This window comes from Mixophyes fleayi, chromosome 5, assembly GCF_038048845.1.
Source record: "Mixophyes fleayi isolate aMixFle1 chromosome 5, aMixFle1.hap1, whole genome shotgun sequence".
Lineage (NCBI taxonomy): Eukaryota > Metazoa > Chordata > Amphibia > Anura > Limnodynastidae > Mixophyes > Mixophyes fleayi.
In genome coordinates this window covers 207124897-207413254 of record NC_134406.1, presented here as the reverse complement: position 1 = coordinate 207413254, position 288358 = coordinate 207124897, and the positions used below count along the sequence as shown (strand labels likewise).

The following is a 288358-nucleotide window of genomic DNA, read 5'->3' as shown; positions in this document are numbered from 1 at the left end:
TTTTTAATTCAAAATACTGTATTTTAATCTGCTGCTTTTATGCCTATCGTGGATTCTTAAAAACAATAGGTGTTGATTGGAATTGCTATGTTTTACCTCCTCCTTTAAGAGTATTGCTCCCAATACTTCCTTGAACATGGTATCAGTGTAAAGTCTTCAGGCATTGCTCCTTTGTGATGAAAGGGGTGCTAGGGAGCCATAGATGTATTCCTCATATTGTTCTTAATAATCAAATAATACAAAGTGTGTTTGGAAACCTGTTCATACATCTACTTTGCAGTTTTTATGTTGCCCAGCACATGGCAGTGGAACTAAAATACAAAATCCATGGGGATAAACACACCTGTGCAACCATGCACATAACCCCACTATTTTATTCTGACCCTTTGTTCCTGCATTAGGAGACTTATTGTGCCCAGCCACATCAGAGCTATCCCAGAGAGTTTAGGAAGAAATCTCTTCAACATACTCTCCCTGATCCACCCAAAGTGCCTAAATCACTCCACAATAAAGGCAGCCTTCACTTTACACTTTTGTTACATCTTCTCTCCCCTGTACACGATCATGTAGTCACTTTGATAACACAGACATCTAGTAATGCTTTAACTCTTTCTTCCCAGCTTTCCTCTGCTCTCCTCCAGACCTCTTAGACTTCCCCAAGGTCTACTCTCTGGCTGACATACCTGTAGTCTCTCGCTGCTCTTCTTGCTCTGATACTACTCTCTGCTATACCTGCAGCACTATCAGGCCGAAACACACTCACCTCTCCTTCCCTCTCCCAGGATGTCTAACCTTCTGAGTCCCCCCTCAGAATTCCAACTGCCATTTATAACTGCTCCTTCAAAAGCTCCTCCTCTACAATGCATGCTGGGATATGTAGTTCTCTGATTGCAGGGGAGGCATCAAAAGCGCATGTGCTTCCCGCTCGGGTCAACGGCGCTACATATATGACAGCAGATTTTTTTTATATGTAGTTTCTATTAACAGAATATAAAAAACCTTTGTATGTGAATATACAGTATAAGAGTATATCTATATGCAAAACAAAAAACAGAATCGCCACTCATAGTGTATCACAAATAAACTGATAATAAATAATATCAAGTGATGTGAATTGAACTTGTACCAAATGAAAAAGAAATTAGAGCGTATCTGATTTACAAATACACCATAGGAGATAGTTCAAGCTTCTATCTTCTTAGATTTCCACGTATATGGATCACAAATGTTAGGTTGAACTAAGACTCTGAGAGAGCAAAAAGCAGTAACATATTATATAGTATGCCTTGGATTTGAAGCAGATATAATCAATTATTTCAATACAATATTGATATAATGACAAGCTTTTGTTTCAGCACAGCAATCTCTTGGTCTTCCTCCACTGCTATCTCATCAAGAGCTTCCACTGCTCTTTCTTTTGTTTCAAACACGTCTCGCAATTCACTTCTCAGGGACTCAGAAACAGCTTCTTGGGCTTCTTGCTGCTTTGATTCCCTTAACTCTTTTTCAAGCCAGGAAATATCTTCTCTAAATATTTTCTACATACGATCCTACTCTGCCATGCCCACATAAACTCCTATGAAAGTTTTCTCCAAACAATCATACGATTTCCTGGCCACATAGTCTGACACAGGTAACACCAGGCTTGTGCTGAGAGCATTAGATTTTGCAACTTCATTTCCACTCTGCAAACTCCTATGCAGACTTTCCAAGTTTTCTTGCTGGGACTCAATTTCAGGCACACCTTCTGACGTACTTTATTCTTTCTCTTTGCCCATCTTGGCTGCAAAAAAGAAACTTTTATGCTGGCAGATTTACTTTTTTCTTATTGCAGATTAAGCATCAACATTGGTCTTTACACATCCAGCAAATTCCACATGCAATTAGCAAAACATGTGCTTTAACCTCTAACACAGGTAAAACAGAGACTTCTATACAGACTTATAAGACCACACCTTACTCACAGCTCAGAGAACAAACAAGACATGGCACTACAATGCCCAGCAATTTTAACAACTTTTGCTTTCCTTGAAAAAAACAGATGCTTTAGCTTTCCACAGAGGCAAAATGGCAAATTTTTTTGGACCCCACCCAACTCAGTGAATAACTAAGGTGTGGCAGTACAAAGCCCATCACTTTTTTAAAAAACTTTGGCTTTCTTTGCAAAAACAAAACAAAATGCTGAAAGGTTCACAGCAGCATTGCTCACTTCTCTGCAATTACAGCAATCTCCTCACACTGCAACTGACAGCTTTATAACAGTTTGGTGTGTGATAGTGGCATTCACACATTTCACTCACCACCATCTTTCATCTGGAGGTTGAGTGGACAGCTGTGCATTGGCTGCCCTTCACAGATCCCACGATAACACCACTTGTAGAACTTCTGACACCTTGTAGCAGGAACACCCACTTCTTGTGACACAGGCACCCTCAGGTGATTCACACACAGACAACTTCTTGCTTCAAATCAAACAGTGATTTTATTGTTTACATCACAATAAACAGTAACAAATCATCAGGACAACATCAGGCAACCTACAACTGACTAGTCCCAGCTTCCCTCTCTGCTCACTGGCCACTAGCTGGCATCGATCAAAATACACGCATGCACAGTTCAGGTTTATACACTTGAGACTTCCCCGACAGCCTTGGCTTGATAGACAGGTGACACTCCCATCTTGCCTTTAAAAGGAGATCCCTGCAGATGCTCTGTAAATACTCTTGGTTACAGACACACTACATCATTGTGCTGTAGACGTGGAAGACTCTTAAGCTGCAGATACCCTGAACCTCACTTGTCTCCATACAATAAGGCCTCTCTGCTACTCTCTCTCTATATATATATATATATATATATATATATATCTCAAAACATATATTGATAAAGATGAGTCTTAAAATGACCACATAACACAGTACATTAATTGAAAAGATATATAGATTGAGGGAACCAATAATAACAGGAGCACTTATCATAAATATGCATACAATTAATACGGAAATAACAATAGTCCACAAAATAAATAGCAACTCAGTCCCAGGTCCAGGTAGTACTCATGGTCAAGTAATTTGCTAACAATATTTCTCTTTATTGCAAATTGTCTTCAATTACGGTACTGTGTCTATTGTAAAGTGTCTTTGATATAGCATTAGATAACATTGGGTTATTTTCTTTTCTGTGTTTTTTCATTGATTTTTTCACACGGTTCAAAAAACAAGAAAGCAGACAACCATTCTTGATCATTTGAATACAATAGTCTTGAATTCTTGTATGAATTCACCATTTCCACCAGATAAATATTTTATAATAGAAACTTGTATTAAAATTTCTTCTATGGTACCACCATTTTTCATGAGACTCAAGGATAAACATGACTTTGAAAATCATATATCATAGATACTGGTGACCATGCCTGAAAGGATGTTGCCAAATTTATTTTTGTCTGTTTAGTGTCTGCACAAAATAAACTCTCCCATTGGTCTCCTACATGACCTTTATTTCTTTATCCCATCCCAAACAAACCCTTAGCTTATATCTCCATGAATTTTTATGTGAATGCTTCAAGAGCATGTTTAGTCAGTTGGGTTGTTAACTATTTTTCAGTTCCTGTCCTAGACTTGTACAGCATTCTGCAGCTTACAGCTACAGGCTACAGCTCTCAATATAACTGTTGGACTAAAAGAGTGAATGAAATCTTAGAAACATATTTAAGGTCTTGTATTTAATAGAGATGCTCGGGCTGGGTTTTCAGAAAACCGAGCCCATCTAAACATAGCCGATCCGAGCCAGCTCGGTACTTTCACGCACCCTCGGAACTGAAAACGTGGCAAAACGTCACTGTTGCTTTTTCAGATCTTGCGAGTTTTAGATTCTATAAATACCGCCCTTTCACGGAGATCCTGCACCATTTCACAGAGAGACACAGAAGGGATAGCAAGGTTCTTGGCAGTCTCCAGTACAGTTGGGCAGCGTCATAGCTAGAACAGAAAGAGGAGGGGTGGCAGTTTTCAGTACTGAAAGACAAATTATAGGGCTGGCAGTATTCTTGAAAGGCTCCAGTGAAATTCTATTGTGCACTAGCTCATCCAGAAAGTGAAACAGGAGAGGTGGCAGTGTTTAGTGTTGAATAGAAATTCCAGTAATAGAGCTGGCAGTGTTGATAAGAGTCTGTAGTGACATTCTACCACGTCATAGCTCACCTACCAACAGGAGAGGTGGCAATGTTTAGTGTTGAAAAGAAATTCCAATAATAGAGCTGGCAGTGTTGATAAGAGTCTGCAGCGACATTCTACTGTGCCATAGCTCACCCACAAACAGGAGAGGTGGCAGGGTTCAGTGCTGAAACAGAAATTGTAATAACACGGCTGTCAGTGTTCTTAAACATTTCCAGTGTCTTTGTTTCATCTCTTTCTTCAATTTTTCAAGGTGTTTTTCTAAAAGTCTAATTAAGGGAATCACTTTGCACAAGCTAGCAGTGTCTCAGTTCACAGGTGCCTACTTCAAATTGTTTCAGCAACTTCATAACAAGAAAAGTACTCTCCACTGCGCTGGTCTAAAATACATTCACACTCCTTTCCTAATGTCATGGCTTGTGGAGTAAGCGTGGATGGCTTTTCGCTGTTCCTCCATCCTTACAAGCATATAAAATGTGAAATTCCACCTTGTTACCACCTCTTGCTTCAATTGGTGTCAGGGCAAAATAAATTGTTCTTGCAGCTGCTGCAATATCCTACATGCTTTTGCAGAATGACGAAAATGTTCTGAAATTTTTTGGGCCACAGACAGCATCTCCTGCACGCCCCTGTCATTTTTCAAAAAGCTCTGTACCACCAAGTAGATTGTGTAAACAAAGCAGGGAATGTGATGGATTTCACCCAGCTGTAATGCTCTCACAATATTGGTGGCATTATCATAAATGACATATCCTCAGGAGAGTCCAAACAAGATAAGCCATGTTGCAATGACATTCCTTAGTTTTTCAAACAGGTTGATAAGGGTGAGGATGATGACAGTGTAGATTACAGGTGCTGGGATCTAGCTGAGAGAAGGAAACTAGCTGATGCTGAGATGCTTCTCAATATATGGGTAAAATGACATGTTGGCAATTTTATGTTTTTCTACAGTAAAGTTACACCTTTATTAAAGATGCGTTTTTTTTCTTTAAAAAGGTTAAAGTTTTTTTTTACATTTTTGTTTTTGACATTTATGTTACAGAGACTTCTGTAATGGTGGTTTCTTTCGGAGATGAATTAATATTGTGTTAGGATGATGTACACACTGATGAGGGTGAGTATGAGGCTGAAGATGATGACAACATCTTGCCATTGTAGAGTTAATTGACAGCACTGATACCATAGCTGCCTTAAGCCCATTGTTAGCTTGTTTTATGGGGGGGCCAAAAAAACCAAGCACTTCAGCCACAAAAGTGTCACTCCTTGTTGCTGGAGTGCTTGGTTTGTTAAATTGTACATGTCTTTTTCAATATCTTACATAAGGGTGGGTGGAAAGGCCCAAGGACAATTCCATCTTGCACCACTTTTCTTTTCTGCCACTGCTGCGTGGCAATGTTTCCTAGATGTGTTATAAACTGCTGTGTGTTTGTGTCGTTGCTCTGTCGCTTAGTATCCAGCCAGTTCGTAGCAGTCTTTGTCCGAAAGTGTATGAAAATAATATTGTGATCTGTGAGGTGGTAAAAATTGACTGGAAATGACTGGAAATTAGAGTTATTGAGGTTAATAATAATAATGTTGGAACAAAATAGAGCAAAATTATGTGATTTTAGCATATTTTAGCTATTTTTCTAAAAAATACAGATCCAAAACCAAAATCAAAACACGGGGGTCAGTGAACATCTCTAATATTTATGTTCATCAGTGTGACTGAGGTACTTGCTTCCCTTGGCCAAGTTTCCTTACAACAGTCATATTCTGGACTCCACTGACAAAACCCCTTTCTTTGTACTCATTGTTTCTGTTACCCATCTGTTATGGCAACCAGTGCAGCATAAACTTAAAGAACTTTAGCAGAAGAGGTCTTCACCTATAGCAGCCGCCTTTCCCGTAGAGACTGGTTATGCTCACAGGTACTCGGATGCCCCAGGACTTACACTCAGTGTAGTACAAGTTTATGTTCACACGGCAGCGCACAGGTACAGGAGGTAATACACAATTGACAGGCCAGAGATCTGCGAACTGGGCCAAGCACAGGTGGAGACGTCAGGTACAAGCTGGGTCAGAGCCACAGGCAAAGGTTCACAGTCCGGGTTCAGGCAGAAAATCAGGGTCACAGGCAAAGGTTCAGAGTCCGGGTACAGGCAGAAGGTCAGGTTCACAGGCAAGATTCAGAGTCCAGGAACGGGCAGAGGTCATACACGGGAAAGCGATCTAAGGTTAAACACCAACACAGCACAGAAGCAGGCAGCAATACTGAGACAGAATGCTATAACCGGCAGTGAGGCTCAGTCCTCACTTCCTTAAATAGCACTAAGAGCCAATCAGGGCAAAGCCCTGCAAGTGCTTCCAGAGATTGCTTAATTAATTACTGGCACTGCGGGCCAATGAAAAGAGCAGAGTGCCCAGCTGCGTATATCTAATCAGCCATAATTGGCTGAGCCTAAACAGCCCTGCTGTTTGACAGCTTGCCAGGCGCGGCTGCAGGGAGCCTGAAGCGTCCCAGTTGTTGTCTAAGCAACCGGGACGAGGGAGCCGGAAGTGAAGCCCCGGTCATCATCGAGACGGCCAGGATGCCATCAACAGAGGACAGAGAGTCGCGGCGACACCATCATAACATTTATGATTTATTTTTACCTGTCATTGAGTTCCTGCTGCTGATTCCACCATTTTTTAAATTAACATTTTTTTTAAAAAAAAAAATCTGTGTTAAATTTGATAAAAGCCATAAGAAAAGCAGATTCTCATCAAATGTGAATGGCAGAGAGGCATCAAAGGTCTGTTCCTCAACTAGTACGTGAAAATAAAGTCAGGCTTTCTTTTTAAAACATCAAATTACAGGTACTCTCTATGAAATGTGCTCTGGAATTGTCAGGTGCCGTCTCCGCACTGACACAGGAGACAGACGCCTGCACCTTCTCGGCAGCCGCGTCCTGTTGCCTAGCAGCGGGAAGCTATCTTTGCTCACCTGTTGGCAGTGAGCATGTCTGACCGCCAAATCTCCCTAACCCAATCAGGATGCACCTTATGGTATATAAAACACCATCTGACACATGTCCAGTGCCAGAGTATTGGTTCACTCCTGCTCCTGTGCTTTCTGAACTTCTGATCCAGTGTTCTTTGGCTTCCTGTTGCTATTCTCCTCTGTTTCGTTTTGGTACCGCGCTGCGCAGTGGGTTTGACTATTTGGCTTGACCTGACTTCTCTCTGGATCCTCCCTGTGCACTACACCGCTCGGTGGGCTCTGACCTGGATTGCCTGACTACGCCTGTCTACTATTGTCGCTAACCAGTGACTGTCTTGGAGAACTGTGACCTGTGTACCCTCTGCAACTAAGCCCAAACTCCCTTGCAGGGGTCCCTGGTGAATACCGGGGGGTACGTTAGACTCCGCATCTCCCTCGCGTTCAGTTGTGCCAATACCAGTTAGCGGCCATCTCTGCAATTCCGTGACAATTCATTGGCCTTTAGAAAATTATTAAATAAGTCAATCCTATTTCTCTCCAATCTAAACTGCCACTAACTTTACAGATACCCAATCACTAACCTGTTTTTATGATAATGTCACAGCTGCTCTGCTCCTGCTCACCTTGCATTTCACATGTGACCACGAGCTGTCATTGTCACATGCACACTTATTTTACTGTCATGCCCACTTAGGCATGATGCATGTGTGCATGTTTAGGCATAAGCTCTTGTGGCTGACTGGCTCTTTGTTTAAACTGGCCCAGTTTAATTGGCCACATTTGTTTGCTTGTGACCCAGACCCTTGGTTTTGTTATACACTCATAAAACTGTATTGTCTGCAACGGACCTTGGATATATATTCTGATCTTTTAACTGAACTGCCAATCCCTACCTTAGTGTGTGTGTATGTGTATATATATATATATATATATATATATATATATATATATATATATAATATAAATGCTTAGTGGCGTGTGTTAGTCTGTGTGTGTGTGTGTGTGTGTGTGTGTGTGTGTGTGTGTGGAAAAAATAAAACCAAGCTGCAGCGCCACCTGCTGGGCGGAGTTATACACTGACCTACTAAATTCTTAGTGTGTGTGGGGAAAAAAATTCAGAAAGGGCTGAAATTTGGTATACTAAGATGTTTTTAATTTGTTAATTTAATTTGTTAATTGTTAAAAGTGTTTATAAAGATTTAAAAAAATATATATATATTTCTTGAAGGAGAAGTGACAGTTGGGAGTGGTTGGTGGTTGCCGGGGGTGACAGTGGGGAGTGGTTGGTGGTTGCCTGGGGTGACAGAGTGAGAGGAGTGTGATACTCAGGACCGCTGAGAGAAATCCCTGTGTCTGGATAGACATCTGGATAGATGTGGCGATGAAAATGAAGGATGAGGTGATGGAGAAGAATGATGAGGTGGTGACATGTGGACAAAACCACGTTAAAAAGGGCGCTTACGTCGGGAAGTAACGCTCTTCCCCTGAGGAGGCCTGGACTAGGCCCAAATGCATGACAAGAACCTTTTTAACACCTTAAGTAGCTTGATTTGACTAGAATGCATGAGTATCATGCACGGGTTAACTTGTGTGTGTATATATATATATATATATATATATATATATATATATATCTGTATAAAAATATATATATATATATATATAGATATATATATCCACATATATATACACAATTTTCCTGTATATATATATCCACATATATATACACAATTTTCCTGTCTTTCAGCAGCCTCCTACCAAGACTAGCCTGGTGGTTGCACTAGTTATGTGGGTTCCCTGCAATGAAGTCTATCATTCCATTGCTGAGAGACCGTGGTGAAATCTACCCCAGGTTAGCCAGTGCCAAACATTAAGGGCATGGTGGATCCACATCTGTAAATGCTGTGACAATGAGCAAGCTCAGAAAACTAGTGGCAAAGTAGTGTCATTATCGCTACTGTTGTCCTCAACAATAGATATCTTTATTTGTGGCAGCTATTATAGTGAGATCACTTTGCATTTAAATTCTATGAATATATTTTTTTTATTGAATGTCTCTTGGTATCTACCAAGAAACAATAGTAGAGAATGGATGCTATATCAATGATTTCCAAAGAGGATGTACTTGATTGTGGATTATTTGTTCTACATGCTTGACATGTATTATCCCATTTGTCAGTCTGCTTTAGAAATATTACATCATTATACAGAAATGAAAAGCGCTTGGTAGCCGTAGTGGAAATTATATTTATCTTCCTTCCTGATTAAAGATGCTGTCCTGCACATTCAAGAAAATAGAATAATCACATTATAATTAGCCAAAGAAGAATATATCTAGCTGTTATCTGTTTGCTGAAAATTAAAATGTAAAATACATGCAGAGTTCCAATTGCCTCCTGTAGAAAACAGCAAAAAAAGCTATTATTTAAATAACATCCTATAAAACATCCATCTCCTAACACACATGCTGTCTTGTACTGAGGAGAAATATTTTATGAAAGGTAATGGTAAATGCCACTTTATTCATTAAAATACTGACTAACAAATTAATTGTATGAAGAAAGAAATTAAGTGATTTACTCACTGCCTCGCGTAAATGTGTAAGTGGAAACACAAACAAAACCTGTGTCTGTTTACTTTAGAGGAGCAATATTCAGCTTTTCAGGGAAAATTAAAACTGTCAGGATGAGGAGTGTAGGCATAAAGAAAGGTGAATCTGGAAGGGGGAATGAGAGGAATGAAAACAATATACAGGGGTAAGTCATACTTGCCAACTTTTTTCATATGGCTTCCGGGAGCTGCGGGAGGGAGGTGGGTATGTAGGGGGCGGAGCTCTGGAAATCACAGCATTTTAGCACCGCCCCGTGACGTAATGACGCAAATTGCGTCATTTTACAGCGGGGGCGGGGCCAAACACTGCGATTCCCAGTGAATCGCAACGTTTGAACAAAGGGAGATTGCCACACTCTCCTGGGAGTCCGGAGTTAAAGCTGGGAGTAACAGGAGAAAAGCAAACAAAGAAGGGTGTATGTCCTGTAAACATTTTACGGCTTGCTGCTAGACAGTTGAGTCACTGTTACAGCAATTCTGAGAGCCTTACAAAGTCATTGGAACAATGGTGTTCCACTGTGAAATGCTTTCTGATAACCTTTATTGGAACACTGCTGGTATAACCAATATGGGGGCAATGCAGATATAACAAATAATGGCCACTGCTAGTATCAGGGCCTGTGCATGCTATCTGCCATCCCTAGTCCCCCAATACCCACTTCACAGCCCAGATGATGTTAAATATCAACTTCTGATTAGAAGAACTGGACCTCGTGTAGGTAATAAACTCCTCTTCATAGGCAAAAAGATGTGCATACCTCTCTTTTGATATATTACATATACAGCTATATCGGATAGATCAGTGTACACAAATTAGCAAAACACAGACATAGTTGCACTTATCTTTAGTGTCTCATATTAGGTGATATCTTTGAATCTCTGGCTGCTGAACTCAGCGTTCATGAGATGATCGGAGGAAAAGAAGAATAGTCTCAATCCAGAATACCAATAGCTGCTATAAAGTTTTGTCCATCTTAGGTCAATCCTGCTTTGCTGGAAATTTTCTTCCGGAGTGACTGTTAAATCCCAATCTTTGGTTTCAGCTTTATACGTTCGTTGATAAAAAATTGAGTCCTTCATTCAGCAAGGTAAAAATGCATAATGAGTGTAAGATCTCAAATTAGAAATATATTGTGGCAAACAATTGAATAAATGTCCCCACCTAACCACATAAATTATTATCACAAACTACGAGTTTAAGTTAAATTAATATTTTGTTTATCTCTAATGTTTTATTTAAACCATGTGCGGTCATAGAATTGAGATGATGTATCTAGAATACTTCTTGTTTACTTGACATGAAATTTAGAAAGTCCCAACCACCCCTGAGTTAAATCAGTATCACCTCATTTAATAATTAGGCCTTCCTCACTATAACCAGCCCCAACTAAAAATTTAATATAATAAAATTAATAGTATTCCCACTTAATAAAAGTAGATAATGAGACCCGTTTCCCTCCAACCAACCTTGATGTTAATTTAATAGCATACACATTTAATAAATAGCCCTATTTCCCCCTAATCAGCCCCAAAATTGAATAGTATTACAATGTAATAAATAAACCTATTTACTTTCCCCCAAACATCACTGATAATAAAGTAATAGAATTTACATTTATTAAATATACCTATTGCCCACAACCATCCTGAACCTTAAATAATTCATATTCACATTTAGTAAATAGCCCTCCTTCTCCCTAAACTCAGCCCCACATTCAATTATTAGCCTCCAAGAATTAAATTAAAGGTCTCATCACCCCACCTTAAATAAATAGGTCCTGCTATCAAGTTTAAATTAATAGCATCCACCATTAGTTAGCCCACACACTCAGTCCTCCATTAATTAATTGGCCAACTCTCATCCGCATTACATTAAGACAATCCCACCCTTCCCTTATTATTTTATAACAATCCCTCCCTCCTTCATTACATTAACATAACACCCTATCCAGGGGAGGGCTGGCAAATTTTAGACCAGGGGGCAAGACTCGACTCAGCAGCCTATTAGGGACATTTTAAAGGAAAAACAATGCCTGTGGCCCGGCTCAAAGGTAGTCCACTATGGGACCAGCCCAGGGGGCAGAAGCCCCCCTGCCTTACCTTGCCCCTATCCCTTCCTCCACTCTTACCTTCTTTCAGCCATGCTGTGTTGGAGAGGCAGACTCTTCTGTCTGCATCTCTTGAAGCCTGCATGCATGGGACGGTACCTGTCATTGTGCAGGTCCTATGTGACTTATCTTTCAGAGACACACATAGGAAGGGAAAGGAAGTTACCTCAAGTTGCCTAATGGTAGTGTCAGGACTGGCTGTTATAATGTATAAAGGACACACTGAAGATTGACTAATAGGGTCCTTCAATTGTGAATTTCCTAACAAGTGATTTTATTACAACTTTTGCCTAATGTAGATGGGTTTCTTGTTGCCAATATTTCACCACTACATTTTACATTGAGTCAACAGTTCCCTAGCAATGGCTAACATAGTGTACATTTTGTAACATCTTGCTCACACACAAAAAAGAATATGGAACACTAGCATGACACAACTAAGCAAGATGTTAAACCATGCTTGCCATACTTTGACTTCAAATAGGTTTTCACAAGATTACCTAAAATATATTGTCCAGGAAATGAACAAGAGAAACATTACATATTTAAAAGCCAAAAATGGTCAACACAAAATTTAGGGCTAGATTTACTAAAGGGTGATTTTTCGAACGTTTTGAAAACCACCAGATTTACCTCAGGCTAAACTGCTATAAAACCTCTTGAAAACTACAGTTTAACAAAGCACCACATTACAATTTGTTATCCAGATTTTTTACATGCTACATATACAAAACATCAGATTTACTAAGAGGTGGTTTGCCAAACTGCAATTGAAACAGCCAAAAAGAAGAGGTAGCTGTTTGAGCCATCTTGCCATTAAAAACATAAGAGGAGGCTCCATTGACTTAAGAATTATGGGGGTAATCATTATTTGAGGATTATGTGGACAGAATTGATTTATAATTAATTTATACTACTATTTAATTTATTTTATTTGACTTTTTATTATATTAAGGGTGCAATAAATTTTCACCCATGTGCATGCTGGCACTGGTAGTGTAATTGATGCCCCCATTATAAATAATTATTTCCCCATAAGCAATCAAATATTAACTTTGTTAGGATTCAGAGAAATCCGAGGATTTTGGGTTCCGAGTGAAACCGAGCCATGACTCGCACCAATTCTGGGAAATGTCAGATCTCACGAGTTTTGGATCAATATCTTCTATATATAGCCCTTCCTCATGTTCTCATCTTCTATTTTACAACAGACAGCTTGTAGGGAGGATATCAGCTGCAGTGCTCTACTGTGAAAATGGCATTAAACTAGTCTACAGCGTTTGACAGGGTGCAATGGACAGAGGAAGGAATAGAATAGCTGATTGATTGATAATTTATTTTAATGCAGTTTAGTTCTCCAGAGATCAGTGAGGTAGAATAATTTGCAGATCAATGTTTTCATATATAGTATTATATGAGTTAGACATCATTCTGAACTAACTATTATTTAGTTGAGAAAACCAGTGTTCTTTTGCTGTATGACTATTAGCAGTAGAACCCAAAAAAACAATTAGATTTATTTCTTTTAAAACTTTAAGTTTTTATAGTGAAAGTAATTTTGTGTGGGGCAGTGACATCTATATTCATTTGGAAAAAATTGGGTGTTTGTGTGTGATGGTCAGCAACAGAACCCCTCCAAAAACTATTGTATTTTAAACTTGTTTGTATTTTTACATACTTGTGTAGTTGTTAAGGGTCATTCAGTGAAATCTACATTAAGTTGGAAAAAGGGTGTTTGCGTGTGAGGGGTTTTTCTGGGCATTTTCAACAATGCAGCAGCTGCAAAACAAATGGCACCTGCCATGTCACCAACTGAAGCCGGTCCGCTTGATAAATTAAACAAATAAGCTTCTGCATGCCCAGGACAAGACTATATGCCAGAAAATGCAGCAAGTAATCTTCGAGCATAAAGGACCCTAATGGCAGCCTATGATTTCAGAGGCGGAAACAAGGTGGGGACTGAGCATATGCACACATTATACAGTAATGGCGTGCCAAGCTCGAGCGCATGCAGCACAGTCCTATAAAGCTCTGCGCTTCTAAAAGGTAAGTGTTTTTCTGTCATATCATTTGCATCAGCTACAGGTCTGGTGTAAGTGCTGATGACGGCTGTGTATGCATGCTATAACATGTGTTTGCTATCAGGAGCAACTGTAAAAATGATTGTATGTACAGTAAACAATAATAACATCACGAAAAGTATGTTGGAGTGAAAAAAAACTATTTTTTTTAACAATTATGTCATTAAGGTGACAATCATTGAATGCCCGATTTATGTGCATTTTTACAAAAATGCAATCTACATTTGTTTTGCGTGCCTTAATGAATCGGCCATGAGAGTTCAGGTCATGTTAAAATAAAATAGTGAAATTTCTTGGAATAGTAACTGGGCATTTTTTTTAAAAAAAAATTTACAGTCTCTGTGGCTTCAACTGGTTCTCCTTTCCGACCTTGGCCTTCGGTTCAGTGGACTTGACAGTGGGCACACAAGCCAGTATAGATTAGTGAACATCTTGTAAATGTTGGAGTACACAATGTCACAAATTTTTGGGAAAATTACAATGCTACACTTAAGAGCACTCAAAAAGCAAAAACTGCTTCAATAGTGTTTGTGTGAATACAGTGAGCTACTGTGTATATTTCTTTATACCCAGTTTAATAGTCAAAAGATGTTGACTTTTCTTAATCTAGATAATACCATTAAGTGGATTATTGACACTGTTACTCTGGCGTAGTTAGAAGCTCCAATACAGTACATTGTACACTACATTGCAGTTTAAGTTGCTTCCAAACAACATGCATCCTGGAATCTGAGAATACCCAAATAATACAACAATATTTTGACCTAGAAGATGTATGGTATGGAAAAAAAGGGCGATCCTTTACCAGTAATTTAGAAATGGCTTCAAAGCTCTGGGATACACATGAGCGATGATAATCGGTATCCCGATGCTTGGGATACCAACAACCACTATTCCTACAAAAAAAATGAATACTTAAATAACAATTTGATGAAAATATACACTTACCTTCACAGTGACAGAGTGGATTTCCGAAGAGTCTGGTATGCGACATCTGGTAATTCCAAAGCTGTTGCATGCCGGCACTGGATTGTGATGTCACCGATGACATTTAAAGAGGTTTGTTAATCATACCGTTAGGGTTAGGCAAACGTCCGTTACTTACCTGACGTCACAATCCAGCGCCGACATGCAGCATCTTCGGATTTACCAGGCGTTGCATACCAGACTCTTCAGAAATCAACACCGTCGCTGTGAAGGTAAGTGTATATTATCATCTGGTTATTTTTTAACTATTCTTTTTTGTTTTTTAGGTTTTAGTGGTTGTTGGTATCTCAAGCATCGGGATACCGTATCCCACCCTACATGAGCAAGAAATGTCTATGGTACTATGCTAAAGGACTAAAAAATAGTCAATGTCCTTTTTGTACAAAAAAACACACTGTAAGTAATGATTCACTGTCCTGTACCTTTGTATTTCATAAATACAATACTGTTCTGTTCCAATCTAATAACTTTGCCTATCAGTCGTTTACAGAGAAGTAAGCAACCTGGTGGATGCATTCGAGAGATTAACGAGTTTTGAGTGGATCAAATAAAGTGAATATTACAACGTTAGCATGGCACAGAAATCTCCAAAAGCATCATATGGAGTCCCATCAGGTACAGCATTCAGTAGTGCAATACAATCATAAGAATAATGAATTGTCAACCCACAATGTACAATACATGGATAGAACAATTCACATTTCTTAACAATACAAAATCGATGTAGTGAGTATAGCTCTGTAGTTTGTGATTTTCAGTTGTTTTTCATTTAATTAATAACTAACAATACATTAGGTTCCATTACATGACAGCAAAAAGTGTGGCAATGTATATACAAACTGTTAACATGTTGACTCACTTAGAGAAGACAGCAAGCTGTTCTCTTATGTGGCATTGAATAAAACCAGGGAGTGTAAAAAATGTGAATTAATTTCAGTGAGAATTGTGAGGAAATCATTGTCTTCGAGTCACAGTCTTTTCCAAGACAATGACCCAAAGTAGAGCTCCTCGACAACTTTTATGTTGGAGAAAGGCCTCAGTTGGTTCCATACACCCAGAGCAGTCTTAATGCATGGGCATGCTGGGCAGTTGCCCGGGGATCCCATGAGCATAGGAGTCTCAAAAGCTTGCCAACTTTTCAGTATATTATTCCAGGAGATTTATTCAGAACCTTCAAACTGTTATAATGGAGCGCCGAGCTCTGTTTCCTAATTAGCAGCCAATTTCTCGGTGGTCTAGTGTAGAGGGAGTGGGGCAGCAGCCTCATGTTCGCGACGCTCTTCTGCACATGTGTAAATGCTGAAACCGGAAGTTTGCACTTCCAAGTTTCAGACTGAGAGGACAGAGGCAGTCAGTAGGAGATGCGTACCGTTATATCAGTTATAAGTCCCATAGCCTTATAAGAGTGACTAGAGACTCTCCATAGCTACTAGGAGAGAAGTCTGCCCACAGAGAGAGTGCACGATAATGAAGAGCCTGCACCTGAACATATAAGTGTATACAGAAACCTGCATGAGACTGCATATACAACTGTATTACTTCCTGCTGATGTACTACTGTATTACAAATGTGAGTACCTGCATCAACTGATATTATTACAAGTTCAATGAACCAGCAACCTGGTTAAGTTTAATGCATTTGTGGCTTAAAACCCATACAACACTGCTGACACCTTTTACAAACACCAAAAGTTTTAACCAATACAAACTCTCTTTATTAAAACGTTTAGGTGGACTAATCACCTCAGTATCAGCTGTTATCTGTACATGCGATCTTTGTTGGAAGTACCAATAAATATAAGCTTAATTTTATTGATAATTTACCTTTTTTTCCTATGAGTGGTTGTGTAGATAGGGCCCCAGTGCACCGCTTTGCCCGAGGGTCTATAATGCTGTTAAGATGGTCCTACAGACACCTTCTGAGTACGTTGGTATTCAGCTCATTATTACACTAGTACACTGTAAGGTACCAAATTGATATGCTTGAGTTATTATGACTGAACAAATTGTTGATATGTCCTGCGGACCTCTAGTGGAGTATTATAAATACAAGATAAAAATAATAATAACGTTAGAGGCATTTGTATATATCCACCCACTCCCAATTCATGAATTCATTACAGGGCTGGACAAAGAGAAAGAGAATTAGTTTTATTTTATCACATTTCAAGTGTGGTTTCCCAGATTGTCTGTGGGTGAAGTGAACAGAGAAACAGATCAATGACATGAATGGCTGGAGGCCAAACTACTGTGTATTAAATGTTGAGAGGAATATTTGTGAATAAATCAGGACAAGTATTTATTCACATCCATACTGACATTAAACATTAAATACTGTATGGTACAGGTGAGGTTTACAAGAACAATAAAAAAATGACATTTGTCTAGTACATATGTGTTAGGGACTAGTAAATACATTTTTAGAATTATTTCTTTATTGGATGAAGTTTTCCCATTTAACTCTGTATATTGAAGAGCATCCTGTAAATAGTAATACTGTTACTGCACTAAAGCTAGTTACTATTACGGTATCACATTTGAACTATACTTTGCTACAGTACGTTCTCTGTAGGGGACAATTGAATGCAACCGGCTGAAAACAGTCACCTGATGTGAAAATGATGGTAACAACTACCTAATATATATTGAATAAATAAAGTAAACTGAAAACTGTCTCAAAGCTCTTTGCTTCCAGCTACATGATTAAATGACAAATGACTATTGACACCACTGACAAACTAGGTAACTTTTCAGCTTATTCTAAGCAGTTCTAATATTTCCCACTGCCTAGGAAATGGCAAAGTTTAGTTTAGATTTTTCATATACATTTTAGGCACTCTTATGCTCCATCATACAGTGTGTGCCATTTTACATAAAGAAGTATATTTTTCTAAAGCGCTAAATAAACTAATATCCATTATATACTCACCATACATTTCAATCAGATTTTGTTCAGACACAGAGATTGTTTTGTGGCTATAAAAAAATATGAGATACTATGCTGCGTGTACACAATTTTGTGTGGCAGCCCTGCGGTAACAAGTGGCCCCAAGGTCTACAGTATTTCCTCCCACAAAATAACCTGCTATTTGTAGGCTTTATGAAGGTGCTGATAATCAAGGGCTGTCCTGCACTTTCAATAGAATGGCTTTCATATTTTCCAAATGCCCTTGAGATAAAAAATTCCATTTCAATATTCAGAACTCCCAATGTAATAAAACCATTTGAGTATTATTATTATTATTATTATTCATTTCCAGAATATTCCATAGTGCTTTACAAATAGGAACAACAAAGTAATAAAATGAAACTGGGCATTTAAGACAGACAGGTAAGAGGGCCCAGCTCACAAGCTTACAATCTATAGAACAATAGGAGTTTGATACATGAGGTTAAGTGCTACATATTGCATATTGGTCAGGCAGATTACAAAGGTAGAAAGTGCTTAGTGGACTATATGATTAAGTCACACAGCAATGTTGGTCAGGGGTCATAGCGCTGACTGTGCATAGAAAGGACATATGCAAGTCTTATGTGAACTATGTAGAGGGTGCAATGGCCAGTGGTAGTGGTAAGTCTACACAAAAATCACGATGAGGAGAATTCCGACATCTATAAAACACAGACTTACCATAACACAGTCACACACTATATTCGGCAAGCTTCATATTACTGACAAAGAAGGAAAATGCCGCCTGTCTTATTCACATCACTGAAGAGCCCGACCATGAGATTTATGCGTTTAAAGCGGCAATGCGGGGACCCGACGTCAACATTAGGGTTAGGCTTAAAGATATTATAGAGCATGGGTCCACACATTGCCTCTTTAAAGGCATAAATCTCAGTGTCGCCCTTTTCAGTGACATAAAGAAGACAGGCGGCGCTTTCTTCCGTCGTCATTAATATGCAGGTTGCCGGATATAATGTGTGGGGGTGTTATGGTAAGTCTGTGTTTTATAGATGTCGGATTTCTCCTCATTGCTATTATTTTATAGGCATACTTGCTGTCGTGGTTATTAGAGTCAGGAAAACTTACCCAGCCCGTAAAGGCTCCCACTGACACCAGATAAATGCTTAGAATCAGACAACTGAGAAGTTGTCACCTACAGTAAACTGATTTTTCCATAGAGAGCAATATTGTCACAGGTACTTGTAAGGCACCAGGACATGAGTTCAGATTAGTAAGAATTTATCATGGATGTCAGGTAGCAAAAATGTATGGACACTAGCAGTAGCTGGCAAAATTCAAAGGAAAACCAAGTGATAAAAAGTAACCAAAGAAGATGCAATGGTTGAGGCTGAAAGCGAACAAGGATAATCCGAGAAAATCCAAGGTTGGGACAGGCAGCGAGCTAGAGAGGACCAGTAAACAAAGCCAAAGGGTTGAGACGGGAAGCAAGCAGAGAATAACCAGGGACATATAATCAGCAGGATATACAGCTACACAGCAAGCTCATGAATGCAGCAACAAATTTTATCACCAGCAGGGAGGCTAAGCCGTCCCTGCTATTAAAGGTACTAGTGGCCAATCACAGGGATTCCAAGGAAATGATTTCTTCTGCAGCTCTATGCTATTACATCCACCTGACCCAAGAGCAGCTAGAAAAAGCATCCCAGCTGCTTGACAACCAGACACGACATAGACTGGTAGCCAGTAGGGAAGCAATCCAGCCACACTGAAAAGTTTGAGTGAAGAAGTTAAGAAGAGCAATTTGGAGACAGAAGTAGAAAGTGGATTAGCAATAGGGATGTTCAAATCACCCATATTGATAGTGGAGATGACAGAGGATAACAAATGAGGGATCCAGTTATAGAAATGTCCAAGAAATTGTTGGTTTGTTCTGGAAGAAAGATCACAGCAACATGCATACAGAATGGGTTGAAAATACAAATAGCATGTGCTTCACAAAAAATGTAAAAAGAGTGATGGGACATTTGATAGAACTATAAATGTGAAAAAAAAAACACCTCATTGTCTGCTTCCAGTTCTAGAGGTGTAAGGGAAATGGAGGCCACCATATGAAATGGTTGCAGGTGAGTCAGTGTCTGATTGTGTAAGCAATGATTCTGTTATCGCCAGAAGGCGGAGGTTGTTTGAGAGGAAGAGGGTTAAATATTGGGTTATATCCAATAAATATATATATATATATATATATATATACATATATATTGTGGCAAGAGCCCGCTACTGCAGAAGCACACGCGAACAACTTCTTCCTTTTTATGTAGTTTTATTGTCAGGATGGTAAATGTTTTGACACCGTATACTTGCACAGCAATCATGGAGACCCTAAACGCTAGCTATACATACACCAGCTCTCTCTCAGGACCAGCCAGCTTTCCCAGCGTCGGTCTCAGTGAACAAATGGCAAAAACAAGCTTTTATACATGATACTCCTCCCCCAGCCTTAGCTTGATGGACAGGTGACAAACCCACCTTCTCTTAAAGAGAAAACGCTCATCACTGGCTCTGTTTCAACTAACAGACACACCCTGTCTGTTTGCTGAGAGGAAGCAGCTTTTAAATCATGTAAGTTAACCAACTTTAAACTACACATAAGTCTTTACTTGGCTTAACCTGAATCTAGGTGCATAACTGCGCCAATGTCTTACTCTGCTTGTATGTTTTCTTTGCATATTGTCAGATAAATGCCTCCCTTTGTTACAATATATATATATATATATATATATATATATATATATATATACACATATATATAAGATGTGGGAAGGACCTGGAATTGTTCATATGTGTTGTTTAATTGTACATTTCCTAACACTTTGCGAGAGAAACCCACTTAGTGTTAGAAATCCTAAGATGTCATACCCCAAACACTGCTGAGATGTACAAATTAATGAGATGAGGTTCAGATAAGGAAAGGATGAGTGATGCAGCAGTTGATGTACATATTTTTGAAAAATGCAGTTGTGCAGATGAAAAATACAAATTAATGAGAGGAAGTTCAGATTAGGAGGATATGAGAGATGCAGAAGTTGATGTGTGTCAGGATTCCTAGCAAGAATACCACTGAGAGTAACATAGAATGAACGAAGCAGCAGAGATACATGGAAAACCAATGGGTGCAAATAATATGTTTCAAACATCAGAAATAGCAAAGCTTATATCAACAACAGGTTCCAGGATAAGAAGGGTTAACTGCACAAGGTAGCAGGTCCACCAGGTATAAGTCATAGATGCAGAGAATGATAAATAGTACAGTCTATAAGAACAAAAGATTCAAGGGTGGGTGTAATGCCAATTGTGGCCCGTTGGAGAGCAACACAGTGCATGAGATGGAGCATCAGGACGATGAAACAAAGTGAACACAGGTGAGTCCTATGGAGCAGACAGCAGGTATTACAAACCTGAGGCTGGGAAGGCGGTATCACAGATGATAGGCAGAGTTAAAACACTAGGCAAAGGGTCGATCCAGGCAGCGATATACATAGTCAGGGTCACAAGCAATAGGGTCAATCCAGGCAGCAAACAGGGGTGGTCAGCTTATAAGCAGAGGTCAAAAGCGAGAATCAGACTGGAGCAGAATATTCACAAGGTGTGCAGACAACAGCATCCACAAAGGACAAACAATGAACTCCCTCAGATTACAGGGAGAGGCAGTCTTATAATGGCAGTGGAACAGGTGCAGGTGCTGATTAGGGAAGGGGGTTAACTCCTGCTGGCGAGGTGGAATGTTCAATGGTAAAACAGCAGCACCTCTGGTGGTAAAGAGGTACTGCAAGCCAGATACAAAAATATCAAAGTTCTAACATACCTTTGCTGATAGGAGCTGTAGAAGGCAATGCAGCATCCTCATAGAAGATGCTGCAGTGCAGCTGGAGGCAGATCGTGACATTGTGCATAAAAAAGTGAAAATTATAAAGACAGTTTTAATCTCCACTCAATTAGGATTGTACACGCAGTATTTTAGTAGAGAAATGGAAAAGCTGAAATTAATTAAGGAGGTGATACAAAGTAAAAATAGGATTAAATATGAAGTGTTGTTTCTACCTTTTCCAGCTGGGCATGCAGTCTCTCAGATGGTCATGCATTGTATCTCCTCAAACATGGTTAGAGGTGTGCAAGGCATATTTACATAAAATTAAATGCCCTGAACATCCACAAAATTGTCAGTTAATTACTTAGCCTTTTAGTCTGAAGTGGTGGCAGAATATGAAATCTCACATGTGTATTCGGTACTATCATCTTTAGTAAATTCAGTTCCATTGTTACTAGAGTCAGAATAAGTAAAGATTAGAAAAGAAGTCAACTATATATAACCCATACCTCACAATATTAAGATATTCCAAATTATGACAAGACCATGCCTCCTTTGAAAAGGGGACATGGATGCATTATATTAGGGGGTGTGCTGCATTGTAAAAGGCATGGCCACGCACCCTGAGGTGAGCCTCACTTCCGAAGTGCTAAGCCGCACCTTGAACCCTTCTCTGGATATACCTCTCCATTGCAGCAGAGCAGTAGTGACCAGGACTACATTCCTCCCAACATTCCCAGTAAGTTAGGACAAACGTCTTGACTAAACCAGGACAGTTTAGAGGTATACTAAACCTGTCATGAATTTTCAGGTATGAGAGTAGAGCCACAGGAAAGTGAAGTCCTCATTAAAATAGTCCTAATATTTTATTTAATTTTTGTCATGTTTAGCTTCCATTCTGAAACAGTAATATTTTTTTAGTTGTAAACTGCATAAATTTATTCTACACCTATATTACATACATATGTCCATATATGTTATTTCTTCAAATCAGATTAATAAGTTCCACTGCAGTCAAGTTCCTTGATTCAATGTGAGACTGACAGAAAGAGTATTTTACTTTAGGAATGAACTCACTCCCTCCCTTCAAGTAACCGCATGGATCCCACATCTGGTTTGAAGTCTGTCATCCACTAAGTGGTATCAAAACACTGCACTGTAAATAAAGTAGTATAGAGAAAAGACAATTGGCAAATGACATTGGAAAGGCATTTTGGCATGGAGGTAAATAGAGGTGCATGAGGGGCATCAAACTAGTATCTTGCCTAGGGCCACATGGGGTCATAATCTGACTCGGCACATGTCATATCTATTATCTAGAGCAGAGGTGTCCAAACTCAGTCTTCAAGGGCTACCAACAGTTCATGTTCTCAGGATTTCTTTACTCATGCACAGGTGAATTAATCTATTTGACAGGGTCAGTAATTATCATGACCTATTTTTAGTCCATTAGGACTGAGTTTGGACACCTCTGATCTAGAGCATGGAATGTATAATATATCCATGCATAACCTTGGTGCCTGCACTGACGATTGTTAGTTCACTGATTCCCTCTACTCAGACAACTGGATACTGATATCAGATCCATTGCAAAGTATATCCACACAGGTTCCATATAGAGAGACAGAAAATTCATTCAAAGTACAGGACATCTCCACAGGTTGCAAGCATGCAAAACATCCTCTCAAAATACAGACACACAGCATATCCATTCAGGGTATTGATATATAGTGCACACTCCCAGGGTATAGACACATAACCCATTCCCATAGGTGGTAAAGACACAGCCTCATCCCTACCGGTATAGACATACAACACATCCTCATAAGGCACAGACAACAGACACAGATCTTACCTACCCAGAGTATAGAAACAGAGCAAATCTCCTCAACATATATACACATAAAACAACCCTTAGAGCATAGACAAACAGCACATCCATTCAAGTTACAGACATAGAGCTCAAGCACATAGAGTATAGACACAGCATAAATACATCAACTCAAGGCAACAAAATGCAGCACATCTACTTCTTCTACAAACAAAAGATGCACAACTATGAACCATACGGACGCACAATATATCCTCATGGATTTTACTGCCTTTTTCTAATACAAATTGTCCTCTCCAATATAAATTTCACCTTAAACTCCTTACCCCACTCCTTGCCCTATTTAAAATTTACAATATATCTTGAATTCCGTGCCAATACCCCTTGTGTAAAGTGTCCCCCAACTAAAAAATAATAATTCATATTCTTCTTTTAATTTACTGACCGATGAAGAGGAACATTTCCTGAATGCTCCACCAAGAAATGACAAATTATTCTTAAAACAAAATTGGGCTACTTACTATCAAAGTACAATTGCACAGTAGCCCATCGTCGCCAATTAGATGTTAGCTTTTGGCCTATTACAATCTAGACAATGAACGCATATGGCTGGATGCTAGTGGTTGTTTCACACATTCACATTGTTAAGAATGATCCCCAAATACGATAAAGCATTAATACATAGGTTTCTTATTTAGAAATTACTCATTGAATTTTGGTAAATTGCAGTTTGCAGTATAAAAATGTGCATATACAAATATAAATAGAGAGATGATCAAGAAAATGGTAAATAAATCCTCAGAAAAATGTTGTTCCTGGCACTGTTACCTCTTTAATAGATGGGACTGAAAATCAATATCTGTTTTGAACTGTTAGATGCTGTCATGTCTAGTCACAATTAGTATCATTACCAGGTGTGTTTTTTTAGGAAGAATGTTTTGTATTTTTTTTATAGGGTGAAATTAAACACGGTTTGAATATTTAAAATAAATGTCATTGTGTCTACTGCAACCTGTATGCAGCCAATATGCTTATCTTGCAAGTATATACAGAAATAGACTGTGCAAAACCAATATGGCTAGTGCACAGGTCTCATATTTAAACTAACTATAATGTGACTTGGAAGCTTTGGAAGTGATATCAGAGCTTGCACCCAGTGTATTTTGGTGATTTTTCCAACTGGCATGAAAGTATTGGCTAACCTGGGAAAGAGGTTTGTGCTATGTATGTTCACATTGCAAACTGCTTTTAGAATTATAAAACTGAATTGTTCAAAACATGCTTGTTTCTAAATAACAAATCCCTTTACATTAAATATCCCTGCGGTATGTTGACTTGGATGTATAAATAACTAGATGATTTATACATGATATATGATGAGCTTTGCATGATTATGACAAAAGTCCTCTCTAGTTTTTAAATGAATGTGTTCATAAGCTATATATGTGGAAATTGCCTATGTACCTACACAAGATATATGGGGAGCTCTGTAATACAGGGTTATAGGCAAGTGATGTATAATTAAGCTTCAGTTATGGAAAATTATCAAATATGCTGAACTGAGTTTGCTATAATTAATTAGCTAAGGGAACATATAGGGGAATTAATTGAAGGGAACTAGTAATTAAAAGTGCACTTTAATGAGGGTAGTGGACATATGGGACCTAGGACAGTAATTATTTATTTCTGAAAACACTCCTCAAGGGGAAATGAGATGTGTGGAGAAAAGAGAAAATAGGAGATAATGTATAAATCAATTATAGTTTTGCACTCAACATACAGGCAAAATGAAGTTATATAGTATAATATAAGCATAATATATACACTTTTTATATGAATGAACATATATTGTAATTCTCCCCATAGGGGGATTTTCCACCAAGGGACCTTTCACTAATTTATCTTGCAGGTAAGTGGCTCTCCTATAGAGGAAATTAGGTTTCTCCAGCAATAATTGTTTAAGAATCTGATCATTAAGCAAAATGTGCCAGTGTTTTTTCACAATACATTCCATGTATTTATGTTGTCCATTATATTGTTAATAAAAGCTAAATCTTAATTAGTTACTATCTTATTATTTTTGTTTTTCGAAACTTTCCTGTCTTCCATCATCGAAGCTAGCTAAAGGGAATGTCCTTCAGCTAGTTTTCATGATGTTGGCTGGTTCTTAATATATAAGAATTTGTATCTGTAGGTTTTTTGTACCAATACGTTTGAATAGAATAATTTTTTATGTAAATTTCCAGATCTAAAAAGTGGACTGCCGCTTGACTAATCTCAAAGATCAGTTTAATATTCCAATTATTGCTGTTAAGATGACGGCAAGAGGAATCAAGAGAATCTTTGTTACCATACCAAAAGAAAAACCCATCATCAATAAAGCGGTGTCAGGATACCAGGCCCATCCCAAGCTCCCCAGCGGTCTTAACATAATGGCATTTCCAGTAGGCCAAAAACAAATTAGCATAATTGGGGTGAACCTGGTACCCATTGCCGTACCCATCTTTTGTATATATAGTAATCTCCCTTATAATAAAATTAATTTTTGGAAAGAATGAATTTTATTCCCTCCACAAAAAATTCTTTAAATTGTCACTTCAAGTTTTGATACCTTCAAAAAATTGGTTTCAGATGAAGCAGGACAGGTTGTGAAACCAAATAAGATGAAAAGGAAAGATTAGCACTTAAACAAATACAATTAGATGAAAATATTATTATTAGACCGGCCAATTAAGGAGGGGGGAAGGATACATTAGTGGGGGACTTCTTGAGTGGTTATGTTGAATGCCTTAACACCGATGGTGATCCTGTAAGTGCATGCACATAAAGGGATTTCTATTCTTCTGACATTGGTGGGGCAATATCATTTATACAAGAAAGAAATTACTCACTGTGGGACTATTTACAAAGTGTGGTTGTTTTTACAATAAGGGTGGAATGTTGTAACAATATTATACTATATTTGTGTTCTTTTATTTATATGTGTTTGGATCAATATATTCAACAGACACGCAAAGTGAAGAACTCTACCACATACAAATATAAGTACACCTTTTTTATTACATTTCATTGTATTAATAGTGTCCATCTTCATATGGGAAACAAACAGAGCTGGAATATACCTTACTTTGCTTTACAGAGCAAAATATATAGGTAATGAGAACAGGAGGGTACAGGGCCCTGCTAACTAAAGCTTAAAATCGAAAGGGAAAGGGGCAAACAAATGGAGGATGAAAGAAGGTGAGGTATACTACATGATGAAATGGTTAAGTGGAGGACTGGTAGGTTTTTCTAAACAAATGTGTTTTTAATGACCGCTTGAATCTATACAGGCAAGGGGGTAGTCTGATAGAATAAGGGTGTCATGGCAATAGGGTTTCTGGGATCCGTTTCGGGACCCATGGGGCTAGCTGTGGCAGTATAGTGGAAACTAGGAGGCAGGATGAATGCCTTGGTCACAGAGCTTGCTCTAATCCCGTATACTGGAAGTTACTGAAATAAATGCCTTGAATCTGGAGCTGATGGACTGGAACCCAGACAAAGGAACAGGGGGGGCCTGAACCCACAACCAGAGACTCAGTACTTCCAAGAACTCAGAGACTCAGGCAAATATATTACCACAACTGGGACTGGGAAGACTCAGAACTCAGGCAGAGGATATACAGGGGTGGCAACCTCCTGAACAGACTAAGCCTGGAACTGGCCCTGGACAACTCAAACTGGTTTAGGCCTGAAACTGGAAGTTGATACACAGAAATGGCTCCAGAAGGTGGATGACTCAGAAGAAACAACCTTCTAACCCAGATAGCCAGTAGGAGAGGCAGGAATAGATTGATGAAAGGAGGATCCACACAGAAGATAACAGCTGAAATCTGTACACAAGATGATAGAATGAAGGTGAATCCACACGAGGAATAAATAACCAAAGTATTTATTTTAGCAGGCAGAATGAAGCTGAATTCACACGAAGGGTTAATGGTTTGCAGTTCATATAACAGAAACAGGATGAAGCTAAATTCACAAAAATAGTTAATGGTTTGCAGTTCATAACAGCCACAGGATGAAGCTGAATTCACACAGAGGGTTAATGGTTTGCAGTTCATATAACAGCATACACGAGGAAGCTAAACTCACTCAGAGGGTTAATGATAAAAGTCCATATAACAGCATATACGACAAAACTGAACTCACTCAGAGATTTAATGATAGAAATCCATAGAACAGCAAACAGGGTGAAGCTGAATTCACACGAAGGATGATGGTTGAGATCTGTATACAGCAGACAAAATTGAAGCAGCAACCAACAGCAACTGTGGGAGTCTGGAACCAGGAACTAGGAAAGTGTTGCACTGGCAATTTGCTGAGTGTAAGAGGAGACTCTTAAAGTTTGCAGAGGAAGCCAATTGGTGGATGAGATCAGGTGTTCAGACTCAGCAGGATGTTTAGCAAATGTCTCACCCAAGATGGCAGTCTCCAGTGCTGCAGACAGAAGTCACGCTTGTCCCAGGATAGAACGCTGCATTCAACCAGGAGGGAGATGTTCGGTGATATGGTACCGCCGAGTGGTGTAAACAGGACTAAGACCCCGATTCGTGACAAAGGGAGATTGTTCCAGTGGTCGGGGAGCAACATGGGAGAAATTTTGAATAAGGGAGTGAGATGTGATTTACAGAGGGGAGGAAAGGTGGTGGTCATTGACTGACTGGAGAGGTGCAAGGGAGTATGTATGGCGATGAGGCTGGAGATGAAGGGAGCAGTGAAGTTGGAGAGGACCCTGAATGTGAGGGTGAGGAGTTTGAAGAGGATTTTGTAGGGGAAGGAGGGCCAGTGTAAGCCTTGGCAGAGAGGGAAGGTAGATGTAGAGCGGCGAGAAGATAAGTTTAGCTACAGCATTATGTATGGCTTGAAGAGGAGTACGGCCAGTAGTCGAGATGAAAAATGATCAGTCAGTGGATAAGAGTTTTGGTGGCATCCTGGGAAAGGAAGGGTCTGATACAGGCAAAGAGGAGGAGACTCTTGGTGGATGGAAGACAATGAGATCAGTTTTGGCTATGTTAAGTTTGAGAAAGCACAAGAACATCTATGATAAGATGGCGGAGAGGCAAGTGGGCACCCGAGAGAGGAGGGAAGGGGAGAAATCAGGAAATAAAAGGTAGAGTTGAATGTTTTATGGACAGAGGTGGGACTGGAGACCAAGTTCATCCAGGGAGTAGGTGTACAAAGAAAAAAGAAGAGGGTCAAGGACAGAGGCCTGTGGGATTCCTACAGAAAATATGGATGGGGGAAGAGGAACCAGAGGTAGAAACAGAGAAGGAGCGGTTGGAGAGGAAGGAGGTAAACCATGAAAGGATGGTGTCAGAAAGAACAATAGTATGAAGGGTGTGGAGTAGGAGAGGGTGATCCACAGTGTCAAAGACTGCAGAGAGGTCCAGGAGGATAAGCAGGGAGATATGTCCCCTACCTGAGAGAAGATCACTGGTGACTGCGTTCAAAGCAGCTTCTGTGGAGTGCAGTGGGGTAAGTCAGATTAGAGAGGACCGAGGAGCGAGTTGTCAGAGGGTTGTAGACAAGCCACTCAATTATTTAGAAGGCATAAGGGAGAAGAGAAATGGGGTGGTAATAAGATAGTGAGGTGGGATCAAGATTGCTTTTTTATGAATGGGTGAAACAAGAGCATGTTTAAAGGATGAGGGGAAGATTCCAGTGGAGAGGGACAGATTGAAGAGGTGAGCGAGGTGGGAGCATGCAGTGGGGGAAAGACAGAAGAGGAGGGAATGGGATCCAGGGGCAAGTTGAAGATGGAGAGAGGCCCAAGAGGTGGTGGCTGGGGGGGAGGAGGGGGGAGTGGTAGGGGTGGCAGAAAAGTGATGGGAGGAGGATATTTTGTGCCTAAATTTCGGGAAGTGAAAAAGGAGGCAAAGTCAGTTGCTCTAATGCAGCATGGAAGGGGAGGAGGGGGACAAAGGAGTATGTTGAAAGTGGCAAAAAGGTAGTGGGGATTGGAGGACTGTGAAGAGATGACAGACTTGAAGAGGGAGGATAAAGTGTAGACTGAGAGAATGAACTTGAAGGAAGCTTGCCAAGGAACAAGATTTCCTCCAGTGGTGTTCGACTTTACATGTGCAATGTTAAAGGTTGAGGTTTAGAGCAGCGAAGGTGGACAGAAGAGTTGGGAGCAGCAGAGTTAAGAGTGGTGGTGAGGGTGTGGTTGTGAATAGATGTAGAGGTAGTCCACTTGATTGGGGCAGGCCAGGGGGGATAGAGGGGAGACGAGAGTTTCAAATGAAGAGTTAAAAATAGTAGTATCAAGTGTATGAAGATTGCATCTTGAAAGGGTATATCTGGAGTGTGGAGGGGTACAGGAGATAAGGAAAGAGTGAAGGACATGAGATGGTGGTCAGAGAGTGGGAAGGGAGAAATGGAAAAAAAAAAAAATATATATATATATATATATATATATATATATATATATATATATATATATATTGTGGCTAATAGGCCTATTAGATACTCCTCTCCTGCATAGGGACAAGTGAGGTCCTGGGGAATCTGCAGGAGAAAGCTGCATATAGGGTTAAATCTACACAATCAAATTCCTACCCTGCACACACACACACATGTGGTATAATGGAGTAATTAGATCAAAGGGAGGAGACTTGTGTATGTAAGCCTGTTCTTTTCAGTTACACAATGTGACCAGTGCTAAAAGAGCTGGCCAGTGGCTAGAGAGCTGATTTCTGTGATAATTGGCATTAGCGTTACCGGGAGGTGTACCTAACTCGATATTGCTTACTGGTGTCATCCTGACAAGACTGCATCCTATTATTTTGATGCAAACAATAAAGCACCGTTTGATTTAAAGCAAGAAGTTGCTTGTTTATGAAACACCTAAGAGTATCAGTGTTGCAAGGTGTCAGAAGTTCTACAATATATAATAATGAATAGTAGACATCTTATTTTTTTAAACTAGTTTTTATTGCGCAAACTACAGTATCACCCTGAAGATTTCTTGCAACATAAACCTGACATAACATTTTCTTTCTTATAAGCTTTGTATTAATTAAAGAAAAATAAAATGTGAAAGACAACAAAACACTTTTACTTTCTAGAAAACATACAAACATTTAAAATCGAGAAAGGCTTTGATAATGACATATTTGTAACTAAGTGCTTTACACAATCATTAAATCAATAAACTGTTATGTTTGCTAATATGTATTTTTAATTGTGTAAAATGTATACAATCTGTTCAAACTGTAGTACATGTGAAAAAAATAGAATTATTCATGTGAAGCATGCAAAATTCTAGAACCCTAGGTCTGCTTTGTAAGAGGTTTAAATCAAACAAATATGTAGAACAATAGAGGTATTTGTCAGAAAATGTGCGCTAAAATAAATGCAATTAAGTTGTGCAAAATAGCAATGTCCTCCATATCAACCTACAGCATATAAGAACTTGATACTAAAGATATTTCATAGCTGCCATTTATTCCTTTCACTTGAGTTTAAGAGGCACCGAGTCACCTGGGAGTAGTTTTTCTAACGTACAAAACAAGAAATGTTTTACAGCTGAGTTCTGCTTTTAGCTATGACAGAGGTTCCTACATTCAGATAATGCTTTGGTTTGCTGGAAAGTAAAGCAAATGCTTCTGTGACTAAGGAAAATGCAAGCTTTCCTGATACTGCAATGTTGCAGCCTTTGAGACAGATATATTTACTTCTTTTCATGATTTTTGTGTGTTCTTCTTGATGCTACTGTTTGACTGCCACTTCTGTTTTGATTATTTTCTTCCTTCTTCTCTTCCTGAGAAATTTGTTGGACTGCTTGTAAGATTACATTTTCTACAATCTGTTTACTGGCATTTTGTAACTTCACTTCTTCCCGGTCTTTTCCAGTATTCTCTCCTATGACACAAATTCTTAAAATGTAACAATTGCAAAAGAAAAGTATCAAAATAAACAATACATAATATAAATCACTTTTACTACTTGGTATCTCTGCTGAAATTGTGGGGTGTAACATGAGGCAGGAACATACAGTGGCAGCGTAACACCATTTTGCCATAACTGGTAGTTCCGCAATAGACGCTTCCTATGTCTACTTGCTTTTGTGATATCTAGATCACCACCAAAGGCATAACTACCATAGTAGCAAGAGGTGCAGCTGGTACAGGGCCCATAGCAAGGGGGACCACCTTACCGGTCCAAACCCAATGTGTATATGTGAGCTTTTCACCATTGGGCGGTAGATGTGTACCTTTATGCTATGGGGCAGACAAGTGTCTAGGTATGCCACTAATCACCCATCACTACAAAAGTCACCCAGCATCTGGAGTACACATGGCCCAAGAGCAAGAAATCTGGTAGTTTATTCTGCTAGATAAAACAAAGAGTGGAAAAACATGACTCTGACAAACATATGGGTATATTTGACAGCCTCACTGAGCAAAGCATAGCTAAACCTTCTGGAGCTTAATGTAAAATATGAGCTGAGGACCAAATGTGTCTGAGTCAGAAATACTTCCAGTATAACACCCAAATGTGTAATGTTGCCCTACTTAACTCCCCTTCCTGGAAAAAAAATATAAAACACACATATATAAGATTGTACACACAATAATAAATATATATATATATATACACACACGCAGACATTTTTATGTTGGTTTGCATGGAGGGAAGTGGGTGGGGCGTCCACTAGTCCAAGTTTTGTGTTATTTTGTTTTGTAAACTACATCCTGAAATTAATGGCCAGTCAGTTTACTGCTCATATGCTCCACCTTCAAGCCCCTTAGTCACTCTTCAAATTATAAAAATAACTTTTTAGAGAACAGCTATGGATTTAGTGCGACCTTTGAATAAATCTGCCTGGGGACACAAGTATATATAAGTCATATTATGCTACTCATTACACTGTGGCTATATTCCTGCGTAACAACTCAGCCAAGACCATAGCTAAAAGGTTGGTCAATGTGGTTAGTAAGGTAAGTATATGAAACAAAATTCTGACAGACCAAGGCACCCCTTCATAGCAAAAGTCATTCAAAACATCTGCAATTAACTTAAGGTAACCCATATACATACTTTACATCTCCTAGACCAGACTTGGCTAACCTGTGGCACTCCAGGTACAAGCCCCAGCATGCTTTGCCAATATATAACAGCTTATTGCTGGAAGAGTATGCTGAGACTTGTAGTTTCACAACACCTGGAGTTCCACAGGTTAGCCAAGCCTGCCCTAGCCCAACTTAAGTTTACAGGAAAGATTTAACAAAACCATAAGGAGCTTGTTAAGGAGTAACGTAGACAATGAGGGGGGTAAAACTGAGGCTATTTGTTGCCTTATCATGAGAGGTTTTTCAGTCATCTACTGGTTACTCACCTTTTGAATATGAGAAGATTACACATTTACACTGTACAACAAAATAGTGTGCATGCAAGTATTCATCTAGTATAATGGGTACATCTTTTTGTTGCTAAACCTTTTTTCAACAAAGTTTTCAACCCAGTATTTGCTGTAAAATCATGATAATATTAAACTTTGGAGCATTTTAGGGAGATGTGCAAATAATATCTAGGCACCACTCACAGCATGGCATGCCATCACAGGAGGCATGTCCTGCTCTGCCCAAGGAGCATGTGTAATGCTACCCGTGGCTGTATCTACTGTCAACTAGGGACGAGTCTAGCATCACTAGGTACAACTTCCTCAATCTGACAGACCTGGGGCCTAATTCATTAAGGATCTTAACTTGAGAAACTTCTTATTTCAGTCTCCTGGACAAAACCATGTTACAATGCAAGGGGTCAAATTAGATTTCTGTTTTGCACATAAGTTAAATACTGTTTTTTCATGTAGCACACAAATACTTGATCACTTACACTGAAATGTAAAGTTGATATTTGTGTGCTACATGAAAAAACAGTTTAACTGTTTGGCACTTTGACAAAACAAGTTTTATAACACCTTAACCAGCCTGTCCCTCGTTTCTCACAAAATGTGGATTATGGCATGTACTTTTTATAGCCCTTGCTTTTGTTCCCCAGCTCAACAGAGTCCAAATGCAGTGTCTAATTACATGTGGATAAGTGGACATTGTAGTCATGCCTAGATAAGATACTCCTTCATTCCATGTTACACATTGTAAAAACGTGTTTGTTGTTAATTCAGTGATGCTGTTATGCATTGTTCTTAAATTGAAGCCCGGAGGGTTATGGGTTAGGATCAGGCGGTGTCCAGGATACAGGTGAGGGGGCTGGAGCTGCATTCGTTCTCCCTCCTCCTTTCTCTACAGGAAGCATGAAACAGCTAGGGACCCTGTGACATCACAAAGTAGTGTAAGGGGTTAATTTTAGGAGGGGTTAACTGTCAACTGATATTTGGAGGCGGGGAAGGACAATTAGTACCCATTGTCCTCCACAAGACTGCCTCAGACATTCTGTTTGGGAATCTGCAGGGGAGCCACTGTGGAATAACAGCTCATCTCCACTCCCTCTCCAACCCCCTAGTCCAGCACTCACCAATGTTTAAGAAGGAGAGACTCAGGGGTCTGCCCAGGGAGGGGAAAACACAAAGGAAATTTGACCCTAGATAAAAGGAGCCACTGCAGTGGGGAGGTGATATTCATTCTCTGATTTGATTCTTGGAAGGAGCAAGATCTGGTGTTGAGTTGCCGTTCTCTACCAGTGAAATACATCGGCATCCATCCATGGGTCATCAAGGACAGCTAGGTGACTGTAACTCCTTAAGCTAGTAGTGGTAAGGGAAAGATAATGCGGTGAACCTGCCTGGCATTTATTTGCTGTGTGTATTTAATATTCTAGTGATTGTTTTTATTACAATAAATGTATTGTTTTACTTTCTAGCTGCATTTGCCTGAGTGTCTATATGAACCTTAGAAAGTACTGGGGTAGACTTCCCTGAAATAGTAAGGCACCCGGTATTGTCACAGGCACTAATATAATATAATAATTTTGTGGCATGCTAAATTATAATTGAAAATCTCACTCTAAACATTTTTTTCAGGTCTTCACATACATGTAAAATATACACACATTATACAAACACTTTGAACTCGCAAACACTTACCTCACCACTTCACCTGCATTCCTGCCTGGAGAACTAAATACATTTTGTGTGGTTCTATTTTAACAAATTTTATTCACTTTGTAGACAGCAGTACTTTTTACTTGCAGCTTCGAGGGTTGTGTAATCCCCTAGGTGTCAGGACCGCTGTTGGAGCTGGATTCCTTGCAACCCTTGATGCTACGCCACTGAGTAACATGGGTGCAGGTTGCATTAATATAAACCAGAGAAAATTTTCTCTTACCAGGTTAATAGTTACTTCTAAAACATTTTTGAACTGCCCAAACCACCTCTTTTATATAAAACACCATTGGCAGCAAACGTCTCTAGACACAACTGGTGAATGGGGGATAGAATATAATAGAAAATATCAAAAAGATATAATAAATTAGTAATATAACTGACAGTTTAATATATTACACATTAATACCAATAAATAGACTTTTTTTGCAACAAAAGGTGCAATTGAGCAACTATTACTTTGAAAATTGATATTGTTCTTTTGCTTTTAAAGTTGGGGTGGTGTGGATACCAAAAGTGATGGAGTGCGACATATGGTGCAATCAAATATATACAACATGATTTGGGGGTTACCCTATCATGCTATATGTATGACAATACTATCCATATTAATAAAATAGACTATATAGAATGCTGCTAATGTAACCAATTACATAAAACTCATATTTTATATAATGCTACAATCAAGGTTTGCCTTCTCACTGTGTAATTATCCACAAGCCCCATGAGATAACATTCTCATAAGTCACTTTTATTACTAAGATCTCTGGTTTTATTTATTTTTTATTGGCATCTGATCTGGTTATGGTAGTGTTTTTATTTACAGTTAAACATATTAATCTTTCACATATCACTATTTAATTTATAATAAATTAGTTTTAATGTGGAGGAAGACCACTTCAAGGTAATTAAAAAACAATACACTTTACAGAAAGAGTGATAAAATTGTTGAATAGATATAAATAATTAAAAATGCATTGGCAAAGATAAGGCCCGTTCATGAACATAAACAAAAACATAACACAAACATTAAAACAGTTAAACAGGCATCACAATAGGAAGACAAGTACATTTATTCTTCAGTTTATTTCCACATATGTATGAACCAATACTTCATAATTCGATTGTATTAAATATATTCAGATTTGTACTGGTAAGGATAAGCACTGACAACTTTTATGTTTTTTGTATTTATATAGTGTATTTATATTGCCATGCAACTGGTTCCCTAAAAAAACAGCAGAGAACAAGCTTTAAAGCCCACTTACAAATAAAGGACCTATCAACAATATAAAGCAGTATAAAAATTTTTTAAGATCCTAACAAATAAAAAATTGCTTTAATTTAACCAGCACAAAGCAAAATTATTAAAATATGTCTGCCCATTAAACTACAAATTACAATTGATAGAAAATTTTCAAAGACAATTTTGTTCTGAATTAAAAAATGTTCAACTTGATAACAACAAAACAATGAAATTCGTGAAAACACAAACTTTGCTGAATGTTGCCTCAAATTTATTTTCTATTTTGCTTAATAGTAATGCTATATTTTGAGTGTACATGGCTTTAACTACAAATCAGTGAGCTTTAAAGCAGAAAAAACTGTTCAGGTACTTACAATAAATAAGGACCCATGGGTTGCAAGCTTAAATGTTTTGATCAAATTATGAGTCAATACTTCAAATTTCTATTGTTATATATACATTCAAACTTTAACTGGCAAAGACAAGCTCTGACCACAACTTTTGTTATTTTTGTATAAGAGCTAGTTACCTAAAAGATAAAGGTGAGGCTGAGCATGGACATATTTCTTAAATCCCTAAACCATTTACAGCATAAAATAGAAATGAGGTTTTACCAAACTTCCGGCCTAAAATCGATTCTGGTGGCCTATATAAGTAAGGTGGTCCTGTGAGGAGAGTTCAGTAGCTTCAAAGTGGGCTAGAAGAAGCCACAATGGTCAGCAAAGCTTGCTAAATTTGTTTTTACGAATTTAATTTTTTTGTGATTAGCAAGCTATTTCTATTTCTTCTATTTATTTCAGTATCTAATATGTGTAGTCGATTGTTATTCAGTGAATATTTTAAGGAACCATTAATAAACTTTCTGGTCATCTCTGTGCAGTTTAGTCATACGATTGTTTGATTGCGCATCTGCTGCCCACGGGCACAAACAGAGAGATCTCCTGGCAACCACTGCTGTGCCCTTTATGCTGATGATTTTCAAAGTGTGAATCATGGAGAGAGGAGGAAACTGGTTTATAGTCTATTCCCATGTTTTTATTAATATGTTTGAGAAGGACATTGACCAACTCAGGGTTAAATGATCTTCAATCTTCATTAAGTTACTCTGACTCACTGTCAGATGACCCATCAGAATTAGTAGGGAAACACAAGGATCCCATGTAGAAAGACCAGGTTGTACATCGTCTTGATCCTAATTAGGGTCTCTTTTGCCCATGCGTGGTGCTTAATTCCTGCCTAGTGACCATGGCAGAGATGGAACTAATGAGCTGTGGGCCCCAGTGCAAAGAGGCGGGGAGGATGGAACCGGGACCCCTAACCCTCTGCATCTGCCATGCAGCAGGCACTATTATCTCCATGGGCCCAGGTGTATTGCGTCTGCTGCACCACGGTGTTCTCTACTGACTTCCTCATTAATCTGTGCTGGAACCTGATGCATAGGTATCTTGGGTTAGGGAATAGTGGCCAAGCACAAAGCTCCTTCATATTTTTCTGGTAAAGGTCTGTCTTTTATTTCCTTAAACAGGCTCAGAAGAGTACTGAGAAGGAAAAAGAATAACTAAACTAACTGTAATAACATTAAATAAAGCACCCCTATGTAGGGGCTTAACTAGGACATTTTCTGTTCAGCTTTTTGGGGATGGTCCTCCATAATGGTGGGATGTGCAACAAGTCAACAGTGGTCCTGCTGAAGAGATGCCAGCAAAATCCCACACTGAAATAGCCTTGCTCATCATTCACAGTGTGTGTGACCTGGAAGTAAAATCCCACCAGTGCCAACATCCTACAGTGAATGCATGCAAACCTGTGTGCTTCTCCACTCCACAGAATGCCAGAGACATGCATTAATTACATCCTCTTCCTTCCGTACCCGATACCTTCATGTAAACTAATTTGAACAAAACAACCAAACAGAGCACTCTATAAGACAAATGCAGCCTATTTAAACTCAGAGCCACACCCACAAAATTTAGTTATATATAGAGCAACAAAAATGAGAACAATATCAGCACTAAAGCCATACATAAAAAACAAAAAACAAATAAGTTGCAAATTTACTCTTTTATAACTTATTTTTTGTAATTATCTCAATATTCTAAATATATCTCAAAGAAAAATCACCAAGAAAAATATAATTCGGTATTGAAACGCGTTGGTTATCAGACAGACTTCCTACAACTGGACTTTGAGAGATGTAAGGTGTTTTTCCATCTCAAATCTGGTAATCTGAATATACTATAAAAGGAGTTTGCCATTTTTATTTTGAATTCTCTACCCAAGTTATTGTATGTGGAATACATTAAAGTGTTTTAAAAAGTTTAAAACGTATCACACAAGAGGATCATTTTCTCAACAAAAAGACGTCTCCAGGGAAAGATTGATGACTTACAAGTTTAATTCCTATTATGCTCATGTGAGTTCCACCCCTTATATTATTGATTAAATATTTCAAGCAATATCACACTATTGTACAGTTCTATTTATTTTTTGCAGACCATTTCATTCTGATACAGACATATCAGTGTAAGGTATCTCTGTATGCTTATGTGCACTTATTGCAACTGTATCTTCACTGGGGTGGGAGCATGTTTTCACCTTGCAAACACATTTGATTTTTTGTTTGCAATTTTACACCAATGCATTATAAACTACTATTTGCTGTCATTAATTACTGTTTTTCTTTATCTTTGAAACATATTTATGAAAAAGTTAACCCGTGCATGATACTCATGCATTCTAGTCAAATCAAGATACTTAAGGTCTTAAAAAGGTTCTTGTCATGCATTTGGGCCTAGCCCAGGCCTCCTCAGGGGAAGATCGTTACTTCCCGACGCAAGCGCCCTTTTTAATGTGTGTTCATGAGGTAAAATTACCTCACGAAAATGAGTTTGACCCCTCAACTCGTAAATTTAGCCTTTACTACCCCTCCCACGGGGGGAATGGGGGACGATGGACGTTAACTGACTTGACTATTCTAATTTTTTTGTCAAATAATGTCAGTATACCAAATTTCAGGTCAATTGGATGAGCCCTTTCTGAGAAAATAGTTTTTTGCACACACACACATACTAATGCACGCCTCTACACATGTGTGTTCATGAGGTAAAATTACCTCACGAAAATGAGTTTGAGCCCTACCAAATTTCAGCCCTTTTTGAATTTTTTTCCCCACACACACTAAGAATTTAGTAGGTCAGTGTATAACTCTGCCCAGCAGGTGGCGCTGCAACTTGGTTTTTTTTTTTCACACACACACAGACAGACAGACGCCACTAAGCATTTATATATTAGATATTGAGACAATTACAACAAAAAGAAGTTCTAAAAGAGGAACTTTGAGACTTATTTGAAAATGTATGATATAAGGACTATTTTGGACTTTTTTTGAATTGTTATGTTTTGTCATATTTTGTCCTTTTACTTTTTATTTTTTGTTTATGACTTTAACGCCAATATTCTGCTCATTATTGTTGCTCTACCTTCAGGTAAATGTTTGTTTTATTCCACAGGACATAAGAATGTACAGAGCTGAAGAGGCAAATTCACAATGCAAACCCTACATTTGCTACTACCTAGTAGCAACTAGCATCCCATGGGAGCCTCACCTGTACCAGTTTACACTCTCAGATGTGAATCACTGGGACCCTACAGAATTCCGGGAACAGGTCAGCCCCATTCGAAAACACAAAAACTACAATACACTACACAAGCCCTCTATCCAGCTTGCGATACAGGAAAAAAGACACCAGAGGAAGGAGTTGCATTATATACCTTCCGGGAGTGTATATTTTTCCTATCACTACTCAGATGAATGGGGACTTAACCCATTCATTATGGCTGCCAAGAAAAATATTAAGGAAACAACAACATCCCCGTTTACAAGAATATTTATCAAATTGTTCACATAAGTTTACTAAGCAGCTTCAAACACTTGTGATATCGTGGAGTTTTGGATGATTAGTAAGACATCTGTCCATTTATTATTTTTTTGGGTAAATACATACATGTGAAATCAGGAGAAATTAAGTCTGCTAATGATCCATGCAAACTCTGCCCCCAATCTGCCCCAATATACTTTATAACAGAACTCCATCCATTTTCCTGTAAACTCTGCTCAATTTGAGTTACATGATTCAGGGTTGTTGAGAAGTATCTAAATATGACAGAATGATTATGCAAGGGAATGCCACAGCCAGCTGCAAAGATATGTCATTCCCATTGCAGTACTTAAATTAGAACTAATGCTCTGCAACATTCTGCTACATTTACCATCATGTATATAATAAAACTTACTAATGCTATTGTTGTCTTTTAAGTGAAAACATTTTTGAAGACCTCCTCATTAAGATATACAAAGAACAAATTGATGAACTTTTATTAAACTAGCACAGATAATTAAGAATAAAAGTACCCTTGGCCAAGAGTATAACTAGACATTATTGAACACCATAGAAAAATTTTGTAAGCCCCCCCCTCCCCTGTACATTGGGGAAAAATACATAGGGCTATGTCAGAGTAGGCAGACCTCTTGCAGCTGTGGGCCCCATAGCAACTGCACCCTCTCCACCTATGGTAGTTACGCCCTTGCTATCACATTTCAGAAAACTGTCATAACTAATTTTGCGCCTTTCCTTCAACAGGTCCAACCTAGCATATGAAAGATACAACAAAAGACTGAATGTGTCTATAGTTTGGACATTCCTATTAGATGCATGGTACACATATGCTGAGCTGCACATGTGGAATTCCAAACCCTTTTGATCTGAGCTGTAGGCTGTATAGACTGGCTTCACAAATGTCTGCCCTTGTAAATTAATACAACTGTACAGTCAATGTATTTCTTCTGTTAAAAATTGTCTTAAATAAGTAAATGTGTAAATATGTATTTGTATACTATGTTTAACGATTTCTAAAGTAAAGTGCATATACAGATTATATTCCCTTATCTATTTAGTACAGGTTAAAATGTATATTAAAAAAAATATTTAATGTAAATATTCTATTTTACATTTTTGGCTATTGAATTATAGAAAGTCTTGTAGGTTGAGAGCACAACTCGTTTAATGTGTGAGTTGTAAAAGTGTCTAACATTAAGAACTGAGTGATTATGTTATCAGTAAACGTCAGTATTTCCAAAATGTTAAGTAATGCTGACACACTCCTGTTGAAGTATATATTATCTACATGGCCGCTCTCCAATTTTGGCAATCTACAGTAGCAGTGTATTAAATTAAATTAAATAATTATGTATTGGATTCCAAAGCCCAAACAATATGAACAGAAAGCTGGAACTGTAATTATGACCCTGTGTACTTTTAAGTTGAAACTATAAATGCTATATATAATCCTCTGCATTCTAAAACAGCAAATGCTTCAATTTCCTTTTATGTTTTCCTTCATCAAGTATGCAGCATTCAATTACAACCAGTTCCAGAAATGTGTACTGGATGCATCCCCATATATAGAAGTACTGTATTTGGCATGTAAACCCCTGTTGTAGTAATGAATACTCTTTAAAAAATAAGAAGAATGGCTATGCTTAATTGTGAAACATCTGTGCTTGGAGATAAGAAGTGTTATGTAGTCACTATAGAAAGTGATACAAACTAGAAGCCCATTACTGTAAAACAATCACTTTAGAAGCAGAAATTGTGGATAAAGCCACCAGACTATAACATAAACCTTACACATTATTGACATACTGTACACAAATTAATCCATTAAAATTAATGTACAGACATGATGGCACCACATTTCATCTATAAATATCTGATTATCAATGAATGCTACTTAAGATGTATACAAAAAATTGATCCTGAGATTAACAGCACCTTAATAGCTACCATATATAGCAACTATGCATTGCACTTTTATTTTAGCAACTGTGTTGTTATGTGGTCAATAAAACCTGACATGTTTAATATTTGCTCATAAAAACAATTGAAAAACACAATCTGTGAACTACACAGGATGCTTTTACACTGAGCCCCTATTCATTAGAATAAAGTTTTGCTACACCAACAAATTCTCAATAAAGTGTCAAGATATATTTTCCTTGTATATCAACACAATGATTGTGAATTAAGTATGACATATATGGAAATTGGTTGCACTAATAAGACAGATAAGATAGTATTTGCTGTTAATTATAGCCAGCTGTCACTATGCATTTCTTACTGACCAATAGTAATACAGTATAATAACTACCCTTTTGTCACGACTTAACAGCGTGCTATTTGTGAAGCTAGTGATAGACTTACTCCTATACATTGGTGAGCAGTCAGGAGATAGATTTCTCCAGCAGCAGTCCCAGTCTTTCCTCCCCTGATATTGATAGGTTTCTTGTTTTTGTTTTTTCTGCTGTGCTCTCCTCCCTCCGCTGGGTGTCTGGATGATCACAGGCATATACTGTAGCTTCTAAGTCTGCAAAATGTTAACGCCCCTCTTCTCTTTTGTCTGCCTTCCCATGACTCGTTCCTCTACCGGGCACTAAAAAGGAGAGCAATGTATGAAAAGGCCGGAATGAAAACGGAGATTACCTGGAGAATACACCATGGTTTATAATATCCGCCTAGAATCAAGAGACGGAGGAACAGAGGACGTCAGACGGGTAAGAGACGAGACAGAGGGAAGCTCTCGTACATAGAAGTGACTTTCAGCACCTCGGACAGTTCCCAGCAATGTCACTGACAGCTACACCTATATCTCGCAGTTTGCTCCAGCACTTCCTGACTCACTGCGCTCTGGGGAACGTTTGCTGGAGTAATCATCACCATCAGATTACACAGATACAAACCTCACATTGTAAATGCCATCTCAGTGACAAAGGATGATGCGGAAGATTAAGTTGAAAAACTAGCTTATTGCACAGTAGGAAGGCCAGCTAATTGTTTCTAATTATAGAATGGCGAAGTGTGAGCAAAGTGTGACATTTCGATAGTTAACATGCCAGGTTGACTAAACATTTTTATTAGATGAAGGTAAAGAATAAAGCTATTAACTATTAATATGTAATTACAGTGTGTGGAGCACTGACCTTTAGTCTCACAGTTATCTAAAGAACTGGAATGGGGTAACTGTATAATTAATGCATGGTTTCTGTGTTCTTTATTGCTGTGTTACTTTACACCTTGTTAGATGGATGTAACTAATAAAAACACTTATTTTCTAATAAATATCTCGCCCTGGCAGATGGTGTCATATACAAATGACATCACACATGCTAGGGTCATTGCTTTTGCCCATATAAACATATATATGGCCATCGATAAGGTACAGAAGTTTGTGCTGTAGTAAAACATGCTTCTCTGCAACTTTAACATTCCCACTTCCTATCTGTGCAATATGGTGGTGCTATATATGTAAATAAATAATAATAATAGAGGTACTAATGTAAACATATACATTTGGTTATAACCAGTAAAGAGCAGGCTGCTTGTGTTTATTAACTAGACCAGTGATGGGCAAACTTTTTCAGGAGCGGGCCAAATAAAAAAGAAAAACTTTAGGCAGGCCAATATAATTTATTAAAAAACTCAAATATCGAAATATAAAATGCAAATTTTTTGAATGGGACGGGAGGGTGTTATATAGCAGTGTTACCTCTATAAGTGCAGCCATCGTACAGACACAGCACTTATTTCAGCAGGTTGTTGCAGATCCGTCTTTCTGGTGAGCCACTAACTGACAACACAGCAGCCAATCGAAATCCGCCTTAGTATATGGCCCAGCCCATCTCTTCTCACATGACTTTCAGCCATTAGGGGAGGGCAGGTGTTTGAGTGATTGACATACGAAGTGTCCTTTTAGGAAGGAGGATGAAGTGTAATGGAGGAAATAGGCATAAAAATGAAGGTTCTGACACACAGGGTCGGCCCTAATAATTTTATGCATATTTTGATGACACATTTTAAAATATTGGTGGGCCAGATAGAACCTCTAAGTGGGCCGGATCTGGCCCGCGGGCCGTAGTTTGCCCATCACTGATCTAAACAAAGGAAGGGAAAAAGAGAGACACATGATGCGGGATAGAGAAAAGCTTTTACCAACTTACCTTTTCATGTTACCAACATTTGCAAAACTAATGACATAGGCAATTCCTAGAGTGTACATTGTATTCAAATAAATCCCTAAAGTAAACTTGAAGTTCCTTTATACTGTAGGTTAAATGTGCTACATTAGTATATAAACCTAAATCTTAATATGCATAATGTATTTTTATTAATTAAACACTATGGACCTGAGTCATTAAGGAGAGTAAAGCATAAAAAAGGAGTAACATTTGCACCTGGGCTAAACCATGTTGTATTGGAGGGGGAGGTAAATTTAAAATGTGAGGCAGATTTATAGTTTGGGTAGGGCATGTCCTAGATCAACTTTATATTTCAATGTAATAATAAAGCTAGCAGGTATTTGTGTGCTAGATGAAAAAACAGCCAGTATTTAACTTATGTACAAAATAATAAACTGATTTGCACCCCTTACATTGTAATATGGTTTGTCCCAGAGAACATTTACTCCTTTGCATGCCTTAATGACTCAGGCCCTATATGTTAATGATTTAAGAGACTGAATAGTAAAATTGTTAGGTCTTTAGGTTGAAATAGTTGTAATATATATTTAAATAATTATTGTTGATATTCATGCTGATCTATCATGAAGAAAGTGTAGCATTTGGTTATTTTAATAGCATTCAAGCTCTAATGCCATCCTCTGTACTGCTGCAATGGTTTTATATAACATTGGCTGCATAGGTGTACTGAGTTCAATAAGATAGGGCTTGTCTGTGGACATAGATATCACAAAGGTTGTCTTTCATAAAATAAAACTGTATACAGAGGTGCAAGAAAGTTTGTGAATCCTTTAGAATTTTTTAAATATCTGCATAAATGGGACCTTAAATATGGTCAGATCTTGATCTAATTCATAAAAATAGATAAAGCGATAACAAAAGTATATTGATCAAAATGATACAACATTACATTTCTTTGTCAGAAAAAGTATGTGAACCTATGCTCTCTGTAACTGTTGTGACCACCTAGAGCAGCAATGGGTTCAATCAAACATTTACGGTAATTGTTGATCAGACCCGCACATCGATTTGGAGGAATTTTGACCCATTCCCCCTTACAGAACTGCTTCAACTCATGGATGTTGGTGAACTTTCTTGCATGAACACCCCGCTCAGTCCCTGCCACAACATTTCAATTGGATTAAGGTCTGGGCTTTGACTCAGCCATTCTAAAATGCAAAATGTATTGTGCTTCAATCATTTTGTTGTAGACTGGCTTGTGTGTTAGGGGTTGTAGTCTTGCTGCAAGACCTGGTTTCTGCTGAGCTTCAGTTTATGGACAGGTTTATATTTTTTCAAACAATGACAACAAACTCGCATCTGATTTTCATCCTATCGATTGACACTACTGACTCTAATAATCCCTTAACTGAACTGATAATCCTAGAGGTTCACAAACTTTTTCCTACAAAGACATGTAATGTTGAATCATTTTGATCAATAGATGAATGAAAAAGTATATAATTTTGTGTGTAATTTAATAGAATTTGACTATGATAGAAATATGAACATATTTAAGCTCATATGTATACAGAAGTTGAGAAAATTCTAAAGGGTACACAAACTTTCTAGCACCACTGTAGATCTTGTTTTGAATGATATCGTTTAATAGAAACTGTGATCATCTCTACTTATGGTGGAGTACAGACTAAGGGCTGTTACAACTTGGCTATAGGCAGCTGTCTTTAGGTTCAGTAACTGGCGATGAAGTGATAACTTCTAAAAGGTGGCCTAATGTCCGGCATATGATGACTTCATTTTTCTTGAGAGATAGTAGTAGGTTTTATGAAATATGTCTGATATTTTTAGTGACAGCTAAGTGGATATTCAAATGGAAACTCCCCAATCTCTTTTGTCCAGTGGAAAATGCCATGCACCGTCCTCTCAGCAAGAAATACTCCTAATGTGAGCCTTTTTCACCCTTTTATTTCATATCAATAACCATGCTCCAGAAAATTAAATCTCATTATTGCACTGCTACAAAAAACAATATGCACCAGCGTGCCTACTATGTACCTTACAAGAAAAACCTTCATTATCTACAACCTCTCACCACTGACAACTTTTGCTCAAAACATCACTATCTTCCTTCATAAAACCATGTGACTTCACAGAGCTCTAGACGCACCTGCACAAACCGAGGTACAAGGTTGCATTACACAGCAGATGTTTTGTGCTAAATGACCTTATATGAGTTGCATTTCATCACTTTTTATGATTAATAAATGTTTGCATTTTACTTACTGTGGTCTCTATCATGTTCATTGTTGCCAATTCGCACAAAATGTTAGTTTTTGCTGCATTAATCCTGCTTTCCTGATCTGCTTAAGTATCTTTATGGAAATGTTTTCCTCTCTATATTTGAGGATTTTTTTTCCTTTAGCTTAGGCCTTCCCTAATCCATTTACTAACCCAGCTGGGACAATTTTTCCTACTTCTTTTTTCACTAAGTTCATATTTTCAATATGATGAAAATATAAAATATAAGGTAATAAAGTGCATTGGAGCTATTGGCCAACCATCTTTATGGAGTTCAAACTACCTGAATGTTCTTCATTTGCCCATCACCCCTGACTCTGCTTAACTCAGGGGAATATATATGATATAGTTTTAAGCTATTCCTCTGTACTTGAAAATTCAATGACACAACGTTCAATTATTAGTTCACAGCCTAAGCTGTTGTATCGTGAAAATAATAACCCACTCAGTAGAACTGACAGGAGAGCTCTGGTGAAGGAAACAGGATTATGGTCAAGAGAAGAGGGTCAATGATAACTGCACTGAATTGGGAGCACTGAAAGAAGACTTACTAGCACCATCATAAGGACTACGTGGATTCCTATGAAAATAATATATTTCTGGTCTGTTTGAGTGACAGCATTCAGTATTTGCAGACTAACATCCCATCAGTGTGTATTCTTAGTTACAGATCAGTACAGATCAGATAAAACTCAAGGTGTGTGTTGCAATATACTGTATTAAAGCTGCTGGTTCACACACAACTTTCATCTATAATAAAACAATCTAGAGATTAAGAAGAAAGGAAAAATAAAACTCTAGAAACAAGGATCTCTGCAAATTTTAAATATGTTCTTATGATTATTTGTTAGGAGAAAAAAAAGGTTCTTCCACTAAAAAATTTTAAATCCATCCTGGTGTCCATATATTGAGATATAGATTCGGCAGATAGTTGTAAGCCTATGGTGTTTTCACACAGTGCAGTCTATCAGCAGGGCCAAATTGCACAAATCTGATCATAACATTATCAGTCAAAATGATCAGATAGCAATATAGAGGGGATACTTTCTATTTCCTGGTCTGCTGATGACTTTACATGCTTTAAAGTGAACATTTTTGACAAAAACATTCCATTTTAAGGCTTCAATAACCAAACTGGGTAACATGTTTGGTCAGTATGCTTTTCGTTAGGATTGAGAAGAAGGATTAAGACTAGGAGCCTGATTCATTAAGGATCTTAACTTGAGAAACTTCTTATTTCAGTCTCCTGGAGAAAACCATGTTACAATGCAAGGGGTGCAAATTAGTATTCTGAAAAACAGTCAGTATTTAACTTATGTGCAAAACAGAATACGAATTTGCACCCCTTGCATTGTAACATGGTTTTCTCCAGGAGACTGAAATAAGAAGTTTCTCAAGTTACGATCCTTAATGAATCAGGCCCTAGGTTCTTTTCTAGAAAATTTAAAACGTAAAAAAATTATATTATATGGTGGTTGTAAGAGGATATCCATAAACTGATGAATTTATTAATACCAAAAATCTATTTAAAATAAATGTGTAGTCTTTTAATTTTGAAAGTATACAATTTCATCCAAGCCAATTTATTTTTTTAAGAAATAAACATTTTAAATAAACACAGGGATGAAATATACTTTACAGTTAAATTCCTAAAATGGAATGAATGAAAATGCTAATGTGTGCTTCACTCCATTATAATTACAATGTACATAAGTGATGGAATATACCAGCAAAAGGTTATTATGGTAAAAATTATACAGAGTTCAGAACCTATTGTGACAAACATGTGTTTAAAAGGGATGTATAATCTTCAGAGGAGCATGACATTTACAATGGCTCATCGCTGCCATTGTTTGACAAAGGTTCATCATTCATCATTACACATAGTAGGATATAATCCTTGAAAGAGTTTTTAAATTAATGTTGAATCTATCGGGAAACACCATCATGTAAATGTGTGTGCATGCGTTATTGGGAGATAATCTTACTTATTAGTACATGATGTTTAAAGGCTGATTTCCCCTCTTGTTGTATGTGATATTTGCCTATTTTTTCTTTGAACCCACCTATTGAGTTAAAAAAAAACATTAGCTAGGTTTTAGAATGTGTACAGGACTGTATAATTGGGAGACAATAATGTTTGGAATGTTTTAAAAACCCTACTCACACATTATTTCTATATTTTGGTGAACAAGAAAAATTCTATGATTTCCCCAATATTGCACAACACTACTATATGACGCAGTTATGGCCTAGATGTAAATGAAACATTCATTAACATTGTTTAAAAAATGTGTTTGTGTAAAGAACCATTATAAATACAGTAATCCTTGCATGCCCATGTAAAAGGAGCAATGTTAATTTCACAGCTCACCACAAACATTAGCACATTTTGTGATATGTTGGTTAAACAAGGAATAACCTATTGTAAACATGATTTCTTTTTATTAGGCTTTCTTTTGACTGCGTATTGACATATTGAAACAAATATCTTTATTTTTAATTGTGGCAATCAATAGAGAAAAAAAAAAATCCCTATTACAGACAAGATTACTAGACAAAATATTCTCAGTAGGGGCCTGATTCATTAAGGATCTTAACTTGAGAAACTTCTTATTTCAGTCTCCTGGACAAAACCATGTTACAATGCAAGGGGTGCAAATTCGTATTCTGTTTTGCACATAAGTTAAATACTGACTGTTTTTTCATGTAGCACACAAATATCAATGTTAAATTTCAGTGTACAAATAAGCTATCAAGTATTTGTGTGCTACATGAAAAAGCAGTCAGTATTTAACTTATGTGCAAAACAGAAAACTCATTTGCACCCCTTGCATTGTAACATGGTTTTGTCCAGGAGACTGAAATAAGATACTTCCTTATTTAAGATCCTTAATGAATCAGGCCCTTTATCTTTAATTGTGGCAAACAATAGAGGAAAAAAAAATTATTGTTACAGTGAGAGCCTAGACAAAATATCCTTAGTAGATTCTTCCAATTATAGTGATCACACTGACTATGATGGTCTAATACAGTTTCATGATCCAGGAAAAATGATACACATTTTACTTTCATAACATTTTTTTTTCTGGAGCTATGCAGCAAATGGACACAGTAGCAAAGCTTTTAGGTTAGAGTGCTGTTATGTGAATTGCTGGCCTATACTTACATTTCCCCACTATACAACGTTTGTGTGCAGCCCCTCCTTCCCATCACTGCAGTGAGTCATGGCCCTAACCTGTATCCCATCATTCAGTATAAAATAAATGTACTCCACCTTATAAATGGATCATGGATTTAATAAAAATGCTGAAGAGAACAAACATAAGATGGAAACCTAAGAAAGTAATAATAATGTGGTAAGATGATGGAAAAAGCGCACTCTGCCATCCCTGCAATTCTGCCTCCCCAGGCCCTGGATCTTCAAGGGCTTTACACAAATCCCAGACTGGTTGTTTGAAGCCACCCTCATTCTGCATTGAATTTATGTATTTTCATTGGTACATTACTTTCGTGTTTTACACATGTCAATGGGTGACAATCATTTTCGGTATGAATCATGACACTGTTATGTATACAAATGGGGATACAGGAGATACTTTGTTGATAAAATTTTATTGTGCACTGCCATAATTTGGCTTTACTATAAACAAGATGTGCATATATTCACTTTAGACCAGGTGGAAAAATACCCACTTCCAACACAACTTTGTTCCAATAATATCCTTTTAGCTCATTTAAAAAATGCAAGCACATATATGCAGTGTATGGAAAGCACATTGAATATCCCATTTATTTATACAACTGCAACCACCTCTAACAAGCAAGAGGGCATTAATATAGACACAGATTCAAAGTATGCACAAACAAATCCAACGACATACATAATGCATCAGTAAATTATCAACGTTTAATATGGACCAGAAAATCCTGGTTTATTTTCATCTGAATTTGTATAGCTTTACTTGTAGTTGTAAATGTTATAACTTATTTCACTGAAGTTTGGGGATACAAGCAAAATATATGTAAATTAGAAATGTGTTAATAAAATATATATTTTCCCCTTTAATGTTTTGCAAATATATTTCTTATAAATGCAAATAGTTGATGATTTAGCCTAGAGAAAACAGTATGTGGATTTAATGTGAATTGTCACAGTGAGCCTATTTAGGACCATATTCTTTATTGTCTGGCAGTACAGCTTCCACAATATTCATCAAGCCAACTAGTAGCTATATTTCTAGTGTGAAAATTACAGTTCAACAGTATCTAGAGAAACAAATGATGCAGTCCAGGGAACTACAATATTTATTGTATAAGAGCTGGTCTTCAGACATTACAGTAAAATTGAGCTTGCTTCTTTTTGTAAAATGTGGAGTAGGAATCATTTTTGCCATGTACTTCTAATATATTTGTAATGGTGCATTAATACAGGATCTTGACAATATTTATATAAAATAAATTTTGTATTTCAATATTTTATCAAAGTATGCAGATATAAATCCTGCACCAGCAATGCTCTCATACCATGATTCCAAGACCCTGCACTATATAACTGGACACTGAATGTTGGGAATACCGTAAGATGACTTTGATCAATGGAGGAAAGTAATGCTCAGCTCCGATTTCTGGCAGTAGCCAATTCTTCCAGGAACTCCTAATGAAGGGCCTGATCCATTTAGGATCCTAACTTAAGAAACTTCTTATTTCAGTCTCCTGGACAAAACCATGTTACAATGCAAGGGGTGCAAATTAGTATTCTGTTTTCCACATAAGTTAAATACTGACTGTTTTTCATGTAGCACACAAATGCTTGATAGCTTATTTGTACATTGAAATTTAAAGTTGATATTTGTGTGCTACATGAAAAACAGACAGTATTTATGTGCAAAACAGAAAACTCGTTTGCACCCCTTGCATTGCATCATGGTTTTGTCCAAGAGACTGAAATAAGAAGTTTCTTAAGTTAAGATCCTTAATGAATCAGGCCTGTAGACATTATCTGCCATCTTAAGCTGGGTGAGAGATCCTGCTCTGATAGACAAACAGTTAATACAGAGTGGAAAGCATTGAATAGAGAGGAGGAACCTGCAGCATAAGGAGATTTTAATAACTACTCTTTCCTCTACACCATTGACATGGCAGCATTATGCTGTTTGTATTCACAAAACCTATTACAGAATCTGTGTTATTTGCATACAATGTCTGTGGTCAAAAAAGAAAAAAAATAGAAGGGCTTATTGACAATGTGATATCATCAACAAATCAGTTACCTTCATCTGTTATTGTCCTAATCAGTCTCTTGAAGTTTTGAAAGCCCTTTTTCCACAGGGGATGGCACTTCCTTTACTGAATTTTTAATGCCTGTATTAGACAAAGAGAGATTCATACTTTTTCAGTCAATCTAATTTATGCATAAATGTCATGGCCTGCAACAGTTTCATTCACTTCTAACCTTGTAAATTGGAAAAAAACAAATAGATACCAGTATGAAAAATATGTTTCTCAGTAACTTTACAGATAAATATCCTTACTGCCAATAAACACATAATCAGCATGAGTTGTCATGGATATTATACTGCAGATCAGCTCATGGGATACTTGCTTACACATGGGTCCTTTGTCTGTGCCGCTGTTTGCTTGACCTGAGATGCATTCAGCAATATCACATTGTGGACTATTTTCCTGTACTGATTATCCAGCTTCTTCTCATAGGGAACAATTTTCCCTATTATGAGGTATGGTCTAGTCATATTCTGATGTCACTGAACACATCCTAGGTTAACAAGACAGCAGCACACAAAATACACCCATGTGTAAGTAAGCATAAACTTTATACACATTTGTGTTTATTTGTATAATCATTGCTCATTTTTAGCACACAATGGACACTGAACAGATTAAAAATAGATCATGCTAAGGTCGATGAAATGTGTTTTGGAATGCTTAATATTGTACTACATCCTTTAAATGGTTTATTACCATTTTTACTGTGAAAATCCAGCATCAGATTCAAATAAGGTTAAGACAAGTACAATAAATTAAACCTTTCATGATATTTTAAAGAAGAGGGAAAAAATCCTTTGTGACCTCGAAAAGGGCAAACAGAAAAAAAGCACCGGATCAGTCAGAGCTACAGATTCAATTTATTATAAGAAAGGCATCCAAATAATTTTAAAATTCTGTTAGTGGATTTGCCAAGAACACTTTATGATGGAGAATTCCACAGATCAAATACCCTTATAGTAAAGAAGTGCTACTCTTCAAGACATCAAAACTGGCTTATGAGCCACATTAAATGCAACAGACTGTGCCTGGTGTTAACTATCGTAATATCCATTCCATAGAGGGAAAGCATTACGTATTTTACATCCACATGAAAAAAAAAAACCTTTCACAATGCTAATTCAATGTTTTCATAATACATTGCTCAATAAAAAACTCATTTAAATAGACAAATGCCTTCACTATATATATATATATATATATATATATATATATATATATATATATACCAGATGAGGCGGCACTCAAGGATTTAAGGCACATTGTAGTTTGTATAAAAAGAGTATATTTAATCCATGCCAACATTTCAGTATAGTATTTTCCTCAGAAAAATTTTATATATATATATATATATATATATATATATATATATATAATTGTTATATGCATTGAGAGAGCAGAGTCTAATGCCAGCTTCAACAATAAGTAGCTTTAAAAAGCATACCCCCTATAGTACACACTGGTAATTGTTGAAAATGAAGGTATAACACAATGTTTCCTTACAGGTAGTTCAAAATTACTATTATATTACTTTGTATACTATTCTTATCTTTCATGGCTAATTTTATTAAATGTATATATTCATATGATTTTGTGCATAATTTCCTTTGATATGAGATAAATTACCTACTACAATGCAAATTTGGTTTGCAGCATAGCTCTCAATTTCAAAAGTAATCAGTCTTACAATGGTATTTACCTTAGGGGGTGTTTTTGAAATGCCTGTGCTATTTGTAATGTAAGTAAAATAGATTACAGCTGTTATTTTTTATGGCTAGACTAAACATGTACAAACATGTTAATTCAGCATATGTAATTAAAAGATAAGCGTTTGTCAAGAGTGATGACTGAGCAGCTACAGTTGCAGACAATGTGAGCAAGGGAGAGTTTGATAAATATTGTTAGACAGAAATATATATATATATATATATATATATATATACATATATATATATATATACACAAGTTAACCCGTGCATGATACTCATGCATTCTAGTCAAATCAAGCTACTTAAGGTGTTAAAAAGGTTCTTGTCATGCATTTGGGCCTAGCCCAGGCCTCCTCAGGGGAAGAGCGTTACTTCCCGATGCAAGCGCCCTTTTTTAAGATGGTTTTGTCCACATGTCACCACCTCATCATTTTTCTCCATCACCTCATCCTTCATCTTCATCGCCACATCCTTCATCAAGCCACTTAAGGTGTTAAAAACTCCCCACTGTCACCCCCGGCAACCACCAACCACTCCCAACTGTCACTTCTCCTTCAAGAAATATATAGGTCAGTGTATAACTCTGCCCAGCAGGTGGCGCTGCAGCTTGTTTGTTTTTTTTTTCACACACGCCACTAGGCATTTATATAGTAGATATATATATATCTGTGTGTGTATATATATATATATATATATATATATATATATATATTGTGATAAAGTATGGCATTTACTGGAATCTCACACAGGTTTGCTGAACCAATTCACTGTCTATTAGCAGTTGTCGGGATGACTAAACAGTTTCAACAGTCATATCCAGCAAAAGTATCACAAAATCTCCCACCACCTACTTCTGGCTAAACAATAGTTCCCTGACTTCTAGCCGACCACTTACTGGCATCGGTGGTCCCGTCCACAACACATGCTGCAACATTTCAAAGCTAACTTCAAATGACAACCATGTAAAGTTAAGTATTTTTGAGATTCATTTAACTAGGCATTATAATCAACTACTTTCATCCAATTTCCCTCCACTAATCGACACTGTCAAAAAGGATCTACATTTGTGGGACTCCCAATGTATTTCCTGGATAGATAGAGAGGCTGCAGTTAAGATGAATACCCTTCCAGGCTTCTCTACCTGTTCCAATCTCTTCCAGTCAGGGTCACATGGAACAACATCAGAGACCTGCAGAAAAGCATTGCACAATTTGGTCAGATAGAAGGCTCAGAACAGAATTCAATTGTCATTTTTAAAGATTCGAAGGACAGAAGACTTACACCTGCCTTCAAAAGTGCTATCTAGCCCCCCATTTCATGCAGATAGTTCTTGGTCATGCAAGTACCCAAAAAAGACTATGGGTGTACATAGAGGGGAGCTTAGTGAATGGGCATTCCAACTACATTCACTTCTGGATGGACCCAAAAAATAGTCCAGATATATCACACCTTTCCCCCAAGCTATTATGTTTTTATTCCAATCTAGAACTACTGTACTCACACCTTTGAGCTCATAGATAACACTCACAGGATGGTTCCTTTCTGGAATAACCCAACCTTCTTACCAGGCCTTGATCCCAAGGCATTCAAGGATTCGCCTTACAAGTGGTGCCTTACAAATCTACGATAATAATAATGATAATTTGATGAAAACAATAACAAATTCATCTAGACATAGCACTCCTGTACTTTTACCCTGAGTATTCCTAGCTCCGTGACCACTTTGGCTTATCTCTGAGTACCTTCTACCAATACTTGCAGCTCCGACATCTCTATAACAACAAAATCAACCTGGTAACACCACCATCATCCATTAGCATTTGAGGCATTTGCCTTCACAAACCCTCCTTCAGTGGCCTAATATTGTCCTTTTACTCTCTCTTACTTAACCATGGCCAACCAACTAAGAAGTTATACAATCTTCAAAGGGAGAAAGATTTAGGTGAGACTCCCATAGGTCTGTTCCAGAATCAGGGAGAGGATCGCTAAAAATTATGTACGCATGTTCCCATACTAGCATCCCCCCACTCTTCCTTCCCACCCCCACCTTCTCTAGATTGGAACTTCAACAGCTCTAGACTGTTTTTATGTTAAATGGTCCTAGCTATGTTATCCACCTTTTGATACTGTCAATTAATTGTCTGTTTCTTATTGTACCAGAAGTTTAGTTAAGACTCTACCTTCCCTCCCTTCCCCTCTCTCTTTTCTGCACTGCTGTCTGTCCCCCTTGTTATTATTGTTGAAAAAATTAATAAAATATATCTTAAAAAATATAAAGTAGGCATGCACAGCAAAGGTGTAAAACACTGTTCTGCAAGTACCCAAAGGCATACTTTTTGGATTAAATTCCAGCAGTCTCTGCCCTCCTTCTGTTCCTGCCTTATCAGCCAAGCCCATCAACCCATCAATAATTTGTGTTGAAGAAAACTGTTTATAATTGAAGTATAAGATTGGTCATCTGTTCCCCTCATACATAAGTAAAAGTATGAGGCTGTGTAGAGGGAAGTTTTGTGTGTTTCTTTCACTGTTCATTTTAACTCATAAAATAAATTGCTCATAAAATAAAATGTAGAGTCCTACAAAGTAAACAGATGAGAAATGTAAAATAGTACAATGAGGAGCCCTTTTTCTGTTAATACAATGTATGAACATAATATAGCAATCAAATATCAAATGTCAGTTATTAGCTATATGTAACTAGATAGTTATATATGTCGGTGTTAATAGTATGTATTGAGATCATCATTGTTTATTTGTGATGTACCATAAATCTCGGCAGTGCCGGATAGTGGGTATAACACATTACACATAGATACAGAAAAGGGCATATGAGGTTGGCGGAAATGTGCAGACATGGAAATAGAAGGGCCTGCTCATGAGAGATGTACATGATTATAATGATATGAAGCAAGGGTAGTTGTGCCTTTAAATCATATAGCAAGCATTGAACCACTACCAGGGAGAGAAAGCGAGAAAAGACTGGCAGCTTAGAGAAGCAATGGCAGAACAGAAAGAACAGTCGGGGAGTTAAAGGGACAGCAGAAAGAAGTCAAGAGCGGACAGAGAAAAGTGAGGTGCAGTGACAGAGAAAATGAAAACCGGTTATAGGTGAGCATGGAGTGGACAGAGAGGAGGTAAGAAGTGATGGGAAGCAATTAAGAGAAGGGTAAATAAAGAGTGAAGTAGAAATAGAGAAAATTAAAGATTCTGGGCCTGATTCATTAAGGATCTTACCTTGAAAAACTTTTTATTTCAGTCTCCTGGACAAAACCATGTTACAATGCAAAGGGTGCAAATTAGTTTTCTGTTTTGCACATAAGTTAAATACTGACTGTTTTTTCATGTAGCACAGTGGTTCCCAAACTTTTTCAGTTCGCGGCACCCTTAGAGTCTCCAAATTTTTTCAAGGCACCCCTCCAAAATAATTACTGAGCAGTCCTGTTTTAGAAGTAGTTGGGTCAAAAAATTGTAATAAGTATTTAGGTCACGACAGAAATACTTATTTAGTTGTATGCAAAAATGCCCCTCTGCATCCAGGCACACTGCCCCCTCTGCATCCAGGCACACTGCCCCCTCTGCATCCAGGCACACTGCCCTCTCTCACGCTGTCCCCCTCCTCTGCCCTCTCTCACGCTGTCCCCCTCCTCTGCCCTCTCTCACGCTGTCCCCCTCCTCTGCCCTCTCTCACGCTGTCCCCCTCCTCTGCCATCATTCTGTCCCCCTCCTTTGCCATCATTCTGTCCCCCTCCTCTGCCATCATTCTGCCCCCTCCTCTGCCATCATTCTGCCCCCCTCCTCTGCCATCATTCTGTCCCCCATCTCTGCCATCATTCTGTCCCCCTCCTCTGCCATCATTCTGTCCCCCTCCTCTGCCATCATTCTGTCCCCCTCCTTTGTCATCATTCTGTCCCCCTCCTCTGCCATCATTCTGTCCCCCTCCTCTGCCATCATTCTGTCCCCCTCCTCTGCCATCATTCTGTCCCCCTCCTCTGCTACGATCCCTCTCAAACTCTTCCCCGCGCCAGGCGCCAGCCACAGAAAGAAGAAAGAAAACAGGAACTTACCAATCTGACGGGCGCCGGGACCCAGCAGCCTCCTCTCTCCCACAACTGTCACTGACGTCGATATTCAGTGACAGCTGCGGGAGATAGGAGGCTGCTGGGTCCCGGCGCCCGGCGGATTGGTAAGTTCCTGCTTTCTTTCTTTTTTCTAGGTCTGGCCCGCGGCACCCCAGTGACAGCACCGCGGCACCCCTGGGAGCCGTGGCGCACAGTTTGGGAACCGCCGATGTAGCACACAAATACTTGATAGCTTATTTGTAAACTGATATTTAAAGTTGATATTTGTGTGCTACATTTTTATTAAAGGATTACAATTTACGTGGATAGAATAGGAAAGGGCACATCACAGAGGTAGGCTCATTACAACAATAACATGTAGACATTTTAATTTTCTCTATTATCTTTCATCTGAAACTACGTAAGTTGAGGACATGTTATAATAAAGTTATGGGCATTTTATAATTGTGATGATTGTTGTTGTTCTATTACATTTACTGACTGAGAATCAGATAGTTTGTTTGACTGGTTGTATGAGGTATCTTCGCCATCTATTAGGACTACTTTGATAAGATTTGGTTTTATTCTTCTATTTTATTTCACCAAGAGGACTATATCCCTTATTTTCCTAGAATATCAGAAAGTTTATATAGATACACTTCTAGTGCCTTTCTTATGCTATATAATCTCCATTATTGGGACGTTAAGTGGTGACCCCATGGCCTTATGGGAAAGGCCAAGGTCCTGTTATCTCCTTTTAAAATGTCTCTGCTTGACTTGAAAGTGGAGTAAATTTACTTTTCCTTTCTTAGCCTTCATTGATTATAATATAAATAAATGTATATATAAAAAGGATGCAAAATATTGCACTTTTATGAATATTAGTAAATTAACTTGTTAAGCTAAACTTTGGTATGTTCTATATTAATTAATCAATTATAACCTAAACTATGTTTGAGTGTTGAAAGTAAATAATTGTTTAGATTACATTTATCTAAGAATTTGGATGTTACAAAATCATGATCAATATGTTACTTAAAGTAAGATATGTAAAATTTTGTTAATTTTATATATGCTTTGCCTAAAATATGGTCTTATTTAGGACATTGTGAAGCTAAGGAACATATTTAATTTGAATTAGTCAGTCATAGGTCTTAAAAAAGCCTCCATAAGCTGGTAGCCTAATTATATGATTGTCTTGTTAAAAACCAATTTAACAATTTAATTACAGGCTTAAGACCTAGGAACTTCCATTTCAATTTCCTTTAGTAAAGAGGACTTATCATATGCTAAAGATGTAGTTTACAGAGTAGATTCATTAGAGTCATTGCAAAGTTAGCAATTGTTCCTAACTTCCAAGTACAGTCCCAATATGTCTCTGAAAATGTCAATCTAATACCCTACAGAATAAGAACAGATGCTAAGAGTTATATTTAACACACAAAACTAAAGACAGGGCTTTAGCTATGTCACCAGAATCGTATTACCTAACAAGTTCAGAAACTTAGAAAAAAATAATTTACTAATGTTCAGCAAGAAATTCATACGCACAGACATGATCAGCAAGCAATGCCCCTGTGTTACTATGTGGAACTCTGCTAAACAATTAATAAGGAGGGCAATGCCACGGACAGTGTGGGGATTTGCAGGGGTCATTTTTACATTTAATTTTGAATATTTTAGGCCTGGCGATACACATTATCTGGAAAAGCCTCAAATACCAAGCCTTCCAGATACAACATCCTATATCTCTATCATACACAGTATGTTAAAAGTTTAGCTTGCACTGTCGGTATTTCTTCCGACTAGCATGATGAATCAGCACTGAGCTATTTTCCCTAACTACATTTCTGCAGCACAAATTGTTCACATTATTGAATGGGAATAAATTTAAACACAGTACACTCCACTTTTCACAGCAACTTAAACATTCCACAACAATGTAAGCCTCAATTTTAAAAAAAAATGTTATACACATATTCTAGATCCCCACTGCGACAAAAAAAAATCCTTGTGTGTTCTTTAATGGCGTCTTCAGGTCCATACAACCCACAGTTGTATATTAAGGATACATTAGGGTAGATATTTATTTTACCATATTTGTCAAATATGCAAGTACATTAAAACAGAGCTAAAAAAAAATTGCTCCTACCTTTAGGATTAAGAATGTAATCCTTGGTACAATTTTGTGTCTTAAATTATTTCCAGGACAAATGTCAGACACAAATAATGATAATTTCATTTAAGGACTACAGAAGAAGCAGGCCCATTTTCTGTTAAAAGACTAAATCTCCCAGTGACATATGACTTTTAAAATAGAACACTCTGGCCTTGGCTGTATCAGCATGAAAAAAGCCATATGAGCTGTCATTAATATTTCACGAGTTTTAATATATTGCATGTTCCTTCAGTGAGAAGCAGTAATTTAAAAGTCAAATAGTAAAATTGATGGCTTTGAAAGTAACAAAAAATGTGTTTTTTTCCTGGATATTAATGTGGAGATAGATTTTGTAGATGAAAATCCTTAAACTTGCTTATTCTCAGTAATGATCCATCATACCATTGTGCAGATGGTATTTGTTCATCAATGAGGTGAATTTTGGTCAGTAGACAGAGTATTATAGAGAGAGTCTTAGTAATAACTTTATTCTTCAGGAAAGCTGAATTTCTGTAGCTGATGAAAGAGTTTTACAACTGACTTCTTTCTGGGAACATTCAAACACTAAAAGCATTTACTGAGTCTTGGAAATCTGTAATTTGTTTAACTACACATTGTATTTAAACATAATATGCAGGCAGTCTGGAGGTTATGGTCATTAACTGGTAGAAACGGTAAGTACTGTACTGACTGCTCATTTTTTCTCTGTGTTCAAGAAAGCTACTTGTAAATTAAAGAACAATTTGGAGCATTCAAAAGCATATATTTTTAATTCATCGTACCTTGTGTGTTTTAAATTTCATTGTGAAAAGATCATTTGCTTATTTAAGACACCTGTCGAACAAATGGATCATTCGGTAACTTGGCCACACTTTTGTGGCCAAATTGCACAGGCCAGGTTATTTGTGGGTCAGCATTTTTTTCACCAAACCAAATCAAATCCTATCCAAGGGTATGGAGATTCCATAAACAGTACAAAGGTTGGCTAATTTGGTTGAATTAATCAAACTGACCACAAAAAAAAAATCACAGTGTGTGTCAATTTTTTTAATCTATTTTTTATGTGCACTTTCCAAGCAGGCGTTGTTTGTTTTTACCATCTCTGGAGAACTGTGAAATTCAGACTATAAACTCCCACACACATGTAACCTCCTGAACCATTGATCAACAGCGGGGTTGGGGTGGGGGGTAGTTGATTGACATGAGAGGAGTAGTTTCCAGTAGTAGGGAGTGGTGCAGAACCCCTACAGCCCCCAGCATGCCGGAGCTGTCAGACCCAGGATGAGGTGCCAGAGACTATCAAAATCGAGGCTTTTGGCACCAGAAAAAGGGAAAAATTAGATATGTGGGAGACTAGCAAAGGAGAAAGTAGGAATGGTCCATTGTCAGGTTGGTTGCCACACCCTGAGGAGCCACAGAAACACAAAAGAAAGTGCCTGCACAGCTGCTAAGCTTGCTTTAGAGGAGGAAACACTCATTGAATACTGTGTGCATTAGAATTTTAGAGTCAGCCAGCAGAACCTCCTTATCTATTATGCTATTCATTTAATAGTGCATTTTACTCGTTACTCTGCCCCTTTTCATTGCACTTCTACACCTGTTTTAGAGACAGATTTTTTTGGTGTGTGATGAAGCTCAGTTAGCCTAGAACTGGGTATGTTACTTGTCATCTTGTCCTACTCAAAATAACACTAATATTGGAACTACGACTCCCATTAGCATTATATTTTTTATCTTGCATTGACATTTTTTCAGAAATGCTATTGTTTACACTGCTGTCTCTAAGGTTATAATACAGTTACTACTGCCTCATATTTTTTTGAATCTAAGGCCTCTTATGGTCTAGCATGCACAGTTGCCATTTGTACTAGCTTCTCCATTTTGACAGTGTGTCCTGTATTCAATTTCTTGATTCAAGGTGTGCATCCCTAAGTAATTTAAGAGTATAACCCCTCTTCATTACTATGTGGCTCTTAATCTTTGCAAGAGTACTAAAGTGAAATAATACTAATACGCAGCCTCATTCCTTAACTACTGAGCTGCGTACATTTCCCTGTCTAAAAGTAATTCAAAACATCTTAATTGCACTGCATTTTAAGTGTTTTCATAATATGTTTGTTATTTGTTTTCTATTGCATTGAACGTATCATTGTCATTTGCCTTCAGATATTGTCATATTATCTTATTGTCTTTGAATATGATACTGTGCACCATTGCTCAGTTAATATTACTCTTTGCATATTTTGTACCTTGTTACCACCTAATTATCATCTTGCGGTTACATTATTCTTTAGCTTTTCCACCATATCTGAGATTAAACTACTTATTGTGTACACCCCACTATTTGTCAGGTTTCAAGCCATTAGGTTACAAGGCCTTCAAATAAACATGCAAGTGGTTTATCTGCTTTAACTGCATGTAGAGAATGTGCATTTTCAGAAATTACTTTTAGGGAGTTATGGGAGTCTGCTGTCGGCTAAGCAGAGCAACCAACATGCCATAGCTCAGAACTATATATATATATATCTTAGAGAACGCATATGGATCCATAGAGGATGGAACTGCGAGCTACTTGCCAATGGCCTTGAGAGAAGCTGTTAGGCTATTTGTAATGGCTTGATAAGCATATGTACCATATAGTGGCTAAAGGAGGAATATCGTTTGGAGAAGTGGACCAGCATAGAATTGCACAACTATGAGGAGTACTAACCCATAATCCTGTGGCCCAGAGACCAAATAGCCTATCCCATCCTATTTATTGTTTTGTTTAAGGAGGTAAACCAGGAGGAGAGGATGTTGGAAGCTTGGGAAAGGTTGCTAAAATTATCTACTGTGATGACCACCAAACTGAAGGTATCCAAGCAAGAATAGAATATATTCAAACTAATCCAAAACTGGAAGAGCATACACAAACTACTTTCTGTGCAGACCCAGAGATCAGTAAATAATGCAGATACACCCAGAAAAAGCCCTAAAATAAATCTCCTGAGAAATTGACCAAAAGTAAAAGTCAAGATGGAATTAAGTTGTTTTGTGTGTGGTATGGCAGCGCAGGTCACAATGAAATAATGTGTTCAAAGAGGAATGGAATGGAGAGACCTCCCCAAGCTGACAAGTTTGCAGAGAAGCCATCAGGAAACTGGCACAGAAGCCCACAATGTTGGCTCCCATAAAATCTTATCTGTCTGTTCTGTGGAACAGCTTCAAATAAAACAGTGGGGTGGCATATCCAATGACTTAGTGGATCCAACACAGCAAGTATCAGCACTCATCAATGGGCAAACCTGTCAGGTCCTCCTTGATAGTGGGTTCCCAGTATCAAAATTGAGAGGTGGTACAGATGATATCTCTAAGTGTCTACCATTGTTGAGACTATACCAGTGTCTTTGGGATACTTTTCCAATGGTACTGGAAGGTAGGGGAGGAGATATGCCCTTGAGTTATGGCAATACACACAGTGTGTGTGATGTAGGTTATTGAAGAGGTGGAAGCTTGGCTTGCAGTTCCTGCACCTAATGGGAAAGGTTTATGCTGCCTAGGAAAGTTGTTGAAGAATATACCTTCTAGGTTCATCAACTCTTTGGCAGCTACTAGAAAAACCCTGCCATTGAGATGCTACTTCACAAGAACACTTGTTATGGAGTACCTTCGTTAGATAAGTTATATACAACTGGTAAGAGGTCAACAGGAACACTTATCTGTAGGAGCAGTGAGGTGGAGGGTGAAAAGAGGCCTCGATACCTGTAGGGGTGCCTTCTCCACCAAAGAGACCAAACTGTTAGACCACCAGTATGATAACTTGGTGGTGCATAAACTCCTCTTGTTCAGGGACCTACAAGAAAAAATGGCAAAATTCATACACAACTTGTTCTAACTACACAACTGAAACTAAGAGTTTCACATGATGTACATTATCTAGGAGTGGAAAAAACTACTGACTTAGTCATTGACAAATTCTATTGGCCTCACATGGAAGCTCACATGGAACAATAATGTAAATTGTGTGAACAATGCATTGTGAGAATCTACCTACAAAATCTGCACCACAGGTTAACATTACCAATAGTATACCACATGAACTATTATGCACAGATTTTTTGTCCATCAATCTGAACCAAGGCAACATCAACAGCATGTTAGTAGTGATAGACCAATTCACATGATATGCTAAGCACTATGCTAGCAAATACCAAACAGCTACCACAAGTACCAAAGAGTGGTAGAGGAAATTCTTCTTACATTATGGACTGCCAGCTGACATTCATTCTGATCAAGGAATTGAATTTGAGAGAAAAATTATTTAAGAGCTCTGTGAACTGTGTGAAATTTGAAAGTCCCAAACTATTCCATACCATCCAAAAGACCCACGGCCAGAGATATTCAATTATACTGCCATACCCTGAGGAGCCACAGAGACATAAAAGCAAGTGCCTGCACAGTTGCTGAGAATGCTGTAGAGGAGGAAACATGGAGCGAGTAATGTGTGCTTGAGAGTTCTAGAGCCAAGAGCAGAGCAGAGTTTGTCTAGCAGTTTGAGACTGTATGAGGTGAGAAGAGATTCACATAACTTTGACAGAGCTACAATTATTATAGTACAAAAACTGTAATACTGACAAACAGAGCTAAAACACTAATAGACAAGGCTGCCAGTTTAGTCACAAAAACTGTCAATCGATCAGTGAGACATGCAAGATTGCTAGAGCAAGCTGCCAGACTATTAGAAGGAATTGCCAGTCCCAGAGGGAAGTCTGTCACAACAAGAGATTAAGCTACCACTGGTCTTGTACAATGCTGCCAAGTAAGGGGCAAAATAAACAATGAATCATAAAAATCAACAGACAATAGAGAAAGCAACTATATAAGAAGACACAACTAGAACAAAGCAAACCTCAAAAAGAGGATGAGGAATTAAGAGGTAGAGAGGGCTTGTGAGAGTTAACATTCAAGAGGAGTAGGCAATCAAATGGAGCTGATAGGGGTGGAGAAGTTGTAGCTAAAGCAAGAGGAAGGAGTTGTTTAGGATGCGGAAGGACAGCAAATGGACATAATATGGGCTGTGGGAAAGGAGTGGATAGGGTCAGTGGAGTATGGGGAGAAAATTGTCATAAAATGGGGTGGTGTAGGCAAGCAGGAAAAGAGCTTTGAGGGAGCACTTGAAAGATCAAGGATGAGTGCTAGTCTGGTCAGGCGGTAGTGGGAGATCAAAATGGAAGCAGTGTGGGCAAAGTCCTGAATGTGAGTGTGAGGTAGTGACAGGAGAGGAGGAAATGTCAAGGTCTTGACAAGAAAGAAGATATAGGAGGGGGAGGCTTTAAAGAGAACTTTATAGGTGAGAGCAAGCAACTTCATTTGTCTTCTAGATGGGGAGCCAATGGAGGGCTTTGCAGAGATGTACAGCGAAGAGGAATGGCGAGAGAGGACACATTCAGGGGATAGATGTTTGTCAGGCAGGCCAGATAGGAGAAGATTGCAATAATCAAGGTGGGAGAAGACAAGAGTGTGGATAATTGTCTTGGTGGTATTCAGCTAGTGAAAGGGCAAATCTTGGCAATGATGCAAGGTGAAGGTGATTGGAATGGGCAAGGTACTGGATGTGGGGAGTGAATTTGACAGCAGAGTCAATGATGACCCAAGGCCCCCCCAGGCAGCACACAGGGAAACAGGAAGAGGGTGACATCCCCAACCTTAAGAAACATAGGAGGATGTGATATTGGGCAGTGGAAAGATGATAAACTCATTTTTGGATATGCAAAGCAATTCTGTGTGTCTCTAGCGCTTCACTAGGTATGCTGCCCACTATGTACTCTAGGTTCCACCAAAACCTTCTAAAACTTAATAAAACAAAACAGTATAGTACATACATGTAGTGCTCCCTTAGCACAATGTTCTTAAACTTCACTTCAGATGTTTATGGCTTTATTCTTGATGGTATATACATGAGCAATCGTACCTTCAAACATATAAAAACAAGCCTAACATAGTGTAATACTGTATGTTACAGATGATAAGGGAAAGAGTCTTAAGAATTCCCGTGCAGTTTCAGAAGTATATTGCACTAACACACTCGTGTATCCACTCCCATTTCACACCCCTTAGGGTGTATGCTTACAGGATCAATGGAATTAAACACGCCCCAAACAATGCAATGGCATCGGATTATTTGGTGCGTGTTTAAGAACATTGTGCTAAGGGAGCGCTACATGTATGTACTATACTGTTTTGTTTCATTCAGTTTTGGATATGTTGAGCTTGAGGTAGAACCCAGTCATCCAAGTGGATATTGGTGAGAGGCAGTAGGATACACAGAAAAGAGGGAGAGAGGTCAGTGGAGTAAAGGTAGATTAGAGTGTTATCAGCACAGAAGTGATATTGGAGGTCAAAGGGGTGGATTAGTTGACCAAGAGAGGAGATGTAAAGATAAAAAAGTAACGATTCATAACAGAGCCTGGGATGATTCGATCAGATAAAGGGAGAGGAGGGGAGCAGGCACCAGAGGAAGAGACACTAAAGGAATGATCACAGAAGTAAGAGGTAATCCAGGAACAGACAGTGCCGTGAAGGTCAAAGGAGTGAAGTGGGTCAAGGGGGAGAGTGTTATGGCCACCGGTGCGGCATAAACTCATAGAACAGGTAGAAGAGGTCTTCATCTTTAGCAGCCGCCTTTCCCGTAGAGACTGGTTATGCTCACAGGTACTCGGATGCCCCCAGGTCTTATGCTCAGAGTAGTATGAGTTTATGCTAACACAGCAGCGCACAGGTACAGGAGGTAGCACACGGAATAGCGGCAGGCCAGAGATCAGAGGACTGGACAGAGCACCAGAGAGAATGTCAGGTACAGGCAAGAGGGTCAAGGTCACAGGCACAGGTTCAGGATCCAGGGACAGGTGATAGGTCAGGGTCACTAGCAGATGTTCAGAATCCGGGTATAGTCAATAGATCAGGGTCACTAGCACAGGTTCAAAATCCAGGGACAGGCAAAAGGTCATACACGGGTAATCAATCTCAGGTTTCAACACCAAACACAGGAACAGGAGCAGGTAGCAGTACTGGAACAGGAGGCTATAACCGGCAGTGAGGCCCAGTCCTCACTGCCTTAAATAGTACAAAGAGCCAATCAGAACAGAGCCCTACGATCATCCACAGGAGTAGCTTAATGATTAGATTACTAGTGGCCAATGAGAGTAAAGCTGCCCAGCTAGTACAAATCAGCCAGGTGGCTGCATAATAAATTACTGGCATACAGCCAGTGAAACAGGTAATAAGCTCCCCTAGATTAGCCACTATTGGTTAAGACAAAACAGCCCTGTGCACACGCGCCCGGCTATCTGACAGCTGGCCGGCTGGCTGCGACAGGTAAACACAGGCGTCTCGGTTGTTGCCTAGGCGTCCCGGTCGTCATAGCGGCGGCCGGGACGCCAGAGAGCAAGGGCGGAGAGTTGCGGCGGTGCCCACAGCTGCCGCGGCTAACAGAGAGTAGGAAAAACTGGCTCTTTGACTTGACAAGAGTAGATCATTATTCACCTTGGTGAAGGTTGTATCATGGAGAGAGTGAAAGCCTAATTGTAAGGAGTCAAGAAGAGTGTGAACAGTGAGAATGTGTGTTAAACAGCTGTAGACTAGCAATTTATGAAGCTTAAAGCGGGATGGAATTGGGGATATGGGGTGGTATCTGGAAAGAGGAAGGATTAAGAGATGATTTCTTGACAAAAGAAGTGATGAGCATGTGTGGAAGGGAAGATGCTGCTAAAGAGGGACAGGTTGAAATGGTGATCTAGGTGACTGCAATTGTCAGAGGAGAGAAAGTGTTGGAGGTTGGAGAGAGCAGGGTCGAGGGGCGAAAAGGAGGGGAGGAGAGCCCATGACAGGTGGACAGGGTGGCAGGGGGCTTTGAAATGGTCTGGGGTGAGGGAAGGGAGAGCTGTAAGGAGGTGATGTCATTATGGATGGAGTCAATATTTCCTGTGTAATAAGAAGCAAAGTTGTGTGCGGTATGGGTGGACGTGTGGGTGGAGGTGGAGGGCAGAGAAGGGAGTTGATGATGGAAAAGTGATGACTAGGGTTGTTGGACTGGGAGGAGATATGGGTTTTAAAGTAGGGCTGTTTGGCAAAATAGAGGACAGCATAATTGGAGGACAGAATGAATTTGAAATGGATAGTCTGCACTGAAGTAGGACTTTTTCCATAGATGCTCATGAAAATGGTAGCTCCTCTGCAAGTAGCGAGTGAGCTTCAAGTGCAAAGCTAGGGTTTTAGAATGACAGAGGTGAAATCTGGTGGCAGGGGCTGCTTTATCCAGAGCTGTGGATATGGTGGAGTTGTAAAAGGAGACTGTTGAGATACGGCAGGACAAAGAGGAGATTGGAGAAAAGAGTGTTTCAAGGGTGGCCGTGAAGTGGGATCATGCAGATTACATACTGTCCACGGGGTTTTAGGTTTGGGAGGGGAATAGAGTGAGGTAAGGAGAGGTGGAATGAGAGGAGATTGTGGTCAGGAAGCAGGAATTATGAGTTAGAGCAGTCAGAGAGGAATAAAAGATCAAGGGAATCCCCATCCTGGCATGTGGGAGAAGTGATCCACTGGGTGATACTGTGGGCGGAGTTGATGGAGAAGAATTTGGAGGTAGATTTACCATTGGGATATCTTTTGATATTGATAACTGTGCATTATTGTTCACTTAGTATTACTTTTTATATATTTTGGATCTTGCTATCATTTTGCAGTTTAATTGCTCTTCACCTTATCCACAATATCAGAGACTTATTTTATACTACCCACTACTTATAAGGTTTCAAGCCATTAGAGTACAAGGCCTTCAAATAAATGTGCCAATTTGATTATCCTCTTTACCTGTGAGTGCATGTTTGTGTGCTTTGTTAACTTTTAGGTCAGGTCAGGGTTTCCCAACTCAACACCTGGTGGCCTCAGCTATGATCTACAGATCTACACTCAGGTGTAAGTGCTGCATTGAGAGGTCAGGAAAAGGTGAGTGGTTTACCAGCATTCTACAGATGCGTTTAGGCACAGTCGACGCAAGGACTACACACACACATACATACAAACATATATGAAGAAATTAGTCACACACAAAAAAAAAACATTGATAAAATCAAAATGAAATAGAGAAGGGTAATAAGTGATGGAAAAGGCAGTCCAGATTGCAGATGCTGTTGCAGAGAAGAATGAAGTTCCATATGCAAGATAAGGTGAAGCTGATAGGAATATTAAACAGTTCATTTATATCAGTACAGTTACTGGTGTACATGACTTTGTAGGGAAGTGTGTATATGTGCTACAAACACTAGGTAATCTACTTAATTAGCCAAGAAAAAGAAGCCATGGAACACTTATTACTGTTACTAGATCTTGATGATTGTGGTAGTGATAGACAGGAGCCAGGGTGTGTAGATGGTGAGCAACAGGAGTAAAGAAAAAAGAAAGTTAATGGTGTAAACTACTACGGGCTGCAAGAAAACATAGTGTTGTGGCAAATAATATTTTGGATACAAATAGATTAAGGGAAATCATGATATATTGCATAGATGAAGGGGTAGTTTAACAATAATTAAAAGGGGGGGGTCAAGTAGTAGAAAGGAGAAGTGAATGAAGTGCTGTAAATAGAGGGTGAATCTAGAATTTATAGGCTGAAGAGAATTTATATATTTAAATGTATTATTCTATGCATCAAATGGAGTGATAAAGCAATAATTGAATGTCTTCAGCAAAAGAAACTTTAAAAAAAATATATAAAAAGGTTTATTAGGGGGCGTGGCTGGCAAGCCAACATGGCCGGACGCAAATGAGAGAGGCTCTGGTCGATAAAGAGAAGGAAGAGACCCTGCACAAAAGATTTGAGAGGGAATTGGGGCACTCCAGCGCCGGACAGCAAGTCAGCAACACCCAAGGACCCGTAATTGGAGGACTCATTCTCCCCACTGTCGGCGGTCAGCTCCCCCCCTCCCCACCTCAGAGCACGCTTGGGCACCATTAAGGAGCCTGCACGAGGGCACAGATTCAAGAGCTCTGAGGGCTGTCGCATCTGTGAGGTCTAGCTTGGAATAGGGCTAGTTGGTCGGCGCTTGCCCCACGTGGGTACCCTGCTGCCTGGAAGCTAAAAACAACAGCAGGATTAGCTAGAGATTTTGGCGTGAACGGTGCTTTCTGAGAAAAGAAAAAAGGAAAAGAAAAAGCAAAGACCAAGGTACGCATAAAAGCAAAAGTATAACAAAATAAGAAAGGAAAGAAAGGTGACATACCTAAAGTTGGGTGTTCTGTCACCCTAAAATACCTACATTGGTGAATGTATATCTGCTCACTGAGCATTCTCTATTGTGTAGTCCATATTCTATTCAACAACAGTGAGATCTGCAGAGGATAAGCTCTATCTAGTGGCAGCAGAGGTTATTGCAACCCATTCTTTACTTGTGTTCAGTGGACAGAAAATATCTAACATCTAACATCACTGGCAAGTATTGTGTCCTGATTCCTCAACCTTTCTACAAAGGATATAGAAATTACATAGCAATTTACCTGTTGTTACGAAACTCGGGATGTAAAGCTTAAATGTAATTTGGAGGGACTAACACCCACTCTGCACTCTGTCTAATAATTGGGATCGCACTAAAATCATAAGCTTAAAAAGTTGATTTCTGACCTCTATTGTTAGCAATGGATATATATGTTAACTCATCCACGAGTGGGAAACCACAACGCACTGAATCTGAACACAAAAGAGGAGGATCGAGGAACACTGGTCAGGGCAATAAGGCGAATTACAAAGATGCCAATGATAATCCAACTACTGTAGCTGCCAGGCCTCCATCTCCACCACAATCTAGCCAAAAGGTGGCGGATGCACCAACCCTGTGATTCTGTTGTACGGGCCATCAGGGAGACTATGGAACCGTTAATGCAACAACAGATGAACACCCTTACAGCGGCTATACAAGAGCTTAAAGATCAGGTGTCGCAAACCGCTAAACAGGTTCAAGTGAATGAGTTACGAATCAGAGAAAATATGCACGAAATTGAAGGCCAGAAGACTTTTACGGCTTCTCTTCTTAAAACACAAAAGCAAATGCTAAATAAGCTGGATGACCTAGAGAATAGATCTAGGAGAAATAATTTACACCTTGTAGGCCTGCCTGAAGCAATTAAAGGCCCAGCTCTCCTGTCATTTGTCTCCAAAGAGCTACCCCGGATTCTGGGGATAAGTGAGGAATTCACCAATATAGAAATTGAACGTGCGCACAGACTGGGGCCACCAAGATAAAATATGAAGGAACGGCCCCGCACGGTCATCTTTAAGTGCCTCAATTACACACATAAAAATGCTCTCTGGTCAGCCTCAAAGACAACAAGATTGATGAGCTGGGAAGGTTCTCGTCTACCGCTCTTTCAAAACTACTCGGCAGAAGTCACCAGAGCATGTAAAGAATTCTCCACAGTTTGTTCTACATTAGTAAAGTAGGGGAAAAAATTTGCTCTTTTATACCCTGCACGCCTGAGGATCTTTGATGGTCAAGAATATAAGGACTTTATGACTGCAGAAGACGCACAAGCCTTTTTGAGAGAATTGGGTGGGGAAGTTGAGTCACCAGGTCAACAAGACTGATTAGGTCCTGGAGCCATCGTCAATATTTACTGGCCGGACGCTATTACTGAGGCAATCCGTTAGTTGGTTTCCTTAACGCGTAAATATACCTTTCTGACCTCATTTCTGCTATATCATATGTCTGTTTTGTTTTGGTTCTGTTGTCTGACAATTTTACCCTGCAGGTTGAGAAGTATTGTGGGCATATTTTGATCTGTTTGTACAGAGTTGACCCTAGAGATATTCATGGCTAATATGGTACTGATTGTTGAAATCCGGCCGGAGAAAGAATGTCTTAATCAATAAGGCTGGACTATGATATTGATAATGATAATAATATTGCTGTATTACTGCTTACTGGACCTAGATTTTGTACTGATACTGCGGTTATTCTACTGCACACCTTTTATATTATCTTTAATTATAAGTTGCCTGGGTTTCATAGCTTAGGTTTAATCCCAATGTAATATACAATTATAGTTGTGTTAATATTTCTCCCCACAAACAGAGTGGGTTCCCTCCCTCCTTCACTAAGTTCACTTTCAAGTTTTAATGTTGATTGTATTTTTTTATTTTTCTTTATTATTTTTTTCATCCCTCCTGCTGATAATACACCAACCCGACGGATCAATTCTCTTCACCCGTATGAGTTTGGGGGTTGCGGTGGTTATTATTGTGAATCACATCTGGGGGTAAATGTATTAATGTCCGGATTCTTTAACTCCGGCGTGTTCAGCGTCTTCGGCGATTAAATTTAAAGCGGCGCTGCATTGTAAAGGGAAACTTCCCTTTACAATGCAGCGCCGCTTTGAATTTAATAGCCGAAGATGCTGAACACGCCGGAGTTGAAGAATCCGGACATTAATACATTTACCCCCTGGCCTATGTATTGCTACGATCCTTGTACTTGTCCCCATCTTCCCTCAAAGATAGTTGTCTTTCTATATAATGTAAAAAAGTGTTAGATCAAAATCCGAGCCGGAGTTTGGAGGGGGAAGAGGTTTGCCTGTGAGTTCTTTGGTAACATACACTATTTCATTAGGAGAGTCCTCAGCCCAGCAATTATAACACAAAAGTATGAGAGTTAAATAGCTGCGTTGAAATTTTGCTCATGGAACATGGGGGGTATTAACTCACCTATTAAGCAGAAAAAGCTACTGACATATCTTAGTAAGTCTAAAGCAGATATAGCTTTACTTCAAGACATGCATTTGAATGATTCAGAACATGATAAACGGACAATGTTAGGATACAGGATTCTGGTGTATGCTTCATACAATAGTAAATCAAGAGGGATAGCAATTCTGATTAAGAAAAATCTCAAGGTAGATCCATCATAAAATAATTGACAAAGACGGGAGATTTGTTGTACTGATTGCCACCATTGAAGGAACTAAGTATGTAATATGTAATGTTTATGCCCCGAATGCACAAACCAAGCCTTTTTTTTTTTTACAACTTATTAACAAACTTTATACGTATTCAGATTCGCTCCTCATAATCGGTGGAGATTTCAATATGGTGGCCTCCAAGCATCTGGATAGATCAGCTCCACCAAGACAAAAGAGATCAGATAGCCAAGTTGACATAAAGTATATCTCAGATCAATTGGGGTTGGTAGATGTTAGGCATCCAACGGACTTAGAATATACATGTTTGTCGGCAGCTCATAGTACATTTTTCCGCATAGATTACTTTCTGATCTCGCATCTGCTAGCTAATAAAACATTATCAACTGCCATTGAACCAATAGGTCTCTCTGACCATGCCATGATCTGGATGTAAATAGATAGGCAGGTCTCATTAGGAAAACACAAGCAATGGAGATTTCCAGCTAAACTTTCTAACTCCAAAAAATGTCAGGATATGGTAAAACTAGCATGGGATGAGTATATACATAATAACCAGCAACATGCTAATGACCCCATGTTGTTTTGGCAGACTGCAAAGGCAGTCCTAAAGGGGGAAATTATATCATATGTGGCAAAATATAATAAAGATCAGCAAAAGACATATTATGAGGCTCAGCGTGAACTGACAGAGGCCTTTGAATTATACAAAGGGCAACGTAACCCAGAAAATAAAAATGATTATAAACAAAAGCAAATACACTTTGAGCAAGTAATACAGCAACAATGTACGCGCCAAGAAATGGCAAGTAAATTCAAGTTTTATGAATTTGTCAATAAGTCTAGTAAAATTCTGTCAATCTTACTAAATGGGATTAGATTTAACAGTAATATTTTATCATTACAAACACAAGATGGAACCATCAAATACCAAGGACCAGAAATTATACAGATCCTGAGTTCCTTCTACTCTAAACTTTATTCTCAAAATCCTGTTGATACTAAAGCGCGAGACATGTTTTGGAAAAAGGTCTCTTTACCCCAAATGACGGAGGCACAAGCAGAGACCCTAATCCAGCCTATCTCGTCTGAAGAGGTCCTAAATGCAATTAAGCAATTGAAATCTTTTAAATCCCCAGGCCCGGATGGGTTTAGTGGGGAATTCTATAAAATTCTACAAGATAGAGTTGTGATTCTGTTGACAGATTGCTTCAATTTAATACTCTCAGAGAATAAAATCCCAATACATTTTAATAGCGCCATTGTTAAAGTACTCCCCAAAATGGGACGAGACTTAAGTTTACCAGGATCGTACAGACCCATTTCACTATTGGACGTAGATTATAAATTATTCACGAAGATAATGGCAGAACGGCTCAAAACTCTGCTGCCAAGTTTAATCCACAGTGACCAAACGGGCTTTATATGGGGGCGGCACTCGGTAACCAACATTAGAAAGATCCTAATGAGTATCCATACCTTGGACCAGTCAGAGAGAGCAGACCCAGCCTTGTTGCTTTCCTTAGATGCCAAAAAGGGCATTTGACCTTGTAACATGGGATCATCTGTTCAAAACTCTTCACAAGTTTGGATTCCCTATTCAATACATTAATACTTTAAACACTTTATATCATGTCCCTAGTACACAAGTGTTAGCTAATGGCTTTCTCTCAGCCTCGTTCAAGGTAGAAAGGGGCACCAGGCAGGGGTGCCCTTTATCTCCGTTACTATTTGCCTCTGGCAGTGACTCTAAGAGAAAAGAATGAATATACGGGTATAAAAGTGGGTAATCAAGAAACTAAGTTAGCTCTTTTCGCAGATGATATGCTGTTAATGGTATCTAAACCAGAGAAATCAATCCCAGATATTATGAGTGTAATCCAGGAATTTAGTTCCTTCACAGGATACAAAATTGCTTCCATTGTCAGGCATACAGACTATAATGAATAATTCATTCCTTACATAGCTCAGCTCTTTAGCATGGTTTCACTCTCCCAGACATAGAAAAAGGTGGGCTGAAGTTTCAGAAAAAATGGGGCATATATATGGAATCACTGGACCCCTCGATCCAGCAGAATATCTTTAAGTTGTTTGAATACACTACCTGGTATTTACTTAGGCAAATAAGGTAAGGAAAAATTTAGATTGATAAAAGTTGGCAGCTTCAGTTTGATTGGATTCCGAAACCTAAAACTCTGGAACCAAAAAAAAATAAATAAATAAAAAATCTAAATTTACTTTGATTCTGGGAATGTCGAGCGAATAAACCCTTGGGTGGATAGCTCGATTCCTAAGGACACAGATGTCCGTTAGATAAAGGCCGGACTAATACACTTTAATTTGTATTTTACTAAAATACAACTATCCCCCTCCCCCTTATCTTCTTCCCCCATTTCAGTTCTGTTTAGCTGTTGATAATAGTCCATACCAGGCAGTTACATTCATGAGTATATGTGTGCAAGAATATATACAATGTTTTTGTGAATTTTAAGCAACGCAATTTTTCAGTCAATCTTTATATTTGATGTTGAACGCTAATACCAAATTGTCATGAATGTCTTAATTGTATTTGAAAACATCAGAATATGTAACAGATATGTCATGTCTGATTTAATGTATTTGTCATTGGAACTATTCTTTGTTCAAAAGGAAAAAATAAATAAATAAAAAAAGATGAAAAAAAAAAAAAAAGGTTTATTAAACAAAAATGAAAAGCTTGCGCAGTGATAATATTATGATTCAAAGTTTCAATCTGAAATTCTGCCCATCCACAGACCTAGCAGTTCTTTTTAACAGTAAAAAAAAAAAGTAGGTTGTATTACTATTCACAAATGTCATAGTACAATTGGTTGAGGTAGCATATAAGCATTTCTTGGTCCTTTGAGCTCCAAAGAGACTCCAAATGGAGTCTGTAAGAAGCTTGAAATTTCTTTGTTCTCCAATACTGATTAGGAACATCTGTTCCTAGAATTAACTCTTCCACTGCAGCTCACATCTCTCTCCTCAGCTCACAGAAAATGTAATTTCCATTACAAATGCCACAACAAACAAAATAAAATAAAACAATGAAATATATTTCATGCCAATATATTGTCTTCATGCAAAATACCTTTGACAGGGAGGCATACATTAACCAAGTGAAATATTTTATTTATTTTCTAATGTTAAACTATTGTACTTTATCCCTAATACAGCTTTCATATTCTACAATCTCTTGTATTATTTCTTGTAAACGAGTCCTACTATTGTTGATTTTTGAGTGACCAGGAGAAAAAAGAATAAAGAGACAAAAATACTGATAACTCTGTGGCTTAGGGCATGATTATTAAGAAAAGACGGAGGAGGATGTGGCTGCTGAACAATATGGGAAACCTGTTCCTGCAATTTGCATGTCAACCTGACAGATGATGAGCTCTTTCTTTTAGTCACTCATGCTCCAATTTGTCAGTGATCGTTTCTAAAAACAGAAATTTGCCAGTGAGACACATTTCCAGGTACATGAGTATTTCATCTGTGTGCCCCCACCCCCACCAGGAGGGCTGTAGTAAGAGGCGAGGTCTTGGGTGTACACGAGTCATTGGTAAAATGGGCATAGCCAAATGGCAGCACAAAAGTAACAGCACCAGAGATAGGGTGGTAAGGTAGGTTGTTGGCAGTCATACTTGTATGGAGAGGAGGAGGGTTGTCCCGGGTCCCTGACGAGGGATGTGCGTGCTGGTTGCCACAATTACACCAGTTATAATAGGGGGAATTATTAGCCCCAAATGTAAGAAATGCCCCATGGAGAGGGGTAAATGCAAAAGTGGGATCCCCACAATCAGGGGGATGCCAGTGAAAGGGTGTGGTTGCAGGAGTGCAAGAGATGTATATCCTCCAAAAAGTTAATCAGTTCAATATATGTATGGTACTCCACCAATCTCTTCTGCAGGTTTTCATGCATGAAAAAAAATCAAGAAAAGATCACATCAAAATATAGTATATATTAAATTGGGGTGGTTGATTTTCCTAAACCGATGTATACCACTGTGTATGGCCTTATAATTACAAAAACACCATGTAAGTAAAACAAAATCTCTTTGAATTTCCAACTTACAAGAGACTAATCTCCAATTGTCGTGGTTTCTATAAACACAGTGGGATACTTCTCCTCCCAGATGGAACCTGTCTGTCTTGTATACTGATCCTTGCAGCCTATACCAAAAAAGACAAATGCAAGCAATAGTGTTTTATCCCCATAAAAAATATTTAATATTCAAACAACAATAAAAAATCTGAAACATAAAAATACTATTTCTTTCTATATCCACGGAGAAAAACAGACATCACCTATGAGGTTGGACCCTTACCCCATTGAATATGGAAATAAGCCTGTAGTAGTAATCTTTAATCCCTCTCACTTGATCGGGTAGCCGGCTGATTACATCCACAAACTTCTAAGAATCGGGCACAGGTCCAAACATTTCAGTGTGTGCGTGTATTTCCTAGTACCGCACCTTTCCAACGCGTTTCAATTCCATGAATCTTATCAAGGCATAGCGGTAACACTGATCCTGACACCCTTTTAACAGGCTTTCCTCCAATGAATGTAGTTCCAGATTTACATATAGTTGCCATGAGGACAACCACGGACTTAAAAAATCTTAAGCCCATACACATATTCAATGCAATTAAATGAAATACATAAAATTCATGCAGTAAAAACAAAAGACTGCCATCACATTCTTAACGTAGTTCTAACATAGTAATTAACATAAACTTAAAACATATAAAACAACACTGTGTTAGCGATTTCCACATCTATTAACGTTTTCTTATAATCTCCACATAATACACTAATCTTCTCCTTCTTTCTTAATAGAATACCACATATAAAAGGAATAGTAGATCTACATTGGATATACATAACTCGTTATTCTCCAAATACCCTATAGACCCTATCCTTATACACTTCGTTACCTAAGTCCCTCCCCTCAAAACAAAGCCGATCTTCGGCTTTTAGTAAACTTTCCACCAATAGCTAGAGGTCCGAATTAGCATATTGTAACCCTGGTAACAAATACGGACTTTCAGATCTTAAGCCCATACATTCAATAAATATAAATAAATTGGATGCATTTAGACTAGAAAATATTATCGCATTCTTAGCATATCTCTAGGACATAACAATTGAAAAAAACATAACACTGTATAAAAGGTTTTTCAACACTATATCAACAATTTACGTAATCTACCAACTTCCCCTTATTATATCTACACAATTCATTAATGTTTCCTTTTTCTTAATTGAAAAAATCTAGGGTAAATGACAGATCTACATTAAATATATATTATTTCCTAATCCATTAAATATTCTAGGAATTTCTTTCCTACACATTCATTTACCTACATCCCTCCTTCGAGAATGAAACCACTTCATCTCAAAGTCTAAATTCAAGCCACCTGGTGCTAGCGTTCCCATTGAATAAATCAATTTCATTTCAGTTTTGGCGAGTTCAATTTTTGAATCCCTTTTCCTCCAATCGCCCCAAACTTTTTCAAACCACAGAAATGTTTAATGGATTCATTATCACATTTATGTTCATTTTTACAATGGAGTGACAGGGAGTGTAGCTCATATCCTTTTTTTATATTCCTAACATGCTCACTCCAACGATCTTTTAATTAACGTCCTGTCCTGCCAATGTATTGCTTCCCACACTCACTTTCTACTAAATAAATGCAGTTTTTTGTATTGCATGTAATAAAATCCTCGATTTTATACGTCAAGCCTGTAGTATTTGATTTAATTTCCACCCATTTGGTGACTTTAGATTTTTCATTTTTGCAGGCTATACATGATCCGCATCTATAATATCCTTTGGATTTGTTTAATAACCTTATCGGTTTTGAGGTTACACTTTTTACTAGAATATCTTTCGGTGTGGATGCTTTTCTATATATAAAACGTGGATGTTTTGATATAATATCTACTAATTCTGGATCATTTCTTAGAATAGGCCAGTGTTTCCTTATAATTATTTACACATGCTTATATTGGGTATTATACTTAGTAATAAACGGAATACTTTTTTCCTTTCCTAGAACATTATCCGACACCTCCTGAATAGATTTTGGTATAAGGAGACTTTCCCTTTCTATATTCTGTACTTTCTGAATAATAAATTCTAGATGATTTTCTTTATATCCTTTCTCCATAAATCGCTTTTTTAGATCTTGGGCTTGATCTCTATATCTACTTGGGTACAATTTCGTCTAACTCTCTGAAATTGTCCTACCGGGATATTCTCAAGCCACTTTTCATAGTGGTTACTGTTCATGGAAATAAAAGAATTAGAATCAGTTGGTTTACTGTAATTCTTTGTACATAGTTTTCCCCCTTCTATGTATATATTTAGAACCAAAAAATGGACCATCTGTTTGCTGGCATCAAAGGTGAGTTGAATATTATAATCATTCTCATTTAATTTTTTCCAGAAATTAGTAAAGGAGAAACTTTCCCCTCTCCAAATAAAAAAAAATGTTGTCAATAAAACAATGCCAGGAAACCAGATTTGCTCCGTTAATGGCATCATTCCTGATATTATTCTGCTCCCAAAATCCCATAAAAACATTGGCATAACACAGACCGAATCTAGTTCCCATGGCCGTTCCTTAATTGTAGATAAAAAAAATCACCGGAATACCAGAAGACATTGTTGTTAAGTATAAAAGTAATTCCATCCATAATAAAATTCTTGAGGCCTACTTCCAATGTGCATTGATTCAGGAAATATTCAACAGCTTCCCTACCTTGATCATGATCAATTATAGTATACAGGGAGCTGACGTCAGCTGTCACTTACGTATATTCCTCCTGCCAGATTATATTTCCTAGTTTATTGAGTAAGTCCATTGTGTCTCTCAAATATGATGGAATAAATTTCATAAACATTTGAAGATGTAAATATATATATTGAGATAAATTGGACCTAATAGACTCAGTACCCGCAACGATTGGTCTAGCCGGTGGGTGTGTTGCATCTTTATGAATTTTAGGGAGGGTATAAAATACTGGTATTGAGGGATCAGGTACTACTATAAAGTCTTTAATATTATTGGATATAACTCTTTCCTCCATATATTGACCCGACAAAATATTTAATTTGGATATTATCTGTATTAAAGGATCTCCTTTAAGGAGTTTATAGGTGTTACTATCATTCAACTGTCTCATCACCTCTTCATTATCTTGAACCACTACGTTACCCCCTTTATTGGCGGGTTTTATAATTATACACTAATTTTCCCTTAAATCTTTTAAAACCTTCCGTTCCCTTTTATTCAGTTTCAATCCCTGTTTATTTTTCCTTGATTTTATCATCTTAAGTCATCTCTGACCAATTTCTCAAAGGTTTCCACCATATGGCCCTTACAAAAATTCTGATTTGGATTTAAATAGCTTTTTTTCTTTTTCCAATAGTGCCTCTTTAGTATCTCTCTTAAAAAAGTAAAAGAACAACAAACAATTGCACTTTTCCTGCTTGCTGTTTCAAGAAAACTAAATATTTTGTAAATTTTTCTGCAATAAAACTGTTGCATTAACACTGTGGTTTATTCAGGGTATGTTACAAATATTAGTGAATAAAAGTTAATAAAGGTTAATATTAGTTTATAAAGTTAATATGTTTATTTGTTTATACAGCTATAAGTTTAGAAAGGGTAAATATGAATAGGTTGCCAATATAGATGTAAAGGGTTATATACCACACGTGCTTTACTCAAGTATAATGGTCTGCAACCAGACAGGTACAATACACTTGTATACAAAACACAAAAAACATGTATTTTCTAGTACAGTACATGGCCACTGTAATAGAATTAGCCATTCTGACATACACATATTTTGCTTTACAAAAGAATGTGAATTGCGCGGACAATAAGGTGGTACAGGGACCTAATTAAGAAGGCAGACATAGGAAATACACAAAAAAATGTTGTTTTGGTATAACACTACACTTTATTAAACTGGCTAGACGCATATGGCAGATGCATACGCTAGACTACTGCTATTGCTATTCTGTTACAATTCTGTTACAATCATCTAATTAACAAGTCAGTGATGTGCGGACACCGCACCACGTGGGACAGGTACAGGCATCTGAAATTTCCATACACACGCCCCCAACTGAGCCCCAGTTTGAGGAAGTATTGGAGGATTATCGTGGATCGATCGTAAATTTATACACACTACATGATGGAGAGGTGATTGGAATGAAAATATTGAACAGTACGGTCAACTAAGTGAGGCGACAAAAGGGAAGACTTTTAACCATCGTGTCACTACACACACTGACCCAACTTTCGAACGAGCGGTTGTATGTCGGCTGGTTGAGGCGATTATTGGACGGAAAACCTGTAGTGTGTACCCAGCTTTAGGTGGAAGGACCTAATTTCCCACACACAAAAGATAACAGAACTTACAGGTAACAATGGCAGTGACTCTCAACAGGCCTCTGACCTGTTCCCCAATCGGTGAGAAACTGAGAGAGCAGCCTCACAGCCTTTTATCTACACCCCACAGGGGCAATTTCTAATTAGCTAGAAACTGACTAGCAGCTTGGAAGACCTGAAACGGGCCTAATGAATGGAGCCCGCCCTTCTCTCTCAATTCATAACTCCAGAGATCCTTACACCATCTTATTGAAGCCAGACCACTGTTTGGAAACCTTCTTTTACACACACTTTCCCAGCTATTTTAAAACACATAGGACAGAGACCTGGGACATATCTATCTTCCATCAACAACTTCCCCAGCACTTATGTCACAGTTGTTTAAGATCAGATTCAGGTAGATCAGTATGGCAGATATTTGTTTCTCTGACCCTTTATTATTATTGCAGCATACATTCCCCCCTCTACATAACAGCAATGTTATTAAACTGAATTTCTCATTTATTGTCTTATCCCTGCATATGCCAGTGGCATGTTTGGGGGACTTTAATAACATTATGGACCACATTAGACAGATGGAGTGAGGCTTCACCCCCTGGTCCCACCATGTCTACCGCTTTTGCCAGACTCCTGACTCCATCATAAATGGCAAAAGTATTATTAATTCGTAATAACATATTTATTGTAGCAGAATGGTAGCACAAGGCATTTTCATCACACACCGTAAATCGTTCGGCTACTTGGATTTATTGAACATAAAATATATTTTATAAAAATTTCTGAACAAGAAAACAACACTACTACTGTTACTCAGTGCACACTCAATCTATGAAGCATTTGTCCTCAGGGAAATAATTGCCTCAATCAGATCATCCTTCAAATCTAATCTAATTAGTCTAAGAGCAGAGAACAACCTTTCATCACTAACTTGGGTGGGTGGTAAAGCAGTAACCACCAGGGTAATATCTCTTGACAATTTCTGAATATAAGAGAATGGCTTCTTTCATTGTTAGTTTTAATGAACAATCAAATATTTTTATTTCTCTGTATTCAGTTATAGACCTGTGAGCCTGACATTAATAGTGGGGAAACTACTAGAAGGTATATTAAGAGATAGTATTCAGGATTACATATAAGATTAAGTAGAAGGTTATTAGTGGGAATCAGCATGGACTTGTGAGGGATAGATCATATCAAACTAATGTAATTAGTCTCTACAAGGAAGTTAGTGGCAACTTAGACCATGGTAATATAGTAGATGTGGTCTACTTAGATTTTGCCAAGGCCTTTGATACAGTGTCACACAAGAGGTTAGTTTACAACATTAATGAAACTGGGTCTAGGAAACAACATTTGTACTTGGTTTTACAAAAATTTGTTGTTGAATAGGGAACAGATAGTTGTGATAAATGGAACATTTTGTAATTTGTGAGAGGTTTTAAGTAGTATACCTCAAGGACCCATGCTGGGGCAACTCCTTTTTAATATATTAATGACCTTGGTGATGGTTTAGAAAGCAAAGAATCCATTTTTGCAGATGATTCAAAACTTTGCGAGATAATAAAATCAGAGCAAGATGTAGTTTCTCTGCAGAGGGACTTTAATAAACTGGAGGATTGGACAGCCAAATGGAACATAAAGTTTAACATAGATAAATGTTAAACTTAGGGCTCAAAAACAAGCATGCAATCTATAAATTAATTGCAATAAATTTAGGGGAATGTAAAATGGAAAAGGATTTGGGAGTGTTCGTAAACAGTAGACTCAGCAATAGTGCCCAATGTCAAGCAACAACTGCAAGGGCCAATAAAGTATTGCCATGCATAAAAAAAGGGCATACAGTAGATTCAATGGAAGACAGTGTAATTTTGCCACTATATACATCGTTGGTATGACCTCTTCTGGAATATGAAGTACAATTCTGGGCACGACTCTATAAAAAAAAAATACATTTTGGAACTAGAAAGGTTTCAGAGAAGAGCGACAAAATGAATAAAGTGTTTGGAGTCATAAAGTTATGAAAAAATGTTATACAGTTTAGACATGTTTACTTTAGAAAAGAGGTGCCTAAGCGGGGATATACATTAGGATTAATACATTAAGGGTCAATACAGAGAACTTTCATGGGAACTTTTACCCCAAAGACTATACACACCCCCTAGGGTTAGAAGAGAGGATGTTTCACAACCAGGAAAGGAAGGGCTTCTTTACAGTAAGGGCAGTCAAGATATGGAATTCACTGCCAGTGAAGGTTGTGATGGCAGATTCAATAGATATGTTTAAGAAAGGGTTAGACAAATTTTTAGTAGAAAAGGGTATCCAGGGTTACGACCGCTAATTAAAATGAAGGACAGTAGAGAAATAGGACTGCAATATTGCGTCAGGAGGAATTTTTCCATATTGAATCAGACTGGCGTCTGCTTTATCTGGATCAATTTCAAATATAAGAGGGGGATCACAGGAGATCCAAAATAGGTTGAACTTCATGGACTTTTTCAACCCCATCAACTATGTTGCTATGTTACTAATTTGCCCTCTATGGATTGTGACGAGGTAACCATTTCTAAGCAGCAACGCTTTTTATGCTCCTTGTGATCCATATTTTGGTCAAAATCAAATTAATCCTCTGTTGATAAGGATGACATGGCAGCAGCACTAGTTTCCTTCTCCTCCTGATATTCCTGTAACCCATCCCTCCTAACTGCTATCTCAAACAGATCATCTTTCCCTTTTGTCAGCTGTTGATCACAGGGCCATCTTAACATTATAGGCCCCCCAGGCAAAGCAGTGCATCGGGGCTCATATATTTATATATATATTATATTATTATTATAATATTATTATATATAATCCCCCTTAACTTATCTTACAATCACCCTGTTCTCTGAGTCCGATCATCTTCTCTTCTTCGTCACTGTCCTGCGCTCCTCGGTACTGTGCTCACAGTGAATGTCGGGCGTGACGATACCCTAAAAAGTTTTTCACCACACCAGGATCATATGTGTAGGCACTGGATTAATATTTCCTTGCTCATTTCCATTTTAAAAGGGTGTTTACACACTTATGGACCACATTGCATATAAAATGTTCCCAATGACACCCACCCATCTCCACCTCAAACCTATACAAACACGTATGAAATATAAAAGAAACATTTCACATATTTCCTATCAAAATATGAGGGGAATTTAATTAAAGAAGTTTATAATTAATAAGATGCAACTATTTATTAGATCTCATGGTCTAGTTTTCATGAATAAATCAGACAAGGAGCAAATGTTTATGCATGGTGTTTTTAATATGCTTGTTTTTATATAACCATTGCATGATATGTATTAAATGTTTTAAAAGCAGTTTGCAATAACTGAATATTTTTTTTATTAAACCATTTCTTATGTGTAATAAAAGGTTAATTTCCACAAATCACTTATTTTGCTGCTCTAGTATGCTATTGCATGTTCATTTTTCTTTTAGATAACACATATATATATATATATATATATATATATATATATATATATATATTTATTTACTAAACATGACTTTCGTCAATATTAATACATTTATTGGGACACTGATGTGGAGTGAGAAGAGGGCAAGAGTCAAACTTAGCACAATTTGCAAACCAAAGGGCTGCCTTGCAAAAATATTTAAATGTACTATTTTGTTAGTCAGCTCTAACACCTGATTGAATGAATCAGTGCAACTCCGGATGACCTCTTACATTACTGTCTAGGTAAGCACATGAGCTCATCACTGCACTTCTTGCAGATTCTTCTGACTGGTCATGAATCTGTGCAGCTGACCCTCATTGTAAGACAGGTGATTGAGTTATGATCTGGAGCCTACATACTGCTGGGAGGTACAGGGATAGACCCGGATTGCTCCTTATTGTTTAATGACAGGTTTGATGAGTTAGGTAAACTGCAATGCACAATAATCTGGATCAATTCAGGGCTAATTTCAATAGGACAGTTACATAATGATAACTATCTCAAGTCCTTTAAACAGTTGAGATCTGGGTTCCGGATCTTTTTTTTTTTTTTTAAGAGACCTACAATTACAACATGCCCTATAGGCACAATTTAAAGATGTGATCCCTGAATTCACAGATTCTCCTCTTAAGGTAACTTTCCAAAAGGTGGGCTTACACAGGATCATCTCAGTCCTGTACTCAGTTCTTTGTTATGCATCACCTGATAGTCTTGAAGCCTGTAAAATCAAATGAGGAGAAGATATTGGCCCTATAGCAGATGAACATTGGACACTGATATTGAGACACAAGTCACATGTTTAAAGATATCTGCAAATCCATTTTTTGCAGTGTCCATCTTGATCCAATATGCTCAAATGGGCAGGCGTTGTGATTGTATATGCCCAAAATGTAGATTTTTTTTCCCCCATGGCCACATTCTGGCATGCAATGGCTATACCACTTCGTAAGAAATTTCTGGATCTGTTTGAAAATGTGCAGACTACTCTTCCAGTGGCTACTCCATTATGTCCCAGGATATGCCTTTTTGGTGTCACTCTAGAAGAAACTCTAAATAAACATATCTTTAATTATATGTTTAACTTGACATCCCTTGCTAAAATCATTATATTAATAAGATTTCTGCTGAAACCCTGTGGTACAACAATGGACTGGTTTGGTTAACAATACAATGAATCAGGAAAGGTTTATATAAACAAGCAGAAAAGCTAACAAGAAATATAAAATTTGGTGTCATTGATATAACTCTAAACTTGCTGAATGGTCCTTGGGTCCTAAAGATGAGTAAAAACCATAAGAAGGGGCATCTTCATACTTTCACCTTTGTGGAGTGTGCAGCATGTAACTTGCAGCATAGTTTGTTAAATACAAGAAGCAGTTAGTACCATGTAACAGCTGTATTTGATGTAGACGATTAGTGTATTATACAACTAATTCATGTGCAGTTACATTAACAGGAGGTATCAAAATATTTCTTTTTCGCTGAACCTGGTTATATATGTTTAATTTGGTAAGTTTTATCCCCCACTTTTAGGTTTTAGTGACAGATGTTTTTATTTATGTGAAATTCTGTAAAATGTTCAAAACAAATACATTTAAAAAAAACAAACCCCCAGGTACAATGGGGATTTTAGTGTACAAAGGTTCACGAGAGGTCAGTACAATGCATAATGTGCCCATTTAGCAGCAAAGGGGCCGGGGAAATTATTTCAAAATGTTGGCAACTATATGGGTGCATAACGTGATAAGTGGTGATTAGTGAGGTGTGTGTAAATGTATTATGCTTGCTAATGTTAGACAAAAAGACTTTAAAGTCTAACTATTTAATGGTGTGTAAGGGGTTGATCCTGAAGTCTCCCCCTGTACTATTCACTGCCAGCCTCCCAAGCACCAGCGTTCTCTTTATATGATCAGTTTGGCAGCCCCGCTGATCTCATTACCAGCTAAGTATGTCACCCATAAGAGGACTGAGTTTAGAAGACCATTACTGAGTGGAGAGGGTTAAGTGTGCCATCAGTGAGGTAGCATTACTTACCAGGAATGGCTCTTGATTTGAGTACTGTAAGACAAAATTGAATAGGAGAGGTAAAAATCTCAGGAAAGAAATGTGTACAGAGCACAAGGTTGAGTGACAATTTGTCATGTACGTGTGCTTCTGTAATATTTGAGCAATTCCTTACTCAGCAGAGTAAAGCTGGGTACACACTACAGAAATTTCGACCAACTTTTTATGCCGAGCAATTTTACATGCGATCGATGGTCCGATCTCTCGGTCCATGGATTGCATACACACTAGCCTTGTTTAGGATGAGAAAGGGAAGAGCGGACGTCCCGTTAGCGACTTTTTACAGCCATGCTGTCGTGAACAATGATTTAAATTCCGTACACACTGCAGCGACATTTGCGGGGAAATGTACGAGATACCGAAGACATTAGCAGAAAGGGGCAGAACTTTAGCTATCTATAGTTAACTCCCTTAATTTCTATGAAATAGAAGTTTAGTAATATACATTAAATTTAGAAAAACATTTAACTGCTAAAGTGGAATGCAATGAATATTCCCTAATAATAAAAACCCCTTCGTATGTAATGGAAACAAACGCCCATGTCTGTGTGTATAAATGACAGAGGAACCTGTTTGGCGCAGAGGAGCGTCAGAAGATGGCGAGTGAGAAAGTGACAGTGGGGGTTGCGGGTGAGAAGGTGTCAATGAGGGTTGCGGGTGAGAAGGTGTCAGTGGGTGTTGCAGCTATGCAGACGGAGATGGAGATAGAGTCAGAGATGGTGCTGGAAGGGCCAAAAAATGTTGGAAAAGTTAAGGTGGGGGATGGAGATACTCAAGAAGAGCAAAGAGCAAATCCAATGAGCCCAAGAGAGGTGGAGATGATGGTCAAAGTACTGGACCAGGACGACAACGACATTAAAAAAGGTCAGTAGCAGATGTAGTGTACCTGTAGTGTAGATGTAGTGTCACATAAAGCAATGTAAAAGGCTAATTTATAACCTATTTTTTATGTCAGAACGAAGATTTAACGGTGAGAAGGCCTATTTAGATACCACTGATGTTAGCAAACAAGGAGAAATTGAACAAGAAAAATATACTAAAGAAGTTCTACACAAAAGGTATTTCAGTGAACATGTTTAGACATGTAAATGCTTTGGGCACATACCTGTACCGTTATAATAACCAAAATGGCGCCCGTTTTTCCAGAATGCTCGGAGGTTAAGCCCGCTATTATTGCAATTTCGCCACATAGTACAAAATATAAATATAAACTGATCTCAAGCAGTGTGAAAGGTGAGAAAATGACAGTATTTATGTCGTAAAATATAAATTACAGATATAGAAGTTAAATGATAAACATTTTTTATTTCCTTGTTTCGTAGATAAAGAAATCAAAGGGAATAGAAACAACATCAAAACCTGTTCTGCCACAAACTAGTAGCACCTTTAAAAATACCTTAAAAATAATACTCTGCAGTATTCAGCTCTCTGATTGGTATGGGCGCACTCACTTCTCATGCGGATCTTTCTGACAGCTGTGTTAAAATTTTTGTACCTTTTTCTTGCAATAAAAATGTTGCTTGAACACTGTGTGGTTTATTCTGGGTAATTCACAATTATAAGTGAATAAAGATTAATATAGCTCTTATAGGTTATAAAGGTATAAGTGTATAAAGAGTAAATATGAATACATTGCCGACATAGACGCAAAGGGTAATAACACACGTGCTTTGCACAAGTGTAATGGTCTGCAGCCAGACAGGTGCTATATACATCGATACAAAACACAGTGATGTGCGGATTCCGCACCACGTGGGACTGGGATTGACCTAAAAATTAACATACACACACCCCCCAGGTCGAGGAAGTATCGGAGGATTGTCGTGGATCTGTCGGAAGTTTATACACACTGCACAACGGAAACGAGATTGGAACGAAAATATTAAACGGTACGACCAACCAAATGAGGCGAGAATCGTCCATTTGGGCAGACTTTCTTTCGACCATTGTGTAACTGTACACACTGACCCGACTTTTGAACGAACGGTCATATGTCGGCTGTTTGAGCTGATTATTGAACGAAAACAGTGTAGTGTGTACCCAGCTTTACTCCTTCGTGCTGTCTGGCAAGATAAACTGAGATAATTCACCCCTTTTCTAATGTAATACAATTGTAAAATTCCTTACATAAGTCTGTCTCCAAATTTGCTGATTATTATTATTTGTTTGCATTCACCATTGTCTAACGTGGTACCTCTCAAACTATTACACCCACTTTGAGGTAGAACATGGCAACCACCAGTCAGCAAAGATTGATATTGGTGAACTTATGTTCCTTGATATAAAATACAGATTTATCACTTACATGTGCAAGAATTGCTGTTTGTTACGTGACATTTTAAAGCAAAAGAGTTACATTCTGAGAGCCTGTGTCTGTCATCCATTTGAAAATCGCATCCGATGCATGCTTAAAAAGTTAATAAACTTGCTATTTTAAATAACAAACATACATATTCTTTGTGGAATGTTGTTTTAAAATAAGTTTTTATTTACACTTGAATAGTACAGAATATTGCAACTCTGCAGAACAGGACTAAGCTCTACTCTCAAAATGTGTAACTTCAGTTAAGACAGAATATTAATATAGTACAGTATTGCTGACAGAGTTGCAATAGCAATTCCACTTGTGCATCCTATATAAGCTATGTTTACAAGTTTATAAGTATGCAATTCTGTCTGTGTCTGGACCCACCACCATGTTCATCTGTCTATCAACAGTTTGTTCCGAGGAAGGTGAAATACTATTTCTGCAACTCAGTTGAAACCTAATGATGTTGGATTTGTGACATACTACTGCTGGGAGCTCTGTGTAGACAGTGCATTACATAAATCCAAGCTCCTGACAAAGTATCTGATCCATAAGATTAGTAAGATAAATTAGATGTACATTACTAGAGTATCTAACCAACAGTTATGTACAGTTTATGTTTGCAAAATAGATATTTTAGTTCCACAGAATCTAGCAGTTCCTCATTGCAAATCATTTTCTGTAAATTACTGATAATTTCAGTAGCATTTAAATCACAATGTAGAGATATAAAAACATTTCGCTACACACACCAAAGAGACAGTTCAGTGCATTATTAATATATTCTAAAAAAAAAATAAAAATGTGATTGTTGACATTCATGAGTACTGACATTTTTTAAAGGATCACTAAACCTAAAATACAAAGTTGCCTTAATTAAAATAGATACTAATCAAATTGAAGAAAATGTGTGTAAAAGTTCACGGCTCATGAGACGTTGAACATTGCATTTACATGTTCTATGTAGTAGAGAGCAATCCATTACTGTGTAAATAGACAGTATAAGCAGCAGGTGGGTGTCCTTCAATTGATCCAATTCCAATTAATCTAACTTAGGATTCTAATACTGATTCCACTCAGTATACTTAATGAGCCAAAGAATACTACAAATCTTGAATTTGAAATTTCTAATCTTAAGTTTTCTAAAGGTTTGAAAATGTCAAGAATCTGAAAATTTTGGCCTTTGTGACTATACAACAAATAAGTTTCTGAAGGCAGGATTTAGATAATTCAATAAAACAAACATTTTAGTCAGAATGTAACAATCTTTAATTTGATATATAACATGACTATTTTGGAAGAAGTTAACATTTCAAGGTCACGCACTTAAAAATTTGAAAACAATTTTTTTAAAACAAAAAAAAAAATAGACAATAAAATAAAAAAAATTACTTAACATTTTCAAAAAACTTGAGTTTATTCCTTGATGTTTTAAGATGGTCCATACCAAATTTAAACTTGGGGTCAAAATGGGATCTTATATCTATAGACATTTTTGTTTATAGCAACATTTGAAATATTTTCATAGGTGTCTATAATGTTTTGTCTTAGTAGGTGAAAGTTGTACACATTGTGTGTATATGGCAAAATATGCAGATTTGTGACATTTTCACACGCTTGTTCCTAGATCAAGAACTACATAAGAGTAAAAATGTAATTTAGAAATGTGACCCACTCTCATAATACTAAATGTGTTCTGAGAATAAAAGGTAATTTGCATTGGGTCACTTGACATGCAATGACCCAGGCTCAATCACTTCCTGATTACAATTATCTGAAATATCTTCAGTTCTGATAAGCTACTGAAACGGTTGCATAATTAATTGTGAATGTGCTCTTATAACATGCAGTCTGGCTTCATTTACAAAATCACCAGTAGGCAGATTACAACCTTCCACAATATTTGCACATCTCCATACTCTGTGCTTGTGTGGACACGCCAACAATCTGATTGACTACAGGTCTGTTCTATCCCCATCCACTTAAAAGCTAGAAACATACAGACAAGCTGGAGATGTCGATTTACAACAAACAGATGCTCCGATCCTAGCCAAAAAGCATCTTAAAGAATTAATAGAACAGTCGGTTTAGAAAAAGAACGACCGTGGGAGCTTGTTGGACAGAAGTATATAGATTTATAGGGATTCAGACAACAGTGTCAGTGTTATGAGTCAAGTAATCATGATTCTGGCAAAATAAGATTGGTTAATAAGGCTTATTAAGAGAACAAATCAAAAGTGAAAGTCCTAAGAAAAAACCCAAAACAAATTCTAGATGTTTACTGGATCATAAGATTAATTGAATCCATAGACAAAGAAACATTTATTTTTATTTTAAAATATACAGATAATTAAGAGTATCTATATTAAAATGAAAAAACACAAATGTTTGCTATTTAACTGCATAAAAGCATTCCTAAATCTGTTAGTTCGTTTATACAATACTACTATGATATAATATACACAAACTTTGAGCTGCATATGCTACATGGTGGTAATTTTTCTACTAGGGTTTAGTATTTAGAAAAATAAATGTTGAACTTGGGGGAAGGGAGTAAATGTTCTAAATGGATCCAAGTCCTATCCCATTTCTAATTATTGGTTTAATACACTTTGAGTGTGTCTAACTGAGACAGTTTTGAGCATATTCTGGAAAGACAGGGTGCTGGGTGTATGCAATACTCTTACTATGCATGACCAGACTGCCATGACTGCAAACGCACAACCTTCTGCCTATAGAATTTGATTTGCAAAAACAAAACAAAAAAGCTACCAATTAGATTCACTCTGCTACGAAGTGTATGTAGCCAATGGTTAGATATAGGGGAGGGTAAGGGTACTCAACTCCAGTCCCCAAGTACCACAAAAAAGGTCATATTCTCACGATTTCTGTTTGTGGAAACAGCTGGGATAACTACTGACTCAGCAAAATAGATTAACTCACCTGTGCATGATTTAAATAATCCTGAAAACATGACCTGTTGGTGATACTTGAGGACCGGAGCCGAGCACCTCTGGGGCAGGGTGTTGGCATCATGTAACTCTCTCTCAGAAGGGCTTATGCCTTTTGACTGGAAAAGATACTGCACTAAACAAAGAAGAAAAAGTAGGGAGATGCGTTGCTTTCTGCATAAGTGAAAATTGTGGCAATTCCAGATAAAGGTAATTGCTCAATATTTATCAGTGTAGTCAGTGACCTTACTGTTTGGCAACCCAAAATTTAAAAAAAAACACACAGATAGAAGGAGTTTCCTTTTCTCACCGCTGTAAAGAAGTGCATTAAATCCCCCCAGTCACACTTAAATTACAACAAAACATCACAATTTGTTACAACTGTTTCCATTAGGTTTCATTTTTGAGTTTTGCATAAAAATAAGTACTAGTCCATGTAAAACTATTGGGAAATTACAGTTAAAAACAAGCTGCCACTTCACTTTGCAACAACATATATGTACATTAAAAGGCTGAATAACTTTGGCAGAAAATTATAAGGAAATCCATACCCTATTTAAAAAAGGAAAACAAAAATGTTTTCAAAAGGGTGCCTTTTAGTAGCAAGGATAAACTGCACATTGAGATCCCTGGAATATGTACTCCCAAATTAAATAGGATGTCTTTTAAATTTCAAACACCAACCATGGTGAAGCACAGGTCCTTTGCATTGCTCACTGCCTTTACATTGTAAAGGTCTCCCTTGCTATCTCATTCAATAGAAAATTGTAATTTTCCTAAAGGTGGTAGATATAGTCAAAGCATTGATAGATATGAAGGATTGCAATGTCCATTTTAAAATGCCCATTTTTAAAGGAGAAATAAGATATTCAAGATGCTAATACATGAAACAGGGATAATAACACAAGCAGGTAATCTTTGCAATTGTTTAACATAACAAGCATGTTTCGTCTTAGATAGTTAGGACAATACACTTTCAGAGTGGTCATCCAATGTCTCGGTCCATGGAATTTTATTGTAAAATACAATGGAAAATTGTGTGAGTACCATAAATCTACAACTTATCAGGAATAAAATATAAAAAGATACAACTGTAAATATTTTACCAGTAAATTTGTGCCTGTTATCAAAACATCATACAGGAGTAACCTAAAACATAGTTTGACCCCTCTGAGGATTATTTCATGCCTACATTATTTCAGCTATGTCTATTTGATTTTTCACTACAGTTTAAATAATTTGTTAACATGAAGCTTTTATTTAATTTTACCTTATATTTTAGTATCAATTTGTTAATTTACAAAACTATTTGAAATATTAATGGGCATTTTCTAATACTACCTTTTATCTTTTATTTGGTATGTCCCAACAAGGTACTTGGATGCATAATTGACTTGGCTAAAAAGAACACAAGCTTTGTCACAAACTAAAATGTTTAACTACAAGCAATCGTCTCCAGCTGCTGTTCAGCTTCAGCAGCCATAGCTGCCGCCTGTAATTGCTCTGTCTCACTTTGTATGGCACTGGTTGTGACCTGCTTGCGTTGTTCACTGTGCATATTGTTTTCATGACGTTTTAGATCTGATGCCTTGGCAAACGCTTTTGGGCAGGAAGCACAAATAAAAGGTTTCTCTCCTCTGTGCCTTCGCTCATGATCTTTAAGGTGAGATTTGTGTTTGAATGCTTTATCACAATGGTGGCACGCAAATGGCCTCTCGTTGCTGTGGACTCGCTCGTGCTTTTTAAGATCCGGTGCTCGTATAAAGGATTTGGCACACACCTCACAACTGTAAGGTTTGTACCCAGTGTGGATTTTTAAATGCTCTTTCAGGTGTGCCTGTGTGGTGAATGCTTTGGCGCACATTTCACACACAAATGGTCTATCAGCTGTGTGCAGTTTTTCATGCTTCCGCAGGCGGGCTTCATCTATAAAAGCTTTTCCACACACTTGACATGCAAACTGATCCCTGTGACCATAAAGTAAATACTCAAATTTCATATCCCCTGTAGGAGTGGTCCAAGCTGGTGCTTGCTCATCTTTCACTTCATTAACACTGTCATTAAAAGCCAGAGTTTGAGAGGTTTGTGATCCCAAGTCTTTAGGTTCAGTTGTTTCTATTGCTTCAACCTCTTGACCATAACAATTAACCTTTCGAACTTCTTCGCTTCCCAACTCTTTCAGGATTGCTTCCTGAACTCGAAGGGTGGAAGTAGGCGACTTCTCCTCTTCATGATTTTGAGGAGTCCCTTCAACAGTGTCATCTGAAGGGCTATCATCATGATCTCCAATCTCTTCTATTTCATCATCTTGATTGTCATTGGCCTCACCAACTGGACGACCTATTTTCAGGCTTGTCTCATAAGAGTATTTATTTTTGGGAGTGGAAGGATTCTCATCGGTAGTAGAAACATCACGCTTCTGAGAGCATAGCTTATCCAAAAACCTTATGCCAAGTATCTGGCCTGATGACATCATCAAATTCACATCCTCTTTCTTGACGGCAATTTTTGCAGTATACATATAGTTGAGAACTTCCTCAAATATGTCAGACCGCAGGAAATCAATTTCTATGACTGAAGAACTGTCAACTTCCAGTTTCTTGAAAAGTTTCTTGAAGTATGTACTGCATGCAGCAAGTACACAACGGTGGGCTCTAAACTTTACATCTTCAACCACAATGGCAATATCACAAAATTCACCTTCCAGTCGCTGTTCATTTAGGGTTTTTAAAAATACAGTCTTATGATCATCGTCATTATATTTTAGTGTTTCAGACATGCTTATGAAAAAATCCTGAGAAGAAAAAAACAAAACAAATGTGATTAATAAGTAAAAAAAAACCTTGCTGTATAGCTTAATTATATTTTAGCATTAGTATTTATTGCTAGCTTGTACTATAGCACAAAACAGAAAAATATTTGAATACAATTTCAACTTTTTAAAGCACGGTGAAAATTAAATATATTGAAAGAATCTCTATGAAACTATTTTTGCAAGTATATGAAACAGGTAGCAGGGAGAGAAAACAGGCTAACATTAAAATTATCCATGTTTTATCTAATTATCTCAGTATAAATTTATAATAGAGTGAATCCGCAACTGCTTGTCTTGATAAATCAAAATTCTCTCTCAAAGGCTAATTTTTGTTTTTACATTTAGAAGTTACAGTATCACTGCAGAGAAAAGTTTTATGAAACATCTCTTCTAATTGTTTCTTAAATATTTAACGTATATCAGAAGCCAACAGCAATCATTTACAAAAATGTATTTCATAATTACTTTTCAGTTTGCAAATTTTCTAAAATGAAACGTACCATGAACAAAAGAGAAGACGTCCTTAACGGAGACTGTCAATTCAAGGTATAATATAAAATCACCTAAATGAAAGAAAACAAAAATTACAAATACATGTTTTATATAAGCACAAGAAAGCATTTAGTGACATGTATACATTTCTTAGCATAATTAACTGACAGGGCACATGAAACAAATGACACAAATACAAAAATAGCACACATCTACTATGGATCCTAAAGAAACATAAAAACAGTTTACTGGGCGAATAAGTGCCATAGAGTTAAGCAACATATCCTACAGCACACTCCGCACAGGGTGGAGGCCTGGGTGTTGGACTTTTAAATGCCACAACCTAGCAGTGCAACTTGCTCAATGTGTCCAGTGGTGTGCTCCAAAAACCTAACAATTCTGATCTGCAGTGGAGGCCGAATCAGTTAGGGTTGAATCCATTTCCACCCTCTTATGACATCCACAATCTATTTGTCCCAAGATATCAGACTATCCAGACATTTTAATTGTCAATTTGGGACCTCAAAAATAGGACCTTTCAGCTGCCTCTGCACCCATTGCTTGCAACCTCAGTATTTTGCAACCCACAATTCAAACAATGGAGATCCCTTCAAACTCTTTGCCCTGGTTTGTGGGTGGCATTAGATAGCGAAGTTATCTTGCTTGTGGCCAATCAATAATAATGCTTGAGGCTCTCTGCCTGAAACAGGCTTCCAAGTCTTCACCAAAAGACCCACACGAAAGAATATAGAACTCAGACCACCGAGAAACCATAAACAATTAAGACTAGTCTGTAATTAGGTAGAACACAGCCAGTAGTTCACCGTTAAAATAAGGAAAACGCCTGCAAACCTTTATTTCACTGATACCATGTCCCAGCAACATTGCATAAATGTAATCTTGATGTATCAGATGCATGTTGGCAAGGGTGTTCTGCTGTTGGTCCTTTGTTTCATATTTGCTGGCAATGCGCAAAACTGCCCCCTTTTTGGAGACATTAAGCAACTAGTTAGCATGATTCTGGACTTGGATATCCCTCTGTCATCCAAATATTTTTTTTTCTCATTGGAAGTCCCATTGGCTATCATGACAGCTGGCACTCAATAGAATCTGGTATGTGTCCCTAATGGAATTCAAGACCTGTATTATACATAACACCACTTAAGCATTTAGTAAAATGTGGGAGCCTTAGATTTATGTTCTATACAAGTAGCTCCCTGTAATAGTCTCCTTGGATCCTATCCTCTCCCACTCCCCCCATGACCTTTTCTACACCAATCCTTTCTTTACCCATACTCTCAAACTTATAATAAAGTAATAAAGTATTTTAAAAAAAAATACACTGTTAACCAAACTTGAAAGAAAATGTTTAAAAAAAAAAAAAAAAAAGGTTTAAAACTAAAAGGAGGCATTTAGGATTAGATAAAGATATCATGGGACACAATGTAAATAGAGGTGCATTCAAAATCAAGAGAAGTTAGGCAACAAAAGTTGGCAACAATTTTAGGGCTTATTCGCATGGGTGCTTTTTTTTCTTCTTCTAGTATTATAGACATAATGGGTCTGTCATTAAGGCGAGCAGAGGGAGGAAAAAAAAAAAAAAAGGAGTAAGTTTTCTCCTGGACAAACTTTGTTACAATGTAAGGGGTGCAAATTACTTTATTATTTTGCATATAAGGAAAATACTGGCTGCATTTTCAGGTAGCACACAAGTACTTGATAGTTTTATTTTTACACTGAAACTTAAAGTTGATCTAGGATATGACCTATTTATCCCAACTATAAATCTGTCCCCATTTTAAATGTACCTCCCCCCTCCAATACAACATGGTATAGCCAAAGTGCAAATTTACTCCTTTTTTACGCTTTGCTCTCCTTAATGACTCAGGCCCATCATGTATGACTAAATAAAAATTCAGTGCATGTTATATTTTAAATGCATTTGAATTTGAGGTGCTGCGTCTCAATGTTGTGAAAAAGTCTACACTAAGTAGACGAAACACGACACCTAGATACGATTACTATACCAAACGATCAGAATACAGTAGAAGATAGCCATCTTTCTATACTTTCTATATAGAACTATCCTGATCAGTTTCTGTCTGGACCGCTTTACTTGTGGATAGCGGAAGAAGAAGGTGACTACAGCAGAGAGCCGAGATGAAAGGAAAAAACATGGATACTGCAAGTGTTTGGTTGACATCCTTAGTCTTGTCAAGCTCCCACTGGAACGGTTTCCAGCAAAATTTGTCACCATTTGGGATTACTATTCGCTGAAAACAGGCACACGCTACCTGCATAGATTCACTTATATGTCTAATTATCCTACTGATTGATAACTAAAATTCCTATCTGTGTTATGCTACTAGGGATCATTATCTGCGAAGGAGTATTTACTAATACCCAGGATGCTATACACTTAACGCAGTTTAACACATTCAATTTATTACATGGGACTAGTGTTCTTCCAATACAACAGGTGGGGATGGTTCTGTCTCCTACTTAGTTTCTAAGCGTAAAGAGTGTATGTATATTTTAAACTACTGTATTATTTTCTGAGCCTTGTGTGTCAAGCACTGATTTATAGTCCAATGTTGCATACGGTCTTTTTTTTAAAAAAAATGTTTTTATTATGTAATGATTCTATAAATGCAAGCTTGGTTTAATTACAATTATTTTAATAAATTGATTATCTAGTCAATTTATCAGTTCTCTTTATGTTCTGTAAGGCAACCGCCAGGTTTATATTTTATTGTACAATTTATAGACACTTCCCTGCGCTGTTCACTGTTTCTTTTCAAGTTTCCCAGTGTAAAAACTTAGGTATGCATAATTTTAAAATTATTAAAAAAAAAGTGGTATTTACAAAAATGCTTACTTTGTTTAAAATAATAGAGAAACCTTCAGAGAAGCTAGATAAAGCCCTGCTACATAAAACTGCCATTAGATAAATACAAATGGGTAAACTAAGTGTCCCCAAAATACACATTTAATACTTTGGAAAGACCTAAATAAGGTAATAGGGTTTGAATAAACAATCCACAATGTGATTGCCATCAGCGCATCTAGTAGTAAGACTTGCTGCATTCTCTCTTCAGGGGACAGATCTGTATTCATACATGGTTTTAAATGGGAGTATCATTTTTTAATAAATGTTCATAGTAATGCACCCAGATGATGTTGTTCTCCTTCACTTATGGAATTTTGATGGTACTCAGATACGGAAATGCAATGCAGAGGATACATATGGAAGAGAAATACCAAAGATTATATCTCATATGCGTTTCCCAAATTAATAACTTAAGCATATACACACACACAATTGGGTTTAAAGAATGACCGTTTGGTACATGCACTCCACATGGTCATAGGCGTGTGTACTAATTATATAACACATACATATATATTAGGAAAAAATGCAATTGGAGCACTTGGTGTTAACATTTAGCAATATTTGATACATTACACAATGGCATAATTCTTATGAGTTTTTGACGCCTAATTATCTGCCGGTATTCATTTATATTTGTCATATTGTGTGAGAGTTGGTACTCATATGCTTTGAAAGGCTACCATTTCTGAAAATTGGAGCACTGTAGAAAGTGTTATTTTTGTAGTAACACATTACAACCATGTCAATCATTTTAACTTTTCCACTTTTCTCCTTAAACACTCTTCGGTATAGCTTCATTTATGTCTTAAATCATAAGACTGAAGGAGTACTGGAAAGGTCTTCATTACATGTGTCACTATGCTCAGAGTTAGTATAGAAATGCACTCTTTTTTGCAGGGAGAATAAAAGAGCAGGGAACTTTCCATAAATGCACCTTTTCAACCACTTTATCATTTAAATAAGCTTCTGCGGCAAAATTTAACCTCATATTTTGGCATGTGGCTGCAAAAGCAGGCGCTCAATCCATTTTTCACAGAAAAGAAAAGCAAAAACAGTTTTTACATTACAAAAAATATACAATTACTTAAGCTTTACATTTATTCTTTATTTAAATGTATGGGTATAAAAAGGAACAATACAACATTACAAGTGCTTGAAGAAGATTACAGATACAGGAGATCAATAAACATTGATATACAAGACCAGACAAAGGAGTTTTAGTGCTTCAGACAGGCTTATGAAAAAATCCTGAGAAGTCTTCCCAGTCTATCCCTAACCAGTATCATCCCTGCAATCTATTTTCAATGCATCAGCTATATTAATTTTCCTTGTAAAACTTTTCTCTATAGCTGCACTGCTTTGTCAGTCCCTATATTGGTTGCCTGTATTTTACCAGATTCAATAAAAATTATTTGTACTAACATAAAAGACCGTAATAAACACTGCACCAACATACATCTCCATTTGTTACAAAATTTCTCACAACTCGACTCCTCCGCCCTGCACAAGATCTGATTCTCTCATCCACACTCGTCACCTGCTGCCCCTCGCGGTTACAGGACAAATTCTGAGGAATGTCCTCCCTCGCACAAGACTTTCCTACACCTCCAAGTTTGTCCTAAACACTCACCAATTCAAGCAAGATTAACAAATTCCTAAACTACCCTCTTTAGGCTACGCTACCCAGTTTAACCTAAAACTTACATGTGTTCTCTTTCTATGCTCAAACAATCATCTGACCCCCAAATCAACATTGTTATGTGAATGGCTCACTTAAGCCCACAAAGCACTTTTTACCCAGAGTGCATGGACCAATATGTGGCACTTAATCTCATGTATGAAAGGCTTGTTGTCCTACAAATTGCAAGCAGGTCCCTTGTACCTCCTTGTCTGTCTGTTAATACCCAGGCTTGTATTATTACCAGTTGCTCATAACTGCTAAGCATTACAGAATATGCTGGCACTATATAAATGAAAGTTAATAAATTATAGATGGGACTGGTATATCCTATTCCCATAGTCTTAGTAATATATTTCATCAGAATCTTCACCACCTCTTTAGTTTCTCCATGTTCACTATCAGATGAGCCCCCCCCCCCCCCCCAAAAAAAAAGGTATCTATTGATCTATGTGAAGTATATACACATTCAAGACCTGGTCATTTTAAACCCATGTCAAGCTTGAAGCTCTTCTTTTGATACAAAATATTTCATCATTTAGCTCCTTATGGAGAAAATTCAGTGCAATCCCCAGAACATTATAAAGAATACAGTCCAAACAAAAAGCATATTTAAAATAATTAGGTAGGTCCTCATTACATGCTCCATGAAGAAAACAACCCTAGCTAGGAGAGTACCTAGAACAGGTGTCTCGTTTTTTTTCAAGGCTGGATCCATATTGCCGGCTGTGCTTCAGGACTCAGGCATGAACTTCTCAAAATCTCTGCTTCTCTGTGCGAGTGCAGACTACAGCCTAATGATGCAGCAGCTGTGCGCAATTTTTAAATCTCCTCTTAGACAAGGCACCAGCTTTATCTGTATTTACAAACTGTGACAAGTTGGGTTTACTCCGCCACCATCTTTTGGTCTCACTACATATTATCTGGGTTTCCTAAAGTTACTGACCACTGCCAACTTCACACTAGCTGTAGGAGAGTAGTCACTACCATCATCAACAATTAGTTATATAGCGGCAGCAAATTCCGTAGCACTGTCTCTACCAGCAGCTGAAAGCTCTTACTTCTGTGTGCTTGGTATAGCTGCTGCAGTATCCCTTTGCTGGTGACTATGGCTGTTACTCATCACTGATTACTATGGATCAAGACTGCTAGGTAGTAGGCGAACTTTGACACACAGTTCTGGGTTCAACATAGGACAGCAGGAAATGGATTAGGCTAGGTACACACTACAGAAATTATCTCCCAATGTGTTACCTATAACGATTTTAATAATGACTGATTTTAAAAAAAAAAAAGTGCCGATCAGAATGCCGATTCATGTGTACAAACTATACACGTTTTACCCTCAGATCTGTGCTCTTCATCAGTCATAACCGTCGGCTGAAAAGATAATGACTCTGTAAACTCTATGGAGATCCTGAACGTGAATGTATACACACTGCAGAATTGGATGTGGGGACACCTCCAGCACTATAGCGCTCTAGTCCCCATGAACAGGAACCGGTGTCACAGAGCAACCCTATAAACTCAATCTGTCCTATGCAATGTAAAATCCTCCCCCTCCCTCTGCCATCACATGCTGAAAGTTGAGTGTGTGTATATGTGTCTGGATACTTGTCTGCCTTCAGAGAAGTTTTGATAAGGAGATAATGACTTGTGGAAGGACAGCTAAGATTCATGCTTACAGACACTTAACTTGCTATTTAAGAGGGGGAAAAAAAGCATGCGGGATTCTTAAATTAAGTTGCACAACCTGCGCTGACCCAAAGTAAACCAAACAGAAGTTTGCTTTATTATTAGGATTTACTGAAAAGTATTCACCTAAATGCAATGTAACAAACAACTTGTGGCACAAACATTACACGTTGAGATATAAAATGCTTGGTAAAATCAGTCCACAAAACACACACACACACATATATATATATATATATATATATATATATATATATATATACACAGTTCAACCATGCATGGTTACCAGCACTCCAAATATAACCAAAAGTATCAAATTGTAATCCAGTGTAAAACAAAAAAAACAAAACAAACAGCAGCAAACGATGTTATAGTACTTATCACAGGACCATGTCGTCAAGTGGCCTAACGACGATTTCAGTGCCTTCAGTGCCAACAGCGACACCTTTTTCAAGGGCTGCCTTGTCAAGCATACAAGACCTAGTGCAAGGGTTTAAATACCTCAAATGGCACTAAATCGCATCACGGCTGCTGACAAAATTAACCCTAGTATGTGTGTATGCATTAGGGAATTTAGACTGTAAGCTCCAATGGGGCAGGGACTCATGTGAATGACAAATATTCTCTGTACAGAACTGTATAATTGGTGGCACCCGATTAGTGCCACTGGCCATGATGAAACAGGAAGTGACAAATAGACATCACCTAGCAACAAAACGCATGTACATAAAGAAACAAAAAATAGTAGGCAGATCCAAACAACTAGGCAACCTATAAACAAAAGGCAGCTCAAACTTCAAAAACACATTAGAAACCAAGGGTGACGACAGGAGCCACCCAAGCAATCAGTCTCCAGGGGGTGTCATTAGCGCTCTCTCTCATATATTATATATATATATATATATATATATATATATATATATAATATAATAATTATTATTTTACTAATATGGACATAAAAGGAAAAAAATGCCTTCAGCAATGATCAATTTTAGGACTCCAGACTCCATGATTACAGTCCAATACAGAGCCGTAACTTAGAATTTTAGTGCCTGGGGCGAAAAAGTGCCACCACCCGAAGCCCTTAATTTTAACCAAATTAACCTAAAAATTTCATTAACTGCACCCCCCCTTCAGCGCTGCGCGCTGGGTCCCCTATCGCACAGCCCTAGTTACAGCCCTGATCCAATATTTTTACATGTGGTTTCAAATTATTAAAATTATGTCTATCCAGCCAATATGTACGGAAAACATATGTAGGAAACATATAAAAAAAGAAAATGAATGCATGTCCTGTAGGCTGTAGGGATGTAGTATGCAAACAAACCGATTTTTCAAGTTGAAAATTGTAATGCATATGTAGCTGAATAATAGTTACTTTAATTTCAGAAATGTGTTTAAAAGTAATAAATACAAAGCTGATCAAACATTTGCTTTACAAACAGCTTGAAATACATGTTACTTGAGCCGCCATTAAGCAGCTCTGCAATTCATGAAACACTTTGCACGGATAGAAATAGGGTACCGTCTGTAATGACATCAGTCCCACTACACACTCCACTCGTTTCCCCCTCTCCCACTGCAGAGCCGGGCGCGAGACTATAACGCGAACTCCCCTCGCGCTCCGGGTCAACCTCCACCACTGTCGCGCGGGCAAGTCACGCGCAATTACCAACAAAACAAGCACCCGCGAGCACGAACCTGCACACGGGCGTCCGCCATGAAATCCTCAGCGCATGCTCGGAACAGCCTCCATCACTGCCGAGCCGGAGCCTGCTCCCGGCCCTCTCGCAGTAACGTCTCTGCTCGGTTCTGTAACTTAATATCCTTCACTAAAGGCCCAAACACGACCGACAACAACGTTTATAAGCGGCATTGCAGCGATAGAGCGCGTTGGGCAAACCGCATCCGTAAACCATCGGATCACACGTCCGTTTAATTTCGTTTTATCACTGAACTTACCTTCGAGGTGGTTTATTACAGGTTATTGTGGTGTAAATTATATCGGAATAGTGTTTTATGGTAATAGCTAGATTCCCTTCACCGGAAGGACCTTCTGACATCACCAGGTCATGTGACCGCCGTAGTCACATGGTACACAGGGGAGGACACTGCTGTCAATGTCTCTGTGTAGCTACTTAAAGAAATGGGGAATCCGGTAAATTGTAATATTTCTACTGAATTCAGATGGAAAAATTGGTTTCCCTGTCAGACTTACTCACGTGTGAGGAGCTTTACAGGCATCAATCTCAGAAAAGTCTTAAAAACAGGACACATTGAAGTGCATTAGCCAGTTTACATGTCAACAATCTGTGTGAATGAGTATTACCAAAGTTGCATTGCATGTCCTATATTTTTTTTTAGTGTATGTTCTCCCAGTGTTTGCATGGGTTTCCTCCGCGTGCTCCAGATTTCCTCCAACACTCCAAAAACATACTGGTAGGTTAATTGGCTGCTATCAAATTGACGTGTGTGTTTAGACTGTAAGCCCCAGTGTATGTGTGTTTAGACTGTAAGCCCCAATGGGGCAGGGACTGATGTGAGTGAGTTCTCTGTACAGCGCTGCGGAATTAGTGGCGCTATATAAATAATGATGATGATGCTATCACTAGATGAAATATACTAATGGACATTGTAAAAAAACGAGAAATGCAGCGCTTCAGACCTATCTGTCACAATAGAAAAATGTGGTCTGAGTCACGAATAATCTGACAATATATTTATTCAATTAAAACATATAAAAAACCTATATTGCTACAAAGAGACTATATATAAAAATATGACTACCCCACAGATAGTAAGTCACAGTGCACTGTGATATATGGAAATAGATTGAGCTCATATAATATAAGATATTAGTGCTACTACATCAAAAAGTATGTATGACAGCTGTCTCCATTGTAGCTAATTATACAAAAAATATATATCAATATGAGCATCCGGATTAGTTCCGTAAAAATAGATAGATACGGTGCCACAGATATCCGTGATGAATAAAAGGCCACAAATTGAGTGATTGATGATATCCAGATGACTGGATGAAACTATTACAGTGCTGCAATTCACAGATAGATAATGTGGATTAGCGTTCAGACTTTTTCATCAGTATATGAGCAAGCATCATGTAAATTCACATCTATGCACTGTGATAATCTTATATTATGCAGCACCCACGCCGGCATCGATATAGCATATATTCGCTGTTGCAAAATGGTCATATGTGAGTACTGCTTATTTTTCATGCTGCCCAAATAGTATGCATAGGTCTTGTATAATTCTCTATGGTAACAAAACATTCATATGTCTTTACTTGACAGGTAAAGACCAAAAGCAAAAAAAAATATGTATTGTGGAAAAATAACTGCTATGAGGTAAATTTACATTCTAAAAATGTATGAATGGAGGGTTCAGATGTAAAGGGTGTTAAAGTCAGTACATACATTGCAGCTTATGATAGGTAACGTTCGATGTCCACAGAAAGAATGTCTCCCATGTTTTGGATAAATGTAAATGACTTTGGCAACAGCCATGGTGGTTTGTAATAGGAAAACTTATTTATTAGAGAAAAGAAGTAGGGAAATCTTGTCCTGTTGGCACATAATGGATAATGCAATATCCTTTTTATTCATTAAAAGGAAAACAAACTACTTTCTTATGATTTGCGGATGTAACCGCTATCTGCAAGCATTTGCTATATAAATTCTCTAGTACAGTATACATAACACTAATGTCCCTGCAACTCCTGCCATCTTTTAGAGGGCGGCAGCTATGAGTCCTTGTGTGGCTGGTCCCGCCACTTTGTCATCTTGTTAACATAATACAGTTGAGAAAGTAAATTGTGCCATTCAGTTCAACTCTTATGACATCAGGTTAGTGGCAACGAGGAGAGAGACCATCATAGACAAAGTACTTATCACATCTGGAAATGGCAGGAGAGGAAAGAGCTACATACACTTTGCTAGAGGGTCTATTTAGCACATCTAATAAAAAATAAACAAAGCAAAACAATAAAAACAAATTAGTCTTTTATTTTGCTTGGTGTTATATATATATATATATATATATATATTATATATATATATATATATAATATATATATATATATATATAAAATCAGTGCATCCGGAAAGTATTCACAGCGCTTCACTTTTTCCACATTTTGTTATGTTACACACTTATTCCTTTTTCCCCTCAAAATTCTACACACAATACCCCATAATGACAACGTGAAAAAAGTTTTTTTGAGATTTTTGCAAATTTATTAAAAATAAAAAACTAAGAAATCACATGTACATAAGTATTCACAGCCTTTGCTCAATACTTTGTTGATGTACTCTTGTCAGTAATTACATATTTTGAATATGATGCAACAAGCTTGGCACACCTATCTTTGGGCAGGTTCGCCCATTCCACTTTGCAGCACCTCTCAAGCTCCATTAATTTGGATGGGAAGGGTCGGTGCACAGCTGTTTTCAGATCTTTTCCAAAGAAGTTCAATTGGATTCAAAGTCTGGGCTCTATCTGGGCCACTCACAGACATTCACAGAGTTGTTCTGAAGCCACTCCTTTGATATTTTGACTGTGTGCTTAGGGTCGTCCTGCTGAAAGAAGAACCGTTACCCCAGTCTGAGGTCAAGAGCGTTCTGGAGCAGGTTTTCATCCAGGATGTCTCTGTACATTGCTGCATTCATCTTTCCCTCTATCCTGACTAGTCTCCCAGTTCCTGTCGCTGAAAAACATCCCCACAGCATGATACTGCCACCACCATGCTTCACTGTAGGGGTGGTATTGGCCTGGTGATGAGCGGTGCCTGGTTTCCTCCAAACATGATGCCTGGCATTCACGCCATAGAGTTCAATCTTTGTCTCATCAGACCAGAGAATTTTGTTTTTTATGGACTGAGAGTCCTTCAGGTGCATTTTGGTAAACTTCAGGCAGCCTGCCATGTTCTTTTTACTAAGGAGTGGCTTCCGTCTGGCCACTCTACGATACAGGCCTGATTGGTGGATTGCTACGGAGATGGTTGTCCTTCTCTAAGGTTCTCCTCTCTCCATAGAGGAATGCTATAGCTCTGACAGAGTGACCATCGGGTTCTTGGTCACCTCCCTGACTAGGGCCCTTCTCCCCTGATTGCTCAGTTTAGACGCCGGCTATCTCTAGGAAGAGTCCTGGTGGTTCTGAGCTTCTTCCATTTACGGATGATGGAGGCCACTGTGCTCATTGGGATCTTCAAAGAAGCAGATATTTTTCTGTACCCTTCCCCAGATTCCTCAAGACAATTCCTTTGACTTCATGCTTGGTTTTTGCTCTGACATGCTCTGTCAAGTGTGGGACCTTATATAGACAGGTGTATGCCTTTGCAAATCATATCCAATCAACTGAATTTACCACAGGTGGACTCCAATTAAGCTGTAGGAACATCTCAAGGATGATCAGTGGAAACGGGATGTACCTGAGCTCAATTTTTAGCTTCATGTCAAAGGCTGTGAATACTTATGTACATGTGATTTCTTAGTTTTTTATTTTTAATAAATTTGCAAAAATCTCAAAAAACTTTTTTCACGTTGTCATTATAGGGTATTGTGTGTAGAATTTTGAGGGACAAAAGGAATTTATTCCATTTTGGAATAAGGCTGTAACATAACAAAATGTGGAAAAAGTGAATATGTATATTAGTTTATTGAGAGCACCACAGATAGCTGAAACAGTAAGGAGGATGTATCCACTATGGACACGAGAAGTTAACGGCAACGCTTAAGGTTATACGAACAGCATAAGTAACAATAACTATAAAGATAAAATGGAGACTACAAACTACAGCAAGGCTAGAGATGCCAACTTTCATTTTTGGAGGTAGGATAACGGGGGATAAGCATAAAGAATGGTTGGGATCAGTAACATATCTTAGTAAAACATGGAGGTGTGCTTCTGCGTATTTGTGTTTACATCAATAAATCCAACAGGCCTTATTTTGATAATTCATGGCTAGGACAACAGCGGGATTTGAATGACACAGGTTTTCAGCAAGTAAACAGTCGTGTTCAACAAGTGCTCCTTTCCCTGGCACACAAAAGCATTTTGGTACCAAATAACTTAATATGGCATTCTGAAAGTTCTTGTGTGTGATTGGACCAGTATTCTCCAAAGTAGTGTGCACCCGTCTCGCTCCTCTTCATTCCATGCTCAATTCTTCAGTAAGACTAATCTTCCTCTCATGCCGGTCTACATCTGCCTCCTCTTTGTCAAGCACTGCACTGGCTCCCCCTCTGACTTCATTACAGAATCCTCTTCAAACTACTCACCTTCACCTACAAAGCCTTTGCGTCTCCATTCATACTCCCTCTCGCCCTCCACGGTCAGCCAACGACCGCCGCCTCACCTCCCATCTGGTTACCACTCTCTGGTTACCACTTCTCACTCCCGCATCCCGGACTGATTAAGTACATGGTAGCTGCTGTATGAACTGCTGACACTGCTGATAGATATATATATATATATATATATATATATATATATATATATATATATATAAAAACCTGTATCTCTGTTTATCACAGGGACGACCTATGATCTGTATAATGTTCAGCTTACCCAGTTGCAGGAGGCCCTGCGTTGAAAGAGCAGTAAGTCACTACATTAAGGATATGAAGAACCGAGCATTAGAGTAACCCCTATACCTTGCGTAGAGGCTCAGGATATCAATAGGGAAATGAGAACATACCACATATATAATCCCAATCTTATAAGAACATACCACATAGAAATCCCCATCTTATTATACACAGGATGAAAGTGACCTCGGCAGACTGACTGCTGCAGTCACATGGTACAAAGTGGAGGCGCGCTGCTGCAAATGTACTTGTTCTTGTGTAGCTACTGAAAGTAATGGAGAATCAGGTAATGTGGAGCACACTGGATAAAGTAGGCATGTGGAGAATGATCTATATATCTAGGGGTATCACTTGCCCCCCTCTTTCCACCATTCTCTGTCTCACGTGCCACCCCTGTACACCAGCTTTTCTCTTACATGGCCCCTACTCACCAGCCAATCTTCTGTGTCGCTCACACCCCTCCGCTCTCCACCCTCTATGTTGTACCCCCACTCCCTCTGTGTCGCGTGCCTCCTCTACCCACCACTGTATCTGTCACATGTGTGTCCCCTCCGCCCACCAGATTTTCCCTCATATGAACCTCCTCCTGCACCCCTGCAGCTTATTCACCAGAGTTCAATGCTCACCAGCTTAACCAAAATGCTCTTGTTTTCAATTGCATTTGTCACTTCATATTGGTATCTAATACAATTAGAAATGCCCACAAAAACTGCTGTAATGAAAATGTCCCATACAATCTTTTCAAAATTACTGCTACAAGTATAACCTCTCTCCTCTTGATCATCATATGCCTTTTTCTTACTGAAATCACCATGTCTTCCTATTATATTATGCGTTCACTACAAAAGTATTTAGTGCTGTCCAATCCTTTTCCACTTGTTAGGTCTAAGCTTACAATCTCACTATATCCCAACTCTGCTCACGCCAACCTTCCTTCTCTCTCTAGGTTACCACAGCTCTCAGGACTACAACCCTTCTCGTAAGCTTCACACTACTCATGGGGGTAAATTTATCAAGCTGTGGTATTGAAAAAGTGGTTGCTATAGGCAAAATCTCCAGTCAGATTCTAGCTGTCATTTTGTTGAACATACTAATGATAACTAGAATCTGTTTGCTATAGGCAACATCTCCACTTTTTCTAACCCACAACTTGATAAATGTATCCCCTGAAACTCACTTGAATGTCTACCAAGTATTCTTTCTCTAAGCGTGCAAAACCCTGCTGAAAGCTCACCTGGTTAAGGAAGCGTTCAAATAGTGCTTGTGACTTTTAGATTGACATACCTCTGTGACTTGACTTCTCCAACAGCAGCGCTTCGTAGGGTGAAAGGACACGTTCTGGAGTTTTCTAATATGTTTTGCTCCTTCAAGATATTAATTCATCAAGTGGTATTACGAAAGTTTGATAACACCAGCAACAGTGGTAAAAATAACTCTGATTAAATGAATGCTAAAAGGGATAGTTATGTTGTCACTAGTTATCACAAGGACCAGCAAGTGTAATAATTTACCTGCCACTATAAAGGGAAATTACAAGAGCCTTCTGTGTGTTGCTTCATACTACAGACAGCTGATTTGTAATATCTAATATTTGAATAGCACACACAAATATGTGATGTGAACAATACACGTTGTGCTTAAAGCAGCTTTCTCATATTTTTTAAGGGGGGGGGGGGGTCAAGTTGTGTATTTGCCTAGTTAATTTACTAGATATTTAGCTTTAAGTGTTTTTAACCATGGTTTTGTTTTGTTTTTTCTGTATTACTTTTACAAGAAGATCACCGATTGGTCACACACTGAGTAGTGTCACACAGATCTCAGAAATCAGTGACTCTTTGGGGGAATTCAATTCCCCCCAGAATAGCGCCGCGATGACTCCATTACCATTATTACGGTAAAATCAACCAGGCTTTCTGCTCGCGGCTCAGGGAGCTGCGAGCAAAAAGCCAGCGTTGAAATTACCATAATAACGGTATTTAAGCGCACTTTTACTGTAATAACGGTGATAGTGTGCAGGCCGCGTTACTTTTTACAGTAGCGGTGAATACTCTGTTCTTGGGATTAATTAGGCATGTAGCCATAAACAGGATGAGATCAATGATTTTGGGACATTTACCTTAGCCAATGTGAACTCACTGGCAAATGGCTTCAATTTTAATAGCATATATTTTGAACAAACCAAGATGACAAACCATTTATTCAAATGTATTGATGATAATCACATTTTTATGTTTCCTCATATTTAATTAAATAATAACACAAACAACAGAAAAAAAATCAACCAATTATAATTGCAAGATCCACATACCTAAATTAGTAATGGTAGAGTGTAATCTCTGTAGAAAGTGTTATCATTTCACTTGTCTTACAAATAGATGATATATGTGTTAAAATTAAGCTATAATGCATTTATTGCATGGCATCCGAAGCGATTTATCACCTGTGGTATCACTGAAGGTCACCATACACACCTCTGTGATTTCTGACTTCTCCAGATAATCAGCTTTGCTGAATGATGACCTTTGTAGCCCTTCAAAATGATACATCTGGGATTTTTATATACACATATATATATATATATATATATATATATATATGTATTAGTGTGTGTGTGTCATGTAATTGTGGATAAAGTTACAAACGATAGTGTCATCCCATTCCAATATAATTCTTTATATTATTTTAAAAAAGATTTTGGAATGGTTTTCCTTTGCAGTCTCTTATTTTCATGCTTTGTATATGGAGGTTTTCTATTGAATGATATAGTAAGAATATTTATCAGTATGGTAAAAACATTAACAACAGTCTTTCCAGATGCAAAATATTTTATTTTCTTTCATGATTACCTAAATTGACATTTAAAATAAAAAAAAGATTATGACTATTGAACCGGCTAAGCACAGAAACAGGACAGGACTTTTACATCATTGAAAGTTGTCATTGCAGTGTGTACATCTTGGTAAACAGCTGGTTAGCAAAGAGTAACTTCAATTAGATAACAACCGTGTGTGTGTGTGTGTATATATATATATATATATATATAATTACACACACACACACAGATATTCAAAAATAACGAGTGCCCCATGGTGAAGTATCACAAAATATTGCACTGTGATAACGTACTGACAGTGAGTACCCTTGTACCAGGTAGTACAGTACTAGGTGCAGGGGCGATCGGGGCCCCTCTCCCCTTAGCAGGGGCATGCTGTCTGCGACCACACCCTATCTGCAGGTCCGTGTCGGCAGACAGAGAATCCTGTCCGTCCGCTCTAATTGTATTTAAAACACAATTAGAGTAGTCGGACAGCATACCCTCCCTGCTGACACGGACCTGCAGATAGGGTGCGGCCGTAGAGAACCCATACTGAACAAGGTATAAAAGGGTGCAGTTAATAAATCCACCCCTGTAAAAAAAATATCTAGAACCATTCCTGATTGGGGGCTTGTCTGAAGTACAAATGGATCTTTTCAAATCCATTGCAGGATCTCTTCATATAGGCATCTTTTCTTGCGCCTTCAAACACGCACTCAGCACTCTTATTGTCAAGAAACTATCTCTAAACCCTGCCTCCCACTCCCATTCTTTTTTTAATTACTTGATCGGCTACTCTACAACTGTTAAACACACTCTCACCATTCACTCCTATTTGGCCTCTTGCAATCGGTCTTTTTTCCTCTCCACTCCACTGAGACTGCCCTTACCAAGGTGACTATTCTTAGTCAAAAGGCCACTTCTCTCTGCTCTTGCTTCTTGATATTTCTGCCGCTTTTGACACAGTTGACCACCCTCTCCTCCTTGACAGCCTTTACTCCATTGGCCTTCACAGCATCTTTCTTTCCTGGTCTACCTCCAGGATTGCTTTTTGTCATCGCTTCCTCTGGCTCCCCTACACTCTCTCTATATGTTCTTGTCTCCCAAGCCTCTCTTCTTGGCCCACTGCTTTTCTCTCTTTACACCTCGAATATCTCCTCTATGCCGATGACACTAATGTATCTTTCCTCCCCTCTCTCTTTACTTCTTTTCTCCCGTTTGTCCAACTGCATTTCTGCCATCTACACTTGGATGGCTGAGAGCTACCTCAAGCTCAACATAGCCAAAACTAAGCTTATTGTCTTTCTACTCCTTGGTGTCATGTCCCCTCCCCCCGTCTCCAGAACTTGATGGTGTCACCGTCTCTCCTGTACCCGTGCACACACCTGGGAGTCATGATGGACTCCGCCCTTAAGTTCACTCCCCAAATTCAGTCTCTCGCTCAATCCTGACACATCTACCTTTGCTACCTGTCACATCAACCTTCGCCAAGATCATCATTCCTCTTTATATGCAGGACCTGAGCATTAGTGGGGCAAAAAAGGTACTTTCGGTGTAGGCGAACTAGCTAGCTCAGTACAATTAGTCCAGTTCCCCTTCTCCAAAAGGTACTTAGCTGGCTTTTCCCCCTTTTATATGCAGTACCTGACCACTAGGGTTCAAAAGGGCCCTTTCGGATAAGGGGAACTAGTCTGATTTGTACTGAGCTGGCTAGTTCCCCCTTCATATGTAAGACCTGACCACTAGGTGGCAAACTAGGTCCTCATACTGAGCTGGCTATTTTCCCTTCGCCTAAAGGACCAGGGGGCACATTTATCATTATTCACATAAAGTGAAAAGTAGTTTTCAATCCTTATCGCAATGATAAGGATTGAACTACTTCTCACATTTATGTGCAGCCGTGCAGAGAAACAGCAGTTCCGAAAAACTGCTGTTTCAGTGATAAAAAAAAACATACTTACCCCCCTCTTCGGAAGCGCTGTCTCCGGGTCTTCTCCTCACTCTTCAAGTGCGCATGTCCAGTACACAGATCCCCTCTCTGTCTCTGCAACTATCGTTGCAGAGAGAGAGCTGTGAGTGACAGGGAGGGATCATGTGATCCCTCCACACATGCGCTGTCCAGCTCTGCTCTCCGGAGCAGAGCTGACAGCATTAGATTTCCTCATGTACGCGAGCTTCAGCTGGCGTACATTAACATGACAAGTTCCCGAAAAAAATGTTTTTTCGGGACTTGTTAGATTGCGGCCAGGAGCAGTCACCATTCTGTTGAATGGTGACTGTTAGAAAAAACGAACTGCAGCGAAAATTAGTGGTTTTGAAGATTGAACAGTCGAACGGAGCTGTCATAAATATCAATTGCAGACTTCCTTCACCTATTTTCACGGTAAGTGCACTATAGTGCAATACCGTCATTTGTTAAATGTGCCCCCAGGTCCTTACGGTGAAGGGGAACTAGTCACAACAATGTTTATATGGGGGGCTGGGCCTCACTCTTCGTTCCCCTAGCCCCTTTTGCTGCTGCTGTTTGCTTCGCTCACCAAAGACTATCTTTCAATATATAAATAATACACTGCGGTGACGCGGCTTCGCCAACAGTGAAGTGCTTACTATTGGCTATGTAAGATGACAACAGAGGCGGTCATCTCTATAATCCAATTAGAGGAGGAAATTTACGATCTGTCTTCCCAATACACTGTTATCTGCAGCTGCATAAAGGTAAAAAAAATTACGGATCAAACGGTCACATGACCTCTATAGCCAACCATATATGTAATTTTACGATCTCCCATTAGATTGTGAAGTATTGAGCTATTTGCAGTTGTATTCCCATTATTTTGTAAAGAATATGATTATTCTGCCAGACATATACTCTGAATAAATTTAAATATAGCAAAATATAAAAATCCATTAGCCAGCATAACAATGATTCTGATAATATGATCTGATATAAGTAATCTCATCAGTCAGAATTCTGATTTCCTCTCATTCCCCTCCGGGCTTTCAACGTAGTCACGGAACCTGTGCATATTGAAGGCAGCAGGGATGATTGAAGTTCCGTCTGTGCTATCCACCGTGCTATGATGTAATTTGGCGGTAGTAGTTTGTTTCTTTCCACTCTATGCCACCACTTGTTCAGTCGGAGAAGTTGTATGCAATTTGGGATTCTGCCGGCCTTGAAGTGACAGTGAAATCAGTGGTCACAGTTATAATACAAAGATTTATCTATGTGGCAAAAATCAGTCTAATAGTTGATAATAATCATAACCTACATGTTTTGCCTGTATATAAGTCAGTGTTCCTCAGGGAAAAAAAGCCGGTAGTTCATATAGAGCTCTAGGCATCTCCACCCCTCATTAACGATGATTGCCGAATCTCAGTAATGGTGAATTCCTGTATAAAATGTCTCATTTCCTTTGTAGTCTAATTTGTGAAAAGCGCTGTTAGAAATCATACCATACAAAAGAAGGTTCATTGGAACTCCATGAGAATTAAGAAGGGGAAGCAATGCATGTCCCAATAAAAGTAAAATTATAGGATGATGATAGAGTAAACAATTAAGAAATCTTCAGACATATAGGGGCCAATTCAGTTGATCTCGTTTTTTTTTTTTCAACAGCTGCGCTTAGTCAAAAAAAGATCCAAGCTGCTTTTACTAAGAAGCCGTTACGGTTTTAACTTTCCACAGCGTTCTAAATAGTGCAATTCAATTTGAAAACCATGAACACCTCCACCCACGTGTATATCATATGTCAATGCCAATGTTAAGGGAGGTTTTAACGTGGCCATCTTGAAGCTATAACAAAAATCTCAGGCAATGAAAATTTCTATTGCATTACATTACATCTTATACTATTGTCATTGCACCACATTCATTTTCATTTATATTCATACCAAAGTACCACAAGAACACATTACTACAAACATATACACATACTACTCATACACATTACATTATATACATACACACAAGTACACATAATTAGTAGTGTGTAGTTTACATGGTTAAACAATTTATGTTTTGCATATTGTAGAGGTATTATATACATATACACACACACACATTTATTAAACTTGTACATTCCACGGCTGCTTAGGCATCTGCTGAGTTTGGTTCATTAGAGGATTAACCATCAAGCCGGAATGCCGGTAACACCCTCCAACTTTCACGTCATCACCTCACCATTTACATGCACCATATTGTTTCTAATACGGAATTTCTTCATCATTAACTGTGAGTAACTGGCTATATGCCAGCCTAGCGATTCATCTAATATATACAGCTGACTTCAATACCCAGAAGCATTCTGCCTGACTTTCTACATTTATCATCCAATACTGTTAATAAGATTTTTTTCTTTCATGTGCACATCTGAATCTTTTACTGTAGATGATAAGATTTCATCCAGTATTATTGACCATTTATCCAGTTATGCATATTGTTTTAATTATGGTTTTTTTTACAATTGCTATTATACTTTTCATCGAATGTTTGTGTTTTTATATTTTTTGGATATTAAATGTCATTACATACTTCTTATGAGAAAGCAACTTTTTTATATCTAACCATTATTAAAAATTTTTTAGCGCATACACATTTTTCTAAATTAAATGACCTTGGAATGATATTTGGTGCCATACAGGTTGTTAGGCACCCCTCCAGCCAGTACAGCAAAACCCGGAGTCTGCTCCGAAAGTTTGGTGTTCACTGTTGCCCCTAGTGGTGGGGACAGACTTGGTTGCAGACAGACAGAGGATCGTGAGATGTGCACTGGCTGGGGAGAACCCAGGAATAGAGTTACCGAGGCCATAGAGTAGCAAGTGCGGGAGGGAGTCAGGTGAGACACCGACTGGATGGTATCAAGACTGATATACAGTCAAGTCCATAAATATTGGGACATCGACACAATTCTCATATGTTGGGCTCTATTCACCACCACAATGGATTTTAAATTAAACTAACAAGATGTGCTTTAACTGCAGACTTTCAGCTTTAATTTGAGGGTATTTACATCCAAATCAGGTAAACGGTGTAGGAAGTACAACGGTTTCTATATGTGCCTACCACTTTTTAAGGGACCAAAAGTAATGGGACAATCGACTCAAAAGCTATTTCATGTATATGAAAATGCAAATGTCACACCTAGAATCAACCCCAGACCTTTTACCTGCTTAATTGATGTGGAAATAACGAGGGAATAGCCCACACATGTCCATGAAATAGCTTTTGAGTCGATTGTCCCATTACTTTTGGTCCCTTAAAAAGTGGGAGGCACATATAGAAACCGTTGTACTTCCTACACCTGATTTGAATGTAAATACCCTCAAATTAAAGCTGAAAGTCTGCCGTTAAAGCACATCTTGTTAGTTTCATTTCAAATCCATTGTGGTGGTGTATAGAGCCCAAAATATGAGAATTGTGTCGATGTCCCAATATTTATGGACTTGACTGTATCACGCGTGGCCACTGTAATAAATATAGAAACAGCTGATAGAGAAGTCCCCTGCTACACTGCAACTTCTGTACCGGTGCTTGTCCGGAAAGGAATGGAGGTTGCAGCGATAGGTAAAGATTATGAAACTGAACGTAGGCAGTTGCCAAGGGTAACTACAACCCACAGTACCGGTGAGAGTCCAGAGATTGAGAAAACAGTTCTTAGGCGGTTGCCAGGGGTAACTACAATTACAGGCACACAGTGGTATATGTAAACAGTCAAAAGTGCCTGTGGCAAGGTTGAGTCCGGAGCCAGAGGAAGATTGTAGACCTAACTGACCCTGTCTAAGACCTATCTAATCTATCTAGCTAATCTATCTGCCTATCTAATCTACCTAAACTATCTAATCTAAGAACTAAACTAACTACCTATATAAACACCCAAGTGGCTATCTAATACCTACCAAACTACCTACCTATCCCTAACTAACTATCTATTTATCTAGTTACTCTGACAGAGAGCCCGGCGAGTCATAACACAGGTGGTTTGAGTATTTCAGGAACTGCTGATCTCCTCTGATTTTCACGCACAATAATCTCAAGAGTTTAAAGAAAATTGTGTACAAAACATCTAGTGAGTGTTAGTTCTGTGGGCAAAAACACTTTGTCAATGAGAGAGGTCAGAGAATACTTCAAGCTGGTTCAACCTGACAGGAAATAGACAGTAACTCAAATAACCATGTGTGACTGGATCACTATTAAATAACTTTTGGTAAAAATGTATTTAAAGCAAATAGTGCAGGGCACTTATTTATGTAATTGCATTTGCACTTAATTTTTGATATTGTGTATATTGTAAGATAGGAAATTGTTATTTCTGAGACCAGGGGAAGAAATTTGTCTCTTTTCTAACCATGCTATATGAAATGTCTATTTCTGATGTATATATCTGATACAATGAGCCTGTGTTTACCAAGCCTTTGGTATATTGTGATTTGGGGAAGTGGCTTGTTGTGGGTCCTTTTGTTTTTCTGTGTGAATATGTATTCCGAATGGTCTGATGAAAGGCCACATGCTAATCAGGCCTTTTGATGTGTGAGGTTTAACTTGGAGACAGGAAGGTTTAATTTAAAACGTGCTGCTACATTTCCTGCATCTCAAACAAAGATGCAGGATATCACAGCAAGGTTTTTAAAATTTTCATAGCTAAGTATAAATATTAGTGGCTTTGCAATGTATGTAAATCAATGTTTTGGTAAACGGGGTTACATCCCGATTCTAAAAATAGCCTATGTCAGAACTGTATAAAAGATGAGCTGTGTGAGCATGTAATGTGTCATTCTGATGTTCCATCTGACCTGACCACTGATACCCTAAATCAGTGGGGCTGTCCTTGTCAGGACACTTGAGCAATAAAACATCACTCTGCTTCAAAGACCTGCTTGACAACGTCTTCAATACCGCTGTAATCCTGTGACCTGACGACTAGACCCTAAAATCTAATCCGTTCCCTGGCTGATTCTGAGGTTTGGACCCAATCTTTTCCAGTACCACCGCTCTGCCTGCTACCTGCAGCTGTGGTCAGTGTGATAGGCCAGGAAGGATCCATCCACAGCAACCCGGATCCATAGTAAGAGGTTCGGAGTTACCAGCCCAAGTACAGGAGTACACTAGCAGTGTCAGTTACCCAGAAGGAACGTGGTTCTGAGCGCCATAAAGGAGTTCAGTGGTGGCAGCAGGCCCCTCCCACTGCGGCAGGAGGGACGTATTCGAAATAACGAAAGGGAACGGTGGCAAAGTAAGCCCAGCCGGTTCCCAGCAACAACAGACAGGGTGGCATAGGCGGTCCATCCTGTCACACTATGCATTACAAAAGTGGTACACAGTAAGGCACAGTGTGTCGAACCTTGAAATGAATGGGCTACAGGAAACTGGACAGCTGAAGATTGGAAAAACGTTGTCTGGTCTGACGAATCTGTATATCTATACAGAGGTGGAAGTTGCTCAATCAATTTATAGGTTCATAGAAGGTGCTTGAAAGTAAATGTCTATACATGCTGTATTTTGTATAAAATAGCTCTGCGCATGCTCAGAACTGAATAATACAGCAGCGAGCATAGCAGATTCCAATTCATTTTAGGAACATAGAATTTGACGGCAGATAAGAACCACTTAGCTCATCTAGTCTGCACAATTTTTAACCTATGGTAACCTTAAGCCCTATTTGATCCTTTAATCTTTGTAAGGATAGCCTCATGTCTATCCCAAACATGTTTAAATTGCTTCGGTATTAACGTAAACCACTTCTGATGGGAGGCTATTCCACTTATCCACTACCCTTTCTGTGAAGTAGTTTTTCCTCAGACTTCCTTTGAACATACTTCCCTCCAGTTTCAGTGTATATCCTTGTGTTTCAATCTCTTCCTTTTAAAGAATGTTTCTATCTAAAGTTTTTATCATGTCCCCCCCATTCCCTTCTCTGCTCCAAACTATACATATTAAGATTTTTTAGTCTTTCCGGGTAAGTTTTGTGCTGTAGGCCATGCACCATTTTAGTGCTCCTCTTTGTACAGTCTGTGGAAGTTGAACAATTGGATGAAGTCGTCTCAAATTAATAACCATCAATTTAATTGGCTTTATCAGAAAATATGTGAATAGCACGCTACAGCGTGAAGTGCGTGTTTATCAATAACACGTGCGAACACTTCTGCATACACTTACACTCACACATTCATTTGTAAATAGTCCACCTATATAAAGTTCCAACACAGTCTTTTATAATCAAATGTAATAGATTTAATAGTATAATATAATAATGTTAAAACCACTTTGTAGTTATCCCAGGAAATATATCATGTTTAGTTTCATTCTAATCCACTTTTTACCATCCGCTACTATCAGCTAAGAGATCGCACCTTGCGTATTTAAGTTATGGATGATAGAGTATTAATAGTCTAAATGATATTGTGTTTGTAATGCTAATAGACCGGTTTAAACCAGCATTTCGGAGGGAAGACACATAGGCAGCTGTTGGAGAGTTGACCACCACCCTTAGAGGGCATCATTTGAATTGACCTTTGACCTGCATTATACTGGACTGTCCTGAATCCTGAACCAATGGAAACATGCCATGACATCACTACTGTTTTTTATGTATCACAAACTGTATTTAAACCAGGCACTGAGACGATCATACAGTCTACTTTGACCACAGACTTCAGGATTGAATAACTGTATGCTGGATCCAGAGCGCTTGCGTATGTATCAGCTGTATTTATTTATTGAATTATTTCTTGCATTTTGCTATTAAATTTCTTTGTGCATTGGAAACACATTGATCGCAGCGGACAATTTTTATTGATAGCGACTAGACGAACATAACACGTCTCTAATGTATTTATATCCTTCTGGTGATATGGCCTCCAGAATTGAACACAGTATTCTAGATGAAGCCGCATCAATGACCTATACAGTGGCATTATTACTTTCTTCTTTCTGCTACTGATTCCTCTCCCTATGTATCCATGTATCTGGCTTGCCTTTCTCATTGCTTACCTGCCTTTAAGGTCACCTGAAATAGTGACTCCTAGATCCCTTCCCTCCTTAGTAAATTTTTGAGTGCAAAGGACTCTTACAGCAGCATAAGATTTCATGGGAGGAACAGGTTGGGGAATGGACGTACGCACGTAGTTAATGTACTATAAGGAAGTGCCAAGATCGAGCGCACACAGCAGCATCCGATTCAATGGTATGTTTTTCACTAGCACTAGCTACAGGTCGGATGTAAGTGCTGATTACTAGTGATGACAGCTCTGTAATCATGCTAGAACGTGTTTACAAATATGAGCAACTGTAAAAATGCAGTGGACATTAATAACACAATTAGTGAAAAACTATTTTGTCATTAATGACTATATTAACACATTACAATCAAACTTATTTTTTTTCTGTGCATTGTTTTCAGACTTTATATTCCACATATGTATTGGAGATATCCTGCAGTGTATTGTCTTTTAGAGCACAGCATACCTGGACCCGTATTAAATAAGAGATATTTCCTCTGGTTCTCTCCAAGTTGAATATGAACATGTGTATGCCCGATTTATGAGCGCTTTGAAAAAAACGCAATCTCCATTAGTTTTCTGTTAATGAAATAGAGCTTATATGTCTGGACAAAGGTCACATAATTGGACTTAAATGTTGATTATGGATCAAACTGATTGAAATAAAGACTAACTTGAAATGATGAATGCAACATTTTCTTTTATATCTACAGGATCCCTGTCATGAAGTCACATGACGAAATGCATAAGGAGAGTAGTAATGCTACTTTCTTCTGTAGACATTTTATAATTCCTAAATTGTCTCTTTATAAGTGTTAGGATTTAGTTAGGATTACCAGTAGTGGACTAATACCATATTAACAGATAAGCTATTTTCTTTTTTAATGTGTGCATTTGTAATCTACTGATTAATAAAGATTGCTTTATAAAAAAAATGTTGCTATATTATGGCATATTGGTATGCTCCTTGTGTATCCGAGGTTCATTTATAGACTTCTCTGTGAGAGAAACCATCTCTTTTGGGACTGGAGAGAGAATGGATGGGCTCCATTCATAAGGCCCATTTCAGGTCTTCTAACCTGCTAGCCAGTCATGGGTTTATCTGGAGTTGCACCCGTAAGGTGCTGTTAAAAAGTTGTGAGGCTGTTTTCATAGTCTTTCACTACCTGAGGAACAGGTCAGATGTCTGCTGAGAGACACTGTAATTTGTTACCAGTAAGTTCTGTGGTTTTGTGTGTGGGGCATTAAGTCCTTCCACTTTATTCCTTATTGTATTAATAAGATCCGGGCATATTTTTTTTGGAGTTGCTAAATAAAACTAGCTGCGGCTACTTGAACAAAGCCACTGGACTAGTGTGATATTGTTTGGCTGAAGCATGGGAATTGCAGTTACTCCAGGAATCGGCACCCCTAACCTGTTCGTTGAGATACATGGTGCAGAATGCAAGAATTGCACTTCAATTATAGCCCTAAAAAGACTGTGTGAAAATTTAAAGTGACACACCCTATGAACCCTAATATGGGTCATCAGCTGATTAAGTAAGCTACAGTCTGCCCTTTCCCTGCACCAAGAGGTAACATTGCTACAGCAGGAAGCTACCACGGCTTATCAGGCAGCCACCAGAGTGCAGCAGTTAGCCATTGAGGAGGCCCAGAGGCAACAGCAATCAGATGCTCAGGAGAGCCTGAGGTAATTATACCAATTCCACCAAGGTGGCAAAGCCCTAAAAGAGGGGGTGTAGACTCTAACCGCCTGGTCAAGAAATGCTTCCCCGGAGGTCACAACTAGCTCTATAGGAGCTAGTCATTTTCTCCAAAAGATGAACCAGACTGATGATGAGGAAGCCTATTTATTGACTTTTGAAAGAACCGAGGAGAGGGAAAATTGGCCTAAAAACCAATGGACAGGCCTGTTGGCTCCCTTGATACCTGAGGAATTGAAAAAGACATACCTTGATTTAAGCATGACTGATGACAATGACTAGTAAATTAAAAGCCAAGACTCTGACTAGTTTGGGTGTCACAATGTCTGTCAGAGCACAACGGATTCATCACTGGGGATACCAGGTAGACAAGTGGAGACTTTGACAGGGCTAGATTGTAGAAAAAGTTGTTAAGGATCAGTATCTACGGTTCCTGTCTGCTGTTCTGCACAAGTGCATAAGACACAGGGACCCTAATATTCCAGACAAGCTTGTGGAGACGATGGAAGGTATATGTGGCAGCCGAGGTGCTGATGAGTACACCCCACCGACAACTAGTTTTGCAACAGTAAACTCAAGTGACTTCTGGTAAGACTATTCTAGGGAAAAAGGGTGCTGGGTGGTGGAATGAACTGAAACATCCAAATAATGTAGGCTTGGAACCTGGATATTGGCCAGTTATGCAAAGAAGGTTCCAGCCTTCTATAAAACTTCATAAAAATTGGATTAGATGTTTTAGATGTGATGGCTTAGGCCATATTGCAGCTAATTGTCCACTTAACTATGAACTTATGAAATGTAATACTGCTTTTGTACATTGCAGAGTATCTTAGTTTGCTTAGCTAGCCTGCACTGCTGACCGACAGGCTGAGCCAGACAAACAAATGTGTGCAATTACTGTAGAAGGAAAATAGATAAAGGCTCTACTACCGTGATGGCAAACCTATAACACGCATGTCACTCGTGACACGCCGAGGCAGTTTGACTGACACGCAGGGCCGGACTAGCCATCTGGCACTTCTGGCATTTGCCAGAAGGGCCGATGACTAGATGGGCCGGTCCGGCTCCCGACTCCCACCTGTCCCCGATGCTTCCGGCTCCCAGCTTTCCCTGACACTTCCCCTCCCTCTTCTTCTGGCTCCCAGCGCTTCTGATGCGCAGTCTTTCTTCTGGAGGCGCAGAGTGAATGCCGGCAGCCTTAGCAGATGCCATGTAAGGAAATACCTGCAAGGGGGGGGGGGGTGTCAATGAGTAAAAAATACTGGGCAACGGCTGTAGGAGGGAGGAGGAAATGAAAGAAAATACCTGTGAGGGGATAAGTAAAAAATACTGCAGGCGGGGCAATGACTGTAGGAGGGGGTAATGTAAATATCTGCAGGGGGGAGTAAAGAAAAATAGCTGCAGGGGGGGGCAATGTCTGTAGGACGGGGTAATAAGAATACCTGCAAGGTGGACTATGACAGTAGGAGGGGGTAATGAAAATATCTGCAGGGTGAAGTAAGGAAAAATGGCAAAAAATGTATGTATTGTTGCAGCCCTGAGATGGAGAATCCAAAACATAAAAAAGCAAGATTGAATGATAAAGAGAGTGGTAGTAGCAGTAGCAGCCCCTTTCAAGACATATGGACAGGGATGTATGGCATTATAGATAGAAAAAAACAGATCATTGTGCATGCTATGTAATGAGACAGTAGTAAGCAGAACGTGGAACATAAATAGATATTTTGAAACTAATCACCCGCTCTTGGAAAAAAGTCTGGATGATAGGAAGGAATACATTTCTCTATAAGAGCCAATCAATTTCCCTCCTTAAATTTGTAAGAGGCTCTACAAATTTAACATCAGCAAGTTTATGTGTTGCTTACTCCATAGCTCAGCATGGAAAAGCCCTCAGTGAAGGAGAATTTATTAAACTCTTCTAAGGTGTGCACCAGTTATATTTCACGATATGCAAAATAAAAATGCTATTATTAAGCGAATTTCTGACAAACAGATTATGCAAAAGCAAAGGGATGGACCGCGCTTCCTAAATGTAATATGCTGCCTATAGATGGAAATACCTCATAGAAAACAGAAACAAATAAAACAAAATGGTATAACATTGCGCAAAAAATAGAATGGAACACAAATATAAATATTTGTGTTATATCATTAAACATCTTTCAGGTATAAAGTCCAAGGCAATGATGCCTTATTATGGTGGAAATAAACCTCAATTATATATAAGTAAAAAACCATATAGGTGATGATCAGTCCACTTCCAATTATCCATATTTTGTGGAAAATAGAAAGATATAAAAAATATTGTAGATGGATGTAAACAATGATGCGGATAATAAAGCACAGAACAAGGTCCTGAGTAAAAACAATAAAATGGAGTCATAGATAACAGTAACACAGGGATGTGTAGCGGTTCAAAGGTCCTGCTCCTACAGAGAAGGAGTTCCCATCTACCCTTCTCTAGGTCCTGGCAGATGTAAAGTTCGCTCTTGCGTTGCAAAGTAGTCTTCTCTAGGTGCTGGCAGATGTAAAGTCCGTGCTTGCGATGCAACATAGTCTGCGCATGCGCAGAAACAGAATGAAGTGTGGTATGGTGATGATGCTAGCAGACCAATATAAATAAATTTCCGATAACCTACGCGTTTCACTCAAAATGAGCTTCCTCAGGGATGTAGGTAGTAAAGGATGTCCTGCCATTTATAGAGGGGTTTATTCGATGATTGGTTGTATCTATTCCAAGAGCCGTTTCTCTTTTTCTACATCTCATAGGAGATCCATACAAAGAATAGATATATTATGTCCTCAATTAGAGGCCATCTTGTTGAAGTTAAAAGCCAGAATGGTTATGTGCAAAACAGTCTCATTCTTATCCTTCTTAATCAGAAAGTAGTAATATGAAGATTGTAGAAAAAACAACAAAAAGGTATAGCCTAATTAGAAAAAATAAATGATTAAAATTCAGACAAAATCACAGAAAGGTGTTAAGTTCAAAATCCACATTCAGACCATGTGGTGTCAGGGTTTTCAAATTAAAAATCCACCTGGTTTCTTCCTGGGAAATCAATCTAATAAAGTTCCCGCCCCGCCACAGTTTTTTCACTTTCTTAATCCCAATAAATCTAAGGCCAGAGGGATCATGAGCATGGCAATGAAGAAAATGGTCGGGAACGCTATGTGTGGTCAATTTATTTCTGATATTTCTAAGGTGTTCCTGAATTCTAGTACTTCGCTTCCGAATTGTCCTACCGACATATTGCTTCCGCAAGGGCATTCCAGCAGGTAAATTATTCCAGTCGTATCACAGGATAGTCTATCCTTGATCTTATAGGTCACATGGGTGACATTAGAGCTAAATGATAGTACAGGTTTAGTATCCCTGCGTCCACTTATTTTACATGCACTACATCCACCATTTCCACCATAATAAGGCATCATTGCCTTGGACTTTATTTGTGTTAGATCATTAAACATCTTTCAGGTATATTTATATTTGTGTTCCATTCTATTTTTTGCGCCAGGTTATACCATTTTGTTTTATAAGCGAATTTCTGAGTTGCCAATCAGTAAAAAATGTCATCAAAGACAGAATAATGAAATTCAACACAAACATACAGCATCAATTAAAAGGAGACTTAGATAATTGTAAATATTTTTCAATTTCTCTTGATGAAACTACTGATGTCACATCAAATGCTCGGTTGGCCATTATTGCTAGATATTCAGATGGTCTCACAATGAGAGAAGAGTTGATAAAGTTAGAATCAGTGCCAATAAGTACATTAGGGAAGGAAATATGTAAGGTTGTTATACAAACATTCCGTGACCTAAGCATTGATATGTGTAAAGTTGTGTCAGTGATAACAGATGGGGCACCCAATATGGTGGGAAAAAGTGTAGAATTTGTGAAGTTGTTTATGGAAGCTATTGGACATCCACTTGTGCCTTTTCATTGTATTATCCATCAGGAGGTGTTGTGTGCCAAGGCAGGATTCTCAATATTAAATGATTTAATGTCAGTTGTAATAAAAATAGTGAATTTCATAGCTGCTCGACCCCTTCACAAGCGAGAATTTTCTGCACTTTTACAGGAAGTTGATTCAACCTACAGTGGACTGCTGATGTTTAATAATGTGAGGTGGCTAAGCCGAGGAAAAGTACTTGAGCGATTTGTGGAGTGCTTTTCAGAAATTAAGGTTTTTCTTGAGAATAAGGATCTTGTAAACTTTCCTCAGCTCAATGATTATAAGTGGGTCAGCTCATTGATGTTTTTCATGGATATCTGTGTTCATATGAATGAGCTAAACTTACAATTACAAAGTTTTGGCAAAAGTATTGATGTTATGTTTGGATACAAAAAAGCCTTTCAAAGTTAACTTAAATCTTTAAGCGCGATATAGAAAGTAAAACTTATAAGTATTTTCCTCAAGTGAAAAAGTATTTTGAGAATGACAGCACAACTGTACAAAATGAAATATAGCCCATGCACATGAAGTACCAGCACTCCAAAAACATACTACTAGGTTAATTGGCTGCTATTAAAAAAAACCAAAAAACCCTAGTCTCTCTCTCTCTCTGTCTGTGTGTGTGTGTGTGTGTTTGTGTATGTTAGGGAATTTAAACTGTAAGCTCCAATGGGGCAGTGACTGATGTGAATGAGTTCTCTGTTCAGCGCTGTGAAATCCGTGGCGCTATATAAATAAATGATGATGATGATTATGATGATATTGTAAACCATACTTGCCAACATTTATTTTTATTTTTCCGGGAGATGCCGGCTGGGACGTGGGCGTGCAGGGGGCGGGGCGGAGAAATCACGTCATTTTGGCCCCGCCCCCGTGACGGAATGACGCAAATCGCGTCATTTTACAGCGGGGGCGGAGCTAAACGCCGCGATTCCGGGTGAATCGCGGCGTTTAAACTGAATTTTTCCCACGTCCTATCAGGGAGATTGCCACACTCGTCCGGGAGACTCTCGCAAATTGCGGGAGTCTCCCGGACAATCCGGGAGAGTTGGCAAGTATGTTGTAAACTCGTTACTTGCCCAGTTTGGTGAAAGATTTAATCAATTTAGAAGCCCGGAACAGACCATTAAAATAATTAAGTGTCCGGATTTAGTAGTCTACAGTACTTTAGAATTAAATAGTTTCGAATGGATGCAAATTGATGATTTGGAGATACAACTTGCTGAATTTCATAACAGCATCTGGATTCAAGTGTTTGTCGATTTGAGGTCCAAACTTGAGAATCTGGAAAGAAATCGTTTGGAGAATGAAGAAGACTGCCACTACGAACAGGAAATTTGGAGTGCTTGGAACAGATTACCAGGCACTTTTAGCACCCTGAAAAATCTAGGAATGGCTTTACTCACAATTTTTCCCTCAACATACTTTTGTGAGACCTTATTCTCAGCATTAAAGAATATTAAAACAAATAAAAGAAACAGACTGACAGATGAAGTTAGCAGCACTTACTTGGCCCTGAAGTGCACAAAATACAAACCTGCAATTGAAAATTTTTCAAATGCAATTCAGCAACAGAAAAGTCACTAAGGTAAATAATTATTTGTTTTTGCTTTTTGCACGAATAAATATAACTAAATATATTAAAAATATAACTCCTTCCTTATTAGGGCTGCAAATATCACCAAATTATGGATATTTCTTGAAATGACACGCGACCCAAGGAAGGCTACACTTTGTTCCGATTTTCGACACACCAGCTGAAAACGTTAGCCATCACTGCTCTACTAGATTCTATAAGTATGGTTACTCTAGTAAAAACAGAGTTGGTGAGGCCCTTAAAGCTGTAAGAGAAAACTATTCGGGTAACCTGTATACATGTGGATACTCAATATTAAATTACCACTGAAGTGAACATGGAAACATTGTGTTGTCCCATGGTCATCACTGTGGGATTAGTTCCTTGCATGTTATATTGGGGAGATTTTTCCCATTTCTGGAAACTGTGGGACTGGGTGTCAAAAATAAATAACTCAGACCTGTTTGATAATGTTACTGATACAGTGGTGGTGGGAGAGTTCCCTGAGTCTGAAGTGTTCCATTTTTCAAGCATGGTTGGGGATTCAGAAAATAAAAAGGACAGCAGTGGAGCACAGGATAGTGTACCTCCTACTGAAGTAGGAAATGTAGATGAATTAGTTATGTTATGCCTGATCTTGAGGTGCTAAAATATATTTTTACCTCAGAACAGTTAAAAGACCCATCTCTGGTAAAGGCTAGAGAAAATGTAAAAGTGGTTGATGGAAACCCAGAAGAGCCTAATAGTAAGTTGTCATACCCTCACATGGCAATGATTCAAGGGTTGTTGTATCAAATGTCCAAAACTGGATAAGATATTGTGGAACATGGTCACATAACTGCAGGGCATCTATGGATAGAAAAAGCCTTAGAGAGAGAATCTTGCAGTGTTTTGTTTTATCCAAAGGTCCATAAAAATCTTACTACTGTGCATCCTGCTCTGAGTGTCAATACCATGCTCCTAGGCCACATTATAAAAGTCAACTTGTCCCATTACCCATTATTAAGGACTGGTTGGAAGCATAGCTATGGATTTGGTTGCATTTCTAATAAAGTCTGCTCAGGGTCATCAGTATATTCTGGTGATAATGGATTATGCTACCAGATACCTGGAAACGAAACCGTTGCGCAATAGGCCAACAAAGGCTATTGCTAGGGTACTAGTACATCTTTAGCAGAGTAGGGATGCCGAAGGAAATCCTCACTAACCAGGTTACCCCATTTATGTCCAGAATTATGAAAGAATTGTGCTAACTGTGAGGACCTCTGTGTATCACCCTCAGACTTATGGTTTAGTGGAGAGATTTAGCAAAACTTTAAAAGCATATGCTAAGGAAGGTGTTGGATAGAGATGGAAAAAAACTATATTCTTTGTTACCTTACTTATTACTGACCATTAGAGAAGTTCCTCCACATGATTCTGAACCTTTCATTTATGGGAGAAACCCTAGGGGATTGCTGGGTTTTGCAAAGGAGACATGGGAGGGGCAACCTAGTACCTATAAAACGGTGATTGAATATGTTTCTCAGATGCAGGAAAGAATAGCTTCGGTGGAGTCGACAGTGAGAGAGCACCTACAACAGGCCAAACAGGTCCAACAAAGAGTAAATAACTGTAGGTATATGAAATTTGGAACAGATCTATCATGTAAACCTTATAAAATCATAGAGAGTAGATCTGTCAGCTATCCCGTTCCCTCAGGTCACCGCGATATCTCTGGTACCGGAATTAACATTTGCCAAACCCTCTTAACAATTCAATAGAATCAGGCTAAAGAGTTTCTCATAAGAAATAGAGATTTGTTTTTTGACATAGCGGTTAAAACAACAGTCATTAAACATGATATATATTCACTGAACCAAGGGTTGAGGTTAATCTAAAACCCTAGAGAATACCAGGAGCCTAACGGGATCCAGTGTCTAAATTTTTGAAATGTTGGAATTAGATGTAATTGAAGAGTCACTGTCACGGCACTAGGGTTTCTTGGATCCGTCTCGGGACCCTTGGGGCCAGCTGTGTCAGGAATGTAGTGGAAAATGGGAGGCCGGATGAGTGTCTTGCTCATAGGGGTACCTCTATTCCTGTATAACAGATGTTAGGAGGAGGAATGCTGGACTGGACTCTGTACTGGAGTAAACGACTGGAACCTGGACCTGATGGACTGGAACCTGGACCTGATGGACTGGAACCTGGACGTGGGAACAGGGAGGACGTGACCCCATGACCAGAGACTCAATCCACCAAGAACTCAGAGGAATATAGTACCACAACTGGGATGGGAAGACTCAGAACTCAGGCAAAGACTATACAGGGGGTGGCAACCTCCTGAAAAGAATAAGCCTGGAGCTGGCCCTGGAAAACTCAGAACCTGAGGTAGGCCTGGAAATGTAAGTCAGTACTCCGAGACACAGAGATGGCTCCAGAAAGTGGATGACTCAGAACAATAACCTACCACCCCAGATAGCCAGTAGGAGAGACAGGAATAGATTGATGAAAGGAGGATCCACAGAATGAAGGTGAATCCACACGAGGAATAAATAGACAAAGTCTTTATTTCAGCAAGCAGAGTGAAGCTGAATTCACACAAAGGATTAATGGTTTGAAATCTAAAAAGCAGCAAACAGGATGAATCTGAGCTCACTCACAGTAAATGGTTGAAGTCCATGTATTAGCAACAGGATGAGTCTCAATTCACTCAGAGGGTAAATGGTTGAAATCTGTATTCAGCAGGCGGACTGAAGTAGCAAACAGGATGAAGCTGTATTCACACAAAGGGTTGATGGTTGAGATCTGTATACAGCAGGCAGTATGAAGCAGCAAACAAACAGCAACTGTTGTAGTCTGGAACCAGGAACTAGGAAAGTGTTGCACTGGCAATTAGCCGAGTGAAGGAGGAGACTCTTATAGTCTGCAGAGGAAGCTAATTGGTGGATGAGATCAGGTGTTCAGACTCAGCAGGATGTTTAGCAAATGTTTCACCCAAGATGGTAGCCTCCAGTACTGCAGACAGAAGTCACGCTAGTCCTAGGATAGAATGCTGCATTCCACTAAGAGGGAAAAAACATACTGGTAGGTTAATTGGCTGCTATCAAAATTGACCATAGTCTCCCTCTCTGTCTGTCTGTGTGTGAGTGTGTGTCTATATTAGGGAATTTAGACTGTAAGCTCCAATGGGGCAGGGACTGATGTGAATGAGTTCTCTGTACAGCGCTGCGGAATTAGTGGCGCTATATAAATAAATGATGATGATGATGATGATGATGATATGGAACCGCTGAGTTGTGTAAACAGGACAAAGACCCCGATTCATGACAGTCACATAGTGACTGGTCAAGTCCCATTGTACTCATTCTGCAACCTGACTGGAGCTTACACTTCTGCAATGACTTCCGTAAACGAAATAGCTTATCTAATTTTATGCCTACCAAATGCCTCGTTTGATAAACTCATTGAAAGGCTGGGAAGAGCCCGGTACTTCACCACTTTAGATTTAACAAAAGGGTACAAACAAGTGCTGTTTGTTAGGAACCCTTCCAGCCGGCACAACACAACCCGGAGTCTACTCTGCCAGTCAGATGTTCACTGGAGCCCCTGATGGTGGGGACAGGCTGGGCTGCAGACTGACAGAGGGTCGTGAAGTGTGTACCGACTGGGGAGAACCCAGGCAAGCGGAGTGGAGTCCAAGCAGAGGTCAAGGGCTGGCAGCAGATAGCAGTTCCAATAAACAAGCCGAGGTCAGGGGTCACGAGCAGACAGGGAGGTCGGTATTCAAGCCAGAGGTCAGGGTCACGAGAAACACGGGCAAAGTCCAAATCCAGGCAAAGGGTCATACACGGGTAATCAGTAGAATATTCAACAGACAGGAACAAGGCACAGAGCAGGTCAGCAGTCTGGCAACAGAAGCTATAACCGGCAATGAGGCAGCAGATCTCATTGCCTTAAATACAGACAGACCAATCAGGAGTTGGATACACTCCTGCAGGCTAAATACAAGTACAGAGCAGGGCCAATCAGGGCTTGTCCCTGAAATACACAGTTGCAGGCTAATGCCTGTGATTCAGCCCCCTCATTAAATCAGCCCACAGGCTGCCTGTTACGCGTATGCGCCCGGCTACTGTAGAAGCGTCCGGCTGTTGCCCTGGTGACGGCCGGGCAGGAAGAGGAAATGACGTCCCGGTCGTCAAGGTGACGGCCAGGACGCCAGGGGGAGCCAGAAGCGAGTCGCGGTGGCTGTGAGTACCGCCGCGGCTCGTGACACTGTTGACAAAAAAGCAGAATAAAAGACAGCCTTTTCTCCACCGGAGGGGCTGTTCCGATATAATAAGTTACCATTAGGCACCCGCCACCTTTCAGTGAACGATGGACAAAATTCTAATTTCACATAGACAATATGCTGCTGCATGAAACAGGGTTAACAGCCAACCAAAAATGTGGTATTTAGGGATGGAGGAGGTAAAGTATCTGGGGTACACCATAGGCAGTGGTCTGATAAAGCCCCAACTTAATAAGATTGAGACAATACAAAAATGACCACGACCCTTAAACAAGAAGCAGCTGGGAATTGCAGGGTATTGGAAGGTTTCTTCCCAATTCTACCACTATTGTTGTCCTGATGACTGACCTTACCATGGGTAAGAAGTCAGTTATGATTAAGTGGAGTCCTGATGCAAAAAAGGCTTTTCAGGTACTGAAGGAGCATTGTGCACCCGTTTTGATGACACCCTATTTAAAAAATTAATTTGCAGATGCGTCAAATGTAGGGATAGGTGTGGTGTTATTTCAAAGTAAAGATGATGAGAGGCATCTTCTTATTTAAGTAGGAAGTTGAATGTGCATAAGAGAAATTATGCCACTATTCAAAATGAAGCCTTAGAAATTAAATTGGCATTGGAAGCACTAAGGTATTAACTTTTTGGACCGAAAATGTAGGTTGATCACGGATCATGCTCTGTTGAAATGGATGGCTGAGAATAAAGACAAGTTAGGACTTTTTATGTTTTGTTTATTTTTGGAGCTGCTAAATAAAACTAGCTGCAGCTACTTGAACCGAGGCACTGGACTGGTGTGATATTGTTTGGCTGATGCATGGGAAGTGCAGCCGTTTACCCCAGGAAACGGCACCGCCAACCTGCTCCCCAAGTCAGCATAAAATCTAGTTCTTCATGTACATCTAAGCCAAGGTAGAATAAGAAACTTCAGTCTCTCAGGGTTACTTTTATACAGAAAGTGCCCCTTAGCTACTGAGCTACTCCTTCTCTTACCACAATATATACACTTTGTTGTCTGTTGTGTGTGATTGTTCTCCTACTTCATGAATTGTATCCATGTGACTTTCCAAATACTGTAAACTTCTGTGAGTTGTCTAGATTCAATAAACAGAGAAGCAGAGCAAGGTGTGACGTACAGCATTTATTGGCAAAAAGAGAAATAGTGAGGGCTTAGAAGCAATCATAAGGTCATCAAACAAAAGCAAGATAAAAATTCCTTCGTTTTCATTTTAATTTGATTATCTGCAAAACTCATTTTCATGAATTTCCACGAGATTCCCTATTTTATATTCTAATTTGTGTTGACTGGAAACCATGGCTGGTGCAAACTAGAAAAGCAGATTATATTATTTTCCCAACAAGGTCAATACATTTTTATTTCACTATGCAGAAACAAACAAACATTCACTATGTGTCGTGATGCAGCAGACAGTGTAATGGAATTATTTGCAGGATTTGGAACAATATATATATAAGGTGGGATTTCTGTACAGGTTAAGGCTTAGCTTTCAACTAGATATTAGATGCAGAGTAGATTCTAAAATAAAACATTTGTCACCGACAATGTAAAGAAAGTCAACAATACAAAAAAATCAACATAACAAAATAGTGTGATGAACAAAGAATCAAGTAATTAAACTAAGGGCGTACACGTGTTCTTTCAAGGAAATACACAGAATGTACACATCTAAGATTGCCAATGCTGATTTTAGGTCAGAAGGGTTCAACTTAACAACATAAAAAAAATATTGATTTCAAGTTAAAATACTAAAATAATTATTACCCCATATGTCATTAAATGGGATATACAAAGCACACTTCATCAGCATTTAGTCTTACAAGATTTAAGGATTTTTTTGAATTGGATCATAGTAATAAAACCAGGTAAAACAAATGCAATATTCAAGTGGTGTACTCAATTGTGTTATTGGCACGCATAAGGTGTGGTAAAACATAATACTCAGTACCTATACTATGTCTAGTATTTTATGATAATTATCGTTTCTTTTGTAAACAAAGGCTTACCACCTAACAAATGATGCATTGATCAGAAGAAGGCATTGACTGTATATGTTCACGTATTATAATATTGTGGTGTACGTGCAGATATAACTGGAAACTTATGACATGTAAAATAAAAAAAATGCTGCCTTTTTATATTTGCTTCATGCAATACTGATTTAATTATGCTGAATTGCATTGCTTTTAATGGGAAGATATGTCTGCCGATGTCTTTATAAATAGTCAAGCTAAATCCCTCAGGACTGTAATTTTCCCCAGACAGAAGTCAGCCAGGTTCTGTCTGTCGCTCCGCAGAGGTGCTTGTATTCCTAATGGTGTACATGACTGAGCTTGTTTTCAAGCTCCGTTATTCCTGCAAGCAAGACAAAGGCACAGTTATAGCTGCACAGTAGGAAATTGGCATACTCGCTCTAGATAAAGCACAGTGGGAGAAAACACTTCTAGCATCTCAGATGATCTTTTTTTCAGGAAATTTGACAACCTGCCATTGCTGAAGCCATTTCAGTAATAACATCTTTCAAAATATATCTGTTGCAAATAGAAATGAGCTCAGAAACCAAAACTAATATATTTTCCCTTATTATATACTTCACAACAGTATAAAATGCACACAGCACAAAAAGTAGAAGCCACACTGCAGCCACTTGTGGTCATTCAGCATCTGCAGCACAATGCAATATTTAGATAGCATGTTATTAAGTATATGATAAATGCGGACATGGGGTTAACACTAAGTGAAAGAGGTTGGGACAAATACAAGTTCATGTCTTTTTTTTAAAAAGAAAAAAAACTGTGAAAGTGACTACTGCATCAATGAAATACCGATGTAATAGTAACTCCTTTTTAAAACATATATGACAACAGAAAAAATCAAGAAAGCAATCACTGGTCACTGCCTCAGACCCTGGGATGTAAAAAAAAAAGTTAGTCACCTAAGGTGAAATATCACTAAGTATGTGGAGAAAATGCATATTTTTAGTAGTTCTTGCTTTGAGTACAAGTGGTTTAGCACGGCTACTGCTTTTATATAAGTGTTGTATTGTATATTTACAAAGAAAAGCTACGTTTTACTTTGAGGTTATAGTTTATAAAGGAATAAATTACAATCGGGCTTTGGGGATTTTCATTCATTTTAATTATTTAATTTATAAGTAGAGATTGATCATCAAAATATTACTCCTCTCTCCCAATATGCATCTTAGAAACGGTCCAGTAAGTACCATGTACAGTATGCTAATAGCTCAGCTGGGCAGCACTGTGTCTCCCCATTGCTGCTCGCCTGACCTACAGCACAGTTTTCCACACTTCTTACTGCACTAGATTGCTGTAGTAGAACAAAGCATCTGAGCTTAGCATAGGCTGAACACAATTTTGCCGTCATGTTGCCGGGTCTCCCATAGGGGGGCGGCTGCGTAGGGGGGCAGAGCGCAACAAATCACATCATTGAGGCCTTCTTCATGCCCACTTCCTGAGATGCAGGAAAATGGCCTGCTCTCCCGCGAGTCCTAGCCTGGAATTGGGGAATCTCCCAGACATTCCGGGAGAGTGGGCAAGTATAGCTGAACAGCATGATGGTCACAACACATGAAAGAATATGGGGTGAATAAGGAGGAAGTGTATTTCAGTCTCTATGTAGTTAAAATTTTCCTGCTCCCCCAGAGACAGTTCCTCTAAGTCTAATATGTATTTATAGGTTAACCAGCTATTAGAAACATTTATGTGCCCATATGTAAAGATGCTGACAACCATTTTCTTTGCTGTGTGTGCACAACTTTTAGTTTGCACCTACCATGTATCAGGATTCTGCAGAAATTAGACAAACATGTTTTTGTTGCATATTCTACTTTTTAAACATAAATATGGTTATGGTGTAACATGTCACACCACTTTCTAAATATGTTCATCATTTCACAGTTTCATTTTCCCCATTTTCTTGGTCTGTTTTATAAATATGCCTTACTTTGTCTCCTAATAGTTAGTGATACTTTGCCTTGTCAATGAATAAAATAAGACAAAGTGACAGGACACCGTGCACAGATGAAACCATGGTAAACACGACATATGAAACAAAATTGGTTAAAGAGGCAATTTCCTTTTTTTTCTGTTTGTAGCAGTACTAAAATATATATTACTGGTACCAGCAGAGTGAAAATGTAATTTGTGCAGATACAAGCCTGCTTAAAGATGATCATTCAGTACTATGTGAAACTGCCTCTTTAAAGCGAGGCAGGATGTGCTTGTATCAGCCTGTTAAAAGGTAGTTATAGTAAGCATTGGGTGTATTTCCACTGACTGTAGACAGCATACAATACCTGACACACATAAAATCCATAATAAAGGTACATTATGTATAAATGAATTGTATTCATGCAAAAACAAAAGAAAAAAACCTGCAGGGTTGTCGATAGTAAGCAAAGGGGAGGATGCCTTTTGCACATGCCAGCCTGCAGTGTCCAGGAAAGCCATGGATGCATCTTACCTGTGGTCAGTCCTCCCCATCTTCAGGTGTGATCTCTGTCTCTTTATGTACCACTACTTTGGTCACTGACATGTCAGGGTGCTGCTCTTTGGCCTCTTTAATTGCCTGAGCCAGCGCCTAACGCAAGAAGAACCAAAAGGGAACGGAAACAAAAAAGGGGTGGAACATGCATGATCAGTGGAAAGGTGGATATCCATGAGAAAAGTACACAATTTACAAATGAGGAGACAATTAAACATGATTTATTCAGAAATTACGTGTTGTAAGTGCATAACAGTTGATACTTAGCCCATCCTTCTTAATAAAAGTTTTCATATGGTATGACAATTAAATCCTATTTAAGTTACTTGGATGAAGTTAAAATGGAGACAGAAGGTCTGGGTATTTATACTCTGACACAACAACAGGTAATTAGTAGCAATAGAAAAAGGTGAAAGGGCTAAATATGAACTCTGTTTACCCCGTTTCCTGCTGATCAGCCAGTCACGCTGTGTTACTGGCAACTCTAGCAGCCGTGTAAATATATAAAATGCTTTCACTCAGGCTACTTTACCTGATCGTGGTCAATGTCAGCATCTCCTGTAATCACTATTCGCTTTTCAATTCTGGTCTCTGAAATGCCTCCTTTCACAGTCTATGCAGAAATGAAAATGACCATAAAATACATGTATCAAGAATGTAGTCATGTAACGATATATTACTCCCTTATCAATCCTGAACATTAACTCATGGTAGCTGGCCCTGAAGTTTCACACTCAGGCACACTCTGTGCAGGTAGAGATAAGAAACACAAAATGTGCAAGGTAATTGAAAGTGGTCTTAATGTAATCTCATGAGGGCTGGTGCATTAGGCCTTTACTGGGTTTAAATTAGATTCTCCTTTTCAAGCAGTAATATTCTAGCTAACAAACCCCCAAATCCCAGCACAATATATCCTTTTAACAACAAAATAATAAGCAGTACCTTGTTATTTACTGCAGTAATTCTTTTTTTCTGAAATGCTTGTCAGGTTTTAAATATCCTATTGAATATTAGGTATTCGTAGGTAGGTTTCATACAAATATAATGTTCTTAAAATTACACAGACGCCACCTGACAGGACAAGATATAACCAACAATATCAGTTTTTGGAGTCCATGGTTTTAATTCCTTAATGGGCAAGTCATTTCCTCTGTAAGGATGCCAAGGACAGCTGACATTTCAATAGATTCCCAACAGTCCAGGTTAGTGTTAGGAGAAGGCATGTTAGCATTAGATGAATGAGTACTCATTTTGTATATTAGCACAGTCAACAGCTTGCTGCTGATCACTGTGCAGTCCTGGCAGGACGTGTCCCCTTTCAGGAGCACTGACATTAAAGCTGTCCAAGACATGGGAGAGGGAGGATAGAAGAAAACACTGGGCACAACTCACAAAGAATGGGTAGACATTATGTAGAAAATCCACAGCACAAAATGAAACGTAAAAGTATATTATGTGTATTAAAAACCAATAGTGATCTACTGTAACTAACAATAAAGGTCAAGCAATGTGCCACTATTGATATGTAACTGTTCATTTATGAGGAATATGTTTGAGTATTCTGTATAATCTGATGCTATACTTCCATTATCTATGTACCTCAATACAATGCTGTATATAAATCTAGGTTTCTTTATGAAGCTTTTAGTGAGAATTATCCATACAATAATGAAGTGTCTGTGAACAGAACTAAGTCCTGTTTGTAAATCTATGGACAAAAACTTCTTTAAGTAAGCCTCTAACCTGGTTTTAGTGCACCAAGAAGCACCAAATTTATATTTTAGACTCGGATGAATATGAAATTATTTTTCAAATATTTTGACAAATAGTGAAAATAGTCTTAACAATAACTATCATATTACAATTAAGCAGGGGGATTTTGAAAGCAAGAAACAAACTGACAGTGAATCAGCATTCAGTTGGCAAAACACATCTCTTTCTAACACAAATAATAAAAAAAATTCTTCATATTTCAGCTAAATGCCAAACTAAATTTTGGAACCAGAAGAGGGCAGAAAGAAGTTCAGTTGAATAGTGTTTTTGAAGAGCTGGATGTCATGGGACTGTTATTAAGAGGTCAGGTGGAATGGGAAGTAACAACATACTCGACACTTTAAAGTGGATATGCTCTTTAAAGCCAACATCTGGTTGAAGGACACAAAGCATTTGCACTATATAAGGTGAAAAATTAGTGTCTGTAACTAATAAAGGAATTTTCTCGGTTTTCTCTCTTTATATACTTTAAATACCGTGCCTTGAAAAAAGGATATAGTCCAAATACCTTTTTTCAAACTTAAGAATTTAACATCATGGAATTAATTCATCTTTGCAGATTCTCGCATGCAAAAGAAAGATAATAGTATTTATCACCATTAGACAAGAGATAACATGGATATGGAGTATTATTTGTCTATTCGTCCTTGCAAAATTGCTCAAGCTGAACCAGGTTAGTTGGGGAGCAGTGATAGACAGCAAGTTTGAGGTCTTGCCACAGATCTTCAAGGGATTTAAGTCATGACTCTGCCTAGGCCACTCAAATAATCTATTTTCTTCACTTTAAGACACTCCAGTGCTGCTCTTCCACTGTGGTTTGGATCATGGTACTGTTGAAAGAAAATGTTCTTCCCAGATTGAGCTTAATGGAAGATGGTAGCAGGATTATGTCCACGAATTGTCGGTAATGGGTGTGTAATATTCATCTTCCCATGGACCTCGACAAGATTGCTCGTTCTCGCTGCTAAAATGCAATCCCATACCATGTTACCAGTGCAATACTTCATGGTAAGGATGATGTTACCTGGCTGGTGTGTAGAGTTGTACCATATAAATTCTAGCATTCAGGTCAAAAAGTTTCACTTTTGTCCTATCAGACTTTCTGCAAACTGTGTGTAGTATCTTCTAGGTGTCGCTTTTTGCTGGCAAGGATATGAATTTCTATTTTTTCCTATGGCCTTTTATAGGAGGAAAACTCCTATAAAAGTACGTTTTGTGGAAGACTTGTAGATTATAGACAACTATCTGTCGTCACAGACATTGACTTCTGCAGATCATTCACAATTGCTCTTTTCTTTTTAAACAAGTATTTATTGCCGGTCAAGTAAGATACATTACAGAAATCAAATACATGAAATACCATATAGAAAACATTAATTGAGACACTCTCTGTGTCTGAAAGAGAGTGGAAATTAGATTCTGTTGAAGTATGCAAAAAGAATAACCAGTGATTTTTATTTAAATTGAGGAAGAGACAGAGCAAGAGAAAGAAAGAAAAGAATAATAATAAAAAAATAAAAAAAAACAAAGGAGGAAAGTACAAGAAGACAGAAAAGAGGGTGTTGTGGCAGAGACCTAGGGTAAAAGTCCAAATAGAAGGGAGAGGAAGAGGTGAATGGAAAATGGGGGGGGGGGGGACACCTATGTAAAGGGGGAGCTATATTGAAAATAGGACATCCATGGATCCCAGACTTTGTTAAAGGTTTTAGAACAATTACGTATAACGCTGGTCATGTATTCCATACGGTAAGTTTGCCATATGCTATTAGTCACAGCGTTGATGGAGGGAGGAGCAATTTGTCTCCAATCAATAGCAATTTGACATGTGGCAGCTGAGATAATGTGGCGGGCTAGTTTATTTTGATGCCTAGTGGCTGAAGGGAATCCCAGAGGTAGAAGAAAATATTTTGGGTCGAGAGCCAGGGAAATTTGGATCATAGTTTCTATCCTATCTAGTCCTTAACCTCACGCCAAAAGGAGGTCAGTTTTGGGCAATCCCACCAAATGTGTAGAAATGAGCCAATTGTTCTTTTCTTTTAAGTATTTTTTAGGTCTGTAACAAAGTTTAGATAGGAAGCCAGATATAGGCAGTGTGTCTTTAGTTTCATACCTCTTACACGTCTGTACAGTGGACTACAATGATGTTTGCAATCGTTTTGTGCCCTTCTCCAGATTGGTACCTCTCTGTAATCATGTCTTTGTCATGTTTGGAGTTCTCTGTCCTCTTCATTTTTAAAAAAAATCTTGACAGAGGGATCAGTATTTATATTTACAAAATAATTGATAACTTTCTTACACAGGTGGAGTCAATGAAAAAAATGCTATTACTTCTGAGGTAATATATGACAACTTTGAAAATCTACGATTGCAAATATGAGGGGTATGAATATTTTTTACATTTAATAAATTCTGTATTTCATTTTTAGTACATTTTAGGTTTCTGAATATGTATTTTGATGTGACACTGTACTTGATACTTTGTGGATCAGTGCCAAAAACCCTACTTCAATTTATTTCAAATTCAGAATCTGCGGCAAAAAAAAATGTCTTCGGAGTCTGAATAAGTTTTTAAGACTTAAGGCACTGCCGTTTTTATTGAGCAAGGCTACATTATTTTTAATTGGTTGAAAAGCTTTCAAGAATACCTTTTCCTGCACTGAGTTTTTTCCCATGATACTTATACATATGCTTTGAATGATAAATAGGGAATAAACCAGTAACTTTGACTATCAAAGGAGTTACATTCTCAAGACTATCAAATCACTGTTCCTGCCAGAATAAATGATCACAAAACTGCCTTCAGCTAATTCGATTCAGCCTCAGATAACATTTGCCAGAGGGTAATCAAGATGAGAACTGCAAAGTCTTTACTGTTATGAAGTATTAAGAATGGTGAAAAATTAAGAATACAGGCACAATGGCTGGATATTGTGCATAATATATATAACATGAAGAGACAAATCTAAACAGATGTGATGTTATTTGTAATATATACAATATACGGCTTGCAATAATCACCGTCTTGTTGTCTTTTTAGTATTGCTGTAGCTGTTTTTGTAATGATCTAACAATCTAGCAGGTTTAATGATGCAAGAGGTCATATTATAATGGAACAATGATTCCTTGATAACTAGGCTTCACTAGTAGCCAACTATGGCTACAACAGCCTTACAAAAATCTGTTACATCACACAGTATAAGTTTTATACTTTGAAGGGATGGTGTCGACTGAAAGGATGATGGCAAGGTCATAGTGACACCATGATCTGTAGAAGTAATCAATATTGAGCATGTGGAGTTAAGAATGTGTTTTGTTACGGATGGATCACTGAGTTTAAAATAGACTTGATAGGATAAAGCAAAACATTATAAAACAGGCAAACATTATATTTTGAAGAATCAAATGTAGAACCACAGAATCTTGTGCATACATAGTGGACAAACACATAATTGAATTCTTTGGAAATAAATCATGAAACAAAAAAAAAAAGTTTAACCATTTTTTTTTTAGAACAGTGACCATGTCTTTATCACTACTCAGTATGCACTTAACATACTAGAAAACAATTTATACGTATGTTTGCAGTATGAGAAGCATGGATGGTGACCTATGAAAGCACAACATAAGCAGTCTGCCATGAGTTTGTACTAGATCTGGAAATGGTGGGATGAAGTATATATATCTAGGCGATTAACTTAATCAGTGAAATCAAACGTTTTCATAGGGTGGGTTTGTTATACCCACAGCTTAATGACCTGTTAAACTAAATATATAATACAGTCAAACTATATACTTATATATAAGTAACCTATTTTGAAACTTAAAAGGGATTCAATAAGGCAAATATAATAACATGGTAAGGTTACAATTGGTATTAGCAAACTGGATCAAAAATCAAGCAGTAACAGGCTCTGCAATTTTAACTTTGGTCTATTTTAAAAATGTTACAAATCATTGAAAGTGGGCATGACTCCGCCCCCTGCTATGAAATTGATGGCACTGGATGGGGGTTGGGCTTGGCTTGATGATGCCATTAAGCCCTGCCACCACTAAGACCCGGGAGGACGCCTACTCTTCTGGGAGTCCTGGAGTACTCTTCGAAATTTGTGAACCTCCTGTAAATTCTGGGACAATCTATGTTTTGTAACTACTAAGGTAGGGATGGAAGGAAAGGAGAATCACCACCATTGTTTTCATATAAGAATACAACAATTCATATCTCAGAATTTAATTTGCAATATCAGCCGCTGCTGTAGTGGCATGAAAAAGTGACAGACGCATTCATAACTGTCTGAGTGGGCCAGAAAATGTATCCAGTAGTAAAAATAATTAGGCACCCATGCTAGCCATCTCTGCCATATGATTCCTTACCATGTGTATATATATATGGAAATATGCCATCAAGACTTACTTTGGTAATGTGTGTAGTAGTTGTAGTGCCAAGAGTTTCTGAAGTAATTGTCTGAGCGCTCATTAATACACCAGGATCTGTGTCAGGACGAGACACCATCTAAAAACAAAGTGATGCAAGTACTTGGATTTAATAGCAGCATAGACCTGAATCAAAAATTGCAGGTGCAATAAAAATGATTATAAAACCACATGTTTTGGGGTAGGGAAGGGAGCTTTCTTACTGAGCAGCTGTACTGTATGCAAGCGGTGAGGGGCATATGGCTTCCCAGCACTCAGTTAGCTATAGAGCTATAGCAAGCCTAAACACACCCTATATAATCCAGCCTGCTTTTCATAGGACAAATGCAGAATATGTAGCATAACTTGTTTTTCTCAAATATTTTAAAAACAAAATCAAACTTTTTTTGTTAACTAAATAAAATCAAATGAAATGCTGGCAAATAGTATCAGAGATAATACTATATGGATAACTATCATATGGTTTGTCTTTGACTGATATGGGGTTATTTTTGGCATCACCTTTTTGCCCTATTTAATCTATTTGAAGAAGTCATGGAACAAATACATTTTCATGTTCTGACACCTTTATGTATAGCGAACAACAGAGGCGGAACTAGCGAGCTGTGGGCCCCAGTAAATGAGGTGGGGAAGATGGAATCGGGGCCCCTGATCCTCTGCATCTGCCATGCAGCGAGCCCCATTATCTCCATGGGCTCCAATGCACGACACCTGCTGCACCAATGGTAGTTCTGCCACTGGCGAACAGTATACAACAGTGTTGGGAACATGGAATAAAAAAAAAAAAAAAAGACTTCTTGCTCTTGCTCTGTACATGTGTCATTGTAGTCTCTGCGATCTATGGATAGTTAGTTAGCTAGTCATTGACTCAAGCAGAGAATGACAGTGACATCTAGACTAAGTGAAGATACTAACCAACATTGTAAACCTTTGGGGGATAAGAGCCAATATTATAATCATTATTATGATGTTTCTCTATTTATAAAAGTGAAATATTACTTTCATTTCATTATTTCATTTACAAAATCTGTTTTATTATATTTTATACATACACCTTACTTTAATAAGTTTGGATAAAAAGTATTTGCTTAACATGAATTTAAGTCTGATTTAAGTTAATGACCATTATGTAAAAGAAAATCTGAATATGAATGCAGTTCTGTTCGTTTACCTTTGTAATCATTTTAATGGCAATGAATATGTAGACAGGTAAATGACTTGCGGTAATACAAAAAATACACACACATATATATATATATATATATATATATATATATATATATATATATATATATATATATATATATATATATATATATATAGATTTAGAGAACAATTGCATTGTTATAAAGGGATTTTGTTAATTAAAAATGCCACCATGTACAGAAAATAGGGGGATCCCATCTGTTAGCTGAATCCAAGAGTTAGGTAGGTTTGCGGTTCTTGGGGCTGGACAACAATAGAGCTGTTTGAAAGCTGTCCCGAGAACTATTGAAAATTTTGGTCTCTGCTAAGGAAAACAAGCATCCCCTGACTTCAGGTAAAGGGAGCGGTTATATAAGGGTGTGTGTGGGGAGGCGGGGACAGGGTCCCCATTTGCTGTATGTGTGGGTATATTTAATTAACATACTACACTAAAGATTGTCATAGGCTTTCATATCTCAGTACAGTTCGGGTAATAGTTTTGCAATATCTTGCATTCAAACACTTATAGCTTTCAAACTAGTGTTGGTTCATTGGTGTAGAATCAAAGTTGTCAGGGGGGATAACTCATAGTTTCAGTGAGATAGATGGGCCCATCGGCAGTACTGCTTAGACTATACCATTGTTTATACTATTTTTCGGTGGGGAAAGTTGTTCCCTCTGCCACAGTATAGCAGGATATGTTATGTTCATTAGTGACAGCTGATACCAGCAGTTTGATCATTATTTCATGGCTCCACATTATTAACTTAGATTTTATTGCAGTAGTATCTTTAAACTGCCCACACACAAGCAGATCTGGTCAATCAATGTGACGCGGACCAATTTGTTGTGATACTGCTTAACATACAGGCCCAAAATAATAGTTTTTCATTGACCAAAATCCAGTTGTGATTAACTCATTTTTGGTCATGCTCCTACGAAAATCTGACTGATCAATTGCCATGTTTACCTTCTTCTTCAGTTAGAAGCCAATCACACTACATGAGGTAATCTGTTACCCAGTCAATCGATGCTACTGGTGTGTATATTGCCAGTTGTGCATTAATGGCCACATCTGCCTCCAAAACCTTCAGCTTTCACAAAATCACTATTAGACAATTCCATGAAATGAAAACACTGGAGTAATGAAAAGCCACACAAAGCATGGAATTCTGCTTTGGATAATGCCTTATACTGAAGCATTTTATGCAGAGAGAAAACAAAAGTGGCATGGATGCAATATTTTTAATATCTAACTAAAAAGAACAATTATTGATCTTAAAAGATACCAACACGTTAGTTTTACAGCAGATTGCACCTGGTTTTGCTACTTATGTTGTGGCAATATGGTACAATACATTTCTGTTTTTAAGCACAGGTGGGCAGTTGTAGTCCCCATATGTAACAGTTCTACAAATCCTCTCAGCTTCACATTAAGCAACAAATGGCTGTGAATAAAGAGAAATGCAGTCCAGCAAGAGATCTTTGTTGTATTTAAATTACAGCAAGAGCTTGGCAATGCAGTGCATTCATGCACAGATTACAGAAAAAAAATAAGCAATGGGAAACATGAATTACATCAAATCTCCTAAAAGTTATGTAATTGATGTGTGCCAAGGTAGACTTATGGCTCTACTGGTGTTAGCTAACAAAGCAAATACAAATGTCTGCAAATTAACAATTCAGTATCTCAACTCCAAAAATGCCACATGCCAACACTTAAGTCTACAGGACAATATACCATCACCAAGGTACAATGGGGATTATTTAAAGCCAAACAGCTCTATGCAATGGAGCCCATAAAACATTTTTACTCTGTTGTTTCATACCATGCAAGTGCTTTTACGCTGTCTTTTCCAATTTGCAGAATTGTAAATTATTACTGTGGATGTAAGGCAGATGTGGGTATATCTTCTAAAAATGTATCATTTGTGTATAAAATGTATGTGAAATATTTCACTAAGTAATAGGAGGTGACATATATGAGAACGTTATCTACATTTAACGCTGGAGCATAATTTTTGTACCATGCAAAAGACCTTGTTTTTCATGCCGACTAAGTTATGCTTATTGGTGGTATGATACAAATGAAATTCTGGTAAACAAATGGCTACATGGGCAAGTTTTCCAGTCATGAGCCAATCACGCTACAGGAGGCCATCAGCAATCTGGTTAATTGGTCCTGTGTTTATTGACAAATTATCCACAACTCCAGTCTTTTATCAATTGGGTTGAATGAACCAAAAGGAGAAATAATTAGCAGAAAGAACTAAACACAAATTCCGTGAAATGATACTTAAACAGTTCAATATTACTTGCAAACTCCACAAATATGAACATTTTAGTAAACAGATCAATTCTGCACCTTTGTGGAGCGAAGGAATTCAATGGGAGTATTTCAAAATAAAGACAGTGGTTGCCTCAGTCTTTATTTTGTTTTATTTTACCTCTGATGATTCATATGTAATGGTTTTTGTTTCTGTATGTATTACAGGTACATCCTTGGTAGAAATGTCAGGCTTCTCTCCTTCTGCAATAGTGCCAAAAGTGATGATCTCCGTTTTCACAAGGGGTGACTGAGAGCAGAGAAAAAAATGGCATGTTTTACATGACATACTCACCTTTCACAGAGAACAAAATAAATCATAGTCGTTTAGTAAGCATGAAAATACATCAAACATTCTTTTAGTTTATTTATGCTTTCCTATCTCCTAATATGACACCCAACTAATGATTCCGTAATTTTGTAAAGGTCTGCAATCCTAGAATACATAAACAGGATATGTGAACTGAAATACACTTAAAACATGAAAAACATACAATTTCATTTAGTTATTGCCTTCTCCATAATTCCGCCAATATGCCAGGCAGCTAGCCCCACCCATTCACTTCCAAACTCATGGCCCTTCGGTTTCCCTTCACCATACTGTATACTTATTTATGCCATATTCCAGGGATAGGACACAAACTATTGTGTGAGATTTAATGAAATCAGATGTAAAGGAAACAACCAAAGATAAAAAATGTCACCCCCGATTAAAAAGCTAAAATTTTGAGAATGAAAATATGCCATTATCAAGATATTATTGCCCATTAAAAGGCTTATTTATTAGCACAACAATAAGCATAAATGTGCTGCAGCTTAAAACATCCAATCAGGTATATACTATTATTAGTTTGTGAGCAGTCTAATCAAACCAGATCAGCTGCTATGGCTTACATTAAAATGTACAGTACAATCTGCTGTTTGATGCATCCATGTTATTAAATAAGTCTTTAAAGATAACTTGTCACAAGGTCTAACATACTTTGTATTGCCTCATTACATAGTGTTCTCCTCTGACACCATTCTCCCTGGAGAGAGCAATTTAATACAGTGTGCCTGGGAGAAAACAGCATATGCTGACTTGGCTTCTGAGACGACCTGTCAGCTTGAGGACTATATTACATGCTCTCTCATCTCCCTGGCAAACAGGGGCAACGTGAAGCCCTGTTAATCTTTTTGCTAATTACATAGGCCACACAGAAAAATGTTTAACTTAGTGACAGGTTTATCTTCAAATGTTAAGTATTACAATTTCTTTCACAATCAGTTTGGATCCTAGTACATTTATTACATCTGATTCCTTTTTATTGAAAGCAATTTCTTTGTCATGTTAGTAAGCGTTTTAAAGAGCTACTTCCACACTTGGTAATAAAGCAGCACAGTGAAGCTGGTGCATAGCAGACAAAGCTTTGAAGGTGAATTCACTTTTTAATCATAAAATGTATTGTGAAATCTAAAAAAGTTTGTTCTATTATAAAACAATGATTGAACCCAACGACTAAGCAGTTATAAGTAGTCTACAAATGCAACGCTATCAAAGCGTTTGTAATGGGTTAAAAAGACTCCTTACATATGCTATATATAATATTTAAATCATTAAGTGTAAAATTTTAAATATCTGTAGTCAGATATCTCTGGGTCTGTATTTTATAAATTATTATTGTGATATATAAGTAGTTCCCAAGTTTGCCCTCATGTAACTTTTTAAGAAAACCTACAGGAGGAGATGAGGGCTCTGCACTGGAAAGTATAGTGAATGCACCTTCAAGATTATTAACTGTAGCAGATAAAAGTCAATGGAATGTTTAAAGTAAAAATCCCATATAGCACATGAATGGATTATCAAATTGATGCACTTTTAAAAAAAAACAAAACAAACCACTTGATATGAACCAGTTACCTCCTCATGAGGCTTGCCATCCAATAACTGTGTGTCATACGTCTTTGTGCCATGCTGCTCCTCTTGAGCATAACTAGCTGCTGAAGCATCAATAGCCCCATCGTCCTCTTTTACAGTTTCCTCTGTTAGTGCAGTACCCTCACTCCCTTTCAAGCCAGAAGCAATGATTGCGTTTGCCAGCGCTGTGCCATCTATCTGCTCAGCAGCCAGGTGAGCAGTATCCCTGCTTGCATGCATATTCCCCGTCTCCTCCAAACTGATTATCCCCTGCACAACCTTCTCTGTCGTGGTCTGCTCTGCGTCCTCTTGTACGGTTCTTGTGCCACTCGACTCCCATTCTGTTTTTGTCTCAGTTTTCTGCAAGGAGAATGGCACACTGTTAGCCAAACACTATCAACATGGTTAACAGAATATGCTAACTTTAAATGCAATTGCACAATAACAGATTTATGTGTTTTTCATCTGATATTTTTCATCAGTTAAAGATATTTCACAAATAAGTCAAGTTATACATACCTTTGTATATTTATATATTAAACTAGGGTTAAAGGACGACAAACGACAACAAACCTCTATCAAGCAACCGTATTTTGAGAATACTTTAACCAAAATACTTAAAAGTAGCTTATACTTAACAGATTACATTTGAAGGATCATTTCTATATTTAATCCATATACACCAATACGATGGTAAGATGCTCTGCAAATCATGGTTATTAAGTTACACAGTCAGCAATGTAGCCGAATTCAAGTATTTCAACTTATTAACTCTGCAGTGCCAATGGTCAGTTAGTTCTCATAGCTCTGCTGCTTGCCTACCAAATTGTGTAACACTATACGAGTGAAAAGAAAATCTCTCTGGGGTCTTACTTGATAAAGAGGCAATGGTAGTCTATTGTAGTCAAGTAGATGCCGCTAAAAACAGCATTAGTTTGGACTTTATAACAGATGGCAGAAGAAAAATAAGCGATGATTTGCAAACCACATTATCATCCGTAGGTGTATTAATTAAAACTAGGCGGAGTTCCCTTGTAACCGCTGAAGACCTGAAGTTAGTGGAGCAAAGTTTTTTTTTTTTTCTTTAACTATGCTACAGAGCCAACTTGCATAGGGATAAAAGTTGAAGGGTTCTGAAGCTATGAGCTGGAGCTCAGCTTCTATAGCGCCTTCTCTTTCTTCTAAGTTAATATTTTGAAATTAAATGTTAAATTAGCCCAATATTTCTATCCAATTAACAACGGCTGGAAAATTTCATTACATATACTCCATTTTCTTACAAGTGACACTAAACCTACAACAACAAAAAAATCTATTTATTAATAGCTCCAGAGATACAGCAACAGTGTGGGGGGTTGCTCAGGATCAGCTCCGGAGCTATAATAGGGTTTCCTGGAGCTGAGAGCTTGTTTTGGCTCTGGAGCCAGGCTGGAGCCAGAGGTAAACTAATAAAACCTGACTAAAGCCAGAGCTGTCCAACCTGGAGCACTACCAGCACTATCGTCGTGTTAATCAATTTAGATGGAAGGTAATATTGCTTTCTTAAGATGTGCTACCAAGTTCATCCTATCTTGCATGAAACTCTATCACAATTTGTACATAAGTTGCCCCAAACTCTTATCTTGTTATTAGGTTGTGATTTTAGATGCAACGTCTCCCAAATCACTAGGTACATTAAGAAGCTCAGTCCCACTGCTCCAGGAGTGATGAGTGATTAAATTGAACTGTACTTATGTATGTGCTTTTGTATGCTGCTACAAGTATCAATAGATATAGTATATACAGTAGACGTTCAATTAAATGATGAATAATAAGACCCAAAGTGTTGAAGTGCAAATTTAGTATCTAATATAAAACATTTTTGTGTTTTATGAATACTCAACAGGTCACCAAATTAAGTGTTGGAGAAATTTATTTATGTTTATACATGTTTTGAGCCAATTCATAGAATTTAGAACCATTGCACTAAAGCTTACTTGTCAAATATAAGTATTTTATATCTCCTTTGCTTCTCGTTTTATGTCCCATTAAATGCAAAATGCTTTGCAATAGAATTTCCATTACATGGCATCAAATAGCCAGAAAGCTGCATAATTTTATCCTCAAAGATATATTCACAGTATATATTTCCAGATACATTTTATCTGTGTATCATTTTACAGCATTATCTAAATGGTTTAAAGTGGAGCAGTGATTGTAGTCCATTGTGTTGATGCAGTTACAGAAATAGCAGTGTCACAATACCCTCTCCTTTCTGTGCACAATTCTAAAAGCATAAACAAATTGCAAGCAAAAGTTCTGTAATGAGACTAATGAGCACATCCAATCAGCAGCCACCTGAGCCCAGTTTTCTGAAGTAGCTGTAACCCCTTCTATGAACTCAGATGGCTTTCTCGTAGACGCTAATAAACTGTAGATATCAGAACCTTCCATGAGTTTGTCACCAGAGGATTGTTTGGTCTAAACAGACAAAGAAATTAAATGTCATATTGAGAGGACAGAGACAAATATAAGGGAAAAACAGAAGAACAGACAAAGACATTGAATGAATAACGACAGACAAGTTAGAAAATAAAAATGTTAGATGGGTTACAGTGAGAAAAGTTGTAGAGCGGTTTGACCAGATTTATATGCACTTTAGGCCCCCAGCAAGTGAGGAACTAAGACTATTTGCATACTTAAATTTGTGAATGGCCGGCAGAGCATGGGGAAATTGTTGCTGGAGTAACTGGTTGCATATCCCTTAGAAAAGAGGTAGGCAACATAAGGATTTGTCAGCTGTTGGTTAAGAACAAGAATTAGCAACTCCCGCCAGCCAGTCTTTGAAGTGTAACTAGGTATAAAGAAATGTTTTAGACTAAAGCTATAGGAAAGAGAGAGAAACAATTGATAGACATGAGGTGGAAATGATCACAACACAAAGCCACAGACATTAACAAGACAACTGTACAACACATGAGGATATCAGGGAGAGAAGCCATGAAGGTTAAGGACATGGCAGAAGGAAAATAAAATTAGCACGTCTTTATTGCCTGTAAGAAAAAAAGCTGGAAAGCAGAGGGCCCTATTCAACAACCTATATGAAATATTTTATTTCAGTTTTTTCAGTAGAGAAGATTCATTAGTGATATACAATGTGAGTTGAGTTGGATGCTGTTCGTTGTAGCATTGACATCCAAATAAGGTATCGACGCCCGCATTCAGTTAATACCATTGCTAACGATTTAAATGTACAAATACAGTTTAAAAAGTCCTTTGTGTGTCATATAAATTGCCTAATACTCAGTTATATCCCAAAGGATGCTTGAAGTATTTTATATCACTCTTTATGCAAGACATTAGAAACTACACAATCATTTATTTACTTATCATTGCTATTTCACTCATATAAGAAGCAAACCAGCAGCTATCTGTATTTTGAACTGTTCATAATTAAATAACTAATAACAGACAATTAATATCTCACTATATATTTGGCTAAATGAAGTTTTGATGTCTTTGTACGAGTGACAAACTTATTAACTCGCTAGTTAATACTATTAAAAAAAAAAAAAAACACCTTTATCAGGAGTAAGGGGAATTAATATTTAATTTTAACTGGAGATTCCCTTTAATATCTATTCTGAGGTGAAGATTAGTTTGTCCTACCTGTCCTCCTCCTGGGCACAGAAAACCTCTTTCCACAACATGTGATTCTGGTCTTCTTGAATGCACAAAGCTTTCTCAGACCTTGTTGAATAGGGCCCATAGCTGTTAGATCTGGGATATTGCTTGCTGAAGCACACACTTATTAAAATGGCAAGCCGCTACATTAATACAAACTTAGTTATTGGTTCTTTTATGTTCAGATATAAAGCCTTACAATGCCCACTTTGGAAGCAGCGCTGATTAAAAAAAAACAAATGAATAAATAAAAGTTGCCTGCCAACAAAAAGCTAAGCCACACTTGAACAGAAGGGAATTGTGAAGCAGGGAGATGTCTGCAATTCATGCTTTTTATTGTCAGGATTGGGAACAAAGTTAGTGCAACTTGTTACCACCACTTTGGATGCAGACGATTCAGTGACATAGTGAGCAGTAGCAATTGTAAAAGGTTGATTTCTTGTGTATCGCCATTCAGATAGCTTCTTGTCTTTCCAAGTGGGATCATCTGGCTTAATGATTTCATAATCTGGATATCCTGTACTCTTCTTAGTGGTCACATCTTCGATCAACTTCACTCCCATGTCTACATCCTGGACCTTTCTCAGACTCTCTTCTATAGGACTTGCAAGCCGAGAGTCTGATTCTTTAATGGTGGCCAGTGACTCTGACATTCTCCGTTTTATGGTTGGTCCCTCTGGGGGTTTCCTCCCCTTATCATCGCTAATGACTTCTAGGATCTCATACTCTCCTGCAGCTGTAGTTTTTTTTACAGATTCAGAAATGTCTTTTTCCAGCTTTTGACTGACATCAATAGACGAGGGCTGCGATACCTTTTCACCTTCTTTACCTTTGCTTGTCATTGTTAGAATCTTACCAGACACAGCGTCGTAAGACTTTCCCAATGTATACATTTTCTGTCTGCTTTCCTCTTCTCTTGCTCTAATTTCCATTTTCAAGGCATCCAGACTGTGAGTCCCAATAGGACTGGTCTTATATGTCCCAGCTGGTTTGTCACTGCTCACAGTTGTCACCTTGTAAGTGATCATGCTTTTTGCTTCACCATCAACTACCTTAGTGGGTACTTTGTCTATAATAACCCAATCCTCAGTGCCCTATATGTGAGATATAAAATCTAAATTAGAATGTATCAGGCTTTAATTCAGATTTTATGGATCTGTACTACAATAGCGTCTGTCTATGATTGCCAATGTTATATTGCACATAGTGTTTAATATGAAAACTGTGCACTAGTCGAATTAGTCCTAGATTACAATAAGGACTCACTTAGGTAATGGACTAATCCTCTAGTCAATTACTTTTTAGCTGTAGTTTATGGCAATACTGCATAATTCACAAAGACTTGGCTCATATTTACAGAGGAGGATTATGTCTAGATTAAACGAATAGAAAATAACCTCTGGGGATGATGGGATAGTTTTCTGCATAATGATTTGATGAGAAGTAGCCACAGGGCTGGTGGCTCTTGCTTCCTGAAGTTTCTTCACTATGTCCCCTGGCTAGTGGAAGAAAAACCAGTAAGAATCCAAGAATCAGAAGCATTTTACTTGAATTCAAATGACAGCAGCACGTTCAATGGTGCAACATGGAACAAGCGCAACAGATGTTCAAGTCTAAGCATTAAATAATGAATCCACTTAGCACCTGCCACATACATGCAGTGGAGGCAACAACTATGTGGAAGTGCAGCCATTTTGTGGGCTGAACCATAATAATCCAGTCTATTAAATCACATGTCTGTTATTGGTGTTCATTGAAGTGATAATCTGCTTTCTCATAAATAATAGTTCAGGCCACACAATGGCTACATCCACTGTGTAGGCAAATGTCTATTTTTTTTATTTTTTTTTATTTTAATACTTGTATGTTAGTTCCTTCTTTTCTTATCATAAATAATAATTCCCTATATGTTATAAAGATTTTTTTCAAGGGGTGTACTACCTCACTGTAGCCTGCAGATGTCAACATTGTTATTTGCCAGTGGAGACTTTTGTAATAACTTTATACCATATAACTTTATAAAAATGTTAAAAGCGATTAACTGCCTATAATGTGCATATAAGTGAAACCCTCTTGTTAAAGATCTACTCCTGCCAGGATACATTTTACCCAGGAACTCTCCAACTAGATCTAACTAGAACTGAAAGATATCCACCCCTCTGCCACTCACTGTATGCTGTGTACAATACTGGACAATAATGAATACTAGACAAACATCTAACTGACACTCAATCCAGGGCAGTTGCAACCGATTGGTGGCCTGACACACACTGAGAGGGGGGAGGTTATCCTGGGAAAAATGGATCCATCTCCTTCAATCAGCATGTTGTTTGTAATGTATATATTGCATTGACTACTGACTAATAACATACTATGCCACATACATATACAATTCAGTATATATTCACCAACCTCAACAAAGAAGCAATTGAGAATAAAAAAATATTAATTATTGCACTATAAATAACTTTTATATTACAGTCAACCACTTACTGTAGACACTAAAGTCTAATGCATGAATATTAAGCAACAGAAATAATCCAAGACTGAACACTCATACATATACAAAGTGTATAGAAAGTATTTGGAAATTTCTGAAATCAAAATAGATTTATTTGGGAATTTTTACTACTGATCAACACAAATATGAAACAACTCTAATGCAATTCCTTAATTAATTACAAACCGAAAAACCCAGTCAAAATGGAATACATAAGTAAACACTCCTTTTGCTAAGACATCTAAATAACTCTTGGTGTATAACTCCCAACTTTTGAAGTTTGGGATAAGGGACAATGTGAATACACCGCAGCTTTGGAACATGTCACGAGGGTGTGTACAACACTTCCAAATACTGATCAGCTCCCAGACACATTCAACACACCCCTTCAATACCGTATGCCTCTAATATGTAGAGCAGCAGTGAACAGGAGATACTGCCTAATTTCCTGTCCCGATTAGGATGGTGGGGCAGAGCACTCAAATTGGGACTCTCATCTAAATCGGGACAGTTGGGAAGTATACTACAATCATTTCAGTAATCACATCATTAATGGATTGTACAATAAAAATGGTTTAACTGATTTAATTTTTAATTATTACTTAAAGCTCGTTATTTATGATAGCAGCAAAACAAATCACACAAACATCATACTTAAAAAAGATCAAGATAAAGTGTTAAATAATTAATAAATAACATTAATCAAGTCATCTTTCAATAAAATTACTCTTTGTTTTACAAATCTGCCTTACTGCTATGTTTTATATATAACCTAGGAATAAAGGGGAGGAAAGGAGATGATGTGGTGAGGAAGAATGGTGTAATGGGGGAGAGGGTGACTCCTGGTGAAGATTAGTATGAGCTGGGTAGGGGAATGATTATATTGGTAACAGGGATTCCAAGTTTTGCAATATGTCTTGATAGTATTGATCAACAAACCAGAAATGTATTCCATAGAAGAAAGATATCAAATGTAATTAATTAAAGCATTGCTAGAGGGAAGCACTGTTTTCTTCCAAACTCTCCCTATTAGGTACTCCGCTGCATTACATATATGTAAAATCAGAAAACATCCATGGGACAAGAAAAGCCCTTCACAAATCTGTGCTTTATTGGACGGTGGCAAAAAATAAAAAATAAACCTTAAACAAGATGTAAAACATAAAATCTTGCCTAGAATTTTTCAGAAAGCATGTAGTAAATCTACGTAATAAGTGGAGGAAGCTTCTATGGTCTGATGATTCTAAAGATTGAACTTTTTGGCCTAAATGATAGGCAGTACTGCATGGTGAAAGCCCAACACTACATATCATCCCAACAACACTATTCCTATCGTGAAGCATGGTGGTGGAAGCATAATAGTATGGAGATGGTCCTCTGCTTCAGTCACTGGAAAACTTGTCAAATTAGAGGGCAAAATAAATGGAGAAGAATACAGACACATCTTGGAGGAGAAACTGGCGGTGACTTATGACATGGCAGAAGATTTATAGTCACTTATAGTCTGTTTATTTTGAATAGGTAATTATTAGAAAATACATTGTAGAGTATTTTCTGCTGATCAGTGGTAAGAATTTCAGAATTAGCCCATTTTGATTTCATGGCATAAGAAAATAAAATTTAAAACATGCCAAATAACCACTGTATACTAAAATGATAAACAAAAAACAAAGTGACAATTAACTGTTTTTCACATTAAAACATTACTTATTTACCTGAGATTCTAACATTGAATAGCTTGTCCTTTCCAAAGAAGCACGTCTTTCTGCTTTTTCTCTTTCTTCTTTGGTCTGCTTGGAAAGAAACATGCCCATCAGTTAAAATTACCAGTGATACCCTTTATTCCTTGCCATTATAGTGCCGGAAATAGAGCATTAGTTACTCATCTCATTTACCGACGGCTCAGAATATGCATTAAATGGCAGAAAAGCAATAGGATAAATAACCTTGTAAGACAGAGAATATTCGAAGTGAAAAAACATCCATTTAAGCTTTACGATGTTACAGAGCACTGACCGGTTAATGTCTCCAGTGAAAAATCTATTTGCAATTCCTACTGATTTATCCTTGAATGGTGCAGTAGAGGTCACTGACACTTTCTGTATGGAAAATAAAAGCATATACACGGTCTCTATATTTACTTTAGAATATTTACTCTCTAAGTCACTATTTGTTATGCATGCTTTGACTAGCGATCACATTAAAATACATATGTTTTTATAAAATATTATTAAATTGATACATTCTAGAGGTGTGGTTGTTTTTGTTATATTTCGTTTCTGTACAGCAGCGGTGAGCAACAGGCGGCCTTTACCTGGGGCCCCCAGCCTCTTGCTCCCAATCTCATTATAAGGGGCCAATTAATTTCAGCCATGTTATTCCAAGCCTGCGCACTATTACCGTTACTACGGTAACAGTGTGCAGTATTACTGTTAGTATGGTAATTTTTAATGCTGATTTTTGCTCGCAGCCCACAGGGCCGTGAGCAAAAATCCAGGTTTAAATTTTTGTATTAACAGTAATACAATTAGCACCCCGTTATTTCTACACTAACGTGTCCAAATTGAATTCCCCACTGAGAGTCAATGGGACAAGCTGACTTTCTTTTCAAGAAATAAAGGGATATTAATACTGTACCCTTTCTGCAGCCAGTTTACAGTTTATGATCTTTGCAAACAAGATTTTTAAAAGGAAAAAAAAAAAAAAAGTGTAAATGAGAAGGAAAAGAAGAAAACTGGCTTGGGACACTTGTTATTGTTTCACATGCTATGTTCTGTGTTCTTTATTCTAATTTACTTTATTTTTTTCTTTATAAGTTAGATATTTTTTGCTAGTTCTATTTGTAAATGAATTTAGTTAAGTTTGTAAATAATACTCCAGGTTCTTTTTTAGATTGCCTTATTTATTTTACTATATTCTTTAGAAAATAAAATGGAAAAAGACTTTGAAACCTAACAAGACAATGTATAATGGATTATTAGGGGGGAATTCAACTGACCATGTTACTTGTGAAAGTAACCCGTACACTATTACCGTTCTCTCAAAGCTGTGAGCAAAATCAATCAGCATTGAAATTAACCGTACTAACAGTAATAATGTGCACTATTGCCGTAGTAGCGGTAATAGCGCACGGGCCGCGTTACTTTCACTAGTAACACAGTCAGTTGAATTACCCCCTTGGAATGCTTTATTTGATACATGTCTTATTGTTATTTTTTTCTTTGTATTATATAGAGTAATTTTTCTTTAAAAGGGATACTAATAATTTGATGTCTCAATTGACTGTGCACAATTGTTAAAGGAATACTGTAAATGTTAAATAGGTTATCCATCTTTTAAAGCCTTCAGCGACTTGCACATGCCCTCAGACTTTTACTAGACAAATAACTTTTTCTTTCTAGGGGCTTTCAGTGCTTTTTATCTATACATGTCCTTCAGAGTTAATTATTATCGTGCCCTAAGATACAACATAATCTGAGTTTTAGTTACATTTGAGAGTTGTTTTCAAGAGAAACAAAAATAGTCAACCCTGCCTTTTGACATAAATATGTGACTAATAAAAAAAAAAAAAAAAAGAAAAGAGAAGGAAGAAAGGAATTTAAAGCTTTGTAGTTAGTAAAAGTTGTAGGAAGGCATGTACAAGCAACTGAATTAAAGTCATCTGAATGTGGACAACCCTTTTAAAATTAGCTATATGTAAAACGTAACCTAAGAAAAGGAAGAAGTTTGTCCTGTTACTATTTCACAGGATATAGTGGCTAAGATCCAAAGTTCCCCATCCCTCGACAAACACACTCACAGTACATAACTGACCTCTTCAGGCACAAGGGGTTCAATCATAGGAGATTCTTCTTGCCTCACAGCAAGTCGGACGGGAGAGGTAGAAAGCCGTTTCTCCCACTCACTGGCCGCTGCGGTGTCTGTTGCAGTTTCCAAAAATGTCCTTTTCAGCTCACTAATATTAGTCTGATGTTTCATCATATCTTCTTGATTCCTATCAAACTCCTAAATAAAATAGAATCCCCACAAATATTGAAATACTTATATTACTCAACACCCGCTTAGCTAAAAAAACAAGCAACAAATATTGTCTTATTAGCAGAAGTGCAGCTTCCGATCCCTGTCATAAGCAGTACGATATATTTTTTTTCTTAGTGATGTTTCATTATCTACAGCTTGTGTTGACTATGCTACTAGTTGCTTGGTATTCCAGCCATGGAAGGGTGATGGAGAAAGGAAAAGAAGATCTGTTAGTATCAGGCTCACCAGGAAAAAGTAGCTGACACTAGTATCACAAAACTACAACACAATCTGGTGAAGAGTGAGACTTCAAGAGGTAATACCATTGTGATGTGTAAACGTATAAAGTGAATGCTAATAAAAGAACATCAAAATACGTTGCTTATATATGTTTATAACAAAGTAAAACACAAAAATGCAATTAAAACATTTTCTAAGCATAATAGGTGACTAAACAGACACTGAAAGTCCACTCGGTTCACAAGGAGGTGGGGTGCACTCAGACCATGCTAAAAATCCAACACACAAATGCATGCAGTGCTATGTACCGATACCAACCTCTAACATTAGATTACTATGTTTGACATATACATTTTCACCCTTTATTCGCTTAATGAGACTATTCTGGAAAAGTGAAGAGAGGGAACATTAAATACACACATAATGTTGGACAATGACACTGATGCACTGATGTTCCACATATACCAGACAAACACTAAATGTTATAAAACAGAACCATAGAAGCTACACTTTTTAAGAATATTTACCTGAGTTTTTACATCTGCATCTTCTTCTTGATCCGACTGGAAGCATTATAAAATATTAAATATAAAAGTTTTTTTTGTATCTTTATATTGCTCATTCTTGTCTATATCTATATGTCAACAATCTATCCATATTGGCTATACACAATGGCGAAAAAATGGTCAAGAATACCGCATGCAACACAAACCCATTGAAGAAATATTCTGGTCATTTTGCAGACCTCTCTTGAATTAAATATCTATTGGCTATACTTTGCCACTTTTGTGGTTGCGGTAAAACCAGAAAAGGATATATTTTAATTAAAAATACAAATATTGCCACCCTCTTGTTCAAAGAAAATGAAAAAAAAGTTCAAACACTACAAAATAAATCTTTTCTTAAATCTGATATTGTCCAGCACCCACAGTACACTTCCACCGAGCAAAGCCCTGAAAACCCCCAGAAAAGATACATGAGAAAAACTACCTCCACTGCTCACTAGCTCTGTCTGGGGCTAAGGTACTGGAACCAGGCATCCCTAGAGTTCCTGTCAGAATTGTCAGAAATAAATATTTTCGGATTGAATATTTTGAATAGTTGACTGGTCCAACTATTCATACATGGAGTCAGCGAGACTTCCGATGCAATTAATTTAGCTTTGGCTGGTGCTAGTACGTCGAGTGGCTGTTTTTACGTTCTTTTTTCCTTTGTAAAAATAAAAAAAGATAATGTTTGTAACAAGAGGGGATAATATGAAGTCTTTTTTTTTTTTTAATTAAAATGTGATTTAACAAAACAGTTGTGTTTTCTTAAAAAATAAACAAATAAAATATTTGTAGTACTATGAATATACCCATTCTTCATAGTAATATAAATAGTAAAGTTCTAAAAAAAACAAAAAATAAAAAAAAAAACCTCATAACCCACCTTCCAAAAACAAAACCATTAAAAAGAACCCCCTTCAACACACAAGTGCCAGCCACTAATAGGTGAATGGCACCAGGAGTCTCATTAATTCCAATTTTGAATAATTGGAAAGGCCAATCAAATTTGAAATAAAGAAAATGTTTCAAACCAACTAATCAGATCAGGGGAGAAGGGGCAATTTCGACCAGGATATTTTTTAATTTTGTTTCATTAGAAAGTGTTTATCTAAGAGGTCAAGGTGTGTTTATTTTTAACTTACTCTTTTTTTTTTAGGTATAATGGACAAGAGTCTTTGGGGTAGATTTACTCAAGTGTGGTTTTACCAGACTGCACTAAAATATTGTTATTTTCTTGATCCAACTTTATCCATATAGAGAATAAAGAAAACTGTGATGGACGGAAATGTACCTTTCACAAGGAACACCCAACGCAAAACTGATTAATCTAGGGCAAGCCTACTTACTTAATAGTCAGGCAGTCAATCAAGAGTTATTTATCTGTGATTGGCTGAGCGGTGTAGAGGACTGGACATTGATGCTGAGTAGGCTGGGTAATGGAAAGGGTAAACAGGATTTTTACACATGGGATTTAGGGGTTTCCAAACTGAAACACACAAGATGAAGTTTCATTTTCAGCCTCCAAGCTGCAGGATAATAAATCCTGCAATTTGGATTTGAAAACTGCATCTGGTGTGTGGCAATTTGCAAACCACACCAACAAACACCCTTTAGTAAATCTACCCCTTTAGTGTTTCTGTCCATTATGTTGGCATCTAATGGGATGGGAAAGGTTGCAACCTGTGGAGGTCCCAATTTATTACCCAGAACCCCACCACCGACGTGGGTATAGAAAAGCCAAGAACTATTCAGTATTGGGCTAGTAAACTAGAAGAAGTGGTGACTCTTTTACCCCAAACTGCAATAGAAGCACCCATTATAGCGGGGGATCCCATGAGATAATCAGCTCAGGCAAGCTAGCGTCGTGACTGGTGATTTCATTTGTAGTGTGGCAAGATGTCCGTTTCTTTTTTTAATACAGTGCCATGGATGCATGGGGTGTTATTTTATTGTTTGGGGTTTTTTTAGGTCTCGTTTTACCATTTTTACCACGCTGGACACCAGCATCTGGACAGCTCACACCACCACTTAGTAAGTGGTATATTGCAAAATTGCTTTTTTTAGGGCCCTTAACCACATACTGCACTCACCTAGCGTTTTACATAAGTACAAAGCATGTAACAACCATCGTCTTAGGGACCCCTCACCATTATACTAAGAAAACCGAGGTGGAAAAGTTGCTACCATAGGGGTTCTAACATTCCTCATTACCCACAGCCCCGGAAAGAGAGCAAGCACTTTATAGGACCACGCTGTTTGTTTGTTTTTTGCCCCAGACACAGAGGCTCAAATCCTGTGCTGCCCAGCCTAGGACGGGTTTGCACAATTACCGGGGGACATTCAGCAAAGGATCTCGCTTATAAAATTGGGAATCAGCCCAGACTGTTTAGCCTGGGGTTGTTCTTCACTGTAGCAGAGGGTCTCACACTTATAGGCCACCTGTTTTAGTGGGAATTAGCCTAGGTTATCAAACACTGGGACTGGTTGAGAATTTGGAGAGTGGAATTACTCTGTCTGATTTTAAAATGATTTATTTGTGAATGGAGCATTCCCATGTATGGCAAAGGCTCAAATATTTCAATGGAGTTGAAATGAATGGAAAAATCTCAATAGCCCTTGTGCTCTGGACACATTTGCAAAGCATTTATAAGTGTTTTCAAAAGAGGTTTACACTTTTGTTTTTTTTATGCAAATGCATCGCCGGTGGTTAACAATCTCCCCTCATTGCTGCACGATGCTAATGACCACTTGCACATCACTGTTTAGTAAGCTACCACACTAGTCAGCAGCAATAAGTGTTGAGTTATGCTAGTGATTATTACCAATTATTAATAAGGGACACCTAAATAATTGTTGAGAGAGATGTCTGTTGTGTTAAAGGTACTCTTTATAGATTACATCTAATTATCTAGGAGATACTTTTTTTCAAAAGTTATTGCTTGGTGATGGTATGCAAATATTTGAAATTTTTTGTAATAATTTTTGCCACTAGGTGGTACTGTACAATTAATATATAACACATATCAAAGATAATAAAATTATATTCTTATTACTCTACATAATTAAAGGCATAATTTTAATAGTGATAAACACTCAAAGTGTTAAGATGATTTGCAAATTATTATTACTGATTACTTTCTGCTGTCTTCTAAAGGAAAATTGGTTTATTTTAAGAATGTATCTAACTTATCTACTTGGGAGCTGGAGATTTTGGCTGAGGTATTAAGTGAGTTGATACCTCAGCAGTCTGAGCTCTCACATCTGCCTCCCATCATCATCATCATTTATATAGCGCCAACATATTCCGTAGCGCTTTACAATCCCTTACCTATTCACTAGAAAAGATCTTAGCAGATACCACTACTGTTAAATTATTTTTACTTTGTTACAACAATGTGTAAGCTTTTTTTTTTTACAATTGTTAGGCAGCATGTGATGGGAAGTCAAAATTGTAAGACATAATTCTATTACTAAGAGAATGTCATAATTCCTTCCGTCTACATAGTGAAACCTGTAGGGGTGGCTATAGTGGGGTGGGGTGGGGTTACAGTATTTACAGATTTAACCGTCATGTGTATAAATCAAAATCACCCATTTATCCTATGACTTAGCAAAAAAGCTAACAAGCTTAATTTTTATTTATCTTTAAAGTCATAAGGCAACAAGAAAATTACAATCAATATTTGAAAACCACCTTTTTATCAATTGGAAAGTATGAAAAAAAGAAAATTAAGAAAAAAGAGTAAGCATCTCCTTTAATAAACAAAAATAAACAGGGAAAGAAGGTGTCTTATGTTCTTGACAGACATGTAACCTCTTTAAGAAATATTGTTACAATGTACTAAAATGGGATCTGACAACAGAAAATGATATACACCAAGTAGCTTCAGATGATGAAAAAGGCAAAACCATAACATCACCGCACAGACCTGAGTAATGTACTGAAACCACAATCACTCAATAGTGAAAAACTATATTTGGGAATAAACTGTATTTCTACACACCTCAGTGGCAGTAGTTTCACCATCAGCTGCTGTATCCGTCTGTTCACTGTCAGTCTATTTTGTTTTACAAGATACAGATTCCAAAACGCAAGCGGGAACAAAGAATAAACCCATGTTGTGAGAAAGTAAAGGTATACACCTCACCACCACAGCCCCTTGTACATTACAGTAGCAAAGAAAAGCAAACAAAAGAGAAAAGCAAAACAACACAAACAGAACAGATTCTGAGGAATACGCAAGGCATATATACATTCTCTGAGATCATTAAATAGTTTTTTTTGTACAAAAAATATTTATGTAGTTGTGTTTTAAGTTAACATTAAGAAGATAAGTTTGTAAATCTATATATACAGATCTCAAAATGCTTAGCTGTAAACACTATATTCCCCATGTAATGATAATCTGTTCTTGGATCAATCTATGTTTTTTGGTGTATGATATTCTTATAGAAATACTATAACAGCCGTCTGACTTTCAGCTCCTCATTTGTAATTGCAGTTTTTGTCTAGCTGCCCGATTTGTCTGCATTACAAAAAAAAATTGGAACATGCTAAATTACTTTAAAAGAATGTTTTTTTTGAACATGTGATAAATAACTCAATTTTATGATTACTGGTAATTAGTCACTATAATGTGCACATAGTTTATATAGCTGTGTATTTCAATAATATCTGTTCTATTCGTTTGCATTATCTGACTATTCTACAACAAGTTAGGCACAGCTCATCATGCATACACTGCTCTGGGACTACAAAATGACTTACACAACATTTCTGGCTTTGACAAATGTATATAGCCAATGTATGTAATGCAGACATGGCAGACACAGAACATGCACTATGTTGTACAGAATGGATAAGAAGGATCAGGCACAAGCTATGTTTATCTGGAAACACTCATCTAAAACGGCTGCTTTCATTTGGGAAAACTCTACAACGGATCTTCCAACACAAACTTTTTAAACTTTTTCTATTACCGCTACATCATGTAGGGTTTATTCCTTTCAATGATGTTGCTTCCTTTTGTTTCTATAATCAATACAAATCTTTGCACAAGTTATTAACCAGAAGCTTCAATAATGTCATAGCAGGGGTTACTGTTCAAATAGTTCCCTTTGTAGTTATTTATAATGTGCACAGAAAATTGTCTACTTTATGACATATATAGATTTTAACAGATAAGAATATATCTTTGTTACCATATAACTGCTCTGCATTAGCGTTGGCTACAGTAAAATAATCATTATTTTTATGCTTCAGTACCTGCCTATCATATGCATCATATTGTGCCTGTTAGCTGATATATAGTTTCACTGTAGTATGCTTACATTCTATAACTACAATCTCTTCATATTAGATCGGTTTCAAAGTCATCATTTCTAACAGTACAAAAAAAAATGCACCCGTTAAGAGGAAAAAAATATGTATTATTTTCTTATGTTGTGCCTAACCCTTGTGGCCGAGGGACAAAACTTCCAAATATTAGCAAGCAGACATAAATGAGGCTCTGAAAGTTGGACCAGCATGGTAGCATTCTAGCACTGTTTAGTACTAATGCACTGAACACACTAAAAGTAAGACGTGTTCTATGCCGAGGTACACACCTCATCATCTGAACTGTCACTCAGGTCATTGTCAAGTGAGGCACTCAAGGAGACCGCCTTGGGCTCCAGGTAGCAGAGGCACATAGCCAAAGGAAAAGAGAGCGTGAGGGCACATGGTACGGAGAAAGAGGCAGAGAGCAGAAAGAAAAAAATGAAAAGAAAGCATGGGACGAGGGATGGAGACTGGATTGGAAGATAATTTTGTAAACGTTCAGGCAGGAAATTGGCTTCAGAAATGTTAGGGAAGGAAAGATAGCCATCGTCATCCAGAAGAGAAGGGAATGCATCTGGAAGATGCAAGGAGAAGGAAAACAGTGTCCCGCCTTTGCCAGCTTGATGCTTATAGCTCATATCTATCTGGTCTTCATCAGGGTATAACCTCCCTTTTTGCTCAGAGTCCCACTCAGACTCATTGGACATCTGAACCATGTCTGTAATTGACTCACATCCCAATGGTTTATGAGAATTCTCCTTACATCTCCTACGCAAACCGTTTGAAGATGCAGAAGGGCTAGAACGAGTGTATGGAGGGGAATGAAATGAGTCAGTTGCAAAACAAGATGGCTGAAGGCAGCAAACAAGGTGTAAGATCAAAAGGACAAAAAGAAAACTGCGATTAGTTAAATGGCATTCTGCATAGTAGTTAACATAATAGCATAACAAATTATCAATATGCTTTAAGAGTATACAACAAAATGATTCACTGAGCAAAAACAGCAATGCATTGTTCATGCAGGATTACATTATGCATTTAAATATGTTTCATGGCATTTAATATATTTTAACAGAAGAGCAATGTGCAACAAAACACACAGAAGCAATTTGTTGCATATGAATTTGGGAGAAAACACACTCATCAATTAAATCAGCTTTTGGTGGCATTTAACACAGAAAGTACTTGTTATTAGTAACACTAACAAAAATAATGTTACTGGATTACACGGTGCTGCTTGTATAAAGAGTGTCTACAAAACTTTAAAATTGCTTAACAATAAACACATCATAAAGTTGCATGCTATGTAAAAATGTTTTGATAATTACACACAGCAAACAGCACAAACATGCTGTAAACCATAGCAGTCAGTCAAATATTACCTTTATTGAGCCTAGTGCAAGTTAAGCTGGGTACACACTGATAAATTATCGTGCGGATGACATGATAAAGGACTGTTTGATCAGATATTGCAAGAGAGGCTGTACGCTCCAACGATCATGTTTTATTGTACCAAAACACATTGCATCTGTTGATTTGTGTGATGATTATGTATTATTGTCATACTTGCCAACTCTCCCCGAATGTCCGGGAGACTCCCGAAATTCGGGTCGGTTTCACGGACTCCCAGGAGAGCTGGCAAATCTCCTGCATCCCGCTACTGGCACTCCAAAATGCCGCGATTCGCGGCATTTTGGACCCGCTACGGAAATGCCGGTTTGTCAGGGCCAAAATGACGCGTTTTGTCGCGCCCGCCCCCTCCTGTCCTCCAGTTACGCTCCTCTCCCGGAAAGAGCTATGAGAAAGTAGGCAAGTATGATTAATGTTATTTTCTCTTAATATTCATGTATGACAATGTGTATATTGTATGTAACCTTTCAAAGTGTGCTTTGCTGACTGACCTAAGTGACCTGTGCAATTGACAAAGAGTCTTTTGAAATTAGACAGGCCCACAGACAGATAAGCATCTCTGAGGAGTTTGTGTATACAGAGGATGTGGACCTGACCAGCCAGGCAGAACGAGCAGAGGTGAGAATCATGCCCTCTGAGATGCCAGACATATCTCAGGGATAGATAACTCACTTGGAAAACCCTGTGTCATTCTGGGAATCAATCTGTCCTGACTGACAGCTAACCTCCAAAGGTGGGGGTGAGAACTATGTTAGAAAGATTTAAAGCAGCTGCCTTACCTAGTAAAATTGTTCATTTCTTTGAGGAGATCTATCTAAATTGAAGTGTGTCATCTTTCCCAAAGTGTGCTCCTCTCAAGCCAGGTCTTAACGAGTAAGTTAGTGACTCTGGGTATATTTCCTATTTTATTTCTGAAACTGATTTGTATGGCCTGTTATTAATGGTTTTGTAATTAAGCCTTGGAAACATTTTTGGGATTAAATAAATTTAATCTAGCGTATTCTCTGTGATTCTTTGTGAATTTACGAAGCCAAGTAAGGCTCATGCTACAGGTGTAGGTGATTTAAGTCTGAAACATTAATAAGTGGTTTTGGTGAAAGCCAGGACACCATAGTAATTCCTTTGTGGTGGCAGAAAAGGTGTATTCATTGGTAAGTGACTAAGGTAACTCCAGACACGGCCAGCTGTTCATATTGTTGTATCTGGGACAGGCTGGGCGCTCGTGACAATTTGGTTTTATAAACTGCCTAAAAATCACAATCAATGATGGAACGATGTTGGGCAAATGCGGAAGTGTGTATGCACTAACAACTAGCAGTATAGGCAGATATCTGTAGAGTGTACAGAGTCAAGATCTTTTCAGCAGATGGTTATGACAGAAGCAGAGCACAGATCTGAAGGTAAATCATGTAGGTGTGTACACATGAATCGGTATGTTTGTCGGGACTTTCAGTCGTTGGTAAAATTGTTATAGAAATCACATCTGAAGTAAAATGCAGTAGTGTATATCCCTAATAGACTAATGAAAGTAAAAGTCTAATTGGTGAATAGCCAACTGGTTACTATTTTACAGCACACTTGTGCTATTTACACAGTTTATCCAGCATGGCCGCAAGTTTTGTGCAAATTGCTCTTTTGTAACAGATTATCCAATATGTAAAACAAAGGGCCAAATTTATTTTGGCACAATTGGAAAATCATGGAATTTAATCCCTAGTGTTCTCACTTTTTTCCAAGATTTTTTTAAAGTAAATTAAAAATGTCTTCTTTTTTTCCAGAGAGCACTTAAAAGTAAGAATACATTTGTGCCACGAAAAACATTTCTGCCCAATTGGTGAGGGTAAATAATCAATAAGCAACTTTTCAGTCATGTACAGCTTTAAAAAAAATATACGATATTTGACATTGCAAATTCTGCGTCCAAATTTTAAAGTCTGTCAGATCTCTTCACAGTACTGTACATAAATATATAAGAGTTTTAGAAACATTTAAGTTTCATAGCAATATATATCACTCTATGTGGATAATTCAAGCTCCGAGCTAAATCTTGCAATTTAGTTTCCTAACATCACACTTTATTAAAACACAAAATTGTAAACACTATAAACACTCCCTTTTTTACAAGAAGATATACTATTTGAATATATCCACAGTTGTAAACAGTTGCATTTTAGAAAGCTGTTCTCTCTGTAATAGTAGTAATAATAATAGTAATTATAATGTCTTTGTTAATATATACCAAGAAAAAGGTCCAGAGCTGTAACTAAAAAATTTAGCGCCTGGGGCTAGAACGAAAACCAACACCCCTAGCGCTCCACTGTAACCAAATAAACCTAAACTATTAATTTCCCTGTGCACCCTTTTAGCTTTTCACCCTGGGTGGTCGCTCCTCTCGCACACCGCTAGTTACGGCCCTGGAAATGTCTATCCTCTCACCGAGTTAGTCGGCAGAAATAAAGGGCATATTTATTGTAGGGCAAAATGCCCTATTGTCAGCAAAAACACTCAACCTACACAATACGGTCAATTGAATTCTCCCCATAAGGGTATAGTTGCGAGTGAGGAGATATGCTGGGCTGTCGTCAGAGTTAAACTTACCCCTCAGACTGTCCCAGTGGTGCGGTAAGGTAACCCTTACCGCTCCAAGTCAATATCGCTGAGGAGGTCGAATATCGCACAGCTGCCTCAGCAAAACTTTAATGATATATTGCAGCGACAATATGTTTAGAATCACTGTAATAAGCTGCAATACACACAAAAATCCTTATCACCGCATGCTCTTAAGTAGGCCCCTAGGACTCATTATTAGCAGTCATTTACATTTACAGCAAGATACTCCTTTTAGAAGTCACTGATGCTTGAACTTTCTTGTAGTCTAATCAAATAATAACAAAGTAAAGCATGTCCTATACAATGAATTCATCAGAAGCTGACCATAAACATGATACTTCACATTTTTGGGGGCTTTAAACAATATGGACCTTTCACAAAAATATTTCACAGTCCAAGAAAACTAGTTTACAAAGATACAGATTTCTAGTGGCAAAAACTAAGAGTAGACTAGGTAAAGTGGATTCTAGATAAGGTGCTCCATGACAAAGCACTTCAAGGAGTGTAACAAGTTAAGAGACTTAGAGGAACCCCATTTCATCATTGTGGTGGCAGAGTGGTAAGCATTGTGGTTTCACAGCAGCTGGGGTCATGGGTTAGATTCCAATCTGGGCTGAATAATCTGACATTTGGATTCATTTCTCTCTATGACAAGTACAAAATGTTACATTTCTGCAGCTACAACAAGTTGCTCAAATGACATTTTAAAGCTTTGTAAAATTACTGCAGTTGTAATGGTAAAATGCATTAGATGATAAATAAATGCAGTGATAAAGCCACAAAGTGAGGTTATCTTTCCTAATATGCAGTCTAGGTATTGTTGCAATTATACAGACACTGGCCCACAATCCTAAGTGCACTGATAACATGTTTTCATTTATTTTGATTGGATCATTATTGGCTATTATGGGACAAACATTGTGATATCGGACCAGCTGAATTCTGACAGTCTGTTCTATCATTGGCTGATAGTGTTTTATTTCTTCCACTAATCTTAGCTTGGCTGCCAGATTTCAGTAAAGCAGTGGAAACCGAGATCCAGCCAATGTACAATGTTGACAGCAGATCAGAGATCAGAGCTGGTGGGAGCTAGGATGGAGGAAAATAAACTACCACCAGCCAACAGGGAATGGACTCTGCATTTTACAGTGGCAGCCAGGAACTGAGTTTTCTAGGGTAGATTTGGCCACCAGGGAGTAATGTATTATATGTTGGCCAGAAAGGACTGGGCTCTGTATTGTACACTGGCAAACAGGCAATGGAGTCTACATTGTATCATCTGAGAATGCACTCGTCTTTCAAGAAGAGTCGCATTTTCACTTTTTCTACAATAATATTTATTAATTGTTATTTGCAGAGTTTCACAAAAAACTGCCCTCTTCAAGCCCTCTTCACCCTTTGTGCCAGTATGTGAAAGTACATTAATATGTATTTGTCTGTCATTATTTGTAATCTCAATTGTACAACTCTGCTGAATATGTTTGGCGATTTATATATAATAATTAAATTAAGCCACAACCTAAACCAATTTTGACACATTGCAAGTTACGCCACATTACTTCCTCCACTAAACGTTCTCCCTCATGACCATCGTGGAATGCTGGCATGTCTGGTATGACACCACTTACATTTAAGATTTACTGGTTTGGGAGTGGTTAAACACCAGAACTTGAATTGTTGCACTCTGATAAGCACAGTCCCAGCACACAACACACATGACTGCAAGAATAAACTGTGCAGGCACACAAAGATGTTCGATTCCTAGTCTTCCTACACTTGTGTATTACTAGATAAATATAAAACAAACCACGTGGCACAAATGAATTGCCCTAGAGATCACTGCTCCAATTGAAAATTAAAATGTTAGCTCCATATCTGAAGTTAGATGGAATGAAGGAACAACACCAGAGGGACTCTGCATCCTGCACCTTTCAAACAATAGAAATCTACAGCATTCGTGCACAACATTTCACTTCTAGGAATGGATAAGTACCTTAGTATCATGGCGTATTGTAGTAACAGTAGTGATAACTTCTACTTTCTTGCGCTTTTCTTCCATCTCATCTTTCTCTTCCTCAACCTTTTTTTCGGGGGTAACCGTTGTGATCAGGTTGGTTTGAGAGATACCCTTTGCTGTGATGTATGGGCCGATGCCCACCTCTGTGGCAGACACAGAATCCTTCATGTACAAGTCATGGTTTTCATTCACTGATGCTAAAAGCAAATATGATATTTGGGGAAAAAATAACTGAGTATGGAATGGTCTGTTAGAAGCAAACAAAAAAGGGCTGAAAAAATGCAAAGTTTGAAACACAGTTGGCAAAGCAATCTTCAAATACTTCATATTATTATCTAGCTTGTTAAAAATGATAAACATGTAAAGGTTAAACCTAGTTCCCTAACCCTAGTGTTGATAGGTTGCATTTTCATGAAAATCGATTTAATCTATAAATTGGCCGTCTCTACAATGATTCTGGTGAAATCATATAAAATGATGGTGCATATAAAATCCTGTTAGGTTAGGGTTTTCCAAATGACATTCTAACTAAACACTAGTAACCGTCCTCTACTCATTGATCTTTTTACATCCTCCACCCATATCCGTTCCTAGCTGTACTTTATTCATTTTCTGCACAGAATTAGCTAGATGATAACTTATTATTACTTACATTTATACAACTGACAAAACAAGGACTTCTTCCCTCACCCTTCTTCTCCCCACATTCCGTACATATTGTAGGCTCTGTAGACCAGTCCTCTCTCAGTATGCATATGCATGTTCTTGTATTGTTATCTATAGGTTTACTTTATATCCTTTATTCTACAGCCATGCAGAATAAATTATATTGGCTTGATGTGCAAATAATGGGGGTAATCAGTTCTCCTACCTGCAAACTAAATAGAAGAACTCTCTCGTTTTTTTTGTGTGCGCGCGCATGTGTGTGTACGTGTGGGTTTATATAAATGTTAAACTATGAAAATTTTTTAGTTAGAAACAAAGCACATTTCCAAACGTTAGAAAAACCTGTAATATTTTGCCGCAATACAAAACCAAATCTTAGACTGTTAAGTTTAGGTAAATAGTTTTCATTTGCACTTTTTTATTGTTGGATTGTAGTTTAAAACATTATGCATGTTATGCTGAATATAACAAATATAACAAACTAATGGCGAGTTATGTATGTACACTTTACTGAAGGGACTTTTTGTTGTTCTTAGGAACAAGAGTTTGTTTTTCAGAATCTAATTTACTCAAACCCTCACCCTTACTCTCTTCGTCTCACACAAACACTGATTGTAAAACTAATCGCACACTGTAGCTGGAGACATTCTGTTTTGGCACTATAATATCAGGTAGCAGGTTTGTCATCGCCTGCGGTAGGTGCACATCAGTAGTCACACAGAAACTGTACCATAGGCCACAGATTATCAAGTTTCATTTTTCAGGTTGCATAGTTACAGACAAAAAAATCATAAAATAAAAATGACCTAATGGCTTTTGCCTCCAATAAACAGTGATCAAAGTCCCTATTAGCTATTCATTTTAATAATGCAAGTAACATTAGCAATGATCTACGGAAACTGACACTATTATCAAATGTCTATCTATGGTCTTAATATCTGAATGTCAACCAATCAGGAGCCAGAACAGGGTCAGTGTAAGAGATGCTTTGTATATAGTGGCAGTCATGGTATTAAGTGGTGTGAAATATGATAGAACCAAAAATAAATGGAAATAAGATGGTGGAATGAAAACTAAAAGACATAAAGAAAATTAGAGCCAGAAGAATTTTTTTTAATTTTTTTTCTTCAAAGGATTTATATGATTATAATATTTTCTTGCTTTTAAATGTAGGAGTCTTATGTTCCTCTTGCCATTGTATTGGCGTTATATAGATGGCATAATTGCAACATTGAGGGTTCTGCTTTTTCCCGAATCCACAGTGCGCCAGACAGGGCAGGGGATGCTATGCTGTGTGTCTAGAAAGAGCAAATGTTCTTTTCAGCTCTGAGGCTTGCTGTGTTTAACAGAGAGAGACTGATTTTTACTTTCTTTGGCCCCATCTATTCCAGATTTAATTTTCACTTGGTCAAACAGTAACGGACAAGTCAGCTACTAGCAGGTCAGTTTATGATGTGATTTCAAAGAAACCTGTACTCCAAGAGTGTCACTTACAGCTATGTATTTTAAATATTGATCTACAACTGCCTCCATTGTGCAATTCTTAGGAACAATAGTTAATAGCAGTACTGCCCCCTTCCTTACAGTTTTCTGATTGGCTGTCTCTGTATGCATAGGAGTATGGTGCTGCCATATAAACAGTTGTCAAGAGACAACTTATCTGGAAATAAGAGAAAGTAAAAACCAACACTGTTATTTGTTAATAAATAAGGTTTTCTTGATTTTGCAACTCATTTACATAACGATGTATTAAATGTGCCTACTATTTTATTTTGGGAAACCCAGTATTATGAAATATAAGAGTATTAAAAGACACCAAGATAACAGGCAAGTGACTTTCTAGAGGTAACGAATATCCTTATAGTTCACAGTTTTCCTTATTACATATGAGCAGTAATTTTTGACAAAGAAACCAGAATACTAATAGTACATTACTATCTTTTCCCATTGGGTATGATCTTTCACTATAGATGAAACTAAATGAAAAGCATGATGACATTCTATCACAATGTAAGGTGTGGGAGTCATGTGTGGGCGTCCTTTGTTCATTTAATTGTGATACTGGGTAAGGAAAACGTTTTCTAAAATGATAACAGCTGCTACATCTCCAATTGTAATTACATTGTGCAATAGAAAATGGGTTGGACCTGATCTTTTACAGCATCATGTATCCATCCAGCTACTTATTTAATGTAAAAGCAAAATTCTTACCCCCATCTAAACTTCGGGACATTGTATAACGCTTGCTTGAAGAACGTTCAAAATAGGGTGCAGGTCGATCAATCAGAGCACTTGCCCTTCTAGTCTGAGCTTGTGTCCTCCCACTGTAGCGGAACTTGGACCCTAAGGTAAGGAATTTTTTGGGAGGTGCCTCTGGTAACAGCAACCTATATTGAGTTTAAGTTCAAAAACATGTCAGATACTTAAATCTAATCAGAGGTGAACATTTCTACACGGAAAGGAGATATTTGTAATGTGTAAAGCAATGGTTCAAAAACTATGAAGTGAGTGGTACTAGTGAGGTGTGTCTTCATTTTATACGAGGGCCAATGGCAGGCGTCATCAATGAGCATCGCGTGTCTTGTGATGCGGCCGCTGGTAACATTCATGTACTATTGCATCCACGAGGGGGACAGCCGGCCCAAACAGCGGTCAGACTGAGCGGCCCGATGCCTCCCTGCCCCCCGGCCCAGCCCGCCCCTGGCCTCATTTATATAGAAACACAAATTAGTTAATGGTTGTCAACTATAGATGCATAATATGCAGGAACCAAGATAATTTTACTATGCCGACAGTTCTGGGGAAATATATGGTATTTTGTACTCTCAGTGACTGTGATGACATTTGATAAAGGTGAGATTTGGTTCTTGCCCGTAATGAGTGTGTGAGGCTCACTGGATAAAAGTATAACGACCACTGCAGTAAATAGGACCTAGTACAAGTAATTGTAAGTTTCATAAAAACAGACTCTGGACATTGTGATAAACCTGCCAAAACAAACTAGACTACACTTCATGTAAACAAAAGGCAAAACAACCGCATGAAATATCACAAAAATTAATATGACATACCTAAAGAAAGTATGATGTTCCACACACACTTTCCATAAACGTTTTGCAGCCCTGTGGTTTGGCAATTTAAACCCAATAGTGCTTTCAAACTGTTCAAACTGAAAGGAAAACAAATATAATACAGTGAAAAATATGGTCTTTTTGCTCAAAGGATTTTAAGTGTGAGAGATTGTTTACAGAGAACCTTATTTATCAGTATATCAGATTTACTAACATTACGGATAGCGATTACAGTGCTTGTGACGCCAAAGTGAAATTAAATATCATAATATATTTACTACATTTTATTACTTTTATTACTTTTTTTTATTTACTTTTTTTATTACTTTTATTACTTTTTTTTATTACTATTACTAATTTTTTTTAATGTGTGAAGAAAAAAAGACTGTTATAAAGATGGCAACATTACAAAGACCAATCCTGGAGGTATGCAAAGATGATGCTATAAAGGGAGTATGGGCTATATAAAACGGGAACAATGTACTTAAGAAAGACTTTACCTATAATCTCTATTTTCCCACTGATAGTCCCTCTCCCTACTAACAAAACCATAAACAACGCATCAAAGGCACGAGTCCCAGGCATGGAAGATTAAAGGGAAAACATACAACATAGGGGGTATTTTTATTTAAAACTCTAAATACTGCCAACATATGCGTGTGAGTGGCATGATCAAATTCACAGTATTGTGTTTTTCATGCACTTTTTTTTGTAATCAAAATTGCACAAATACCAGATGTAAAGCTCAAAGTTGTGTTTCAGCACAAATACACAAAAAATGAGAAGTTAAGGCTCATTTATGAAAGTGCAAACCTGCAGTGTAATCATGCTCCTATGTCTGCCAAATATTCAACTGGTTTTCCCAGGAAACGTATGTATTTGCAGGCCAAGATGGCGGCAATTGCAGGGGTGCAAGTTTACACCGTCCAATGGAAGGATTTGGGTACATTCCATGTTGAGTACATAATAGTACTTTTGCACCAACATGTAAAAACAAACTTATTTTTTGGGATGAGAGTATTTAAATTAAATAAAAGCGGTAGAGAAGGAGCATTTCTGCTCTGTGGGAGGGCAAACAGACTTTTTCGCCCTCAGCAAAAAATGACTTGAACTGGAGAGGAGGCCTCGTTTTGTACTTTTCATGGGAGCCATTTTCGCCTTACAATTCTGAAGAAGAATAAAAACATTTCCAGGTGCACTTCGACCAATGTAACAAAACCACTCAGCACACAAAAGTTACACATGTAATAAAGACAGTTCCAATGACCACACACTCTCATGATTAATTAAAGACATACTTGAGCCTAAACTGAGTAGTTTAGGAGAAGCGCTTTAATGTTGGAATGAATGAGGAGTGTTTCTAAACCAGGTACAAACTGATTCCCTGTACTTTGCAGACAAGAAGGCCTGCATTCTGCATTGTTTTGCGGTTTGTAAATGAGCTTTATTTTCTTCCACATGCCATAGTCACGCACAGCTGTCACACAACTAGTGCAATCAAAGACAGCTCTGGTTCCAATGATATCTTTGGAGACAATTATACAGTTCAAAATGGATTCTGGGTACTTTCCAATGTGACTCATACACTTCATCCTGTGTAACAGTCATAACATCATTAGGGATAAGTGAGAGCAGAATAATGTAGCTGCAGGTTAGGTCTGTGTCAGGTATTAGTATTTAAATATTGCATTTATTAATTAGCATTCAAACCCTGTGTAATAGAAGTATAGTATTGTGTTGGCAGATACTGATAAATAACTTGTAAACTCCATTACAATTGTATCATTTTATTCTACATACCTCGCCTGGGCGGATCTTGATGTAAAAATTATTCCTTTTATATGAAATTTTCAAAACCTTCGGCCAGGCAAACCGGTTTATCCGTAGCCGATCACGGTATATCAAGAGTCCACTGGCACAAACACCCAACATAATTTCAACACCTTCAGAATCCTGAAAAGCAGGCTTTGATTAGGATGGCTACTACAACGCAACAGCACAATAAAGTGAAGTGAAAACCTCAAATATAAAAATATTTCCATTTAGAAACCATTAGACTTTAGCAAAATTGCTCTGTTAAAGTGACAACATTTTACCTTCATTACTTACTTATAACCATTACTCCTGGCAAATTCTTTATTCTATGTTTACTGTCTTTTTTATAATACAAAATACAATACAGCAGGCGACAAGATAACATCATTTATGTAGAAGTTGACAATCACAAAATGTTGCATAAAAGTAACATTATTTTCACCATCAGCCTTTTTACTCTTAGTGATTGAGAAAATAATTAAACAGAGGTACTTAATAAATCACTAGAAATTCACCCTGTTGGTGATTTTATAACGTATTATGCATTATACCAGTAAGCCTTAAGAGGCATTTTAAAATAAAAGTTATTGCTTATCAATAACCATCACTTATCTTCCTTTGTGCATCTAAGTGCATTGCAAGCACTACATCACTTCCATCTAATCAATACAATTTCTACAGCCAGTCTTGATAATACTGCAAGATGTGCCTCTAAACCAGCTCATGTCTTAGAACTGTTAATAGTGCATGTTGCTCTTGTGATTCATTAATGAATATAGCATCTGGTGCCTACAAAGACACATGTCCCAAAGTTGTGTATTGAACTGGCAGAGGAATGAAAATACATAGTTAAATAACATACCATACAAATTATAGCCATTTGTAAAAGATTTTTACATTTAAATGAAGTTAAACAAGGTTTTCAGCACCTCAAGCAACATCAGTGCATGGAAATTAAATAGCATTGTCAGTGAATGTTTTAATTCTCAACAGCCATAGGTCTGGCACAAAAGCCACCGATTTTGTGGATCTCACCTTTCTACCTCATAGTAAGTGATAACTCGGAGGAGATTTACTAACTAGTGGTTTAATAAAATAACAGATGTTCATGCGCTTTGATGTGCAGTTTGTAAACCGTGCGATTTACTAAGGGCCAAACTGCACAACGCAAACCACGCCATGTTTTAATTGTTGGTTTGCCAAACCAGAGGCAAACAAATGATAAACAGTCCGAAAAATTAAAAGATTGACATTGTTCAGACAGATGAGATTGGTCAAGTTTTAAAAAACAAAGCTCCCATTTTCTGTAAGCTCAGTGCTACAGAGCATTAGGACCAGCATTGGGGGGGCATGACAAAATAATCGAGCCTCCGAACCTAGAGAGTTGCGGAGTAGTCCTGGAGCCTTCCTAGTGAACACTCTTCTGGCATTACGAGTGCAAGTATGTACATGGGAGAAATAGGCGAAAGTGCAGACTTGCATTTGTATTACAACAAAAACCAAATAAATAATAGGATCATTTTTTAGAGGCCAGGGGCTTGTAGAAAATGGAGAATGGAAGGGGTAAAACTCAATGTTTTACCATGCGTTTTGGCCTAAGCTGTGTGTAGTTTGTCCTGAACCACATGTGGTTAAGGGTTTCCAAACCGCAACACATTGGGCACGGTTTTATTTTTCAGTTAACTGCAGAATAGTATATTGTGTGGTTTTGATCTGCAAATCGCATCTGATGTGTGATTTACCCTACAGTGTTTTCTACATAAATATACTTCGCATAGTTTCTCTTTAAAGACTTAAGTGTCACATTTTATGTCTATTTTCTATGTGCCTTTTTTTCTCCTAATTTTTCAGAGATTGACTATGTAAAGTTATAAGTACTGTGACTTCAGGCATTCCACCTTAAAAAATTCATTATGGAATTCATTTAACTTTCATTGCACGGGTGACATGGTAAAGCTTACTTATTTACTGCCAAATACCTTACTTTAAAAAATATTGAATTTTGGGCAAATGTGTTCAACTTCAAATGCCAAACAAATGGGTTTTAGTTAGGTATGATCATCATATTTGTAATTACTAGAAGACTGATAAATGTCATATCACCATGCTCCACCTGACTGACATATTTATTCTGTAGACTGGAATGAAATAGACTAGCTATGCACCATGATATTCAGAGACCTTTAAGGACATATTGTAGATGGTTATAGAGAAATAAAGTAGTGAAAGTTACGAGCTAGACATTTACAAGCTGTGTAATATAGAATGTTTCTCTGTAAAAGCCACCCATTTAAATGTTACAATAAATAATATTATATTGCCAGACTGAGGTTGGAAACGAGTGAACAGTTATATTTTAAAGGTTTCCTATCTTGCTCTGTTACAACAATTGAGATTCCTGTCAGCTCTACTTTGCTTTCTAAATCTGATATGACTGAATCAAATATAAACCTAATAGCCTAAAAATTGAAAATCATTACATCAATAGACTAATGAAGCCGTTCACTCTTCCAGACCTGTTTGTGAAACCCATTTGTTTTAAGCCTTCTCTCATTTCCTATCAGCTGATGTGTAGAGAGCTATCTGCTGGATGCCTCAGGTTATGCTACAGGCTAACAGTCCATATTCTCACTTGACAATCCCGTTTTATTGCACCCTATCCTACCAGCTCATACAGTGCATCACTTGTCAAATGCGTTTAAGTGACCCAGAACTTCCCTGTGGGTTGCATTAACACGGTCATGGCTAAAACAAAGTCCTATCTAAACATTGTCGAAACAAGATAGATACCTATGTATCAAGCTGAGAGTTTTCCAGCAGGTTTGAATAGGCAATCAGATTCTAGCTATCATTTATTCAGTACATTCTACAAAATGATAGCTAGAATCTCATTGGTTGCTATAGGCAACATCTCCACTTTTCAATCCCGCACGAAAACTCTCAGCTTCATACATTTACCCCCTAATCTGGCTTCTTAAGGGTGCAACAAAACTAAAAATAACGACCTGCCACAGTTGGACTACACATAAAAATCCCTTGTGAAGCAAAAGCTAACCTAACAACTGAATGACCTTATATGAACTATAAGATCCCACGGTGTGGAAATCCGGTAATGGTACAAATAGCAACCACACACAGCTATTATTACTACAGTGCTTATTTCACATACCAACAAACTATCTTTACTAGGCAGAAAATAGACACATGTAGACGTAGACACTCACACACAGGCATATCTTGGATTTAAACTTATTTAAATACACAACATAATATTTGCAGCTATAAACATCATATAACACCATATAACTCCAATATTGAAGACAGAGTTCAGGCAAACAGATTGGAGATCACAGGATGGATCAGTGAGAAAGAGGGACAGATATAAGTCAATACCTTAGCATGATGAAGATCTACTCCATACATTGACAATTTTTTGGCATTTTCCAAGAAGTGCATTTCAGCTTCCGCAGGAGTCATTCCTCTGCAGATAAAGACAAGGCATTCAGTTATTCTTTAGAAAAATGGTGTTTCTGCTGGCAAAGTAGTTGTAAGCATGGAATTCACTTTAAGATATTTGGAAAGATTATTATATCTAGAAATCAAGCTAAAGCACTCTGAAATGTTTTTACACATTGGGCCTGCTTAAATTACTGTGAAAATAGTTTTATTTGAACACATGAATCATATGTACTTCTTGCTGCTACCTAACCTATAGGATGAAACGACAGCACTTACTGTCATAAAATGTCAACAATGCCACTATAATTAAGCAACATGAAATATAAAAATGTATCCAACTTTAAGTAAATGTAATATAAAAAGAAGATTTTTACTTACCGCAAAATCTATTTCTCTTACTCCATTGGGGGACACTGCGAGACATTGGGATATAGTAGGTGGGACTAGGTGTTAGGCACTTAGCCTTATCTTTTTTCCTCCCCTACTATGCCCCTCCTCTCCTGTAGCCTCAGTTTTGTCTAACCAAGCATATGAAAAAGGGGAGCCCTGTGCGCTAAAATAATTTTTTTTTTTTGTGTAACAAAATTCACAGAACAGAACTATTTACAGAGCAAGGGAGGGTGCGCAGTGTCCCGCAATGGAGTAAGAGAAATCGATTTTACGGTAAGTAAAAATCTTCTTTTCTCTTCCCTACCATTGGAGGACACCGAGACATTGGGGACATACTAAAGTTGCCTCTAAGGGAGGGAATGCTCTGGAATGGCTGCACGCAACACTCTGCGTCCAAAACTCGCATCCACGGATGCAAAGCCCTGCAGCCTGTAGAATTTTGAAAAGGTGTGCACAGATGACCAAGGTGCCGCTCTACATAGCTGCTTCGCCGACGCCCCATGGCGTGCCGCCAAAGATGCACCGACAGCTCTGGTTGAATGAGGCTTTAACGCTGCTGGGACGGGCTGAGACGCCCGGATATAAGCCATAAAGATAGTGGACCTTATCCAGCGGGCAAGGGACTCTTTAGAGGCAGGCCAGCCTCACTTTTGCGCATTGTAAAGAACAAAAAGGTCCATTGTTCTGCAGATTCTGTGCGGTCAACATAAAGACGAGGAGTCTGAACGACGTCCAGCAACAGAAACTCGTCACTAGAAGAAGAAGAGGATGACGGCGTAAAGCAGGGACCACGATTTCCTGATTTAAGTGAAACCTAGACACAACCTTTGGAACAAAGGAAGGCTTGGTGCGCAGGACCGCTCTATCCTCGTGGAAAATGAAGAAAGGAAAATTGCAGCAGAGCGCTGCTAATTCGGAGGCTCTCCGAGCTGACAAGATAGCCAAAGGAAACACCGTTTTCCAAGTGAGATGGCGTAAATCAACTGACTCCAGAGGTTCAAATGGGGTGTGGGTAAGCACGTTAAGCACCAAATTGAGGTCCCAAGGTTCCACTGGGTGAACAAAGGGGGCTAAACATGATGGTTGGCGCTATATAAATAAATGATGAGGATGATGAAGGACCCCCTGCAAAAAGGTCTGAACATCCCTGAATGTCGCCAGTCTGCGTTGGAAGTAAATGGAAAGTGCTGACACCTGAACCTTAAGGGACCTCAGCCAGAGCCCCTTATGGAGGCCGGCCTGCAGAAAAGCCAGCAGCCAAGGGAGACTAAACCTGGATGTGTGTAGACTGTGGGCCTCACACCAAAGAATATATGTCTTCCAGACTCGATGGTATATGATAGAGGAGGAGACCTTTCTGGCCCTCATTAGGGTACCAATGACTTCTTGTGAAAAACCCCTGGCCCTAAGAATTAGGGTTTCAACAGCCACGCCGTCAAAGCTAGACGATCTAAAGAGTGGCAGAGAAGAGGACCCTGAGCGAGAAAATATGGTTGTATTGGCAGATGGAAGGGGGGTGTTGCCGCCAGTTTCAGAGTGTGTGAAAACCATGCCCTGCGTAGCCAATGAGAGGCTACTAGAATTGCGGGCACCCGTTCTCTTATTAACTTTTTTAGCACCCGCGAGAGCATGGGTATCGGAGGGAAGAGGTACACTAGATGAAAGTGCCATGGGACTGTCATGGCATCCACAAACTCTCCTTGAGGCTTCCGCGTCTTTGAGCCGTATCGGGGAAGCTGAAAACTGAGCATGGATGCCATGAGATCGATCTCCGGCATGCCCCAGCACTCCACTAGAAGAGCAAAAATGTGTTTGTTCAGGGACCAATCGGGAGAGGGTAAAGGGTTTTAAATTTTCCCAGCATCATAAACTGCTTATTAGGCCTGTGTCATGCGTCAGATACCATCTCCATCATCTGAGGGGATGATGGGAAGGCGACCACCTGCGCCTTGGTCTTCTTAAACAAGAAGAACCCTGATGGGATTGTGGGCTCCGGATTAGCAAATCCCAAGGTATGTCTGATACCCAGAATGAGGTTATAAACATTATGGGCAGGAGCAGAATCTATAGAACTAAGTGAGTCCTCTTCCTGCAAATCAGTATCTAATTCACCCTCCTTCTCTGAAGAATGGTCTGAATTTTGATTGCGTCCCTGTAGCGCATCAGAGATGACTCTTTTGGCCCTGTGGGATACTGTAAGTAGGAAATCTTCTTACTGAACTGATACGGACTGAGCAGATGTGCCTGCTAGTGATTGTATAGAAGTGTGGGGAACAGAAACTTTACGTACCTCTGCGAACTGTATCCTCACGCGGCTGAGCTTCGCTATGGCTAAAGTTAGCCAGAGCGGTTCTTCCATAGCTGCTCCACCTTGAGCTGGGGTGTGTCACTCCTGGATCTCGGCTTTACACTCCGTGCAGTGAGCATCCTGGTTAGGCTGTCCAACAGATAATTTGGCATTACATCTGGCACATGTATAATTCAGTGCAGACATACCCGAGGATCCCATATTTTTGGATGCCCCATTCTCAGACATATTTATGAAGTATACCAATTAAGTACAATATAAAAAGCAAAATATTGTTTTCCTTAAATTTAGCTAAGTCTGAGAACCAAAGTCTGACCACAAATAGAGAGATTCTACCAATTCTCTATACCAGGCTTATCTCTGAAATACACCAATCCTAAGACACCGAATAGTCCTGATTGTGTAAACAGCCTTATAGGATATGACAGTTGTCTCTAAATATTACAAATAGGATACAATGATACCAGTAGAAGAGAGGCAAAGCAGAGGAGCAGCGTGTAGCCAATGATCATTGTGTCCCAGCAATCCAAGATGGCCACTTCCGCGGCAGGAAGTAGGGGGGCCGTCCTTCCTTCAACCCTCCCTAAACATGGCTGCCTCCATGCATCGCCAATGTCTTTGTATAGCAAACGGCGTGCATTGACCGCACACACATAACAAGCTGCCCAGGTAGCGTGCAGCGCTAAAAGAAAACAAATCGCCTCCTGAGGAGAGTGATTGTTACTTTGTCCCCTTGCCCCCGGCTGGGAGGGGTGGACTTGCCAGCTCGTCCGCCGCGCTAAGAGGGGAGGGTGCTGAGACTCCCTTCCGCGCAACTGTAGCTCTGTGCCTGCAGTGAAATGATCCTACATGGGGCACCTAAAGCCCTAATTTCACAGGAACACAAGGAGGTAGCCTCCGCTGCTCATTACTAGGGGATGACTGCCGGCAAACAAGGTACAGGCTTCTACTTACCTTTGAAGGGACCAGGGTAACTAGCGCTGACAGACTATTCACCCCTCTGGGTCTTAGGTTCCATCCCCGCACTGTACCTAAAGGTAAATGAAAATAAAAACGTACAAAACCCAACACTAATCAAGGTAAGGACAGTAGCCTATACCAGCGTGACCTATATCCTAGGCACTTAAACAAAACTGAGGCTACAGGAGAGGAGGGGCATAGTAGGGGAGGAAAAAATATAAATCTAAGTGACTAACTCCTGTCCCACCTACTATACCCCAATGTCTTGCAGTGTCCCCCAATGGTAGGAAAGAAAAATAAGTGATCCCTTCACAATTGAGGAAAGGTGTCAAACAAAACAAGAAAACAAATAACAGCTAAAATAAATTCTGCAATTTGCTTTTCTTCTTTTGTGATGTATATTTTAATTCTCAGGACAGAAAAATGAAGCACACTTTAGTGAAGTCTTAACAAGAGAACAGCAATGGAGTACTTCTTACATAAACTATGACCGAAATGTCACAAAACAAAAGAATGGGCAAGATTCCAAAAACTAAAAAGGATAATATTCCATTTAATTTATGTATCCACTGGTGAATTTCATTTCAACATCTTTTTAAAATAATATCCATAAATAATGTCTTTTTCTGTACTTCAGGTCAGGTGTGTGTTGCTGGAATGCTCAGAAGCATGTTCAAAAACATAAAAAAACCTGATTATTTTTAAAGTAGTAAAACACAATTTTTTTTCTTTTATAGGCCATACTGGAGGTTAGCGGACTATGCAGGAGAACCCAGGTGTTTCCCAAATCTCTATCAGATTTGTTAAATCCCTAGAGCTCTTCCCAATCTCATCCTCTGTTCAAGTAGGTCTTCCAATTGTTACAGCTGAATCAGGGACATGGAGGTAGATAAATCTGTTATTTTAGCTATCTTACCGAAGTCTACTCAATACTGTTTTTCTAAAAAAAAATTGGGTGAAGTTATCCTTTTCGTATATGGAGCATTAAGCTGATGGTGTCAGAAAATTTACTCAAGTTTTAAATCTAGAGGAGTCAGTTAGAAGGTAAGAGGTGTTTTTTTATTCAACAATAGATTTTAAGTTCTTTGCACTTTAAACATCAGATTGCAATATTCCATTCTACAGCTTAGAGATCACAAAAAAATAATGCGGCATAGCTTACAGTCTTTAAAACAAATTCTGCTTCTCTGCGGCTCCGTTTCACTGAATAACACCATTGCCTATATTGTCTTTCTTAGGGTACCAATTACACATACTTTATCCATGTGCCTGTTTATATATGCTCAAGAAACAATGTATTCCCCATTTGCCTAACATCAATAATCTTAAAACTGTATTCCACGTCAGATCATCACTGATCGAAACACAACTAGATTTAAGGAGATGTTCAGATATGTTGCTTATTTTCTAATAGACACTGACTTTTTTTGACCAATGGTCCAATAGTTATTGACCAGCAAGCAAATTATTTTATCTAGTAAATTCATGACTCCATAATATTTTTATTTTTTTAAAGAAGAATGCATTTGCTCTACAACTGAAATTTATTTTAACTTCATTTGTCAATAAATGTACTAGAAAATGTCTGGGAACAAATCATTCAACACAACAGATGTCTAAACATATTGGGCCCCATAGAGAGGAGAAATGCTAAAAAAAGATGCAAATATGCTCCAGGACAAACCATGTTGCTATATAAGGGGTGCAAATGCATTTTGTTTCTTTTTTCCAAGCAAGTCAAATACTAGATGCTTTTGCTCTTGACTCTAAATGAGGCCCCCAAACTTTTTGCACATCTTAAGGGTTATAAAAGGATGAAGGCAGAGGTATGATCACTGTCAGGAGGCTGGTGGCCATCCAAGTTAACACTGCATACTATTAAGTGTGTCCTTATGCATTAGTAAAGAGAAATCCCCACCATTACTAGTGATTCACTCAGCTGAAGGGAGTCACAGTTTTTCTGGACTAGGACTGAATCAAAATTCAGCAGAATAATTTTTTGGATTAACACTCTGATCCTGTACTTATTGTGACTATTGAAAGAATAATCAAACTGTTTATGTTATTGTTTTTTATCCTATTACCTACATAATGCACTTAAAAAAGATATGTATTCAGTTACATCTTATGTGTTTTTTTAGAAAAAATATTAAAATATAAAATTCACAGATAAAACAAACTGGTCATAAAACATTCTCCAGCTGTGAGCAAAACTGAAATCTCTTTCACAAGTAGCAACAGAGCAGAATGTTTAGAAACAAGATCCTCATACATTATGTGCGTTTTGCTTTTAACAACGGACATACAATCATAAAAGACTTTGTTATGTGACACAAGTTGGTAGGGTGAGTATTTTATAACAGACAAACACATCAGGCAGGCATCAGTGTGGAATGTGCTTGGTGTTTTATACATAAATAATAAAATAAAAAAGCACAAAAACAGCTTCTTTCTACGCTATTTATGGAGTTAGATGAGGTAAATAAGAGCACAAAAGCTCACTTACCTGAGCTCCACCAGTCCTTAAATCCAGAGGGTCCATAAACACCTCAAACAGTCCAATCAAGACATCCCGTCTCCAGTTAGGGCTGGGTTTTTTTTATATTGTAGAAGAAATGTCAAGGATCGGGGGAGCATAAGTAAGTGAGCTTTTGTTACTTTAATTAACCCACCTTACTAAACCCAAAATGAAATTGTTAGCATCCACAATACACTGAGGCATATGGGAGAACCAGAGCTTTTCAAATAGCAATGCACAACATAAATAGTTTCCATATATAGTTAATTGACTTTGAATGAAATTAACTCTAGTGGGTGTTTGTATGGTAGAGAATTTAGACTGTGAGTTCCACTGATCAAAGGACTTATGTGAATGATTAAACATTTTCTGAGATTGTTAGTGCTAAATGAATAAAGTTTCTTAACGAGTTTGATATCACCTTAACGAGCCAGTCCCTCATTTCTCACAAAATGTGGAGCATAGCAACATGTACTTTTTATAGCCCTTACTGTTCCCCAGCTCACCAGAGTGTAAATTCAGTGTTTAATTGCATGTGGATAAGGGGACATTGTAGCCATGGATATATAGACTTTTTCATTCTATGTTACCTATTGTAAAAATGTGTTTTTGTTATTTGCAGTGATGCTGTTATGCATTGTTCTAAAATTGAAGCCAAGTGGGTTATGGGTAAGGATCGGATGGGGTCCAATTCCAGGATACAGGTGAGAGGGCAGTAGCTGCATTCACTCTCCCCCTCTTTTCTCTACAGGAAATCCTGATCAGCTGGAAGCTAGCTCTGGCTGAAAAAGCTTGTAAGTGCTTGTCGTGAGCTTGCAGTTATTTATAAGGGATAAAATCATCACTGCAGTGTAAAAATGTTATATCAAAGGAATCCATTGATAAGTTCAGTTAAAGTGTAAAATTTAAAGACAGAGTCTGATATAAGTGTGTTTGATGGCTTTGCACATTCCAGTGTGAAAAGATAAGTGGGTCACCTGGGACATCTTCAAATGGCTCCTACTGTGAGACAGCCTGGCTTGGGAGGGAGTTTTGGACACTTGAATAGACTGTGTGGGGCCGATCCCAGCTGGAGATCCTTGCAGGCAGCATGTGAAAGCCTATACAGGTATATAGAAATATGAACTTCAAAAGGAAAATGTTGTCATAGTTCATATTTTGGGAAATCTGGGTGTCATTCCATTCTGAGGAGCAGAAATCACACCAGGGTTGTGAATGACAGGTACGGGTAGTATCCATGAACAGCTAAAATCCCATATCATTGGAAAAGGTATGTCACATTGTCATAATTCCATCATGTTTGGTATTTGTGTGGGAGATTATGACCGGTTTATTGAAGGGGGGAGTTATTTCTCTGGGAAATATATGTGAAGAATTACCCACAGGTCAAGACATTGGGAATATTTGTGAGCAAAGTATAGTGACACCCTGGGGACATCCCTGCCCCCTATTAGCATTAAATACTGGCCCTGTGAAGACCATGTTGCTTAAAAACCTGTGTTCTGAAGGAACAAAGGGACAGACTTTTTGGGGAAATCAAGTTACATTGATAAACTGTCCATCTTCCTAGCCAATTCCCCATGGTACAGATTATGCAACTCACGTAAGTGCTATTCTGAATGTAACCCTTTTTATTTTAAACTGTTTTTGCTTGTTATGTCAATTAATTGTTATTCATTATTTTTTTATCTGTATGCCCTGTAGTTTTGTATATTAAATCTATAATTTAATAAGTTGCGTCCTTGATACTCTAACGAATCCATTAGCTTATTAGAAGAGAGCTCGACCAAGTTAACCCTTGGAATGCCAGTGTGTGATTTGTTGATACATTTGATTAACAAGCTATGTGTGCTTGCATGTACATTTGTGTAACAGTCTGGAGGTGTGAAGAGGTAACCCTTTGTGTGCTGCTGTGGGTCTTGCTAGTCTGTGAATAGCTAGAAGCCTGTGTGCCAGTGTGGGGAAGTATATTGGGGTGCTATTGCCCGTACTCAATAGGTGGTGGCAAAACCGGACGTGTCTGGGGGTGTGAGAGCGCTGTGTTTGGGGGCGATTCCGTAGGTCTATAATCTGTGTGATAGGTAGAGAAAGACTGCGGGCTGAAATCGTGTGTGACCTCATACAGCAAACACCCCAAAGTCACGGAAGCTGGGAGCGTGTTCGTGACAGTGGTTAATACTGGGAGTGTAATTTAAACATATTGGCCTTGGCCCCTTAATTAACTTGAGTATGTCCCCATTGTCTCAGGTTGTATTCAGCAGACTCCTTGAAATCATCCCAGCAGGGTCCAGGGATGTATTGGGATGAGAAGAGACAGCCCTGTAACACTCCTTTTTGACAGACATCCACTCTCAGAGGATCCTACAAAGGCCACCCCTGGAGCGTGGGAAAACTACAGGGTATAGAGGATAGAGTGAGACCCAGGGGAGGTTGTGTCTATTTTTATTTGCACCTGGGAAGATCTCCAGCATTGAGATCTAGGCTTCTGCTGGACTGAGCATTCTGCTGGTACATTTGCGGCTCAGAAGAACTTCATGGGTCTTGGATTCTGCAATTCAGGACATCCAGATGACTTATGCTCTGTAAGCTAGTGGGGTAAGGGACAGATAATGTGGTGTACCTGCCTGCCATTTATTTACTGTTTGTGCATAATATTCTAGTGATTGTTTTAATTACAATAAATGTATTGTTGTACTTCTCTAACTGCATTTCCCTAAGCCACTATAAGAACCCTAGAAGATACTGTGTAGGCTTCCCTGGCATAGTAAGGCACCCCTGGGTGACCAGACAGCGTGAAGTGGGTAGAATTGGGCCAGATAAACCCAGTATTTTCACAATTAATAATAACAATTATTATAATAAACCTCTTTTATGATTTTACTTACCTTCTCCATTAAAGTTCTCCAGCATCTATCTCACCTCCCAGTGCAGTAGATAGGATGAGGACCTTGATTATATTATTGATTTATGTAATTTTGGCCCTGCTGCAAAATAGGCTGATTGCAGTACCACACCCATTCTGCACTTGCCAAAAATAAAGTTGGCAAGTATGATCTAAATACATTTGCTTGTGATCATCATCAGCATTTATTTATATAGATTCTATAGCGTTTTACAACTGGGAACAAACACAGTAATAAAACAATACTGTGGAATTAGTGGCGCTATATAAATAGCTGCTGCTGATGATGATGAATACTGGGTAATACAGACAGACGGAGAGGTAAGAAGGCCCTGCTCACAAGCTTACAATCTATAGATGTGATGAAAGATTTGCATTGTTTTCAAAATAAAGAGGGACACTTTTGTACTTTTCATACCTGTAACTTTTGTGCAGTTCAACTACTTTGTCTTCCAGTTCTTTTGTCTGGTTTGGTGCAAAGCGGAATTCACTGACATAGTCACTACCATACTCGTCAGGGTCATAGTCACCGAGTTCTGATTGCACAGTGTAGGATCCCAGGAGAGCAAGTGTAACAAAGGAACAAGGAAGACGCCCAGATACAATGTCATCCCGTAACTGCAGGCAGAGATAGTACCTGTTTGGAGAGAAATTACATGTCAAGCCACAAAGAAGACACAAAAAAAATCTTTTAATCACACGTATATAATAACCAGACAGTTTAAAAAACAGCTAATTGGAAACAAACATTAAGGTATGTCTAATGTTTTGGTAGAACATTTCAAAAATTTATTTGAAACAACTTTATATGAGGAAAACATTATCAATTGTTTGAAATGCACAATAGCAGTACACATGCTGCACATTTGAAATCTGGACAATGGTATTAATTGTTAGTCCTAGGCAAAATAGGATGCAGTTAATAATATAGAGCAAAGCGCCCATAGTAACCAATCATCTATATCAGCCTTTAGTATTTCTACTGTAGTTTGACTAATAAAAGCTAATATCTGATTGGTTGCTATGGGTTAATGCACAAGCATTTTGTTTGCAGTATTTTATTAAAAAAAGCCCTAATGTATGTTATCTACATTCTCAGTACCTGTTCACCTAATCCTCTGCTGCTATTAATTATTTTTCACAGTCACACACAGTGCAGCATGGGATATATAATATATGTGTTGCTGTATTTTTGTAAACAGCAAACAAACATAAGACAAACAAAAAAAAAATTGCAATCTCCCCATGTAGAACACAAATAAAATATATGTTCAAATGAAGAGCAATAAAAAGCAACATACTTATGTCAGACAAGATACATTTCTGGATTGATGTATAAAGAATGGCAAAACTACTGCTGATTTTCTTCATTGTTTGGATGCTGTAAAGTTAAAGCTTTAAGCAAAGCCAAAGTAAACGATTTCTAAATTGAGAAAGGCTGAATTAGAAAATTATTTTGTCAGAGAAGACACAAACAAGAATGACAGCAACACTTTACAGATACACATCTATCAAAAACAAAAGATTAACACTGGAATAACTTGCTTCTAATTGTGCCCTGAGGTGCTGCTGTAGACCTGCATATATTTGTATGATTGAATCAACCAATCAGATATTTACTTTCCCAACACCAACCCATCCTGTCTCCCAACCCAAACCGACAGGATCCAATTTTGGTTATTTCACACATGTGGGTGAGGAAAGTAGAAAATGTGTGATAATATAAATGTGTGGCACAGGGAATAGGGGAGAGAGGTAGGTAGGCTGACATATCACTACACACACAGGTCCTCATTTATGAAGCGCACTGCAAAACGCCATGGTTTGTCCCCCTAGAGCACCACAAGGAGCATGTGTGCGCTCTCTGCTCTCAGTTGACGATCCCTCAAGCTAGAAGTGCGCTTTGTTAGCAGGGAGGCGTAAATTTGGGGAGGTGCAGTGTGTAAAAATCACATCAAAGGCCAGCTTCCTACCAATTTAAAGCCTCTTAAAAACTTGTTTAGACTCATTTATGGCTTAAATTAATCATAAGGAGACAAGGGGAAATTCCTTATTATATGTGTGTTTGACACTTTTACAGTGGGCAAGGTGCACCTAGAAGTGTGGTTTTCAGCCGAAATGCAACTGGAAGGTACAAAATGAGTCCCATTGGAAACATAAAATGAGACACAATCTATGCCAACTTGGAGCTAGTGCAATATTCACATACAGTTGTGCACCCTTCCCAGGACAATATGTGCATTCTCAACCCCTTTTTCTTATTTTAATAATCTTGTTCAACAAAGTTAAATCATGTTTTTTCACTAATCAACAAAAACCAGGCACAATGGTGAGCTATCGCAAGGAGAACCCGCGCTCTACCCAACTCCTCCTTTTGACCAGTACAAACTTTTGCTTCTCTGCAAACACCGCCATTGGTCCACAAACCCAAACACTTTCTTTCAATTTGTACAGATGCATCTAGATGTCCACAACACAGCGTTTTCTGCATCGTGAGGCCCACAGACAGGTCATCTACTGACCAGATTTACTGGCCTCCTGAAAATAATTCAAAATGATTTGAATCGCATTATTTTCATCATTGGATTCCTTTTTAAGCCATATGTGGCGATATTGGCCTCCTGTGATGTTGCTGCATGTGCGGCAGAGTTTTACTTGCATTCAAAGATCAAAGCATGAGGGCAATCAAGTAATTTCTAGTCAACGCTGGTAGGATGGCGATTTCGGTGCACTGTGGGGGCCTTTAAAGACATTGCCGTTTTAAATTTCCCCTGCAAAGTCGCCGAATATCGGCAACTTGAAAAATGGAATACATTTACCTCCAGGTATTTGCTATAAGTAGAGAATTACATTTTCATACATGACATATGTGCAATTATAATTAAAAACAGTCTTGCTATGAAGGCAAGAATGAAGACCTTCTTTCAAGGGTAAAGTTCAATACAAAAAAATAAAACACCATAAGCCAATTTTTACATTTTCACATGAAACTGAAAACCCAAAAAATTGAGCAAACATAAAGAAAAGTTCAAAGTCTTTAAATACCTGGTTATATCTTCTGAAAGTTGAGAAGGATCAGGTGGGTAGAATTTTACATTAAAGGAAAATTGCCAAAAACCATCTGGAAAGATAAAAAAGACACGTTCAATGATTGTACATTTATTTATATTATAATATTAGCCTGAGACCTTGTATCTAACAAGTGATAGGCTCATCTCAGTGTCAGTTATATAAGAACAGCAATGCAGAGATTTCTGCAGATAGAGGATTTCAGCGAGTATTAGCTCATTTGAGACTCAGCATGCTGCAAAACTACTTTCACAAGGGCTGCTGCAGGAATATGCTGGGAGATGCAAGGTCATTATGCTGTACAGAAAAGCGGTAAAATCCAGATCTGAGAGAAAATAAAAGTGATGGGTGAGAATGCTGCCGGGAAGGATGCAGTGTGTGCAAGACATCCAGGCAGATTTCAGCTAAAAGTAACAAAAGATAATATGACATACAGCAGCCGTGTAATTGTAACTGTGCCAGTTTGGATGTCTGGGAAAAATAAATACAAGAACATGTGGCTCTTCAAAGCATATGTATATATCAGGATACCTAGAGTGTATTATTCCATTACTTTACAAAGAGTACATTAGAATATAGAAAACTAATACATACTGACAAAGCATTTTCTGCCCTGTATATACATTGATCCTCATAGGGTCACCTGCACCTCACAAAAACCTTCTCAGAGACAATGTTACAGTGGTTTGTTTGGTTTTCAATGCTGAATGATTGGTACTTGATTATTTATTTTTTACACAATGATACATATAATAGGGATAGAGCAGGGCTCATGTTCTTGCTTTAGTGTGTCATATTTTTCTTTGACTGATGTGTGTACGTTGCAATATTGAGATATATGATACCACACGCTCTACCTAATCCAGTCTTATTACTGTATTGTATTATCTTTAACTGCATTGTATTGTATTATACTGTATTATCCTTAACTGTATTGTGTTGTTACCTATTTGCTGGACTTTAATAAATAAAGCTTTAATGGAGTATTTGCCAAACCATCCCTTTGTACAGTCCAGGATATATTATCACATTCTCATTACCTGCTGCCATTCCCAGCTACAGGATGTTTTTGAGTTGTACCCACTCTGTGGATTTCCCCCTTGTACAATAAGACTTTTAACTATCCTCCAGACCTTCAAGCATTCGCTGACAACCCACTTCTTCAGACCACCCTTGTAACCTCCCTAGACTACTCTACCAGATTACCTTCCACTCTACACAAACTTACATTCTGTACTATATTTTATTTCTATACTCAAACAAGCTACTAGCACTAACCCATATAACAACATTGCTATGTGACTAGATTATATAGCCTTACTAAACATTTTTCCCCACTGCAATCTGGTTGGACCAATATGCAATAAGTGGCATTTAACCTCATGTTTCAAACTTTTTCTACAGATTCTAAGCTTGTGAGCAGGAACCTCTTCATCATCATCATCATCTATTTATATAGTGTCACTAATTCCACAGCACTGTACAGAGAACTCGCTCAAATCAGTCCCTGCCCCATTGGAGCTTACAGTCTAAATTTCTTAACATACACACAAACACACACACACACCCCCCGAGAGAGACTAAGGTCAATTTAATAGCAGCCAATTAACCTACTAGGATGTTTTTGTTATAACATAGTAACATAGTTGATGAGGTTGACACCAGTCCATCAAGTGTATCTTGGATCTCCTGTGATCCTTCTCATATATTTGAAGTTGTTCCAAATGAAGCAACCACCAATCTGTTTCAATCGGGAAAATCCCTCCTGACCCAGTATTGCAGTCCTATTTTTCCCTGAAATCACTAATATCCTTCATCTCAATTAATGGTCGTAACCCTGGACATCCTTTTCCGTTAACAATTTGTCTGACCCTTTCTTAAAATATTTACTTCACATATCAATTGATAGTTTATCTCTAAACATATTTGGGCCTGATTCTTTAAAGAAAGTAAGGCAAAAAATGAGTAAGTTGTCTCCTGGACAAAACCATGTTACAATACAAGGGGTGCAAACTAGTTTAGTATTTTGCACATAAGTTAAATACTGGCTGTTTTTTCATGCAGCTCACAAATACTTGATAGTTTATTTTGTACACTGAAATTTGAAGTTGATCTAGGACACGCCCTACCCAAATACAAATCTGCCATCACATTTTAAATTTACATGATCCCCCTTGAATGCAACATGGTTTTGTCGAGGTGCAAAGTTACTCTCCTTAATGAGTCAAGCCCATTAGCTATATGTTTCAAGACTACAGTGGGGCATTCGCAAAAAAACGGTTAAAAAAAATATTTTTATTTATGTGAAAAAAAAAAATAACATGTTTCACTGTATGTTTTTTTTTAAAAAATACAAGAATCAAGAAGCTCAGTTAATTTATTTCACAATTATTTTAATGTGCCAGTTCTGACACTTACATTCAATCCCTCTGCTTATTATATGGGTATTTTCATTTATTTAGCATAATTTGCAAATGTATAGCAGTGTCTACCTTTCTTCATAATTCCTACATAATGGCATTTATACTAATTGTTTATAGATTTTAGTGAAACAAATAAGATTTTATTTATTTCTATTTTCCATTGGCAAAGCCCTCCTCAAGGCAGAGCTATTTCCTAATAGCTTGAATATTTTCTAGGACACACATTTTGTCTATCATCAAATATCTTAAAATATATTAACATTTTATGTACAAAGTTTATTTGACCAAGTAAATGCAATTATCTGTGAATGACTTCAACTATAGAACATTATGGGTACTTAGGATAGGGCTGACAAATTCTAGTCCAGAATAAAACTTTATAGGCATTTTCCATTATTTCCTGCCTGTGATTGTCAGATCTGTGCAGTAACCTCTAAAATAAATTCAATCTCTTTTACTTCCGCCTGGCTAAACGATCCACTCAATACTATCCACTAATTCTACTGTACAGTAATCTCTGTAGTGTATAATAGGTGGGACCCTCTCATGATAGCAGTACATTCAATTTTGATAAAATGCAATAGCAAATTTTCCACTAAAAATTACATAATGTTAAAAATCTTTAAAACTTACTTCGTGCTTGTTTCTTGATTTCTTTAGCAGGGTCCAACCAGTTCTATACAATCATAGGAAGAACAAAATATAGTCAATGCCAATGCAATAGAAAAAAATAGTATAATTACGGATACATTTATATATAAAAAAAAGGTTAACAAATCCCTAATTGAAAATGATAAGGATGCTAGACATCACCAAGGAGTTTTAAAACCAGACTGGTCATGGGACGCCTAGACAAACTCTAGTATCTTTATAATCTAAACACGACAGGTTATGTTAACCCTTCCAATAATAGCACTGTAAATATAAAAAAACGTGAAATAATACATTCAAAGGCTATATGGTGGCAGTATAGGTTCAATTACTAAATACAAGGACAAAGGTTACATTACAAATAATTATCTATATAACATAACTTAAAATAGTCCTTTACTGTCTGTCAACCTGGCCTGCATCAACCCTGGTGGCAGTGTCAGGGATGCGAGGGATTTAAAAATGTGGCTAAATCATCATCATCATCATTTATTTATATAGCGCCAACATATTCCATAGCGCTTTACAATTGGGGACAAACATAGTAAACTAATAAATAAACTAAATAGAAATAGGAAGTAATTTGTACTCCATACAGAAAACATTGTAAGCTCCAATGTGACAGGATATAACAAAAAGGGGGCACCTTTTAGAAAAGAGGAGCATCGCAGCAGCTGTTGTGAAGGGATTATTGTGCAAAATATTATATAATCTAGCAATTCTGCACAGCTCAATATACAGCTATATTATTGTCTATTATAAAATGTAAACATATATTTTATGCTGCCGCTATGGGTAGAAATATAAAAATATTTAAAAAAAAAAAAAAATCAAACCATGCTGTTGAGCAAGTCAAAAATAAGCCTTTAAATTTAAGCATCCCATAAAATATGTTGTGTTGTGATGACCTTTAAATTGACATTTACACGACACAAGATTTAAGTGAACAGGAAGAAATCTAAATGCATGTTGCCTGTTTTCCGCGGCATTACTGTAGCAATAAATGTCTTGGTAACAGGCCTGGCGCTGTCAACCTGAAAAGGATTTATTGTCTTTCTAAAATGTATTTGTCAAAAGAAAATCCCTATTTATTAGTTCATACATATGTAAATGCAATTAACAACAAGGTGTTCTCGCTATGTGAATGGATACCTAATATCAGCTTGAACGCAGGAGTACCTTGCAGAGATTTGGCAACAAAGGCCAGGCTATAATAATATGACAATTATGTATGCACCTACTAGCTGCAATGCCTCGCCTTTGGCTCTGCTTGTTCCGGATGACTTACGGAAGATGAAAGCCTACAGCTTGTTAGGACATCATCATCAAGCTAACAGTAGATAGAAATATATCATATTTCTCAAATGTAAATAGCACTATCCGGAACTATTAATCCAATCATTTTGCAACTGTCTTCTTTAGAAATAAACTACTTTCTTACAGATTTTATGTTGAATTAAAAAGACATGAACATTTTTAGGGATATATTAAAAAAATAGCATCTATCGGAACCCCAACTCTCTACCTTTATTTTTGTCATGAAAAGGAGTATTAGATATGTTTGTTAGGTTATTTATTAAGATATCAGTAAAAACTGCTTTTAAAGAAATCAATAATCACACCTCTACAATATACTCACACATGAATCAACGTATAATAACTATATGTAATGTACTTTGGTTAGAATCACATTTTTATGATTTAATTAATTGAAAATACTAGTAAGTTGTACATCTAAAGTTAAAGTACTCTTTGGTCATACCTTTTGATTTTCAGAGTCTCTGTACACTAGGCCAAAGTAATCTTTTTCCAGTAGGTTTAAATGTTCACACACTTTGTCAAAGAGTATATGACCTCGGGACCGTTTCTGTGGAAATAAAAAAAAAAAAATCGAATTAGACGTTACATCCATGTTGATTCACCTTTTAACTCATAGTAAAGCAAATAGCGCCAATATTTTCCGTAGCGCTTTACAAATGGGGACAAACATAGTAAACTAATAACCAAACTGGGTAAAACAGACAAAGAGGTGAGAAGGCCCTGCTCACAAGCTTACAATCTATGGGACATTTGAGGCTATATGATGGTATATTGACTATATAAAGGTGGTATAATCATAGCCATAGCCATAATATAACCATATGATGGCTATATGGCTATGCAGTATATGCTGGCATATTGACTGTACTGAAGGGACAGTTATGGTATTTTCATGTATCATGCTCTGCACTCTGGGGCACACACAAGGGGGGTTTCTGGGTCTCCAGAAACCCCTCCCCTCCGCTAAAGAAGTGCCCCTACATAGCGGCGCTGTCAAAGAAGCGTCTGCGGCGGACACTTCTTTGACAGCGCCGCGGCTGCTGTATAGTACAGTGCTGCCGAAACGGAGCTGCTGCGCATGCGCGGGCGCAGCAGCGCTCTCCCTTTTTTTTGGGTGCCCCTGGCACTTTACGTATTTACATTTTTACCTCAGCACTTTTGAGCTGCAATAAGTATTTTATTTTGCACAAAGTCATGCATACCAGCCATGTATATTACATTATATAATACTTGCTGTAATAACATGTACATTTTAAATTTCAGCGGTGCACTCTACTCCTTACACCATGCTGATTTGTTCGTGAAAATCTCATTGTACAAAAAAAAAAAAAAATCTTAATGTGACTGTGTTACATAAATGGTATCACTTCTACTTTGGTGGAATAATGTCACTTGAGTCACATGGCTTATTGTAAAAGAATTTTGTCATTGAATATGTCAATTTATAAGCCCAAAAAGCAGCTCTGGACCTGCTGTGCACCACAATTTGTGCAAGTGCGCCTAGATTTCAGTTGAGTCGTATAGGATTGCAAAGCAAGGTGGCCCCATTTGTAGAGGAGCAGATGTATGCACGAGCAAAGGAGGCTGACTGAAGCGTTCCTACTGAGGAGCAGTGCAGAAACAAGAGTTCACTTTGTGGCATGAGATTATTGAAAAAAGGTATTTTTCCAGTGTACAGCAATTGTCTATCTGCAAAAGTTATCTAATTTTGCACCAGGTCAGAGCTGTAAAATATCCTATACTTCAATGAGACCCGTTTTGAGCCTGCATGTTTTACATAGAATTCTGACTAATGTGACAACAAGTGTTCGAAGTGGAACAATATATAACGGTATTGTGGTCAGGCCCAGACCACCAGGCTGCCGATATTTCCAGGCTCATGATATTACCTCTACATCCCTCTCCATATCCAGCATGCAGCCCAGCAGCGTGGCTGTGATCGCGCCCGACTACCCTCCCCCTGTAAGCAGTGTGACTGGGATCGAAAAGTTTGCTTGACCAACTTATGGCACCCCAGCTGTTATGGAACTACAAGGCGGGCAGGGAAGGGCCTAGAGGAGCGTATACTTCAGGTCTATAAATATCCTAGTAGTGAATGTGTAAAATGACTGCTGATGTCAAACTTTTTATGTATAATTTCTATTGATTATTCATTGGACGCACATCTTCTCTAGATTCTTAAATTATCTTAGCAGGTGCCATGTGGATGTGAAGTCTGAGAGGTTTCAAGGAGAAGAAGAACAGAAGGTTGAGAGAGTTGGATGACAGATAAAACACAAGTAGTAATGAAGGATGGTTGGGAATGCATAGACACAGATTTGGGGAGAGGGGGGAATCGTGGGCAGTGAGGAGACAAGTGTATAAATAAAAAAATCAAACAATCCAATTATTATTATTATTATTATTATTATATTTGACTTATAAAGGCACCACAAAGGGTCCGCAGCGCCATACATTACATATACAGAAAACAGAACCAAGACACAACATGATACAAAAATATATACAAACATAGGTGACAGGGTAAAGCAAATCAGATTATATCTGGGACAGATAGTGAAAGGGATGGTAGAAATCAGCGAGAAGAAGGCCAAAGCTTAAGAAAACAGGGCTAGCGAAGCAGTCCAAGAGGTACAGAGGGTGAAGGAACAGTAGAAGGAGCACACAAGGAAAGAGGGCCCTGCTCATGAGAGCTTACATCCAATTCCATTCACTTATGTTTTACATATCGCCCACTTCTAAATTTCCACTTCGACCATTGGTTATGACACATTTAAACACACAAAATTTACACTTGTAACTTTGCACACTGCTCTACTTATTGGAAATAATACTAATAATTAAAAGATGGGCAGCATTCTTCCCTTACCAAATCCTATCCTCAACCAGCCACAAAGCTTGAAAGTCTGTGCTGGTTTCCACAACAACAGGGAGTGTGGGGCGAATATGGGGTCTTCTGTCAAAGTATATATTGGTTGGAGCCTCTATGAATTGGTAGGAGTAGATGTAAAAAAACAACACTCTTTGAAGAAGCCTAAAGAGAATTAAACGCGTCAATGAACACATATCATTAGTTTTGACCTATTACAGATACTGTACAGGAACCTTTGCATTTCACAGTGCGGTTCACTGTAACCGCGAATACAAACAACTGAAGAGGGCGCTGGAAGAAATCTACAAGCAAGCTGAATAAAATGGACGTGACAGGGTAAGAATCTAGTTAGATAGTGTTAATAGGGAAAGAGTATTCACAATCTGCATCGCTTACTTGTGCCGACGCTCTGCTGCAATTACTCTGCAAAAGAACTAGAATCACTTAAGGGCATTTCTAAATGCTAACATTGAAAGTTTGTATTGCCAGACCTGTTCTTTTTTTCACAGGTAAATGCACCTTTTATATATTTTCAATAGTTTAAACCAATATACCATTTATGTATATATCGGGATTAATTCTTAGGAAACAAATATCACTTTACACTTTTAATTATCAGAGCTAGAATTTAGTTTTGCACTTCTAAATACCATTTATTATTTTGCAACTGTAAGACGCAACATACTATAATAAACAGAGATAAAGAGCGGTCACCACCCAAACATACAAGACTGCAAAAAACAGCTTTCCCCTCCCCCAGGGTATAACGGACAGCACAATCACTATTCAGCACAGAGCTGAAAGCCTGAGAGGTGACAGCATGGTGTTCTGTGCCCCCAACAAAAGTCAGTTCATTTTCATCAGACTTTGGAGCAGTGTTTGGTTACCTGAACTCTATGCCTGGGGGGGATCATGTGTGGTATACCTGTCATTTACACAACTACATCTAGCATAATAGAAATATGAGGTTCTCATTTATATTCTGGTCGAAATATTTAAGTTTACAACTCAACATCTAGTGTCTTCATTTTTTTGTGAGCCTCTACACTTATTTTTTTTTTTTGTTCAGACATCACTGAAATGAGGGCAGACAATACTTGTTTCAGCACTCCGAGAGCTTGTGTGGCCTACGGCTTCATGGATGAGCTGTTATTGCTCCTAGACATTTCCACTTCATAATAACAGCACTTACAGTTGACCGGGCCAGCTCTAGCAGGACACTAATTTGATGAACTGACTTGTTGTAAAGGTACATCCTATGACAGTGCCACATTGAAAGTCACTGAGCTCTTCATATGATTCATTCTACTGCTATTGTCTCACTATGTAGTTTGCATGGCTGTATGCTTAATGTTACGCACATGTTAGCAATGTGTACACACATTGGCCATGTAGTCTGTGTATATATCACAACTTAAAGGAACATTTCTATAAAAAAAATAAGAATAAATAGACTCTGAGGATCAGGGGTTTGTGGAAGTTTAAAATATGCAGTCATTTGCAAGGTATGTAGGCAAATTTCCTTCACTGAAGTGGGCTATTTGTTTTCAACACACCTCTCAAGACTGAACAAACAATAGTACCATTCTGCAATTGAGTGCATTCAGGAGCCTTTCCTGTAGAAAGGCAGTGCAATTTAATACTACCAATTGTTAACTGTTTAGGGACCGAATCCAACAAATACTGCTCACTTTTCTTACAACCGGATTGAACATGACAATTATTTCAGACTCACAAGGAACGTATAGCACATAAACTTCCATCTGCTCATAATTATAAAAGTGTATGAATGAACTCATAGCTCAAAATAGGAGAGATTTGTTTTATAAAAAAAAAGTGAATTAAATGTGTGCTAGCTAAGGAGTATGTCGTCATTTGCCAGCTATCCGATTTTGCAGCAATTTTTATCACAGCAAGGAGTCAATTAACATTATTCGATAATACGGTCCAAATATATCTGCTGACAATTACATAAGACATGGTGAAAGTGTTCCTGTGGGGATTGCAAAGCAGTAAAATAACCCAGCACTCATATTGGTATTGAACCGTTTTGTCCTTCATGCAAGGCCATTAGTACAGAATAAATGTTGCAATTATAGTAATTATAACAGCAAATCACAAGTGCTGTCAAGCTTTATATGTTATCCCTTTTGAACGTCTGATACATTTGAACCTACATAACTGGTTCACCTCTATATCTCTGTGACAACTTATAGAACCAAATGTGATTTTCTGTCCAAGAAATAAATAGTGCACCAATAACCATATACTATCATTTAAGATACATCTGTCAAACCTTAATGGCAGATATACTTTTTTGTACTGCTCACTTCAAAAGCCAGTAGGTGGTGCTCTTGCTATTACAGTATATACCAGCAGTTCGCAGTATACGTATAATAAATTTAGGATCTCTTCGCACAACCCTAGAGCATGATATTGTATCGGTTTTATTTTATAATTAACTTTTTTAATAAAAGTGTCAGTCTGTATTCTTATATGTGAATCGATTAGACCGCATGCTTCATTTGGTTTTTTTCTGTTTAGATTTGGAGGATGTGACGTGGGCTCTATAACGGTTGCTATAATATGAGATAACCTGGGATTGCTGCAAATCTTTTGTCATTTCGCACTGGGAATAAAAGTCAATGAGATAATGCTGCAGAGGGTGGGCTTGTCAACCTGCACTACTTCAAGATGCCGTGTTCTCTCCATTTAGTCTAGGGTTTCGCAGTTATGAAGACTAAAACCCTTGGCAATCCAATATAGAAATAAAAGAGTCAATTGGTGTGGACTTAACAAAGGCTCAGAACTGGAAAAAAACAGTGAGATCCAGGTACACCCAACTACTGTTCGGAGGAGTCTGGCCAGAAGTGGTCTTCCTGGAAGAATTGCGGCCAAAAAGCCAACCTTCGACCTGGAAAAGACAAGCGACTTAACTACGCACGCAAACATAGGAAGTGGGGTGCAGAAAAATGGCAACAGGTGCTCTTGACTGATGAATCAAAATTTCAAATATTTGGCTGTAACAGAAGGCAGTTTGTTTGCCAAAGGGCTGGAGAGCGGTATAATACTGAGTGTCTGCAGGCAACAGTGAAGCATGGTGGAGGTTCTTGCAAGTTTGGGGCTGCATTTCAGCAAATGGAGTTGGGGATTTGGTGTCCGCAATGCTGAGAAATACAGGCAGGTACTTATCCATCATGTAATACCATCAGGGAGGCGTCTGATTGGTTCCAAATTTATTGTGCAGCAGGGCGACCCCAGACATACAGCCAATATCATTAAGAACTATCTTCATTGTAAAGAAGAACAAGGAGTCCTGAAAGTGATGATATGGCCCCCACAGAGCCCTGATCTCAACATCATTGAGTCTGTCTGGGATTACATCCACAGAAGATCTGTGGTTCGTTCTCCAAGATGTTTGGAAAAACCTCCCCGCCAAGTTCCTTCACACCAACTATTGATTTGATTTAGATTTCACTTCTGTTCATTCACCTTGCATTTTGTTAATTGATTAAAACCAAACTACTACTACTAACTAACTAAATATATATATATATATATATATATATATATATATATATATATATATATATATATATATATATATATATCAGAAAATAGATCAGAAAATATATTGAATATGAAAATCTAGTACCCCATATAAATTAATAAGTTTATATGCTGTATTATATTGTGACATATGGACAGCATTTAGATCAGCTTTGTGCCAAACCTCTGATCATCTTTTCAGTTAAAATTTGTGTAGGCAGTGAAAAATTACTTACAACATCACACCGAAGACTTGGTTGTTTAGAAGAAATACTAAATATAATCTCAGTTCAGCTACTGGACCCAGCGAGTTCAACTGTTGTTGCTGCTGCAATCTCAGTTCCTCTGTTGGCAATCTCGACAGGTTCTTTGGTGGCCGGATCTGTCCAGTGTCATGGCTCTATTTCCAGTAGCGACCATGATGCTAAAGAAAAACACCTGGCTACACAAAGCTATTCTAAACTGGCAAATAACTACGAGAGTGTTCATACAACACAAAAGTGACAAACACTCTAAAACCAGAGAAGAAATGAGGTTCAGTTTAGATAAATGGTTAAAGACAATCATGGTTACCAGCAGCTGACTGTTTCTACACTGACTAGTTCAGGTTTCATGTTTCCACCTCTCACTGGCTCTCCTGATTCCAACTGTACTACACCACTGACAACTGCACAGTAATGTCAGTGGCCAATGATTTCTTCATTATTTGTGGCTGACAATGCTGCTGCCTTACAGTAGCCACACACTTTAACCACCAGAATCTACAAGTGTTATTCTGGTACCTTAGCATCAAGTGTTCTCTGCTCCTCTTAGATTGTAAAGCTAATTTGTGCAGGACCACCTTTACCTTCTGCTTCATATCTTCATTGTCATTATAATAGTCATGATCCTATGAATGTCAGCATTTCATACATAGAAGAATATTAATAATAATAGAAACCCAAATACAGATATATCAGTGATACATCACTCAGTTATCATATTACCAATATTTAGGCACATCAAGAGAAAAAAGGCGATAAAGAAAATATGAATCGGAGCAGTTATATCTTCCAGAATCCCTTCAGTATTAAAACAAGTCAGCATATATTGTTAATAGAAATCCATAGACACACAACTCATTAATTGTATTCAATATTATATTAATCACAATTATAGAACACATCATTTATAAATATTGGTAAAGTCAATTTGAAAATTGCTTTTCAAATCAACCTTTGGTATTAAGATTCTGCCCCATTATTGTAAAGTGGATCTAAAAAACCTACACACCCTTATTCAAATTGCAGATGTTTGTGATTTAAAGCTTAAAATCAAGATAAAACATGTCTGACCTTTTTCTACTTTTAATGTGACTTTCAACCAACAAATTTCAAGTGAAAAACAAACAGACAATTTTTAAGAAACAGAAATGAAAAAACAACCCTACAATACCTTGCTTGCATATGCCTAGACTAATACTTCATAGAAGCACCTTTTGCTTTCATTATAGCAATGCATCTCTTGAGTAAGTCTCTATCAACTTCGCACACCTTGACTTTGCAATTTATTCGCACTCTTCCCGGCAAAAAACTTCAAGGTCCATCAAATTGCTAGGTGATCTCCTGTAGGCCATTTTATGGGTTTCCAACTGGATTGAAGTCTGGGATGTGACTGGGCCATTCCAAGACTTTGATCTTCCTTCTCTGAATGGATGGATCGTTATGGGTGTTGGCAGGGCCGGTGCTAGGGTCCACTGCGCCCTAGGCATTTTTAAAAAAGCGGCGCCCCTCCCCGCAAAAATCGCCGCCCTACTCCCTCCTCTCCTTACCTTGTCTCACCACCGCCGCCTCTCTGCTCCGTCTCCTCCCCTCCACTCACTGACACTAGTAAGTGGAGGGGAGGAGACGGAGCAGAGAGGCGGCGGTGGTGACAAAATAGCCTCTTCCCCCCCCTCCCCGTCCATCTGAATGCTGTGCGGCGGCCGTGACAGGTATGGTCAGCGGTCGCCGCACAGTTTTAAAGTATTTTAGAATACTGTGGCGCCCTCCAGAGCCCGGCACCCTAGGCAAGTGCCTAACCTTGCCTAATGGGAGCGCCGGGCCTGGGTGTTGGAAGGTGAAATTCCTTTTCATCTTCAGCTTTCAGACAAAGGGAAATAGGTTTTGAGCCAAAATAGCTTGTTGCTTGGAGCTATTCTTTATGCCCTCTATCCTGAATAAAGCTCCTGTCCCCTGTCCCAGATGAAGAAAAGCCGGCCCAAAGCAAGATGCTGACACCAGCATGCTTCACAGTAGGTATGGTGTTCTTAGGGTGATGAGCTGTGCTGTCTTTGTGACAACCATAAGATATTTAGAAAATAAATCTTTTTTTAAATTGATCAAAGTCACCTCAATTTACTTCATTTAGGAATAAAACTACTTACTAAATTACTCCTCCAGCTACAGAAGAAGGGGATCCTAAGGGAAGGAGCTTTGGAAAGGACATTTCAAAATGAACAATTACATTTAAATGTATTTATGAAATACTCAAGTTTAAGCTCAAAAATATTCAACAAAACAATTGCATATTGCAGTAAAGCCATCTAATATATAATCATGTTACCAGCATTTCCTGAGAGTTCTTTCCCTGAAAGTCCTGCATGACAACACAGACAATAAAGCACATCCGCTCTTTTAACTCAATTCCTTGGATAACGCTGAACAAATGCTAAACTAGGTCACTACATTATGGAACTTAAATCAAAAATTTCTCTTTGTGATACACGTCTTTCAAACTGCAAAATACACTGAGACATCTAACCAGCATGCAACATTTCATACAGTACAGATATCATACACACACACTGCTTAACTTGGGGTTACAACAAGAAAAACTGCAGGGCAGACCTTTCATTTCATCTGCACTGTTAGATGTAACTACCTTGAACTGTTCAAACAGTGCGGACTTACTTCCATGTAACTTACTGCTACACTGTAACGTGTATTCATATAATGAAGCATTAATCACAATTGTAAACCAAGCATATGACCTCAGATATATAATATAAAGGAGAAAGGGAATTTCAAGTATAAGGTTGTGTTAACAAATATTGATGAAACTATATCATATTGATTAGAACTCCCCAGCTCCTGTCAGGAACTGTAAATACCAACTTCACACTGTTGAGACTGTTTTAACTTAATGTACCATATAAATATGCCAAATCTATTCATAAGTCAAGCTGAGAAACTTTGAAAAAAAGTGGACATTTCAGGAATAAATATATTTATTATTTAAAATGTTCACACTCACACAGTTGGAGGCTCAACCTACTATAGACAGCAATGGATGAATGATCAGCAATGACCTCATGGACCAATACAATGTGAGCCTCCCAAACTGAGTGTTTTCCAAAGTCACTAGATTCTACTGGCTCCTCAAAAGATCAACCATAGACTGAGAGAGTCCTATGTGTTAATAAAAAAAAGTGTTCTACTTCCTCAGTGATTTCGCCTGGTTCCAGGGGAAGCAGAGCACTTCTCCCTTATATGCTTAGGAATTTCCACAACCAGACTGACCCAGTAGGTATTGTCTGAAGCTAGTGGAATCCAGCAGATTTGAGTGGCATCCAAATTAGTGTTATCCAAGAAGTCCGTTGTTTGTTAAGCACTTACTCAATGATGTCTATGTGATGCTGATTTTCTTACTTTGCATGGACATAGATTTAATAACACATACATTTTACTTAAGTTACAGCACCAAACCCTCTTCATTACAGATTCTCCATAATGTATAGCACATGACACCATATACAAAACCTAACAATTTTTATACAACTCGCAGGATAACTGAATGTATCCAGAGCAAAGAGTTATGGTTTTACTAAATACTTTTTAAGCTATTTTTATTACATTTTGTATTTGTTCAAGAACGCTCGGCTATCCTTAACTATCTAACTATCAGCAATTTCCCTTTGGACTGTAACATTTTAAGAGTATCTTTTTGCAATGAACTTCAGGAGAATGAAATCAGTACCTGGTGTTCTCCAGAAACATGTTCCGTAATGAGTGCAAACATATGTGTGTCTTGCACATATTATAAGTATTACATTATAGCCAGCAATCCAGTTTCATCATTTAATTACTCTAATATTAATAGGCCTGATTCATTAGGGAACTTAGGCAAGAAATTTCTTATTTAAGTCTCCTGGACAAAACCATGTTACAATGCAAGGGGTGCAAATTAGTTTTCTATTTTGCACATACCGTATATACTCGAGTATAAGTCGACCCGAATATAAGCCGAGGCACCCAATTTTAGCACAAAAAAATGGGAAAACTTATTGACTCGAGTATAAGCCTAGGGTGGGAAATGCTGCAGCTACTGATCAATACACGATGAAATTAAGTTATTAAATTGTAAGCATACTTGTTTTCTGTTTTGAAATTATTTATCCCTGTGTATTTATCTACCTATATATGTATATACTCAGCCACTTAATTTTGTTCAGCTTTTGTCAAGTAAACATTTGTATATTTAGCAGACACAAACAGAAGTTGAGCGTAAGTGGCTGAGTGTGACAATGGGCATTTCTTGTCGGTACAATTATCGCAGGAACACACTGTGCCTCTTTCTGTCATCTATATTGCATGCAAAGCTTTTTCCACTTGTGATTGGCTGATTAAAAAGAAGAAAATTAAATAGGAAACATTCCAGTTTGAAAAAAAAGAGAATGGGAAACTATTATGAAGTGCTTATTTTCTATGCTTACACCTTAGTAAAAAGAAAAACATACAAAAACTATTTATAGCCCCACAACCCAAAAATAATGCAATTGTTTTGTCAAATTATATGCTGTAAATGCAAATGATAGAAACACAGATGCAGAGGTTTATAATCTCTAAGTTATCACCCACCTGGCTCTTTCATAGCTGTCCACTGTTAATATGGGTTTTATATCCACTAACGACAGAAAAGCACATTAATAATAGGATGCATGTTTTCAAAAGAGCTCCTTCTCTCCATTTAATTGGTAACTTCTGCGGGGGAACGCATATGCGTGTGCGTTCCACTGACAGGAAGTTTGGCAGTTGGAACGCACGTTTGCGTTCCAAATGCCGGACTTCCTGTCAGTGGAACACATATGCGTTCCATTGCGGAAGTTAACAGCGGCGGGATCGGAGAGCAAGTCGGAGAGATCGGCGGGATCAGGTAAGTCACTCGAGTATAAGCCGAGGAGGGCTTTTTCAGCACAAAAAAATGTGCTGAAAAACTCGGCTTATACTCGAGTATATACGGTAAGTTAAATACTGTCTGTTTTTTCATTTTGCACACAAATACTTGATAGCTTATTTGTACATTGAAATTTAAAGTTGATATTTGTGTGCTACATGAAAAAAAACAGACAGTATTTAACTTATGTGCAAAACATAAAACTAATTTTCACCCCTTGCATTTTAACATGGTTTTGTCCAGGAGACTTAAATAAGAAATGTCTTGCCTAAGTTCTTAATGAATCAGACCCAATATGTGTTCTAATTCATGGACAGCATTGTAGAGAAAGTAATACTCTCTCAATGGAAGTTTCAATTTTTTCATCTCAAGGGTGGTGCATACCTGCCAGGGACAATGTTTAGGAATAGAGAAAGCAGCCTCATCAATGTAACCTGTCCAAAAATGTAAGGTGCTTTGTGGCATGCACAACCTTGCATAACTGCTAGAATCACAAGAATCAGAGGAGAAGGCAATCCCTAACAAATGGAAAGTATGAATGAATGTAGCGTGAGGCTGGCATTTAATCACACTCTTATTTTCTAAATCCTTTAACACATAAATCTTGGAAATCTGTCAATAAACAAAAAAGGGGTTGTTCCACTGTTTTGAGATTATATATATATATATATATATATATATATATATATATATATATATATACATACATATATATATATATATATATATATATATATACACACATACATATACATATATATATATACATATATATATATATATACACACACACACACACACACACACACACACAAGTTAACCCGTGCATGATACTCATGCATTCTAGTCAAATCAAACTACTTAAGGTGTTAAAAAGGTTCTTGTCGTGCATTTGGGGCTAGGCCAGGCCTCCTCAGGGGAAGAGCGTTACTTCCCGACGCAAGCGCCCTTTTTTAACGTGGTTTTGTCCACATGTCACCACCTCATCATTTTTCTCCATCACCTCATCCTTCATCTTTATCACCACATCTATCCAGATGTCTATCCAGACACAGGGATCTCTCTCAGCGGTCCCGAGTATCACACTCCTCTCGCTCTGTCACCCCCGGCAACCACCAACCATTCCCAACTGTCACTTCTCCTTCAAGAAATATATATATATTTTTTTAAAATCTTTATAAACACTTTTAACAATTAACAGATTAAATTAACAATATATAAAGAATCTCCGGCGCTAATAGGTAGCACAATAGACATAAAAACACAAATTCAAAATGAACATCAATTGCAACAAATCAATAGAGGGGGTGCAATCCTCTAATAAACAAACATATCAACCAAAAAGCAGATTGCGTATAAGATGTTCCATTGAAAATACTTATATGTGGAAGTAAGCAAACAAATTGGCTCAATGGGTAAATATATATATGTTTACTCCGGCAATAGATGAATAGATATATATCTATTCATCTATTGCCAGAGTAAACATATATATATATTTACCCATTGAGCCAATTTATTTGCTTACTTCCACATATAAGTATTTTCAATGGAACATCTTATGCGCAATCTGCTTTTTGATTGATAGATTAAATTAACAAATTAAAAACATCTTAGTATACCAAATTTCAGCCCTTTTGGAGTTTTTTTTCCCACACACACTAAGAATTTAGTAGGTCAGTGTATAACTCCGCCCAGCAGGTGGCGCTGCAGCTTGTTGTTTTTTTTACACACACACACACACACACACAGACTAACACACGCCACTAGGATTATATATATTAGATATATATATATATACACACACACACATCATTTTATTTCTCTTTCTTTTTTTCTATACACTGAATGTGCCACACTCTTCAAATAAAATTGCAACATCCACAGATTTAGGTATGGGTCAAATGCTTTTAATAGGTGACAATTGCAGTGACATGTATAGGTTAAATGCAAGTACTGCACTCCATTAAATTTCATGTTGAGGAAAAATAAAAACAAAGGGCCTCATTCAGAGTTAGGAATGAATCCATCTTGAATGTGCAATTTTAAGGATAAGGATAGTTGCATGTTGTTAAATTTTTGATATATATTAAAATGTACAATATATACAAAATATCTACTGCTTTACAATTCTAAAAAGGCCGACTGCATGACTTACTGGTCTGATCTGTTGTTGTTTTGACGTTACTTACCATATGGTCAGGAAGAGAGCACTTTATGTTCTCAATGAAATCAAGTAATTATGTTGCCAATTATGTTGCCGCACCCTGACAGAGGCTGTTTGTTAGATACATAATCACATTCCTTTAATATGCAAAGATGAGCCGGACTAAAAAATCTGACTTTAAAGTCTGAAATTTAAAGTCCACAAAATATGTTGGAGTTAATATTAGAGTTCACCTGGATGGACACTGGTCACAGCTCTGAAACTATGCAGTAATAATATCAGGTAGGCATTTATTACCACTGCCATAGCGTCATGTAATAAATCGCACATGTACCAGCCTGCATCTCTCCCACAAACAGCTTTTTCCTGCATCCCTCCTCTGCCATATTAGATTATAAGATGTACAGTGCAGCATTTTTTTGTGTTTACTTCCAAATATACAATGCTTTCATTATATTAAAATCTATTTCTCATTGTTTGGCTCACAGGTGACTGCATTACATTTTCAATTCATTCAGTATTCCATTACTGCGACGGCGGAAAATGTAAAAATCTCATCTAATTGCATTGCCTCGAAGGTTGTGCAGTCTGGGGCTGGTTTTCACTATAGCAATCTTGTTGTCCACATTTTTTAGTGGGGAACAATCCAGGCTCTCTATGGCTGAATAATTTGTGTTCACTATGTTGCCTATTTTTATTTACTTGTTTACAGAGTTTTTTCACTTATTTGACTACTGTTTCTACATGTAGTGCACTTGATGGAAACTTCACTGAAAAGAATGGGCTATTGAAATGAATGGGAAAATCTCCATACCACTTGTGTTCTGGACACATTTCCAAAAACATGTATCCAGTGCATGTCAACGGCATGTAAACTGCATATCAAATACTTATTGGATGCATGCACAAATATATACAAGGCAGCGCCGCTTTAAATTTAAGCTGTCATCTCGCCGAACACCCGCGAGTTGACAAAACCGGAGATTGATATATTTACCCCTAGGTGTTTTTCCCTTTTGTAAGTTTAAACACCACCATTAAATTCCTCATACAAATTACCCCTATAAAGCCCACTTGCCCCTCTTGATTGCTTTTCTGTAATTTATGAAACAGCAGTACCTGTAGGTATTCTGAAAAGGTGATGTCATTCAAGGCAGGTTGGGGCATGTTTCACTGCACTTACTGAGCCTGCACTGTGGTAAGTCAGTCCTTTGCTATCTGTTTTAGAGTGAAGGTGTTCTGTCTCAGAAGAGATCGTTATACTAAAATGATTTTTAGTTTTTCATGTGGTTATTTTGTGTGTAATTCTAATGTTGTAAAAGACCTTTTTTAAAAAAAATTGCTGTGTTTTACAAAAATGTCTGAAACGGACCACCCTGATAAGTAGATATCTTATTGTACATAATCTGCCATAATTCATACTAAATTAATAAGCTTTCAATAAATCATTATTACTTCACAAGTCAAGGAATAATACAATTTTGATAAATGTATTCATAAAATGATCCTAAACATTCAATTTCCATCACAAAAATTATTCTTAATGGACAATGAAACAGATAAATTACAACTTGTAGTATTAGCAGTATTATTAGTAGCATTAATGATTTAGGTTAATATAAAAGGCATATTTCAAACTAGTTCAAGTTTGAAATACATCAGCTTAATTATTCATAAGTGTTTATTGGAGATGCCTGATGTCTAACTGAAGTTTAGACTGTATTGCCGTTGTACATAATCAACTTCCTTTTCAGGGAAGTAATACTTCCTTCCAGTACCCTTCGTGATAGGAGGGCTGACAGAAGAAATGATATTGCATAGAGGAATGTAATATATGTCTTCTTTATTCTGTAGAAGCCAGTGAAATGATCGAACAGGGACATAGGGGTGCATGAACTTAACTTCAACATCACATTCCTCCTCATCAGTACCAATCCAAAAAAACAATGACTGTCATAAACATATGCTATGTATAAATTTGCACTGATTTATGACATATTGACTGGTGATAGATTCTTCTAATCTGAGAAATGGAATTGAAGTTTTTATGTGAAATTAGTCGCATTGTTCCTAATGAATTGTTAGATACAAGGGTGAAGTGATGAAATCCTCTTGTACCAGGTACTGTTGTTGCCTTGGAAAAGTGGTCTTGTAGCTGCTCAACATAAACTGTATACTGTATCAAGTGACAGACACTGCAAGCCCGCTTCCTGGTATGCTAGAAGAGCCACCTCCTCTCTGTCCTACTTTCATGCAAATCTGAGTCGGTGGGTGTCATGACTTGGGTGAACTGACATGGAATGACCCGGACCCCAAGTTGGAGGGGATAATCACCGAATATATCAGGTGGAACATCTTTCTGAATAAGGATGAGAGAGAGTCCTGTGAGAGACCCCAGGATAGTGGAATAGGAGTTCAGAGCATTTCAGAGAGAGATCCTCTGGAGATGGAAGTGCAGCAAGAAGCAGTGAGGCAGCACTGAGAAACCCAGGAAGGGCTGAGTGTACACTACTGAGGAGGTGTCTAGGTCCAAACAAGTGAGGTGTCACCCCTGCAGAGGAGGGGGAAGATGCAGTTGGGAGCAGACCAATAGAGTGTGTCAGGAATGTAGAGGAGAGAAGATACCCTAGATGTGGGAAATGTTTTACAACGTCAACATCTAAGTGAGAGCCCTGAAAAATGCAAGAGTGAAATCCATTTGATTGCTGAAGTGTAGGAGACATGGGAACTGTGATATTTGTAATTCATCAAATGCTGGAGGAGAAAGGAAATATCTGACTTTGTAACCACAACTGTGCAACTACTTTTAGAATTGTGTTGGTGGAGTCATTGAGCTGTACATATTTCATTTATTGTTATTTGCAACTCAAGTATTGAGCTGGGATTGAAAATGAGTGTAAATAAAGACATTCTATTTTGTGATAGAGATGGTCTGACACCCAACTTATTGTGACTTATTATTGCACTGCACCACCAAGTTACATCACCTGTGTCCCAACATCTACTCTATTTATTAAGTGTATTATTATTACTATTATGAGATTGACATTGCTTTCACTTTTCAGTAAATCTGTCACAGTGAAATGTACAGTGGAAATATGTAGTATTAGAATGCAAATGTTAATGATGAAGTGCACACGTTTTGCACAGTTTTGTCTGCCCTCAGTTGTTGAACTAAGGGTGGAGCTAAATTGGCATTATTTATTCTGAAGGAAAAAAAGATTATTGTATTAATAGGCCATAAAAGACAACATGTTTAAGCATAGACAGAGAAGAAGGGAGCACCAAGGCAAGTGCTACCAATGGGTGAAGGCTGTCACCAAAAACACAACATTTAATGGGTACCGAAAATCTTGAATGTGTGAGATCAATTCAATCATTTAGATGTTTTTCCAGAGCCACCACAAGGTGCCCCGGCAATCCTGGAGATTGAAAGTAGACACTCCTTCCCTCATTGGTTAACAATGGTAAAGAAGGTGGTGTTTAATAATTAAAATGAAATGTATTTACTTCTTAGTGTTCATAGTGATGTTGCTAGATGCTGCTCTTCTGTGTTAGTGATAGGTTGGGATTGTGGCGCTGGTCTCTGATACATACTTGCCAACTATCCCTGAATGTCAGGGAGACACCCTGAAATAGGGGTGATCTCCCTCACTCCCTGAAGTGTCTGGCATTCTCCCTGATGCGGAGCCAGTACAAGACGCGGTTGGCTTCGTCATCTGTGGCATGATGACACAGTTCAGAAATTGTGACCTATGCCCATGTATCGATACCTATGGAGGTGGCCATTTTCATGTAGACCAAGATTAAATCAAAGACTGACAGGTAAGACAACATGACTTCAGTAATGGAGACAGAAATGTAAAAGACACTTCAGTCTCTAGAGATTCATTAGCTGCTTTTCTTTAACACATAGTTGCCTACTCTCCTGGATTGTCCGGGAGACTCCCGCATTTCTGGGAGAGCAGTGCAACCTCCCGGTTCTCGCCCCTGCAAAAGATAAGTGTCAGGGGGCGGAGCTTAATTATGCAAATATTGCGTCAATCATTTACAGGATGGGGCCAAAATGATGCGATTCATCAAGCTCCGCCACCGCATGCCCACCTTCCCCGGGATCTCCCTGAAGCCAACGAGGAAAAGTTGGCAAGTATCCTCTGGTGTCACAAAACAGAGCCACACTCCAAGCCTGTCACTGCCACAGATGAGCAGCACTGAGACTCCTATTGCTGTTTGTTTACATTTCATAATCCATCTGCAAATAAACTTTTGCATCTCCTTTGCATACAACGATATCTGTGCAGGTGCAAAGTTGGTCAGATAGGACTTTGTCATCTTAAGCCCATTAAAGACTAAAATGTGAAAATGCAGATAGACAAAATGTTTGCTTGCGGACTGCTCTCTGGAATGTTACATGATTCATTTCACAATCTATTTCACAGCATCACCTGTGACTCCCAGAGCACCTGGTAGGTAGTGAGCAAACACTTTAATAATAATCATACGCAGCCAAAACCATGTCACACTGGTACAGCGTTTTAGTTTCTCTCTTTCTTAGCTCAGAAACAACCAGTGAGTGATTTGATTTGCATCCAAAAGCAGCACTAGGTCAACAATCTTCTTAAAAGGATTTAGCTAGCCCAGTTTATTTTTAGCTTAGTGCTGGCTTTTTTGGATTGTGAGATCAAATAAAATAAATGCATTAATATATCTCCCAATACTGGGAATGGCTGTTACATAACATTTTTAACATTTGGTGGGTTATTATGCTGCAAACACAGTACAGTAATTATGGATGCTAAATATAGCACTCTTATCTGGAAGCACAACTAGGCATTGGACAGAAATGCAGGATTATCTATCATAGTGTCACTCAGCTCTGGGCATAGTCAGTGTACACATGCAGATGATTAAAAGAGTAAAGACAAAAGGGCTATGTCAAACGTTATCATCAAACTAAAACATAAACTTTGCTCATTATTGTAACGTTTCAAACACTTGTATTCTGTAAAACTGAACGATTCACTAATATTTTGTCAAATGCCGATATCAAGTTTATTGACAGACTGCTTGACATTTGTTCACAGCACATATGCAGCTAAGAGAATACAGCAGAAGCCTCAGGAATGAGGTCATGTACAAGTGACTCATCATGGTTGTAGAGTTTAATAAGCATCAGTTTAGTTCTGCAAAATGTTCATCAGCATCACAGCACAATATGAAAAATCCAAATAACTGGTAGAACGATCAGCTAAAAGCTAATAGCTCAATCTTGTGAAAATGTAGCACATTGGAGCAGGTTATTTACCCCATAATCAAATTTGGCTGTAAACATTTTTAGCTGCATTTCAAATTCTAAGGGGCAGATTCAATTAGCCACCTCGTTGCTCAGAACATCGCACCCGCAAGATCTTTACAGAAATCTCTGATGATTTTTCCTCGCACCCCATAAGAGGTGCAAGGAAAAATGAGCGGATATTTTACCGCAGTAACAGTGTTCTGAGGAACATCGCGACAAACTGAATTCACCCTATGGCTAGTAAATATGTGCAATGTTTTAGTCCATGGAGATTTCAGGAGAGTTGGGTGCCACAAAGAAAGGCTGTGGCGGGCTTCAACTAGCCCATGTCCCACCTAGACAGTTAGTCCTGATCGGTATCAAGAGTTTAAGCACGTTTAATTTAGATCTGTAAACTAAAAATCACATTATATTGCACTTCCAGAGAATACAATTGAGACTGGATTTATAGGCAGCATTGCTCATAGTATTACATTTGCCAAATAATTCAAGTTAATCAGGCATATGAATGAGAATATTTACAAAAGTTAATTATAATGCAAAAAGTATGCAATGCAAAGTTCTATTATTTTTATGCAAGTATAAAATACAATTCCTTTTGTGGGAAGTAAAAGCCACTGCAGCTCCTCTCCTTAAAAGCACTTTGCTCCACTCATTAAATATCATTTAAATACTCTTTTCCTGGAAAAATTAATATTGTTTTTCCATGTAGGTGTATGAGTATACTACACTTAGCAACAAACACCCCCAATCCTTCCGGCTGCATCCATCAGTAGACGCAAAAGTTTCTACCCATGCAGACCCTGCCACCATGGGCCGCAAATCTATGCCCTTCCCTGTAAAATCAACTTGGTCGTGGTGTAAGTCCGCGCTCATCAGCTGGTGCAAACTACTCCACTCCAGCAGGCACCACAATGTTTGCCCACATGCCTTTGAACTCACCTGTAAAACAAGCTGAATTTATGCAAAAAATAGGGAGTAGTGGCAACACCCATTCCATGGCCGCTGACAGTCTTGTTTGATATGTGTGCTTTATTCAGCTTATGTGTGAGTAGATTGATGCACTTTGTTTTAACAATAAATTATCTGATACTTTCGACCATGTATGTCTTTCTATTTCTTGCATGAAATGAATCCGAACTCCACTTGGAAAGTTTAATTGCAGGAATATCCTGGGACAAGGAGAATACTGTATAGAACAATTGGTTGTGGAAAAAAAGAGAATTTCAAATGTATCCAGCACATTGTGAGGCACTACAATATTGCTTTGGAACTTGATACATTTGATCTTACAGTCAGAGGACTTGAAATATAAATAAGAACACTAAAAGATATATTTAGAAAACACAGAAACTTTGTCAAAATTCATTAACCATTCCAGCATTTTGTGCATCGAGATTATTTTATGTACTTAATATATATTACATTAAGAAGTATAGCGCACCTACTCTGAACTGTTTTTCCCTTTTGCACCTAATAGATTGACTACTGTCTGTTATAATATATGTTTGCACATAATATATTTGCCCACTAGAACGTATTAGAAATAAGGAGTTGTGTGTGCATTTGACAACCTACTGTACTTTTTGTCTTGCGCCTAACCTTAAATGGATTTATGTTGTGTTTAAGCTACAGCAAAGCCCTACTTATACAAATAAAATATAAGATCCATAATATTGAATTAGTAATGGATTTCAGTGGCTGATTAGAACTAACTACCCCTTTAATCAGAAATTAAAATTGATTCAGGTAGCGATGACGTGAAAGTGTTGTGCCGGACAGCTGTGTATTCGGAATAACTTGCGATGAGCATCCTGCTGCGATCGGAGATGTACAGCGTCGCCTTGGAGGTAAGTCTGGTTATATTTAAATCGGTTTTTCATACATTCGGATTTTCCTTGTAGGTCTCCTCGGTGTCGGAATGGTGGTAATCGTTTTCACGATTACCACCGATGCTGGAATCATAGGTCCTTGCCAAGCTATTTGCGTATACCTGACTTGCGCCTCTTTACGTATGAAGAGGTGGAACGGGTGAGAGAAAGAACATTACAACATAGACCAAGTACAGCAAAGGTGTGGTTATGTGCTGTCTATTTAGTGGTGAAGACAACTGCCAAGATGCCCGTCAGGAGGTGTATCTGTTGACAGAGTCCAACCCCTGGCGTGAGAACCGTGGTAATCATTGGACCTAGCTAGCTTTTGTAAAAGAAAAACGGCTTGCCCTCGCCCCCCAAAAATGTTATACCAATGGCACAACATTTTTTTATTTCAGATTTTTACACAAAAAGATACCATTCATTATCATTAAGTTGACAATGATTATTGGAGACTCAAGGATGCAACCACATGACGATACAGTCAAAGTATATCTTCATAGGGATGTATCTATTGGTTAATTTTTTAATTGCACATATCACAAGTTTTTGAAGGCAGTGGGAAATTACAAAGTGTGCAGAGGAGAGTCGTTACATAAAGGACCGGGTTATTTAGAAGATGAAATACTGCAAATGGCAGTTTCTATGTAGCCTAAAAATGATGCGATTAAAATTGATCAAATTGCAAATTGTAACACATGTGCCTTGTCATGATACCCTATAATATACATGATATATGGTGTATTGGGGCAGCACAATGGCTTAGTGGTTAGCACTTCTGCCTTACAGCACTGGGGTCATGAGTTCGATTCTCAACCATGGCCTTATCTGTGAGGAGTTTGTATGTTCTCCCCGTGTTTCCCCGTGGGTTTCCTCCAGGTGTTCCGGTTTCTTCCCACACTCCAAAGACATACTAGTAGGTTAATTGACTGCTATTAAATTGACCTTAGTCTCTCTCGGTCTCTGTGTGTGTATGTTAGGGAATTTAGACTGTAAGCTCCAATGGGGCAGGCACTGATGTGAGTGAGTTCTCTGTACAGCGCTGCAGAATTAGTGGTGCCACATAAATAGCTGATGATGATGATGTGATTGTATAAAAAAGCCATTGTTCATTCAGAACCCAAAATGCGTTTATGGCCAAGCGTAAACTCTCCCAGAAAGATTCTGATTGATAAATTTAGTTTTCAACTTAATCCACTAAATGATGAGTGAACATCAATGGGTTTCCTTTGTTTATACAATGTGGCCACACCACTCTTGTACCCCAGTTTGTGCATGGTGAGTGCAAGGGATCAATGTCTAAAGGTTTATTTAATGTAAGTCCCAGCTCTCTTGTATCCCATTTCTAGTTCTGCACATTAATTAATGCCAACTTGTGTCAGGTGAGACACTAGGCGTCCCAGGGCTGCTATCAACCCAAATATAAAGTATAGCATTTAATGATGTGAGGACTGGCCAGAAAGGGAAGATTTTGGCATGAGTTGGTCATATTAACATATATTGCAATATGTTGAACGAACATTCCCTATTTTTAATACAGAAAAGTAGTCAGAACAGCATAAACTGTACATGAGTGAGTACATCAATTTTTTTATACAATGTCAGCTCATACACAGTTTGTGGCCCTATCCTAGACAATCAAAATCTGACTGCATTTGGATTTGATACAGAAGTTTGGAAAGTCAAGGCAGTCAGTCTTCATAGTATTCACTCAAGATCTGATTGGATTCCATTGCATTCAATTCAACTGGAGTAAGACATGTATGACCAACATTAAACGGTTTTTTTTGGCCCTGATAACATTTACCAGATTGGATTACTTCCTGTTTTGTATTCCAGTAATCTTACAAGAAAACTTTCTGAAAGACAAGATGCCTGGAACACATTGCTTATGAACTAAAAAGTGCCTTTCTGAGGCTTCATCAAATAAGACATCATTATGAAGAAACACTTAATTATCACTGCTTTAACACTTTACTTAACATCGGATTCAAAATTAATTTTACAGTATACAATCTACAAGCTGAGAATAAGTGACAGAAAAAAAGAAGCATAATTAAAATCAGTGTCACACTAGTATACATTAGAATGACTGTTCTCTTACCTCTACTTCACATGCATACTCAGAGCCATCGAGAAGTATGACTTTAGCCTGCATGTTTTTGGGTCTTTTGGCAGATTTTAAAGGGGACTTTGAAAGTTTGCTGGAAACTGATTTTTGGGAGACCTTGTCGTCTTCAAGTTGTTGATACTCAAGTTGTTTTGCAGCAGCAGCGTCCTTATCCCAGTCTTTGTCCGAGTTCTGTAAAGAGAAAACTACTAGATCAAGTTTCGATCAGATTGTGTGAAGTAGTTATACATGATCCTGCTGCAGGTGTCACTGACACCACCCATTGCTAACCTTTCAGATAGAGGACAGCTAAACAATGCAGAAATGTAAAACTATACCGAAGTAAAAAAAAATCGAAGCTACCAATTAATAAATAAAACAAAACCCAAAATCTGTAACATGACCAGTTTCATTTGGTAGAAGAAGCTCTTCTATCAAGCTTTCCGCTTATCTACCTTACTTTGTTTTATAGGCAACTACATTTATAATATACGTGGTTATAATTGTACGAGAGAAATGAAAAACACATATATTTAAAGTAATTGCATGGCCAATATGGGAAATCAAATTAGTTTGTAATAGAGAGAACACCAGGGAATATAAACCAATAAATTTGAATATATATTAAATTATTTATTTAAGCAATTCAGAAAATTACTAATAATAAAAGTGCAGCATTTTTATATAACTATATATGAGTGATTATAAGAAATCAGTATGTTTACAAGGAGTGTATTTATTCAATGGTTCTTTATTGAAATGCATGCTCTAGAACTGGTAATCTGATTTTGTAGAGTGACATTTCTGAGGGGTAAGCCTACTGTTTGTGTTTCCAAACTGCTTCACAACCAATGGTTAACACCAGATTACAAAACATTGAAATCAGTATCTGTGATCCATAAAGAAAAATTGACCTTTCTTAATTTACACTTGATCACACGGCTTTCTTGATGAACGTAGCCCTGAAAAGTTTACGAAAACATGTGGCAATAGGCTACAACCCCTGCTTTCCACAGTCATACATAAAAGTGGGCTTCAAGCCGGATTTGTCCCACGTCAGGAAGGATGCTACAATATCAGTAGGGTATTAAATGTAGCTTGGCCAGATTCAAATGAGCTCTGACATTCTCTCCACTGATGCAAACAAAGCATATAACTGTGAAGACTGGGACATCCTGGAGCTGTTGTTGTGAAAATGGGGCACGCATGAATGAATAATGAGATGGGTCCTTGCCCCTACTCTTGCTCAATTGTCCAAGTTTAAGCCAATACAGTTTTGAACAACCATTATCCTGATATTGAAAGTATTTGCTGACCACAAAATTCTGTCCAAATTTAAAATCAATACCTGCAAATCATAAGCCCTATACTTCACATTAACTAACCAAACTCAATTCCAAGGTGACTTCCCATTTAAAAATGGAATTCCTGTGACATTGTTAGGACCACTGTTATTTAATAAGCTTTTAGAACCAGGCTAATAGAGGTCTTTACCTTTAAAAGTCGCCTCTCCTGTAGAACTGGACTTGTTTGGAGGTACTTGGAAGCCCCCAGGACTTAACTCTAAGGTAGTAATAGCTCATCAGAATAACCGTAGCACAGAATGGAGGATAATCGGAATACAGAGAGCAATTACCATAGACAGGCCAAAAGCCGTGGGTCAGCAGCAAGAAGGGTAACGGAAGACAGGCCTAAGGTCAGGGCAGGTTGCACACAGGGGAAGTCCAATAAACAGGCAGAGGTCAGGGGCAATCAGCATACACACAGGGTCAAAGTCAAAGCCAAAGGTCACAACAGTAATCAGGTCAGAAACAGAGTATGCACAGAATAACAGAGGATGGAGCAGGTCAGCACTAGTGCAGTACACAGAGGCTATAACCGGCAGGGAGGCTAATCCCTCCCTGCCTTATATACTAAAGGTAGCCAATGAGGGGACAAGAATCTCAGGTGTACTAAATAGCCCCAGGAGGTGTTTAATTAATTACACAGCAATATGCAGGGACAAGAAACCGGAAGTGATGTCCCAGCTGTCAGGGCAATAGCCGGGACCCAGCCCTTAATGCCAGGAGATGAGTCGCCAAAGCTGTGACTCATAACAAACATCAAATACTTGTGGATCCTATCTCAGTACACCTACCAGACTGGCCTGGCACTATCATTAGGCAGTGTTAGAAAGCTGCTTCGGACGCCTCCTCAGGATTGATGGGGGAAAGGGGGTTGGCAACTGAACTATATGTTTTTTGGTGGCTGTCCACTCCTTCGGGACTAACCACCTTCATGCGGCCGTGGATCTTATTACCCATTCGCTCCTCCCCCCTATGTGTGCCTGTGTTCATCTCCTCAGTGTCCTCCCTATGTGTGTCTTTGACTGTCAAGTCCCACAAGTTAGCAAGAGAGGCAGACAGAAGAGTCTACCTCTCCAACACAGCATGGCTGAAAGAAGGTAAGAGTGAGGGAAGGGGTTCGGGAGGTTGTATGAATGTAATGGGGATGAGAGGTGGCCATTATTTAATGATCAGTACTATCCTACCATAGTGGGACCTATTAATTTAAGGTGGGGTGATAAGACCTTTAATTTAATTCTGGGGTAGTTTAGGGGTTACTAATTGAATGCGGGGCTTAATACAGGGAGAAGGAATATTTATTAAATGTGAATATGAATTATTTAATGTTGTGGAGGTTGTAGGAAACATGTATATTTATTAAATGGGAATACTATTAATTTAATATTGGGGCTGGTTTGGGGGAAATGGGGCTATTTATTAAATGTGTATGTGATTAAATTAAAGTGAGGGCTGTTTGGAGGAAAACAATTCTATGTATTAAGTGTGGATACTACTAATTTTATTTAATTCAATAGTTGGGGCTGGCTGCAGGGAGGGATGCCCAATTATTAAAAGTAGCGATACTGATTTAACGCCGGGGATAGTTGGGGGCTTTCTAAATTTTATGTACCTGTCTTTTTCCAAATAGGGCCCCAACATTTCAGTATCCCAACAAACAGCGGCTGAGCCAACGACACCAGAAGCCACTAGTAATGAAAGCTACAAGAACTGGAGGTGGTAAAGAGTTTTTTGATTTTATAAAAGTCAAGAGTGTTATGGGTTGTGAAGTGGGTAATGGGGGAGTAGGTGCAGCAGACTGAAGGTTTGCCCAGGGCGCCGAGAACCCTTGAACCGGCCCTGCCATCAGATATATGTACAATTATCCCAATCTTGCAAATGTTCTCAGGGATTGAGGAAGTGGGAATTGTAGTTTGGAAGATACACTTAAAATGATTGTGCTTCTGAAACTTTTATACCTATTTCAGCCACTTCTAATCCAGATTCCTAGAAGTTTTTTTTTTAATTTATAGATCTGGTGTGCTTATTAAATTCATATGGAGCTGTAAACCACCACACCTGAGGTTCTCTTGTCTGCAAAATCATAAGGTAGGGAAAGTGTATGTTGTGTTACTCCTGTGCTGCATAGTGGCTACCTTGGACTGAGTCACTGGGCTACATGCTTTTTTTCCTTTAAAATCTAAATCTTAATAGGCTGCTGAGCGGAGTCTCTCCCCCCGGCTCAAATATGTCAGCCAAGCCCCTTTATAAACCCCTTAAAAAATCATTAGACAGCCCTTGTTGACCTTCTTTGGCTTTTATTTTCTCAGCCCTACTTACTCCATTCCTCTTAATGCAGTCTGTGTGTCAGGGTAACATCATACATACATACATACATTCCTGGTTGCTTGGTGCCGATTCCATTTACCCTGCTTATGCCACTTGTCTTACCCGGATGAGTTTAAAAACTGTACCTGAAACGAAATGCCTTTAGAGAAGGAGTTATTGTGACCATGAACTAGATAAGATTGACCATGTATACCTAATTTATAAATCACACCTGAATCATGTGAGTGACATGAACACACGGTTTTTTTTCCCATAGGTTTACTTGTTTTGTTATAAACTTGTAATTTCCAAAAATAACTAAAAATAATGAAATACACTAGCAGTAATAAAAATGTTTGTTGAATTTTGTTTTAAATTCACACCTGCCAATTGATAACATTTGCAAAGATTGGTATTCATTTTTCTATTGCCTTATAGTTGAAAAGCAACATTTAAAAACTCATCTGGATTTCTGCAGCACTAAGTGAACAATGGTAAAAGGGAAAGTGAGAGCTCTGATTAGAATGTTTTTAAATTGAAATAATAAAATTCTGGTGAAATCTCCAACTCACGTGTACATATGGTTAAACAGCTCAATGTATGCTTATTTTGCAAATCTTCTTGTCAGTTGATGGATATTATTTTTAAAACATAATTTTTGACTGGAATTCTCTTGTAAGTAATGGCTTAAATACATCTGACAGAATATGTGCAGTGTTTTACTGATAAGTATCTCAAGACTGCATTTGAACACTGCAACTGTTTACATACAAGTAATGGTGACATGGAAGGCAATACATTATTCAGAATACTTTTATATAACATAACTAACAACTGCATTTCCATACTAGAATCAGCAGTGGACGACTGGCAGAACGTTCCCTGGAAACTGCATTTCATTATCACGTTCCACACTATTGTCAGGTAACGTTATGGAGAAATTTTACATTTTCAAACACCTGTTTTTCATTTGTGATATAAAAAAAACCTCAGACACATTTGAGAGTCTTACACCTTGTCCAGATACCAGTCCCGTAATTAACTGCCTCAACATATTCACTCTGACAATGAAAGTCTAGAAGATGAGCATGTTGCTCTAAGTCTTTATATTTGCAATTCTCTAGTTTGTTTTTTTTCAGTTTTCCTAATTCAAATGAGTTTTTGTACCTGTCATATCTCCAGAAATTAGGTTCTTCCCTGCTGGAGGGACTTGTAGAACACAGGAGACAAGTGTTATATTTTGTCTCAGCAGTGAAGCCTTTTCTCCCAGAAAGGTTTAATTAGCCTGCTGGACCTGGCTTGATAATCTGCAATAAGTTTTTCTTTTCTAGCAGGTGTGAGTAATTAAATTTTGGAAGTCACTGAATAGACTTTGAGTAAATGGCATCAGGACATGGAGTTAAACTCGGAAATAGCTAGACCGCTATTCTTAATTTTCAGAGATTCAATCTCATCAGGCTCAGTACCAAGGGATTGGCGAATAGCAGATGTGGTGCCGTTGTTTAAAAAGGGGACAAGATCACAACCAGAGAATTATAGACCTGTAAGCCTGACATCAATAGTGGGGAAACTACGGGAAGGCATTTTAAGGGACAGTATTCAGGATTACTTGGTACGCAATAAAATTATTAGTGGGAATCAACATGGATTTGTGAGGGATAGGTCATGTCAAACTAATCGAATTAGTTTCTACGAGGAAGTTAGTGGGAACTTAGACCAGGGCAGGACAGTAGATGTGGTCTACTTAGATTTTGCAAAGGCCTTTGATACAGTGCCACACAAGAGGTTGGTTTACAAAATAAGGGAACTGGGTCTAGGAATCAAAATTTGTACTTGGATCGAAAACTGGTTAGAGAATAGGGAACAGAGAGTTGTGATAAATGGAAAATTTTCTAATTGGTCAAAAGTCTTAAGTGGAGTACCTCAAGGTTCCGTGCTGGGACCACTCCTTTTTAATATATTTATTAATGACCTTGGTGATGGTTTAGAGAGTAAAGTTTCTATTTTTGCAGATGACACTAAACTCTGTAAGGTAATAAAATCAGAGCAAGATGTAGCTTCTCTACAGAGGAACTTAAATAAACTGGAGGATTGGGCGGCTAAATGGAATATGAGGTTTAACACAGATAAATGTAAGGTTATGCATTCAGGGATCAAAAACAAGAATGCAATCTATAAATTAAATGTAATTAATTTAGGAGAATCTATAATGGAAAAGGATTTGGGAGTGCTCGTAGACAGTAGACTTAGCAATAGTGCTCAATGTCAAGCAGCAGCTGCAAGGGCAAACAAAGTATTGGCATGCATAAAAAGGGGCATAGATGCAAGGGAAGACAGTGTAATTTTGCCACTGTATAAATCGTTGGTAAGACCTCATCTTGAATGTGCAGTACAGTTCTGGGCACCACTCTATAAAAAAGATAATTTGGAACTAGAAAGGGTTCAGAGAAGGGCGACAAAATTGATAAAGGGTATGGAGTCATTAAGTTATGAGGAAAGGTTAGCCAGTTTAGGCATGTTTACTTTAGAAAAGAGGCGTCTAAGGGAAGATATGATTACTATGTACAAATACATTAGAGGTCAATACGGAGAGCTTTCATGGGAACTTTTTACCCCAAGGACCATACACAGGACACGTGATCATCCCCTAAGGTTAGAGGAGAGGAAATTTCACAACCAGCAAAGGAAGGGGTTCTTTACAGTAAGGGCAGTCAAGATATGGAATTCATAGCCAGGGAAGGTTGTGATGGCAGATTCAATAGATCTGTTTAAGAAAGGGTTAGACACATTTTTACCGGAAAGGTGTATCCAGGGATACGACCGTTAATTTAAAATAAAGGATAGTACTGGATATAGGGTAAAAATTGGATTGCAATATTGAGTCTGGGGGGATTTTCAAAATTGAAACAGATTGGCGGTTGCTTACTCTGGATTAATTTCAAATATAAGTGCAGGATCGCAGGAGATCCAAAATAGGTTGAATTTGATGGACTGGTGTCTTTTTTCAACCTCATCAACTATGTTACTATGTTACTATGTTACTATGTTCCATCGTTCTCTTTTCAAATGGTGTCCTAAAGCAATTAGTGATACTGATCAAGCATGGTTTTTTATTATAGGTGTTACGGCTACGGTTAAGATCATAAACTTGTAGAACAGGATAGAAGAGGTCTTCACCTATAGCAGCCGCCTTTCCCGTAGATCTGGTGATGCTCATAGGTACTCAGATGCCCCCAGGTCCTATACTCAGCATAGTACAAGCTTATGATTATACTGCAGTACAGGGTAGCGGAAAATGGTATGCACAGTGTGGTTAGAGGCAAGCCGAGGTCTAGGGTGCGAGACAGGTAGCGAGGTCTGCTACAAGCAAGTGGTCGGGGCTGGCAGCAAACAAAGGGAGTCCAGGTAACCAAGCAGTGGTCTGGGCAATAAGCACGATATCAAAGTCCAAAAAACAGGCAGAAGGACAAACACAAGAGAATCAATCCAGAGTTAGCAAAGTAGCAGAAGCTGGGGCAGGCAAACAGGCAGAACCTGAACGCTATAACCGGCAGGGAGGCTAAGCCCTCCTTGCCTTAAATACACAGACTGGCCAATGGAAGCGGGGGAGCCAGGAGATAATAATCAGCCTCAGGAGCTGATTAAATAATTCTGATTACTTGTGCACATGTCCGGCTGCTTCTAATGCTGGGACGCGGCGTTCAGACAAGACAGCGCTCCGACCGTTGCCTTAGCAACGATCGGGACGAAAACAGGAATTGACGCCCTGGTCATCATGGAGACAGTCGGGACGCATCTGCGGCACAGTGCGTCGCGGTGGCCTGAGGCACCACCATGGCTCGTAACATTGGGAGAATAGAAATGTAATATATCTATAAAAGACAAAACTTTTCTCTGTGTGTGGAACACATGACAAAAGGCATTTTAGGAAACATTCAGACAAAGCAATTCCTCATATTGCTTTCAAAAGGAAACAGAACATATGAACAAAGGGAGAAATAAAGCAGGACAGAAATCTTAATCATTTTCTTGTGCTCACTTCTGTGCTACGTACTTCAGTGCTATTCATGTGGACAGCAAGTGCGGTGAAGCATAAAAATCAATAGCCTACTTTCCTGTTCTTATTCTCTGAAGATTTCAAATATTCCACTCGGAGCACAACTAAAGAAACTTCTCAGCTGGGTGAGCCCTCAGACAGCATCAAAATATTCATCTTATAACACTGTGTATACAGCAAATGCAGGCTGTAACCCAAATGCAACCTCTCTGTGATGACATTTTTATTCATCTACTGAAAATTAGATTAATATAAACAAATTTCGGACTGTTTTATATTGGTTAACAAAAAAAATCATTTTAATATACATCGTCTAAATAAACGTTCAAATCCTCTCTAGACAAGGGCTGGCATTTTCTGTGGTAATAACCCAACACCTATATCTTAATACATTATCTGTCTATAAATACCACCCCATCCCAAACAGAATAAAACAGTTCATGTACCAATTCCCACATGTTCTGTTCTGAAAGTACCCAAAAATTGGGAATTAGGGAAAAAGAGTCATTCTGTGTTAATGTTTCTGTTAAATGAAACACACTGTCCTAGAAAACCTGTACCTTTTAGATGGCAAAAGTAATAAACCTAGGGAAATATATACCGTATAAATAAAAATTATCTGTACAGTGTTGTGCAATATATTAGTGTTGTAAAAACACAGAGTAATAATCAATGTATTTTTCTACAAACAATAAAGAAAAATACTAACAAAAATTCTAATTATTAATATGAGTGGGAGCTTGCTCGGCTGAGGTCAATTTAAATCTTATTCATGCACAGTAATAGAGTGTCAAGTGGCCAAATCATCTTGAAGAATGATACTGTTCTAGCAATCAATGTATTTAAAAACAAGAAATTATTTAGTATATTGTTCCTTTAAAGAAAACCCATACACATTTTGTATTAAGCTTTCAATATGGGTCCTGAAAAATAATTTTTTTTAAATTAATTTGGACGGTCATGTATCATGCTGGTGATGTGTTCAAACGTATCGTCCTGCCAGACTTTATTGGGCTTGAAAAATTAAAGCATTTGTATGTTTTGGGGGTCAAGAACTGGGGGAAAAGCTGGCTTATTCCACAAAGGCAGTATTTTATTGGTATTGTCTTTTATCTTTTAAGAATTTATACAATAATTCCAGATGGAGAGTGAGAAACGCAGGGTAGGGTGTATAGGAGCCAACTGAGGTCTATCTTTAGGGTCCATACAAAATAGGGTGTATGGGGAGAGCATATTTGGGGTATTAGCCTCAATGACCACCCATAGTCTGGAGTGAGCATTGACATGGGTTAGCACTATTTGAGTCAGTGGGGCACCAACTAATATTTTTGTAGCAGGGGAGGCCAAGGCCTCCATCCCAAGCGTGCCTAAAGTGGACTTTTTAGTGGGTCCTTCTGCATAAGGAAATGCATGCGATATGTTTCTCTGCAGGTCTGGATGAATGTTGAAAAGAACGACATACTGCTTTAATAGTATCAATCAATGGAGGGAGATTTGCTGTAAAAATCATGCTATTACTAGTGGTTTCACAGGTGTTTTCCGAACGTCTGTAGGTAACCTGCTTTAGAACACGGTTACTTTTTTACACTGCTGCAATAATATTATTGTTCTCTGCAAAACAGACAATGTTGATTGTTGCAAAGAAGCTGACAGCATTATATCTTGTTTTCAACCAAGAAGCAGAAAAATAGATATAAAAATGTATTTGCAAATCATCTTATTTTAACTGGAGAATAAGACTTTAAATAAAAATACTTCATCTACTTTACTTGAGATTGTATGAGAAAGTTAGCTTGGCCAATATTACAAGATAGTTATGTGGATTTAAAGGAAAGGGTGTAGCAAGATATCACTTGAAATTACCCATTTTACTTGAAATTACCCGTTTCATAATAACATAGTCAGATATACTACTCATTGCAGCACCCTTCCTCTTAAGGTTCACCACGCTTGGACAGCTTCAACGCTGCAATCATGATTAATGCATTTGTCTTCCAAAATAACTCCAGTGTAATTCTGCCCTCCCAAGAGGCTGTCAAAGTGTACATTTGCAAGCTGGCCCAAAAATGTAATCAAATTACATCACATGTTAAATAACCCACAATGACTTTATGTCATTGCAGGAAAAGCAAAACCAGCTATTTTTAGTCCAACAACGACTGTTAGAATCTGGCATTCATCAAACATCAAATCCAAAGAGTTCCTCGACAAATCTGGACAATATTTTCATTTCAGCTTACAACTGCAAATATTTAGTTTTGGCTATTCTTATTGACAGCAAATGGTATAATATTTTATGAAAAGAATAAGAAGTAACAAACACACTTCCCAAAACTAGAATCAGCATTTTTACAGATTCCTGGAAAACTAATAATTATAATAATGATGTGGGTGGAAGCACAAAGATTTATATTGTTAATATATGTAATGCTTATCAGAGACCTTGTTGGGGGGTTTAAAGGAACAGAAACACCAACAAAGTAAATCAACTTATTACTAATATTATATTATTCATTCATATTGGAAACTTCTCATTTTAAAGCAATACTTACAAAGACAGCGGAGGTATTTTCTGAACCATAAAATATGTGCTCCCTTGGCATAGTTCATTTTGTGCAAGAATGCCTATTAATTCATTTTCTTATTAATGCTTTATGGATGTATTAATTATTCATTGTATCCACTAGATTGCAAGCTCTCTCATGAATAAGGCCCTCCCTGCCATCTGTTTTCACATCTGCATTTATTTTGTCTACTTTGTTTGTCCCTGTTTAATGTATGCTCTGTTTTCCCCACCATCCGGTGCTGAGGAGCACTATGGCACTTTACAAAACAATAATAATAATAATAATAATAATAATAATAATAATAATAGCTTTGTGCATATACAAGTGCACACAGACATTCTGTATTTGGAACTGCCCTGGAAAATCACTGTGTGTCTACATTTGCAGGATTGTGGGTCCAGCTGGAAATACATTGTGGAAAGAGTAACAACATCACTTTCAAAGTCCTGCCTATAAATCACATTATGACCATCCACTTAATTAATTCCAGTGTTTCCTTTTTCCTTGTTCCAGTCAAATGTATGCCTTCCCCACTGAGGCTTTTCACACCCCTGTGCTGAGCACTTATGGGCTCATCACATATTTAATTAATGCCGCTGATCAAAACTGATAAGTTTTCAAAGTGCTAGGGATAGGGAGATAGAGGCTTTAAAGAGCCTATCCCTTAGATTTCCCATATACTTAAATGGACTGTGTGCATGCATATATAGTCTGTGCTATATGGCCCAAAGGTGCCTGAGGCCTTAAAGCACATTTTTTTCTGTCAGGTTATGATGTGCACTAGCGCTGTAGCATACTGGTTACTTATAACATAAATAACTATACCAGATCTAAGTACAGGCTTTGTTATATAGCACAATTGTACAGAATTTAGATTACTCCACACATATCAACTGGAAGTAAAAATGGTGCGTTTTGATTGAGCAGGTTTACAAATCCTTAGGGGGACCACTTCTCTCAGAAATTAGGGTACATCAGACCAGGAGAGTGACTGCTTCTTTGGGCATCATTTGCTAAGGTGTCCATCTAATGAAAGTGTAAGGCAGCTAACTGGTCTTCATCGCCCATATTTATCTATATAATGGATGTGGCAGCAGCTTCAGAAGCTATTTTCGGGACAGAAATTTTGCAATCTGTCTCAGTTAAATAAATATTTTTTCATTACTGTCCCACCCTTATTGTTATTGCTATACAAATCCATTTTTTAGCGGACATGATAGGACACCAGGAAAATGGACAATTATGGAAGAATATTAACCCTGTGTGTGGTAACAAGAATGAGCACAAGGAAAAGAAAATTATGGCCAATGAGAGCAACAGTTTGCCATTTTTGCTTTCCAAGTAAGACCTCTTCACATCAATGAAAATGTTGAAAAACACTTATTGGTCCTAGTTTAATGATAATGAAAATAAATGCCACTTGCCTTTTCACTTTTCAGGGGTGTACTGTGTGCTGCTGCAGCTGGGAACTGTTCTACCGCGTTCTGATGATCTTCGTCGAGCTGCTGACCAGATTGTGTAACTCCTGTGCTCTTTTTGTCTTTCTCCTGATCCTGCTTGGATTCCGAATCAGAACCCGTTTCTGATGTCATGATTGGTTTATTTTCTGTCAAAAGAAAAACATATAGTCCTCTAACCACCATATAATAACAGCAATAAACAATAAAATAATTAAATATACAACAGGCAACGAAAGCAAGACCCGCATTTGTGTAGATACTGCTCAGGCAAAAATCATAATAAAGCAAAGTGAATAATTGAAACAAGGTTAGATAGAAGAAGCTTTTTAAAAGTCATCATCGTAAATGTTTTATGAATAAATATGCTTGTTCTTTGAGCATGGCTGAATTATTTAATAATAAAAGAAACACTATAATATTATGAGCCATTAAGTTTTTTCAGCAGGGCAAATGAAAAACATCCAATCTCAATATGCAAATTGTTCTATCTACATTGGGAGGGTCACCTACTATCCTAATGGACATTAAGAGGCTCACTAAGTAAGACTTGACTGTACATTTTGAGCCGGACTCAAAGGAAGAAGAATATATACTCTCATTAAAGTAGAGTTTTCTTTAAAAAAAACAAAAAAAAAAAAACACTTAAAATTAATTTATTCTTTTTGTCCCAGATCCCTCCAACTCCCTAGAGAATTTGGCGGGACGAAGGCCTCAATAACATGATTTTTTTGCAAATCGCGTCATTTTGCCAAGCGGTGCAGTGACGTGATCGCAGTATTTCACTGCGGAGCCTGGCTAACATTGACTTTTAATTGCCTTAAAAAATTAAGCTATGATTGTCATTACCAATGTAAACATTCATGCTTTGTAGTGCATACTATACAACACATAACTCCAGGTTCTATCAAATAAATGTGCAGCTAAATAGTCTGTCATGAAAATACAATCCTTGAGAAAATAGTTGCATGGAAAAGGTGTCATCCATCTTGTCAGTTAGATATTCATTTTAATAGCCAAATAATAACTATTTCTGTCAATAAACCATTCCATGGTAACAGTTAATGCATTTCTTCAGAACGTTTTACCATAACATTTTAATAGTAAAATGCATTCTGAATGATTTGAGATTATTTTGCTAATGTTTCATCACCTAGCTAGCGTTTACATATTTTGCATAATACATATGTGATGGGGATATAGTGCTATATAAATTTACTTCTGGATTTCTAATAATCTTTTTACAGCAGTTTTCTATTGTTGTGTAAATAATGTTTTTTACTAGTTTTATGGTATAATAATGTCCTCACACACAAAACTGCAGTTATTATCTATGTAGCTTACCTCCGTATCAATTGTCTGTCCCTATTCATCGTGCTGCAAAACCATATGGTACATTATTGGAGCTAAGCTACACAAGATATTTTTAGTTGCTCGATCTCCCCTTTTGGATCACCTTGTTTTTTTATGAGGTGAGTTGCACAGGCGATTTTTGATAACCAAGTAACGCAATCATCTTTGACTGTGCTGTTCTGCAATTAATTGTGTCATGTTACAAAAATCTTTAGCTAAAGCAATTAATTGCCTCCAAAGAGTTTAATGGGTCTGGTCAGGAAATGCTCTATTGACCTTTGCAGTGAGGCATGCTGGGATATTAGGAATGTTCAGAGAATGTGACATCAAGGGAAATGGTTTTTGTTTTCATTCAGGTGGTGATTAAAGTCAAGTAGAATCTCATGGGGTTTTCTATGCTAATAATCTAAATAATATCAGAGGCTAAAAATCTCTTTAAACCAGGGACCAACTAGCTAAAACTGTTGTCTAAAGATTAGATGGTCTGAGCAAGACTAAATCGATCAGTGTATAATAGATAGAACACAAGGTAAAACCTAAATGCTGCACATGGCTCTTGTGGGAATTTAAAAGGTAAGGTTTATTCGTATATCACAACGGTGAAAACATGCAGCACAATCTTTGGGGCCAATTCAATTTGGCCGCATTATTCTAGGAATAATGTGGCCTGCGCACTATTACCATTACAGTAAAAGTGCGCAGTATTACCGTTAGTGTTGTAATTTTAATGCTGATTTCTGCTTGCAGCCTTCGGGGCTGCAAGCAAAAGTCTGGGATTAAATGACCATATTAACAGTAATACTATTAGCACCGAGTTATTCCTAGAATAATTTGGCTGATTTGAATGGCACCCTTTGTAACATTATACTCCGGGAAATGCATGAATTTTTTTTTTTTTTTTTTTAACTATTTTAGAAAATAGCATTAACAATCAAACAGGAATCAGCAATTAGTACATTGCCCAAAAAAATAACAGCATATTGTCACAGAACAGACAAGTAAGCAAACATTGGTTGTACCAATTGTTCAGGTTCCAGCAACATTTTCTAAGAATATGGGGTGGAGAAGAGGGGGCGGGAGGGGAAGCACTGATCATCACAATTAAAATACAGAGGGAAAAACTACCCAAAGACTCAGGGAGAAAGAACAACGTCCAACATCAGGTCACCTATGAATCGTGCACCATTAAGGACCCCAGAACGTTCACTTAGTAGAAAGAAGCTAGTAAAGGAGTAGAGCATTTACAAGTAGAGCCAGGGGGCCCAAATCTGGTGGAATTTATCGTCCTTGTCATGTAAGTGATATGTAATCTGTTCCATCTGGGCAATAAACCAAATGTAGGAGCGTAAGGCCGCCATAGTAGGGGGTTTAGGTTGCTTCCATGATTTAGCTACTGAAATGCATGAATTTTGGGCCAAGCACCATTTGATGAAGGGGTTGGGCGCATAGGGAATCTGCACTTACATGCAAAAAAAAAAAAAATGATTACATTTTGTGGGAAGAGGTTATTAAAATGAGAATAAGTGTGGAATGGGTGTAATTAAAGGGGGTGATCCCTGTTTTACAGTTGGGAACAGAGTTATATTCGCCCTGCAAAAGGACTGGCAGTGCCGGAGATTGGCTTTTATCTTACTATACTGTTAACTGGATTCATTTTGAGCCCTACACCTACATTTCTAATGGAAAGCGCATTTTGAGGGGTTCTTTGACCAATTTAATAAAAGTCTTCCAAAACACAAAAAGTGACATCCAATAAAGACAGTCCCAATGTCCCCTCATTCTCATAAAAGATATTAATAAGGTTAAACTGAGCAGTATTTTAGAGTGTGCGTGTACCCTTATATGCGCTTGTACAGCATATAGGGACACTTGCACACATTGAAGCATTGTAGGTCTGCACTTTCTACAGTTCATAAACGACCTTTAGTTATTTCAGGGAGAAAAATAAAACAGTAACATTTAATTGTGTATCAACTGTAAGACACTACTCTTTATTTAAAAACATAGTAGTTACTAATAATCAAGATTGTGACTCAATAGTTTTGAATATGCACGCTGTCCTATCTTCTCTTTTATCAACTACCTGACAAACATTTTTATTGTCCCAAAAACAAAAGTGCCTTGTCAGAGTCATCCGTTAGGTAAAGAAAAGTAAGTAGTATTCAGGAAGACACTATCAGCTGAATTTTTACAATTAATCTTAACACTTGAAAAGCACAAATAAACAGGTTTATTAAAAACAACTAATTTCTACTCAACTTAACCTGGTCACAATGTATTCATCAGTTAAACCTTTATTTAAAAATAATTTTCTAACATGAAATGAAAAACTAATCAAAATGTTACTGTAATCCTGTAGAATCTTGGATCTCAAAGAAGAAAAAACAAAACCCAAAACAAAATGTGTTTTTAAAAAGGTACCCATGATTCTTATTTCCATTTCTCTGAGACTAAAGAATACAAGGGCACCTGATGCCCTATACATAGCTAATGGAATAGAATACTAGTTATTTGTACTGAACCTTCGTTTCCTGGCTAATCTCATTGCTTTCACCACAACCAGTTGTAATTGCTGCACAAATCTCCGTGGCTCCCTCATCTCACACACATTCAGTATCGCACAGCTCTTGTATTCGTTAGGAGCACACAAAGGGTCCATATGAAAGCGCAAATGCTCTTTTGATTTCATGAACCTATTTTTGTGCAAATGCCCCTGTTAATACGGGGAAGTGAACCTCCTTGACATCCTAGTAGTTGCATATTCTGATGGGAGGAGTCAGTGGAACTGAACGCAATGAGAAATTAACATTCATGCACCTTATTTAATGCAAACAAATTACAATTATTTTGTGGGACAATATATTTACATTGAGTGGGGAAGTTGTATTTATGTGGGCGATCCCTGATTTACAGAAAATCACAGATAATGTTTCTCACTGCAAAAGGACACCCCGGCCTATAATGTCAATTGGATGCCTTTTGCAAATGTGCAAAACCAATCTCTGCAAACTTTGCAGTTCAAAAATTAGCTTTACTGTGTGTAGCCCTGGTAATTAAAATTCTGCTTTTAGTTTAGTACTATTAAAATCAAATACCAGCAACCTAAACATAGAAGCAATTATCTGTTTTCATTTGTGACCTCCTTAGCTTCCTGAGGTTTTGAGTTCTGCATCGATCTTACATCTTGGCTTATGCTCCATGATTCTTGGCTACAACTGACAGTTCTATGTGTCTGAAGAGATGAATGACTAAGTGCTTTTCAGGCCTGAATTTTCTGAGTTGTAGCATGTCCTGTTCCAAACATTCACCCCAATCTTGAGTTACATTTTTATCCAAGTACTGGTGACAAACAGGACACTATGGTTTAAAAATCTTACTGCTGTATTCATTTTATTCTTAAGGATCACACACAATAGCTTTAAGGGTATTTTTGGAGCATTGTTTCACTTTCTGTCAAGGTAAATAAAACCATGACAGGTTTGTGTCACAGACCTTTAACTGTTTTCTGTCATTAGATATTTCAAAACATAATTAGCAGTGTAACATTGCAAAATGATGTTTAAAATGTCAAGACAATGATGAGTGGGTGGAATGAAGGGGCCCGAAACAGATTTGTTTGGTTCCTAGCTACAAGATTTTTAATACAGACTGTGGTTTCATTCATGTAGAAGTGCTGGTGAGACATGGCCCACTGACATCCCTAGGGAGTGTCCCCTGACAGACATATCTAATTATTGGCTATCAGATTCAGATTTCATTGGGTCCATTGGTGATGAAAATTGGGCTGACCTATTTCATACTTGCCAACTCTCTCGCAATGTCCGGGAGACTCCCGAAATTCGGGTCAGTCTCACGGACTCCCGGGAGAGCTGGCAAATGTTCCGCATCCCGCACCTGGCACCCCAAAATGAAGCGATTCGTGGTGAAGCGCGTCATTTTGGCCCCGCCCCCACTACAAAACATCATTCCCGTCGTGGGGGCGGGGCTAAAATGATGCGATTGGCCCCGCCCACCCTCCAGACACGCCCCTCTGCCGGAAAAAGCAAGGAGAAAGTAGGCAAGTATGACCTATTTCAATCTCTGGTGAATTCTAAAGGTCCCCCTGGTGTTAAAAATAAATAAACATTAAAACATTTTTGGAATTCTTTCTATTGATGTCAATAAATGCACATCTGACCCCTTAAATGTTCCTGCTAGCTCATACAGTATATCCGACTGTCTTATGCCTGAATTCTGCATTATTTTATCCACATTTGTTTTACTATAACTTGGATTTGCATGTGCATTTATCAAAAACACAGAATCTGTTTTCCTTTTCATTTGCTGTGTTTCTTAGACATATTTAGTTATTAATCTGTTATTATTTTTCTTTGCCCATTAGTATTAATGGCTTGTTTCATATAATGAGCAATTTGTTTTGACTCTTATAATGCAGGAAATATATTACCTTGCACACAATAAGCTTGTGACCATATGGTTTCCTGTAGACTATGCAGAACATAAACACTGTTTATAAATAGAACGATTTCTTTCAAATTTTCTGAACATTTAGGTGTGTTACAGGCTCCTGGTTTGATATGCAAATTGTGCACTTTTTATGGAAAAGCTTGTCAGGTGTAAATAGGAAAATATGCCTTGCCTCACACATCAGCTTTCCTGTGATGTATTTTGTATTTATTTATTTATTTTTACAGAGAATTCGCTACATATCGCCCTCAAGTAGAATGTGACATTTCTCTCCTCACTGAGGTGCACAGGATTCTGCATAAGTTGAGGGGTTTACAGATTCCCTGAAGCTTTCGGTAGCTCCATATTTTACACATTATCAAAACTCAAGAAGAAAATGTTGAGGTTTTTTTTTAAATAACTTTGAATTGCATTAACTTAATGCTATAACCACATGTGCAGCTTAATTGTATTTAAGTCAATAAGGTTAGCTCATGACTGAGCCAATGTAGGTAGAGAGCAGACAGTAATGGTTGCCCTGTGCTTGAATGTGTGGCAATAAAAGATAGTACAAGTGTCAAGCAAAAGGACAGGATTCGATTGATTCTCTTGCTGCGCTCTAGATCACTTGAACACAGAGATCGATGTGAATGACATGTTCAAAATGTGTAAGTACATGAGTACTTCCCCATTCAGTGTTGTGAGGTTGCTTAGAGACTAGATGATGTCACTATGATGTCATCAGGATTCCTTGAGAGATTGAGGCCATGCGTCTGGATCTAATAGCAGTTTACATGTGAACTATCAGATCTACTGTACATAGCACAAGAGCTTACAGTAATAGAGTGCCACGTGGATGCATCAGTCTGGGATAGGTACAGTAGATCGGCTACCACAAACACGACACCACTTACCCCGACATGGGTTACCCGAACTTCTGAACTTCGACAGAGCGCTAAATCTGACTGTTGAAAAAGCTGAACTTTCTCCAATACGACGAATGAAGATGCCGGGACACCTACATTTTGTCACTTTCAAGGGTGACAGTAGTATTTCTGGTGTTAAAGCGGTAATGCCAGGAGGAGGCGTCTGTACATTGCGTTTTAGTCACGCTTCTACATTGTCAAAGTATAATCAGAATCTACACTTACCTCGACACCAACAGAGGACATTACCGAAAGAACTGCTATACAACTGCTGTAATATCTAAAGATGCTGGATGCCGGCGCTTCATTGTGACGTCACCGAAGACAGCCACATGTACATTTAAAGAGGTATGTTAATGTTAGGGGTTAGGCTGCGTCAAATGTTGCCGTCGATGGCAACGTCAAAATAAACCGCCGGCATTCAGCATCTTTGAATTCTGTAGCAGTTGCATAGCATTTTCTTCGGTAATGTCCTCCATCGTTGTTAAGGTAAGTGTATATTATAATTATCTTGTGATTTCACTGTTCGTGTTTTTTTTGGTAGGTATAGTTGGTGTCGGTATCACAAGCATCGGATTACCGTACCCAACCCGCTCCAACCACCATGCTTCTTGCAAGGGATAGTGTTCTTGGGATGATGCGTAATGTTAAGCTGAGTACACACGACAAGGTTTTTTCACCCGGTTATTGGGCCAATCACATGAGAAACGGCCGTTCGGCCTGATATCGCATTAGTGCGTGTGCTTCATCGATGAACGATTTTCGTTCTAAAGCACATCTTATCGTTTGATTTGATTTTATAAAACGGACTAAAAATCTCGGTCAACGATGGAACGATGTCATTCCAATTCTGCAGTGTGTACGACGACCAGCAGTGTAAGCAGATCTCCATAGAGTTTACAGAGTCACGATCTCTTCAGTCGATGGTTATGACAGATAAAGAGCACAGATCTGAAGGTAAAACTTGTATAGTGTGTACACATGAATTGGCATGCTGATCGGGATTGGTACAATTGTTAATAATATAACATCAGAAGAAATTTTCTGTAGTGTGTACCCAGCTTAAGACTTGTGCCAAACATAATACCTAGCATTGAGGCCAAAAAGTTTGGTCTCATCAAACCATATTATCTTCCTCCATTTGATATAAGGGTCCTTCCACATGCTTTTTGATAAACTCTAGGTGAAATTATATGTAAGTATTCATCAACAATGGTTTTCTTTTACAGATACATCTCTAAAGCCTTCACTATGTCACTCACCATCAGTGACAAAGATAATTTTAAACTTGCAATGGACAAATACACTGTACTTCCTAATTAGATCATTAAAAATTTCTGAGCTGCAACTAAATTGGGCAGATAGTAAAAACACTAATTTTGTACCCAGAAGCCTTTGATGTTTATGAATCTTTATTTTTAGTAAATTAACTTTTCTCAAAAAACATTTCCAAGGCAATACACTGAACTTACAACGTAATTGACATTCTTGTATAAACCCGAGTTTCTATAATATATCTTATTTTAAATAAAGCCTGTAATAGAAAAGTGTTTACCAGCTGATTTGATTTTTGCTTAAACTTGGAAAAAATGCTTATTATTTCAAACAGGTAGATTTTTCTAGCAGAACTGTCTCATCAACAATCTGTGGCATTAATCCACTCTGCCGTGTTCCTGTGTGCTTTAGCAACAGAAATGGAGCCTGCAATTGGTATCAGAATGAAATAGTGCAGCGATAAGCACTCTTCTCAGCTCTCGCCTGGGAAAACGCATTAGTCAGTACTCTGGGATGTGACATCTACAAAACAAATTAAATCTCAAAAGCCTGTTTCTACCCCATTGTGCAGTACAAAAGGTGGAAGAGTAAACAGCTTCCCTTACGCTTCACTTGTCTCATTTAACTGTTTATTTAGAATAGGGATTTAGTCACTAGTGTCACAAATCAACCGACATTCTAGAACACTGTAAACCATGTAGTAAAAAAATCAATCAATACATAAATTATATGAAATGTTATTAATGGGGGAGGTACAGCCTGTAGTATGTAATTAGTTTTACCTACAACATGCTATGATTGCTCAGTAAACATGAGGTCTTAACTTATTCAAAATCAAGAACCATCCCAGTCTCATATTTGCATTTATTATTATAAACGAAGCTGTATCATACAGGAGGCACCAAAGTGCTTGTTCTGCCAATTACCAGTGAGTGACTAGTTTATCTTTAAAGAAACACTAAGCCTAAAGAGAGCCGTACACGCTTTGATCCCACTGCTGGGCCCAAGACCAGAATGACAGATCACAGTCTGATCCCACCACACAGATGCAGTGAAGTTAGGCCAGTTGCTTGCGTGGTATTGCACTGTATTGTGTGTAGCCAGAATAAAATACAAGGTGACTTCTATAAAAGAACTACTAAAACATTCTCAGATACATGGAAAATTTACATATATGTGGCCAATTGAATTTCCCATTTTCACTCATGAAAACGCTACAACGTACAAAACGGAAATATATTTTTAGCTACGTGCCATTCATTACCTTTTCACGCAATCACAGCCAAAAAAGACTATTTAATTTCCCCATAATAAGTATAGTTTGCATTCAAAAAGTCCTATACAATCATTTTTGCATGATACTTTCATCTGCCTGAATATGCTCACTATACAAGCAGATTGCTCCTCCCTCTCATCTGCATTGATTGATTTTACGGTTCTGTATTACCCATGCCCTGGTTCTCTATTAACCAAAGGTCTGGCTAGGGGGGAGGGGCACGTTAGTTTGTATGGTAAATGACAGTTGCGGCTTTAATATTTTTAAATGGAAAGTCTTCACAGCCATCTTACTTTATTAAATAAAATTAGGTTTGAACATTTTAGTATTAGGTTTACAAAAAATACCTTTTCTAACAGAAATGGAGAAATATTTTAAACTAATCTCTGCTGTCTACCAAAAGCCCAGAATCCATTAAACTGTGAAGTAAAAGGTGATGAATAAAGCCGGGACTCTGGAAACCTGCCGGTATAATATCCTTCTTTAGAAAATGACTGAACCATTCCCAGAAAGGTTCTATATTATTAGGTAACTGCAATATTATTCCTTCAAAAGGCCACAATTCCACAGCTGAGCAAATGAACATGAAAGAAATAATTGCTAGCGTAATCTCACATTGAACAAAAGAGGCATGAGAATCAATGCAATAATTTCTCATTAATGTACAATGAAGTCCAATAAACCAAAGCCTTTTGCTAGAAATAAGCCTGCAGTTGGAATATCATGCAGAAAAAAAGTCCAGGTTAGACAAGTGATGTAGAATTCATGAGCCATTTGGAGAAATCAATTAGCCACTTTCACATTTAGAAGGAAAAATGACACCCCCTTAAGCAAATTCTCTTTTTGATCAAGCATAGTTTATTCTATAGTACCCCATTGTCACTAAACTCCTGGGTCAGACACGGGATAATGAACACGGTTTCAACCCGTATTACATCTCTTCACACCACACTTTGGTCCCGGGTTGCCACATTTCACACTAGTCCCCTGTCTGCCCTGCATTATCAAGTTGAGTCATTATAAGGGGACAACAGAGGCTCATATAGATCACGTAGCACAGGCCAACGAGCTGCTTTTAACAGAACCCGGGTAGAATAACCTGGAAACACCATGCATACCGCAGTGTAGCTGACTCCAACACTGGCATAACCCTGGTCGCAACCTGGGTCGCATGACCCGGGTTGACCCATTCACACCGACAGACAACCTGGGTTGTTCCCGGGTCCATGTATCTGTGTAAAAGGGTTATATGAAGCACCTTACTTCACTGCAGCTGTATATTTATTACAGGGAACCCTGATCATTGTTGCTAGTGATTTAAAAATATTGGGCAGATAATGCAGTGGAGGCTGGACATATGCAGAGATCCTCCAAAAAGGAGAGTCTTCAGATACAGGTGATGTTAGATACACTCTGATATAGTGTGTATCCAGCCAATAGCAAAAAAACGTATGCAGGGTCTTGCAATTGGAATATAGGACATGTGGGTCTATTATGTCTGTTGAAGTAAAAATGTTCACAAATGTGGACTTATCTTTTAACAAAAAGCAAACCAGACAGTTTTTATCCACAAGCGTCAAGGAAACCATGCCCATATTGGCCTAGTTGCAAAGCAATATGGAAAATCTTAGACCACTGGGAGGCTTCGCAATGCTATTTACTTTCCACACACATTCAGTTCTTTTGCAAAACATCCCTGAAAGATGTAATGTGACCACTGACACCTGTATAAAGCAGGTTGGTATGTGAATGAGTAGGACTGGCCAAACCCATAAAAACTCTGACCACAATGTACACACATCACCACTACCCAAACAAATACAGATGCACAGAGCTTCAGTAGGTAAAGGCAACAGGGAATTACACACAGCATATAAAACATGCATGCCAGCTACAGTTACAACCTGCAGGCATAATAAATGTCTAATACCAGAAGGGTTGTGCCAGAGGCAGCAATGTTAGCCACTGGGTGAGCCACAATCCGCTTAGGGATATAGGACTCATTCATCTTTACTCCAGATTTGTGGCAATGACTGAACCAGCAGTTACAATATAAAAAAAACCATATAAAACAGGATGGGAAGGAGAGAAGGGACCTAGGAGGCCTCTAATGGGTCATTAGAGGCCTTGTGTAAGCACCAACCTGGCACACTGGCACTTGAGGGCTCCTGGCGATTGTTGTCTCCCTCTTCTCCCCCAATGTATATTTTTGATCATTAAAATGTTGGTTTGTGCCTCCCCTCCCTTACCCGATTGCAACCATTCCCCCATCACAGTATGAAGTATTATTGATTGTCTTGCCTTATTTATGAACCCTTCCCTTTTGTGTCTGTCCTCAATAAAGCTTCGGGCTCATGACTTCCCCACCCTTCCCCTCTCACCTACCTCCCCCTCACATCCAATGTTTTTCCGAAATGTTATGATTTTTAAAGTTTGAATGGTTAGTGCAGTACTTGATGTAGAGTGTAGGATGTTATATCTTGTACTTTATGCCTTGTATTGTACTAAAATGTATGCATGATTATGTTTTATGATGTACTGTGTACACTTGAATGTAACGTATCGTATGTGTTATTTGTACTTTATGTAAAATAAAGCTACTTTTTCAATAAAAAAAAAAGGTTACAAAGCTGGTTCTGCAGGCATTCAAGTTGTGATATCACAGTGTACAAATCATATCCATGAATGAACATGCTAACAAGGTAGTCCAAATTTGGGCATTTTATAATGTACATCGTGGGCATACATGGTCATAAAGGAGTCCTGATCACACTGGGGACATATGGATACCAAGCAGCTTTAACAAAAAACTTACTATGTATCCGGATAGGCACCATTATTAAAATCCACTAGTATGTAGATTGCATAGAAGTCTAGGCTGATTGAAAAGAGGGACATGAAAGATTTTGTAAAACAAGTAAACAGGATCTGTTTTAGAACTTCTAATTGCTGGATTGTCATGGACTTTCAATACAGGCAAAATAAACTGTAGTCTACCGGGTTAACAAATGTCACCTTTCATGTCACCCTGCCTTAGAGTCTGTGCTTTCGGTTTACCAGAGTTCACCACATGGTGAGCATATGTTGCAGACATTGTAAACATGCATGCCCATTGGAATTATTGATCACTGTGGCACAAGCAAGAAATGTGTGCAGGCTGCTCAGAGAGGCTATAAGTAAAAATAACATGCACCATGTCTACCAAAGGATCAAATATCACTATAGACAACCTCATTCAGACTCAGCTACATGCATAGAGCTAGCAGTGAACAGATTCAATAAAAACCCCACTGTCCTAATATTCAAATACATACAAACTATAAAAGAATACATTAGATGCACAGAAGTATAGCTTTGTGGGTAATAATGCAAAATACAAACTGAGTTATAGATGCAATAAAAAAAAGCATTAAGATAACTTATCTTCCTTAAATTAAACAATAGCTTACCTCAAGACCAAACCCATCATTACACTATATGGGGAGTTGACAAATACATTGTAAAGGTCCCAAAGTGGTCTCCAAGGACACTAAGGAGACCAAAGTTTAAATTTAGAAACAAGAATTTAAATTAAAGCTTTATTTTTAAAATGTTAAGTCAACTAGATATCATGTTATACAATGCACTACAGAAATAAGGCAAGGGATTCATAGTACGGTAAATATGTCATTATCTTAAACATCAATGATTAAATCAATGATTCAGTGACTAACACAGCTATTGCTTTACACAGTGGCTTTGTGCCACTTAGAGCTCTTAATTCATAGTCCGCATAGTTCTGAAAATTGAAATTTGCGTTAATTACTTTGACTACCTAAAATATCCCCAATGGCATGTGAATGCCACTTCTGTTTCTTGAATGTTTATTTTAAAATATAAATAAAAGTGTGAATGTGCACATCAAAATTGGTTAAGGTTCAGCCACAATATTTGCAGTGCTACGCTTGATACTTCTGAAGATCACAGTGTATTTCATAACTATTTACCGTTCCACAGTAGACACATCAAGAAATAGAACTCCAATGTTACATTGTGACAAGAGAAAATAACTAATCAAAATAAACTAATAAAAACGTCTGGTTACAGAGAAGACTGATTTTGACTGACAGGTGCAACAATGTTTAAAATAAAAACTTAAGCCATAGACTCTCATAGTCATGTTAGTATACCTTGTCACAAGAATGCAGCACCTGATTTCATGAAATTATTGTCCACTTTTTCTTTTTGCTGAAATCTTTTATTTGTAGCATAAATATAACAATTATTAACTTTGTATTGTTCAATGAGCATCTGTAATCCTGAAAGTGCCATTTTGAGATATCAGTACTGTAACATTTACAGGCAATTGCTCTCAAAAGGAGATGAAATAGGTGTGCTAGTGTACAGCAAAGCAGACTCTCCCTCTTATATGTCAAAAGGGAGACAAACAGAATAATAGGCCACCTGTTTTTTCTTCCATAAAGGCACACTGACCTTCTGGGACAACCCGATAATACATTTCCAAAATACTCAATTCCAGCATTAAAATAAGGTATGCATGGGAAATTCCCATAACAGTGCTGAATGTAATAATGATTTTCAGTTCCAGCTTTACATATGGTTCTGGCGTATTGTAAAGCATCACATTCACCTGATCACTATATCAGACAAATAATTGTATGAAGAATTATAATATTAATTGGATAGTAAAATGAAAGTCCCACCAATAATTTTGTTTCACGTTCTAATATGTGCCTGAACACCTTAGCATTTTGCCTTTAATTTAATTTTTTGACACAGAGGGGGATGGATTAAAACAGTATGTTACATAGGGTCCCATGATGTCCTAAGGCACCAGGTGACCTGTGAACTATGCACACAATTGCCATAAACACTGCACCCTATTTGTACCTACTCCTGCTCTTTGTACTTCACTGCACCACTCTCCCATAGTTAAACAAACACTGTCATTGGGGCAGCAGATGACTCTGTGGCTAGAATTTCTGCCTCAGAACGATGTGGTCAGAATGTGGTTTCCACCAACACTCAAAAAAACAAAACAAAAAAATATGGGTGAAAAAAATCTTGTACTGTATGTCATGGCTAGAAATATTTATATGTGTCTCAAAAAAGTTTGCCCTCCATCCATTTTTCTGCAGGAGACACTATTAAGCTATTTTTAAATGCTAATGCCTCTATTGCATTATAGTAATTAGCATGTGCAGCCTGCAACTCAACAAAACAGCAAAGAAAATAATATATTACCTCAGGATGAGCCAAGGACAGATTAGCTACACATTCTTAATATTTCTTTACCTTGCTTACAGAATGAGGAATAAAAATGCAAACAGAAATAAACTCATATATTTGCTCAGTAAATAGGAAATGTAAATCATTGTCTCCTTCAATTAAAATAAAATTGCTTAAGCAATAGACTGTTACAAAAGAGAATACAGATACAAACTACTGTACTTCATATGCTGCCCCAAACGGCAACCTACTATTTCACTTTATTAGCTTTACTCACTAGCAAAAGAAAAGCCCTTTTTTTTTTAATGAAGGTAAAAAATAATAAAAAAAACCATGAGGTAAACTTATGGTAGGTAATGCTGGTAATCCTGTTTACCTGGGTCAAGGTATACCCAATTAAGCAGGACATCCATTGTAAAAAACAAAAAACATTCCAATCTGGGGTAGATGCTACCTGGGAGAGGGTTATGATCACATTTAAGGAAAGTGGGGATGTACTCTCACTCTCTATTACAGCCTATCCACAAGTGTGTGTTTGGGAAGCATAAAAGCTGAATAGACAGGAGGGGGCGGGGAGGGCAGAGTGGGTGTAATTTGGGAGGTAGAGCATGAACTCTATCCACAGTTTTCAGCTACTGTTATTTTAGAGCAAGGATAGTGAGGGGTGTGGCTACAGCTGTTATAACACAGGAGGTAGTGGAGATGTGTGGCCTAATTATTGGTGGGCGTGGCTAACAGTATATAGCCTGTCTTATATTACTGATATATAAGGTACCAATTTATTGCAAAAGACATTAAAGCTTGTTATGTACACTGCTTCAGTCATAAATATCCCCCAAAAGGATGAAGGCTTGCACATGCGCAATAGCACTGTATGGATCTGCCACCACAAAAGTTACTATGTGACAGGAATAAAGTGCCCTGTCTGAAGAATCTGTTCATAAGAGAATAAAAAGATAGGGACTTGGCTTTCCCTGTGTACTGAAAATCCAAAAGAAAAACTTAAATTGCTAAATTTTTAAATCCTTATTGAGTCAGGTGTGAGTACTGTAAGCACTGAGAAAAAACAAAGCAAACAGCAGATAATAGTGAGCATTTAACCATTCCCTCCTCCTTCCCTGGCTCTCCCACTCCTTGTTTGTTTGCTCCCCCTCCAAACAAAACAAGTTTATGCTGTTTAACAATGTTCCATTTTATTAATGATACGTCAAAGTTTATGACTCTTTATTTTTCATCTATTACCATATAATGATTCGAAATGGATGAAAAACAACATTGGTACTTTGACCATAAACTTGTGAAAAACAATAAAGTTTTATTTAAAAAAAAGATACAATGCAAATAGAATATAATTTCACATGCAGTTACACTGCATTTTCCATAGTTCTCAAGAAATACACTATTTCTGTTTAGCCAGACTTAAACATCTTCTGTAAAGACTACTTTTTCTAGGTGTGCGCTGTGTCACTTCCAATACAATCACAACATATGTAAATGTGCATAGTGGGTATCAACTACAACAGGCTAAATACTAAATTTGTCTCTCACTTTTGACTTGTACTTGTATACTTATGTAGACACCTACAAACAACCAAAGATTTGCCCAATGTTTTCCTTTAGAGATGAGAACGCAATCCCTTTGTAAGGCCAACATGGGGTTAAAAATAATGTGCTGGTAACTAGTAACCATTGGGCCCACTCTCCTTATTAAGTCAATATGGCCATACCATTTAATTTAAATACTTATTTAAACTTGAGATTCACATAAAAAAATATCAATTTGTGATGCGTTTCAACGCTGGTAGTTCAACTATAACCTTTTAGTTACCAATGTTTTCCATTAAGCACAAGTATGAGCAAAATGTGAATGTAGGTGTGTATGCACACCTACCTTCCCACCAAAAGCCTCGACTAGGTGTGAAATCCAATTTGCTTGCATGTAACCTCCAATATTGTCCTGTCGCCTCCTTTACAGTAAAACTTAATAAGTAGGGTTGTATACCTGCTGTATTGGTTTTGTACTTTGATGCTGCATAAGATGTAAAACATGTGCCTATATAGCTATGCCCAGAGAACACCCTGAACTGCCCCTTATTCTGCCAAGTTCCATGAGCATCATTTTATCACTGCACCTGGCTCCTCTGAATGATCCTCAGGGGCTCATTTTGAGTTGATGAGTCAGATAAAAAAAAGCGTATTGTACAACAAAACGCAAATTGCGTTCAACTCAGCATGAACGCCTCAGTGTGTAATTTTCAGTTAACTTCTACTAAATAACATACATCATCGGATCTCAATATCTAACACAACTCACTGTGACATTTTATTTTTAGCATTGTATGTGTAGTGTTTAGTCAGTTTTGCTTGGTATCCTTATGGTAGGGCATGCATTGTTAATCAGCTAATGCTGCTCTAAGACAAACATTTATCTGTGGTTGGTGCAGAAACCTCTGCAAAGAAAAAGTTCACAGTTCAATGGACGCGTTTGGTGCTGAATGAAGCGGCAAGGCGCCGTGTATAACTATCTCACTTCAGCACTGAAAGCAGTCAGCAAAAAACTATTTAGAAATGATGACATTTTGTGCCATATCCAGTAATGTTCCAAGTCATGGGTAGGCAACCCAGAGAGCTGTGGGACAATAGCCAACCAGAGACACATCTTCAACGCTGTCCAATTACTCACTCATCTAATACAGTTTGAATGTGTTATTATACATTCATTTGCAATGTACCAACATAACCTAATTCTATTATAACACAACATGAACATCTGTGTTGTTCTCTGCTCATCTTGTAAGATGGTAGATTATTTTTATTGTTAACCAGTAGTCTGCAAATATTTATACAACATACATCTGTTTTCCATGTTTAGAAAAATAATGATGTGTAGTTTAAAAGGTAGGAGCTATGGATGCATCCATTCATGTTAAACAGTCCATTCTGCACAGGCTTTGGATGCCCAGTACATATCAATTGCAAAACTACATAATAGATCTTAGACACACATGGAAAAGCTGTTTCCTTGTTATTAATATTGGAAAGGGATCAAGTAACTTTGGCAAAGTTTTATGGAAAACTGCGGCTGTAAAATCTGCAGTTAAATGCTCATTTACAGCAAATTCCAGCTCATTTCCTTTGTGAGCAGAAGGCTAATGAACAACATTACAAGAGAACAACATTACGAGCAGGTCAAATTACACTATTATTTCAGCAACAAAAATATAACAATCATGTCAAAAAAATGGAATGTATCACACATTGAGGACAACCTACGCTATGTATTACTAAAACAAACGGAGAACAGGACGATTATTGGTATCAAATACATAATGTCAACTTTAACCAAAGAACCCAAATATTATTAATATACAAACACTAAGGGGGACAAATATTATCTTTATATTTCTTTAAATACAGACAAAAACACAGGGCCACATAAGTCATTCTTTACACAGAACCTAAAATATATTCATATTCATATTTAAAGAATACTTTTTGCCTATACACTTTGAAAGCAGCTATTTTGAGGTCTGTGCCAGGAATAAGTAATGTCACCGATGAAATGAAAGGCTGAATTCCCAAGAATTCAGGTCAAATGTGATGAAATAGTGGTACCAGGCCATGCGAAAAATATCACGTCTATATGGTATCCCACTTTCCAACTAGGTTCCAATTCACAACTGTTTTGTTTTAGCCCAGTCACCCAAATGTGCGCTCCTTTCCCCTTTCCAAGAAATGAGATCTAAGTTTAACACCCAGGGAAGGCTTAATCTGTAATTTCCCTACACCTTAACCTGACCCTTTCACTGGATAAATTAAATACTTAGTCCCATTGTTTCAGGACCCACAGTTCCAAACCTTCAGGAGCCTCCTCCATAGGGAACCAGGGAAAAGACCAAGTGACAGTTATCTTCTTTCAGTGTGGCCCCTCTCCCAGTCTCCAGCTGACTAGGGACCCCAGTTTCCATGGACAAGAAGAGGGGGAAAATCAACTTTGGGGGCATGAAAAGTGTTAAAGGCCAAAAAGCTCAGATAAGCAGGACCTTGTGCTGTGGTTCTTTTTTCGATTAACCTGGACAAGGGATTGCTATTCCCATCAAGCTGATCTATTCTAAATATGGGACAAAATATGGCAACACTGGACAACCCCTTTGCTATGGCTCCAAGATCAGACCATAAAATTAGAAAGAGTTTGGGTCATTAACTAATTTTTGTACCAATGAAATATTTTTTTTCCCATTTTGTGTGTTATGGCAAGACTATGTTTTGTATAGTTCTAATTATATATGGTGAGAACTGATCCTCAAACTGGTGGATGGGCTAATTATGGAGTATAGGCACCAAGTTTATTTTGGTTTGGGTATATATGTGAATTTGAAGGTGCACTTGTGTCCTACATTTAACATTTCAATAAAGATGATTAATTTACATATTCACTTGGTACTGTTAGCCCAGGGGTTAGGATTGCTGACTCACATCGCTTGGGCCTTGGGTTGATTCTGACCAGGGTACTATCTGCATGTAGTTTGCAGGTTCTCCTTGCGCTTATGTGTATTTTGGGTCTGCTCCAGTTTCCTCCCACAGACATACTGGTAGGTTAATTGGCCTCAGATTAAATTGGCCCTGGTGTGTGTGTTGTATGCCTGCGGTAAGGAACCTGGTGCGGCATATAAACGGAAATGACTTTGCCTACAAGGCAAAGTTGAAATAACAAGTTAAAGTTAGGGAGACTAGGGAATGGGGGAATTGAGATATTGTAATTTGTGAAATTGCTTGTATAGGCCATCTTTAAAGCAAAACAGAAAAGAGAGGTAAAAAAAAGTAATGGAATGAGATCAGATCGGAGATACCTATTAATAAAATAAAAAAGTTCATTTGGAAGAAATGGAGAGATGAGTATTTGATTTATTTTGTTGATTGACACAGTGATGTGCTTAAGGGGAGGGGGCTTATTGGTTGTCATTGGAAAAGGCAAGACTGTATTGTTAATTCAGGAGGAAATCCAGGAACAGGTTGGGCGGCGGTCCTAAAGGGTTTCTGTCCCACTGTATGGATTATTACACCCCAATTTTATGTTGGTCATCTGGACAGTGGGTTAGGTGACCAGTTGAGTGGATACGACATACGTACACCTGAACAGCTTACCCACTGAGTTGAAGCAGCAGCCTTTTTAGTGGCACTTTAGACTAGGTTATAGTATATGTAAAATAAAACACTGTGGCTATATTCTATCCACTGTTTGCTGCCATGTCTGTTATTTTGGTTGATATTATGGTTAGCGGTGGGGCACAGAAGGCCAGATAGCTTCCCTGTCTAACGGCATATCTATGCTATATAAAGGACATTCATAATTCCTACCAGTAAACTAAGATAATACTTATAAATCTTCCAAATAATTTATCCTAGTCAGACCTTCAAGAGGAAGCAAGCAAAACAAAATACTAATAATGAAAACCTTCTAAAAGACAAACAGCCAACTAGAGATTTATGTGATGTTCAGTGGTATTTCTTCATTTAAATCTACATTATACTGTATGGAACCATTTACTATAACATTATTTAACATGTTCATGTACAATTTCATAAATACTTGCCAGTGGCTGACAGCTGTCACTGAGGTTTACCCCTTCTGCTATCACTACGCTTAATCCCTAAAAGGCCTCCTAGCCTATAATTAAACTTTCCAGCTGCTGCTCTCTCAAATCTACTTCCTGTAGCTTTAACCATGTGGGTATTAGAGGTGGGCATATTGATAACACTCAGTGGGTTAAACCCTGCTCCACTACAAAACCAAGTCTGGCCCTTATCACTTTAAGAGAAGATACCCATGATATGGAATGCCCTTGGCCTATCCCTGCCTTCCTGCTGGTATTCTCTGACCCTTGCTAGTAAATACAAACCAGACCCTGCTGTTTTCTACAATGAGTTTCTCTGCAGTTATGTTTACTACAATGTTTACTATAATTTTAGCTGGACACGACCTGCATGAAGTGTTCTTACAATTGCCAGAATATAATAGAGGGAAGAAAAAATAAACACATAGTAGATTCAGTGAACTTGATAGAAAATATAGGAAAACCTGTATAGCAAGTATTATCAATTCAAAATTACAGTAGGACTACCAGTATTACTGTATTGTTATGTTTCTTTGGTTTGCCTGCCTGGCAGAGCTACATAATTAGCTGCAGTGGTCAGGCTGGGGAACCAAATAATGACATTGGGAATATGTACACAAACTGGAGAAAGCCTGAATTGATTTTTTTTTTTACATGAATATGTTATTACTGTCAGTCCTGATTACCCCTTTCACCACCGCCAGAACTATAACAATCGAGAATAAAATGGAGCAGTTCACCTTTTATTATCCACGCTTAATAAATATATTGCCGAGGTCCCGATTCATTTTAGTGCAAAAGATTATACTTTGCCCCACTTTCTATACATTTACATCTCCCCTGCTGTAAGTAGTTGATTGAAGACTAATTCTACACAGTTCACCTTATCCTCCACCTACAACACTCATTTGTTTAGGATATTTTTTTATCTGAGGATAAAAAAGTACATTTGTACCCAAGTACTTGAAGCTGGCATAATAAATCTTGTTATGGTGGAAATTATAAATTTGCAGTAATCCCAAGCTCCACATAATGATTTAATCTCTCTGATATAGTAATTATCATTAACGGATGAGGGGAGGTTTCCTGGCTGATTGTCAAACACCTAGCAGCTGTAATAAATCATAGTAGCACTGCATTAGTTGACAATAAGTGATGAGGATATAAGCAGATATAGATTGGTCCCTGAACATTTCCTGACCTAAACTTGCAGATTCCATTCCCAAACGCTGTAACTTCCCGAGACCACATGTGCCTGTTAATGCCTGCAAGAGGTGGTGCAAAATGTGGGACCTAGTATATTTTTGCACTGGGGATCTCTCCTCGTGCGTTCTACCATTGGTGTGATAAGTGGAACATAATAAACACATTTTTGCATAGACATCAAGATTTCAATATGTGGTTCTCCAACTGCTGATGAACTGTAACTCAAATAACCTTTATAGCAGCCATAAGCAGACTGAACATTGCATAAGAATAGTGGGAAATCTGAGCAAACATAAGGTGTAGTTTCTCACAGTGAAGGTAAGTGATAATGTATTAGGAGTCCCAATCCTTTTTTGGTGTTGTGACACTTTTATATGCCACATTTTACACTATATTTATGATGTCATCGATATGTATCACTGCAAATCACACCACTGCTATGTACTATTGCAGAGTTGTTCTGGGAGTCCCGGTACTGACCCTTCTACTCAATAAAGTTTTTTAAGTCTACCCTAACACTGCAGGCAAATGGAGAGTGTGCTATGTGCATGTGCCTAGCACTTTCCCTGTGAGAGATCTAGAGAACCCGGAGAGGCTTCAGCTGGGTCCTACTGAAAAGGACCTGTAATATAGCTGATCAGATACAAAATAGCCGATTATCATTCTTTTCAATCGAATCTCATTGAGTACACTCCTGTTTACTTTTTAGATTCTATAATATAATACAGCATAAAGGTATTTTGCTTCTGCTTTCATTTTAATTCAGATATGATAAGCTGCATAGCTCATACATATATTGGGAAAAGTCTGATTTTCATTAAAATAGTCATGTGGATTTGATGTGCCTCAAGGTTGTAAATCTTTCATAAGGCACAGGAACATATTCTAGACAACTCTACAGCACTCAACACTTAAGGTTTGGCCACTCCTTTGTTCCATTTGCAGTACAGTATTTGTAAAAAAAAATAGTCAGTTTTGATAAAAATCAATTAGGATGGAAAGAACTTAATTTAACTTAAATGTATATGTAATGTGCAAGTGTAGCCAGCAACATATATTGAAATCTGCACCAGTTTCCAATATTACTTGTCTTCTCTTATTGTCCATTTACTGACATTGACTATTAGTTGCCTCAATTAGCAGAAGCTCAGATTATTGCATGCAGATAACAGTCTGACTGCCATTCTAGTGGGAAATGCACACATACAACGCAACTCCCTCAAGGTGCTCCATAATGGTTGCTACGACAACCAGCACAAGCTACATGAAAGACGGAATGCCTTTCAATAACAAAAGGAAAAAAAAGGAAAATGATTTTCCTTGTATAAAAATTATCCTCATAGCGAGGCGTGCATTGTCTTCATGGACTGTTATTGCAATCAACCATTTTCAAAACCAAGAGCAGAGAGACATTTTCTTAAGTAGTGACTGTTATTGCAGCAAAATAATACAAATTTTTATTTCATCAAAACATATTACAACATGGAAAAAAGTCAAACATGTCTAAAATGACAAGTTCCACAAAAATGAATTAGAAAATCATTAGGAATTCTAGACACAGAATAAATCACCATTTTGGATGATTTGAAAGTTCTCGGAATATCAAACTCAATCAAATGCCTCCTGATTTACCAGAGTAGAAATTAACAGATCTGTTTAGAGTACGTAGTGGTGGTGCTAGTATTGACCATACTATAGTGATTCTGGTTTTATTTATACCCAAACACTACTGAAAGAATATTTGAATATCAAAATACCATACCACCAATTTTATATTGATGTCCCCATTGTGATCACTGGAATAACTATTACATTGGCAATTTTTTTCTGAAATGCCCCTTTTTTATATTAACTAAATGTACAGTAAAATTTAATTTATTCTGTATTTAATTACATTATTACCATCTAGTCTTAGTCTGTAAGCTTTATGTTTTGAAGAGAAATATTTAAGATCCAAAAAATATTATTATCGTAAAAAATTATAACCCAATTCAGTAAGCATGTAATGTGGATTATAGTGCAACAAAGCCCATCTAGACTATTACATTTACCTGCTCAGTGGCAACATTTCTCTGAAAATTATTTTATAAATATATAAAATGTTAGTAAAGCTACAAACAATGTGTCAATATTTAAAAGAAAATGTTTATAAAATTAGCAGTGAAATATACTTGTTTGTGTAGGTTAGCTGCAGTAGAAGACCAACTATATAGATTACTACACTCAGAAGTAAACCATGCTTTATGTTTTATATTTGGTTATATTATTTAGTATTTCTCACGGTGTAATAATTTTTTTATACCAGCACACCATAAAAATGAGCAACAAAGGAGAAGCTTTACCCAATAATATAGCAACTACAAACATTCTTAACAATATAAATGTAATTGCTGAAATATCAGGTTTGGATAAGTGATTATTCCCCTAGATTAACTATTATAAGCTTGCTCAGGTACAACCAATGACCTTCCAGATCACACAACAGGCTAACTGGCCACCACCTGACATCAAATGTAGTAGTTTTGATTTCTTCAGAATAAAATTGGATGTTCCATGAAGATTCCACTTCTAGTACTGTAGGTAAGGCAAATAATTCACCATGGTTGGGCAGGTTATTTCAAAAGGGCTTGGAATAAAGTTGTGGAAAGGCACAAGTTCGGAGAAGGATACAAAAAGTTTTCAAAGGCTTTTACTTTCCCTCTGAGTACAGTGCAAAGCATTATTAACAAGTGGAAAGCGTATGGCACAACCAACACCTTGCCTAAATTGGGCCGTCCCCCCAAACTGGATGACAGAGACAGGATGATATTGCTCTGGTAAGCTACCAAGAGCCCAATGGAACCTTTGAAGGACTTGCAAGTCTTTATGGCTGCGATTAGGATAACTATCTCACAAGCTGTACACAAAGCTATGCTGTATGGCAGAGTGGCCAGAAAGAAACCTCTTCTGAAAGTGCCACACTCAGTCTCATTTGTGCTTTGCAAAAAAAGATTCTGATGCCATGTGGAAAAAGGTTGTATGGTCAGGTAAGACCAAGACAGAATTTTTTTGGACTGAACGCCAAGCAATATGTTTGACGCAAATCATACACTACACACCACCCAAAACACACCATACCTACTGTGAAGCATGGTGGTGGCAACATTATGTTGTAGGGGTGTTCCTCTATAGCAGGGACTGGACAACTGGTCAGGATTGAAACAAAGATGGATGCTGCCAAGTACACCCAAATTTGTGAGGAAATCCGGCGGCCCTTTGCTAGACAGCTGAAGATGGGCAGATGGTTCACCTTTCAGCACAACAACACTAAGCATTCTGTAAAAAAAAACACCTTTGCTTACGTATAGGAAAGTGAATTTCCTTCACTGTCCAAGTCAGAGCCCTGATGGAAAATCTTTGGATGGACATGGAGCAGTCCATTGCCGCTCACCACGGGATGTGACTGAACTTGAACAATTCTACAAGGAAGAATGGGCAAATAGTCACCAATCGAGGTGCACAAAGCTGGTAGAGACATATCCAAACAGATTGATGACTGTAATTACAGCAAAAAGTGATTTTAAAAAGTATTAAATCAGGGGACTTATCACTTTTCCAACCCTGTTATTCTAGTTTTTCATTTTCTATTACTTTTCAGAACTGTTGCCTTTTTTTGTTTTGTTACTTAAATGTTGTCAGGCGAAACGTGTTAATAAGCTGGAAAAAGTTTAATTAAATTTATTTTAATTTCCATGGTGTAAAAGGTGATGAATTTGACACGGTATTATGATTTTCTAAAGACACTGCATAAAGCACTTTACAGTATGAGTCAACTATCTCAATATTGTTTTCTCCAACAGAAATAGTTGTCACAAGTAGGCAATAAAGATCTCCCTCATCCCATAGGCTGGTTTCAATGACATGCTGTCAACAGGCACATGCATATGTAACCTCCTAGCCAACAGCTATTAGCCTATTAGTGCAGTTACCTGTCTACCATGCTAATATGCCCCGACTAGCTAAAACTATCCAATTTGGCCTTTTACGAGTAGGGTGTGTTGAAATGCAATAATTGTATGAAAGTGGTAATCAGCAATTTCTGTACACTAATATTGGTGGCAATGCGATTAGTACGCAATCGAACAATAATCTTATCAAACAACATGAAAACAAGTTTTATCTATTTCAGTTAATATAAAATATAAAGCGATGACAAAGCTAATTTATGTTTCCAACATATTAATTGCACAACATTATGTTCACATTCGCATGAGAACGTCTCCGGTATTGTTTATGCAGTGTTCGCACATTGCCAACGCTAGTTATAACCAATAGTACTTTTATATACTAAATAGCAACTCCAGAGATGTCATAAAATAAATAATTTATACAGGTCTAGAGGTGGAAGCCTGAGGAAAGGATACCTAGCCACACATGGAAAGATGACCCCCAACTCAAAGAACAATGACCAGAGGAATCAACCAATGGAACATCGAGTTCTTGGAAGGTCATGACCCATCGACCTATGAATGTGGACCTTAATACTGTAACTGTATCTTTGTGATGTCACTGCTTACTGCACGTAACAGGTGTCAGTGTCTAATACCTTAAATCTGAAGTTGGTGATGTCTTGTATATCATGATGGTTCATTTGCTTATAGCAGCATGCAAATTTGCTACATTCAGATGGACTCAATTCAAATTTTAATGAATGGGGCGTAGCTCATGCATCAAAAACGCGTGAAAGGTAAGTGAACTGCATATTTTCTTTTGATGTGCTTTTCAATCATTTCTGATGTGCTGAGGAGGATTACATGTAAATGTATCAAGCTGAGAGTTTTCGGCGGGTTTAAAAAGTGAAGGTATTGCCTATAGCAACCAATCAGATTCTAGCTGTCATTCTGTAAAATGTCCTAAATCATTGATAGCTAGAGTCAGATTGGTTGCTATAGGCAACATCTCCACTTTTCAAACCCATGGAAACTCTCAACTTGATATATTTACCCCCATGAATTGAATTACTGGCCTCCACTTCTCTTCCTTACCTCAAAGCGTGAATTAGCACATGTGTAACACACTCTCTATATGAAACAAAGTGAATACTTTAAACTTGCTTTTTGCCTATTTATGCAAGATATAAAACATACTGTACCACTATTTAACAAATTGTGACAGCTCAACGTTTTCTGTGTACATAACAAAATATGCAGGTCTGTGAAAAATGGCTTTTACTTATTTTCAGCAAATTATTTTGCATTGTAGTTATTTTTAGGACTGTGAGTTTTTAATTAAAATCATTTAAATAAACCATAACAATCACTATAGTTTTTATTTTCATTTCACTGATAAAACAATCCAGTTGTACAATTTAAACTGAAAAATACTTTTCATGATCTTCACATAAGGTATTCTTGGGAAGAAATTACTTTGTTTGATGTAGAGAAATTATAAAAAGCAATTGTACAGCTATGGAAATCAAACCTGCTACCTACATACACCACCAATTAGGCTATAAAGTTCCATATATTTACATTATGTTCCAGCGATGGGAAACAAGAGGCCCGCTAAGACTTCGCTCCGCAGCCAACTGCCCCTGATCTAATCGGAACAGGGGCAACTGACTTTCGTATCAAGTGACCTCCTCTGCAGAGTGCAGGGCGGTCACACAGCATACCCGAAGGACTAGGGAGCGCACTGTGCTGTCTCTTCTTTCTCTGTGTGTCCCCTTTGAAGGTTAGAGGGCTGAGCATGCGGAAAATGTTCCTTAGCAATGGTCTGTCTCTCTTTAAGATCCAAAAAAGCTTCTCAGTTAAAAGTTTCAGTTCATCAAGTCCTTTTCTCTCTTCACCGGAAAGATCACGCTTTTAATCTCTAAACCAAGTGGATCATAATCCCTGCGTCTTCCTCTTTTTTTACCTGATTTCCATGGGTAAAGTTTCAGACTAATAAAGCAATCAAACAAGGGGGCGCTTCCATAGTGTAAAATCTTTCAGTATTTTATTATAAAAACATAAATGACAATTTTGCATATACTGGAAAACAGATGGATACAGGTATATAACCTATAACTCTGTATATTTCGAATTTCTGTATGGACCCAAACAATACTAGATTATACACCAGTGTTGGCTAACCTGTGACACTCCAGGTGTTGTGAAACTACAAGTCCCAGCATACCCTTCCAGCAGTAAGCTACTATATATTGGTAAAGCATGCTGGGACTTGTAGTTTCACAACACCTGGAGTGTCACAGGTTAGCCAACACTGTTATACACTATGGAAGCACCCCCTTGTTTGATTATTTTTTTCATATATGTGTGAGTACATTGAACCTTACAGGGTCATTACACTGTACATATCCTGTATTTCACTTTTGAATTCAATATTTTGACCATTTTGCTTAGAAAAACAAGGGTAGTACTATCCCTCTCTGTTTCATTATGGTGACTTTTGCAATTTTTGAATGTGAATATACATCTGCTTACATGCTTATAAATACAAATCACAGGGTTCTCCCTGCACAATAAAATCTGATGTTAAATATAATTTTCTTGATTTTGGCAGGCAGAAAAATGGCTTCAAGACATTATTAAATGAACACTGTTCTCACTGGACAGTCCCCTCTCTCCACCCTGGTCTGGGAAACATGAAACAAAATAGGTATTTCTTAGTTTGCAGTTATATTTATAAACTACATATAGTAAAACTGGCAGGCTTGTTGGCGTTATTACCACTGCCAACACATATAGAGTATTAACTACATTTACTGCAAGTCCAGCAGTGCCAACACTATTTATACTTATCTTCAACTATTTGATTTTTTTTCGAAGTGGGATTTAAAACAGTGACCTTATTTTACCCACTAGCTTGATAACTATAAATGTTGACATGAAGCACAATAGACAAAATTCTAAACTCACTTTATCCTAATGAAGGTCTTACTATTTTAAGTTTGTGCTAGGAAGCTAAATATACAATGTAGCTTTAGATAACCACTGCTACATTGATACATTTGCAGCTTGCAATGATTCCCTACTATAATTCACTCCTCTAGGGAAAACATAGCATAACATTCGCCTAAACTATTTACTGGTGACAGCCAAGCAGAAAAAACCACAAGCTATCAGGTTTCATGTCACGATTTTAATGGTAAAATCCTGTTCCAACTCTATTATTTGTAGTTGGAAAGCTCAACTTTTCTCCTTAATGGTTTAGAAAAGGCCTGGGAGCAACTCTTTGTCTCACTATAGTTGTTAAACCAAGTACTGTAATGGATCCGTAGCAGAGATCATTTGCAATGAATTGTGTTTTTTCATCAAATGCTGTACAAAGGACAACGCAACTTACATCAGAGTGGAATACTAAGTCTGTAATTACTGGCGAGAAAGGAAGAGAGAAATGTAAGTCATTGTGTCCACGAAGCATGGGTGTCACTAGCAATGATACACACACACTTGCTAAAACTAAATGACACTTATTATTTATTGTGATTTGGTACTTTTATAAAGGAACTTATTGCATATGGTATATAACATTGTATATAATGTTGTCACTCTTGCTTTTGTCATTAAAACCCAATGCATGAATGTATTTTTATGGGTTTAAAAAAAGGTTACACAATGAAGTTTGGTACTGAATGTGAAATTAGATGCAGGTTCACAGTGAAATCATAAATTAATGAATTGAGGGTGTATATTTACAAAAAACAAAAAAAAAAAAAAAGGCACAGTGTGAAATTAGTAAATGAATGCTGAATTTTATTGTAATATTTGTCCTATTACAGTGTGAATATTTGAATTTGATTAAACCCCAAAGCATCAACATTTGCACAATCATGGATTTCAAACCATGTGCAAACTCCATTTATTATAAGATATGGAAAGTTGCAACGCACACACACACGTGTGTGTGTTCACAAATGACATCCAATCTTGTGTGTGATAATAACAGAAGTTACAGTGTGTGTGTGTGTGTGTGTGTGTGTGTGTGTGAATGTGTGTGTGTGTGTGTGTGTGTGTTTCATACTATGCATTGAATTTCTTATCTGCAAAAAAGTCTATTTCAATAAATGTCACTTCTATTCATTGAAAGGTTATCTAAAGAATGAAAGACAAAATACAAATCAGATTACAATTTCATTCCTAGAATTTACCACAATCAAAGATGTACATACTGGAAAATAAATCATTGTGAATAGCTATGTCCATTTTTATGGATTTCAATGGAAGTTGGTCCCTCTTATCTGCCATCTAATACAGCATCAAATATAGTTTCCTCTGTTAGATATCAAAGACCAACAAGCTATAAAAGAGAACAGAAATACACCAGACTAGTCTAAATGATTCTTTGCCAACTCATTTTTACTGTCAAGTCTCCAACTTTTCTTTGTCCCTGGCAATTACCCATGGGTGAATGCTATATGTAACTTCACTATTTTCCAAAGAGATTTTAATACTTTTAAAGTCCCATTCTTGTAATAAAGATTCCAGTGATGAGTTTGCAGTGAACCATTTTGCTGATAAATGTAATGTGACATCATTGCTCCCAAGTTATGTGAAACAGATTTTCAACCCTAATTGTATACCATGTAATTTCCCTTCCTGTAGTAATCACTACAGACATTTACATTATATAAAGCATTTTATTGCGCAATCTATTGTTACATATTGTTAATAAATTGCACAACAAATAATACTTTAGACAACATAAATGCCTGTTGTAATTGCTAATTATTGTAGATATAAAAGTACATTTAGATTTACATTGATGTGATCAGTACAACATTCTGTTTAAAAAACTAAAAAAACTAATACACAGTAATAGTTTTGCTCAAAACCTGTATGATATAAAAAGTAATATGCTAGCTTATAAAAGTAACTATAAACCATAAACAGTAGATTTGTTTTAAGATTGGATAAGCGCCTAATACAAAAAGCATTTAAAATATGATACAGATACAATATTTCAATAAATATAGCTTTATTTGAACTGTACAGATGACAAGCAAACATTTAATCTAAATTATTTTGGGAATTCAGATATGCAGAATATCATCATAATCATCATTTATTTATATAGTGCCACTAATTCCGCAGCACTGTACAGAGAACTCACAAACATCAGTCCCTGCCCCATTGGAGCTTACAGTCTAAATTCCCTAACATATACATCCAGAGACCGAGAGAGACCCATGCAAACGGGGAGAACATACAAACTCCTCAGAAATAAGGCCATGGTCGGGAATTGAACTCATGACCCCAGTGCTGTGAGGCAGAAGTGCTAACCACTAAGCCACTGTGCTGTGCTGCCCACTGATTTATTACAGCAAGCACAACAAAGAGAGAATAAGGGACCATGTACACTAACACTATTTTTCTCCATTAATGACTTTGTATACATCTGTGCAGTTTAGACACATTTTCCATCAGATAAACTGTGTGTCTTAACTGATAGCAAACTGACCCAAACCTGCAAACACTAGCAGTGTGATCTAGCACACCTAATCAATAATACTGCAAATAGCTCTATTCTGCATAAGCTACTAAAACACACACCAATGTCAGGTCATTTAGAGGAAGGTTTTAGGTATTATAAGACAGAGAGAAAAAGAATGACAGTCCACTGAAACATGAGCGCTGCAAGTTGACTTAATAAGACTTTGTAGAAAATAGGTAAAGTACAGTATGAAGCTCCTTATGAAGCATCCATTGCTAAATATTTCAAGAGAGAAAATGTAAAAAAATAGGTAGATTGCTTTAAAATTATTGCATAATTAATAATGAAGATAGATAGATAAGATAGATAAGATAGATAAGATAGATAAGATAGATAAGATAGATAAGATAGATAAGATAGATGACTTTGGGGACATACTGGCTGTGCAATTTCAGCATTTTGTTTCACTCCAGCAGAAAAGATCTCATTCTCTCAGCAAAACAGATTACTGCAATGCCCAATATGGGACCAGTCATATTCACTTAGTTAGTGATGTGAAATCATACAGAAGATCCAGACAGTAACAAAGTGCCCCACCCTTAACTCCTTGTGCTTCAATGATGTCACAGAATATGGCAAAGCAGAGTCCGCACCATTATTATTACATTCTGCAACGCACCCTGCCTATATTAACTCTGTCTGGATACAAAATGCAATATGCAGTAACAGGATTGTGTATGGAATCAGACTTAAACAGATTTTATAACTGAAAATATTAAATGATTATAACATAATATAAACTGGGGAATATTTTTAAAAGGGTGTGGCTATCATAATTCAACAAAGTCATAGCAATTCTGTCAATAAGACATACGAAAGTTTCACTGTAAATTGTATAACCTTGACACAGTCATATAAATCCCTTTCTTGAATAGTCAAGTGTCATTCTATGTATGCTAAAAGTATATGTGCATTGCCACAATCTACTATTATTAATTATTATTCTTTATATCTCTTAAAAGAGTGGTATTAGTTATAGCCACAAAATCTGCCACTTAACCACAGGTTTCCATCACTGGCTCTGAAACATAACCAGATCAGTTTCTAATATTTTATATACATCATTTTAAACATATTTATATAAATACTAATGCATGTCTTATTATATAATACTAATTATAATAACAATAACAAAAATAAGAACTTTATTTTAAATTTTGCGGAATAAATGGTTTATATAAATAGTTCATATATAAGGACAGGGTATCATGTGGTCTTAAATTAGTTAAAGTGGGTTGATGATCTCTAGAGTCCACATGGACTGGGGAGGGGTTGCAAACGTCAAAATGAATGGGGTATGCTTCAAGGATCAACATAGGCAGATAGAGCATTATGTCAAACCATGCCATAGGGCAATTCAAGACAGTGAAGCTGAGAGCTAAGCTGTCTTCAAAACTTGTAAGTACCCTAATATCAATTTAAACAGCAAGATGAATAGCAACAAAAACATTTCACACTACTCAGCTACAGAGATTAAAAATGATGAAGAGCACTGTAAGGAACCAAATTAATATTTTAAAAATAATAAACATTACACTAAAGCCCAACCTTGGAATCAGATATAGATAGATAGATAGATAGATAGATAGATAGATAGATAGATAGATAGATAGATAGAGCGGAAATTAGCAGAACAATTGCATCATAGATTGTGGGTGAAAAATAAACTGCCACATAATTAAATAATCTCAGTGCAACACAATACTTAGACCAAAAGTATTCAACTTGGACAATAGCACTATGCTTTGTAAACTTTGACAGTTCATCCAATACTTGGGACTCAGCCTTCCCTATACAGGACAACACAGAGAATACTCAAAAACACAGAATAGCTATTTAAACAACACCCTTTTTCCATTGCTCACACTCCAGCTGTGCATAATGAAAGCCATATGTCCTTTACTCACTAAGCAGCGAGGTCCTGTGAAGAGGAGCTATGAAGAAACTGATAGGGTCCTAGAGGTTTTGTAGTGAAGATGCCAAGCTAGAGAAAGGGAGCTCTGGCACTGCAGAGGTCCAGATCTCTAATTTACTATATCACCACACCCACCGCATTGCAGAACCCACGGACTGGGGATGATCACAAGCTGGAGCTCAGTGACCAAAATCACTAAATAAATAAATACAAAGCAAAGCCCACGCCTCAGTGGGCAGACATCGACAGACCCTCTTATCATCCCCCATTACAGATTTACGCATCCCAGCATGCACACAGAGAGGGCAGGTAAGTCCACCCTTCACTGACTTGCTGTCAATGAATGAAGACATAATTTGTGTAACTAGAGATTAATTCAATTCATTCTTTTACATTTCTCTTCCCTGCACTGTACCCCTTGACATCCGCAAGAAGACGGTAACATGATAATACCATCATATTTATTACTGCAAAGTAATCACTCAGGGGAACCTAGGCAGCAGCATATGTGACACAAATCATGCAGCACTCCCTACCAAGACAGCGTGTGTCCCTCTCACACACAATCCGCTAGTCCTGGACCAGGACACGTTACCCTGCAGGCAGGAACAGAAAAGACAGAAAATGAAACAATGGCGTCTCGGGACGAACTATATGTACAATCATGCAAAGAAAGTACCATATCGCTGCAGAGGCTCGGGCACGGCATGCACTGGATGTGAATAGGCATTCGAGGTGCCCTAGGGAGAAATGGGGCATGCATGGAGGGAGATGACCTACCTTAGTTTCAGCACAGTGACCAAAGCCGGGAGATCTGGCTGAGATCGGGTCACAAGGGTGTGCAGCCACGCGTCAGCTGCACAGTACAAGTTGCCCGGCCCAGCACACAGCCGACCAGCTGCAGAAACAGCCCCCCCTTCTCCGCAATACGCAGCCCCTCTACTGCGCGTCGGAGCCAATACGAACGCACAAAAAATGAAGTAGCCTCGCCCATAAAACGAAAAGCCCACCAATTACTGCAACGTCATTGAGCCAGTAGACGAGGTATCCCTCAAATGACTGGCACTCAAGCAGTATGCTAACATTATCTAAGTTGTCATGTACTATACGCCGTACACTGTCACAAGATAAAAAATGCCATTCATTACAATGACCTTAAATTATGTCAATGTCAATAGTAACCAATATATATTTAATAAACATACATATAATGCATGCAATGACAACAGTAAAAGAAGTATTGAGCCCAATGATTAATGTGCTCACACAAATACCGCATCCCTGCTCTTTTATGGGTAATTAACAGAGATTTTGACGTATGTGATAATCACACAAAGTTAGTATATTTTAAGCCATGATTTCACAGGTTTCAAAATGAACCTAACACCTAAAAACAAGTTAGACATAAAAACTTTAAAGTTCCCTGTCACGTAATTAGCAAGAATCAACATTTTCAGATTCAATAATACAAACACTATTTTTATATTGCTTCAATCCTTTGCCTCATTAAGGGGTCTATATATCATCATCATCATCTAATTTTATAGCACTACTAATTCCACAGTCTATTTAATAGCAGCCAATTAACCTATCAGAATGTTTTTGGAGTGTGGAAAGAAACCAGAGCACCCGCAGGAAACTCATGAAAACATGGGGAGAACATACAAACCCCAAACAGATAACACCATGGTCAGGAATCAAACTCATGACCCAAGTGCTGTGAGGTAGAACTAAGCCACAGTGCTGCCCACAACAATATTTACCTGTAAATTATCATCTTTTATTGCCGCTTTTCGCAGCAATAAGGGCTGGTTTTCATATCTATTTATCAAGAAGTTATGTCGGGACAGCGTATCTGATAAAAGGCTATTGTGGTGATGACCCGGAATCTTTACTGCGCATGCGCTGCCCTGTAGAGTCAGATTAAAAAGATAGAGGGGAGGAGCTTTCAGGCTGCTGTGGAGACATCAGAAGATCCCTCTCCGACGAAAGGCCTGAGTTCAAGCCAGGGGAAATCCTCATGTTAGATATATGACTGATCTGCAGGTAAGAGCTCAATTGTGCTGGGAGCTCTTAGGAGCTAGTATGACATCACGTATGAGGATTTTTTGTTTTGCCAAGCCAAAGATCCCTGGATTTTTTACAGAAGAAGAGCTTGTATCTTGGTGAGAAATAAAAAGGGTGAATGAAGATAGTGTAGGGGTGTATTTATTTCAAATAAAATTACACTTTTTACATGTCGACATTTTGAATGTGTAGACAACCTGTAAAATCTCCTAGTCACTGAAACTCATTGGTAACACCTTGCCTCACCAGCAAGACCCCGACTAACCTCAGCGTGCCACATCTGACAAGACAATAGGGGTATCCCGCCTTCATATAGATATCACCAGCTTCACCTGGGAAGGCTTCTTGGGGCTCATATATCTATGGCTGACCAAGCTTCCTCTACTACCAACAGCTCCACCGACGTAGGCTACACCACAATAGATCTGCACACACCAGCCTTAACTCCAACAAACATGCCTATTAACTGAACTCCAACACTAGCTGTGGCTATTATCTTATATTGAACTGGTCCGCACAGTTCTAAAGATATAAAAATTCTGAAGCCCAACTTACATTTCTGATAAACATCAGTATGAGACTATAATGTAAGGCTTGTGCCTAACTGCTGGTGGCCAAAAAGCTATACTTGAGATTTTATCAAATAATGAGACCTACACAGGCTCCTCTGGGAGCCTTCAAGATGGCTCCATGACCACTATGGCGTAAAATTATGCCAAACCTATTTATAACTCGACAGGGCACTTTGATTCCATCTAAACATCTTCAATTGATTGAGGCAATATATGACAGAGCCCATCTAGACTCCTCGATCTTCTTTAAATGAAGGATGAATTAAACCAGAGTGTGCTTCCTTCATGTAGTTCTCCAATCTCAGTCTTGGAAACAGTCAAACTTACAAGCAATTATACCAACTGTTCGACCCCTAAACCTAATGACCACAGTGAAAATAGCACATAGAAGACATAGATAACTGGTCCAGATGTAATAACATCCTGCTGAAAAATACTCCAGAATCTATAAAAAAAAATGAAGCTCTCCCTAAATACTGGAACGGGCCATTCATACAGAGCACCACATATTCCAATTGAAGACCTCCACCTAGACTGGGGACACAGAGCCCTACACTCTAAGCCTCCCCAAACCAACTTCTGTGCAATGTAGTAGTTGGCTTCCACTTCTACAAATCTAGACAAAAGCTATTGGCTTCAGTGAGGAATACTCCTGTTGTCTCACACTCAGGTCACAAACTTCAAATTTATCACTGCTCTGTGCAACCTTCTTAACACAACCAAAATCCTGTAACACCACAATCTTGTACAGAAGGGGCTATCCTTGCCATTTTTTTAGTCATACATAAGGCAATAGTCTACAAAGTTAAAACTCTGAAACAGGAGTCCAGAACTTCAGTCTTTTGGCATCCTGTCGACACCTCCAGCAACCAGCTCACCAACAGAATCCAGCGGGCACAAGGAAAGTAGAGAGTAAGAATTTGTTTTATTGAATGTCATGTTTCTCTTTTGCTGTTCTTTCTTTTAGGCAAAGAAAATAGACTTCACATCTTTGAAGACGCCACACCAAGCTGTGAGCCCAAGAATTATCATAGTATTGTCATTCTGTCTGGGTATAGAATTCTTCCCTTCTTGGCCTTGGGACAGGGCTCTGCAATATTGCAGATTAGTATTTGACACAACTGATTGAGTCTGATGTTGATGTGTTGGGCCCTGCTTCAGAGCCTTGGTAACCTTGAGGGCTCTCATGTTGGGGATGCAGGCATCGGTTTATACAGCTTTGCTTAACAAGAATCAATTATATGAGCTCATCTAAATGTCTAATGTTTATAGGTTGTACCTGCTATGGATTACTGTGACAGTCATGTTCTACCTAGTTACTCCCTTTTTACTGTTAGTGTTTGGCAGCGACCCCACTTGCCCCAGAGCAATATTAAGATAAGATTACTATGTAACCTGAATTAATACTTTCATTCCTGAAGTTATTCCAATCTCTGCCCACCGCACCATCTACCCTTCATTAGACACGGCTGTTCCTAAAATCCAACTTTGTACAATGAATTGTGCTTAGCAGGTGAATGCTAAATAGAAATAAACCTATTAAAAATATGTCAAATCACCCTCGATTTGGTCTACCAAAAATCACCAACTGAGGCTATAGATTTTTATGCCACGTTGTATGACCTGCATTCAAATGAGAAATCTCCCATTCAACTCATGCCCAAAATCTAAAATTATTTAGCGCATGTCAGTTCCCACGGTAGTCTAGATTGCAGACAACCTTGCTAAACAACCTGCCCATACAATCAAACCCATTAAAATTAAAAAAAATTGCTCTAACTACTTTGTTGTTCGGCTACATAACTCAATTCTGAGAGGCAAAAACTGTGTTAGAGCCACCACCAAGGGAGACATCATAGTAATGCCAAAATTCCACATTATGTGCTAGCTATAAGCCAATATCCCTATTAAATGGTGATCCTATAATTTTCCTAGACCCTCCCCTCTAATATCCAGAATTAACAACCCTCTCCACCTCTACCTTCATGTACCTCAGATTATTACTAACTAGTACAGCATCTTTGTCCACTGTGTAAACACTGTAAGCTTATACAGAAAAAGGAATAGTTATTGCACTAGGAATAGAACCATCCTCATTATGGCACAATCTTATCATATATTAGAAAAAGCCTGGAGGGGGTGTCCTTCCAATATAGAGCCAAACATATAAACAAAAGGCCGAAGTACGGTCTCAGTGTATAAATACAAGGCACTCCAGGTTACTAATAATCAATAAAAATAAATTTTTATATATATAGTATTTACAACTTAATATTTTTTTTCGGCTGATACATTCCAAGGTCTGACTATTAGTTTTTAATTAACTTCCTCTATACTTTTCATCACTTTTTGTTTTTAATTTTTCGCTTATATGTGATCCTTACAATAAAGGCTTCTTTTGCCCATCAATAGGAATCCCAATGGTTATTAAGTTGCAAATACTATAAATATAAAAATTTCTGTTTATTGATTATTAGTGAACTGGAGTGCCTTCTATATATATAATGAGACCGTACTTTGGCCTTTTGTTTATATGTTTGGCAATGTAAGCTTACAATCTACTAATGCCTTTGGGAATGAATATGCAAAGCATATTACTATCCTGCCTTCCCTTCTCATTCTATTTCTGTCTTCTGTATCCCACCCTATATTGCTGAATGTTGCTATAAGCTACATTTATTTTTTTTTAAAATGGTTTATGAAGTCAAAGCCATATGCATAGGCTAGGCTTTCTAGATTTTGAGGTTAAATGATGTTGCTCATGAGCATGGTGAAATAAACAAGGGCATGCCATTTACTGCTATATATGCTCCTCAATGGGATTTATTTAGTATACTCGGCATAAGATGGTGCGCTAAGCTGATGAGTACCAACATGTGCATGCAATGAAAACTTAAATGCAAATTGGGTAAAAAATTGTTCATGTCAGACCCAGTTGTCCAGCATACAGTTAAACTCTTGTCGATCATATACTAGAGATGAGCGGGCTCGGATATCTGAAATCCGAGCCCACCCGAACGTTGCCGATCCGAGCCGGATCCGAGACAGATCCGGGTATTCCCGCCAATTGCAAAACTGAAACCAAGGCTCTGAGTCATAATCCCGCTGTCGGATCTCGCGATACTCGGATCCTATAAATTCCCCGCTAGCCGCCGCCATCTTCACTCGGGCATAGATCAGGGTAGAGGGAGGTTGTGTTAGGTGGTCCTCTGTCCTGCTATATCTCGTGCTGTGCTGTGCTGTGCTGGGGAAATAACAATGCCCTTAGAAGGACACAGCACAGCACAGCACGAAAATTTTTAAAAAAAGTTATAAAAAAAAAGAAATAAAAAAAAATATCCAAAAACAATCCTGCAGTATAAGTCCATTGGTACTGCAATATTACAAAGTTCACTGATTCTGCAGAATAGACTGGGAATTAGTGGAAATGATTGTTATTGAATGTTATTGAGGTTAATAATAGCGTAGGAGTGAAAATAAACCCAAAAACTTGATTTTAGCACTTTTTATGTGTTTTTTTCAAAATAAATCCGAATCCAAAACCTTAAATCCGAACCAAAACCTTTCGTCAGGTGTTTTGAAAAAACAAATCCGAACCAAAAACCTCAAGCAAATCCGAATCCAAAACACAAAACACGAGACACCAAAAGTGGCCAGTGCACATCCCTATCATACACATACCAATGTCCAGCACACACGTACCAATGTTCACTATAGATAATACTATGCCCACTATGTACATTCTCAATATCTAGCATATACATTGCATTGTCATACTAACAGCCTCATGTCCACCAAAATCATGTACAGTAATCCCAAATGATCACCATATACCAACATCTATACAGTAACTTAGTAACTAGGCAAACACCTTCCATTTCTCCATGCTGGAAACCATTTGCCTCCTCATAACAGACTTGAGAGATCTAATCTCAACTTTTATCTCCACAATAAAAGCCCCATGTCCATCATTATCATATTGTTCCAAATGCCGCCTTATAGATTTCAATGGTCAGCATAACATTTCCATGCCCAAAATATTTGCCAATGCCACTATACTCCATGCAAAACAATACCATATTAATCATCTCTGTAGCCATATACAATCATATGCCAAATTATATATCTCAATGCCATCATACACAGCCCCATGCCACTATATGCCAGTCGTTCCCCACAGTATATAGGGCTATATGTCACAATATAAAGCCCCATTAGACTTTTCTTTCTGAAGAGGCCTGGGGGTATATTTACTTAACTAGGGGTTTGAAAAAGGGGAGATGTTGCCTATAGCAACCAATCAGAATCTAGGGGGCATATTCAATTCCGATACGATCCGTGGTAACGCGCGTTACCGCGAAAAATGCGCACTACTGCCGGTAATATGGTATCGCAATAACGCGGATTTTCGTACGCAGCCCTACGGGTTGCGAACGAAAATCCACTTTATTGCGGTACCGCGGATTAGGTTCGCGGCCGTTCTGGCGCGATCCCGCGAATCGGGATCGGAATTGAATATGCCCCTAGCTGTCATTTATTTAGTACATTCTACAAAATGACAGCTAGAATCTGACGTTGCTATAGGCAACATTTCCACTTTTCCAAATCCGCAGTTTAGTAAATATACCCCCTGGTTTCATTTCACATCAGAAATTCACCCTTGTCCAGAAGTTACAGCAATGGGATATGTACAAAGGGCAGTGGGGTCTCTGCAACTGTCAGTGGGAGGTTGTGCAATATCACTGTAGACTGCCAAGGACTGGGGCACTTTTGCTAGTGAACATTCCAAGTGAATCTGAATGTGCAACAAAAGTATCTGAACTATCAAGCAAATCTATGGTGGATGTTTGGTCACCACCTGTTAGGATCAAATTTTGCCGTTTTTTGTATATTGTAGAATGCAGTAATAAAATGTACCCAGACAAACCAATCATACCAATTTTATCAGACAAAATTTTGGAAAAAAAAGTGTACTAATATGTTTTATTATATCTTTTATAGAGGTACAATCATTATGCAACAAAGGAAACATATTATGTAAAGTATTCTTTCTAGAAGAAAACTCTTGATTACCAAAAGTGTATTCCACATTGCACTGCTTACCCTAACTCTGTGTTCTGCAATAAATTCAGAAAATATTCATCTGCTGTCAGATTTATAGACCCTGACGTTAATGCCGTGATATCAGTAGAGCAAATGAAATTGCTCCATAAATGACTATTTCAGACATAGATACAGCTGCACTACAATGCAGATGATGATGCACTTCTATGATTATTTCATTTCATTTAACAGTAATTCCTTCTGATATATTTGAGCACGCCAACTTACACATACTACCAGAAATAAACAGACACGCCCTCACAGTAACGAATCCATTAAGCTAAAACTTTGACATAGATCATTATTTTTCACAATTGCAAGTACTTATTTAAAAATAAAAAAAGGAAAAGCATCCTAATCCCCTATAAGGGTGTATTAACTCCATGGTTTCACTTTTTTTATTACTAAATAAGCTTTTAGATGTATTACTAACGGTGGAACTATAGCCATTGCATGGGCAGTGATGAGTGACAGACCCAGTGATGCTTTTAAAATGAAATTAAATCTCAAACATGGTTTCACTGCACATACGCTGGCCCCCATCCATTCTCAGAAAAGCAGAGCAGGAGCCTATGGAGGAATCAGAGAAGCATGGCCAGCCCCCCCCTCCCAAATTTTGCTATGGGGCCTGATGATGGCTAATTACGCCCTGTGCATTTTTATTGTATTTGACCTGAATCCAATATATTGACCAATCATACCTCCCAACATTTTGGTCAGGTCCAATACATACAGGCCAGCCCAATTGTGGCAGGCCACAAATTTAGAAGTGGTGGTACAAAAAATGCATGGGACTGTAAGTGAATAGAATGTGATCGTTTTACATTGAAGGAAGTAGGAGAAGTAGCGATAGGTCATACCACTATATACACCCCCACTTCCACCACTGGTTCTAGCGCATTCCAAGGTACTCGTCTTCTCAACAGTGCTTGCAATTGTTTCCTAAATTAATCTGCACATAGCTTTGCAGGTTTGCTGACACATCAGAACATGCACATGGTGGGAAGAGAGAAACTTCCCTTAACTTTTACGTATTAAAAGGTTTTTATTACATTGCTTAAAGTGTTCCTAAAAATGTGCTTTCCTGTAGAAATGCAACCGGAAGGTGCTAAATAATCTAAATATAGAATGAGATCCAAGCCCGTCTGGTGAGAAAAAGGTTGTATACACCTCTGTAAATACTTCCTCTCCAACCCTTTATTTCATTTAAATAAATTTGACTTATAAAACAAAATCTTCTTCCAAGAAAGTTAGAACAAGCTTGCACAACTTTTCCAATCAGATGGGGAAATTCTTGGATAAAAGGAAAGTAATACCACTTTCATACTGCCGCCCCGGCAATATCCCGGGTTTTTGAAGCCGGGTTTTTGCAGGGGCTCGGAGCGTCCCAGCTCAGAAACACCATTTATACTGCACCTCGGACCTGGGAATTTCCCGGGTTGACCCCATTCATACTGCACAAGTCTGTGCCCTGGCAATTTGTGGTAGTCATCACCAGAGCACTTTTCATTGGCTGAAAAATGGAATATGGAAGGAGAAAAAAAAAAAAAAAAGAAATCTCTCCCCCTCTCTCTCTCGACATTTGCGAAGTAGCAGAAATTTGTACCAGGCATTGGGTGGAGGAGTTGGGTGGAGTGACAGCTATCTTTTCTCAGAGTAAGCATGATAGTAGGGAAGTAACAAGTAGGGAAGGCAGATTATTAGTTCTTTGCTATGCTGAGGGATACACAGTCATTTTCTCTCCACAAAAGAACTTGATTTTTGCACCAGTTTTTGCAATTAAAAACCACCAATGTATTAAAATTTTGCTTGTACATGTTCAAACCTGTTCACATGTGCAAACCGTTTTCTCTATATGCAAACTACTCGTTTATTCGCAAACTGATTCAAACATGTTCTTGAAATTATCATGGTTTTTTTGAATTTAGCTTGTTTTTTAAATAAATCTAAAATTTGAGAAATTCTGATTAAGTTTCAAATTTTAGAACCGATTCGCCAACATTGATATGAGAATTGATATGCAGCAGTTCAATCACCTCTAGATGTATTTGAGTAGGAGTTTTGCTGCAGGGAAGAGATGAGCACAGGAGATGGGATCCAAATAGCTGGGTGCAGTAAGGACACAAGAACATGGTCATGAATATAGTTAAAAGGTAAATGCCAAAAGAGGTAGTCAAATAAGCGAAGACCAAAGCCGGAAGGGTAGTCTTGTGGAATCAATCCATCAGAGCATGGATGGAATTCACACAAGGAGGGTCCTTAAAATTGATCAGAAATTACAGGATGTAGGCATAAAGGCACATAGGAACAATAATCTGGCAAAGGCATCAGTAAAAAAGAATTAGGAGATTTGCATAAAACACATGCTCATTACCTGTCAAAATATTGCTTGTAGTAACAGTCGCATATTTCGATGTAGCTTTTAGGGCACATGCAACTGCGTATCCATCTGTGTTTCCTACTTGTATAAGCCTGTACCAGCCTGGCTAAATTTTGGGATCTAATTAACCGTTAGGCAGCAGTGCCATTTTTTTACATAAAGTATCCTCAGCCACTTTACTCATCTTGATCACATTAATGCAAGCTGCCTAGATGAGATGTTTCCAATTGTCTTAAACTAAAGATGCTCAGGCTCAGTTCCCCTAGAGCCAAACACACCCGATCTTAGCAGATCCAAGTGGCTTGTTACTTTTGTGCGCCCTCGGAATTGAAAACGAGGCAAAATGTCATTGTTATGTCTTCAGATCTCATCAGCTCTGGATTCTATAAGTACGGCCTCCATGGCGATCCAGCGCCATTTCACAGAAGGACACAGAAGAGGTAGCACAGTTCTTGGCAGTCTCTAGTGCAGTTGGGCAGCGTCATAAAAAAGAAAGAGGAGGGGGAGCAGTGTTCTTCAAAGTCTCCAGTGACATTTAAGAGAGCTCCATTGCTCCATTGCTCCATTGCTAATTGTCATTGCTAAAATATAAATTATAGGGCCGGCAGGCTTGGTCTTCTAAATCTGCAGTCACATTGTACTGTGTTATCAAAATAGATTTACAGCAGTACACAGAAGACCAGGAGCACCAAGCAGCTGCTGGCACCAGTCATGATGATAGTAATCCCTCTACGTCATCTACTAAAGCCTATGTTAAAGTGCATAGTGTTTTTAAGTCAGGGAAACAAAAATGTAAAAAAAAAACACCTTTTACCTTGGTCAAGAAAAAAAGACCTGTAATCCAAGCAAAGTTATCTGCAGAAAAAATAAAATTGTCACCATGCCAATCTACACACGCAGTGGCAAAAAAAGAATGAGGCCTTCGGCTTTCTCTATGAATGCTAGTTCTGCAACTGTCACTGAAGCATCTTCTTGTAAGGTCAGTCATGAAGATGCAAGACCCTCATCCTGTTGCAATTCCAAAGTGACATCCTCAATTTGGAATTGCAACAGGATGAGGGTGATATTTGTGTAGCTGTCGAGGGCGCTAATGAGGATGTTGATGAGGATGATGTTGTTTGTGTAAGTCCTGCTCCAGTTGAAGCAGTTCTTACATGTGATAGGAAGAAGCCCATTTTCATGCCTGGGCATAAGACCAAAAAATCCACCTCTTATGTGTGGAATTATTTTTACCCAAATCCTGACAACAGTTGTCTAGCCATTTGTAGCATTTGTAAAGCCAGAGTCAGTAGAGGTAGGGACCTTAACCATCTAGGAACCTCATCCATGTTACGCCATTTGAAGCGAGTTCATGGCAAGCTGTTGGGAAAATCGGAAACTTATGCTAAAAAAATAACAACAAGCAGTCCATCATTAACTAGGTGCCTTCTCTCAGCTAGATCCTGACACCTGCAATCTATACCCACAAAACTGTCCTCATCAATATCCTAAGTAGCGATCGGAGTTAGTCCTGCATCCAAGTTGCTAAGACTAGATGACTCCTCCACTATCCTGGATTCCTCAGAAGAATTCTTGAGCGCTAGTCTCACTGCTGCTACTGGGGGTGAATCTTCATCCCAGAAGCAGACCAAGAAGAAGACTACTAGTAGTTTACAACAATTGACTATTAAACAATCATTTGCAAGAGGAAACAAGTATGCAAGCTATCACCCAGTCGCAAAGCGGATCACAGACGCCATGGCGACTATGCTAGTATTAGATCTGCATCCAATGTTCACTATTAATGCAGCTGGTTTTAGACAATTACTTGAGGTCTTGTGTCCCCGTTACCAAATTCCATCACGACACCATTTTACTAGAAAAGCTATTCCTCACCTCTACCAGAAGGTTCATAAAAATGTAATTACTGGGCTACAAAATGCCATTCTACCCACAGATATGTAGACAAGCGGAACAGGGCAAACTAAATATTATATAACTGTGACAGCCCACCAGCAGGAACAGCAGCAGTATGTACCCAAGTACGTCACAATTTTCAGAGGCAGGCTACTCTGTGTATCACCGGCTTCACTAAGAGGCATACAGCTGACAATCTGTTACAAAAACTAAAGGATGTCATTACAACATGGCTTATCCCGCTTAGACTCTCCTCAGGATATGTCATTTCTCATAACGACATCAATATTGTGAGAGCATTACAGCTGGGTAAATTACATCACATTCCCTGTTTTGCTCACACAATAAACTTGGTGGTGCAGAGCTTTTTATGACAGGGACGTGCAGGAGATGCTGTCTGTGGCCCGTAAAATATATGGACATTTCCGACATTCGCAACAGCATGCAGGAGATTGCAACAGCTACAAGAGCAATTTAATTTGCCCTGCCACCAACTGAAGCAAGAGGTGGACAAGATGGAATTCCACCCTGTATATGCTTCTGCGGATGGAGGAACAACGAGAAGCCATCCAGGCTTACTCCACAAGCCATGACATTGGGAAAGAAGGGGGGATGTATTTTACTCAAGTGCAGCGGAGAATACTTTTCGTGTTGTGCAAGGTGCTGAAAACATACAAAGTAGTCACCTGTAAAGTGAGTTCACACACTGCTAGCTTGAGTCAAGTGATTCCCTTAATTAGACTTTTGTAAAAGCAGCTTGAGAAACTGAAGGAGGAGATTAAACAAAGCAATTACACTAAGTATGTCGGACTTGTAGATCAAGTACTTTATTCGCTTTGCCAGGATCCAAGAGTTATCAAAATCTTGAAATGGGATCACTACATTTTGGCGACTGTGCTTGATCCTCGGTTTAAGAGCTATGTCTTCTCTTTGTTTCCAACTTACCCAGATCTGAAAAGATGCAAGGAGCGGCTAGTGAGCAAGATGACAGCTGTTACTTGACAGGACGGCATTTCCTCCTTCAGTTTCTCACTCAACTACTGCTAGAAAAAAAATTAGCTTTCCCAAGAGACCCAGGGATGATGCAGATGACTCAGCACAACATCTTGACATCTGGTCTGGTCTAAACGAATTGACCAAAAAGCATGACACCTCTGCCCTAACTCTACCCGATCCTACTATCAACATCCAAAGGATGGTGGAGAATTATTTTCATGACAGCATAGAAATAGACACATCAGACAGTCCCTTTATATACTGGGAGGAAAAAAGGGGAATTTGGAGACCCATGTACCAACTCGCTTTACACTCCTTAAGCATACATGAAGCAAGTCAGGAAAATAGTAAGAGATTGATGGGCACATATTGGTTACCATCCCACTCAAATATGGGTCAGAGTTACGATCATGCTGGAAAACAAATGAAAGACAACAAGGTAACAATATCTGTAAACAAGATAGGTGTTTTCGGCATGTGGTTATTAGAATTTGTTGAAATTTGTGCTAAATGAGATGTGGTAAGTTCAGGGAGGGGTACAGACGACCAGACTGCACTGTTATTGCATAATAATTATACTATAACTGCTTCTTTTTCAGTGACCTCATGTTACAGGTGAGAATCCCCCAAACAAAATCCACCCCAATCCATGGTGGTAATAAGTGTGTAATGTAGTGGTTAACTGGGGGATGGTTTGAATTTTTGTTAAGTGACAATGTATTTTATGCTGTTGAGTGGGGTTACACTATATCCTGAACAATTGTGCTGTACTGTGTGATATTCTGAACAATTGGAGCATTATTATTATTATTATTATATTATTAATAATAATAATAATAATAATAATAATAATAATAATAATAATATATGTTAGTTATTATTTAAAATGTGGTGCCAAGTGAGAATAAGCATCAATGCAATACTATCAATTCACAGCCAGCCTGGAGCCAGTTTTCCTTACTGACTGTGCACAGCAACACCACTGTTCAGTGTCTGTGACATTATACACATTTCTCTCTTTCATGAAAGTTCATTTGGCTCGAAACTGTCCGGCTATTATGGACAGACTGGCAAAATCAATTAGATGAAACCAGCTTAAATACTGCTATTATTATCATCACTGTTTTATTTTTGGAGTGCCTACATATTCCATAGCGATCAGATATTTTCATCAATGGTATAATTGAATGTTCAATCTACAGTCATGGCAAAAAGTTTTGAGAATGAAACAAATATTATTTTTCACAATGTTTGCTGCTTCAGTGTTTTTAGACCTTTTTGTCAGATGTTGCTATGGTATACTGAAGTAAAATTACAAGCAATTCATAAGTGTCAAAGGTTTTTATTGACAATTACATTAACTTTATGCAGTAATTGCAGTGTTGACCCTTCTTTTTGAAGACCTCTGCAATTCGCCCTGACAAGCTGTCAATCAAGTTCTGGGCCACATACTGACAGATGGCCGACCATTCTTGCCTAATCAATGCTTGGAGTTTGTCAGAATTTGTGAGTTTCTGTTTGTTCACCTGCCTCTTGAGGATTGACCACAAGATAAAATGGGATTAAAGTCTAGGGAGTTTCCTGGCCATGGACCCAAACTTTTTATGTTTTGATCCCGAGCCACTTAGTTATCACTTTTGCCTCATGGCAAGGTGCTCCATCATGCTGGAAAAGGATTTGTTTGTCACCAAACTGTTCTTGGATGGTTGGAAGAAGTTGCTCTTGGGGGATGCTTTGGTACCATTCTTTACTCATGGCTGTGTTTTTAGGCAAAATTGTGAGTCAGCCCACTCCCTTGGCTGAGAAGCAACCCCACACATAAATGGTCTCTGGATGCTTTACTTTTGGCATGACACAGGACTGACGGTAGCACTCATCTTTCCTTATCCGGACAAGCATTCTTCCATAGGCCTTAAACAATCTGAAAGGGGATTCATCAGAGAAAATGTCTTTACCCCAGTCCTCGGCAGTGCAATCCCTGTACCCTTTGCAGAATATCAGTCTGTCCCTGATGTTTTTCCTGGTGAGAAGTGGCTTCTTTGCTGGCCTTCTTGACACCAGGCCATCCTCCAAATGTCTTCGCCTCACTGTGCGTGCAGATGCACTCACACCTGCCTGCAACCATTCCTGAGCAAGCTCGCACTCATGGCGCCCTGATACCGCAGCTGAATCAACTTTAAGAGATGGTCCTGGCGCTTTGTGGACATTCTTAGGTAGGTGCCCTGAAGCCTTCGTCACAACTATTGAATCTTTCTCCTTGAAGTTCTTGATGATCCGATAAATGGTTGATTTAGGTGCAATCTTACTAGCAGCAATATCCTTGCCTGTGAAGCCCTTTTTGTGCAAAGCAATGATGACTGCATGTGTTTCCTTGCAGTTAATCATGGTTAACAGAGGAAGAACAATGATTTCAAGCACCACCCTCCTTTTAAAGCTTCCAGTCTGTTATTCTAACTCAATTAGCATGACAGAGTGATCTCCAGCCTTGTCCTCGTCAACACTTTAACCTGTGTTAAGGAGAGAATCCCTGACCTGATGTCAGCTGTCAAAGTCGTATAATTGGATGAACGAAAGTATATTGGTAAATATTGTTTTACCGTGCGATTGCGATCTGTATGCCACGTAACACGTGGCACGGCGTGATCAGACGGTAAAGTACGCACACATACATTTGCACTCTCACATTTAGTTATTTATATATTTCATATTTATAATGGTTCCATTCCACAGTGATTTATGAGCAGATGGTATTTAGTTTATAGATATATATATATTAAGGTTATATGTACACTTTAGTGATACTTAAGGTTCAGGTTATAGGAAACATCTCATGTTTAGTATCATTTTAATCCCCTATTCATCCGCAGTTGCCCGGTTCATTCACCGAAGGGATCGCACATTGCATACTCTAGTTAGCGATGTTAGGGAATAAATGTTTAAAATGTTACTGACTGTATATTGTGAATAGATTAGCTTAAACTGGTTTCTGGGTGAGAGAATCATCTGAAATGTTGACCCTCACCCTTGGAGGGGGTTGTTTGAAGTGGCCTATGACCTGTTTACACTGGACCCTCCTGAAGTCTGGACCTATAGAAGCAAGCCACGTCACCTGTATTGTTTTCTCTGTAACACTGAATGTATATATACAAGCTCCCTGGGACCAGCTAGGCCAGTCATCTCTGACCACAGTCTTCTGGGTTGAAGTACTGTAGCTGGTACCAGTGGAGCACAGCGAGCGCAGGCGGGCGCAGCGGTATGTATATATCTTTGGTATCGGCTGTACTATATTATAATTATGTATTGAACTGCTAAATTTTGCATCTGCTAAATAAATTGTTTGTGCTTTGCAAACACAAGAAATCGCTTAGACAATGCTTATTGGAAAACAATAAAATTACTTTAATACAGCTGAAAATTTTGTGGCAGGGCTAAAATGCAGTAGAAATGTTGTTTTGGGGATAAAGTTCATTGTCATGGCAAAGAGGGACTTTGAAATGAATTGCAATTGATCTGATCACTCTTCATTACATTCTGGAGTATATGCTAATTGCCATAATAAAAACTGGGGCAGTAATATTTGTGTCATGCTCAAAACTTTTGGTCATGACTGTAATTTCTTTACCACAGAAAATGAAAAGCACATCATGGAGTATATTTACTAAACTGCAGGTATGAAAAAGTGATGATATTGCCTATAGCAACCAATCAGATTCTAGCTGTCATTTATTTAGTACATTCTTCAAAATGACAGCTAGAATCTGATTGGTTGCTATAGGCAACATCTCCACTTTTTCAAACCCACAGTTTAGTAAATATACCCCCTGGTTTCAATAAGTCACAAGCCAGGTACCTACCAGTATGTCCTTTTATCATGGAATAAAACTGCTAGAGTTAGAGGTAACCCATAAAAGTATGGGAGAAATTCAAGCAACTTTAGCAATCCAGCCATTGTGTAACAGCAAGTATTAGCGTGTCTCGTTAGCAAATTTCACTATAGCTGGAGATTCACAAGCTGCTTATCTCTGATTACACTATAATGTACAAAAGAGCAGAAAGCACACCTGTTGTCACTGGCGATATCCATCAAGGTGGTACCACCAGAAAATATAGTGCAATCGCTAGCTGTACGATTTGTTGAGTTTCGCCAGAGGTAGCTTACCCATGAGGGAGGCTATTGTACAAGGATCCTGGTGGTAAATGTACTGCTGCAATGCTTATTCTGTTATTACAGCCCGTCTCAGGATAGCGATAACAAAAGAAAATTAGTGAAAAAATGCTTTATTATTTAAATAAAGCACCGTTTCATTGGGCAATATATTATATTTTAATCTAATTTTATTGCTACAATAAGTGGCGATAAAAAAAAATGTTATTGCCGATTGTTAATAACTAGGCCCCTTTATCTTAAATAACAAGTTTCATTTTATTAGAATAGATAACTCATGGTAAGTATTCGACATTTGCCTTCTGTCTTTTACAACACTTTATTATATCACTGTAGTGTTTTTTGAAAGCTCATTTGTCTTTGTGAATTAATCTTTTTTTTCTGTTTGAACCGTATTTCTTGTTTGACCTTGCAGAGATAAGTGAATTGATTGAATTGATGAATTTGTTTGAGTGACTATTATACCACTCAGAGAAAAGACATACAACAAGAGAAAATCATTTTGTATACTTCAAGATCATTTGGGTGAATACTGATTGGATATTCACTTAGAGTAATGTAATAGATACTTATTTGAAAGTGTGGGAGAGACATTGATCAATTCCCAATTTTAAATGAATCAAGACTTCAGTCTCCTAGGCAAATAGAAATTGTTCAGAGAAGAGGATGCTTTATTTAGCTTTATTAGTTAAAATGGCAAAATTCTAGCCTCTAAATTTAAATTAAACTCAGAAACCAGAACAGCATTTTCTATTCAGAGAATCATTCAGATGCTGCTTTTTGAATGCTGCCATATCTCTATGACAGTCTGTCCTGCAATCTAGTTATATTGTGTATTGCCTTTTCTTGAATCAACTGTAATATCATAGAGATAAGTAAAAATATGACACCCTGCTGTCAATACTAACGAAATATGCATCAGATCCAGATCCCTAGTTTTAAATCATTGCCCCTGTTTGTCCTCCAGCCTTCAAAGGGGCAGCACAGAGGAGCGAGAGCAAATTGCGCTCCCTCCTCATTCGGGTATGCTGTGTCACCTACTTGTACTGTGCAGAGGAGGTCATGTGACACAGAAGTTGGCTGCCCCCATTCTGATAAGCTTGGGAACAAATGGGTGGGGGACAACAGGTGAAGGCTTGGTGAGACGCTGGCAGCCATTGGGCCACCTATTGCCATCTACTGTAGTTGTTTTTACTTTAACATTTCGAAAACATTAAGAATTACAAACATAAAAGCTCTCTAACAATTGCAAAATAATTTGTCAGTAAAAAATAATATTCAAGGTTTGGAAAATGTGCCTTGTATGCTAGCACAGGTCTGTTTACTTAGCAGCAAATGTACAAAAATTGCTTACAGGACACTGTAATATTTTTAGAAAAAAACTTCTATGTCACTAACTTGCATCAAAAAAATAAACTGCATGGGCTATTGTGATTGGTGGTCCCTTGTATGTTTCCTGGTGGACAATTTCTAATCACCAGCTCTTTACAGGCTTTTTCTAACTACACCCTCTCCGTCAAGAGTCAGAAACAATTGTGGAATGATACAATTTGGTAGAAACGCAACTGTCACAAACACGCTCCCAGCTGCTGTGACTTTGGGGTGTTTGCTGTATGAGGTCACACACGATTCCAGCCCGCAGTCTCTCTCTACCTATCACACAGGTTCTAGACCTAGGGAATCGTCCCACACAGCGCTCTCACACCCTCCACATGCTTCAGGGTTGCCACCACCTATTGAATACGGGCAATAGGACCCCAATATACTGTCCCACACAAGGCTTCTAGCTGCTCACAGACTATCAAGACCTACACCAGCAAGCAAAGGGTTAACTCTTCACACCTCCAGACTGTTAAGCAAATGTAAATGCAAGCACACACAGCAAATGTATCAACAAATCACTCACTGGCATTCAAAGGGTTAAATTGGTGAAGCTATTTCTTAACAGGCTAATGGACTCGTTAGTGTATCAAGGACACAAAATATTAAATTATAGATTTAATATACAAAAGTACAGGGCATTCAGATGTAAAGAATACAATTAATAAAATATATGCATATAACATACACAAGTAAAACAGTTTAAAATAAAAAGGATTAGATTCAGAGTATAACTTACATCGAAGTGGTATATTCTGTCCAAGGGAAATTAGCTTGGAAGATGGACAGCTTATCAATGTTAATTGATTTCCCAAAGTCTGACAATTTGCTGTACCTGGTCTCAGCCTTTTAAAGACACTTCCACACCTCTTCCTACCCCCAGGAGGTTGTGACCTGTAACACTTTTTCAATCACCATTTGCATGTTGCCTGATTTACTAACCAGTTCTACTATGTGACCTAACTTTTCTGTGGAACGTCACACAGATCCAATTTTATCATTAATAAATCCCCTATGAACTGGTCCATCTTTTGATATCAAACACGACCAGATACAGTGTAATCGTAGTACTTATACTCATTTCCTTAACCTTTCTGTGGGTCAGAATTCTGAATTTGACATATGAGTTGCCCTTCATCCTACTATGGAGAATTATGTGGTTGATCACTACTTTTATCGATTTTAAGTGGCATATTTTAAAACTGAATTCTAGTTGTCTATATAAAGTATAGCCAAGTTAGCAGATGGGCTCTGTGATCCAGACACCATGGTGATCGGTCCCTAGAAGTCTATTCAGGAGCCAAACTCCATCCCAGGCCAGGCTATATCTCACAGCATGGGCTCTTTGAAGCAGCCACAGGTGTCAATCCTATCTTCTCATACTGGAGTGTGCAAAGCCATCAAATCAGACTTTCTGTCTTCACATTTTACACTTTAATAGCTCAATTTATCAATGGATTCATTTGATATAACATATTTACACTGCAGTTATGATTTTAGACCTTATCCCCTGCAATTATGTGATGGGTTAACCCTTATAAATAACTGTAAGTTCTCTCTGTTCACGACACCTCCCCTTTTTAAGAGATGGCATGGGGATTGACTGACAGGTCATTGCCCAGGCCCACTCCCACAGATTCCCCCTGATTCTACTGGAATAGATGTTAGCTGGGTCTCAATGGGTTCTCTGGGGAGAAGGGTTAAGAAGGGATTAAATATCTCATTCAGCTAGGACTTTTGACCCTTCAATAGCTGTGGGCTAACCTCTGCATTCTTACCTACACTCTCTGTACCTCTCACTGACTGTGTCTCTTTGTGGGTGCTGCCTGAGAGAACGCCTCCCTCCCACGAAAACTCATGTAGGTGGGAATCCCTTAATTTTGGCTCTGCAGAATACATACTTCCACTCTGCCCTGCTTCCCAGTTACAAGCTTCCCTGTCAGTGGGACCCACTATGCAATTCTTATCTGGGGGGCTACTGAACAGGACACTCCCCTCCCCCTTGGATTCATTTATCTGGGGTTATAGAGTAATAGGGAGTTTGGGCCCCTCATCTACCTCCTCAAAGCCGTTAGACCGCAGACTAAGTGAGTGTGGGCTAGCAATTGACTCCCCTGTCTCTATAGAAAACTGAATGTTCAGAACTCAGATGGAGATCTGAGTGGCGAACAATTGAATTACAGGTCCCAGCAGCAATGTAAGGATTGCTGTCACTCACTATTTCCTGTTGATCAGAACTATGTGTCTCCCCCACATTCTCAACACCCCTGGGTATGGCTGGTTCAGGCACAGAACACACAATTTCACTCTGCCCTCCCTCCCATTTCACCTGTACCCCATATTCTAAGCATATTACCTGGGTAGAAACATTGCCTTTCTCTAACACAACATAATTAATCACATTTATATGGCCAATATCTGTGTTATATATATATATATATATATATATATATATATATATATATATATATATATATATATTCAATATTATTTTAATAAGTCTAGGTCCCACAATTCAAAAACATGCAGCACCACTTACCTTATCAAACAAACCATCACTTATGTACAATTACATCTGCAAGCTGCTATTCTGTGGAGGGAATTTTCTTAATTGAACATATGATCTTATTGTTCTTTGTTTTGTTGAAAATGTTGTCAATAAAGAAGAGCTGTGTGTCAGAATGACAGTCTCCTGCTATGAAAATGAATGCTTGAACTTTGCTAAACATGTACTTTGCAAAAGAAGCTTTGTCTTGTCTCAGATATCTTTGTTACAGGGGACCATTATGCTTTAATTATCTATTATTTTGTTGTCACTTCTTTCCTAAAGAGGCTCCCTGTTGTTGTAAGAGGCTGTATCTGTTCTTCTAAAACATATAAATGAGGACAAAAATTTGTGTTCTCAATATGCCACAGCAGACTCCATATTCTTTTTATGTCATTGTTTACTTTCATATATCTAAAATAGATATATGACATGGATACTCTGCACTCATATATATATATATATATATATATATATATATATATATATATATATATATATATATACACATACACACATCCTTAAGAATTATGCTGTATGAGGTCATGCTATGTTGCTGCCCATGGTCCCCCTTCCACTTTTTAACAGCTGTTTATAATGCTAGAGTCCAGGGGGTAAACATATTATGCTGCAGTTTTTGCAAGTCGCTGATATTCGGTGCCTGTGCAGGGCACACTTAAAACGGCAATGTCTTTAAAGGCAAGTTTGGCCAGATATGGGCGACTTGCAAAAACCGCAGCATATTACATTTACCACCCAGAACTTCTATTGAACACCAGTCCAGCATTTCAGTAATACCTGGGAGTCAGCTATTTACAATGCTTAAGCTTGGCACTTATATTTGACAGCTGGCTAGTTAGATTGCAGCAATACCTCCCGAAATGTAATTTGACACAAAGTAGACACTACGGTGCTGATGCTGAGTTTGAACTTATTTGCAAAAAAAGCATATCTAACGTGTACACAAAGAAAGCCAATTGCACAAATATGCAAAGTTGGAAGAATCGCAAGGTGAGTGCAGATTTGTACCATTAGTATTTGTGCCAGGTTTACGTCAGACATACATCAGATACATGTACACACTTTTTGAACTTTGCTTTTTAAGTTTTAAGAAAATAAAACCCTTGAATACAGCAAGTATCTCTCCTTCTCGAGTCAAATAAAAAAATCTCAGTAAAATACTCCCAAAAGCATATAATATATACACGATCAACAAAGAAAGTACCTATCAGCTTCAGAGATGAATCTGCAGCCAGCCAATCAGATACGGCTAACTAGTGCTGTCAACTGTCATCATCAACAGCATGTATTTGCATCTGCCCTCAGGCCCACCAATTGATACTGCTACAGACAGACATATATGTGTCTCTGTGTGGGTCTGCATCTGTTTACAATTATTCGAACAAGCCCTTACTGTACATATCCCCCCATCCCGCCTCTCCAGTAGCAAGCAGGTGCAAGCATGCATGAACCTTGTTTTGTGGGCATGCATGGTACATGTGTACTGATTTTACACTACGCAAATGGGCCAATTAACACCTTGCATCTTTAATGCATGGCTGCATTTAAACAGCATATTTAAAAGAGGACCTATGATTAGGGAACCAAGGTTTTCTAATTAAGTAGACTGACAGACATTTGTGGTGAACCCACTCCCCACTGCTAAGCCAGCAAGGGATTGGATCAGTGACTCTAGCTTTTGGCCTCAGAAGGCAATTCCTTGTTCTCCATAAGCTATCGCAGCTCTCTTCTCTGAGTGTTGAGAGCACTCATGTACAACATAGGTGCTAGGGGTTGACAGGTAGAGTGCCATCAAGCTGAGTGATTATTAAACGGCTTTATTTAGTGGTGTCACTGGCTCATATTTTTCCACTGGAGTTTTCACCAGCGAGAAGGGTTTTTCGCTTCGCTCTGTACATCAGCAGCTTACTGCTGGTGACCGCTGATATTGCTAGACAGTATGATTGGCTGACAATGGCACTGCTTTGCATGGGAAACCTATTTCACAAGTATCCCTGTAGTACTTGTACCAACACAATACTCCATCTGTTATCGCCATCTAAGGGTGAAAATATATCATGAACAGTTTGCAATACATAAACCGCTCATCAAACCTGACCATGCAGTTCAGTGTCGCAAAGAGGTAATGATTGGCCTATTGGGAAATGGAGGAAAGTGAAATGGTCAGACGAATATCCTTCACCATGTTCTTCACGAAACAGACAATTGCATGTGTGAAATTTAAAGAACTAGAACACTAAGTGCTTGTTTCCAACAGTAGAGCATTCTGTTGATTGTTGTGTGCACAATTTATCTGGCATGACTGGGGTGCAGTCTATCACTCAAAAGTGATCATCATCATCCCATGTTACAGTATTTATTAGATGAGAGGGGTGTATTCCAGGGAAACAATGTTCGCATCCATAAAGCATGTGTGATCGCCCTATGGTTTACTGAGCATAACAAAGACTATATCCATGACCTTCCTAGTCACCACAGCTAAACCCAATAAAAATAATTTAGGCTATTCTGGAACATCAACTGGGGGACATATTTTTCCACCATATCAACAATGCAACAGTCTATTCTGCACAGTTGCAGACATGGGTAGACTATGCCACTAAGCATACAGGTCGCATGTGGTGGTGTCACACTTCAGACTGGGGAATAGGATTCCTCTTCATCAGTCAGTATTGGCACTGGCGAGATGCAAAGTCTAACACCAGTCTTCACCAGGAACCGATGCAAGGTTGTGGCCCTCTAACTGCCAACTGACGTAACTAGCTGGGAAAAGATGACAGAAGTAAGGTACCAAATCAGTAAGCAAAAAGCAGGGTCAGGAGTAAGCCAAAGGTTGAAGTCACCAGCAGTGGTGCCAAACTAGAGACAAGCCGAGGTCGGTGTCACAGCAACAGGTTCAAATCGAGAGGCAAACAAAGTCAATTCACAGAAATATTTAAGTGTAGCAAACAGCAAGGGAACCTAGAGCAGACACTCTGACAGTGATTACTGCACAGAGGGGGGTTTAAATAGCTGAAACTATTTGTCATGTGACAGGGATCACGTGACTAAAACCAGGAAATAATGCAAGATAACACATGTGTACAGAGTATAAAAAAAACATGAATTCAAGCTAGAGATCACAGGACTGCAAACTCAGAGAATCTGGAAGTGCTAGGAGCATAGGATGCAGGGCTGCATGGAAACCCCCGTGCTGAGGTTGGTAAGTAAAAAATGGATACTGGCGCAGGCATGTAACAGGTGGCCCAATGTTCCACTATTTGACTTTATATTGGTATTTTCATTTTTATGTCTATCTGTATATACTGTTTATAACATGATAAGACCAAACAAGTTTGATATCACCTTAACCAGCCTGTCCCTCATTTCTCACAAAATGTGGAGCATAACAAAATGTACTTTTTATAGCCCCGTTAATGTTCCCCAGTTTACCAGAGTGCAAATGCAGTGTCTAATTTCATGTGAATAAGGGGACATTGTAGTCATGCCTATATGTTACCCATTGTAAAAATGTGTTTGTTGCTATTGCAGTGATGCTGTTATGCATTGTTCCCAAACTGAAGCCAGGTGGGTTATGTTAAAGGTTTGGGCGGGGTCCAGTACCAAGATACAGGTGAGGAGGTGGTAACTGCATTCATTCCCCCCCTCCTTTCTCTACAGGAAGCCCTGATTAGCTGGAAGCTAGTTCTGTCTGAAAACGCTTGTAAGGGGTTAATACTGAGAGTGTCAATTAATCATCTTGGCCTTGCCCCTTAATTGGCCTGAGTATGTCCCCATTATTTCAGGTTGTATTCCACCAGACTCCTTCAGCAGGGAACCAAGAGATGTATTGGCATAAGAAGGGACAGCCCTGTAACAGGGTCAGCTAGTTTTCCCAGGAGATTGGGAAAACTACAGGATATAGAGAGTAGAGTGACACACAGTGGAGGTTGTGCCTTTTTTTTAATTAGATCCTGGGAAGAACTCCAACATTGAGATCTAGGCTTCTGATGGACTGAGCATCCTGCTGGTACATATACAGCTTAGAAGAACTCCATGGGTCATGGATTCTGCAGATGTCCTAATGTGGTAAGGGACAAATAATGTGGTGAACCTGCCTGGCATTTATTTACTGATTGTATATAGTATTCTGTTGTTGTTGTTGTTTTTTTTTTTTACAATAAATGTACTGTGGTACTTTTCTAACTGTATTTGCCTGAGTGACTAGAAGAACCCTAGTAGTTACTGAGTAAGCTTCCCTGGCATAGTACGGCACCCCTGAGTGGCCAGCCAGCGTGAAATGGGTCGAATTGGGCCAGATAAACCCAGTATATTCACACATGACATAAGTTAATTAAAAACAATCTCAACACAGGTGTGTACAGGCATATTTTAATATGAATGGGACTTTATGCCTCTTCACTATACTAAACTAAGTTTAATAAATTTGAAGGATATATTTAAATAGAATTTCCTACCTATAATTTTTCATTTGTTTAATATACCACATAGCAAAGTGTAACTAGCAACGTCCACCACCAAGTGAGAAAGTTTTTCGCTGCCAATGGTGGGCGCAGGGTGTATGCATGAAATTGCATACCGTCATCTGTCCTTTGTAGAGA

General features: G+C 38.1%; 2 protein-coding genes across 23 annotated transcripts; both read right to left on the bottom strand.

The window, feature by feature from the left end:
• Positions 1–90967: 90967 nt before the first annotated feature.
• On the bottom strand, positions 90968–103252 carry ZBTB14 (zinc finger and BTB domain containing 14). Of its 3 annotated transcripts, none has more exons than XM_075213355.1 (3): positions 103145–103252; positions 94925–94987; positions 90968–94403 (listed from the first exon to the last, which is right to left on the bottom strand). In XM_075213355.1, exons 2-3 carry the CDS (start codon positions 94925–94927, stop codon positions 93045–93047), a joined length of 1362 nt encoding a protein of 453 aa, XP_075069456.1. In that variant the 5' UTR covers positions 94928–94987; positions 103145–103252; the 3' UTR covers positions 90968–93044. The 3 variants fall into 3 exon arrangements, with proteins under 3 accessions (XP_075069456.1, XP_075069458.1, XP_075069457.1); XM_075213357.1 differs by lacking the exon at positions 103145–103252 and adding an exon at positions 102884–103099; XM_075213356.1 differs by lacking the exon at positions 103145–103252 and adding an exon at positions 102708–102853.
• Positions 103253–132232: 28980 nt separating this feature from the next.
• EPB41L3 (erythrocyte membrane protein band 4.1 like 3) lies at positions 132233–263568 on the bottom strand. Of its 20 annotated transcripts, none has more exons than XM_075213341.1 (26): positions 263413–263567; positions 229885–230066; positions 218181–218378; positions 195568–195672; positions 193788–193830; positions 190708–190783; positions 188081–188299; positions 178519–178606; positions 175111–175263; positions 173311–173408; positions 172451–172626; positions 169550–169770; positions 163824–164387; positions 162221–162274; positions 158196–158231; positions 157222–157413; positions 155124–155201; positions 152306–152407; positions 151283–152002; positions 149583–149705; positions 147525–147605; positions 145470–145598; positions 141818–141916; positions 136166–136246; positions 135613–135729; positions 132233–133485 (listed from the first exon to the last, which is right to left on the bottom strand). In XM_075213341.1, exons 2-25 carry the CDS (start codon positions 230050–230052, stop codon positions 135619–135621), a joined length of 3915 nt encoding a protein of 1304 aa, XP_075069442.1. In that variant the 5' UTR covers positions 230053–230066; positions 263413–263567; the 3' UTR covers positions 132233–133485; positions 135613–135618. The 20 variants fall into 20 exon arrangements, with proteins under 20 accessions (XP_075069442.1, XP_075069439.1, XP_075069434.1 ...); XM_075213338.1 differs by having other exon boundaries at positions 147249–147605; positions 169550–169716; XM_075213333.1 differs by having other exon boundaries at positions 147249–147605; positions 263413–263566.
• Positions 263569–288358: the final 24790 nt, after the last annotated feature.

Bases quoted from the DNA above. Each gene is read 5' to 3' on its own strand.
- EPB41L3 (XM_075213333.1), bottom strand. From the start codon at position 230,052: ATGACATCAGAAACGGGTTCTGATTCGGAATCCAAGCAGGATCAGGAG. The intron at 218,379-229,884 runs GCAAGTGGCATT...TTCTCTTTACAG, and splicing joins CACCCCTGAAAAGTGAAAAG to AACTCGGACAAAGACTGGGA. The intron at 195,673-218,180 runs GTAAGAGAACAG...TTATTTCCACAG, and splicing joins AGTATGCATGTGAAGTAGAG to AAACGGTCCCGAGGTCATAT.